This window comes from Anomaloglossus baeobatrachus, chromosome 9 (assembly GCF_048569485.1).
Source record: "Anomaloglossus baeobatrachus isolate aAnoBae1 chromosome 9, aAnoBae1.hap1, whole genome shotgun sequence".
NCBI classification, from domain to species: Eukaryota; Metazoa; Chordata; class Amphibia; order Anura; family Aromobatidae; genus Anomaloglossus; species Anomaloglossus baeobatrachus.
In genome coordinates this window covers 117,058,048-117,262,421 of record NC_134361.1, presented here as the reverse complement: position 1 = coordinate 117,262,421, position 204,374 = coordinate 117,058,048, and the positions used below count along the sequence as shown (strand labels likewise).

The 204,374-nt window shown below is 50.6% G+C and overlaps 1 protein-coding gene across 5 annotated transcripts; it reads left to right on the top strand.

Annotated features, from left to right (window-relative positions):
- The first annotated feature begins 34,468 nt into the window (after window positions 1-34,468).
- OGT (O-linked N-acetylglucosamine (GlcNAc) transferase) lies at window positions 34,469-159,178 on the top strand. Of its 5 annotated transcripts, none has more exons than XM_075323951.1 (22): window positions 34,469-34,577; window positions 43,840-43,990; window positions 48,926-49,169; window positions 64,294-64,362; window positions 66,835-66,951; window positions 86,488-86,567; window positions 87,911-88,106; window positions 122,112-122,252; window positions 122,338-122,438; window positions 122,517-122,670; window positions 122,777-122,878; window positions 123,292-123,474; window positions 123,598-123,756; window positions 123,872-123,961; window positions 124,045-124,170; window positions 125,234-125,404; window positions 151,436-151,552; window positions 152,680-152,847; window positions 152,990-153,142; window positions 153,365-153,617; window positions 157,242-157,365; window positions 158,181-159,178. In XM_075323951.1, exons 1-22 carry the CDS (start codon window positions 34,538-34,540, stop codon window positions 158,353-158,355), a joined length of 3,114 nt encoding a protein of 1,037 aa, XP_075180066.1. In that variant the 5' UTR covers window positions 34,469-34,537; the 3' UTR covers window positions 158,356-159,178. The 5 variants fall into 5 exon arrangements, with proteins under 5 accessions (XP_075180066.1, XP_075180065.1, XP_075180064.1 ...); XM_075323950.1 differs by having other exon boundaries at window positions 43,810-43,990; window positions 123,292-123,471; XM_075323949.1 differs by having other exon boundaries at window positions 43,810-43,990.
- Window positions 159,179-204,374: the final 45,196 nt, after the last annotated feature.

Sequence of the window (204,374 nt, the reverse complement as noted above, 5' to 3'; positions counted from 1 at the left end):
AACTGTAAATATTCTGGTTAATCATATTGAACTGTTATTATTTTGAATACTACTCTATATACATATAATATATGGTATACAGTTTAAAGTGAATCTGTCAAGTGCATTATACACCCAGAACCACGAGCAGTTCTGGGTGCATATTTCTAATCCCTGCCTAACCGTCCCAGCCTATAGTAACATACATAAAGAGATCTTTAGAAAAAGTATTTCTAAAGATCCCATATGGTATGCTAATGAGCGCGGGAATTAGTTGCATGGGCGTTAGTTCCTGTGCTCGTTACGTCCTGTTACCTCTTAGCATGGTAGCATGTTTTTCTCACTATCTGACATGAAATCAGAATAAATGTTTCCGGTTTTAGGTCAATTAGGAACCAAAATTAATTATATTTGCCAAATGCCAGAATAATGAGAGAGCGAGAATGTTTTAAGGCATTTTTATTACTTTCTGCAGTGAAAAGTTTACATACACTAAGGGTTCGTGTCCACGATCAAGACCCGTTGCGTCTTGGACAATGGTGGGTCCTGACCTGCGGGGCCACGAGTCTCCTCCGCAGGAGACCACAGCTGCCCACGATCAGGGTTCAGGGCGCTCCGGTCTCTTGCTTGTGTTCTCTCTACGGAGGATGCATGCGTAATCACAGCAAACAATTGCGGAAAGCACAGGTCAGTGTTTACTCTTTAAAAAACAAGCACAGTGGGCATGGTATTTTTAGAAATCCCATCCACTATGCTTGTACTGTACATACATCACAGCGTTTTGGACGCAGCTGGCTCATGTTCTGTGTCCAAAATGCTGTGAACACTTATTGTGGACATGCAGCCTAAGAGTACTATTCCTTTAAACAATATGGGACAACCCATATGATGATGTCATGTCTTTGGAAGCTTCTGATAGGTTTATTGGCAACACCTGAGTTAATCAGAGACATACCTGTGGATGTATTTTAATGCATAACTGAAACAAACTGCGTCTTTGTGTAGCATCATGAGAAAGTCAAAATAAATTAGCCAAGATCTCAGAAAGAGAATTGTGGACTTGCACAAATCAGGTTCATCCTTGGGTGCAATTTGTGGATACCTGAACGGGCCTCGTTCATCTGTACAAACAATTATATGCAAGTACAAACAAGATGGGAATGTCCAGCCATCATAATGCAGATATGACTTACCGCTGTGGCGGTGGTGGAGTAGGGTCATAGGAGGCAGGGTCGGCGATACTGAGGTTGTCACTGCAATGTAGCAGCGGCAGAGGCCGCCAGACTTGACTGCGGGCTCTATTGAATCAGCAGCGGTTGACGCGATGAACTTCAAGAAAATGGCTGAGCAGGTGGCATGTGTACAAATTGACACAATGGACTTCAAGAAAATAGCCGCAGAGGCCTTTCTGCGCACATGCCGCCTCCGTGGTCATATTCTTGAAGTCCATCGCATCAACTGTAGGCGATTCAATGGAGCTCTTAGTTAGATTAGGTGCCCGCCACTGCAGTGCCACCCCAACACCCCGTCCTGTGACCCTCCTGAGTCGTTCCACTGCAGTGACACCACAGCAGCATGCCGGCAGATCAATGGCGCCCGCCGCCTCGACACACCCAAGGCTGAAGTATCGCCGACCATCTGTCCACTGACCCTTCTGAGACGCAACACCCCCTCCTCTGAGCACGCAGCATTCCTGACCCTGCCTCGTGTGACCTTCCTGAGCAACTCCACCACCGCCACTCCCCCCTTGTAAGCATTAGGATTAAGAAACTCTAGGATTGTAAGATGGACCCTCATTTTAACTTTAAAATGATTTAGAATAATTAATTTGTATTTTATTACATTAAATAAGTATTTGGTCACCTACCAACCAGCAAGAATTCTGGCTCTCACAGACTTGTTAATTTTTCTTTAAGAAGCTCCTACTCTGCACTCATTACCTGTATTAATTGCACCTGTTTGAACTCGTTACCTGTATAAAAGACACCTGTCCACACACTCAATCATACTCCAACCTCTCCACCATGGCTAAGACCATAGAGCTGTCTAAGGACAACAGGGACAAAATTGTAGACCTGCACAAGGCTGGATGGGCTTCAGGACAATAGGCTAGCAGCTTGGTGAGAAGGCAACAACTGTTGGCGTAATTATTAGAAAATGGAAGCCATATTAATCTTACTCAGTCTGAGCATCCATGCAAGATCTCACTTTGTGGGGTAAGGATGAAACCTAAGAAAGATCAGGAATCAGCCCAGAACCACACAGGAGGACATGGCCAATGACCTGAATGAAGCTGGGACCACAGTCTCAAAGATTACCATTAGTAACACACTACGCTGTCATGGATTAAAATCCTGCAGGGCATGCAAGGCCCCCCTGTTCACCACAGCACATGTCCAGGCCCGTTTTAAGTTTGCCAATGACCATCTGAATGATCCAATGGTGGCATGGGAGAAGGTCAGGTGGTCAGATGAGACCAAAATGGAACTTTTTTGTATCAACTCCACTTGTCGAGTTCGGAGGAAGAAGGATGAGTACAACCCCAAGAATACTGTCCCAACAATGAGTCATGGGGGTGGAAACATCATACATAGGGGTGCTTTTCTGCAAAGGGGACAGGATGACTGCACCATATTGAAGGAGGATGGATGGGGTCATGTATTGCAATATTTTGGTCAACAACCTCCTTCTCTCAGTAAGAGCATTGAAGAATGATTGTGACTGGGTCTTCCAGCATGACAATGACCCGAAATACACAGTTAGGGACTCTAACGAGTGGCTCCGTAAGAAGCATTTCAAGGTCCTGGAGTGGACCAGCCAGTCTCCAGACCTGAACCCAATAGAAAATGCTTGAAAATGCCTAGTGACAGCCCCGAAAACTGAAAGATCTGGAGAAGATCTGTAGGGAGGAGTGGGCAAAACTCCCTGCTGCAGTGTGTGCAAACTTGGTCAAGAACTACAGGAACGTCTGACCTCTGTAATTGCAAACAAAGGTTTCTGTACCAAATATTACATTTTGTTTTGTTATTGTATCAAAAACCTATTTCATGCAATAAAATGCAATTAAATATTTAAAAATCATACAATTTGAATTTCTGAATTTTTTTCTTTCTTCTGTCTGTCACAGTTGTAGTGTACCCAAGATAAAAATTACAGACCTCTCAATTCAAATTATTAATGAGCATAATAATTAAGTTTTGAAAGACAATGAAGACGAGATCTCTAAAACTGAAGCGTCCTTACAAAATGATATGAATAAGGATTTATTTGATAAATATTCCAAGGAAATTGAGCAGGACTTGGAAAAATGGGAGCAGGAGATTAGCAAAAACAAAATGACCAAATTTTCCAGAGATCTCATGGACTATGATAATAATAGAATTTTTTGTTGGCAATACAAAAAATCTTCTACTAAGAATCTTCCCTCACGTAAAGGTTCAGTTATTTCCACGTCGTCAATCAGTGAAAGCTAAACATCGGCCAGTGACCATGAAGGTGGTGCTCATAATCTTCCCACTACACGGGCGAGAAAAAGAAAGTATTCTCCCCCTGAAAAATATATTGGCAAAAATAAAATCCCTAGGGAACAGAATAAGGTAATTAATTTATCTGAGCACGATCTGAGTACCACACAGTATAATTTGCTATGCAAAAGGCCTACTTTCTCTCCTCCTCGCTCTATAGATCCATTCATAACCATCAAAGATCTGCATCTTTTCGCTAGAAAAATCCTCTTGAAAAAACTGCACCACCATTCTAACAATGGCCTTGATACTAAGGAGGAATTGGAGGCGTTTGCAACGCTGCAATCTCTCCTGGACGAGAATTATCCTGCGGATGAGGTCAGTAATTTTCACAGTCATTTATATCGACAATCTAAAACATTTCCTTCTCTTAATATTTGTCCGGCTGTTGAAATTTTTACCAAAATGGTTAGTAAAAATATAGAAAAACTGGCCCAGCAACCTTCATGGTCCCATAATTTGAATAGGGATGAGCAAAAGGCTTTGAAAGAACTCCAAAAATGGGATGATGTGCAATTCAAACCAGCAGACAAGGGGGGCAATCTTGTCATTTGGCCCCAAGAGATGTATGCGAGGCAAGCACATAAACTATTAAACAATCCTGATTGCTACAAAAAACTTAAATCCAATCCCTTTAACCAATTTAAACGGAGCTTTTATCCATTCTAGAACAAGCCCATGAGGAAGGGATCATTACGAATGATTTGATTAAATATTTCCGTACCATGAGTCCAAAATTACCAACTTTTTATTTAATCCCCAAGATACACAAAAATTTACAGGACCCCCCAGGGAGACCTATAGTCTGAGGGAATGATGGGCGCAATGAGATCATATGTCAAACCATCGATCATTATTTGAAACCCCTAGTTGCTACTTTGCCTTCCTATCTGAGAGATACCACTATGGCTTTACAGAGGCTCGACCAGCTTCATCTTACTGATGATATGATTTTAGTAACAACCGATATCGAAGCTTTATATACTTCCATACGCCATATGGATGGTCTGAAGGCAACAAGATGGTTCCTGCGCAACAGCAATATAGACCCCAAAATATCAGAACTATTTATATTACTTCTAGAATTCATTCTAACCCATGACTGTTTTTGTTTAAATAAACAAATCTACATCCAGACGCAAGGAACCGCAATGGGGGCCTCATGTGCATCTTCATATGCAAATATTTTTTAGGAGCATGGGAAAGGGAGATATTCATTAGCGAACCTTTACCAGGGACTGATAGAGTCCATCAATGGAGGAGGTACATAGATGATGTACTGTTTCTCTGGGAAGGAAATATTCTTGAACTGGATATCTTTATGGCACAGCTCAATAATAATAACATCAACATGAAGATTACATATCAATATGGACGGAATGTTGACTTCTTGGACTTAGGTATATCAACATCATCATCTGGATATATCTCTACAGAAATTTTTCGTAAAAGTACCTCCACTAATTCCCTACTATGAGCAGACTCCTCGCATCTGCCAGCCACAATTAGGGGAATACCAAATAGCCAATTCCTGCGTGGTAGAAGAATTTGTTCCGACATGCATTCCTTTGAAAAACACTCTCAAGATTTGTGCGAGAGGTTTAAAGAAAGTGGCTATAGCCATAAACATGTACAGCGGGCATATCTACAGTACAGACCAAAAGTTTGGACACACTTTCTCATCTCTAGAACAACTGTTAAGAGGAGACTTTGTGTTGCAGGCCTTCATGGTAAAATAGCTGCTAGTAAACCACTGCTAAGGACAGGCAACAAGCAGAAGAGACTTGTTTGGGCTAAAGAACACAAGGAATGGACATTATACCAGTGGAAATCTGTGCTTTGGTCTGATGAGTCCAAATTTAAGATCTTCGGATCCAACCACCGTGTCTTTGTAGAAAAGGTGAACGGATGGACTCTACATGGCTGGTTCCCACCGTGAAGCATGGAGGAGGTGTGAAGGTGTGGGGGTGGCTTTGCTGGTGACAATGTTGGGGATTTATTCAAAATTGAAGGCATACTGAACCAGCATGGCTACCACAGCATCTTGCAACGGCATGCTATTCCATCTGGTTTGCGCTTAGTTGGACCATCATTTATTTTTCAACATGACTCCAAACACACCTTCAGGCTGTGTAAGGGCTATTTGACTAAGAAAGAGAGTGATGGGTGCTACGCCAGATGACCTGGTCTCCACAGTCACCAGACCTGAACCCAATCAAGATGGTTTGGGGTGAGCTGGACTGCAGAGTGAAGGCAAAAGGGCCAACAAGTGCTAAGCATCTCTGGGAACTCCTTCAAGACTGTTGGAAGACCATTTCCGGTCACTACCTCTTGAAGCTCATCAAGAGAATGCCAAGCGTGTGCAAAGCAGTAATCAAAGCAAAAGGTGGCTACTTTGAAGAACCTAGAATATAAGACATATTTTCAGCTGTTTCACACTTTTTTAAGTATTTCATTCCACATGTTTTAATTCATAGTTTTGATGCCTTCAATGTGAATCTACAATTTTCAGAGTCCTGAAAATAAAGAAAACTCTTTGAATGAGAAGGTGTGTCCAAACTTTTGGTCTGTACTGTACGTGCTAAACAATATGACAGAAATGATCTGCTATGCAAGACAACGAATAAGGAAGGAATGGATAAGGAAGTTAGAATGATAACCAACTACAGAAGGCAATGGAAAGATCTGACCATTATCTTCAATAAACATTGGCCAATTCTACACAGTGATCCTATCCTCAAGAAATGCCTGCCAGTCCAACCACACATTACAGCACGAAGATCAAAAAATTTGAGGGACATTTTGGTTCATAGCCATTTTGATCCGGAGAGGAAAAAAATCACATGATAATTGGCTAAATATCAAGGGCTTCTATCTGTCTGGCTATTGTAAGGCCTGCCCCAACATAATCAAGAGCAAAGAATTCTACAACCATGACCATTCGAAAACTTACAAAAATTTGACAATTATTGAATTGCTCGTCTAAAGGAGTGATTTACATGGCCGAATGCCCTTGTAAAAAGATCTACGTTGGCCTCATCACTAGCAAATCTTAGGCGGGCTTTGTACGTTGCGACATCGCAAGCCGATGCTGCGATGTCGCACGCGATAGTCCCCGCCCCCGTCGCAGGTACAATATCTTGTGATAGCTGACGTAGCGAAAATTATCGCTACGCCAGCTTCACATGCACTCACCTACCCTGCGACCGTCGCTCTGGCCGGCGGCCCGCCTCCTTCCTAAGGGGGCGGGTCGTGCGGCGTCATAGCGACGTCACACGGCAGGCGGCCAATAGCGGCGGAGGGGTGGAGATGAGCAGGATGTAAACATCCCGCCTACCTCCTTCCTTCTCATTGCAGCCGGGAGGCAAGTAGGAGATGTTCCTCGCTCCTGCGGCTTCATACACAGCGATGTGTGCTGCCGCAGTAACGACGAACAACATCGTACCTGTCTCTGCACCGGCATTATGGAAATGTCGGAGAATACACCGATGATACGATAACGACGCTTTTGCGCTCGTTAATCGTATCATCTAGGATTTACACACTACGATGTCGAAAGTGACACCGGATGTGCGTCACTTTCGATTTGACCTGACCGACATCGCACGTGCGATGTTGCAACGTGCAAAGCCGCCCTAAGAGTATGTACTCGGGAGCATGTACGAGATATTGAGAAGGGACTAGTAACTGAAGACCCATCACAACTTAAGACCATAGCGAGACATTTCTTCCATTTCCATCAATGTAATTTCAACCTCCTTCGAGTGAGGGGAATTGAGCAGGTCAGTATGGGCATCAGAGGCGGTAATCTATACAGGAACCTCGCACGGATAGAGAGCAAATGGATATACTGTTTGAATAATATTACGCCTAATGGCCTCAATGAGAATTTTGGTTTTAGTGCTTTTTTATAAAATATCTCTAATGTCTCTCTCTCCCTTTTTCTTCTCTTCCCCTCATCTCGGATGATTTTATCTACTTTTTGATTGAGTGGGTTTATTGTCCCCCACCTTTAGCGATAATTATCATAGGGCAATTTATATACTGTGGTTACTGAAATAACAGATAAGTTAGGTGAAGATAATATTCAATTTGCTCATTTCTTATCTTTTTAATTCCCATTTTAACTTTTATTATATTTATTCTGATTTTAGTACACACCTTTCTATGTGCCCTGATTACTCTAGGGATTCATCATCATCATCATCATCATCATCATATTGCTAATTAGTTTCATGGATCCATTTATTATAATCGCAATTCATTTATGCTTGTTTCATATTTAATACTTTATGCCATGATATATTATATTATAATTATATATATTTAACACTGTATGTTATTCTGCTCTTTGGATATTGTCACTTAAGGGGGCTTTACACGCTGCGACATCGCTAGCGATTGCTAGCGTTGTTGCGAGCGATAGCACCCGCCCCCGTCATTGGTGCGATTTGTGGTGATTGCTGCCGTAGCGAACATTATCGCTACGGCAGCGTCACATGCGCATACCTGCTGTGTGACGTCACTGTGACCGCCGAACAATCCCTCCTACAAGGGGGAGGTGCGTTTGGCGTCATAGCGACGTAACTGCGGCGTCACTAAGCGGCCGCCAATAGCAGAGGAGGGGAGGAGATGAGCGGCTAGGACATGTCGCCCACCTACTTCCTTCCTCATTGCCGGCGGCCGCAGGTAAGGAGATGTGCGTCATTCCTGTGGTGTCACACATAGCGATGTGTGATGCCGCAGGAACGACGAACAAAATCGTCCCTGTGGTAGCAACGATATTAAGGAAATGAACGACGCGTCAACGAGCAACGATTTTTCACGTTTTTGAGCTCGTTGATCGTCGCTCCTTGGTGTCACACGCTGCGATGTCGCTAACGGCGCCGCATGTGCGGCACTAACCACGTGACCCCGACGATATATCGTTAGCGATGTCGCAGCGTGTAATGTCGCAGCGTGTAAAGCCCCCTTTATTCTTTTTACATGTTATTTTTAATATATTATTACACACGTGTATTTTTGACACTTTTTAGTTTCTATCTGCATTATGGATAATATATACATATTCATATTTTTGCTTGTTTTTTACTGGTCACTCGATTTCATCTCTCACCTTCATATTTTGTACACTTTACATCACTGAAGTTTGTTATTTTTGGCATTATATTGTTATTTATTCTTTATTACATTGTCACCTATTTAATCCATTCTTTCACTAATATTTTTTCAGTTGATTCACATTTTTTCACAATATAATTATTTTACTTCACACACACACTATATCTTTATATATTTAATTTTTCCCATTCACTATTTAATGCTTAGCGTTTATTTTTCACTGCTCACAATGATCACCATATCCCTTCATTATCTGGATGTGCGCATGAGAACCATGTTCCACCACTGACCTCCGTGTACTGCTGGCAACACGGTGCGCTGGCGTACTCCACCGTCAATCACCATGACGGCGGAGTACGCTTGTGCTCCACAGTCCGGTAGCCAGAAGTTACATGACGCGGTCGGAGTCATGTGACTCATGCGCTGACATTTCCGGATTTTGCGGCGTGCTAATTTTAAAAACCGGCTTCCACCTTTATAAGACGGCACGCACGCTCATATCTTCACCCAGCACCCCCTGAGGAAGTCATGAAACACGTGTCGGGGTTGGCAGCGGACACATCGATCACTTGAACCATACAGACCTTTATACCAAGCTATATTACTTTCCACTTCACCTAGTGATTTGCCTTTACCTGCAGACATTTCTCACTGTGATTTAAGGCTACTCCATTTTCCCTTAGCCGTATACATGTCCTACGGTTTTGCAATTATGCATGACACTATGGTTTAGTATACCATTCTTCAACACCTTGGCTATTAATATATTTTTTGTATTGCGGTATTTGCACAGCATTTTTAGGCACTTTTATCATATGTTTATGTTGTATGGCAATATTTAAGGTTCTGTAAATATGCACTGGCACTTTGGATTTGTCCTGCTGCTAGTATCTGGGAATCTCCCTGCCTTTTAATCACTATTGTGTATTGTTGTTATATGTTTTTTTTTAAAAATGAATTCAATAAATAATTTTACATTTTATATTCCGTCTCTTCCGGTCACTTCTTCTCTCCACGGGTTACATGCCTATACTCGGTGGAGGGATTATGAGGTCTTGCATGTTATTGTAGTGACTTTTAGCAGAGGTTTTGATTATACTCTTCATTCTTTGTAGGTGGACAATACAAGGTAGGTGCAAATACAGTGGAACCTCGCTTAACGAGTAACCCACTTAACGAGAATTTCGCTTAACAAGCAAAGCTTTCTGTAAATTTGTAACTCGGTTTACGATAAAGCTTTGCTGTACGAGCAAAATCCTCACCGCGCACACTTCCGGTTCCGTACATCCACTGCACTCTGACCCGCTCTTGCAGTCCACACAAACACACACAAGCACGCACAAAACACACACAAACACGCACGCACACACATACAGTATTATGCTCACCTTACCTTCCGTTCCACCGCCGGTCTCATGGTTCTTGTAGTCTGCCGGCTCATTGCGACCTCCTCGCGGCAAACTACAAGACCCAGGAGGCCGGCGATGAAACGGAAGGTAATGTGAGCATAATATGTGTACCTTCAGTTCCATCGCCGGCCTCCTGGGTCCTGTAGTTCGCCGGTATAGGCTGTGCATCGGCAACCATAGCAACGAAGCAGGAAGTTCCCCTGTCACCGCTACTCAAAGGCAGCGCGCTGGCCAATCAGAGGCAAGCGGCTCCTGCCTTTGATGTCAGCGCTCTGGCAGCAGAAGTTCCTCCCTCGTCATTATGGTAACCCGATACACAGCCCGTACTAGCGAACAGCGAGTCCAAGGAGACCGGCGATGGAACGGAAGGTGAGCATAATATGTGCATGTGCGTGAGTGCGTGCTTGTGTGTTTGTGTGAGTTTGTGCGTGTTTGTACGTGTTTGTGCATGTGTGGAATGACATAATAGGGGACCTGAATAGGACATTTAACAAGCTGTGGAACGAATTGTCAGCATTGCAATGATTTCCTATGGGAAATCTTGCTTTGCTGAACGAGTAACTTGGTTAACAAGCACACTCCCAGAACGGATTGTTCTCGTTAACCAAGGTTCCACTGTACTTATTTTCCTTATTGTATGCAGTGACAAAGCAAAAGTGTTTTGAACTTTTGACTTTCTGGCTCCTTATCTCACCATCCACTACATCTTGGAGCATGAGATTGCCTTCATTTTATAGACAATCATCTTGGCTATCTCATACATAAATTTGACTTACAACTCTTAAGCATATGTGGATTCCCCTGCATGGTATGTGCACATGTTGAATTTTTTGTGCAGAAATTTTCTCCACGAAAAAACCCACCATGTAGCAGAAAAACGCACCAAAAAAATGCATGCATTTTAGATGGTTTTTTGTGTGAAATCAATGGCTGGAGAGGCTAAAGACACAGGAAAAAACCACACCAAGAATTAACATGCAGATTTTTTTCTGCGCCCAAAACTGCAAGGATAAAATACGCAATGTGCGCACTGCACTTAGGAATTTTGATTGACTTTGCTAGCATAAGGATAGGCATGCAGATTTGGGCTACAAACTGCACCAAACTGCTCAGGGCAGATCAAAGTGTTGTAGTGCACCTGCGCAGGACCTCAATGCCGGCTATTGTGGATAACGTAGACGCGTCATGCACCGCAGCTTCAGAATAAGGAAGACCAAGATGGCTGAAATTGGAGGCGCCGGTCCTGGAGAACTGCGACACCCATCCGACTGTTGTGTACTGGAACGATCTTCTAGGTGAGTATTATAAAGTGTTTTTTATGTTCTATCCAGCAGCCTGGGCTCTTATATACAGCATGTTAGAATGCTGAATATAAGAGCCCAGTGGTGGTGGCCGCAGCTTATAGGGCAAAAAACTGGTGACAAGTTCCCTTTAATAGATTTTCTGCAAATAGAAAATTACACCTCAACCAGAATTAAGCAAAGCCAACGTTTCGGCCAGACATGGCCTTTGTCAAGGTTTTGCGTATCTTAGAGTTCCACCTCCTGCTGCTGCCACCACTGACTCTCGGGACCCTGTCCCCACTCCCCCTTGCATGCAGGCGCTTTTTCTCTTCTCTCACCTGTCTCTTTGACCTCCTATGGTACTGCAAAGTCACTGCAAAAATTGACGCCTCCTCTAAGATTTGGCCTTTGACGTCCAATTCGGCCTCCCCCCCCAACTCTGTGATACACAAAACCTTGACAAAGGCCATGTCTGGCCGAAACGTTGGCTTCGCTTAATTCTGGTTGAGGTGTAATTTTCCTTTTGCAGATAATCTATTAATAAAACACATTTGCATTATTCCAGTCTCTTGTCCCATTGAGTGCTGGGGATTTATCTATTGTTATAGTCTTTTTCCCTTGAGCACCCCCTTATTTGCAGTGGAGCCTGGCCTTATTCCTCTATTTGTATACTCTTTTGCTTCTTCCCCGGCCCACAAGCTGCAGTATGATCAGACCATGTCCCTGTACGGTCAGACACGGCCATTACACAGTGCATAGCAGGGACATACTGTATATACACTGGAGATCAAAATTAGAGAACAATGTACGATCACTTGCTTTTTCAGAAATAATGTAATCTACATTGATGAACATTTGAAGGGTTTTTTTTGTAAGGGGTACACCATTCCACTAGAACAGTGTTTTACAAAAGATCCAGAGTTTATCAACATAAAACCTTTATTTTGCCCAAAACGTGATGATCATAATTAGAGAACAGCAATGACTGTAGCACAGAGAAAGATTACAATTAAATTTTCTGAAGGTAGCAATGGTCACCAATCAGTAGGACGTGTACAGGCCTTTGCTTTGAATTACTTCAGCACATCTGCGGCCACAGGACATCACTAGTCTCTCACGCTGCTCTGATGTAATTTTGGTCCGCTCTTCTTCCAGTCTCTTCCACAGTTATTTGACTTTAGTGGGTTTCTTGGCCATAACTTTTATCACCAAGGATTTTCCAGAGGTTTTCAATTGGGTTTAGATCAGGACTGTGGACGGCCATTTTATTGTTTCAATGTTTTCTGTTTCAAAGAACTGCTTTATCCATTTGCTGTGTGACAGGGGGCATTGTCCTGCATGAAAATTGCTGGCTGATTGAGTGATGAATGCACATACCGTGTTTCCCCGAAAATAAGACCATCCCTGAAAATAAGACCTAGCAGGAGTTTTCTGAAAGGCCTAAATACGAGACATCCCCCAAAAATAAGGCCTAGTTGCGGTTCAATAATGAAGTTTTGACGCAGCTAAAAAAGTTAAAGAATACTGCGGACACTTCATTATAGAAAGCAGACCCCCCCAAAAGAGAGAAGAAAGAAGACAGAAGACCCCCAAGACGCTGGACAGGAGCACCTGCAGCAGAATGCATCAAGGACCTGTGGTGGAACACACACATCAGATAACACACAATCACACATCAGATTGCACACACACACACACACTTACCACATCCAGCGATTGCTTCTCGGTGGCTTAAGGATCACTGACACTGTGTAGTGGAGCTTCCAGGAGTTGCGGATGGAAGCATCATGTGATGCTGTACACTGTGCAGTGGAGCTTCCAGGACCTGCGGGTGCAACGCATCATAGAGAGCTGACAGTCCCCTGATAGCCGGAAGCAAGTAGTATCACTGGATGTGGTGAGTGTGTACAAGCACGATTGTATGTGCGATATGTGGCGTGTGTATGCGATCTGATGTGTGAGTGTGCGTGTGTGATCTGATGTGTGTGTGTCGGCCAGAAACAGGGGAGGACGGCGTGCACGATACCTGCTGGGAGCACTTGCCGAGGATCGCAGGAGGACCTGGGAGCCACACAGATGCCCTGGGTCTGGTAAGTATGATGATCCTGGGAAGGGGGATATGCATTTTTTAGGGGGTAAACTTATGCAAAACTATGTCTCCCTGAAAATAAGCCCTCCCCCGAAAATAAGACTTTTTTCGGGGCAAAAAAAAATATAAGACAGTGTCTTATTTTCAGGGAAACAGGGTAATTAACCACGTGTTGTGAAGAAGGTTCTGATACACACTTGCATTCACTCTGCCATGTAGCTGTATGAGAGGTTCAACTCCTGCTGCAGAAAACATTCCCTAAACCATGACACTTCTTCCACCACTTTTTACTGACTTCTTAACACACGTTGGGTACAGTCTTTCCCCAGTTTGTTGACAAACATAATGTTTCCTATCAGACCCAAATAAAATAAACTTGCTTTCATCACTAAAATGAACTGTGGACCACTTCTCTGTCCACACAACATGCTCCTCACCATAGGTGAGTCTAGCCTTTTGATTCTTTCTGCTAATGAGAAGTTTGGTCACTGCAGAGTGGGCTTTCAGTCCAAATGCTCATAAACGTTGTGATACAGGTAAAATATATCTTTGTACCGTGTTAGCCAGTAGAGATAAAAAAAAGTAGATTTTGGGTACTCACCGTAAAATCTCTTTCTCGGAGCCTTCATTGGGGGACACAGGAAACCATGGGTGTATGCTGCTGGCTCTAGGAGGCTGACACTATGCAAATACAAAAAGTTGTCTCCTCCCCAGTAGTATACACCCACTGACCGGAGCTGAGGAGATCAGTTAGTGTAAAAGCAGTATGAGAAGCTTGAAATCCAGAACAGTCCGGATCCACTGAAGTCTTAGAAAAGGGCGGGTGCTGTGTCCCCCAATGAAGGCTCCGAGAAAGAGATTTTACGGTGAGTACCCAAAATCTACTTTTCTCTATCGCTTCATTGGGGGACACAGGAAACCATGGGACGTCCTAAAGCAGTCCCCAAGGGTGGGGAGAGAAAGACCCGAAAACAGGGTTAGCAGAGACGAGATTCTGTGACCGGAACCTGGTCCTAGACACTGTAAGGAACTCCTACCCGGCCAGGAGCCGAAGTATATGGGAAGAGTTAGAGTACTAGGGAGTACTAAGAACTAGTGTAAAAAGCGTGTGCGGGGGATTAGGATGATGAGGGAAAAGCTGCATCCTCTGAAATCTGCACCTAAGGAAGCTAAGAATCTAAGGCGACTGACAGCAATAGGTTGGGCTAAAAGAAAAAAGCCCGACAGGCCATGGTACTACGTTTGAGAGTGGAAGAATGAGCAAAGAACTAGGGCACCTGGTAAAGGTAGGTGCCAGGTAAGCAGAGGCGAACGTAGCCTTGGTCCTTTACTGCCGCAGAATGACTAAAAGGGAAAACCAACTGCCTAAAAGGGTGCAGGGGAGTCGAGATACTCGAGAAGAGAGTAAGGGTATTCCGCCATAGGGGAACTTGACCTGTTGATTACACACAACCTGAGGGAAGTGATCTGACCCTAGTGGACGAAACAGCCTGCAGGCGGGAAAATAATACGGGAGATAATTCCCCTGTGTATAGAAGAGGTCCAGAGAACTTGTGAAGTCTGGAGAAAAATGAGAAGGTCAAGGAGCCAAAGGAAATCCAATAACCAACTTCCACTATGACATGACAGACAGGAGAAGAGAGTCCAGTCATCTACTATGGCGTGACTGGGAAAATACGAACTCTGGATTCGGGTACTAGATGGTCATTGAAGTGAATTACTGGAAGGAGAACCCCCTATGGGGGAGGGCTCTTGTGACTGAAAATAGGCACAAGACCTGGGATGTACGACCTGGAATGGGAGAAGGAAGAACCCTTCCAAGGGGGACTCAAGGAAGGGCTCAGACTATGTCACTGGCCTAAGCGCTAGCCGACCAGAGGAGTGACGCCTATCCTAGGAAAGGTGGCAAGGAAAACGGAAGAGTGACGGAAGAATTAATAAAATATTATTATTATAAAACACGTCATCACGTCACAACCAGAAGTGACGACGAAGGGAAAGAAATGACCGAGAATATGTGAGTTTAAATGGTCTGGCAGGAACTCTGCTTGAAAAGTGCAGGAATGCACAAGCATCTGAGATCAAGCGGTGGAGAGCGGTCGTGGAATTTGGTATGGCGGAGACTTCGGAAAGATCTAGCATAACTCCAAGGGCCATCTAGAATGGCTACGAGAGAGGGAAAGGGAGGCAGACCCGGGACAGAGGAAATGAAGACCCCTCTTGGCCTTAAACTGAAGCGGGTCATGTCTAGATGTTAGCGGAGACCGGCAGATCAGACAGTGACCACTCGCTGTACCGTTGAGTGTTCGGGTGGAAACACCCAGTGGCCTGAGCATTCAGGGCTCCCTGAAGAATTCTGTTGCAGAAAGTGGACAGAAGACAATTTTTGAAACCTACAGCTGGTCCGGAAGAGTGAGCCCAATGACTGGGCCGTCAGGATACTAGACGTCTGTTGTTGAAACTAGTCCTCCGTGGAATCGATACTTGTTAGATGATCCTGTGTTTGGTTCTTAACTTCATCTGTTGTCTGTGAAGGGACTGATCTCTATCTGGAAGAGAGAGAATGTAAGTAATGACCTATGGTTTTAAACATATACAGTACCTGGCCGGAACCCTAGTGGAGGGCGCGGCCAAAACCAGTCTAGGCCAAATAATAGGCGAATACCAGAAGTACTATGAACCACCCGAGGAAGGTGGCAGGAAGTAAAGCGGACAACATACTGGTTAGTGGACAGAGCTGTACCTTGCTTACCTCATTTGAGAACCAAAATGACTGCTGCTTCAAGAAACGACACAGCCAACGTACGGTCAGAGAGAAAAGCCTTACCTCATGGTTACCTTAGATGAATGGTGCGAGGTAGGAGAAGGTCCCGGGCCACTGGGAAGCAACTAAATGAGAGCTGCTGCTGTGCTGCGTCATGGGGTCCGTCTTTGCTGCAGGGAGTGAATCACACGACCCTCCAGCCAGATGGTCGCGTGTTACCTTACCTCGAGGTCACGTTAGACGTATGGTGTGAGGTAGGAGATGGATGCAAATCGCTGAGAAGTGAGTAAATAAATACTGCAGAAAGAGAAGACAATGAACCGGTCCAAAGGACCATGGCTTACCTCCTGTTTATCTGAATGAGTGGTTGTCACAAACCACCGGGGGGGTCACTCAGAAATCCCCCGCGCTGGCTACCAGTACGTCACAATCGGGGGGTAACAAGTGGGGGTCACCCCTCCTTTATACCTCCCGACCGACAGACAGAGCACGTGACGCGCTCTCTAGCGCCCCTCTTATAGTCAGGCCAATTATGGAATTGCCCGACCATAAGCAAGGAGGCCGCTATACTACTTATGCCGATTATTGAAGGGTCCCCGGTGAGAGTAAGGTACATATTCCCCCGACCTCCGCGGGCGGAATATATAAAATCTCCCCGAATCTCACTGGCCTCCCCACAATAATCCTTGGCACAATTCGCTGCCACCAACCGATTTACGGTAACTATTAGCCGAACACACAGACGTGGGATTCAAGATCGAGATAACAGAACAGCCCAAGATTAATTATATAATTTAATCAGCCTAAAGCACACTAGAGCTACAATATATACAATAGGGAATCTACAGAATATACATATGTCAGAGTACAGTTACAATCAAAGCATGGGTTACAAACAGGCATACACAGTTCCAGCAGTTACCTTGTTGCGTCTGGCCACAGGGGGGCGCTGTAGACCAGGTTTCCAGGAACTCCCTCACAGGTCTTTCCCAACCAGGCCCCCGAGCAGAAGAACACTGGAAAATGGCCGAAGTAGGGTTATCAACCTGGGCAAATCCAGGTCCCCTCCTACCTTAGTGACCTCACAGGGAAGCACTGCCACTCCCCCTGCATGGATCAGAATTATCCAGCAAAGGGGATATTGGCCATAACTTTGCCTGGGAGCGTCGTAGGCAGACGCCAATGCTCTCATTGTGACAGTTATGAATTTAGCTACAGAACGAGGGGACTCATGACCTGTCTGCCAGTTCCCCATTGGCTGATATCACGCCTGGGGCATTTCCCAATGTCCTGCTCCCATAAAAAGGGTGTGCCGGCATCGTCCGCATGCGGAGACACCATTTTTATGGTTGCCATATTTATCGGAAATATGGCTTGCGAGATATGAACCATTTTTTACTGGAGTCGTTCTGTCTGGCTATTTCCATAGCCTTGCTAACTAGCTAGCAGCCCCCACTACAGGGTCACGGCAGGGAGTCATCCTGTGTCCATTGTACCTAAGCCACCTAATTTCCATATCACAGGACATGGCCATGGGATTTGTTGCTAAACCAGTTGTGTGAAGGAAAGGGGGGGTGACACCAGGAGAGGGCTTCCTGACATACTTGAATATCATGATTTATCGTCATATCTCCGGATTTACCTCACACCTCCCCCCTTTTGAGGGCGCTAGGGGGCAGCACACTCCGGTGTTCCCCCGTGCGCCCGTCCGCGACCTCTCCTTGTCGGGACAGCCCGTCTGCGTTACCGTGGTCACGGCCCCTTTTGTGGCGAATGGTGAAGTTGTATTGCTGGAGCGCAAGGCTCCATCGCAACAATCGCCCATTCGTCCCAGAGACGGTGTGCAACCAGCTGAGGGGATTGTGGTCCGTCTCCACGATGAAGTGGCGCCCGTATAGATAGGGTTGCAGACGCTGCAGGGCCCACACTATGGCCAGGCACTCCTTCTCCATCGTGGAATAGGCAACTTCCCTTGGTAACAGCTTCCTGCTCAGGTACAAGACTGGGTGCTCTTGGCTCGCAGAGTCCACCTGGCTGAGCACCGCACCGAGGCCGAAGTCACTGGCGTCGGTCTGTACTACAAACGGCCGCGTGAAGTCGGCTGCCTGTAGCACGGGCGGGCTGGACAGGGCGTCCTTTAGGGCCCGGAAGGCTGTCTCGCAGTCCATTGTCCAATCGACTGCAGAGGGCAGCTTCTTCTTGGTGAGGTCCGTCAAGGGCTTTGCCAGGCTACTATAGCATGGAACAAACCTCCTATAGTACCCAGCGGTCCCCAAGAAGGACATCACCTGCTTCTTGGTCCTGGGGGTGGGCCAGGATGCGATGGCCTCCACTTTCTCAGGCTCGGGCTTCAGTGTTCTCCCGCCTACCCGGTGACCGAGGTACTGGACCTCGCTCATGGCCAGCTGACACTTTCCCGGCTTGATGGTCAAACCTGCCCGGTGGATCCGCCTGAGCACCTGTGCTAGATGCTCTAGGTGGTCCTCCCAGGTGGGACTGAAGACGGCAATGTCATCTAGGTACGCGGCCGCGTACCCTTCAAGTCCCTTGAGCAGGGTGTTGACCATCCGCTGGAAAGTGGCAGGGGCATTCCTCATCCCGAATGGCATCACCGTGGACTCGTATAGTCCAAATGGGGTAATAAAGGCAGAGCGTTCCCTGGCCTTGCGAGTCAGGGGGATCTGCCAATATCCCCGGCTCAGATCCATGATGGTCAGGTACTGAGCCCCGGCCAACTGATCGAGCAGGTCATCGATGCGTGGCATTGGGTACGCATCGGCGACCGTGACCGCATTGAGCCCCCTGTAGTCCACGCAGAACCGAGTGGTTCGGTCCTTCTTAGGGACGAGGACTACAGGCGAGGCCCAAGCGCTGTTGGATGCCTGGATCACCCCCAGCTTCAGCATCTCGTCAATCTCCTGGCGCATGTGTTGCTGCACCTCCAGGGAGACCCGATATGCTGAACGCCGGATCGGGGGATGATCCCCCGTGTCCACGTGATGGACAGCCAAGTCAGTCCTTCCGGGCTGGTTGGTAAACAACCCCCGGAAGGGGAGGAGGGTGGCCCACAGCTGGGACCGTTGGTCCTCCAAGAGCTGGTGGCCAACCTCCACATCCTCAATGGATCCGCCTGCCCTAACCTGGGCTAGCATATCCAAGAGGGTTTCCGCTTCTCCCTCCTCGGGCAGGTTGCACACGGGGAGCGCACATGCCTCCCGCTCATGATGTGCCTTCATCATGTTCACATGGAAGGGCTTCCGCCTTCCACGGGCAGGGTCCAGGGTGACCAGGTACGTTACAGGGTTGAGCTGCTGGTACACGAGGTATGGGCCTTCCCAGGCTGCCTGAAGCTTGTCCTGTGGTACGGGGACCAGTACCCACACCTTTTGACCCACTTGGTAGGTCCTCTCACAAGCGTTCTGGTCGTACCAACGCTTCTGATCGGCCTGGGCTTGAGCCATATTGTCGTGTACCAGTTGCGTCAAGGCCTGCATTTCGTCCCGGAAGCGCATGACATACTCGATAACCGACACTCCAGGGGTGGCCAAATCCCCTTCCCAAGCCTCTTTCACCAGAGCCAGGGGGCCCGGCACACGTCGCCCGTACAGGAGCTCAAACGGTGAGAATCCTGTTGAGGCCTGTGGAACCTCCCGGTAAGCAAATAACAGGTGTGGGAGATACCGCTCCCAGTCACGCCCATGGGAGTCGACCAACATCTTAAGCATCTGCTTTAAGGTGCCATTGAACCGCTCGCACAGGCCATTAGTCTGTGGATGGTACGGGCTGGCCACCAGATGTCGCACCTGGACTTGCTTACAGAGGGCCTCCATCAGCTGGGACATGAATTGGGTCCCCCGGTCAGTGAGCATTTCCTGGGGAAAACCCACTCGGGAGAAAATCTCCAGCAATGCGGTGGCCACCTTGTCAGCCCGAATGGACGACAAGGCCACTGCTTCTGGGTACCGGGTGGCATAGTCCACTACCGTCAGTATGAAGCGTTTCCCGGAGCTGCTGGGGATGGCCAGCGGGCCGACCAGATCCACAGCCACCCTCCTGAAAGGCTCATCGATGATTGGCAGAGATACTAGTGGGGCTTTGGGGTGTGGCCCCGCCTTCCCCACTCTCTGACAGGTTTCACACGAACGGCAGTAGGCAGCCACATCGGCCCCCATTTTTGGCCAGTAGAAATGCTGGTTTAACCTGGCCTTGGTCTTAGCGATCCCTAGGTGTCCGGCCATCGGAATCTCATGTGCGATCCGCAACAACTCCGTTCGGAACGGATAGGGTACCACCAACTGTCGGTCCCTGGGCCACGCCTCCGGTGAACCCTGCTGGACCGTGGCCCGGTACAGCCGTCCTTGGTCCCAGACCACTCGCTCCGGGTCCGAGTCCGAGGGAGGCTGTGCCGCCTGCTCCTTAAGAGCTTTCAGGCTGTCGTCAGCTTCTAACGCTGCCTGAAACCCCTGACTAGATGTGGCCAGAATCGACGAGACTGTCACATCTTCAGTCAGTACCCCGGGACCTGTGTCCTGGCCTCCACCTGACTCGGCTGCCACTTGGTCAGAAGGGGAAGAGCTATCGGACCTCCGGGAGGCCCCTTGGCTTCCAGCACTCCCACTGCGGGTGACAGCGGCCACAGCCGCTGCGACCGTGGGTCGTGCCTGCTCCTCCTCCGTTCCTGACCAAGTCGCCGGTTCAGGCAGACCTACCTGGCTTCCTGACACCCCGGTTGTGGGGGAACCATGCACCGAGATCTTACCTGGGAGCACTTCCGCTCCTGGACCGGCCCCAATCTCACCTGCCTGTTCCCCTCCTGCAGCAACAGAACCCCGCTGTGAAATCTCTGGGGACCCCACATTTGCTGTGGTAGCCCCCACCCCACACACTGGTCCTCCCCCTGCAGCACCCTGCTCTCTGCTTATCCCTGCAGAGGGCAACAGATCCCAGCTCACAGGCTGATTACTTGTAGAGGCATTGTCACACCTTTCTCTGACCCCCTCCCCTGTCACAGCTGCAGCTGTGTGTGTGTCTATGGTGTCTATGCAAGCAGAAATATCAGAGTTCACTCCCTCCTCCCTTACATCATTCATAGATAACACATTAACATTGTCCGGAGGCATGTCAGTACTGGCTGAAGGTTCAGCCCTTGGTTGGGGCCCAAACTGGGAGGTTATCTGCCCCAAATCTGTCCCAAGTAGCACGTTTGCAGGGATCCGATCAGTTACCCCCACCTCCCTCACCCCTCGCCCTGCGCCCCAGTCCACATAAATGTCAGCAACAGGCAGCGCCGGGTCAATGCCTCCAATCCCGGAGACAGCGAGGGTTTTTCCAGGGATCAAGTCTTGGGGGGACACCATCTCAGGCCGCACCAGAGTCACCTCCGAGGCGCTGTCTCGCAGTCCTATGGTCACAGACCGGCCGACGGTGACAGGTTGGAAGCTGTCCAGGGACCTACCACCACCCCCACCCACACAATACACCTTGGGCGGCCCTTGGGACGGGGACGGAGCCGGGGCCTTGGGACGCTGAGGGCACATGGCCTTGAAGTGTCCAGGTAGGTTGCACTGGTGGCACCGTCTTGGTTCCGCCACGGGCCTGGAGAGGGGAGTTGAGGGGGACACCCCCTGCAGTCTAGGGGCAGGTGGGGCAGTCGCAGAATTCATCTTACCCCCTCTCCAGGTGCTGCTGGTGGCCGCTCTCCTGGCCTCAGGGGCCCGGTTGTTGGTGTAGTCATCGGCAAGGGCAGCTGTAGCCGTGGACCCCTTTGGCTTCTGGTCTCGGATGAACTGGCGGAGATCCTCAGGGCAGTTCCACAAGAGTTGCTCCGTGATGAACAAGTCCAGGATCTCCGGTCCGGTGGAAAGCTGCAGGCCTTGGGTCCAGTGGTCGGCAGCTCGGGCAAGTGCCCGCCTGTGGTCAGCCCAGGAGTCCTTTGGTCCCTTCTGTAGGCTCCGGAACTTCTTGCGGTAGGACTCCGGGGTGAGGTTGTACTGTTGGATCAGGGCCCGCTTGATGGTGTCGTAGCCCTGATCTGCCTCAGCAGGCAAGTCCCCAAGGACATCCAGGGCCTTACCCCTTAAACGGGGGGTCAGGTATTTGGCCCACTGGTCCTTGTCCAGATGGTGCTGCAAGCAAGTCCGTTCAAAAGCAGTCAAGAAAGAGTCCAAGTCTCCATCCTTCTCCAGCACTGGGAAGTCCTCAACACGGACCTTTGGAAGTTTGGTGTCTCGAAGGTCACATGTGGCTGATGAGGGCCGGAGCTGAGCTAGCTGCAGCTGGTAGTCACGGTCTGCCTGTCGCTCTCGCTCTTCACGCGCTGCCTGCCGCTCTCGCTCCGCAGCCTCACGCTCTGCGTGCCGCTCTGCCCTGCGCTCTGCCAGGAGTTCCTTGTAGCCCTTCTGGTCTCCAGCCTGGAGAAGGGCCATAGCCATTTGAAGAAGGCTATCCGAGCCTCCCAGGCTCGGTGGAATGGCACGTGGTGAACTGCGGCACGCTGCAGAGCTAGGCGATTCACTGTCCCTTTCAGAGCGGAGGGCTGGCATCTGGCTCGTTGAGGAACCTTGGGTGAGCTCCTCCTCATCTTGTCCAGCAGTGCCAGGTTGCGCAATGTCCTCGGCAGAACGGTTTTCTGGCGTCGAGCTCCTGGAGGACTCGTGGGCAACCTCCTCATTGCTGTCCACAGCACCGTCCTCCCTCTCTTCGGCTCCTGCCTTAGCATTGGCCAGTTGCATAGCTCTGCTCCTGGTGCCATCAGCCATTCTTGCAGACTTTTGGTCACTGACACAGAACTGACACCTGATGCCTCCACACACCTTACAGTATCTGCACTCTGACACTCTAGTGTTGAGCTAGTCTGAAGACCCCAGCAGCCACAGCTGCTGCAGGCAGTCTTTAGTGTCTGGGAGTATGGGTCTCACACTCACACACACTATTATCTCGATCCCACCGCTATGCCACCAATATGTCACAAACCACCGGGGGGGTCACTCAGAAATCCCCCGCGCTGGCTACCAGTACGTCACAATCGGGGGGTAACAAGTGGGGGTCACCCCTCCTTTATACCTCCCGACCGACAGACAGAGCACGTGACGCGCTCTCTAGCGCCCCTCTTATAGTCAGGCCAATTATGGAATTGCCCGACCATAAGCAAGGAGGCCGCTATACTACTTATGCCGATTATTGAAGGGTCCCCGGTGAGAGTAAGGTATATATTCCCCCGACCTCCGCGGGCGGAATATATAAAATCTCCCCGAATCTCACTGGCCTCCCCACAATAATCCTTGGCACAATTCGCTGCCACCAACCGATTTACGGTAACTATTAGCCGAACACACAGACGTGGGATTCAAGATCGAGATAACAGAACAGCCCAAGATTAATTATATAATTTAATCAGCCTAAAGCACACTAGAGCTACAATATATACAATAGGGAATCTACAGAATATACATATGTCAGAGTACAGTTACAATCAAAGCATGGGTTACAAACAGGCATACACAGTTCCAGCAGTTACCTTGTTGCGTCTGGCCACAGGGGGGCGCTGTAGACCAGGTTTCCAGGAACTCCCTCACAGGTCTTTCCCAACCAGGCCCCCGAGCAGAAGAACACTGGAAAATGGCCGAAGTAGGGTTATCAACCTGGGCAAATCCAGGTCCCCTCCTACCTTAGTGACCTCACAGGGAAGCACTGCCACTCCCCCTGCATGGATCAGAATTATCCAGCAAAGGGGATATTGGCCATAACTTTGCCTGGGAGCGTCGTAGGCAGACGCCAATGCTCTCATTGTGACAGTTATGAATTTAGCTACAGAACGAGGGGACTCATGACCTGTCTGCCAGTTCCCCATTGGCTGATATCACGCCTGGGGCATTTCCCAATGTCCTGCTCCCATAAAAAGGGTGTGCCGGCATCGTCCGCATGCGGAGACACCATTTTTATGGTTGCCATATTTATCGGAAATATGGCTTGCGAGATATGAACCATTTTTTACTGGAGTCGTTCTGTCTGGCTATTTCCATAGCCTTGCTAACTAGCTAGCAGCCCCCACTACAGGGTCACGGCAGGGAGTCATCCTGTGTCCATTGTACCTAAGCCACCTAATTTCCATATCACAGGACATGGCCATGGGATTTGTTGCTAAACCAGTTGTGTGAAGGAAAGGGGGGGTGACACCAGGAGAGGGCTTCCTGACATACTTGAATATCATGATTTATCGTCATATCTCCGGATTTACCTCACAGTGGTTTTGTCAGAGTTCCGGGTTTTCCAGTTTTCTTTTGAAAGAGCTTGCCCTTTGTTAACATGGAGTTTTCTGTTCTGTTGCCCTACTTCCTGTCCATCTGCTTAAAAGCCGCCCCTAAAGCTTAGTCCAGTGCCTGAGTATACTGTTTCCTGTGTGCTCCTGCCCTGCTGCTCTTGGTGCCTGATTGTTATTTGGATCCCCTTGAAAGACAACCGACACCGACTCTGGACTTCATCTGGTCTCATCTAGCTGTGCCCGGACTCCGTTTGCCGTCTTTGGTCGGTACTTCTGCCCGGTTCCTTCCGTTTCTTAACCGCTCTGGACTCATACCGTACGGACATTTTTGGACTTACCTATTGCCCTTTTGTGTCCCGGCTGCTGCGCATTTAGGCCTTCTGGGGTGATTGCCAGACAGTCCCTGTATAGGGGTTCGCTCTTGGCGGTCTCCCTGGGGGAGTCCGGTGCGTAGCCCCGGGAATTCCCCTTCGCTCCGATCCTGGAAGGTATTTCCTGTGTTTATGTTCTACTGTGTTTTTGTTCTGTTTATGTACATATTGCTGGTTGCATATTATAAACATCTTGCACCAAGAACTCGTCTCTGGTTGCCATTGCCCTAACACAATCGAAATCCTCAGTACATACAATAGTATTACAGGTTTGAAGTAGGAGAAAACCCTGGGTCACTGGGAAGCAACTTAATGACAGTTGCTGCCGTGCCGCGTCATGGGGTCAATGGAGACCACAGTCCTCGCCTCAGTCGAAAATGAAGGAGATACATGTCCCGCTAGGTGAGGTAGACCGTGTGACTCACTGGGTCGTGAGCAGAGCAACACATACCTGTTGCGGTATTCAGCCTCTGGTCTGAAGAAACGCTAGCCCATTGGATAGCGGTCAGGATCATCGATCTGGAATACTGGCACTGAATGTGACAGCTGCTGGGTGCCGCCTCATGGGGCAGTGTAGGATGGAGCTCTCGCCTCGGTCAAAGATGAGCGGAAAGGCTGAACACAGCACTCAAGCCTGTTGCTGTATCCGGCTTCTGGTTCTGATAAGTGCTGGCCCATAGGATAGTGGGCAGGCTCATCTAGTCTATGTATGTATCCCGGCTTGTCCTGAAAATCCTGGATTCATCCTGGAAGGCGAGCGAAGACATCTCGACGGTCGTCCCGGGCATAGTCGAAGGGAGACCGGAGGGGTACCTCTCCATCCCAGGTACGGTCTTCGTCCTCCTACCCAACAATCAGACTCGGGAGAGAGAGAGTTGGGGAGGGGGGCAGGACCCTCCGCCTTTATCAACGACATCGCACTTTTGCTCACTGCGGATAAACCTCGAACACTCTTCTGTGTTGGAGGGGCTGGGTTCACTGCCAGACAGACACGGAGGACAACAGTAGTGGCGACCGGTCTCTATGTGGGAGAGCAGGGTGAGCGATTACACCATGTCGCCCGACGAGCTGTGTCTTAAAAACAAAGGGAAAACATTAATAAAACACAACAATACAAACCTGAGGGGCTGAGAGCAGCCCCTGCGTGTCCAACCTCCTCGGACACTAAGCAAAATTTGATCTCCTCAGCTCCGGTCAGTAGGTGTATACTACTGGGGAGGAGCCAACTTTTTGTATTTGCATAGTGTCAGCCTCCTAGAGCCAGCAGCATACACCCATGGTTTCCTGTGTCCCCCAATGAAGCGATAGAGAAAATTGTTTAAAAGAACTGAGAGTCCTCAGTGGTTGATACCTTTTAATGGCTAACTGAAAAGATGGTAATAAAAGCAAGCTTTCGAGACTACTCAGGTCTCTTCTTCAGGCTCAGTATAACACAAAATATGAAGAGTCGCATATTTATACACAACAGGACATAGAATAGAGCAGTAAGTAAGACAAGTTATGTGAAGCAGAACTATCACTATGGCAAGAGGACAAACTGTTGTGGCCATAAATATTGCTGTAGTTCATAGATAAGCAGTGTGAAAGTTTTATTGTCCTCTGATTGGGGTATGGTCCGGGCTGTGATGCCCCCAGATGGTCTGAGGATCTGAGGAGAACATTTCTTAATTGATGTAAAAAGACATAAATCCATATGACACATTCATTCCTGCTCTGAATGTGTCAAAGGTCATCATAAGTTTGTACTCCCAGACTCTCCTGTTTCTTTGGGACTTGAAATTTCCTTTCAATACCAGCAATTTCATATCCATGATGCTGTGGTCGGGGTTACAAAAATGTTTGGCCAAAGGTAGATCTATTCTTTTTTCCTTAATTGTGTGGCGGTGAGAATTTATCTTTGCCCTGAGCTGTTGTCCTGTCTCCCCTACATACAGACCCCTAGTTGGACATTTGGTACATATAATTAAGTACACCACATTGGTTGTGGTGCAGCTGAAGGTACCTGGGATCTTGTAGTCCTGATATGATCAGGGAATCTTTATCTTGTCCGTTGTCAATATAAATGGACAGGGCTTACATTTTTTCTGGTTGCAGGGAAATGTTCCTGTTGTTGTTGGAGAGGACAGGGAGCTTCTGACAATGATGCTTCTTAGATTCGGGGGCTGCCTAAAACACAGAAGTGGGGGGTCTGGAAAAATAGATTTTAATCGGGCATCTATTTGCAGTAATGGTTGTAGTTTCCGTGCAGCTCCTCTTAACACCTCCAGATTTGGATTGTAGGTGATCACAAGAGGTACCTGGTTGTTTATTTCTTTAGTTTTATAATGTAGGAGATGTTTTCTTGATATTCTGGTGGCTCTTGTAATTTGGTTTTCAATTGTTCTTGCGTGGTAGCCTTGATTTAAAAAAGTTTTTCTGAGGCCCTCAAGGTGATTGTCTCTATCTGTAGTATTGGAACATATCCAATTGTACCTGATGGCCTGACTGTACACTATAGCGTTTTTTATGTGTTTTGGATGAAAACTGTCTTCTCGTACAGGGATGTCTCTATTTCATTGTTCCGTAGTTTAATGATGGTGTCCAAAAAGTTGATTTCAGTGCAGGAGTAGTTGAGTGTTAGGTTGATGGTGGGATGAAACTGATTAAAGTGTTCATGGAAGGTCTTCAGCTGTTCCTCAGACTCTGTCCAGATGATTAAAATATCGTCAATGTAACGGTAGTAGGCCAGAGGCCTGATAGGACAAGAGGATAAAAAGTCACTCTCAAGCTTGGCCATGAAAAGATTTGCATATTGTGGTGCCATTTTGCTTCCCATTGCAGTCCCAGTCTCCTGTAGATATATGTTATTGTCAAATGCAAAGTAATTATGGGTGAGGATGAATTTTGTAAGCTTCACCACAGAATCGGCATCAATTCCTGTATATTCCAGGAAGACTTTTCAGGCATTTAATCCATCCTGGTGTGGAATATTTTGCATAAACGTCGTGACACTGTATGACGAGACAGATGCTTACCCTATTCAGTGCTAAACTGGCAAGCATTTCCAGCTGCAGTGTTGAAACGATTACTCATTGAGATTCTCCACAATATCCCGTCCTCTCTTGCAGTTGTCTTTTGAGCGCGGACCAGCCTTCTTGGGGACTTGTAAGAGTTTGTGATGTTGTAAAGATGCAATATTCTCACAATCACAGACTTGGAACAACCAACTTCTCTTGCTATGGCTGATAGGGTCACCCTTTGACCTTCATCTGGACAACCTGCTGCCGTAGGGTTTCAGTCACTTTGGAACGGCTCACCATTTTTGCAAACTCAGTGCAAACTGGAACGTTAGGCTGCCAGTTACAAAGGGGTTTATCAGATAATTAAGAAAATTAGCACCGGGTGCCAGATTAACACCAATAACTTGCAGGTATCTGAAAGTGTTCTCTAATTTGGATCCAAGTTCTTTTTAATTTATCCATTTACATATTTGCTTTACAATAAATTCAGTTTATGAAATAATCTTAAAATACTGCTAGTTTCCTCATGTTAGGACATAATCACATAGGATGATACAATCACCGCAACATTTAGGAAGTTGTACGTTATTCTCTAATTTTGATCTCCAGTGTATAAGATTATCTCAGCACATTTTATATAACCTCCAATTGTGGAAATTATTATTATTCCAAGATCTATTGATTAACATGAACTTTGTCTGATGGACAGCCCCTTAAAGGGTATGATCATATAGCTTTTCCATACTAGTTTGGAGCATGGATGTCCCAAATCCACAGTGATGGAGCGATTCCTGGAATACCCTCCATTTGTAAAATATGCATTTTGACCACCTGGAGCCCACCGCAGGGAACAGGACATGGCGCAGCTGGCAAGAAAAGTCATAAAGCATGGTTACAATGCCATGAATGATGCTGACAGGCCTGTGACTGGAGGGGCCCACCCACGTAGCTGAATCCAAGAGGAGCTAAAAAGCAATATCTGAAGAACAGGAGACCTAAAATATAACTTTTAATAAGTACTGATAAAAGTGAGCCTGAGGCTCACAAAAGGTGAGTAAAAACAGTGAAAGCACAATAAATCAATCAGGGGCATGAAACATAGCCCAGATCATATCGCCATTGGCAAACCTGTGTGGCAGTGGTATCCTCAGTTCTACACCAAAAAACCACCCAGTAATAATGCCAAGGTATAAATAGTGTGAAGACACACTCCACCTAAATACCCCTAACCAGAGGCAAAGATGGAGAAATAAAACAAAGTGTGTCAAAAAATGTACTTAACACTAAAGTCAAAAGCTGGGTATCCTGGCGTGATTAAATCCCATATAGGGAACGATCTTACCCACTCTTGTGAAGTATTTAAAGGGCGACTTAGACAAACATCAAGGCTTCTGTGGAAGCTGTCATCCAGCTCTACAGGTCCACAGGAATGCCACAGAGGGGTCACCTCCATATAGTGAAGAATCACTCACTCCCAACGCGTTTCATGGGGAACAATCATCAGGGGAGTTCAGGTGAAAGTTACTGGGTGCTGCCCATGTACATCCTATACTGCAGTATAGTCATGCCCAGTGATACTGTAAATAAAGCCAAAAAATAAAATAAGCCCAAAAGTACACATTAAACTGGCCTATCTTAATGCCCCAAAGAGGGATCACTCACCGCACACTGCCGTGTGTCAGAACAAACAGATTTCAAACGTGCCGCGCTGGGCGTCCAGGGACAAGCTCCCTTTGTACCCCGGCGCATGCGCAAAGGCACATTAACCTTCCGTGACGCGTACTCCCAGAGTGCATCAGAACCGGAAGGACACGTCATCGGTCGCCGTGTCGCAGTGAAGCGAACACCGCACACGCTGGTTGGGCATATGTAAACACAGAGCGCATTGCCATCCCAACATACATGCGCTGCGGTTAAACCAGCAAGGCGGCCTTAACCAATGTAAACATGCTGGCTCAAGGCCACAACATGGTGGGTAAATCAGGCTGTACATGGCAGCGTACCTAAATGGATCCAGACACCATCGCCCGCATAGGAGGCAAAAATTGTTATCCAAAGACAAATAGAGGTTGGGAGCAATCCCATATAAAGGGATCAGGACCAACAACACAAAAGATAAATGAAAAAGGTGTTAGATAAAATAGAAATACAGCGTATACAGCCATATGGGACTGTCATAGCACAAGGGAAACCGGGAGGTACAGCCATATCTGTTACGTCCGGGTGGTGGAAACACTGGACCGTACACCGGTTTCCCCTGAGGAGGCAGCCAGGCCGGTCACCCCGCCAGAGGGTCTTGATGCACGGCAGCCGAAGCACTATTTGGTAGCCAGACAGTCCGTAGGGGAGCTGGAAAGGTGGATGTTGCTGAACACACGGAGTTCTGGACGGTAGTCCGGGTGACGAGGCTCAGGGTCCAAGGCCGGGTTGAAGGGTCAGGCGGGATCCGGAACCTGCTGAGCGATGGGACGGGTCACCCAACGGAGCCAGGGACTGGAGACTGGCGGAGCTGCAGAGGTGGTGGAACATCCGCCGAAGTCACCGTCAGGGTACTGGAATGGACGTGGTTCGGAGCGGCTGGTGTGGCAGGACAGGCTCTGCGAGACAGACAGGGTTAATACAGGGCAAAGCAATACGGGGACCTGAACTCCTAGCTTACTAAACACGTAGAACAGGCCCCGCCCACCAGGAAAGAGAATCCTAATATACCCTGTACCTGTCTATGCAATTTCCTGTTTGAAGGTGCTGGCCCTTTAAGAAAGGGTCAATGACCGCGCGCGCGCCCTAATGCGCATGGCCCGTGTGCCAGAAGCCAGTCCAAGGAGCGGTGCAGAGGAAGCAGGGGTGCCCGGCAGGATGTCCCACGTCGCTGAGGAGCGCCGGGAGCAGGGAGCTGGACGCATGGAGGGCGCAGGCGAGGAAGAGGAGGCCGGGACCGGAGTGGTGAGTCGGGGACGCTGCCGGGAAGCGAGGAGCGGGCCACGGGGACCGGAGAGCGGGGCACGGGGACCGGGAAGCGTGACAATATCAAAGAAATACGGTGATGTATAAACGCCTAAATTCACAAAGATAGTACATATATAGCACCACACGGGGTAAGAAACCTGGCTAAGTAGTTAAGCATATCACGGAGGAGATCATAGACGGACCATATAGCTAGATGCAGGACGAAGGAAATGGGAATCTAAATGAGGATGGTCCAGTATAGTATACGCAAAGTAAACCAAGCATCCAGACATACCTGCGGCAGACGTGGGAAAAAAAAAAAAGAAAAGGGGTTATAAACTAAGGTGCACACTAAGAAAAACCCCTACAACCATGCTAACCCTACCTATCATGTGGGGGTCGGCACCCTAGTATAACCCACGTAGATGGTGCCCTCACTCAGCCGTCGTCTCTCCCTCCTATACTTACCCTGAACACTAAGGTGCTCCTACAGGAAGTGTGTATCAAGGGGTCCATATGTAAGACATGCCAATATTTGGAGAGGGTTCCCCTAAGGTCCCCTGCCCTATTATTGTAGGTTGTGATGAACCTAAGGACATCCTCCGATTCCTTCTTCTTTTCATTTGGATTCAATAGCTTGGTAAGATCCATATTGCGTACAGAATTGTACGCTCTATGGATGATCCCCTCCGGATAACCTCTTTCCCTCAAACGTCCCATCAGATCGAGGGCCTGATTCTTAAAGCATGCTTCCTCCGAGCAGTTGCGCCTCATTCTAATGAATTGCCCTTTGGGAATTTCTCTCTTCAAAGGACCAGCGTGGGCACTCTCCCATTTAAGTAGGGAATTTGAGGAAGTCGCCTTCCTGAACGTGGTGGTAACGAGGCGACCATCCGGCCCTCTTTCCACCAGCACATCCAGGAAAGCCAGACTGTCCCTGCCTACTTCGCTGGTGAATTTTAGGCCGATGTCATTATCATTCAGCTTAGCTATGAATTGATGGAACCCATTCAGCTGACCCTTCCAGACAACGAAGACGTCGTCAATGTATCTTAGCCACAAGACGACGTCCACGGTGTCCAGAGGGCCCCCAAAGACCACCGTTTCCTCCCAGCAGCCCAGGAGAAGATTAGCATATGATGGGGCACAACAACTCCCCATTGCGGTCCCCCTGAGCTGGTGAAAGAACCTCCCTCCAAAGGTTGTTGGTCCTGATCCCTTTATATGGGATTGCTCCCAACTTCTATTTGTCTTTGGATAACAATTTTTGCCTCCTATGCGGGCGATGGTGTCTGGGTCCATTTAGGCACGCTGCCATGTACAGCCTGATTTACCCACCATGTTGTGGCCTTGAGCCGGCATATTTACATTGGTTAAGGCCGCCTTGCTGGTTTAACCGCAGCGCATGTATGTTGGGATGGCAACGCGCTCTGTGTTTACATATGCCCAACCAGCGTGTGCGGCTCTCCAGGATGTGATGTCACTGGGGTATGCGGTGTTCGCTTCACTGCGACGCGGCGACCGATGACGTGTACTTCCGGTTCCGATGCACTCTGGGAGTACGCGTCACGGAAGGTTAATGTGCCTTTGCGCATGCGCCGGGGTATAAAGGGAGCTTGTCCCTGGACGCCCAGCGCGGCACGCTTGAAATCTGTTTGTTTCGACACACGGCAGTGTGCGGTGAGTGATCCCTCTTTGGGGCATTAAGATAGGCCAGTTTAATGTGTATTTTTGGGCTTATTTTATTTTTTGACTTTATTTACAGTCTCACTGGGCATGACTATACTGCAGTATAGGATGTACATGGGCAGCACCCAGTAACTTTCACCTGAACTCCCCTGATGATTGTTCCCCATGAAACGCGTTGGGAGTGAGTGATTCTTCACTATATGGAGGTGACCCCTCTGTGGCATTCCTGTCGGACCTGAAGAGCTGGATGACAGCTTCCACAGAAGCCTTGATGTTTCTCTAAGGCTAGTTTCACACTTGCGTTGGACGGGATCCGTAGCATTGCGTTGTGTGACGCATGCAACGGATGCGTTGCATATAGTGGCACAACAGATGCTACGGATCGTACAAAATAACGCAATCCGTTACAGGTTTTTTTCCTTGACTTTACACATCTGGGCATGCGCAGTTGTGTAAAGACGGATGCGTTAACGGAATCAGTCAAATGACGCATTCTAACGGAATCCGCCACCATAGGCGTCCATTATTATTATTATTATTATTATTATTTATTATTATAGCGCCATTTATTCCATGGCGCTTTACAAGTGAAAGAGGGTATACGTACAACAATCATTAACAGTACAAGACAGACTGGTATAGGAGGAGAGAGGACCCTGCCCGCGAGGGCTCACAGTCTACAGGGAATGGGTGATGGTACAATAGGTGAGGACAGAGCTGGTTGCGCAGGATCCATTATAGAAACAACGGACGCCAAACGGATTCCTGCAGGTTGCGTTTTTTTTACACTCTACCAAGGGCAGAAAAACGCTACATGCAGCGTTCCATCCGCCTGACGCGTCAAAATAACGACGCTGCGTCGTCCAGCGAATGCAACGCAGACACTTGCGTTACAGTGCGTCATCCATATGTCTATGGAGAATAGCGCAGTGCGTTAACGGACTGCGCTATTCTCCATAGTGACAGAATGTGCTGCATGCAAGTGTGAAAGTAGCCTAAGTCGCCCTTCAAGTACTTCACAAGAGTGGGTAAGATCGTTCCCTATATGGGATTTAATCACGCCAGGATACCCAGCTTTTGACTTTAGTGTTAAGTACATTTTTTTGACACACTTTGTTTTGTTTCTCCATCTTTGCCTCGGGTTAGGGGTATTTAGGGGGAGTGTGTCTTCACACTATTTATACCTTGGCATTATTACTGGGTGGTTTTTTGGTGTAGAACTGAGGATACCACTGCCACACAGGTTTGCCAATGGCGATATGATCTGGGCTATGTTTCATTCCCCTATCTAGCATGATTGATGTATTGTGCTTTCACTGTTTTTACTCACCTTTTGTGAGCCTCAGGCTCACTTTTATCAGTACTTATTAAAAGTTATATTTTAGGTCTCCTGTTCTTCAGATATTGCTTTTTGGCTCCTCTTGGATTCAGCTAATCACTACGGTTGATACTGTGGATCTTCTGGGTATTTTGCTATTTGACTACAGGGGCCCGCTCACGGCCTGATCTTTTTGGTATTGGAGTCTGCTGGGGTTCAAATTTCTGTTGTGTCTAAGATAATTGTAGAATTATATACTGCCATAAAGAAATCCCCTTACTTTACAGCCTGCATAAATCAGGCTGCACTAATAACACTGAGAGCACCAGTCCCTGCTGATGTCTGACCAGCTATCATCCACTCTTGCTAACCAGTCGCCATTTTCTTACCATAGTTTACCATTACACGTAAATGCAGGTTCCCACAACAAAGATGGCCGGCCGAGCTCTCGCCCGAAGTCAGAGGAGCCTCCCTGCGCATGCTCGGCATGTTCTGTTTGTCGCATTGCACTGGGCGGAAGGATACTTTGCGTTTTCTTTGACGACATAACAATTTACATTTGCAAAACTCATATGTATAAAATCATTAATTATTTATAACACTTTGTAGGAAATGTATTTTTTTAAACTGTTCTTCGCAACCGTTTCCTACTGGAATCATTAATTCAGTCGCGCAAGAAGCCAGTGCTCTATTTTTCCTGGAAGTAGTTCCGGAGTTGGAGCTAGGCGCCATTTCACTGTCCTGAGGAGGCCGGGCAGGGTCGTGCACGGACTCGCACTGTCGGTATGGCTGCGTCAGTGGGCAGTGTGGCTGATAGTAGCACAGGTAGGATGCGGCATTGCAGTGTTACTGAGTGTAATGTGGCAGCAGCTGAGCCCGTGGGTGACGGCGAGACCCTCCCTGGGCGCGGCGTCCTCCTAACAAAGCGGCGTGCGGCTTCATTCAATAGGAGGATGCGGGCTCCACGGCGGGCGCCATCATTGTGTCTATGTGTGGCCGTATAAAGGGCGGGGGGCGCCGGCGAGCTACTGCTATCACAGCATGGGGTGATCTCTGTATATACTGCACCATAGGGTGATGCCACTATATACAGGGAGGTGATCTCTGTATATACTGCACCATTGGGTGATGCCACTGTATACAGGGAGGTGATCTCTGTATATACTGCACCATTGGGTGATGCCACTGTATACAGGGAGGTGATCTCTGTATATACTGCACCATTGGGTGATGCCACTGTATACAGGGAGGTGATCTCTGTATATACTGCACCATTGGGTGATGCCACTGTATACAGGGAGGTGATCTCTGTATATACTGCACCATTGGGTGATGCCACTGTATACAGGGAGGTGATCTCTGTATATACTGCACCATTGGGTGATGCCACTGTATACAGGGAGGTGATCTCTGTATATACTGCACCATTGGGTGATGCCACTGTATACAGGGAGGTGATCTCTGTATATACTGCACCATTGGGTGATGCCACTGTATACAGGGAGGTGATCTCTGTATATACTGCACCATTGGGTGATGCCACTGTATACAGGGAGGTGATCTCTGTATATACTGCACCATTGGGTGATGCCACTGTATACAGGGAGGTGATCTCTGTATATACTGCACCATTGGGTGATGCCACTATATACAGGGAGGTGATCTCTGTATATACTGCACCATTGGGTGATGCCACTGTATACAGGGAGGTGATCTCTGTATATACTGCACCATTGGGTGATGCCACTGTATACAGGGAGGTGATCTCTGTATATACTGCACCATTGGGTGATGCCACTGTATACAGGGAGGTGATCTCTGTATATACTGCACCATTGGGTGATGCCACTGTATACAGGGAGGTGATCTCTGTATATACTGCACCATTGGGTGATGCCACTGTATACAGGGAGGTGATCTCTGTATATACTGCACCATTGGGTGATGCCACTGTATACAGGGAGGTGATCTCTGTATATACTGCACCATTGGGTGATGCCACTGTATACAGGGAGGTGATCTCTGTATATACTGCACCATTGGGTGATGCCACTGTATACAGGGAGGTGATCTCTGTATATACTGCACCATTGGGTGATGCCACTGTATACAGGGAGGTGATCTCTGTATATACTGCACCATTGGGTGATGCCACTGTATACAGGGAGGTGATCTCTGTATATACTGCACCATTGGGTGATGCCACTGTATACAGGGCGGTGATCTCTGTATATACTGCACCATTGGGTGATGCCACTGTATACAGGGAGGTGATCTCTGTATATACTGCACCATTGGGTGATATTACTGTATACAGAGTGAGGGGTGACATCTGTATATGCTGCTCCATTGGGTGATATCAGTGTATGCAGGGGGCCATGCCCACTGACATGAGTGTACAGGTGTGGGCACTGGTAATATATCTGGTCGGTGGGCAGTGTTTTGCACAATATGCCAGTTGTCATTAGGTTTCTCTGCCACTTGCGGTCATGTGCCAGGACGCGCATGTGTCTCGCTGGCCAGGATGTTAGTGGAGCCCTAGTTGCACACTGGCTGCTAGTTATTGGGGCCTAGGACATGGCAGGACACAGGCCCAGTCATCAGTGCTTTTGGAGAAATCATATAATGGTAGAGAAAGGTTGAACTTGATGGACTGGATTTTTTTTTTATTATTTTTTTTTAACCTTTGTAACTATGTAATTGTGGCATTAGGCATGGTCTAATAACTTCTGCCCCTGGTATAGATACCTGACATTTTCAGGTTATGTGCAGCCCACTGTCATGTGACAGTATACATGTACGCTGAGTTTAGGGAATTCAGAAAGGACTGTGACATTATCCCTGGGGAACAGTCAGGATCTATTGCCATGTTCACTCATTGGTCTGGGTGCCTGGAGCCCCCTAGTGGCAGATGTTATTAGTTCTTCTTGGTAGGTTATTGATGTAGCTTGAACATGGGACTCCTACTGAATACAAAGAAGACAAAGATATTGACTACTGCCAGGTATGACCGGGACACATTTGAGAAGGATGGTGATGAACTGGAAGTTGTAAAGGACACCTACCTACTCAGATCAATAATCATGCAAGATGTAGCGATGACAGCAGAAGTCAATAGGAGCATAGCTATCGGCAAATCAACAATGAAGTCCCTGGACTAGGCCCTCAAATTGAGGCACATTTTGCTGGTGATGAAGGCACAGCTTGTGCATAGTCTGGTCTTTTCTGTAGTCACATATGGATGTAATATCTGGACGATAAAGAAACAAGACAAAAGAAGAATAAACTCCTTTTAAAATGTGGTGCTGGAGAAGGATGTTATCAATATGGATGGCAAGAACAACAAACAAATCAATTGTGGAAGAACTCAAGCCAGACATGTCACTTGAAGTGAGGTTTGCCAAGCTACGACTTGCCTACTATGGACACATACAAAGAGAGCAATCGTTGGAGGACACCATGGTCAGAAGAATGGAAGGAACAAGGCGAAGACCAGCAACCCAATTGCTTCATACTATCAACAAAACAATGAAGACCCTGGTGGACCTATCAAGGCTGCACAAGATTGATCCTCATACAGAGCTTTCATCCGTCAAGTCACCATGGCTCTAGATTGAGCTGAAAGCGTGCAGTGAAAGGTCTCTAGACATTGCTAGGTTAATGCGGAGAACTTCTGTTTGCCCAGGTTGTGCCCAGTCAGTCATTAATAAGCCTTTGTGTATTTAGTGGCAATATTAGGACCAGAGCTTGTCAGAATAAAGCAGGGAAAACCTTCCCAATGTTTCTCAGACATGGGTTACATGGCGACTTTGATTGTGACAGCCAACGTATGACTGAAGTTTGCTTGATACTACTACTGCATTGCAATGCTATAGAAGTAAATGGGATTGCAGTGACACCCATACACTATTGTCAATAACAAGTCACACAAAAAAATCCCTGGTGTTTTTGGGTACTTTCTTGCTTATCACAGTAGTGTGGGTGTTGTAATGCCACTTCATTTACTTGTATAGTGCTGCCATGTAGCAATGGTGTCAAGAAAACTTCGGTCATGCAACCCTAGTGTCAGAATCTCTCAGCTTTTCCCTGGTTATCAAAACCTTTGGTTTGCAATGTTTACAAGTCCAATTAATGAACAGTACAACAACTTTATTCGCATTGAAAGAATGTATGTAAGTGAACCGGTCACCAGATATTGGTGACTATAAGCTGTGGCCACCACCACTAAGTCCTTATATGCAGCATTCCAGAATACTGTATAAAGAGCCCAGGCCACACCACCTAACATCAAAAATACTTTTATAATACTCACTTAGAGGGACGGTCCGCTCCGATGAGTGTCACTGCTCTCTGGCCCGGCGCCTCTCTGCTGTGATCTCCGTCCTCCTTCAACACAGCCCACTATAGATCACATGTCTTACGTCATCCACACCAGCCGCCATTGTGGTCCTGCACAGGCGCACTGATCTGCTCTGCTGAGGGCAAATCAAAGTACTGTAATGCGCAGATGCAAGGAAAGGTCAAAGACTGCCTGTGCATGTGCACTACAATACTTTGATCTGCACTGAGCCAGGTAGATCAAAGTGTGCCTCTGCAAGACCTTAATGCCAGCCTGTGTGGATGAGGTTGGACACGTCATGCATATGGGCCTCAGAAGGACAGCGATCTGGAGAGAGGAGGCACTGGACCGCAGAGCAGCGACGCCCATTGGACCAGACCGCCACTTAGGTGAGTATAATTGTTTTTTACGTTCTACAGTGCGGCCTGGGCTCTTATATACAGTATTATAGACTGCTGTGCTGTATATAAGAGCTCACTGGTGGCGGCTGCAGCCTATAGTCGCCAAATCTAGTGACAGGTTCCCTTTTAAAATACACCCACTATCAAAGAATGGGGACAGAGGAGGTGAACAGAAATGATCTAAACAATGATCCCTTAGTCTGGTGTAAATGAGCACTAATGTATAATAATAATCATTTATATAGCGCTGTTAATTCCACAGCGTATAACAGTTAATTGGCACAATGATAAATGGCTCTAATGTAATTAAATTATCACTATAGGAATACTGTAAAATATATATATATATATATATATATATATATATATGTATGTATGTGTTATTCATCAGTGCAATTTACAGTATTTTTCGCTTTATAAGACGCAAATTTGAAGGAAAAGAATTTTTTATTTAATAAATGGGGTCCATCTTATAATGCCAGTGTCCGTCTAACAAAATCATATAGGGTATATGTCCCCCATAGCCCCCCCATCCTAAAATTAGCCCCCTTAATCTGGATATGGCTCTCTTATATTGAATATAGCCCCCCTGTGGCTGGCACACGGCCCCCTGTGGCTGGCACACGGCCCCCTGTGGCTGGCACACGGCCCCCTGTGGCTGGCACACGGCCCCCTGTGGCTGGCACACATCATTCTGTGTTAGATATGGCCCCCATGCTACTGCTTATAGTAAAATAAACTCTTTCCAGTGCTGTCCTCCCTCGTGTCTCCCTCCGTGCTGCTGAGCTCCTCCACTTCCTGGTACGCGGTGCCGGTCATGTGATCGGCACAGCAGAGTGACATCTCTGCGTGTATGATCACAGCGGCAGGAGGGAGACACGCTGGAGGAGGTGAGTAAAAAGTTTATTTTACTATGGGCAGCAGAATGGGGGCCATATCTAACACAGGGGGGCATGTGTCATCAAAGGGGAGCACAGGCACATATGTGTGCCGCTCCCCCAGCCCGTCACCGCGGTGTGGTTTCAGCACCACGGTGATGGACAGCGGCAGTGCATATTATGCGCGGGAGCAGGACATTTCCCGCTGCAGCCTTCACCATCTCACCAGCCTCTACCAGCCTCCAGCACCGCTCCAGAGCTGCCCCCACCTTCCCTGGACCCTGCAGTATTATTCGTATTATAAGACACACACCCTACTTTCCCCCAAAATTTGGGGGAACAAAAGTGTGTCTTATAAAGTGAAAAATACGGTAAGTATCTGCTAATGTGGTGTTCACTATGCAGATTTATCCCTGGTCCTTCTTGCAGTGTATGCCAGGGTGAGGGGATGGACCCCAATGTGTGTTTTGTGATTTTTTTTTTTCACCACATTCAGCTTTCACTACTGGTATTTTTCCTGTAGTGATACTTTAATTACAATAGAGCTATTTATTATTGTGCCAGTTAACTGTTCTACATTAGTGCTCATTTATGCTGGCCTGTAAGAGATGTGACCTGTGATTTGTCTGCAGCTCCTGTGTTTCATGTCTCGAATCAATACAAGTCTGTGAGAGCCTTATTCTGTGTCTCATAGAGAGCTTGTGATCTAACTTCTGACCAGTCCGAAGTTATGGACTCAAGATGGCTCTGAGTGGCGCTGAAAAAAATTGTGAAGCTGCTGGAGGGTGCCACTGCAGCGCTGAAATAGCCGCTGATGGAGTGGTGCTTTACAGCTCTTTCCAAGCTCCTCAGCCTCCCGGTCTCTATTCTCCACCCAGCCTCACCTTCCTCTGCCTGATTGGCTGCTTCCTGAACTGATTCAGCCTGTGAGCTGTCAGTCAAACAGAGGAAGGTGAGGCTGAGCTGGGAAGTGCTTTAAAGGGAACCTGTCACCTAGAATATATGTTCTGACCTATCACGTCGCTCATGTAACTCCATGGTATCACGCCCAAAGGGGCGTGATACCACAGAAAATATGCAGACGTCTGTAGGGCAAGGCGCCGCCCATGTGGCCAGTTGCTCTCTAAGGCTAAGTTCACATTTCCGCTAAAATCTATCAGTCACAATCCGCTGCTCTTGTAAACAGCGGAATCCGTTTAGCGGATTCCGCTGCTCCCATAGACTTGTATGAGCAGCGGATTGTGACTGATGATGCTGCGTTGCACCCTCCGCCCGACTGATCAGTCGTGGAACGACTGACCGCCGGGCGGGGGGAACGCAGCATGTAACGTTTTTTGAGCAGCGAGATCCGTCGGATTTCGCTGCGCATGCTCTCTGGCTCTCTGCACACGTCACCAGCTTTGGTTGGTTACCCGATATTTACCCTGGTTACGGTGCAAGGAGCCAGCGCTAAGCGGTGTAGGCCCGTAACCAAGGTAAATATCGGGTAACCAAGGTAAACATCGGGTGCTTTGCTGTTACCCGATATTTAGGCTGGTTACGTGTGCAGGGAGGCCGACACTTCCCCGCTCGGCCCCGCCCCCTCCCGCACTCCGCACATGTATGTACACACACACACACACACTCACCTGTCCCCAGCCATGCAGACCGCAGCACTTCCACTGACATCCTCAGCGCCTGGCCCCGCCTCCCGCTCGGCTCCGCCCCCTCCCGCACTTTGCATGTGCACACACATACATACATACATACATACATACATGCACATACACACACTCACTCACTCACACATACACTCACCTGTCCCCAGCCATGCAGACCGCAGCACTTCTACTGACATCCTCAGCGCCTGGCCCCGCCCCCCGCTCGGCTCTGCCCCCGAACTCCGCCCCCCGCACACAACGGAATCCGACAAAGAATTCTGTTCTTTGTCATCCGTTGAACAGCGCATCAGTCACATGCGTCAAGCGACGCATGTGACTGATACAAATCAACGGAAATGTGAACTTAGCCTAATCTACATAGGAAATATGAAGGTAATAAAACGTTTTTTATCACTTTCATATTATACAATTTTACAACACAAGGGTGGGTAGGGAGGTGTAATTAGGGCACACACGCGTCTGCTGATAGGTCAGAACGCATATTCTAGGTGACAGGTTCCCTTTAACATTCCCAGAGCATTTATAGGGACTCAGAATGACTGTTCAAACCAAGCACAGGTGCTCGGTGCACCATAGCACAGCCAAACATTTACTGCAGCTTCCAATTTGTTTGTTTTTTTCCCTGCATCTCAATCCTCCTCTTCTTAGATTGACACCTCTGGCTTCATAGAACCAGAGAAGGGGGAGATCGTTGGAAAACAAGTAGGTGGGCAGGTGTATTTAGAGGATTGGCCCCTCCATGAAGTGCATGTACTTGATTTTAAGTCACTCTGTGCTGACAGTCCTTTTAAGCACTCTCAATATGAATTATATCTGCAATTTTCAATCAAGGAGAAACCGATTGTGTAAGTAAAGGTATGAATGGCTAACTTTCAACATAACGAGCAACATAACCATGTAATAGTGTGGGGGGTGGATTACTGATTCACTTTATGTGCTGAATAATATTGTTGCATGTGCTCAGAGCTGCAGAATGAGCAGTTTCACGTGCACGGGATGGAGCGAAACCCGCAGGATCCACTCTGAAATAAGCACGGGGAAAAGAGAGTTGCAATGTAAATAATTCTAACATGTTTTCTCTCAAGTCTTCCTATTCTTACAGCTTTATTCAGATGTATTTGGAATGTATTATGACATATAACAATGTATGGGAATAGTGTACCTTTGTCTTTCTCTCCCTCTGCACAATCATTCTGTGTATCCACCACTTTTTTTTGTCATGTTTCATTCATTACTGCCTGTTTATCTCCCTAAATGTTTTCTTTTTTTCCTTTATTCTTTTTCCTTTGCCCATAGCAGTCCTGTGGGTCAAGACTAATGCATTTGGCATATTGGTGTCACTGATTTTGCATATCTCTGTAGTGTTTTCCTTATAATAGATTTATAGAGGGTGATTACTACATGATTCTTCAGAAGAGTCTCCCGGCTTGTAGGCGGTGGTGCTGTTCTGGTGGATTGACAGTTCGGTGGCATTGTTATACCGCTGGTCTGAACTGTGCGCCCTGCGGTGCTACAAGCAGAGGCGGTTTTCCTGTGCAGCTTTAGAGGAGCACTGACGCTTGCCAGTTCCAGCTTCACTTCAAAACAGCGCTTACAAGCTGTATGAAAAGGAGCTTGTACACACAACGCTCCTTGTCTGAGACCGGCAGTTAGGGTACGCTCACACGAGCGTGAAAATCGGACGAGTGCAATGCGAGAAATTCTCGCATTGCACTCTGACCAATGTTAGGCAATGAGGTTGAGCTGTTGGTCAGCTTTTCTCGCATCCAGATTCTGGATGCGAGAAAAGCGGCAGCATGCTGCGTTTTGCTGCTACCGCCGTATCTCTCGCACCCATTCAAATGAATGGATGCGAGAGATACATCGGACTGCACTCGGATGTTATCCCAGTGCAGTGCGATCTACGCACAGGCTGACAGTGGAGGAGATGGGATGATTAACGCCTCCCTCTCCTCCGCAGTGCCCGCACAGAGATTCACAGCTGTGACCCGATCGCAAGATCGGGTTACAGTCGCATGACACCCGGCTCACGCTCGCAGCAGAGCCTGAGCCGGGGGACATTAGCATATCCAATCCGATGCTCTCGCATCACATGCCATACGCTCGTGTGAGTCCAGCCTTACTGATAGACTTTAGAAAGGGCTGGTAACCTCAAAATTAAGATTCCTCTGTTCTTGAGTGGAAAGGATTTTTAATAAGAGGTAAACTGCAAAGTGCTTGTGAGAATAAGTACTTTGCCATTTTAATCTTTAGAGTTAAATGGTTTTTTTTTTTTGTAGCGAGAACTTTTGTAGACTCCAGTAGATGGTAATTTGTAGCAATATTGGCCACTGATGTCCCGGGATTTCCTGCAGTAGAGGGAAAGGATCTATATCATTGCAGGGTCAGATTCTGCACTGATTGTAGCTTGTAACTATAGAGGTGATCAGATCTTCATAGGTGTTAGCACAATATGGGTAAAGTTGCTATTTTTATGTGGGGCACTATTGTAATTGTGCACATAACCTGAAAACACTTATAAATAAGAAGCAACATGTGACTAGATCCTACGTATCCCCTCATGAGTAAAAGATGACTTGGAGACCTGGGGCGTCATGTCCTGACATTAGCTCAGTGCATTAGTTTAGGCTCTTTGCAAGGCACTAATGGTTTAGCTGAAGCCATGCTTCGTTTTACTTGCTATGCATCACTTTTTAGTTTACATCATTGTTTTATATTTTTTTTTTTCCTCCATTTTTCTAATTTTTCCTTTCCCCCGGATGTTTGATGATTCTCTAGAACCAACGAAACGTATGCTTTCCTTCCAAGGGTTAGCGGAGTTGGCTCATCGGGAATATCAGGCAGGGGACTTTGAAGCCGCTGAAAGACATTGCATGCAGCTTTGGAGACAAGAGCCTGACAACACTGGAGTTTTACTACTTCTCTCGTCTATTCACTTCCAGTGTCGCAGACTAGACAGGTCAGTATGTGGTTCCTGTTCTGTATGTATCTGGGGTTCATGAAGCCTTAGCGAATGGGATTCTGAAAGGATGAAATATGTACAAAGATCAGTTGTAATTCCTAAATGTTAGCAATCCAAATCTTTATTATATAGCAAACACAAAAGCCTACACGGGACAAATAAAAACATTGATGTCTGCCAATACGTCCTTTCACTGACGTGAGAAATAAGAGAATAACATCCCTGACGTTACAAAATGCAGTGAGCGCCATCTGTACAAGACGTCCGGCTGCTTCAGGCACGGCACCGATCATGGCTGTCAGCAACCTACATGCTGCTGTTACTAGCAACATCAGCATTTAGATGGTGGACACAGGCAGACGGCTGCCTCCTTAAAGGGATTTTCCACACAATTTTACCTCCTTTTTATATGTCCTAACAATCAGTTTTCTTCCTTGACCTGCGCTGCTTCTGTGGGGGTCATATATTGTTCTATTGTCACGTAGGCTTTGCTACTTCCCATCTGGGAACCAGAATGAAGACAAAATGAGACGTCATTGATGGGGACAGGGCTACCTGTCAATGAGTGACCGCAGTCTGAGCACACTCTCAGATTAGGCTTCACTCCCCTGTGCTTCGATCCATCTGATGCTTTGAAGTTTCCAGCTTCTATAGCTGAAAAGCGCTTTGATATGCTTTCTAATAACAAGCAGCGTTTGTCAGCTGAAGGGACCGCACTCCAAAGCTTCAGCAGGATCCAAGTATATTATAACACTAATTGTTAGGACATATGAAAGGGGATCAAATATTAAAATCATCAGCACCCCAAGATCGTGATGGACTGCTCCTGCTGGTTGTGGTAATCTGAGGCCAAGTAATGGAGCCTGGGTCTGCAAGCTATGGTGGCCTGTTAGGATATTAGCAACACTTTAGTAGAACGCATATGATTATTCATTTCACTTCATGTTAGGTTGAGCTTGGTGAACCTGTCTGTTTTTTTTTTCTTTTTCCATAACCTATGCAACTGTTAATTCCTGTGTAACACCGAGCCTGCGTCTTTTCCTCCACATGATGGCTGATTTAATCAGCCATCACGTGCCTTTAACAGCCGCAGGTGGATCATTGTTTCTCCTGTGATCGCAGTGCTTTATGTAGCACAGGTGCTCAGATTATTGCAGCTGCAAGTCCTCCTAAGGGGAGACTAGTAAATACAGTAAAAAGTTCAAATAAACAACCAAAACCACAAGTTCACATCACCCCCTTTTTCCACATTGAAAATAACAGTTTATAAAAAATACATATTTGATATCGCTGCTTTCAGAAATGTCCGATCTGTAAATGGCATAATAAGAAGAAAAAGGAATCGGAGGCAATTTATCGGTAAAAGCTTCAACTCGGGGGCAAATAATGATCCATGGTGTGAAAATGTTTATTTTATACATCCTGCTTTTAGATTAATCTCATTATTTTTCACTTGACAATAATATTTGCATGTCATAGTATAAGATTTTAATTGATATTTTCTAGAAAGTAATGGGGAGAGTTATTAAAATAAATAAAATATGGCAACCACATCCTTCAGCAGGCTTCTGGCCGTCATGGTATATCCTCTGTACTGCGTGATCATGTTTGTTTGGGTGGGTGAAAAACCGCAGACCCCGAGGTTTGTTTTAATTCCTTGATGCTGCTGTCAGCAATTGATTACAATGTATAATTGGTATAATACAATTGGTACAATGTATAACACAGCGATCCAAACAATTGACGTACCACAGCTCAAACCGAAAAGGAAATCCCAGTGGCCTAGAATAGTAATAAATAGCACCAATTGATAAAAATGAAGTATTTTATTTCACCTACATGAGACAGATACATTAAAAAGAAAGTAAAGCTGGTGTCACACTAAGCGACAGCGACAACGACGTCGCTGTTACGTCACCATTTTCGGTGACGTAACAGCGACCTTGTAAGTCGCTGTTATGATCGCTGCTTAGCTGTCAAACACAGCAGAAGCAGCGATCATAACGTCGCTACATGTGCAGAGAGCAGGGAGCCGCGCTTAGCGCTGGCTCCTTGCTCTCCTAGGTACAGTACACATCGGGTTAATTAACCCGATGTGTGCTGCAGCTACATGTCACAGTGCAGAGAGCAAGGAGCCGCGCGCACTGCTTAGCGCTGGCTCCTTGCTCTCCTTGCTACAGTATACATCGGGTTAATTACCCGATGCATACTGCAGCCACATGTCACAGTGCAGGAGCCGGCACTGGCAGCAAGAGCGGAGGCTGGTAACCAGCGTAAACATCGGGTAACCAGGGAAAGGTCTTCCCTTGGTTACCCGATGTTTACGCTGGTTACAGCTCACCGCAGCTGCCAGTGCCGGCTCCTGATCGCTTCATTTCGTCGCTCTCTCGCTGTCACACACAGCGATGTGTGTGTCACAGCGGGAGAGTGACGACCAAAAAATGATGCTGGACATTCAACAACGACCGGCGACCTCACAGCAGGGGCCAGGTCGTTGCTGGATGTCACACACAGCGACAGCGACGGGACGTCGCTGCAACGTCACAGAAAATGGTGACGTAGCAGCGACGTCGTTGTCGTCGTCGTTATGTGTGACACCAGCTTTAGGCATCAGGAGCTCAGCAGAGGTTAATTGTCCAGAGAATAGTACGTAGGAAAATATGATTTGGCATAAGAAAAACAGATTTGATCCAAAAATTTCATATGAAAAATTGAGAACCAATTTGTGAATTAAATATTTGATGATGGAAATGGGGGAAAAAACGTTATAAGATGAAGCTATAAACAGCTATAGCAAAATGTCTATATATTGGAGTTTAATAATGAGGTGCTAATCTATGTGTAATAGACAATAAATATTTATAATCAAGTACAATATATATGAAAAAAAATAAAAATAGATGTAACCTAGAAAATGCTAGTACCACAGTAATCATGAAAGTCTAAATAGTACCGTATTTTTCGGACCATAAGACGCACCCTTGTTTTAGAGGAGAAATATAGTAAAATAAAATTTTAAGCAAAAAATGTGGTCATGACTCACTGTTATGGGGCGAGGATCTTCTGCTGACACTGTTATGGGGGTAATGTCCCTAAGTTCTCCGCTAAGGTACCCCATCCTGGTAATGATCCTCCTGCCTTGTATATGTACCCCATCCTGCTGTATGGCCCCCATCCTGCTGTATGGCCCCCATCCTGCTGTATGGCCCCCATCCTGCTGTATGGCCCCCACCCTGCTGTATGGCCCCCACCCTGCTGTATGGCCCCCACCCTGCTGTATGGCCCCCACCCTGCTGTATGGCCCCCACCCTGCTGTATGGCCCCCACCCTGCTGTATGGCCCCCACCCTGCTGTATGGCCCCCACCCTGCTGTATGGCCCCCACCCTGCTGTATGGCCCCCACCCTGCTGTATGGCCCCCACCCTGCTGTATGGCCCCCACCCTGCTGTATGGCCCCCACCCTGCTGTATGAAATGTATTCTGTATCACACACACAAAAAAAACCGTTTATACTCATCTTTCCTCGCTCCATGCAGCATTGCTTCTCCCCGTCTGTGGCGGCAGCAGCGCCGCTGGAGTGTGGAGCAGTCACCGGTCACTTCCCTGCAGCATCGCGATGTCCTCCTGTCTGTGCCGGTCAGCTGACCTGCGTGACTAGCGGCGCGCACAGCGATGACGTCATCGCTGTGCTCGTTGCTCTCTACACAGATCAGCTGACCGGCACAGACAGGAGGACATCGCAAAGCTGCAGGGGAACGGTGAGTATACCGATTCACTGCACCCCGCGCTGATGATGATGTGCGGGGAGCAGTGAATACAGCCGCACATTATCACTCCAGGCTGTAGTTGCCAGGGGTGATCACGGCCGGCTGTTTACTATGCGCGCACCCGCCCATCATATCGCCCACCTGTCAGCGCCGACTTCAGCGCTGAGAGATGATGGGTGTGATGATAAGCGTGCATGTGTAATGAGCGGACCCACGTGGTCACGGCAGGCGCTGCCACAGCCTGCTCGTGCCGCCGATGACCTGCTCCACCACAGCACCCTCATTCCCGGCCGCAGCCCTATAGTCAGACCATAAGACGCACCCCCCACTTTCCCCCAACATTTGGGGGGAAAAAAGTGCGTCTTAAAGTCCGAAAAGTACGGTATCATCTATAAAATCCCTCCATCCAGAAGACCTATGTTGATTGAGCCAATGCTATAGGGACAAACCTGAGGACCTAATGTGAGTGTTCTCCTGCACCCCTGCCATTCACCCCGACATGCGTTTCGCCTGTTTTTTCCTCGGGGAGTAACAGCTCAAACCTGCTGAACTCCTGTGCCCACTCTAAATCTGCACGCACCTAAAATCTGCTGTACATGTCTGACAGATGTTGGGACTGGGATAAAATCAGTTACTGCTTGTGAACTTTGCCTTTAAAATGTCTTCAGAACATTGGCCCTGCACCCTCAGAGCTCACTGAATGTTTTAGGGACTGCTTGGATTGGGTCTAAATCAAAAATTTGAGCTGAATTTCATAGTATCGTTACATTTCTTTACATCGCATAGTCAGTCCAGAAAATAATAAAGCTGTTTTAGGATTTCTTTCATTTGCCAGATTTTTATTTTTTTCCCCTGCAAATCCTTGCTGATAAACCCACACCAAATTCCCTATGGAAGTCCTATCTATAATTAAAAAAAAAAAAAAATTCCCTGCCCCTTCAGAGGCTTCTGCAGTGATGTCTTGTCCAGGAGACCACTGAAGGTAATCAGAGTTTGCAGTGGTCTCATGGGGCAAGACTCCATCATAGGTTTATACAGAACCTCACGGCACTCTCGTGGGAGCCTCTGAAGTGCTGAGGATGTAAGAATACAGGTCTTCTTTATACTAGAACGTGCTTTTGTATAATTTTATTGTAAGCATTTGCTTATTTTTTTATTTTTACAGGTCAGCACATTTTAGTACTTTGGCAATTAAGCAGAATCCATTACTTGCTGAAGCCTATTCCAACCTGGGAAATGTTTATAAAGAAAGAGGACAGCTGCAGGAGGCCATTGAGCACTACCGGCATGCACTGCGGCTGAAGCCGGACTTCATCGATGGATACATCAATCTCGCTGCTGCTCTTGTGGCAGCTGGTGACATGGAGGGTGCAGTGCAGGCCTATGTGTCAGCTCTTCAGTACAATCCTGTAAGTTACATACTAAGCACCAAATTACAGTAAAAGTGCATTTTTTTTAAGTTATAAAGTCCTGTGATTAAGACGAATTTAGCTTCTAAGATCTCTAACAAACAGCTTATGTTTCCAGGAAATGGTATAGCAAGCTAAATATTTCTACAGGTGAAATAAAGGGTAATCCATGAATTCCGCCCATGTTTGCCAAAGCAAGAATCACAGAAAGGGGCTTTGTGTGTCATCCATCTGCCGTAGTGCATATAGAAACTCGCTGTTGGATGAGACACTGGACTATCTTCCATAGTCAACTTCTTTATTTGGAAAGATTAAAATAGGTACTGCTTTTAAAGGGGTGGTTCACGTCTCTGCAATAGTGGCCACATCCCTGTAAAACTGATAGGGGAGTCTTTTTCTAAAACCTTGTTTAGCCAATTGTACCTCTGAGCTGCAATATTGCGGTCCGTTCATCTCCATGCAGTGATTCCTCACCCCACCCCCCCGTCTCCATGACCTCTGAGATCCCGTGATGTTGCGTCAACTTTCAGTTGATGTGACCTCACTGAGGCCGGACCCAGTCTTCCTGAGTGACTGGGATGTGGGTGGGGTTTCACTGCTCATCACTGCCCAGCGTCACTGTGCAGAATGTCGCACGCTCGCTCTCCTTCACTGCAGAGCGCAGCAAGCAGGAGCGATGCTGGACTGTGACGAGCGGTGAAACTTCACCCACATCCCAGTCACTCAGACTGCAACCCATTCCGGTGATGTCAGGTCAACTGGAAATTGACGTGATATTACCGGATCTCAGAGGTCACGGTGCCCAGGGGGTCACTGCATGGGGATGAGCAGACCGCAATAGTGCCGATCACAGGCAGAATTGGCTGAACAAGGTATTTAGAAAAAGCCTCCCCTATCAGTTTTACAGAGAGGTGGTCACTATTGCAGAGAAGTGAACCACCCCTTTAATCATAGAAAAAAAACAACCGATTGTGCACACACTGTATAAGCCCACCAGAGCGCCCACCCAGGGACACAGACTTCATGGGAGTTATATGCAGTGATGAGTTGTTGTTTTTTTTTTCTATCTATATACTGTGTGTGTGTGTGTGTCTTATATATATATATATATATATATATATATATATATATATATATATATATATATATATATATATATATATATATATATATATATATATAATAATTTCTTTCTCTATCGTTTCATTGGGGGACACAGGACCATGGGTTATGCTGCTGTCACTAGGAGGCTGACACTAAGTAAACATAAAAAGTTAGCTCCTCCCTAGCAGTATACACCCCGAGCCGGAGGCGGGCTCAGATCAGTTTTTAGCTTAGTGTCGTAGGAGGCTGATGTGGGCCGTCTCGGCCCCCCTCAGCCGTTTGTGTTTTTGCGCTTTTTTCTTTTATTTCGGCGCCGCTCATCGCTCTCATACCTGTCTTCTTTTTCTCTGCAGGTATTCTCTTCACTCATCCTCCACAGCCCCGTGGGTACCACTCCCCAGGGTCGCAGGGGCTTGAGATTTCGGGCCCTCTCCCCCGTCCATCCCCGTGGTTCCACTCCCGGGGTTGCGCGTGTGGGCAGGTTGTTGTGGGCACCCCTGATTCGCCCTGCGGTATCACCCCAAAGGGCGTACAGGGGAGTACAGCAGGGATGGGACCTCCGCAGCGCGTGTGCAATCGATGGGGCCCTGTCACGCTGCCTTCACCTGCTGGGGGGCTGCTTCCCCCATCATGATGTCCACTTCCCTGCCTCAGCACGCTCTCCCCCGAAGTCCTCAGTCTTCCTGGTTGAGGGCACTGCGCACAGGCAAGGGCAGGGGGCCCTGCCTGCACCGCATCCATCGCTGGTCCGGCGCCGCCTAGAACAGGTAGGACCGCTCCTCTCCTTCACTTTCCCCCGGCCCTCTCCAAAATTTAGGCCCCGGTCTCGGCCTAATCGCTCTGCGTCCTAGCCACGCCCCCGCTGCAGCGCTATTGGCCGCCGGTCGACTGGCCCAGTCTCCTCCCACCGCTCAGCCTCCTGGCTTATGGTGGGGGCTGTGGATCCTCCGGTTTTTCGCGCCGGAATGCTGCTCCTCCCCCAGCCTCCTCCAGCGTCCCCTCGCCATTTTAGCCTGTCTCTGGTCCCCTGAGGCTGCAGCGCGCCGGCGTTCTCACTCTCTGGCCAGCTCACTCCTGGACTCCCTCTTCTGGACTGGTGGGCAGCACGCAGGACCTGGGTAAGCTCTGCTCCTAAGGAGTAGCTCTCACTAGGTAGCGTTCTCTGAGTTTAGGGACGAGTTAACCCTCTCCTGTCTCCTTCCTAGCAGCCACCAGGGAGAGTACTTGTTTTCACCATGCCTAATGCTAAGTCCACCCGACCCAAGCAGGCCCCCTTTGCCTTATTTTTTGCATGCTCCTCCTGCAAGACCAAATTTTCCCAGGGCCAGGACGCCTCACTATGCTCCGTCTGTCCTACAGACGCGCAGCCTCCGCAGGACTCCGCGGCCGGCGCTTCTGATACCGCAGACGCCACAGTGCCAGATGCTACAGGGCCCTGCGTCCCGCCTCCCCCCCCCCCCCCCCCCCCCGACTGGCTAGAGTCCCTGTCCCAGTCCGTAGATTCCCTCTCTGAGGCTTCTCTGACCATCGCGCAAGCACTGCGCCTGCTGCCGTCGCTCGCCCAGATTCCCGCAGACCCGACGCAATCGCCACCGGAGCAGGTGAGCCCCGTCGCAGGGACCTCCTCTGCTGCTCAGAAGCGGACCCGCCAGGTCTCGTCTTCAGCCTCTTCCCAGGTTTCACCTTCATCCCCAGGTCCAGACCATCATTCCTCCAGGGAGTCTTCTGACCGCTCCGATGATGATTCCGATGCAGCACCCCTGCTGGAGCAGGCGGCTGATGTTCGGCGCATGGTGAATAGCCTGATAGAAGCAGTAAACCAGACCCTAAAGGTACAGGTGGACCCCGTCTCCTCCCAGAGCACCCAGGTCTCGTTTAAGCGGATGAGGCGGGCCCAGAGCGCATTCAGCGGACATCCAGAATTCGCTGAGTTACTGCGCAGCCACAGGCAACAGCCGGACAAGGTATTTACCAGCGGTAAGTCCATTGATTTGCATTATCCCTTTCCTGAGGGTCTTCGAAAGGATTGGGCAGGCTCCCCAATCGACCGCCTGTCTTCTCACACAGTCCTTCCACTCACTAACGGTACGTCTCTCAAGGACCCCACGGACCGTACTATTGACAGGTTGGCCCGTTCCGCCTTCGAGGCAGCGGGCACATCCCTCTCACCGGCCTTTGCCTCGGTTTGGGTTGCGAAGGCTCTGATGTCCTGGGCGGACACGCTACGCTGCAGTCTCCGCGCCATTCCTGCCAATCCGGACCTGGTCCTCATCGCCTCGCAGATTTCCCTCGCGGGTGAGTACCTGCTCAATGCAGCCCTGGCGTCTGCAAATTGCGCGGCCCAGGCCGCCAGCAACAATGTGGCCATCCGTTGAGCCCTCTGGCTCCGGTCCTGGAATGCGGATGCGGCCTCTAAGAAGTCACTAACTTCCCTGCCCTTCCTAGGGGAACGTCTTTTCGGAGATAAGCTGGACCAGTTGATCTCCGATGCAACGGGAGGAAAGAGTACATCTCTCCCCCAATTGCGCCCCAAGCGCTTCCAGAATCGGCGCCCCACCGCTCGTTTCCGGCCCTTTCGCAGCTTCAACTCCACTCCCTAGCCGCGAAGAAGCCGCTCTCCTCCGAGAGACAGGAGGACCCCGTCATTCAAGACCAATCCCGCCTGGCGTTCACGTCCCCGCCAGTCCACAAAATCCTCTTCCGGTTACCGCCGACGTTCCTCCAAGTGACTCGCGGTCGGCGCGCAACAGCGCCAGACTCGTGGGAGGGCGTCTGTCTCGTTTCCAGCATGTGTGGATCCCCCTGACTGCCGATGCCTGGGTCAGAGAGATCATCACATAAGGATAGAATTCGAGTCAAAGCCACCGAGACGTTTTTTCCTATCTCGCCCTCCTGAGTCTCCCGCGCGGGCTCGCGCGTTCTTTCACTCCATAGACTCCCTCCTCCGAGCCGGAGTCGTGGTTCCAGTCCCTCCCGCAGAACGTTTCAAGGGGTTCTATTCCAACCTTTTCGTGGTCCCCAAGAAGGACTGCTCTGTCCGCCCCGTCCTCGACCTAAAGCTTCTAAACAGGTCGGTGAGGCCTCGGCCGTTTCGAATGGAGTCACTCCGGTCCGTGATCGCGTCCATGGAGGTCGGCAAATTCCTGGCATCGCTGGATATTCAAGACGCCGATCTTCACGTCCCTATAGCCACCTCTCACCAACAGTTCCTCCGCTTTGCGATAGCGGAAGATCACTTCCAGTTCACGGCTCTTCCTTTCGGCCTCGCATCCGCCCCCAGGGTCTTTACGAAGATCATGGCGGCTGCCATGTCCGTCCTACATTCCAGGGGTGTTATGGTCATCCCGTACTTGGACGATATGTTGATAAAAGGTTCTTCTTTAGAGGACTGTTAGGGTGGCTGATCAATCGGAAGAAGTCCTCTCTGACCCCGGCCCGTCGGATCACCTTTTTAGGCATGGTATTCGATACCACCCAAGGGCGCGTTTTCCTCACACAGGAGAAGAGGTCCTCCCTGCAACGAGGCCTCCGCGCTCTCCGGCGTCAGCGCCAAGTTTCCATCAGGTTCGGCATGCGATTCCTCGGTCGTATGGTGGCGGCGATGGAAGCGGTACCCTTTGCACAGTTCCACCTCCGGCCCCTCCAGCTGGCCTTGCTGAAGAAGTGGGTCAGATCTCCCTTTTCTCTCGACCGCAGGTTTCATCTTTCGCCGGAGACCCGCCACTCCCCCCGTTGGTGGCTCAATCAACGCAACCTCGCGTCAGGAAGGTCTTTCCTCCCGCTCCACTGGAAGATAGTGACCACCGACGCCAGTCTTCAGGGCTGGGGGGCAGTGTTTCGGCATCACACAGCGCAAGGCCGATGGACACCGCGGGAGAGTTGTCTCCCGATCAACATTCTGGAGATAAGAGCCATCCGGCTAGCCTTGCAGCAGTTTCAGCACCTAGTACAGGGTTGCCCGGTCAGGATCCAGTCGGACAAAGTGACGGCGGTGGCGTACATCAACCACCAAGGCGGCACAAGAAGTGTCGGGGCGATGCGAGAAGTCAAGAAGATTTTGCACGGGGCCGAGTGTCATCACTCCCTGATCTCAGCGGTACACATCCCAGGCGTGGACAATTGGGCGGCGGACTTCCTCAGCAGGGAAGGCCTCGCCTCCGGAGAATGGTCCCTCAACCGGGAGGTCTCCAACCAGATCTGCGACAGATGGGGAGTTCCGGATGTGGACCTAATGGCCTCCCGGTTCAACTGTCAGGTTCCGCAATTTGTAGCGCGGTGCCGCGACCGCTTGGCTTTAGGAGTCGACGCCCTCACCCTGTCATGGAGCCAGTTCAGTCTCCCGTACATCTTCCCTCCGCTCCCTCTGATCCCGAGGGTCCTCAAGATGATCAAGGCAGAAGGAATACCAGTCATCCTAGTGGCCCCGGACTGGCCCAGGCGAGCATGGTTCGCGGAACTCACTCAGCTCCTCGCAGACGCTCCGTGGCGTCTTCCAGACCGTCCAGACCTCCTGCAGCAGGGACCTCTTTTCCATCAGAACTCACAGGTCCTAAATTTGACGGCCTGGCCATTGAATCCTGGGTTCTAGCTCAGGCTGTTTTTTCTTCAAGAGTGATACAGACAATGATTAGGGCCAGGAAGCCATCTTCATCAAGAATATACTACTGCACGTGGAAGGTCTTCTTCAGGTGGTGTGAAGAGCACAGTATTTCTTCTCCTCTCGCCTTCTCCCTTCCTTCCCTATTGGCATTCTTGCAGTCAGGCCTAGATGCGGGTCTCTCGCTCGCAACACTAAAGGGCCAGGTATCGGCGTTGTCAATCCTGTTTCAGAAGCCACTGGCCTCTCGTCCACAGGTTAAGACCTTCATCCAGGGAGTGGCCCACCTGGCCCCGCCGTATCGTCGGCCTCTAGAACCGTGGGACCTTAATCTAGTCCTAGGGTCGCTTCAGGGTCCCCCATTCGAGCCCTTGCGGGATTTTTCCCTTTCTCACCTGTCTTGGAAGGTGGTGTTCCTCGTTGCCATCACTTCTATTCGCAGGACGTCAGAGCTGGCAGCTCTCTTGTCGTGCTCCCTTTTTGATTTTTCACCAGGACAAAGCGGTTCTCCGGCCAGATCCCGCCTTTTTCCCAAAGGTGGTCTCCCTGTTCCATCTTAACGAAGAAATCGTTCTTCCGTCCTTCTGTCCTGGCCCCTCTCACAGCTTGGAGAGGTCCTTGCACACCCTGGACCTGGTGCGCGCCCTTAGAATTTATGTCTACAGAACCGCGCCGTTCCGTAAGTCGGATGGTCTGTTTGTCCTTCCTTCTGGTCCCAAGAGGGGTGAATCGGCATCCAAAGCCACAATTGCCAGATGGATCCGTTCCGCCATATCAGAGGCCTATCTGATTCGGGACAAGTCTCCGCCGCGGGGGGTAAGGGCGCACTCTACCCGTGCAGTGGGAGCCTCTTGGGCGATTAGGCATCAGGCGTCGGCCGACCAGGTCTGCAAGGCCGCCACCTGGTCTAGCCTGCATACCTTTACTAGGTTCTACCAGGTTCACACCCAAGCATCGGCAGATGCTAGTTTTGGGAGAAAGGTTTTGCAGGCAGCAGTTGCACACATGTAATAGGGTGACAGCATTCAATTATAGTACAAGCCCGCCGAGGGAGGTTGTTGTTTTCTTCCTATCTGCGGGCTTCGGTATTCCCACCCAGGGACTGCTTTTGGACGTCCCATGGTCTTGTGTCCCCCAATGAAACGATAGAGAAAGTAGGATTTTTGTGTACTCACCGTAAAATCTCTTTCTCTGAGTCTTTATTGGGGGACACAGCACCCACCCTGCTTGGTTTTTTGGTTTAATTGCATTTGCCTGCTATTTTCAGCGGTCTTATGTTCATAGACCTCTTGTTCGCACGGCTGCATTATTTTAGTTATAACTTGTTTTATGTATGGTGATTCTGGTACTCCTCCTACTGCTTGTGTACCAAACTGATCTGAGCCCGCCTCCGGCTCGGGGTGTATACTGCTAGGGAGGAGCTAACTTTTTATGTTTACTTAGTGTCAGCCTCCTAGTGACAGCAGCATAACCCATGGACCTGTGTCCCCCAATGAAGACTCAGAGAAAGAGATTTTACGGTGAGTACACAAAAATCCTACTATATATATATAATCTATATATCTATAGAGAGAGATATCTATAGAGAGAGATATCTATAGAGAGAGATATCTATAGAGAGAGATATCTATAGAGAGAGATATCTATAGAGAGAGATATCTATAGAGAGAGATATCTATAGAGAGAGATATCTATAGAGAGATATCTATAGAGAGATATCTATAGAGAGAGATATCTATAGAGAGAGATATCTATAGAGAGAGATATCTATAGAGAGAGATATCTATAGAGAGAGATATCTATAGAGAGAGATATCTATAGAGAGAGATATCTATAGAGAGAGATATCTATAGAGAGAGATATCTATAGAGAGAGATATCTATAGAGAGATATCTATAGAGAGAGATATCTATAGACAGAGATATCTATAGACAGAGATATCTAGAGAGATAGATGGATACCGTATTTTTCGGACTATAAGACGCACTTCTTTTTTTCCTCCAAATTTGGGAGGAAAGTGTGGGGAGCGTCTTATAGTCCAAATGTCAAGGCGGGGGGTACCTTCGGGGGAAGGAGCGGCTGTGGGGAGGGATCACAGGAGGCAGGGAGGGTCGCTGCTGCAGGAAGCCGGCGGCTGGAGAAACCAAGTGTACCCGCTGTTTAAATGAATATTCATTAGCTGCTCCCCACCCACCTCTCTCCGCTCTCTGCAGTCAGTGCCTAGAAGTGTGGGGAGATAAGGTATGCACACCAGTGACTATGTAAGGGGAATACATGAAATAGCAGAAACTGCTGTGTGAATACTGACTTGAAAAATCCAATAGCTATATGCAAGAGTGAAAATGTGAAAAATGGAATCTGCATTACTGCCATGAACATATGAAGCAAGAGAAATTTAGCTACTGAATTGATCAATGCAATAGAGCCCCAACACTACGCCAAAGTATTTCTCTACGTTGGGGTCCCTAGCTTGTGTGTGTCCTCTCATGCAGTTAAAAAACTTACCGTGTATGGGAAGCTGAGACCCAGGCTATTTATGCGTATGATATGGATTGGCAATAGGTGTGGTTGGGGAGGGTTCACAAACGAAAAAATACTAACAAATGAAGTGCCTAGAAGTGGGTGTGAGGAGCAGCAAATCAATACTTGTTTATTGTAAACAGCGGACACACGTGGGAGCTCCAGCCACCGGCTTCCTGCAGCGGCTGCGGAGACTGTGTGTCAGCTGTTTATTAGGCAGGAGCAGGGTGCCGCTGCAGTCATGTCTGGCCTGGAGGAAGTGCAGATCACTGCAGTGTCCGGGCCAGAGCACAGCACACCATCACAGCACAGCCTGCAGTCTCTGTGCTGAGTGCTCACATTACTTTCATTTTTCTTTGTCGCTCCTAATTGGGAGACCCAGACAATTGGGTGTATAGCTACTGCCTCCGGAGGCCACACAAAGCATTACACTTAAAAGTGTAAGGCCCCTCCCCTTCTGCCTATACACCCCCCGTGGGATCACGGGTTCCTCAGTTTTCAAGCTTTGTGTGAAGGAGGCTGACATCCACGCATAGCTCCACTGTTTAGTCAGCAGCAGCTGCTGACTATGTCGGATGGAAGAAAAGAGGGCCCATACTAGGGCCCCCAGCATGCTCCCTTCTCACCCCACTCTTTGTCGGCGGTGTTTGTTAAGGTTGAGGTACCCATTGCGGGTACGGAGGCTGGAGCCCACATGCTGCATCCTTCCCCATCCCCCTTAGGGCTCTGGGTGAAGTGGGATTTTACCGGTCTCCAGGCACTGAGGCCGAGCTCCATCCACAGCCCCTGGGATCTGCTGGACATGGAGCTGAGTATCGTCAGGGACATGGCCCTGCTACATTAAGGTACTCTGTGTCCCCGTGCAAATCGCGCACACACACACCAGCATTGCTGGGTGTGTTAGTGCGCCCGGGACAATAGCGCTGCGCGCGTGTGCCACACTATCTTCAGCTAGCTGAAGGAGTTAATGGTTTGGAAACGGTCGCGCCGGCCGCTGCTGTCAGTTTTAACTGCGGCGCGGCTGGGACTTGTGGTTCTCCGGGGACTTCCGCGCTCGCCGTGCATATTTGACGGCCGCGCTTACTACTACAGTCCCCGGCTTTTTCCGGCCTAGTTCGTTTCGTTCCCGCCCCCAGGCCTGCCAGTCAGAGTGGGGGCGGGACGCTGTGCAGAACGTCAGCGCCGAGGGCTGGAGTTTACTTTACATACTCCAGCCCTCACACTGAACACAGTGAGACGCTGGTTTCCCGCTCTTCGTCTGAGGCACGCCCACGGTCCGCCCCTCTTCACTGAACGCCGGCAGCCATTCCTGACGTGCTGTTTGAGCTGGAGAAGGGGAGACAAGTTATGGGAGACCCAGGCACGGGATTCTAGCGACCACACACCCGCTTTCAGCGGGCGGTAAGCGGCACCTCTGGTGCCTACCCCACTTGTGCTGCAGTGTTCATTTGTATTTTTATGCTATAATTGCACTGTACTGGCGCTGGTAATTCTTCACTATATACCCTCTTGGATTGCTCTGAGACAACAGCATGTCGTCCGCAAAAACCAAGGGTGCCAAGGCACAGGCTTTCTATGCTGCCTGTACCGCATGTGGGGCTACTCTACCGGCAGGTTCCACTGACCCCCATTGTGTGCAGTGCTCGGCCCCTGTGGCACTTGTTCGGCCGGGGCCTCTGCTAGAGGTGACCCAGGGAGAACCACCTGTGAATACTGTCCAAGTGACGGGGACAGAGTTTGCAGCTTTGCTGATAGATTATCTGTGACTATGACTAAAATCCTAGAAACTTTGCAGTCTAGACCAGTAACTCAGACCATGGGCACGGTTGAATCACTGTCCCCTGGTCCCCCTCAGTTGGAACAGCTCCGGTCTCCGGAGGTGTCCCATGCATTCCAGGGTGACGGCTCTGACACGGACGACAGTCCCAGACAGCCTAAGAGAGCTCGCTATGAGCGGCCCCCTACATCATATCACTGGTCAGGCTCTCAGCAGGAGGATTCTCTGTGTGATGAGCCGGAAATAGCTGATCAGGATTCTGATCCCGAGACCGCTCTCAATCTAGATACTCCTGATGGTGACGCCATAGTGAACAATCTGATCGCGTCCATCAATAAAATGTTGGATATTTCTCCCCCAGCTCCTCAAGTGGAGGAGTCAGCTTCACAGGAGAAATTCCATTTCAGATTTCCCAAGCGGAAATTAAGTACTTTTCTGGACCATTCTGTCTTTAGAGAGTCAGTCCAGAAACACCACGCTTATCCAGATAAGCGTTTCTCCAAACGGCTTAAGGATACACGTTATCCCTTTCCTCCTGATGTGGTCAAGAGCTGGACCCAGTGTCCCAAGGTGGATCCCCCTATCTCCAGGCTTGCGGCTAGATCCATAGTTGCAGTGGAGGATGGGGCTGCACTTAAAGATGCCACTGACAGACAGATGGAGCTCTGGTTGAAATCCATCTATGAGGCTATCGGCGCGTCGTTTGCTCCTGCATTCGCAGCCGTATGGGCACTCCAAGCTATTTCAGCTGGTCTTGCACAGATTGACACGGTCACACGTACATCTGTTCCGCAGGTGGCATCCTTAACCTCTCAAATGTCTGCATTTGCGTCTTACGCGATTAATGCTGTCCTGGACTCTACGAGCCGTACGGCAGTGGCATCTGCTAACTCCGTGGTTTTACGCAGAGCCTTGTGGTTAAGGGAATGGAAAGCAGATTCTGCTTCCAAAAAATGTTTAACCAGTTTGCCATTTTCTGGTGACCGGCTGTTTGGTGAGCGCTTGGATGAAATCATTAAACAGTCTAAGGGTAAGGATTCATCCTTACCTCAGCCCAGACAAAACAAACCCCAACAGAGGAGGGGACAGTCGGGGTTTCGGTCCTTTCGAGGTTCGGGCAGGTCCCAATTCTCCTCGTCCAAAAGGACTCAAAAGGATCAGAGGAGTTCAGATTCTTGGCGGGCTCAGTCACGCCCAAAAAAGACAGCCGGAGGACCCGCTACTAAGGCGGCTTCCTCATGACTTCCGGTCTCCTCCCTCCGCATCCTCGGTCGGTGGCAGGCTCTCCCGCTTTGGCGACATTTGGCTGCCACAGGTCCAAGACCGTTGGGTGCGAGACATTCTGTCTCACGGGTACAGGATAGAGTTCAGTTCTCGTCCTCCACCTCGATTCTTCAGAACGTCTCCGCCTCCCGACCGAGCCGATGCTCTCCTGCAGGCGGTGTGCACTCTAAAGGCGGAAGGAGTGGTGATCCCTGTTCCTCTTCAAGAGCAAGGTCACGGTTTTTACTCCAATTTGTTTGTGGTACCAAAAAAGGACGGGTCTTTCCGTCCCGTTCGGGACCTAATACTTCTCAACAACCACGTGAGAACCAGACGGTTCCGGATGGAATCCCTCCGATCCGTCATCGCCGCAATGTCTCAAGGAGATTTCCTAGCATCGATAGACATCAAGGATGCTTATCTCCACGTACCGATTGCTCCAGAGCATCAGCGTTTTCTACGCTTCGTTATAGGAGACGAACACCTTCAGTTCGTAGCCCTGCCTTTTGGTCTGGCGACAGCCCCACGGGTCTTCACCAAAGTCATGGCAGCTGTAGTTGCAGTCCTACACTCTCAGGGACACTCCGTGATCCCTTACTTACACGATCTGCTGGTCGAGGCGCCTTCTCAAGAGGCATGCCAACACAGCCTGAACGTGGCGCTGGAGACCCTCCAGGGTTTCGGGGGGATCATCAACTTTTCCAAGTCGAATCTAACCCCGACCCAGTCGATAACATATCTTGGCATGGAGTTTCATACCCTCTCAGCGGTAGTGAAGCTTCCGCTTGTCAAATAGCGTTCATTGCAGACAGGGGTGCAATCTCTCCTTCAAGGTCAGTCACACCCCTTGAGACGCCTCATGCACTTCCTAGGGAATATGGTGGCAGCAATAGAGGCAGTCCCTTTCGCGCAGTTTCATCTGCGTCCACTACAATGGGACATTCTCCGCCAATGGGACGGGAGGTCGAGGTCCCTCGACAGCAACGTCTCTCTCTCTCAGGCGGCCAAGGATTCTCTTCGATGGTGGCTGCTTCCCACCTCATTGTCGAAAGGGAAATCCTTCCTACCCCCCTCCTGGGCGGTAGTGACGACAGATGCGAATCTGTCAGGGTGGGGAGCAGTCTTTCTCCACCACAGGGATCAAGGTACGTGGACTCAGCAATAGTCCACTCTTCAGATCAACGTTCTGGAGATCAGAGCAGTGTATCTTGCTCTACAAGCCTTCCAGCAGTGGCTGGAAGGCAAGCAGATCCGTATTCAGTCGGACAACTCCACAGCGGTGGCATACATCAACCACCAAGGAGGAATTCGCAGTCGGCAAGCCTTCCAGGAAGTCCGGCGGATTCTGACGTGGGTGGAAGACACGGCTTCCACCATATCCGCAGTTCACATCCCAGGCGTGGATAACTGGGAAGCAGACTTCCTCAGTCGCCAGGGTATGGACGCAGGGGAATGGTCTCTTCACCCGGACGTGTTTCAAGAGATCTGTCGCCGCTGGGGGATGCCGGACGTCCACCTAATGGCGTCTCGGCACAACAACAAGGTCCCAGTTTTCATGGCACGGTCTCACGATCACCGAGCTCTGGCGGCAGACGCCTTAGTTCAAGATTGGTCGCAGTTCCGGCTTCCTTATGTGTTTCCACCTCTGGCTCTGTTGCCCAGAGTGCTGCGCAAGATCAGGTCCGACTGCCGCCGCGCCATCTTCGTCGCACCAGACTGGCCAAGGAGGTCGTGGTACCCGGATCTGTGGCACCTCGCGGTAGGCCAACCGTGGGCACTACCAGACCGACCAGACTTGCTGTCTCAAGGGCCATTTTTCCATCGGAATTCTGCGGCCCTGAACCTGACTGTGTGGCCATTGAGTCCTGGATCCTAGCGGGTTCAGGATTGTCTCAAGAGGTCATTGCCACCATGAGACAGGCCAGAAAACCTACCTCCACCAAGATATACCACAGGACGTGGAAAATATTCTTGTCTTGGTGCTCTGCTCAGGGAGTCTCTCCCTGGCCATTTAGTTTGCCTACTTTTCTTTCCTTCCTGCAATCCGGGTTGGAAAAAGGTTTGTCGCTCAGCTCCCTCAAGGGGCAAGTCTCAGCGCTATCTGTATTTTTTCAGAAGCGCCTAGGACGACTTCCTCAGGTACGCACGTTCCTGCAAGGGGTCTGTCATATCGTCCCTCCTTACAAGCGGCCGTTAGAGCCCTGGGATCGGAACAGGGTTCTAATTGTTCTTCAGAAGCCGCCTTTCGAGCCTATGAGGGATGTTTCCCTTTCTCGCCTTTCACAGAAAGTGGCCTTTCTAGTAGCGGTCACGTCTCTCCGGAGAGTGTCCGAGCTAGCAGCGCTGTCATGCAAATCTCCCTTCCTGGTGATTCACCAGGACAAGGTGGTTTTGCGACCTATTCCGGAGTTTCTCCCTAAGGTGGTATCCCCGTTTCATCTTAATCAGGATATCTCCTTGCCTTCCTTGTGCCCTCATCCAGTTCATCAATGTGAAAAGGATTTGCATTGTTGGATCTCGTGAGAGCGCTCAGGATCTACATTTCCCGCACGGCGCCCCTGCGCCGCTCGGATGCACTCTTTGTCCTTGTCGCTGGTCAGCGCAAAGGGTCGCAAGCTTCCAAATCCACCCTAGCTCGGTGGATCAAGGAACCAATTCTTGAAGCCTACTGTTCTGCTGGGCTTCCGGTTCCCTCAGGGCTGAAGGCCCATTCTACCAGAGCCGTGGGTGCGTCCTGGGCATTACGACACCAGGCTACGGCTCAGCAGGTGTGCCAGGCGACTACCTGGTCGAGTCTGCACACTTTTACCAAACACTATCAAGTGCATACCTACGCTTCGGCGGACGCCAGCCTAGGTAGACAAGTCCTTCAGGCGGCGACGGCCCACCTGTAGGGTAGGGCTGTTTTTACGGTCCTATCACGAGGGGTTATTATACCCACCCAGGGACTGCTTTTGGACGTCCCAATTGTCTGGGTCTCCCAATTAGGAGCGACAAAGAAGGGAATTTTGTTTACTTACCGTAAATTCCTTTTCTTCTAGCTCCAATTGGGAGACCCAGCACCCGCCCTGTTTGCTTAGGGATTTTTGTTTGTTCGGGTACACATGTTGTTCATGTTGACTGGTTTCGGTTCTCCGATGTTCCTTCGGATTGAATTTGTTCTTAAACCGGTTATTGGCTTTCCTCCTTCTTGCTTTGGCACTAAAACTGAGGAACCCGTGATCCCACGGGGGGTGTATAGGCAGAAGGGGAGGGGCCTTACACTTTTAAGTGTAATGCTTTGTGTGGCCTCCGGAGGCAGTAGCTATACACCCAATTGTCTGGGTCTCCCAATTGGAGCTAGAAGAAAAGGAATTTACGGTAAGTAAACAAAATTCCCTTCTTCTCCTGCCTCTGCACTAGAAACAAAGTCTCCCATAGCTGACAAGGACCTGCAGTGATGTAATGAAGAGGGGTAGGCCAGAACAGCACAGTGCCCCGCCTCCTCATTACATCACTGCAGGTCCTCTTTAGATCGATTGGGGGGCCATATATACCTGGAAGGGACCCAGAATGGGGGATATGAGTATAGAATTTGGGGATATTATTACCTCCATTACAGTGTCTGCAGCAGACCCACCCCCCATAACAGTGTGTCAGTCATGATCACATTTTTTTACTTCAATATTTCTTTCAATTTTTTCCTCCTCCTAAAACAAGGGTGCGTCTTATAGTCCGAAAAATATGGTATCGATAGAGAGATATGAGAGAGAGATATGAGAGAAATACAGATACATTCTCCATTTTAGCTTATTTGTTGCTGATTATCATTTTTGTCCTTTTTTATATTTTCATTCATTGTTTTTTGTATATTTTCTTGCCAGGATTTGTACTGTGTGCGCAGTGACCTGGGTAATCTGCTTAAAGCCCTAGGTCGCTTGGAAGAGGCGAAGGTACGTTTCTGGTTTACTAGCACTAAACTTTTCTATTGCAGCATCAGTGCACTGAATCATCCGTCCGGCCAGATTTTAGCTTTATCCAGTGTTTACTGCGGTGTGTTATTGCAATGAGGCTATAAATTAAGAAGCGTGACCCAAGGAGTACAGTCTAATGTGCAGTACCTCCATATACTGAGGAGCTGGCCATCTGTTTGGCAAACCATTATAGAGGTTTCCAATCTGCAAGGTACATCCTAATGAGCCCCATGAAATTGTCAGCCATTTCCAATTGGTCTTAGTCCACTAGGTCATCTCAGCTGATGAACTTAGAGGCACTGCAAACCCCAACCAAAGAGCCCACTTCTTTTTATTTAACTCCTCTCTTCCCGCAGTACATGTTTCTTCTTTATGGAAGAAAGGCTGTTAAAAAAACAAACTAATCTGACTGTTATTACTTTTACCATCGTGAATATCGATGTTTTAATAAAGAAGGATTGAGGCTGGTTTGTATTAAGAAAATGGACTGATGGAAAGAAAACAATGGTACATTAAGGTGGCTTCTAGCAGATAATGATCAAAGCAAACCATAACTGAAATGTTATTTAATACTTCTTACAGCTTTGCACTTGGTTGTGAGCTGTAATTGTGGATTCCTGGAGTGTTGTTACAAGCCACCTTGTGCGTCTTGCGCCGCTAGGGAAAGGAGTTGGGAGAAACGTGAGGCCAAGTGTGCAAAGCCTCTGTTACTCCAAACCCCACGCGCATGCAATCGCGTGGAGCGCTAATGCAGCGTAGCTGTCCGCTTGTCACGAGACCGTATGGTAGAGACAATGTATTGATGATTGGGTCTATGATCCAGACTTGGTTAGATGTAGTCTAAGCTATAGACTTAGTGTTATGTCAACTTGAATTTTTTGACATTTTGGGGTTCTCAGGTAATCAAATGGACAGCTAACACATGGCACTTCACAGCTGCTTTAGCGTCACTGGCATAGGAGCAAACCGCGCCTGCATAGGATGCTGATTTCTTTATTTCAGAGTTCTGGAGGCACCTAGTGTGAGACACTTTTCTTTGGCAAAGAATTAAGGAAATACTTGAATCGAATCTGACTTTCTTTGTAATCAGTGCATTTCCAGTATCAAGCCAGCTGTTTCCTTGTAATATTCCCAAATTCTCATCTGCCTTGGAGAGCCTTTCTTCCAGCCATGCACTTTGCCACCACCCCTGAACTTCCTGCATGATAAACATGAAAGCCAGCTTTGTCCTTGTCTAAATCATAGAGCATATCCAAAAGCATTTCACTTGCTTTGTTGAGATCTTTTACTAATGATATTGTTTTATTTTCTCTCTTGTTTTTGGTTTTTACCACTGATATTGTATTTAGAAGGTTTCAGGTGGGTGAAAACTGCTATTCCATGCGTAAGGTGCCTCGCTGAAGGGAGCTCGAGGCCTGGATCTAGGCAGACATGCACCTCCTCCTCTTCCAGCAAGGAACGCACCGAAAAGTCACATGAGAAATATGGTAACGGGTTTGTAACTGCCACAACAAAACCATTTGCTCCATGCCTGAATCCTTCTGTCTTGTGGCTTCCAAAACGGCTTAAAATGTTTTATTTACAAGCAATAAAGTACAAATTTATATTCCAACAGCCACAATTCTTTAAAGGAAAATATACTATATAAGAGAAATTGGAGCTAGTTTAGTTGTAAGCTTCTAACTCTTCCAGAAGTTCATTATTTTTTTTCCTTTTTTTATTTCTTCTTTGTTTGGACTGAACCGTTCTGCTCCTCATCATGCGCTGTGAGCCTGCAGTAACGCAAAGGCTGCGCTGCGAATTGCGCCTTGCGTGCAAAGGAACCAAGTGCTCAGTCAATTTGATTATTAACCCGTAGTCTGTTTAAAAAGGGCTTATACCATTGTGGGGGGGGGATTGGGATCTCATTTGTCCTCCTTTTGATGCTCATTCTACACCATGGGTCAATAAATCAGGTTGGCTGTTTACTTTTGCGAGCGCGTCTGCGATTTGCGGCAATAGCGCGATTTAGCATGGGAGCGCGTGCGATTTTGGCGCTTGCATTACAGGGACCTAGACCTGCTTGCAATTTTTTCATTTCTGGTTTCTGCGCCATCTTCTGCTTTCCAGTGTTGTTCACTCATGGCTGTTGATGAACTAAGCCTTAATATGTCCTCTAGTTAAAGTGCAATAAGAAGAGATTCTGTAGGTGAACTAAAAGAGGAAATGAGTGGAGTTAATGTAACTGAATTGAATGTACCATGGCCTAACTGAGAAATGACTGCTTGCATCCGGGTGTGGGTTTGCGCTGGCGTAGGATTCATCGACTTGCGCACTCGTTCAAGCGCTGGCGAGCCTATACTGCAGGTTCACTTTTTGCGGTTTGGAGAAGGTATTCTAACATTTTGTTTTTCTTGTTTTTTTTTCAAAAATCCCATCCTTGTCTTCCTCTCCTCTGCTTTACCCCTCAAGGCTTGTTACCTAAAAGCAATCGAGACCCAGCCAAACTTTGCAGTTGCATGGAGCAATCTGGGGTGTGTGTTTAATGCACAAGGAGAGATCTGGCTGGCAATTCATCATTTTGAGAAGGTACGCGCCGCCTTTATATGCGGACAGCTGTGTGATGCTCAAGTTATGTCTTATGTTGTATCTTGTCCGTTAAAATAATGGTATAAAACTAATTAACAAGTCTTGCAGAGGCCAGTTACAATTGGGGATATAAATAGAATTATCTACTCCCATAAAATATTATTTTCCATGGAAAAATTGGGCATTGTAGAAAATAGCTTCCTAAGTTTCCCCACAAGTGTTCTCATTGCAACTTAGGGCAAATGTATTTAACGGCTAGACATTCCCAGTCCAAACCAACACCTCTTAAATTGGACCGATCACTAAAATGTGTTTATTTTAAAATGAGATGTAATATATAAAACAAGTGATTTGACATATATTTTGCTCATTTCTTTATCGTTCCTATGGGAGACCCAGACATTGGGTGTATAGCTTCTGCCTCCGGAGGACACACAAAGTACTACACTCAAAAGTGTAGCTCCTCCCTCTGAGCTTATACACCCCCCTGGAGAACCAGATCTAGCCAGTTTATCGCTTTGTGTTCAGGAGGCATACATCCACACATGCATTCTCATCCGATTTTTTTAATTTTTGGAAAGAGTTTGAAGAAAAGCGGGTCCAAGCCTGGACCCCCGGCATGTCCCTTCTCACCCCACTGTGTCGGCGGTGCTGTTAAGGTTGATTCCAAGGCTGGAGCCTTACATGCCGTGCTCCTTCACCATCCCTCCTGGGCTCTGGCTTGAAGTGGGAGCCAGCACGGTTCTCAATGCTTGGCAGGAGACCGGTCTCCATCCGCAGCCCTTCAGGATCCTGCTGGACCGGAGCACTCGCCCCCAGGGACTTGGAACCCTGCGTCTCAGCAAGCTAAGTACCTGAGACGTTTATATATGGGGGTCCCTTGTACTTTATTGTTGTGGGAGAGTGAGCTGAGTGATTTTTGTGACATTTCCGGCGGGTTCTCTGGCTGTCGCCTGAGAACTGCGCCGATGGTGCCTGCGCGCCGTCCGCACCGCTCAAATTTAGGCCCCGGCTTCGCCGGAGGCCTATTTTCGGTTTCACTGCCCTCGCATGTCATTCATGCAGAGGGACAGTGCGGCTCCGCCCAGCGGCCGTTCTACACAGGGGAGGGACACTCCTCACTGGGTACATGTCTCCTCCCCTGTAGGTCTCTATGGCCCTCCAGATCCCGCTCTCAGAGTGAGTCCCGCCCCCTCTCTTCGCTCCGGCGCCATTTTCTCAGCGTTCTTCCCTGCGATCAGCGCTGGCTGCAGCATCCCTGCTGAGGTGCTTGGGGGTCCGGGCTTCGGGATCTGGAGGGCACACAACACTGCTCCAGCGGTCTGGTAAGCCACAACCTCTGGTTGTGGACCTCTGTATATACTCTCTGGGGGTCATTCTGGCAGAGCCCCCACTTCAGCAGCATGTCTCACACAAGGAGCAAGGCTCCAAAGCTGTATTCAGTATGCACTGCATGTACGCTCCTACTGACTGAACCGAGCACCTATCCACATTGTGATGCCTGCTCTAACCTGACGATGCCTCAGCCTGGAATCGCCCCCCCCCCCCAGTGGTCTCTCAGGCTGCTCCGGTCCCTGTGGCTGAACCCCCGGCTTGGGTAGAATCCTTTTCTAGGTCTATCTCCCAGTCTTTTGCTGACTCCATGGGACAGCTGTCCAGGACTTTGCTGAACATGCATCAGCCCCCTTCACAGGGTGCCTCTGCTGCTAGGGCTCTCTCAGCGGAGCTCACAGAGGATTCATCATCTGGTCCCAGACCCCGTCCTCCTAAAAGGAGACGCAGGGCTCCCTCTCCTTCCTCGTCCCGCGGCTCTGTTTCAGACGCTGACTCGCGGGACGAGGAGGATGCCTTTACAGGGGGCTCGGAGGCTAACTCCATGTGCCCCATTGATCTGTCCGAAAGTGACTCAGATGTTAGTGATTTGATTGCGTCCATTAATTCTGTACTGGATCTCAATCCGCCAGTATCAGAGGAGCAACCCTCTCTGGCAGAAAAGCACCAGTTTACCTCGCCTAAGAGGACAAAGAGTGTGTTCTTTAACCACTCCAGTTTTCAGGCCGCTGTGTCCAAGCCTAGGGCCTGTCCTGACAAACGCTTCCCAAAGCGTGGTTCTGATGACCGGTTTCCATTTCCACCTGAGGTGGTCAAGGAGTGGGCTCATTCACCAAAGGTAGACCCCCGGTGTCTAGACTCTCAGCCCGGACCGTTGTATCAGTGGCTGATGGCACCTCTCTTAAGGATTCCACTGATCGCCAGGTTGACCTTCTGGCCAAATCTGTATATGAGGCGGCAGGGGCCTCGTTCTCCCCAACTTTTGCAGCAGTGTGGGCTCTCAAAGCCATCTCTGCTTCTCTAGAGGAGATGCATTCCCTCGCCAGGGAATCTTATGCCCGAGATGGTTGCTTTAACTTCCCAAGCTTCAGCTTTTTCATCCTATGCCATGTCTGCCATGCTGGAGGCTTCTCACCGCACTGCGGTGGCTTCGGCTAATTCCCTCGCTATCCGCAGGATCCTGTGGCTTCGAGAGTGGAAGGCAGATGCTTCTTTAAAGAAGTACCTTGCTGGACTCCCTTTTGCTGGGTCCAGGCTGTTCGGAGAACAGCTGGATGAAATTATTAAGGAGGCTACTGGCGGGAAGAGTACTTCCATGCCACAAACCAAACCCAGGAAACCTGTCCAGGGTAGGAATCAGTCGAGGTTTCGTTCCTTTCGTTTCTCCAACTGGTCGTCCTCTAAGCCCTCGGCCTCGTCCACTAACTCAGCCAAGGACCAAAAATCCAGCTGGCGCACAAAAGCGCATCCACAGAAGACCGCAGGAGCTGCTGCCACTAAGGCAGCCTCCTCGTGACTATCTGTCCGCGCCAGCAACGTCCTTAGTCGGTGGCAGGCTCTCCCACTTTGGCAACGTGTGGTTTCAACACGTCTCCGATCAGTGGGTGCGGGATATCATCTCCCACGGCTACAGGATAGAATTCTCTTCCAGCTCGCCAAACAGATTTTTTCTGTCAACTTCCCCCTGCTCCAAGGCCGCCGCCTTCTCTCAGGCCGTGGCATCCTTGCAGGCCAACGGAGTAATTGTACCGGTTCCCGCCCGGGAACGGTTCAGAGGTTTCTACTCAAATCTCTTCCTAGTCCCCCAAAAGGACGGTTCCTTCCGGCCCATCCTGGATCTCAAGCTTCTCAACAAGCATGTTCAGGTGCGGCATTTTCGCATGGAGTCTCTGCGGTCAGTCATTGCCTCAATGACCCAAGGGGATTTCCTGGCATCCATCGACATCAGAGATGCCTATCTGCATGTGCCAATTGCAGTTTCACACCAGCGTTGGCTACGTTTTGCAATCGGAGAGGAACATTTCCAATTCGTGGCTCTCCCCTTCGGGTTAGCCACGGCCCCTCGGGTATTCACCAAGGTCATGGCAGCAGTGGTTGCGGTTCTGCACCTCCAGGGGTTGGCAGTGCTCCCTTACCTGGACGACCTTCTAGTCAAGGCTTCATCCAGCGCAGACTGTCAGCGGAGTGTCTCGCTCACTCTCGCCACTCTAGCCCAATTCGGGTGGCTTGTCAATCTGTCCAAATCCACTCTGACTCCGACCCAGAGGCTCACGTACCTAGGGATGCAGTTCGAGACTCTGCCGGCACTTGTGAAGCTGCCCTTAGTCAAACAGCAGTCCCTCCAACTGGCGGTGCGCTCTCTGCTGAGGCCCCACCGTTATTCCATCAGGCACCTGATGCAGGTGCTGGGTCAGATGGTGGCGTCAATGGAGGCTGTTCCCTTTGCCCAGTTCCATCTGCGTCCTCTGCAGCTGGACATTCTCCGCTGTTGGGACAAGCGGCCTTCCTCCTTGCACAGGCTAGTGGCTCTGTCGCCACAGACCAGGAGCTCTCTTCAGTGGTGGCTTCGGCCCCTCTCTCTGTCTCAGGGGCGCTCCTTCCTGGCCCCGTCCTGGGTGATCCTCACCACGGATGCCAGTCTATCCGGCTGGGGAGCGGTATGTCTCCACCACCGAGCGCAGGGCACTTGGACTCCGTCCGAGTCAGCCCTCTCGATCAATGTGCTGGAAACCAGAGCTGTGTTTCTAGCTCTCCTAGCCTTTCACCACCTGTTGGCGGGCAAGCACATCCAAGTCCAGTCAGACAACGCTACAGCGGTTGCCTACATCAATCACCAAGGCGGGACACGCAGCCGCCTGGCAATGTTGGAGGTTCAACGCATCCTTCAATGGACGGAGGAGTCCAAGTCCACCATATCCGCAGTCCACATCCCAGGCGTGGAAAACTGAGAAGCAGATTATCTCAGCCGTCAAACCGTGGACAGTGGCGAGTGGTCCCTGCATCCGGCAGTGTTTCAGTCAATCTGCCGCAAGTGGGGCACTCCGGACGTGGACCTAATGGCATCCCGTCACAACAACAAGGTTCCGGTTTACGTGGCTCGCTCCCACGATCTTCAGGCCTTTGCAGCGGACGCTCTGGTTCAAGACTGGTCCCAGTTTCGTCTGTCCTACGTGTTTCCCCCTCTAGCTCTCTTGCCCAGAGTCCTGCGCAAGATCAGAATGGAGGGCCGTCGAGTCATCCTCATTGCTCCGGACTGGCCCAGGCGAGCTTGGTACCCAGACCTGCTCCATCTGTCCGTAGAGGTGCCGTGGCATCTTCCGGACCGTCCAGACCTTCTCTCACAAGGTCCGTTTTTCCGCCAGAATTCTGCGGCTCTCAGATTGACGGCGTGGCTCTTGAGTCCTGGATCTTGACGGCTTCTGGTATCCCCCTGAAGTCATCTCCACTATGACTCGGGCACGTAAGTCTTCCTCTGCCAAGATCTATCACAGGACTTGGAAGATTTTCCTGTCCTGGTGTCGCTCTTCCGGCCATTCTCCTTGGCCTTTTTCCTTGCCGACCCTTCTGTCTTTTCTACAGTCCGGTCTGCAGCTAGGACTGTCCCTCAACTCTCTCAAGGGACAAGTCTCAGCTTTGTCAGTTCTGTTCCAGCAGTGTATCGCCCGGCTGGCTCAGGTCCGCACCTTCATGCAAGGTGTGTCTCACATCATCCCGCCTTACCGGCGGCCCTTGGATCCCTGGGACCTCAATTTGGTTCTCACGGTTTTGCAGAAACCCCCCTTTGAGCCTCTTAGGGAGGTTTCTTTGTTTCGTCTTTCACAGAAGGTGGTCTTTCTAGTGGCCATAACTTCCCTTAGGAGAGTCTCTGATTTAGCTGCGCTCTCTTCGGAGTCACCTTTTTTGGTTTTTCATCAAGACAAGGTGGTTCTCCGTCCGACTCCGGACTTTCTCCCTAAGGTGGTTTCTCCTTTCCACCTTAACCAGGACATTACCCTACCTTCCTTTTGTCCGGCTCCTGTTCATCGCTTTGAAAAAGCGTTGCATACTCTGGATCTGGTGCGGGCGCTCCGGATCTATGTGTCTCGCACCGCTGCTCTTAGGCGGTGCACCTCTCTTTTTGTGCTAACCACAGGTCGGCGTAAGGGCCTCTCTGCTTCTAAGCCGATCTTAGCCCGTTGGATTAGGTCGACCATTTCGGATGCCTACCAGTGTTCTCAGGTGCCTCTCCCGCCGGGGATCAAGGCACACTCGACCAGAGCTGTCTGTGCCTCTTGGACTTTCAGGCACCAGGCTACGGCTCAGCAAGTCTGTCAGGCTGCCACTTGGACTAGCCTGCATACCTTTTCAAAGCACTACCAAGTGCATGCTCATGCTTCGGCAGATGCATCCTTCAGGCGGCTGTCGCCCACTTGTGAAATTAGGCTCCGCCTACTTCTCAGTTTTTCTGTTTATACTTACCGATGGACTGCTTTGAGACGTCCCAATGTCTGGGTCTCCCATAGGAACGATAAAGAAAAAGAGAATTTTGTTTACTTACCGTAAATTCTTTTTCTTATAGTTCCGTATTGGGAGACCCAGCTCCCTCCCTGTTGCCTGTTGGCAGTTTCTTGTTTCGCGTGTTATCACCGGTTGTTGTCGTAGACAGAGGCTCCGGTTGTTCCGGTTCTTGCTCTGTTTTTACTTGTGGGTGGCTATTCTCCTTCAGCTTTTGCACTAAACTGGCTAGATCTGGTTCTCCAGGGGGTGTATAAGCTCAGAGGGAGGAGCTACACTTTTTTTTAGTGTAGTACTTTGTGTGTCCTCCGGAGGCAGAAGCTATACACCCAATGTCTGGGTCTCCCAATACGGAACTATAAGAAAAAGAATTTACGGTAAGTAAACAAAATTCTCTTTTTTTGTTACATTTATTTTTGTGGCAAAAACCTATTATGCAAATAAACCAACTTCAAGAAGTTCCCATGTACCTCTGCTTTGCCGACATCATTTTCCCATGATTCATAGTATCAAAGGAAAAAAATGAGTTCTTGCTCCATCTTTCATTATTCCTTGTAGAGTCTCCAGGAAATTCCACAGACTTCAATTCCATTGAGAACCTGTTGTCAATCCTCAAAAGGCAGGTGACAAAACCCTGAAATTCAGCCAGCATTTGTCCCAGAAGCGGCTATCCAGCTGCCAGGGCAAATTAATATATATTTATTTATATAGCGCTGTTAATTCCACTGCAATTTACATACAATGGCAACACTGTCACCATTTGGGGCTCACAATCTAAGTTCCCTATGAGTATGTTTTTCTTCGGCGCTCTATTGGGAGACCCAGACGATTGGGTGTATAGCACTGCCTCCGGAGGCCACACAAAGCAATTACACTAAAAAGTGTAAGGCCCCTCCCCTTCTGGCTATACACCCCCAGTGGGATCACTGGCTCACCAGTTTTCTGCTTTGTGCGAAGGAGGTCAGACATCCACGCATAGCTCCACTGTTTTTAGTCAGCAGTAGCTGCTGGCTATATCGGATGGAAGAAAAGAGGGCCCATATGGGGCCCCCAGTATGCTCCCTTCTCACCCGCGGTGGTGCTTGTAAGGTTGAGGTACCTATTGCTGGTACAGAGGCTGGAGCCCACATGCTGTTTTCCTTCCACATCCCCTGGAGGGCTCTGTGGAAGTGGGATCTTGCCGGTCCCCAAGCCCTGAGGCCGGGCTCCATCCACAGACCCAGAGAACCTGCTGGATTTGGAGCGGGAGTGCCGTTCAGGGACAAGGCCCTGCAACTTTCAGGTACTCTGTGTCCCCGGCAGGCACGGACACTCTCAAGGCTTGCTGAGCGTTATAGTGCGCCGGGGACAGTAGCGCTGTGCGCTGGGGTTAGGTCACTGCAGCTTTGCTGAGTGACGTTACATGTTGGGAACTACTGCGCCGACCGCTCCTGGAGCGGCGGCGCAGCTGCGACTTGTGGTGCGCCGGGGACTTCGCGCCGACCGCGCTTTTACGGCGGCGGCGCTTCTAACTTTAGCCCCCGGCTTCTGCGGCCTAGCGCCGCTTCGTTCCCGCCCCCACCCTGTCAATCAGGGTAGGGGAGAGACGCTGCTCAATGGGCAGCGCCGAGGGCTGGAGCTTTATTTACATGCTCCAGCCCTCTCACTAGGCACAGTGGGAAGCAGGCTTCCCGCTCTTCGTCTGTATACGCCCAGGGCCCGCCCCCCCTCTCCACAAGGACGCCGGCAGCCATTACACATGCAGTCTGGCTGGGGAAAGGCAGCAGGCTCTGGGAGACCCAGACTAAAGGGATTTCGGCGACCACACACCCGCTCCTAAGCGGGCGGTAAGCAGCACATTAGTGCTGGCCCCACTAGTGCCTCAGTGTTATATTAGTGTACTTTTTTCTTGGTACCATATATATATATATAGTTGCACTGTAAGGTCGCTTCTTGGCTGGACACCCTGTACTGCTCTGAGGAGGCAGCAACATGTCATCCGCAAAACGCAAGGGTGCCAAGGCACAGGCTGTGTACACTGTTTGTACTGCATGTGGGGCTAATCTACCAGCAGGCTCCAACGACTCTCATTGTGTGCAATGTTCAGTCCCAGTGGCACTTCGTCAGCCAGAGCCTATGGTGGTAGTGGCCCAGGCAGAGACGCCTGTGAACCCTGCCCCGGTGACGGGGACAGACTTTGCAGTTTTTGCCGATAAAATGTCTGTGACTATGACAAAAATCCTGGAGACCTTGCAGTCCAGGCCAGTTACTCAGACCATGGACACTGCTGTGCCTATGTTCCCTGGTCCCCCTCAGTTGGAACTAATCCGTACTTCAAGGGGGTCTCAAGCATCACAGGCTGAAGTCTCTGACTCAGATGACAGTCCCAGGCAGCCTAAGCGAGCTCGCTGGGAAAGACCCTCGACGTCATCACACTGCTCAGGGTCTCAGCGAGAAGAGTCTCTCTGTGATGTGACTGAGGACGGTGATCAGGATTCCAATCCTGAGGCCCCTCTCAATCTGGATGCCCCTGATGGTGACGCCATGGTTAATGACCTTATATCGGCAATTAATAGACTGTTGGATATTTCTCCCCCAGCTCCTTCAGCAGAGGAGGCAGCTGCACAGCAGGAGAAGTTCCATTTCCTGTATCCCAAGCGTAAATTAAGTGCTTTTTTGGACCACTCTGACTTCAGAGAGTCAATCCAGAAACACGACGCTCATCCAGACAAGCGTTTCTCTAAACGTTCTAAGGATACCCGTTATCCTTTTCCCTCTGAGGTGGCCAAACGCTGGACCCAGTGTCCAAAGGTGGATCCCCCAATTTCCAAGCTTGCGGCTAGATCCATAGTCGCAGTAGAGGATGGCGCTTCACTTAAAGATGCCAACGACAGACAGATGGACCTTTGGTTGAAATCTGTCTATGAAGCTATCGGCGCGTCGTTTGCTCCAGCATTCGCGGCCGTGTGGGCACTCCAAGCTATTTCAGCTGGTTTAACACAGGTGGATGCTATCATACATCCAGCAGTACCGCAGGTGGCGTCCCTAACTTCGCAAATGTCTGCGTTTGCGACCTATGCTATCAATGCTGTCCTAGAATCTACGAGCCGTACCGCTATGGCGTCCGCCAATTCTGTGGTTTTGCGCAGAGCCTTGTGGTTAAAGGACTGGAAAGCAGATGCTGGTTCCAAAAAATGCTTAACCAGCTTGCCATTATCTAGAGACAGACTGTTTGGTGAGCCATTGGCTGAAATCATAAAACAGTCCAAGGGTAAGGACTCTTCCTTACCACAGCCCAGAGCAAGTAAACCTCAACAGAAAAAGTGGCAGTCGAGGTTTCGCTCCTTTCGAGGCTCGGGCAAGGCCCAATTCTCCTCGTCCAAAAGGACTCAGAAAGAACAAGGGAGCTCAGATTCCTGGCGGGCTCACTCACGCCCCAGGAAAGCAAATGGAGGAACCGCTTCCAAAGCGGCTACCTCATGACTTTCGGCCTCCTCCCTCCGCATCATCGGTCGGTGGCAGGCTCTCCCGCTTTTGCGACATTTGGCTGTCACAGGTCAAAGACCGGTGGGTAACAGACATTTTGTCTCGCGGGTACAGAATCGAGTTCAGTTCTCGGCCTCCACTTCGGTTCTTCAGAACCTCCCCACACCCCAACCGAGCAGATGCTCTGCTGCAGGCGGTGGACTCTCTAAGAGCAGAAGGAGTCGTGATCCCTGTCCCCCCTCAGGAACGGGGGCGAGGATTTTACTCCAATCTCTTTGTCGTTCCAAAAAAGGACTGCTCCTTCCGTCCTGTTCTGGACCTAAAACTGCTCAACAAGCATGTGAACGCCAGGCGGTTCCGGATGGAATCCCTCCGCTCAGTCATTGCCTCAATGTCTCAAGGAGATTTCCTAGCATCAATAGACATCAAAGATGCTTATCTCCACGTGCCGATTGCTACAGAGCACCAACGCTTTCTACGCTTCGTGATAGGAGACGACCATCTTCAGTTCGTAGCTCTGCCATTTGGTCTGGCGACAGCCCCTCGGGTGTTCACCAAGATCATGGCGGCAGTGGTAGCAGTCTTGCACTCTCACGGACACTCTGTGATCCCTTACTTGGACGATCTACTGGTCAAGGCACCCTCTCAAGAGGCATGCCAACTCAGCCTGAATGTTGCACTGGAGACTCTCCAGGCGTTCGGGTGGATCATCAACTTCCCAAAGTCAAATCTGTCACCGACCCAATCACTAACGTATCTTGGCATGGAGTTTCATACTCTCTCAGCGATAGTGAAGCTTCCGCTGGACAAGCAGCGGTCTCTACAGACTGGGGTGCAGGCTCTCCTTCAAAGTCAGTCGCACTCCTTAAGACGCCTCATGCACTTCCTCGGGAAGATGGTGGCGGCAATAGAGGCGGTTCCGTTTGCGCAGTTTCATCTGCGTCCACTTCAATGGGACATTCTCCGCCAATGGGACGGGAAGTCAACATCCCTGGACAGGAAAGTCTCCCTTTCCCAGACGGCCAAGGACTCTCTGCAGTGGTGGCTCCTTTCCACCTCATTATCACAGGGAAGATCCTTCCTACCACCGTCCTGGGCGGTGGTCACGACAGACGCGAGTCTGTCAGGGTGGGGAGCAGTGTTTCTCCACCACAGGGCTCAGGGTACGTGGACTCAGCAGGAGTCCACCCTTCAGATCAATGTTCTGGAAATCAGAGCAGTGTATCTTGCCCTACTAGCCTTCCAACAGTGGCTGGAAGGGAAGCACATCCGAATTCAATCGGACAACTCCACAGCGGTGGCATACATCAATCACCAAGGGGGGACACGCAGTCGGCAAGCCTTCCAGGAAGTCCGGCGGATTCTGATGTGGGTGGAAGCCACGGCCTCCACCATATCCGCGGTTCACATCCCCGGCGTAGAAAACTGGGAAGCAGACTTCCTCAGTCGCCAGGGCATGGACGCAGGGGAATGGTCCCTTCACCCGGACGTGTTTCAGGAAATCTGTCGCCGATGGGGAAGGCCGGACGTCGACCTAATGGCGTCCCGGCACAACAACAAGGTCCCAACCTTCATGGCACGGTCTCGCGATCAAAGAGCTCTAGCAGCAGACGCCCTAGTGCAAGATTGGTCGCAGTTCCGGCTCCCTTATGTGTTTCCACCTCTGGCACTCTTGCCCAGAGTGCTACGCAAGATCAGATCCGACTGCAGCCGCGTCATACTCGTCGCTCCAGACTGGCCGAGGAGGGCGTGGTATCCGGATCTGTGGCACTCACGGTCGGCCAACCGTGGGCACTGCCAGACCGACCAGACTTACTGTCCCAAGGGCCGCTTTTCCATCGGAATTCTGCGGCCCTGAACCTGACTGTGTGGCCATTGAGTCCTGGATCCTAGCGTCTTCAGGCTTACCCTAAGGGGTCGTTGCCACCATGAGACAGGCTAGGAAACCCACGTCTGCTAAGATCTACCACAGAACGTGGAGGATATTCTTATCCTGGTGCTCTGCTCAGGGAGTGTCTCCCTGGCCATTTGCATTGCCTACCTTTCTTTCTTTCCTGCAATCTGGGTTAGAAAAAGGTTTGTCGCTCGGCTCCCTTAAAGGACAAGTCTCGGCGCTATCCGTCTTTTTTCAGAAGCGTCTAGCACGACTTTCTAAGGTGCGCACGTTCCTACAGGGGGTTTGCCATATCGTTCCCCCGTACAAGCGGCCGTTAGATCCATGGGATCTGAACAGGGTACTAGTTGCCCTCCAGAAGCCGCCCTTCGAGCCTCTGAGGGAGGTTTCACTTTCTAGACTATCACAGAAAGTGGCTTTTCTGGTAGCGATCACATCTCTTCGGAGAGTGTCTGAGCTAGCAGCGCTGTCTTCCAAGGCTCCCTTCCTGGTCTTCCACCAGGACAAGGTAGTGCTGCGCCCCATTCAGGAGTTTCTCCCGAAGGTGGTATCCTCTTTTCATCTTAATCAGGATATCTCTTTGCCTTCGTTTTGTCCTCATGCAGTTCATCGGTATGAGAAGGATTTACATTTGTTAGATCTGGTGAGAGCACTCAGAATCTACATTTCCCGCACGGCGCCCCTGCGCCGTTCGGATGCACTCTTTGTCCTTGTCGCTGGTAAGCGCAAAGGGTCGCAGGCTTCTAAGGCCACCCTGGCTCGATGGATCAAAGAACCAATTCTTGAAGCCTACCGTTCTGCTGGGCTTCCGGTTCCATCAGGGCTGAAGGCCCATTCTACCAGAGCCGTGGGTGCGTCCTGGGCATTGCGACACCAGGCTACGGCTCAACAGGTGTGCCAGGCAGCTACCTGGTCGAGTCTGCACACTTTCACCAAACATTATCAGGTGCATACCTATGCTTCGGCGGACGCCAGCCTAGGTAGAAGAGTCCTGCAGGCGGCAGTTGCCTCCCCGTAGGGGAGGGCTGTCTTGCAGCTCTAACATGAGGTATTTCTTTACCCACCCAGGGACAGCTTTTGGACGTCCCAATCGTCTGGGTCTCCCAATAGAGCGCCGAAGAAGAAGGGAATTTTGTTACTTACCGTAAATTCCTTTTCTTCAGCGCTCTATTGGGAGACCCAGACGATTGGGGTATAGCTACTGCCCTCTGGAGGCCACACAAAGCACTACATTAAAAGTGCAAGGCCCCTCCCCCTCTGGCTATACCCCCCCCGTGGTATCACGGGTTCTCCAGTTTTAGCTTTGTGTGCGAGGGAGGTCAGACATTCCATGCATAGCTCCACAGATTTTAGTCAGCAGTAGCTGCTGACTATTTCGGATGGAAGAAAAGAGGACACATATAGTGTCCCCAGCATGCTCCCTTCTCACCCCTGGATGGTGTTGTAAGGTTGAGGTACCTATTGCTGGTACAGGGCTGGAGCCTGACATGCTGTTTTCCTTCCACATCCCCTGGTAGGGCTCTGTGGAAGTGGGATCCTGCCGGCCTCTCAGCTCTGACGCCGGGCTCCATCCACAGACCCATTAGAACCTGATGGAGACGGAGCAGGAGTACGATCAGGGACAGGCCCTGCATCATACAGGTACTCTGTGTCCCCGGCTGGCACAGACACACTCCGGGCTGGCTGGGTGTTGTAGTGCGCCGGGGACCGCAACGTTGGAGCTAGTGTCCCTACAGATTACTGGGGGATTGTTTGTGTATGGGAACGCAGCGCCGACCCCCTCTGGACCGGGCGGCGCTGCTGTGACTTGTGGTGCGCCGGGGATCCGCCGTCCGCGCTTTTACGGCGGCGGCGGTTGTAAATTGAGTCCCCGGCTTTTTGGGCCTAGGACGCCGGCAGCTCCGATTCGTTCCCGCCCCCACCCTGTCATTCAGGGTAGGGGAGAGACGCTGTTCGCTAGCAGCGACGAGGGCTGGAGCCTGATTTACATGCTCCAGCCCTCACACTAGGCACAGAGGGAAGCAGGCTTCCCGCTCTTAGCCAGGAACGCCCAGGGCCCGCCCCCCTTCTCTCTCAGGACGCCGGCAGCCATTACATGCAGTCTGGCTGGAGGAAGGACGCAAGGCTCTGGGAGACCTGGACTAGGGGCTATCTGGCGACCACACACCCGCTTTTTAAGCGGGCGGTAAGCGATTTTTCTGTGCTGGTCCCTCTAGTGCCTCACAGTGTATTGGTGTACTGTGTAGGATATAGAGATATTGTATTTCTTGCACTGTAAGGTCGCTTCTGGCTGCATCTCCCAGATCACTCTGTGGAAGCAACAACATGCCATCCTCAAAACGCAAGCCTGCCAAGGCTAGGGCTGTGTATACTGCGTGTGCTGCATGTCGGGCTAATCTACCAGCAGGCTCCGATGACCCCCATTGTGTGCAATGCTCCGACCCGGTGCTGCTTCGCCAGCCGGAGTCAGGAAGGAGAGTGACCCAGGCTGAGACGCCTGTAAGTCCTGCCCCGGTGACAGGGACAGACTTTGCAGTTTTTGCTGATAATATGTCTGTCTCTATGGCAAAAATCCTTGAAACCTTGCAATCTATGCATGGGGCTCAGTCTTTGGGCACGGCGAGGCCTCTGTCCTCAGGTCCCCCTCACTTGGAATTAATCCAGCCCACAGGGGAGTCCCCGGCTTCACAGGCCGAGGATTATGACTCAGATGATAGCCCCAGCCACCCTAAGCGAGCTCGCTGGGAAAGACCCTCGACGTCATCACACTGCTCAGGGTCTCAGCGCAATCAGTCTCCCTGTGATGTGTCTGATGAGAGTGATCAGGAATCCATTCCTGGAACCCCTCTCAACCTGGATACCCCTGATGGGGATGCCATGGTAAACGACCTTATCTCAGCCATCAATAGGCTGTTGGATATTTCTCCCCCAGCCCCTTCAGCAGAAGAGGCGGCTGCGGAGCAGGAGAAGTTTCGTTTCCTTTATCCCAAGCGTAAATTGAGTGCTTTGTTGGATCACGCTGACTTCAGAGAATCAATCCAGAAGCACGACGCTCACCCAGAAAGGCGTTTCTCTAAACGATCTAAAGATACGCGTTTCCCTTTCCCCCCTGAGGTGGTCAAGCGCTGGACACAGTGTCCAAAGGTAGACCCCCCGATTTCCAAACTCGCAGCTAGGTCCATAGTTGCAGTGGAGGATGGCGCTTCACTTAAAGATGCCAATGACAGACAGATGGACCTTTGGTTAAAATCTGTCTAGGAAGCTATCGGCGCGTCGTTTGCTCCGGCATTCGCAGCCGTATGGGCACTCCAGGCTATTTCAGCTGGCTTAGCAAAAGTGGATGCTATCATACATCCAACAGTGCCGCAAGTGGCGCACCTTACCACGCAGATGTCGGCGTTTGCGTCTTACGCTATCAATGCGGTCCTAGAATCTACCAGTCGCACCTCAATGGCGTCCGCCAATTCGGTAGTTTTGCGCAGAGCCTTGTGGTTAAAGGACTGGAAAGCAGATGCTGGTTCCAAAAAATGTTTAACCAGTTTGCCTTTATCTAGAGATAGACTGTTTGGCGAGCCATTGGCTGATATCATTAAGCAGTCTAAGGGTAAAGACTCCTCTTTACCACAACCCAGAACAACCAAACCTCAGCAGAAAAAGTGGCAGCAGAGGTTTCAGTCCTTTCGAGGTTCGGGCAAGACACCATTTACCTCGTCCAAAGGGACTCAGAGGACGCAAAGAAACTCAGATTCGTGGCGGGCTCACACTCGCCCCAAGAAAGCAAATGGAGGTACCGCTTCCAAAGCGGCTACCTCATGACTTCCAGCCCCCTCCCTCCGCATCGCCGGTCGGGGGCAGGCTCTCCCGCTTTTCCGGCATTTGGATGTCACAGGTCAAAGACCGGTGGGTGACGGACATTTTGTCTCGCGGGTACAGAATCGAGTTCAATTCTCGTCCTCCAGCTCGGTTCTTCAGAACCTCCCCACATCCAGACCGAGCAGATGCTCTGCTGCAGGCGGTGGGCTCCCTAAGAGCGGAAGGAGTGGTGATCCCAGTCCCTCCTCAGGAACAAGGGCAAGGGTTTTACTCCAATCTCTTTGTGGTTCCAAAAAAGGACGGCTCGTTCCGTCCTGTTCTGGACCTAAAACGGCTCAACAAACATGTGCACGCCAGGAAGTTCCGGATGGAAACCCTGCGTTCTGTCATTGCCTCAATGTCCAGAGGAGACTTCCTTGCCTCAATAGACATCAAAGATGCTTATCTCCACGTGCCAATTGCTACAGAACATCAACGTTTTCTACGTTTTGTGATAGGAGACGACCATTTTCAGTTCGTAGCTCTGCCATTTGGTCTGGCAACAGCCCCACGGGTCTTCACCAAGGTCATGGCGGCGGTGGTAGCAGTCTTGCACTCTCAGGGATACTCGGTGATCCCTTACCTAGACGATTTATTGGTCAAAGCTCCCTCTCAAGAGGCATGTCAGCACAGCCTGAATGCTACGCTGGAGACCCTACAGTCTTTCGGATGGATCATCAACTTTCAAAAGTCGATCCTATCACCGACTCAATCACTAACGTATCTTGGCATGGAGTTTCATACTCTAGCAGCGATAGTGAAGCTTCCGCTGAACAAGCAGCGGTCACTACAGACAGGGGTGCAATCTCTTCTGCAGGGCCAGTTGCATCCCTTGCGGCGCCTCATGCATTTCCTAGGGAAGATGGTGGCTGCCATGGAAGCAGTTCCCTTTGCGCAGTTTCATCTGCGCCCACTTCAATGGGACATTCTCCGCCAATGGGACGGGAAGTCAACGTCCCTGGACAGGAAAGTCTCGCTTTCCCAGACGGCCAAGGACTCCCTACAATGGTGGCTCCTTCCCACCTCATTGTCTCAGGGAAGATCCTTCCTGCCCCCATCTTGGGCAGTAGTCACGACAGATGCGAGTCTGTCAGGGTGGGGAGCAGTATTTCTCCACCACAGGGCTCAGGGGACGTGGACTCCGCAGGAGTCCACCCTTCAGATCAATGTTCTGGAGATCAGAGCAGTGTATCTTGCTCTACTGGCCTTCCAACAGTGGCTGGAAGGAAAGCAGATCCGAATCCAATCGGACAACTCCACAGCGGTGGCATACATCAACCACCAAGGAGGGACGCGCAGTCGGCAAGCCTTCCAAGAAGTCCGGCGCATTCTAATGTGGGTGGAGGACAGAGCATCCACCATATCCGCGGTTCACATCCCAGGCGTAGAAAACTGGGAAGCAGACTTCCTCAGTCGCCAGGGCATGGACGCAGGGGAATGGTCCCTTCACCCGGACGTGTTTCAGGAAATCTGTCGCCGCTGGGGAGTGCCGGACGTCGACCTAATGGCATCCCGGCACAACAACAAGGTCCCGGCATTCATGGCGAGGTCGCGCGATCAAAGAGCTCTGGCGGCAGACGCCTTGGTTCAAGATTGGTCGCAGTTTCAGCTCCCATACGTGTTTCCGCCTCTGGCGCTCTTGCCCAGAGTGCTACGCAAGATCAGATCCGAGTGCAGCCGCATCATACTCGTCGCTCCAGACTGGCCGAGGAGGTCGTGGTATCCGGATCTGTGGCATCTCACGATCGGTCGACCGTGGTCACTGCCAGACCGACCAGACTTACTGTCCCAAGGGCCGTTTTTCCATCAGAATTCTGCGGCCCTGAACCTGACTGTGTGGCCATTGAGTCCTGGATCCTAGCATCTGCAGGATTATCTCAAGGAGTCGTTGCCACAATGAGACAAGCTAGAAAGTCGAATTCGGCTAAGATCTACCACAGAACGTGGAAGATTTTCTTATCCTGGTGCTCTGATCAGGGAGTGTCTCCCTGGCCATTTGCATTGCCCAAGTTTCTTTCCTTCCTGCAATCGGGGTTAGAAAAGGGCTTGTCGCTCAGCTCCCTTAAAGGGCAAGTTTCGGCACTATCCGTGTTTTTTCAGAAGCGTCTAGCACGTCTTTCTAAGGTGCGCACGTTCCTGCAGGGGGTCTGTCATATTGTGCCCCCGTACAAGCGGCCGTTAGATCCATGGGATCTGAACAGGGTACTAGTTGCTCTCCAGAAGCCGCCCTTCGAGCCTCTGAAGGAAGTTTCCTTTTCTCGGCTGTCACAGAAAGTGGCGTTTCTTGTTGCGATCACATCGCTTCGGCGAGTGTCTGAGCTGGCAGCTCTGTCATCCAAGGCTCCCTTCCTGGTGTTCCACCAGGACAAGGTAGTGCTGCGCCCTATTCCGGAGTTTCTCCCTAAAGTCGTATCCTCTTTTCATCTTAATCAGGATATATCCTTGCCTTCGTTTTGTCCTCATCCGGTTCACCGGTATGAAAAGGACTTACGTTTGCTAGATCTGGTGAGAGCACTCAGAATCTACATTTCCCGCACGGCGCCCATGCGCCGTGCCGATGCACTTTTTGTCCTTGTCGCTGGTCCGCGCAAGGGGTTGCAGGCTTCTAAAGCCACCCTGGCTCGATGGATCAAAGAACCAATTCTAGAGGCCTACCGTTCTGCGGGGCTTCCGGTTCCTTCAGGGCTAAAAGCCCACTCAACCAGGGCCGTGGGTGCGTCCTGGGCATTACGTCACCAGGCTTCGGCTCAACAGGTGTGCCAGGCAGCTACCTGGTCCAGTCTGCACACTTTCACCAAGCATTATCAGGTGCATACCTATGCTTCGGCGGATGCCAGCTTAGGTAGAAGAGTCCTGCAGGCGGCAGTGACACCCCCGTAGGGGAGGGCTGTTTTGCAGCTCTAACATGAGGTATTTCTTTACCCACCCAGGGACAGCTTTTGGACGTCCCAATCGTCTGGGTCTCCCAATAGAGCGCTGAAGAAGAAGGGAATTTTGTTACTTACCGTAAATTCCTTTTCTTCTAGCTCTTATTGGGAGACCCAGCACCCGCCCTGTTGTCCTTCGGGATGTTTTTTTGTTGTTTGCGGGTACACATGTTGTTCATGTTGAACGGTTTTTCAGTTCTCCGATGTTATTCGGAGTTAATTTGATTAAACCAGTTATTGGCTTCCTCCTTCTTGCTTTGGCACTAAAACTGGAGAACCCGTGATACCACGGGGGGGGTATAGCCAGAGGGGGAGGGGCCTTGCACTTTTAATGTAGTGCTTTGTGTGGCCTCCAGAGGGCAGTAGCTATACCCCAATCGTCTGGGTCTCCCAATAAGAGCTAGAAGAAAAGGAATTTACGGTAAGTAACAAAATTCCCTTCTTCTTCTAGCTCTTATTGGGAGACCCAGCACCCGCCCTGTTGTCCTTCGGGATTTTTGGTTTGTTTGCGGGTACACATGTTGTTCATGTTGAACGGTTTTCAGTTCTCCGATGTTACTCGGAGTGAATTTGTTTAAACCAGTTATTGGCTTTCCTCCTTCTTGCTTTTGCACTAAAACTGGTGAGCCAGTGATCCCACTGGGGGTGTATAGCCAGAAGGGGAGGGGCCTTACACTTTTTAGTGTAATTGCTTTGTGTGGCCTCCGGAGGCAGTGCTATACACCCAATCGTCTGGGTCTCCCAATAAGAGCTAGAAGAAAAGGAATTTACGGTAAGTAACAAAATTCCCTTCTTTGGATTGTGGGAGGAAACCGGAGTACCTGGAGGAAACCCACGCAAAACACAGGGAGAACAACATACAAACTCCTTGCAGATGTTGTCCTTGGTGGGACTAGAACCCAGAACCTCAGCGCTGCAAGACTGCAGTGCTAACCACTGAGCCACCGTGCTGCCCAAATAAACCAACTGCAAGAAGTTCCCATGTTCCTCTCCTGCTTTGCCGAAATCATTTTCCCATGATTCATAGTATCAAAGGAAAAAATGAGTTATTGCTCCAACTTTCATTATTCCTTGTAGAGTCTCCAGGAAATTCCACAGACTTCAAGAGCTCTTGAAAAATAGTCTATGCTGAATACTAAAGGGATTTTCCCGCAAACAGTTAATTTTATCCCCTTCATCACCTTGTAATTTTTCATTTTTTTTCCTCCCATTCTTCCAAGAGCTATAACTTTTTTTTTTTTTTCCCCCCATCACTATAGCCATATAAGGGCTTGTTTTTTTGTGTGGAAGAGTTGTACTCTTCAATGACACCATTCATTTTACCATATACTGTACTGAAAAATGGGAAATTCCAAGGTCAGTAAAACTGCAAAATTCTGGTGAGACACTAGTGCATTATGGTTCCAGCCTCGGATAGCGTGTCCTTAGTGTTATCAATTAGCCTTCAAGAAAGGGGCATTTTCAGACTTTAATACACCTGAAATGTGTTCTTTAAGCTGACCTAGGTAAATCAGATTGGGCTGCTGTAACATTTGTACTCTGTTATGTGATTTCTTTCCCATTATTTTACAGGCAGTAACTCTTGATCCTAATTTTCTGGATGCCTACATTAATTTGGGCAATGTCCTGAAAGAGGCTCGTATATTTGACAGGTAAAAACGCACTAACAGACATTTGTAATTTACATTTTAAAGTTTCTCCTTTACATTTAGGTTAAGATTTGTAGAATTCCATTATTGTTCTTTCCTCCTCATAACTTTTTTTTTTTTTTTGCACTGGAAAATTAATTAGGCTGTATCCGATTTAAAAATGTCCATAGACAAAGGTTAGAAGACGTTTGCTGTAGGTTTTCTGTTCAGTATTTCACACAACAATATGTAGTAAATTCCGGCTTTTCTTCGGCGCTCTATTGGGAGACCCAGACGATTGGGTGTACAGCACTGCCTCCGGAGGCCACACAAAGCAATTACACTAAAAAGTGTAAGGCCCCTCCCCTTCTGGCTATACACCCCCAGTGGGATCACTGGCTCACCAGTTTTCTGCTTTGTGCGAAGGAGGTCAGCTGGCTCGATGGATCAAAGAACCAATTCTTGAAGCCTACCGTTCTGCGGGGCTTCAGGTTCCATCAGGGCTAAAGGCCCATTCTACCAGAGCCGTGGGTGCGTCCTGGGCATTGCGACACCAGGCTACGGCTCAACAGGTGTGCCAGGCAGCTACCTGGTCGAGTCTGCACACTTTCACCAAACATTATCAGGTGCATACCTATGCTTCGGCGGACGCCAGCCTAGGTAGAAGAGTCCTGCAGGCGGCAGTTGCCTCCCCGTAGGGGAAGGGCTGTCTTGCAGCTCTAACATGAGGTATTTCTTTACCCACCCAGGGACAGCTTTTGGACGTCCCAATCGTCTGGGTCTCCCAATAGAGCGCCGAAGAAGAAGGGAATTTTGTTACTTACCGTAAATTCCTTTTCTTCTAGCTCTTATTGGGAGACCCAGCACCCGCCCTGTTGTCCTTCGGGATTTTTGGTTTGTTTGCGGGTACACATGTTGTTCATGTTGAACGGTTTTCAGTTCTCCGATGTTTCTCGGAGTGAATTTGTTTAAACCAGTTATTGGCTTTCCTCCTTCTTGCTTTTGCACTAAAACTGGTGAGCCAGTGATCCCACTGGGGGTGTATAGCCAGAAGGGGAGGGGCCTTACACTTTTTAGTGTAATTGCTTTGTGTGGCCTCCGGAGGCAGTGCTGTACACCCAATCGTCTGGGTCTCCCAATAAGAGCTAGAAGAAAAGGAATTTACGGTAAGTAACAAAATTCCCTTCGTTTATACATCTCACACCTCTGTATAGAGCGAGGGGTACTCTGATTTGACCTCATGGGCAGCACGGGACAATTACTTTTAACAATAAGTTTAACAGGTCAACTTGTGTCTTAATGAGTCTGTGGATAAGAATCAAATTTGCCTTTTGTAAGTGAATATTGGCTTTCTCTTTGTCATTTAGAGCTGTGGCAGCATACTTACGAGCTCTTAGCCTCAGCCCAAATCATGCTGTGGTTCATGGAAATTTGGCTTGTGTTTACTATGAACAAGGGCTCATTGATCTTGCCATTGACACGTACCGAAGGGCTATAGAACTCCAACCCCACTTTCCTGACGCTTACTGTAATCTTGCCAATGCTCTTAAGGAAAAAGGCAGTGTAAGTAGAAACTGAATTGTTACTTGGCCCTTCTCATTCATAAATCCAATATCTGAATGTTTGATGCAGCAGAACTGTGTGTGTGTGTGTGTGTGTGTGTGTGTGTGTATAAAAATTACACCCCTAAGTAAAAATGACCAAATTGTGCTCGATTAGCCATTTATGTTCCCCGGTGTCATGTGACTCATTAGTGTTACAAGGTCTCAGGTGTGAATGGGGAGCAGGAGTGTTACATTTGGTGTTATCACGCACACACTGTCATACTGGTCACTGGAAATTCAACATGGCCCCTCATGATGAAGAAATCTGACCATGTGAAAAATAAGAATTGTTGCTCTACATAAAGATGGCCTGAGCTATAAGAAGATTGCTAAACAAGGAAGCCGCGGAGACACCATCACATGTTTCTCAACGCTGGCAGGTAACTAGCCAGGTCTTTCACCGGGAAGGAACAACCTCGGGAAGGGCAGTCTCCAGTCAAGGAAACCACCTATGCCAAAACATGGTATCCATCCACAAACAGCTGTTTCGTGGTATTTGCCCCTCATCAGTGTGGGGAAGGAAACTGTCTAGTGGGAGCAATGCCTAATAGAAGACTACATAAGGTAAGAATGGTTGACCTTAGGGAGAACAACATCCAGCACTGCGGAGCACCATCACGTGTTTCTCAACGCAGTGATTCTAGAGCAATGCCCCCTGGGAAATATGCAAAACAAAGCCTGCGGAGACACCATCACATGTTTCTCAACGCTGGCAGGAAACTAACCAGGTCTTTCACTGGGAAGGAACAATCACGGGAAGGGCAGTCTGCCCTTCCCGTGGTTGTTCCTTCCCGGTGAAAGACCTGGCTAGTTACCTGCCAGCCTTGAGAAACATGTGATGGTGTCTCCGCGGCTTCCTTGTTTTGCATATTTCCCAGGGGGCATTGCTCTAGAATCACTGCGTTGAGAAACACATGATGGTGCTCCGCGGTGCTGGATGTTGATCTCCCGAAGGTCAACCATACTTACATAAGAAGATTGCTGACAGCCTGAATCTGAGCTGCAGCACGGTGGCCAAGAACATACAGCGGTTTAACAAGATAGTTTCCACTCAGAACAGGCTTCGCCAGGTCCACAAAGTTGAGTGCACGCGCTCAGTGTCATATCCAGAGGTTGCCTTTTCAATATAGACGTATGAGTGGTGAATATACAGCAGGGGCAGAGAAATAATTAAAACTTAACTTTCTTCGGCGCTCCATTGGGAGACCCAGACGATTGGGTGTATAGCACTGCCTCCGGAGGCCACACAAAGCATTACACTAAAAAGTGTAAGGCCCCTCCCCTTCTGGCTATACACCCCCAGTGGGATCACTGGCTCACCAGTTTTCTGCTTTGTGCGAAGGAGGTCAGACATCCACGCATAGCTCCACTGTTTAGTCAGCAGCAGCTGCTGACTATGTCGGATGGAAGAAAAGAGGGCCCATACTAGGGCCCCCAGCATGCTCCCTTCTCACCCCACTTTATGTTGGCGGTGTTTGTTAAGGTTGAGGTACCCATTGCGGGTACGGAGGCTGGAGCCCACATGCTGCTTTCCTTCCCCATCCCCCTGAGGGGCTCTGAGGAAGTGGGATCTTACCGGCCCCCAAGCCCTGAGGCCGGGCTCCATCCACAGACCCATGGAACCTGCTGGATGCGGAGCTGGGTACCGTTCAGGGACAAGGCCCTGCGACATTAAGGTACTCTGTGTCCCCGTATGTACAGGCCACGCACACCCCAGGCTTGCTGGGTGTGCTAGTGCGCCGGGGACAGTAGCGCTGAGCGCTGGGGTTATAGTCACTACAGTTTTCTGAGTGACTTTATGTGTTGGGGGACTGCCGCGCCGGCCGCCCCTAGAGCGGCGGCGCGGCTGCGACTTGTAGTGCGCCGGGGACTTAGCGACGACCGTGCTTTTACGACGGCGTCGCTTATAAATTTAGTCCCCGGCTTCTGCGGCCTTGCTCCGCTTCGTTCCCGCCCCCACCCTGTCAATCAGGGCAAGGGAGAGACTCTGTACGATTCATCAGCGCCGAGGGCTGGAGTCTTATTTACATGCTCCAGCCCTCTCACTGAGCACAGTGGGACGCAGGCTTCCCGCTCTTTGTCTGCACACGCCCAGGGCCCGCCCCTCTCCATAGGACGCCGGCAGCCATTCCTACATGCGGTCTGGCTGGAGAACGGACACAGGCTCTGGGAGACCCAGACAAGGGATTTCTGGCGACCACACACCCGCGTTAAGCGGGCGGTAAGCAGCACTTAAGTGCTGGCCCCACTAGTGCCACAGTGTTATATTTGTGTACTTTTTCTCTGTACCATATATATAGATATATTGCACTGTAAGGTCGCTTCTTGGCTGTATACCCCAATTGCTCTGAGGAGAAGACAACATGTCATCTGCAAAACGCAAGGGTGCCAAGACACAGGCTGTGAGCGCTGCTTGTGCCGCCTGTGGGGCTGATCTACCGACAGGTTACAATGACCCCCATTGTGTGCAATGTTCGGTCCCTGTGCCACTTCGTCAGCCGGAGTCTATGGTGGTAGTGGCCCAGGCAGAGTCGCCGGTGAACCCTGTCCCGGTGATGGGGACAGAGTTTGCAGTTTTTGCTGACAGGATGTCTGTCACTATGACAAAAATCCTAGAGACCTTGCAGGCCAGGCCAGTTACTCAGTCCATGGACACTGCTGCGGCAATGTTCCCCGGTCCCCCTCAGTTGGAGTTAATCCGGGCTTCAAGGGGGTCCCAGGCATCTCAGCCTGACGGCTCTGATTCAGATGACAGTCCCAGGCAGCCTAAGCGTGCTCGCTGGGAGAGACCCTCCACGTCATCACGCGGATCAGGGTCTCAGCGAGAAGAGTCTCTACATGATGAGACAGAGGAGGGGGATCAGGAGTCTAATCCTGAAACCGCTCTCAATCTGGATACTCCTGATGGTGACGCCATGGTAAATGACCTTATAGGGGCCATCAATAGTCTATTGGAAATTTCTCCCGCTGCCCCTTCTGCAGAGGAGGCAGCGGCACAGCAGGAGAAGTTCCATTTCAGGTATCCCAAGCCTAAACTGAGTACTTTTCTGGACCACGCTGACTTCAGAGATTCAGTCCAGAAACACCATGCTTACCCAGATAAGCGTTTCTCCAAACGTCTTAAGGATACACGTTATCCCTTTCCCCCTGACGTGGTCAAACGCTGGACCCAGTGTCCAAAGGTGGACCCCCCAATCTCCAGGCTTGCAGCTAGATCCATAGTTGCAGTGGAAGATGGGGCTTCACTTAAAGATGCCAATGACAGACAGATGGACCTTTGGTTAAAGTCTGTCTATGAAGCTATCGGCGCGTCGTTTGCTCCAGCATTCGCGGCCGTGTGGGCACTCCAAGCTATTTCAGCTGGCCTGGCACAGGTGGACTCTATCATATGTCCAGCAGTGCCGCGAGTAGCGTCCCTAACCTCGCAAATGTCTGCGTTTGCGACTTACGCTATCAACGGTGTCCTAGACTCTACAAGCCGTACCTCAATTGCGTCTGCCAACTCTGTTGTCTTGCGCAGAGCCTTGTGGTTAAAGGAATGGAAAGCGGATTCTGCTTCCAAAAAATGTTTAACCAGCTTGCCACTATCTGTAGATAGACTGTTTGGTGAACAATTGGCTGAAATCATTAAGCAATCCAAGGGTATGGACTCCTCCTTACCCCAGCCCAGATCAAGCAAACCTCAACAGAGGAAGTGGCAGTCGAGGTTTCGGTCCTTTCGAGGCTCCAGCAAGACACAATTCTCCTCGTCCAAAGGGACTCAGAAGGAGCAAAGGAGCTCAGATTCCTGGCGGGCTCATTCACGCCCCAAGAAAGCAACCGGAGGAACCGCTTCCAAGGCGGCTGCCTCATGACTTTCGGCCTCATCCCTCCGCATCCTCGGTCGGTGGCAGGCTCTCCCGCTTTTGCGACATTTGGCTGCCACAGGTCAAAGACCGGTGGGTAACAGACATTTTGTCTCACGGGTACAGGATAGAATTCAGCTCTCGTCCTCCGCCTCGGTTCTTCAGAACCTCCCCACATCCCGACCGAGCAGATGCCCTTCTGCAAGCGGTGTGCTCACTAAAAGCAGAAGGAGTGGTGATCCCTGTTCCTCTGCAGGAACAAGGGCAAGGTTTTTACTCCAATCTCTTCGTGGTTCCAAAAAAGGACGGCTCGTTTCGTCCTGTTCTGGACCTAAAGCTCCTCAACAAGCATGTGAACGCCAGGCGGTTCCGGATGGAATCCCTCCGCTCCGTCATTGCCTCAATGTCTCAAGGAGATTTTCTTGCATCAATAGACATCAAGGATGCTTATCTCCACGTGCCGATTGCTACAGAGCACCGACGTTTTCTGCGTTTCGTGATAGGAGACGACCATCTCCAGTTCGTAGCTCTGCCATTCGGTCTGGCGACAGCCCCACGGGTTTTCACCAAGGTCATGGCGGCAGTGGTAGCAGTCTTGCATTCTCAGGGACATTCGGTGATCCCTTACTTAGACGATCTACTTGTCAAAGCACCCTCTCAAGAGGCATGCCAACACAGCCTGAATGTTGCGCTGGAGACTCTCCAGACTTTCGGGTGGATCATCAACTTTTCAAAGTCCAACCTGGCACCGACTCAATCACTAACGTATCTTGGCATGGAGTTTCATACTCTCTCAGCGATAGTGAAGCTTCCGCTGGACAAGCAGCGGTCACTACAGACAGGGGTGCAGTCTCTCCTGCAGGGTCAGTCGTACCCCTTAAGGCGCCTCATGCACTTCCTTGGGAAGATGGTGGCAGCAATGGAGGCAGTCCCGTTCGCGCAGTTTCATCTGCGCCCACTTCAATGGGACATTCTCCGCCAATGGGACGGGAAGACAACTTCCCTGGACAGGAAAGTCTCCCTTTCTCAGACGGCCAAGGACTCTCTGCAATGGTGGCTTCTTCCCACCTCATTATCACAGGGAAGATCATTCCTGCCCCCATCCTGGGCAGTGGTCACGACAGACGCGAGTCTGTCAGGGTGGGGAGCAGTTTTTCTCCACCACAGGGCTCAAGGGACGTGGACTCAGCAGGAGTCCACACTTCAGATCAATGTTCTGGAAATCAGGGCAGTGTATCTTGCCCTATTAGCCTTCCAGCAGTGGCTGGAAGGAAAGCAGATCCGAATTCAGTCGGACAACTCCACAGCGGTGGCATACATCAACCACCAAGGAGGGACACGCAGTCCGCAAGCCTTCCAGGAAGTCAGGCGGATTCTGATGTGGGTGGAGGAAAGAGCATCCACCATATCAGCAGTTCACATCCCGGGCGTAGAAAACTGGGAAGCAGACTTCCTCAGTCGCCAGGGCATGGACGCAGGGGAATGGTCCCTTCACCCGGACGTGTTTCAGGAAATCTGCCGCCGCTGGGGGGTGCCGGACGTCGACCTAATGGCGTCTCGGCACAACAACAAGGTCCCGACCTTCATAGCGCGGTCTCGCGATCAAAAAGCTCTAGCGGCAGACGCCTTAGTGCAAGATTGGTCGCAGTTCCGGCTCCCTTATGTGTTTCCACCTCTGGCACTCCTGCCCAGAGTGTTACGCAAGATCAGATCCGATTGCGGCCGCGTCATACTCGTCGCCCCAGACTGGCCGAGGAGGTCGTGGTACCCGGATCTGTGGCATCTCACGGTCGGCCAACCGTGGGCACTACCAGACCGTCCAGACTTACTGTCCCAAGGGCCGTTTTTCCATCGGAATTCTGCGGCCCTGAACCTGACTGTGTGGCCATTGAGTCCTGGATCCTAGCGTCTTCAGGCTTACCCCAAGGGGTCGTGGCCACCATGAGACAGGCTAGGAAGTCCACTTCTGCTAAGATCTACCACAGGACGTGGAAGATTTTCTTATCCTGGTGCTCTGCACAAGGAGTATCCCCCTGGCCATTCGCGTTACCTGTCTTCCTTTCCTTCCTGCAATCTGGGTTGGAAAAGGGCTTGTCGCTCGGCTCCCTTAAAGGGCAAGTCTCGGCACTATCCGTGTTTTTTCAGAAGCGTCTAGCGCGACTTTCTAAGGTGCGCACGTTCCTGCAGGGGGTGTGTCATATCGTACCTCCGTACAGGCGGCCGTTAGATCCGTGGGATCTAAACAAGGTCCTTGTTGCTCTCCAGAAGCCGCCTTTCGAGCCCCTGAGGGATGTCACTTTCTCGACTCTCACAGAAAGTGGCATTTCTGGTAGCGGTCACGTCTCTTCGGAGAGTGTCTGAACTAGCAGCGCTGTCATGCAAAGCTCCTTTCCTGGTGTTCCACCAGGACAAGGTAGTGCTGCGCCCCATTCAGGAGTTTCTCCCTAAGGTGGTATCCTCTTTTCACCTTAATCAGGATATCTCCTTGCCTTCCTTTTATCCGTATGCAGTTCATCGGTATGAAAAGGATCTACATTTGTTGGATCTGGTGAGAGCACTCAGAATTTACATTTCCCGCACGGCACCCCTGCGCCGTTCGGATGCACTCTTTGTCCTTGTCGCTGGTAAGCGCAAAGGGTCGCAGGCTTCTAAGGCCACCCTGGCTCGATGGATCAAAGAACCAATTCTTGAAGCCTACCGTTCTGCTGGGCTTCCGGTTCCATCAGGGCTGAAGGCCCATTCTACCAGAGCCGTGGGTGCGTCCTGGGCATTACGACACCAGGCTACGGCTCAACAGGTGTGCCAGGCAGCTACCTGGTCGAGTCTGCACACTTTCACCAAACATTATCAGGTGCATACCTATGCTTCGGCGGACGCCAGCCTAGGTAGAAGAGTCCTGCAGGCGGCAGTTGCCTCCCCGTAGGGGAGGGCTGTCTTCGCAGCTCTAACATGAGGTATTTCTTTACCCACCCAGGGACAGCTTTTGGACGTCCCAATCGTCTGGGTCTCCCAATGGAGCGCCGAAGAAGAAGGGAATTTTGTTACTTACCGTAAATTCCTTTTCTTCTAGCTCCTATTGGGAGACCCAGCACCCGCCCTGTTGTCCTTCGGGATTTTTGGTTGTTTTTCGGGTACACATGTTGTTCATGTTGAACGGTTTTCAGTTCTCCGACGTTACTTCGGAGTGAATTTGTTTAAACCAGTTATTGGCTTTCCTCCTTCTTGCTTTTGCACTAAAACTGGTGAGCCAGTGATCCCACTGTAGTACCCAGTGACATACAACACAAAAAGAAAAACCTGTGTTGACATGGTCTCATACTCACTGTGCTTCTGACCTCCGGATCCCCTGATGAGTCATAATTAGACGAAACGTGTCGTGAAGGAGAGACGTGAGTGCTGACTGGGAACCTGGGATAATATGTAGCAGCCGTTGCCTGTATCCCCTGTGAACTAGTGAACTGTCCCATCATCGGTACTGGTCTCAAGACATCAAGCGTTGAGACCGTTCCTTTAGTTCTCAGTCACATTTAATGTTTTGTTTATCGTTCTTTATGGGAGACCCAAACCACGGGTGTATAGCTTCTGCCTCCGGAGGACACACAAAGTACTACACTCAAACGTGTAGCTCCTCCCTCCGGGCTATATACACCCCCTGGATGACAATCTACCCAGTTCAATGCTTTGTGTTCCAGGAGGATCACACACACTTGCATTTTCTGATATTTTTTTCATTTTTATTTTAATTTTAAAGATTTGGAAGAAAAGCGGGTCCAGTCTGGACTCCCGGCATGTCCCTTCACACCCCACTCTGTCGGCGGTGCTGTTAAGGTTGACTTATAAGGCTGGAGCCTTCACATGCCGCGCTCCTTCACATCCTCTAAGAGGCTCTGGGTTGAAGTGGGAGCCTCCACGGTCCTCTCTGCTTGCAGAAGACCGGTCTCCATCCGCAGCCCTGTCTGGTTCCTGCTGGAAGGAGCATTTACCCCCCTCTCCAGGGACATGGCCCTGCGTCTCAAAGCTAAGTATTGAGACGTTTTTCAGAGGTCCCGGGTACTTTTATTAGGGGGACAGTATGTGTTTTAGCGTTACTGTAAATTCCGGCCGATTCTGGGGATTTCCCCTGAGAACCGCGCCGAAGGTGCCTGCTCGTCGGCCGCATTTTAAAATCTAGGCCCTGGCTTCAGTTTGGGCCTAGTTTCGGTTTTGGCTTCTCTGCATGTTTTGCATACAGCGCCGCCCACCGCCTGACCAGCAGAGGGGAGGGCACTCCTCTCTGGGGAGATGTTCCCTCCCCTGTATATCTCCCTGTATCTCTCTGCCCTCCGTTTTTCCCGCTCTTGGGCTTATACACGCCCCCCCTCTTTCTCCCAGCGCCATTTTCTCAGCGTTCTTACACTGGAAGGCGCTGGATGCTGCAGCTGCATACTGTCAGGAAGGCTGACGCTTATAGGGGCTTGGAGCTGTGGAATCCGGAGGGCACACAGAGAGCACGGGCTGGTAAGCCACAACCTCTGGTTGTGGACTTTTATTACACTCTCAGGCATTCTACAGGAGTGTATTCTGGCTGCAGAGCTTCCTCCTCAGCAGCATGTCTGTCACTAGGAGCAAGGCTGCAAACATGTACGCTATATGCACTGCGCGTAAGCTCATTCTGCCAGAGCCAAGCACATACCCACATTGTGATGCCTGTGCTAACATGGTTGTGTCTCAGCCTGGAGCCTCCGCAGGGGCCCCTCCGGCTGCTCCGGCCCCGGTGGCTGATCCCCCGGCTTGGGTAGCATCCTTTTCATAAGCTATTTCCAAGTCTTTTGCCGACTCCATGGGGCAGCTGTCCCGGACACTGCTGTCCATGCATCAGCCCCCCTCTCAGGGTGTCTCTGCGGCTCCGAGCTCTGCAGAGCCCTCAGAGCATGTCCTAGGACCCCGTCCCCCTAAACGGAGACGCAGGGAACCTTCTCCTTCCTCGTCCCACGGCTCTGATTCACAAGCCGAGGTGCAGGGCGAGGAGGATTCGCTTACTGTGGGCTCAGACGCTGCCTCTATGTACCCCATTGACTTGTCTGAGGGTGATGCGGATGTTAGTGACTTGATTGTGTCCATTAACTCCGTACTGAACCTCAACCCACAAGAGTCAGAGGAACAACCCTCTCTGGTAGAGGTACACCAGTTTACCTCTCCTAAGAAACCTAGGAGTATGTTTTTTAACCACTCCAGCTTTCACACCACTGTTAACAAGCCCAGGGCCTGTCCTGACAAACTTTTTCCGAAGCGTAGTTCAGATGACCGTTTGCCTTTTCCACCGGAGGTGGTTAAGGACTGGGCCCAGTCCCCAAAGGTAGACCCTCCGGTGTCCAGAATCTCAGCCCGCACAGTCGTAGCTGTGGCTGACGGCACTTCTCTTAAGGACCCCACTGACCGCCAGGTTGACCTTCTGGCCAAGTCTGTATATGAGGCGGCAGGAGCATCGTTCTCCCCGTCTTTTGCGGCAGTGTGGGCTCTTAAGGCAGTCTCTGCCTCTCTGGCGGAGATTCATTCCCTCTCCAGGGACTCTATTCCTGAGATGGATGCCTTAACTTCTCAAGCTTCGGCTTTTGCATCCTACGCCATGTCTGCCATCCTGGAGGCTTCTCACCGCACGGCGGTGGCCTCCGCTAACTCCCTCGCGATCCGCAGGATCTTGTGGCTTCGAGAGTGGAAAGCAGACGCTTCCTCTAAGAAGTACCTTGCGAGTCTCCCTTTTGCTGGGTCCCGGCTGTTTGGGGAACAGCTGGATGACATAATTAAGGAAGCTACTGGCGGGAAGAGTACTTCCTTGCCACAAGCTAAAGCCAAGAAACCTGTCCAGGGCAGGAACCAATCGAGGTTTCGTTCCTTTCGTTCCTCTAACTGGTCATCCTCTAAGCCCTCGGCCTCGTCCACTACCGCAGCCAAGGATCGTAAATCCAACTGGCGCGCAAAGCCGCGTCCTCAAAAGACCGGAGCAGCCGCTGCCACTAAGGCAGCCTCCTCGTGACTATCTGTCCGCGCCAGCAACGTCCTTGGTCGGTGGCAGGCTCTCCCACTTTGGCGACGTGTGGTTGCAACACGTCTCCGATCAGTGGGTGCGGGATATCATCTCCCACGGCTACAGGATAGAATTTTCTTCCAGCCCGCCAAACAGATTTTTTCTGTCCACTCCCCCCTGCTCCAAAGCCGCCGCCTTCTCTCAGGCCGTGGCATCCCTGCAGGCCAACGGTGTAATTGTTCCGGTTCCCGCCCGGGAACGGTTCAGCGGTTTCTACTCAAACCTCTTTCTAGTCCCCAAAAAGGACGGTTCCTTCCGACCCATCCTGGATCTCAAGCTTCTCAACAAGCATGTTCAGGTGCGGCACTTTCGCATGGAATCTCTGAGATCGGTCATTGCCTCAATGACCCAAGGAGATTTTCTGGCATCCATTGACATCAGAGATGCCTATCTGCATGTGCCTATTGCGGTCTCACACCAGCGTTGGCTACGCTTTGCGATCGGAGAGGAACATTTTCAATTCGTGGCTCTCCCCTTCGGCTTAGCCACGGCCCCTCGAGTATTCACCAAGGTCATGGCAGCAGTGGTTGCGGTCCTGCACCTCCAGGGGTTGGCAGTGATTCCTTACCTGGACGACCTTCTAGTCAAGGCCTCATCCAGTGCAGACTGCCAGCGGAGTGTCTCTCTCACTCTCGCCACGCTAGTTCAGTTCGGGTGGCTTGTCAATCTGCCCAAGTCCACTCTGATCCCGACCCAGGTGCTTTTGTACCTAGGGATGCAATTCGAGACTCTGCCGGCACTTGTCAAGTTGCCCTTAGTCAAACAGCAGTCCCTTCGTCTGGCGGTGCGCTCTCTGCTGAGGCACCGCCGTCATTCCATCAGACACCTCATGCAGGTGCTGGGTCAGATGGTGGCGTCCATGGAAGCGGTTCCCTTTGCTCAGTTCCATCTGCGTCCCCTGCAGCTGGACATTCTCCGCTGTTGGGACAAGCGGATCTCTTCCTTGCACAGGCAGGTGGCTCTGTCGTCACAGACCAGGAGCTCCCTTCAGTGGTGGCTTCGGCCCCTCTCTCTGTCTCAGGGACGCTCCTTCCTGACTCCGTCCTGGGTGATCCTCACCACGGATGCCAGCCTCTCCGGTTGGGGAGCAGTATTTCTCCATCACCGAGCACAGGGCACTTGGACTCCGTCCGAATCAGCCCTCTCGATCAATGTGCTGGAGATCAGAGCTGTGTTTCTAGCTCTCCTAGCCTTTCACCACCTGTTGGCGGGCAAGCACATTCGAGTTCAGTCGGACAACGCGACAGCGGTTGCCTACATCAATCACCAGGGCGGGACTCACAGCCGTCTGGTGATGTTGGAGGTTCAACGAATCCTCCAGTGGACGGAGGACTCGAAGTCCACCATGTCTGCAGTCCACATCCCAGGCGTGGAAAACTGGGAGGCCGATTACCTCAGCCGTCAAACCGTGGACAGCGGCGAGTGGGCCCTGCATCCGTCAGTGTTCAGATCAATCTGCCGCAAGTGCGGCACTCCGGAAGTGGACCTAATGGCATCCCGGCACAACAACAAGGTTCCGGTTTACGTGGCTCGCTCCCACGATCCTCAAGCCTTTGCAGCAGACGCACTGGTTCAAGATTGGTCTCAGTTCCGTCTGGCCTATGTGTTTCCCCCTCTAGCGCTCTTGCCCAGGGTTCTTCGCAAGATCAGAATGGAGGGCCGTCGAGTCATACTCATTGCTCCGGACTGGCCCAGGCGAGCTTGGTACCCAGACCTGCTCCGTCTGTCCGTAGAGGTGCCGTGGCATCTCCCGGACCGCCCAGACCTTCTCTCTCAAGGTCCGTTCTTCTGCCAGAATTCTGCGGCTCTCAGATTGACGGCGTGGCTCTTGAGTCCTGGATCCTGACGGCTTCAGGCATTCCCTCTGAGGTCATCTCCACCAGGGCTGTGGAGTCGGAGTCGGAGTCGTGGAGTCGGAGTCGGAGTCGGAGCTCATTTTGGTGGAGTCGGAGTCGGTATAAAATGCACCGACTCCGACTCCTAAAATATATAATAAATTGGGGACAGGAGTGCAATGCAGAATGTGCTGAATATTTTACTAAATAACAACATTTAGTATAATGCTTATATTTAAGTGAAAAATGTATTGTAGTACAATGTGAACATCAGACATTTAATTGTTTTTATGATACAATAATCAAGATTTCTTCGGCGCTCCATTGGGAGACCCAGACGATTGGGTGTATAGCTACTGCCTCCGGAGGCCACACAAAGCATTACACTAAAAAGTGTAAGGCCCCTCCCCTTCTGGCTATACACCCCCAGTGGGATCACTGGCTCACCAGTTTTCTGCTTTGTGCGAAGGAGGTCAGACATCCACGCATAGCTCCACTGTTTAGTCAGCAGTAGCTGCTGACTATATCGGATGGAAGAAAAGAGGGCCCATATAGGGCCCCCAGCATGCTCCCTTCTCACCCCGCTGGTGGTTTGTAAGGTTGAGGTACCTATTGCTGGTACGGCGGCTGGAGCCCACATGCTGTTTTCCTTCCACATCCCCCTGAGGGGCTCTGAGGAAGTGGGATCTTACCGGCCCCAAAGCCCTGAGGCCGGGCTCCATCCACAGACCCATTGAACCTGCTGGATACGGAGCTGGGTACCGTTCAGGGACATGGCCCTGCACCATTCAGGTACTCTGTGTCCCCGTACACACAGGCACAGCACACTCCAGACTTGCTGGGTGTGCTAGTGCGCCGGGGACAGTAAAGGGTTACAGTCACTGCAGCCTAGCTGAGTGACTTTATGTATGGGGAACTACCGCGCCGGACGCTCCGGGAGCGGCGGCGCGGCTGGGACTTGTAGTGCGCCGGGGACTTGGCGCCGACCGCGCTTTTACGGCGGCGGCGCTTATAAATCCAGTCCCCGGCTTTTGCGGCCTAGCTCCGCTTCGTTCCCGCCCCCACCCTGTCAATCAGGGTAGGGGAGAGACGCTGTACAATCAGCAGCGCCGAGGGCTGGAGCCTTATTTACATGCTCCAGCCCTCTCACTGGACACTGTGGGACGCCGGTTTCCCGCTCTGACTTGGGGGCACGCCCACGGCCCGCCCCTACTCACACGAGCTGGAGAAGGACGCCGGCAGCCATTCCTGCAGTCCGAGCTGAGAGATCGGACTCTGGGCAACCAGGCACAGGACTAGGGCGACCACACACCCGCTTATAGGCGGGCGGTAAGCGGCACCTGAAGTGCTGACCCCACTAAATACCGCAGTTGTCCATTTGTATTTTTATGCTTACACTGCATAGGTCGCTATTTTTGGCTATATGCCCTCTTAGATGGCGACACATCAGCAGCAGGAAAGCAGGGGTGCTAAGGCACAGGCTTTCTATGCTGCTTGTATTGCATGTGCTGCAGTGTTCATGTGTATTTATGCTTGTATGCTATACACTGCACTGTACGGTCGCTAGTCTGGGCTATTTTCGCCTAGAATGACTAGACTACAGCAGCAGAAAAGCAAGGGTGCTGAGGCACAGGTTTTTTCTATGCTGCTTGTATTGCAGGGGTTGCAGTGTTCATTTGTACTTATGCTTGTACGCTATACATTGCACTGTATGGTCGATATTCTGGGCTATATTCCCCTAGATGGCTAGTCTACAGCAGCAGAAAAGCAGGGGTGCCAAGGCACAGGCTTTCTATGCTGCTTGTATTGCATGTGCTGCAGTGTTCATTTGTACTTTATGCTTGTATGCTATACATTACATTGTACGGTCGCCATTCTTGGCTCTATATCCTAGATGGCTAGTCGGCAGCAGCATATAAGCAACACAGGCTTTCGATGCTGTTTTTACTGCATGTGATACTGTTCCACGGCACTGAACCCCATTGTGTGCAATGCTCCCCTGGAGCACTTGGTCAGCCGGGGTCTCTACTAGACGTGGCCAAAGGACAACCCTGTCCAAGGACAGGGATGGAGTTGCAATGGGATAGAGACTTGCAGTCCGGACAGGCCATCGGCAATCTGGATCATTGCTCCCTGGCCACCCTCATTGGGAATAAAATCGGTGCTCCGGGGGGGGTCCCAGGAGGCTCTCTGTATGATGAGGCAGACGTAGCTCATCAGGACTTTGATCCTGACAACGCTCTCAATCCGGATACACCGGATGGTGACGCCATAAGGAATGATCCTATAGCGTCCATCAATCGCATGTTGGATATTTCTCCCTCAGCTCCCCCAGCGGAGGAGTCAGCTTCACAGCAGGAGAAGTCCCATTTCAGTAGCTCAAACGTATATTGAGTATTTTTCTGGCCACGCTGACTTCAGAGAAGCAGTCCAGGAACACCACGCTTACCAGATAAGCGTTTTCTCCAAACGTATTAAGGATACACGTTATCCTTTTCCCCCTGACGTGGTCAAGCGCGGGACCCAGGGTCCAAAGGTGGATTCTCCAATCTCCAGGCTTGCGGCTAGAGCCATAGTTGCAGTGGAGATGGGACTTCACTTAAAGATGCCAGACAGATGGACTCTGGTTGAAATCTGTCTATGAGGCTATCGGCGTGTCGGTTGCTCCGGCATTTACAGCCGTATGGGCACCCTAAGCTTTTCAGCTGTTCTTGCACAGCTGGTCTTGAGCATATGTACATTTGTGCCGCAGGGGCGTCCGTAACCTCGCAATGTCTGCATTGCGACTTACCCTATTAATGCTGTCCTGGAAGGACAGTCGAGGTTTCGGTCCTTCCCAAGCTCGGGCAGGTCCCAATTGTCCTCGTCCAAAAGAGCTGAAAAGCCTCAGAGGGGCTCAGCTTCCGGGGGCTCAATCACGCCCAAGGAAGGCAGCCGGAGGAACCGCTACCAAGACGGTCTCCTCATGACTCTCAGCTCTCTCATCTCTCCGCATCCGCGGTTGATGGCAGACTCGCTCGCCTTTGGCGACATTTAGCTGCCACAGGTCACAGACCGGTGGGTGAGGGACATTGTGCCCACGGGCACAGGACAGAGTTCTGTTCTCGTCCTCCGACTCGATTCTTCAGAACGTCCCCACCTCCCCACCGAGCCGATGCTCTTCTGCAGGCAGAAGGAGTGGTAATCCCTGTTCCTCTTCAGGAACAAGACACGGTTTTCCTCCAATCTGGTTGTGGTGCCAAAAAAGAATGGCTCTTTCCGTTACGTTCTGGACCTAAAACTGCTCAACAAGCACGTGGAGGCCAGGCGGTTCCGGATGAAACCCTCCGCTCCGTCATTGCCTCAATGTCTCAAGGATATTTCCTAGCATCAATAGACATCAAAGATGCTTATCTCCACGTGCCGATTGCTACAGAGCACCAATGTTTTCTACGTTTCGTGATGGGAGACGACCATCTTCAGTTCGTAGCTCTGCCATTCGGTCTGGCGACAGCCCCACGGGTGTTCACCAACGTCATGGCGGCAGTGGTAGCAGTCTTGCACTCACAGGGACACTCTGTGATCCCTTACTTGGACGATCTACTTGTCAAGGCACCCTCTCAAGAGGCATGCCAATTCAGCCTGAATGTTGCGCTGGAGACTCTCCAGACGTTCGGGTGGATCATCGACTTCTCAAAGTCAAACCTGTCACCGACCCAATCACTAACGTATCTGGGCATGGAGTTTCATACCCTCTCAGCGCTAGTGAAGCTTCCGCTGGACAAGCAGCGGTCACTACAGAGGGGTGCAGACTCTCCGTCAAGGTCAGTCGCACTCCTTAAGACGCCTCATGCACTTCCTCGGGAAGATGGTGGCGGCAATGGAGGCGGTTCCGTTTGCGCAGTTTCATCTGCGTCCTCTTTATTGGGACATTCTCCGCCAATGGGACGGGAAGTCAACATCCCTGAACAGGAAAGTATCCCTTTCACAGAAGGACTCTCTGCAATGGTGGCTTCTTCCCACCTCATTATCACAGGGAAGATCCTTCCTACCACCGTCTTGGGCGGTAGTCACGACAGACGCGTGTCTGTCAGGGTGGGGAGCAGTTTTTCTCCAACCACAGGGCTCAGGGTACGTGGACTCAGCAGGAGTCCACCCTTCAGATCCATGTTCTGGAAATCAGAGCAGTGTATCTTGCCCTACTAGCCTTCCAGCAGTGGCTGGAAGGAAAGCAGATCCGAATTCAGTCGGACAACTCCACAGCGGTGGCATACATCAATCACCAAGGAGGGACACGCAGTCGGCAAGCCTTCCAGGAAGTCCGGCGGATTCTGATGTGGGTGGAAGCCACGGCCTCCACCGTATCCGCAGTTCACATCCCCGGCGTAGAAAACTGGGAAGCAGACTTCCTCAGCCGCCAGGGCATGGACGCAGGGGAATGGTCCCTTCACCCGGACGTGTTTCAGGAAATCTGTAGCCGCTGGGGAAGGCCGGACGTCGACCTAATGGCGTCCAGGCACAACAACAAGGTCCCAACCTTCATAGCACGGTCTCGCGATCACAGAGCTCTGGCGGCAGACGCCTTAGTGCAAGATTGGTCGCAGTTCCGGCTCCCTTATGTGTTTCCACCTCTGGCACTCTTGCCCAGAGTGCTACGCAAGATCAGATCCGACTGCAGCCGCGTCATACTCGTCGCCCCAGACTGGCCAAGGAGGGCGTGGTATCCGGATCTGTGGCATCTCACGGTCGGCCAACCGTCGGCACTACCAGACCGACCAGACTTACTGTCCCAAGGGCCGTTTTTCCATCGGAATTCTGCGGCCCTGAACCTGACTGTGTGGCCATTGAGTCCTGGATCCTAGCGTCTTCAGGATTATCCCAAGGGGTCGTTGCCACCATGAGACAGGCTAGGAAGCCCACGTCCGCTAAGATCTACCACAGAACGTGGAGGATATTCTTATCCTGGTGCTCTGCTCAGGGAGTGTCTCCCTGGCCTTTTGCATTGCCTACCTTTCCTTCTTTCCTGCAATCTGGGTTAGAAAAAGGTTTGTCGCTCGGCTCCCTTAAAGGGCAAGTCTCGGCGCTATCCGTCTTTTTTCAAAAGCGTCTAGCACGACTTCCTAAGGTGCGCACGTTCCTGCAGGGGGTTTGTCATATTGTACCCCCGTACAAGCGGCCGTTAGATCCATGGGATCTGAACAGGGTACTAGTTGCCCTCCAGAAGCCGCCCTTCGAGCCTCTGAGGGAGGTTTCACTTTCTAGACTATCACAGAAAGTGGCTTTTCTGGTAGCGATCACATCTCTTCGGAGAGTGTCTGAGCTAGCAGCGCTGTCATCCAAGGCTCCTTTCCTGGTCTTCCACCAGGACAAGGTAGTGCTGCGCCCCATTCAGGAGTTTCTCCCGAAGGTGGTATCCTCTTTTCATCTTAATCAGGATTTCTTCGGCGCTCTATTGGGAGACCCAGGCGATTGGGTGTATAGCACTGCCTCCGGAGGCCACACAAAGCAATTACACTAAAAAGTGTAAGGCCCCTCCCCTTCTGGCTATACACCCCCAGTGGGATCACTGGCTCACCAGTTTTCTGCTTTGTGCGAAGGAGGTCAGACATCCACGCATAGCTCCACTGTTTGTAGTCAGCAGTAGCTGCTGGCTATATCGGATGGAAGAAAAGAGGGCCCATATGGGGCCCCCAGCATGCTCCCTTCTCACCCGTGGTGGTGCTTGTAAGGTTGAGGTACCTATTGCTGGTACAGAGGCTGGAGCCCACATGCTGTTTTCCTTCCACATCCCCCTGAGGGGCTCTGTGGAAGTGGGATCTTGCCGGCCTCCAAGCCCTGAGGCCGGGCTCCATCCACAGACCCAGAGAACCTGCTGGATTTGGAGCGGGAGTGCCGTTCAGGGACAAGGCCCTGCAACTCTCAGGTACTCTGTGTCCCCGGCAGGCACGGACACTCTCAGGGCTTGCTGAGCGTTATAGTGCGCCGGGGACAGTAGCGCTGTGCGCTGGGGTTAGGTCACTGCAGCTTTGCTGAGTGACGTTATATGTTGGGAACTACTGCGCCGACCGCTACTGGAGCGGCGGCGCAGCTGCGACTTGTGGTGCGCCGGGGACTTTGCGCCGACCGCGCTTTTACGGCGGCGGCGCTTCTAACTTTAGCCCCCGGCTTCTGCGGCCTAGCGCCGCTTCGTTCCCGCCCCCACCCTGTCAATCAGGGTAGGGGAGAGACGCTGCTCAATTGGCAGCGCCGAGGGCTGGAGCTTTATTTACATGCTCCAGCCCTCTCACTAGGCACAGTGGGAAGCAGGCTTCCCGCTCTTTGTCTGTATACGCCCAGGGCCCGCCCCCCCTCTCCACAAGGACGCCGGCAGCCATTACACATGCGGTCTGGCTGGGGAAAGGCAGCAGGCTCTGGGAGACCCAGACTAAAGGGATTTCGGCGACCACACACCCGCTCCTAAGCGGGCGGTAAGCTGCACTTTAGTGCTGGCCCCACTTGTGCCTCAGTGTTATATTAGTGTACTTTTTTCTTGGTACCATATATATATATATATAGTTGCACTGTAAGGTCGCTTCTTGGCTGGACACCCTGTACTGCTCTGAGGAGGCAGCAACATGTCATCCGCAAAACGCAAGGCTGCCAAGGCACGGGCTGTATACACTGTTTGTACAGCATGTGGGGCTAATCTACCGGCAGGCTCCAATGACTCACATTGTGTGCAATGTTCAGTCCCAGTGGCACTTCGGCAGCCAGAGCCTATTGTGGTGGTAGTGGCCCAGGCAGAGACGCCTGTGAACCCTGCCCCGGTGACGGGGACAGACTTTGCAGTTTTTGCTGATAAAATGTCTGTGACTATGACTAAAATCCTGGAGACCTTGCAGTCCAGGCCAGCTACTCAGAACATGGACACTGCTGTGTCTATGCTCTCCGGTCCCCCTCAGTTGGAACTAATCCGTACTTCAAGGGGGTCTCAAGCATCACAGGCTGAAGTCTCTGACTCAGATGACAGTCCCAGGCAGCCTAAGCGAGCTCGCTGGGAAAGACCCTCCATGTCATCACACTGCTCAGGGTCTCAGCGAGAAGAGTCTCTCTGTGATGAGACTGAGGACGGTGATCAGGATTCTAATTCTGAGGCCCCTCTCAATCTGGATGCTCCTGATGGTGACGCCATGGTTAATGACCTTATATCGGCAATTAATAGACTGTTGGATATTTCTCCCCCAGCCCCTTCTGCAGAGGAGGCAGCTGCACAGCAGGAGAAGTTCCATTTCCTGTATCCCAAGCGTAAATTAAGTGCTTTTTTGGACCACTCTGACTTCAGAGAATCGATCCAGAAACACGACGCTCATCCAGACAAGCGTTTCTCTAAACGTTCTAAGGATACCCGTTATCCTTTTCCCTCTGAGGTGGCCAAACGCTGGACCCAGTGTCCAAAGGTGGATCCCCCAATTTCCAAGCTTGCGGCTAGATCCATAGTCGCAGTAGAGGATGGCGCTTCACTTAAAGATGCCAACGACAGACAGATGGACCTTTGGTTGAAATCTGTCTATGAAGCTATCGGCGCGTCGTTTGCTCCAGCATTCGCGGCCGTGTGGGCACTCCAAGCTATTTCAGCTGGTTTAGCACAGGTGGATGCTATCATACATCCAGCAGTGCCGCAAGTGGCGTCCCTAACTTCGCAAATGTCTGCGTTTGCGACCTATGCTATCAATGCTGTCCTAGAATCTACGAGCCGTACCGCTATGGCGTCCGCCAATTCTGTGGTTTTGCGCAGAGCCTTGTGGTTAAAGGACTGGAAAGCAGATGCTGGTTCCAAAAAATGCTTAACCAGCTTGCCATTATCTAGAGACAGACTGTTTGGTGAGCCATTGGCTGAAATCATAAAACAGTCCAAGGGTAAGGACTCTTCCTTACCACAGCCCAGAGCAAGTAAACCTCAACAGAAAAAGTGGCAGTCGAGTTTTCGGTCCTTTCGAGGCTCGGGCAAGGCCCAATTCTCCTCGTCCAAAAGGACTCAGAAAGAACAAGGGAGCTCAGATTCCTGGCGGGCTCACTCACGCCCCAGGAAAGCAAATGGAGGAACCGCTTCCAAAGCGGCTACCTCATGACTTTCGGCCTCCTCCCTCCGCATCCTCGGTCGGTGGCAGGCTCTCCCGCTTTTGCGACATTTGGCTGTCACAGGTCAAAGACCGGTGGGTAACAGACATTTTGTCTCGCGGGTACAGAATCGAGTTCAGTTCTCGGCCTCCACTTCGGTTCTTCAGAACCTCCCCACACCCCAACCGAGCAGATGCCCTGCTGCAGGCGGTGGACTCTCTAAGAGCAGAAGGAGTCGTGATCCCTGTCCCCCCTCAGGAACGGGGGCGAGGATTTTACTCCAATCTCTTTGTGGTTCCATAAAAGGACGGCTCCTTCCGTCCTGTTCTGGACCTAAAACTGCTCAACAAGCATGTGAACGCCAGGCGGTTCCGGATGGAATCCCTCCGCTCAGTCATTGCCTCAATGTCTCAAGGAGATTTCCTAGCATCAATAGACATCAAAGATGCTTATCTCCACGTGCCGATTGCTACAGAGCACCAACGCTTTCTACGCTTCGTGATAGGAGACGACCATCTTCAGTTCGTAGCTCTGCCATTTGGTCTGGCGACAGCCCCTCGGGTGTTCACCAAGGTCATGGCAGCAGTGGTAGCAGTCTTGCACTCTCACGGACACTCTGTGATCCCTTACTTGGACGATCTTCTGGTCAAGGCACCCTCTCAAGAGGCATGCCAACTCAGCCTGAGTGTTGCACTGGAGACACTCCAGGCGTTCGGGTGGATCATCAACTTCCCAAAGTCAAATCTGTCACCGACCCAATCACTAACGTATCTTGGCATGGAGTTTCATACTCTCTCAGCGATAGTGAAGCTTCCGCTGGACAAGCAGAGGTCACTACAGACTGGGGTGCAGGCTCTCCTTCACAGTCAGTCGCACTCCTTAAGACGCCTCATGCACTTCCTCGGGAAGATGGTGGCGGCAATAGAGGCGGTTCCGTTTGCGCAGTTTCATCTGCGTCCACTTCAATGGGACATTCTCCGCCAATGGGACGGGAAGTCAACATCCCTGGACAGGAAAGTCTCCCTTTCCCAGAGGGCCAAAGACTCTCTGCAGTGGTGGCTTCTTCCCACCTCATTATCACAGGGAAGATCCTTCCTACCACCGTCTTGGGCGGTGGTCACGACAGACGCGAGTCTGTCAGGGTGGGGAGCAGTCTTTCTCCACCACAGGGCTCAGGGTACGTGGACTCAGCAGGAGTCCACCCTTCAGATCAATGTTCTGGAAATCAGAGCAGTGTATCTTGCCCTACTAGCCTTCCAGCAGTGGCTGGAAGGAAGGCAGATCCGAATTCAGTCGGACAACTCCACAGTGGTGGCATACATCAACCACCAAGGGGGGACACGCAGTCGGCAAGCCTTCCAGGAAGTCCGGCGGATTCTGATGTGGGTGGAAGCAACAGCCTCCACCATATCCGCAGTTCACATCCCCGGCGTAGAAAACTGGGAAGCAGACTTCCTCAGTCGCCAGGGCATGGACGCAGGGGAATGGTCCCTTCACCCAGACGTGTTTCAGGAAATCTGTCGCCGCTGGGGGGTGCCGGACGTCGACCTAATGGCATCACGGCACAACAACAAGGTCCCAACCTTCATGGCACGGTCTCGCGATCAAAGAGCGCTGGCGGCAGACGCCCTAGTGCAGGATTGGTCGCAGTTCCGGCTCCCTTATGTGTTTCCACCTCTGGCACTCTTGCCCAGAGTGCTACGCAAGATCAGATCCGACTGCAGCCGCGTCATACTCGTCGCTCCAGACTGGCCGAGGAGGGCGTGGTATCCGGATCTGTGGCATCTCACGGTCGGCCAACCGTGGGCACTACCAGACCGACCAGACTTACTGTCTCAAGGGCCTTTTTTCCATCGGAATTCTGCGGCCCTGAACCTGACTGTGTGGCCATTGAGTCCTGGATCCTAGCGTCTTCAGGCTTACCCCAAGGGGTCGTTGCCACCATGAGACAGGCTAGGAAACCCACGTCTGCTAAGATCTACCACAGAACGTGGAGGATATTCTTATCCTGGTGCTCTGCTCAGGGAGTGTCTCCCTGGCCATTTGCATTGCCTACCTTTCTTTCTTTCCTGCAATCTGGGTTAGAAAAAGGTTTGTCGCTCGGCTCCCTTAAAGGACAAGTCTCGGCGCTATCCGTCTTTTTTCAGAAGCGTCTAGCACGACTTTCTAAGGTGCGCACGTTCCTACAGGGGGTTTGCCATATCGTTCCCCCGTACAAGCGGCCGTTAGATCCATGGGATCTGAACAGGGTACTAGTTGCCCTCCAGAAGCAGCCCTTCGAGCCTCTGAGGGAGGTTTCACTTTCTAGACTATCACAGAAAGTGACTTTTCTGGTAGCGATCACATCTCTTCGGAGAGTGTCTGAGCTAGCAGCGCTGTCTTCCAAGGCTCCCTTCCTGGTCTTCCACCAGGACAAGGTAGTGCTGCGCCCCATTCAGGAGTTTCTCCCGAAGGTGGTATCCTCTTTTCATCTTAATCAGGATATCTCTTTGCCTTCGTTTTGTCCTCATGCAGTTCATCGGTATGAGAAGGATTTACATTTGTTAGATCTGGTGAGAGCACTCAGAATCTACATTTCCCGCACGGCGCCCCTGCGCCGTTCGGATGCACTCTTTGTCCTTGTCGCTGGTAAGCGCAAAGGGTCGCAGGCTTCTAAGGCCACCCTGGCTCGATGGATCAAAGAACCAATTCTTGAAGCCTACCGTTCTGCTGGGCTTCCGGTTCCATCAGGGCTGAAGGCCCATTCTACCAGAGCCGTGGGTGCGTCCTGGGCATTGCGACACCAGGCTACGGCTCAACAGGTGTGCCAGGCAGCTACCTGGTCGAGTCTGCACACTTTCACCAAACATTATCAGGTGCATACCTATGCTTCGGCGGACGCCAGCCTAGGTAGAAGAGTCCTGCAGGCGGCAGTTGCCTCCCCGTAGGGGAGGGCTGTCTTGCAGCTCTAACATGAGGTATTTCTTTACCCACCCAGGGACAGCTTTTGGACGTCCCAATCGTCTGGGTCTCCCAATAGAGCGCCGAAGAAGAAGGGAATTTTGTTACTTACCGTAAATTCCTTTTCTTCTAGCTCTTATTGGGAGACCCAGCACCCGCCCTGTTGTCCTTCGGGATTTTTGTTTTTTTCGGGTACACATGTTGTTCATGTTGAACGGTTTTCAGTTCTCCGATGTTACTCGGAGTGAATTTGTTTAAACCAGTTATTGGCTTTCCTCCTTCTTGCTTTTGCACTAAAACTGGTGAGCCAGTGATCCCACTGGGGGTGTATAGCCAGAAGGGGAGGGGCCTTACACTTTTTAGTGTAATTGCTTTGTGTGGCCTCCGGAGGCAGTGCTATACACCCAATCGTCTGGGTCTCCCAATAAGAGCTAGAAGAAAAGGAATTTACGGTAAGTAACAAAATTCCCTTCATCTCTTTGCCTTCTTTTTGTCCTCATGCAGTTCATCGGTATGAGAAGGATTTACATTTGTTAGATCTGGTGAGAGCACTCAGAATCTACATTTCCCGCACGGCGCCCCTGCGCCGCTCCGATGCACTCTTTGTCCTTGTCGCTGGTAAGCGCAAAGGGTCGCAGGCTTCCAAAGCCACCCTGGCTCGATGGATCAAAGAACCAATTCTTGAAGCCTACCGTTCTGCTGGGCTTCCGGTTCCATCAGGGCTGAAGGCCCATTCTACCAGAGCCGTGGGTGCGTCCTGGGCATTACGACACCAGGCTACGGCTCAACAGGTGTGCCAGGCAGCTACCTGGTCGAGTCTGCACACTTTCACCAAACATTATCAGGTGCATACCTATGCTTCGGCGGACGCCAGCCTAGGTAGAAGAGTCCTGCAGGCGGCAGTTGCCTCCCCGTAGGGGAGGGCCGTCTTCGCAGCTCTAACATGAGGTATTTCTTTACCCACCCAGGGACAGCTTTTGGACGTCCCAATCGTCTGGGTCTCCCAATGGAGCGCCGAAGAAGAAGGGAATTTTGTTACTTACCGTAAATTCCTTTTCTTCTAGCTCCTATTGGGAGACCCAGCACCCGCCCTGTTGTCCTTCGGGATTTTTGGGTTTTTTCGGGTACACATGTTGTTCATGTTGAACGGTTTTTCAGTTCTCCGATGTTACTCGGAGTGAATTTGTTTAACCAAGTTATTGGCTTTCCTCCTTCTTGCTTTTGCACTAAAACTGGTGAGCCAGTGATCCCACTGGGGGTGTATAGCCAGAAGGGGAGGGGCCTTACAATTTTTAGTGTAATGCTTTGTGTGGCCTCCGGAGGCAGTAGCTATACACCCAATCGTCTGGGTCTCCCAATAGGAGCTAGAAGAAAAGGAATTTACGGTAAGTAACAAAATTCCCTTCATTTGGATAGAACATAAAATATTTATTGGAATACAACTTTAGAACACAAAAAAACTAATAAATTGTAAATATGTAATATATAGAATATATATATATATATACAGTGTATATACACACACACAAGATATATATGTAATCTACTGTATATTACATAGTGTATTACATATTTACAATTTATTACAGTTTTTTGTGTTCTAAAGTTGTATTCCAATAAATATATTTTATGTTCTATCCAAATATCTTGATTATTGTATCATAAAAATTATTAAATGTCTGATGTTCACATACACATATTCATGTACTACAATAAATTTTTCACCTAACTATAAGCAATATATGTAGGAGTCGGAGCCGGAGCCGGAGTCGGAGCCGGAGTCGGTGCAAGAGAATTTGAGGAGTCGGAGTCGGAGTCGAAGGTTTGGCTTACCGACTCCACAGCCCTGATCTCCACCATGACTCAGGCTCGGAAGTCTTCCTCGGCCAAGATTTACCACAGGACTTGGAGGATTTTCCTGTCATGGTGTCGCTCTTCCGACCATGCTCCTTGGCCGTTCTCCTTGCCGACCGTCCTGTCTTTTCTACAGTCCGGTCTACAGCTAGGACTGTCCCTCAATTCCCTCAAGGGACAGGTGTCGGCTCTGTCGGTATTGTTCCAGCGGCGTATTGCCCGACTGGCTCAGGTGCGCACCTTCATGCAGGGCGCATCTCACATCATACCTCCTTACCGACGGCCCTTGGATCCCTGGGACCTTAATCTGGTCCTCACGGCCTTACAGAAACCCCCCTTTGAGCCTCTCAGGGAGGTTCCCTTGTTTCGACTTTCACAGAAAGTTGTTTTTCTAGTAGCCATAACTTCTCTCAGGAGAGTTTCTGATTTGGCTGCGCTCTCTTCGGAATCCCCCTTTTTGGTGTTTCACCAAGACAAGGTGGTTCTTCGTCCGTCTCCGGACTTTCTCCCTAAGGTGGTGTCTCCTTTCCACCTTAACCAGGACATTTCATTGCCTTCTCTTTGTCCGGCCCCTGTGCATCGCTTTGAAAAGGCGTTGCATACCTTGGATTTGGTGCGGGCGCTCCGAATCTATGTGTCACGCACCGCCGTTTTTAGGCGGTGCACCTCACTTTTCGTGCTAACCACTGGTCAGCGCAAAGGTCTCGCTGCTTCTAAACCGACCCTAGCTCGTTGGATCAGGTCGGCTATCACCGATGCCTACCAGTGTTCTCAGGTGCCTCTCCCGCCAGGGATTAAGGCGCACTCGACCAGAGCTGTCGGTGCCTCCTGGGCTTTCAGGCACCAGGCTACGGCTCAGCAGGTTTGTCAGGCTGCCACGTGGTCCAGTCTGCACACTTTTTCGAAGCACTACCAAGTGCATGCTCATGCTTCGGCAGATGCGAGCTTGGGCAGACGCATTCTTCAGGCGGCTGTCGCCCATTTGTGAAGTTAGGTTTTGCCTACTTCTCAGTTTGGTTTATTCCCACCCATGGACTGCTTTGGAACGTCCCATGGTTTGGGTCTCCCATAAGGAACGATAAAGAAAAAGAGAATTTTGTTTACTTACCGTAAATTCTTTTTCTTATAGTTCCGACATGGGAGACCCAGCACCCTCCCTGTTGCCTGTTGGCAGTTTTTTTGTTCCGTGTGTTTCACCGGCTGTTGTTAGTAGTCAGAGTTACGGTTATTCCGAGTTTTACTCTATCTCCACTTATGGGTGGATGTCCTCCTTCAGTTTTTGCACTGAACTGGGTAGATTGTCATCCAGGGGGTGTATATAGCCCGGAGGGAGGAGCTACACGTTTGAGTGTAGTACTTTGTGTGTCCTCCGGAGGCAGAAGCTATACACCCGTGGTTTGGGTCTCCCATGTCGGAACTATAAGAAAAAGAATTTACGGTAAGTAAACAAAATTCTCTTTTTTGCACTCTGCTGTATACTATATGTATACAACTTACATGTGATTTGGTGGGTCTTGTGACAGTTATTTGTCTGTTTTGAACACATGCGTCACAGACCACCGTGGTACCTGTTCATGTAGGTTTTTCTTTTTGTGTGTTGTATGTTATTGGGTACTCAATTTTAACTGTGGTATTAAGTTAAGGTTTAATTATTTCTCTACCCCTGATGTATATTGTGTTTAGTTGATAGATACTTTTCACACGCTATATTTACGTATGAGTGCAGAGGGTGGACGGTCAGCTTGTCCGTGTTCAGACCATACGCCGCACACTGCATGAAATTTGTTTGCATGGCTGTCGACTCAGTAGGCAGCAGCTTCTAAAGCTGATGCATAAGAAAGACCACAGTTTGCTGAAGACAAGCAGACTAAGGACTGATTACTGGGACCATGTCCTGTGGTCTGATGAGACCAAAATAAACTAATTTCTTCGGCGCTCTATTGGGAGACCCAGACGATTGGGTGTATAGCACTGCCTCCGGAGGCCACACAAAGCAATTACACTAAAAAGAGTAAGGCCCCTCCCCTTCTGGCTATACACCCCCAGTGGGATCACTGGCTCACCAGTTTTCTGCTTTGTGCGAAGGAGGTCAGACATCCACGCATAGCTCCACTGTTTTTAGTCAGCAGTAGCTGCTGGCTATATCGGATGGAAGAAAAGAGGGCCCATATGGGGCCCCCAGCATGCTCCCTTCTCACCCGCGGTGGTGCTTGTAAGGTTGAGGTACCTATTGCTGGTACAGAGGCTGGAGCCCACATGCTGTTTTCCTTCCACATCCCCTGGAGGGCTCTGTGGAAGTGGGATCTTGCCGGTCCCCAAGCCCTGGGGCCGGGCTCCATCCACAGACCCAGAGAACCTGCTGGATTTGGAGCGGGAGTGCCGTTCAGGGACAAGGCCCTGCAACTTTCAGGTACTCTGTGTCCCCGGCAGGCACGGACACTCTCAAGGCTTGCTGAGCGTTATAGTGCGCCGGGGACAGTAGCGCTGTGCGCTGGGGTTAGGTCACTGCAGCTTTGCTGAGTGACGTTACATGTTGGGAACTACTGCGCCGACCGCTCCTGGAGCGGCGGCGCAGCTGCGACTTGTGGTGCGCCGGGGACTTCGCGCCGACCGCGCTTTTACGGCGGCGGCGCTTCTAACTTTAGCCCCCGGCTTCTGCGGCCTAGCGCCGCTTCGTTCCCGCCCCCACCCTGTCAATCAGGGTAGGGGAGAGACGCTGCTCAATGGGCAGCGCCGAGGGCTGGAGCTTTATTTACATGCTCCAGCCCTCTCACTAGGCACAGTGGGAAGCAGGCTTCCCGCTCTTCGTCTGTATACGCCCAGGGCCCGCCCCCCCTCTCCACAAGGACGCCGGCAGCCATTACACATGCAGTCTGGCTGGGGAAAGGCAGCAGGCTCTGGGAGACCCAGACTAAAGGGATTTCGGCGACCACACACCCGCTCCTAAGCGGGCGGTAAGCAGCACATTAGTGCTGGCCCCACTAGTGCCTCAGTGTTATATTAGTGTACTTTTTTCTTGGTACCATATATATATATATAGTTGCACTGTAAGGTCGCTTCTTGGCTGGACACCCTGTACTGCTCTGAGGAGGCAGCAACATGTCATCCGCAAAACGCAAGGGTGCCAAGGCACAGGCTGTGTACACTGTTTGTACTGCATGTGGGGCTAATCTACCAGCAGGCTCCAACGACTCTCATTGTGTGCAATGTTCAGTCCCAGTGGCACTTCGTCAGCCAGAGCCTATGGTGGTAGTGGCCCAGGCAGAGACGCCTGTGAACCCTGCCCCGGTGACGGGGACAGACTTTTCAGTTTTTGCCGATAAAATGTCTGTGACTATGACAAAAATCCTGGAGACCTTGCAGTCCAGGCCAGTTACTCAGACCATGGACACTGCTGTGCCTATGTTCCCCGGTCCCCCTCAGTTGGAACTAATCCGTACTTCAAGGGGGTCTCAAGCATCACAGGCTGAAGTCTCTGACTCAGATGACAGTCCCAGGCAGCCTAAGCGAGCTCGCTGGGAAAGACCCTCGACGTCATCACACTGCTCAGGGTCTCAGCGAGAAGAGTCTCTCTGTGATGTGACTGAGGACGGTGATCAGGATTCCAATCCTGAGGCCCCTCTCAATCTGGATGCCCCTGATGGTGACGCCATGGTTAATGACCTTATATCGGCAATTAATAGACTGTTGGATATTTCTCCCCCAGCTCCTTCAGCAGAGGAGGCAGCTGCACAGCAGGAGAAGTTCCATTTCCTGTATCCCAAGCGTAAATTAAGTGCTTTTTTGGACCACTCTGACTTCAGAGAGTCAATCCAGAAACACGACGCTCATCCAGACAAGCGTTTCTCTAAACGTTCTAAGGATACCCGTTATCCTTTTCCCTCTGAGGTGGCCAAACGCTGGACCCAGTGTCCAAAGGTGGATCCCCCAATTTCCAAGCTTGCGGCTAGATCCATAGTCGCAGTAGAGGATGGCGCTTCACTTAAAGATGCCAACGACAGACAGATGGACCTTTGGTTGAAATCTGTCTATGAAGCTATCGGCGCGTCGTTTGCTACAGCATTCGCGGCCGTGTGGGCACTCCAAGCTATTTCAGCTGGTTTAACACAGGTGGATGCTATCATACATCCAGCAGTACCGCAGGTGGCGTCCCTAACTTCGCAAATGTCTGCGTTTGCGACCTATGCTATCAATGCTGTCCTAGAACCTACGAGCCGTACCGCTATGGCGTCCGCCAATTCTGTGGTTTTGCGCAGAGCCTTGTGGTTAAAGGACTGGAAAGCAGATGCTGGTTCCAAAAAATGCTTAACCAGCTTGCCATTATCTAGAGACAGACTGTTTGGTGAGCCATTGGCTGAAATCATAAAACAGTCCAAGGGTAAGGACTCTTCCTTACCACAGCCCAGAGCAAGTAAACCTCAACAGAAAAAGTGGCAGTCGAGGTTTCGCTCCTTTCGAGGCTCGGGCAAGGCCCAATTCTCCTCGTCCAAAAGGACTCAGAAAGAACAAGGGAGCTCAGATTCCTGGCGGGCTCACTCATGCCCCAGGAAAGCAAATGGAGGAACCGCTTCCAAAGCGGCTACCTCATGACTTTCGGCCTCCTCCCTCCGCATCATCGGTCGGTGGCAGGCTCTCCCGCCTTTGCGACATTTGGCTGTCACAGGTCAAAGACCGGTGGGTAACAGACATTTTGTCTCGCGGGTACAGAATCGAGTTCAGTTCTCGGCCTCCACTTCGGTTCTTCAGAACCTCCCCACACCCCAACCGAGCAGATGCTCTGCTGCAGGCGGTGGACTCTCTAAGAGCAGAAGGAGTCGTGATCCCTGTCCCCCCTCAGGAACGGGGGCGAGGATTTTACTCCAATCTCTTTGTGGTTCCAAAAAAGGACGGCTCCTTCCGTCCTGTTCTGGACCTAAAACTGCTCAACAAGCATGTGAACGCCAGGCGGTTCCGGATGGAATCCCTCCGCTCAGTCATTGCCTCAATGTCTCAAGGAGATTTCCTAGCATCAATAGACATCAAAGATGCTTATCTCCACGTGCCGATTGCTACAGAGCACCAACGCTTTCTACGCTTCGTGATAGGAGACGACCATCTTCAGTTCGTAGCTCTGCCATTTGGTCTGGCGACAGCCCCTCGGGTGTTCACCAAGATCATGGCGGCAGTGGTAGCAGTCTTGCACTCTCACGGACACTCTGTGATCCCATACTTGGACGATCTACTGGTCAAGGCACCCTCTCAAGAGGCATGCCAACTCAGCCTGAATGTTGCACTGGAGACTCTCCAGGCGTTCGGGTGGATCATCAACTTCCCAAAGTCAAATCTGTCACCGACCCAATCACTAACGTATCTTGGCATGGAGTTTCATACTCTCTCAGCGATAGTGAAGCTTCCGCTGGACAAGCAGCGGTCTCTACAGACTGGGGTGCAGGCTCTCCTTCAAAGTCAGTCGCACTCCTTAAGACGCCTCATGCACTTCCTCGGGAAGATGGTGGCGGCAATAGAGGCGGTTCCGTTTGCGCAGTTTCATCTGCGTCCACTTCAATGGGACATTCTCCGCCAATGGGACGGGAAGTCAACATCCCTGGACAGGAAAGTCTCCCTTTCCCAGACGGCCAAGGACTCTCTGCAGTGGTGGCTCCTTTCCACCTCATTATCACAGGGAAGTTCCTTCCTACCACCGTCCTGGGCGGTGGTCACGACAGACGCGAGTCTGTCAGGGTGGGGAGCAGTGTTTCTCCACCACAGGGCTCAGGGTACGTGGACTCAGCAGGAGTCCACCCTTCAGATCAATGTTCTGGAAATCAGAGCAGTGTATCTTGCCCTACTAGCCTTCCAACAGTGGCTGGAAGGGAAGCAGATCCGAATTCAATCGGACAACTCCACAGCGGTGGCATACATCAATCACCAAGGGGGGACACGCAGTCGGCAAGCCTTCCAGGAAGTCCGGCGGATTCTGATGTGGGTGGAAGCCACGGCCTCCACCATATCCGCGGTTCACATCCCCGGCGTAGAAAACTGGGAAGCAGACTTCCTCAGTCGCCAGGGCATGGACGCAGGGGAATGGTCCCTTCACCCGGACGTGTTTCAGGAAATCTGTCGCCGATGGGGAAGGCCGGACGTCGACCTAATGGCGTCCCGGCACAACAACAAGGTCCCAACCTTCATGGCACGGTCTCGCGATCAAAGAGCTCTAGCAGCAGACGCCCTAGTGCAAGATTGGTCGCAGTTCCGGCTCCCTTATGTGTTTCCACCTCTGGCACTCTTGCCCAGAGGGCTACGCAAGATCAGATCCGACTGCAGCCGCGTCATACTCGTCGCTCCAGACTGGCCGAGGAGGGCGTGGTATCCGGATCTGTGGCATCTCACGGTCGGCCAACCGTGGGCACTGCCAGACCGACCAGACTTACTGTCCCAAGGGCCTTTTTTCCATCGGAATTCTGCGGCCCTGAACCTGACTGTGTGGCCATTGAGTCCTGGATCCTAGCGTCTTCAGGCTTACCCCAAGGGGTCGTTGCCACCATGAGACAGGCTAGGAAACCCACGTCTGCTAAGATCTACCACAGAACGTGGAGGATATTCTTATCCTGGTGCTCTGCTCAGGGAGTGTCTCCCTGGCCATTTGCATTGCCTACCTTTCTTTCTTTCCTGCAATCTGGGTTAGAAAAAGGTTTGTCGCTCGGCTCCCTTAAAGGACAAGTCTCGGCGCTATCCGTCTTTTTTCAGAAGCGTCTAGCACGACTTTCTAAGGTGCGCACGTTCCTACAGGGGGTTTGCCATATCGTTCCCCCGTACAAGCGGCCGTTAGATCCATGGGATCTGAACAGGGTACTAGTTGCCCTCCAGAAGCCGCCCTTCGAGCCTCTGAGGGAGGTTTCACTTTCTAGACTATCACAGAAAGTGGCTTTTCTGGTAGCGATCACATCTCTTCGGAGAGTGTCTGAGCTAGCAGCGCTGTCTTCCAAGGCTCCCTTCCTGGTCTTCCACCAGGACAAGGTAGTGCTGCGCCCCATTCAGGAGTTTCTCCCGAAGGTGGTATCCTCTTTTCATCTTAATCAGGATATCTCTTTGCCTTCGTTTTGTCCTCATGCAGTTCATCGGTATGAGAAGGATTTACATTTGTTAGATCTGGTGAGAGCACTCAGAATCTACATTTCCCGCACGGCGCCCCTGCGCCGTTCGGATGCACTCTTTGTCCTTGTCGCTGGTAAGCGCAAAGGGTCGCAGGCTTCTAAGGCCACCCTGGCTCGATGGATCAAAGAACCAATTCTTGAAGCCTACCGTTCTGCTGGGCTTCCGGTTCCATCATGGCTGAAGGCCCATTCTACCAGAGCCGTGGGTGCGTCCTGGGCATTGCGACACCAGGCTACGGCTCAACAGGTGTGCCAGGCAGCTACCTGGTCGAGTCTGCACACTTTCACCAAACATTATCAGGTGCATACCTATGCTTCGGCGGACGCCAGCCTAGGTAGAAGAGTCCTGCAGGCGGCAGTTGCCTCCCCGTAGGGGAGGGCTGTCTTGCAGCTCTAACATGAGGTATTTCTTTACCCACCCAGGGACAGCTTTTGGACGTCCCAATCGTCTGGGTCTCCCAATAGAGCGCCGAAGAAGAAGGGAATTTTGTTACTTACCGTAAATTCCTTTTCTTCTAGCTCTTAGGCTGGGGCCACACGGGGACTACTGCGATCCCCTTGCATGACACTCGGCTCATGCTGGCAGTACAGCAGAGCCGAGTCTCATGCTTGTGTCCTTGCAACTGAGGTCCGTTCGTGCGAGCAGACCTCAGCTGCGGGGGGCGGGCCGGCACTCAGGAGGGGAGGGAGGGATTTCTCTCCCTCTCGCCTGTGTAGCCGGCTATAGACATTCTCGCTCTGCACGCACGGTACACCGATGTACCGCGAGTGCAGTGCGATTTTTCTCTCGCCCCATTCACTTGAATGGGTGCGAGAGAAAGAGTCTCGGATTACAATCGCAGCATGCTGCGATTGTTTTCTCGGTCCGATTAGGGCTGAGAAAATAATCGCCCATGTGTGCTGACACACAGGCTAGAATTGGTCCGAGTGGAATGCGATGTTTTATCGCACTCCACTCGCACCGATTTTCTCGCCGTGTGGCTTAGGCCTTATTGGGAGACCCAGCACCCGCCCTGTTGTCCTTCGGGATTTTTTGGTTTGTTTGCGGGTACACATGTTGTTCATGTTGAACGGTTTTCAGTTCTCCGATGTTACTCGGAGTGAATTTGTTTAAACCAGTTATTGGCTTTCCTCCTTCTTGCTTTTGCACTAAAACTGGTGAGCCAGTGATCCCACTGGGGGTGTATAGCCAGAAGGGGAGGGGCCTTACACTTTTTAGTGTAATTGCTTTGTGTGGCCTCCGGAGGCAGTGCTATACACCCAATCGTCTGGGTCTCCCAATAAGAGCTAGAAGAAAAGGAATTTACGGTAAGTAACAAAATTCCCTTCTTTGTGTCAAACTTGTGTGGCAGCAACCAGGGGAGAAATTAAGTATGTCTTTCCTACAGTCAAGCATAGTGGTGGGAGTGTCCTGGTTTGGGGCTGCATGAGCGCTGCTGGCTATGGGGAGCTACAGTTCATTGACGGAACCCTGAATGCCAGCATGTATAATACTGTGACACACTGAAGCAGAGCATGATCTCTGTCTTTTGGAAACTGGCTGCAGGCAGTATTCCAACATGATAATGACCCCAAACACACATCAAAAATGAGCACTGCCTTGCTAAAGAAACTGAGGGTAAGGGTGTTGGACTGGCCAAGCATGTCTGCAGACCAAAACCCTATTGAATATCTGTGGAGCATCCTGAAACAGAAGGTGCAGGAGCTCAAGTTCTTGAACATCCACCAGCTCCATGGTGTCGTGATAAAGGATGGAGGAGGATGCCAGTGGCTCCTATAAAAAAAGCTGGAGGGAAAAGACCTGGTTGATTTCCTGATGAAGTGGGGTTACACTTCGAAACTCATTGCATTAAACCACCTCGTATTTTACTTCTCCTGGATGTGTGTCGTATTTCCAGCTACGCAGTAATGGTTCCACATTTACAGTGTTCCCGAGTGATCAGTGGCTCCTGTGAACTCCAGGCCCAAAATACTGACACTTTCGGCACAATTTGTCCATTTTTTTCTTAGGGGTGAACTCACTCTTGTTGCCAATAGTTTAGGGGGCACTAAATTTACACTGTTTTATACAAGCTGTACAGTGACTACCTTACATTTCATCAGTCTCATATCTTCAGTGTTGTCCCATGGAAACATATAAAATATATACAAAAATGTGAGGGGTGTACTCCCTTTTCTGACTGTTTGTATATTATTTTTTATTTTATTTTAAATAAGGTGGTTGATGCTGAAGAGTGCTACAACACTGCTCTTCGCCTCTGTCCAACTCATGCGGATTCTCTGAATAACCTGGCCAACATTAAACGAGAACAAGGAAATATTGAGGAAGCTGTGCGTCTGTATCGGAAAGCTCTTGAGGTAGATGCTCATCAAGTTCAAAATCCTCATTATTTTACCCTTTATTAAAACTGAGCTTGTAAAACACTGATATTTTGCCTTTTAGGTCTTCCCCGAGTTTGCAGCAGCTCATTCTAATCTGGCCAGTGTTCTGCAGCAGCAAGGAAAGCTTCAAGAAGCTCTCATGCATTACAAGGAAGCCATTCGGTAATTCAGGCTTGTATGATACATTTGTTGCAGCCTTTTTATTATGTGCTCCGACTTTAAGAATCAATTTCTTTTCAGAATCAGTCCAACATTTGCTGATGCCTATTCAAACATGGGAAACACATTGAAGGAGATGCAGGATGTCCAGGGAGCGCTGCAGTGCTACACCCGGGCGATCCAGATCAATCCAGCGTTTGCTGATGCTCATAGTAACCTCGCGTCCATTCACAAGGTCAGTAAATGAAATGAATGCTTAAAAATATCAACATTATTCAAAGCATGTGGACAGTGACCGCCCGTGGTTTATTACTCCTAAATGTGTCATACCTGCCCTTTAGGACTCTGGTAACATTCCAGAAGCAATAGCTTCTTATAGGACTGCTCTGAAGCTAAAACCGGACTTCCCTGATGCATATTGCAACTTGGCACACTGCCTTCAGGTACGAGAAATGGGGTTTGTTTGTTTTTCACTCAAAGTAAAAGTTTAGTGTTTTTTTTTTTACAAGTGTATTGTTTAAAGGGAAACAGAACCGCTGCCTAAACCACAGGTATTGACAGCAGTCGTGCAGCCGACCCTTTCATATTGCCAGTGGTTTGGACAGCATGAATTGACTGTTTCCCCTTAATTTATATGTAAACACTTAAAAGTAATTGAGTTCCTTCTAGTATCAATGAAAAAGTGATGGCGCATGTGTGGCCACTTCTTCAATGTCATTCAGGACCACAATCAGTCCATTAGCAAGATTAGTGAGGATGAGGATGCCGGTGGCTGAGCACACCTGATGAGATCTAATATTTTGAACTAAAGTTTTTATAACTAATTCCATCCTATATGTGCTTTTCATTTTTGCAGATTGTCTGTGATTGGACAGACTATGATGACCGGATGAAGAAACTCGTTAGCATTGTTGCAGATCAGCTGGACAAGAACAGACTTCCATCTGTACATCCGCACCATAGTATGCTGTATCCATTGTCTCATGGTTTTAGGAAAGCTATTGCTGAAAGGCATGGAAACCTGTGCTTAGACAAGGTAGCAGTGGCATTATTTTTTGTTTTGGGGGGGGGGGCATATCACAACTAAAGCAAGAAAATGAATGTGTTATATTTGACTATAATAAGAGTTAAGAATGTTACTGACTTATGCAATTTCTTGCAGATCAATGTTCTTCACAAGCCACTTTATGAACACCCCAAGGATTTGAAGGCCAGTGATGGCAGACTAAGGGTGGGCTATGTGAGCTCTGATTTTGGCAATCACCCCACCTCTCACTTGATGCAGTCAATTCCTGGCATGCATAACTCTGATAAGTTTGAGGTAAGAAGTATATTTGTCATTCATGCATTTAGTATTTTGCAGATTGTGTAGTGCCATGTAGCTTTGTGTAGAAAAGCAGAACTAGTTCATAGTAACTGCATTGTGTTTTCCCCAGGTCTTCTGTTACGCTCTTAGTCCTGATGATGGTACCAATTTCCGTGTGAAAGTTATGGCAGAAGCAAACCACTTTGTTGACTTGTCCCAGGTGGGAAATCTTGTTACTTTTGTTCACATGTGAAACTTGTAGCATTTTGTTTTCCCCATAACATCTTAACTTGTATTTTATAGATTCCTTGTAATGGGAAAGCAGCTGATCGTATACATCAGGATGGAGTCCATATTCTAATTAACATGAATGGCTACACCAAAGGAGCACGAAATGAGCTGTTTGCCCTAAGAGCTGCCCCAATTCAGGTGTGTAAGGAGATGAGCACTCAGCCCTGATTTTATGTTTGGATTATTTTATAACTATATGCTCATTGTATCAGTGGCATCCTATAGTCATATAGAGCTCAATCCTCTTAAGGTCCAGTCACACATAACGAGATCGTTAACACGTCACAGTTTCTGAATCGTTGATAAATCGGTGAGATGTCAGTCATTTTCCCAACAACTTTAGTAACGATGCAGCGACCTGTATAACGATCTCGTTGGTCGTTGGGACCCTGTCACACAGCAGCTATGTAATGACGCTGTAAGCCACGTAGGCGTGCATATGCATCACCTTTTCCACACCCCTCCACTCCGATTGGTGGCCAATACTGCGTTCTGATTAGGCAGCCGGCCTAGAAGGCAACATTGTATCGCTTCATCCTTTGTCCCATTTTGAGCCTTGCTTTGAGTATGGAACCTGCGACTCCACCCGGATTCATTCGTACTTTGTTCCCGGTTGCTTGCTTGCTTTTCGGATCGAAGCTGCATCTGCACCCGGATTCATCCCTCCTTTTTTCCTGAGTGTTTGCTTACTGTTCTCAGCGCCAACCAATTGGTGCAGAGGTGGCGCGGAAAAGCTGACGCAACTACACGCCTACGTGTCACACTTTAAGTTCTCATCTAGGTCGTTAACGAAATCGTTGGTAGGTGTCAAACATACAGATCCATCCTGCCCAGGAGGACTCCAACGAGCAAAAAATGGCCCAGGACATTCAGCAACGATCTCACAGCAGGGGGTGGATCGTTGGTACGTGTCAAACATAACGAGATCGCTGGTGAAGTCGTTGTTTCGTCACAAGCGATGTCATTAGCGATCTCGTTATGTGTGAAGTGGCCTTTACTGAATCTTGATAGTGATTAGGGTTGATTGTTTAAAGATACTTTATATCCTATTGCTTTACTTTTTTTTTTTTTGAGGATTACGAAAATCTTTAATCATTTTCAGACAGAATGTCCATTATTTTACTATGTTTCAACAAATTTAATGGAGTATTACTACTTTCTATTGGTTGAATAGTCATTTCAGTTTCTTTGATAATTTAAGGCTATGTGGCTGGGCTATCCCGGAACGAGTGGGGCACCATTCATGGACTATATTATCACCGACAAAGAGACCTCTCCAACTGATGTCGCTGAACAGTACTCTGAGAAAATGGCATATATGCCCAACACTTTCTTTATTGGGGATCATGCCAATATGTTTCCACATCTAAAGGTACAAAATATATCCTGCATACACGAACTATTAACTATGTATAACAATAAGAAAATATTATTTTGTGTTTAATTTCTTGGCAAAATTTTTGGAAACTATTGCCATCTAGTTTTCTTCGGCGCTCTATTGGGAGACCCAGACGATTGGGTGTATAGCTACTGCCTCCGGAGGCCACACAAAGCATTACACTAAAAAGTGTAAGGCCCCTCCCCTTCTGGCTATACACCCCCCGTGGGATCACGGGCTGCTCAGTTTTCAAGCTTTGTGCGAAGGAGGCACACATCCATGCATAAGCTCCACTGTTTAGTCAGCAGTAGCTGCTGACTATATCGGATGGAAGAAAAGAGGGCCCATACTAGGGCCCCCAGCATGCTCCCTTCTCACCCCACTTGCGGTTTGTAAGGTTGAGGTACCTATTGCTGGTACGGAGGCTGGAGCCCACATGCTGTTTTCCTTCCCCATCCCCCTGAGGGGCTCTGAGGAAGTGGGATCTTTCCGGCCACCAAGCCCTGAGGCCGGGCTCCATCCACAGACCCATAGAACCTGCTGGATGTGGAGCGGGAGTGCCGTTCAGGGACAAGGCCCTGCAACTTTCAGGTACTCTGTGTCCCCGTATGGCAGGCCACGCACACTCCAGGCTTGCTGGGTGTGCTAGTGCGCCGGGGACTGTAGCGCTGTGCGCTGGGCTTATAGTCCCTGCAGATTACTGGGGGACTTTACGTGTGGGGACCGCCGCGCCGACCGCCCCTGGAGCGGCGGCGCAGCTGCGACTTGTAGTGCGCCGGGGACGCGCCGACCGCGCTTTTACGGCGGCGGCGCTTCTAACTTTGGTCCCCGGCTTTTGCGGCCTAGCGCCGCTTCGTTCCCGCCCCCACCCTGTCACTCAGGGAAAGGGAGAGACGCTGTTCTATAGCAGCGCCGAGGGCTGGAGCCTTATTTGCATTCTCCAGCCCCCTTCACTAGACACAGTGGGCGCCGGGTTCCCGCTCTTGTCTCGGGCACGCCCTCGGCCCGCCCCTCTCCTCTGGACGCCGGCAGCCATTCCGGCACGCAGAGCGGGAAAACGGAGACAAGCGCTGAGCTAACCAGCACAGGATTCCGGCGCCACACACCCGCTTTTGTGCGGGCGGTAAGCGGCAACTAAAGTGCTGACCCACTAATGCCGAAGTGTCCTGTTGTACTTTTGTACGGTCGCTATTCAGGATGCAGACCTAGAAACAGCAGCAAAAGATCAGGGGTGCTAAAGCACAGACTCTATATGCTGCTTGTCTTGCATGTGCTGCAGTGTCATGTGTCCTTTATGCTTGTAGGCTTTACATTGCACTGTAAGGGCTATTCTTGGCTGTCTACCCGCCTAGATGGCTAGACAGCGGCAGCAAACAGCAATGGTGCTAAGGCACAAGCTTTCAATGCTGCTTGGATTGCATGTACTGCAGAGTTTATTTTCATGCTTGTACATTCACTGCATGTCGCTATTCTTGGCTAATGCTCCTTGATGACTAGACAACAGCAGCAGAAAAGCAAGGGTGCTAAGGCACAAGCTTTCAATGCTGCTTGGATTGCATGTGCTGCAGTGGTTATTTTCATGCTTGTATGCTATACATTCACTGTATGTCGCTTTTCTTGGCTAATGCTCCTGAATAACTAGACAACGGCAGCAGAAAAGCAAAGGTGCCAAGGCACAGGCTTTCTATGCTCCTTGTACTGCATGTGCTGAAGTGTTTATTGTACTTCATGCTTGTATGCTATACATTGCACTGTACGGTCGCTATTCTTGGCTAATGCTCCTAGATGGCTAGACAGCAACAGCAAAAAAAAAAAAAAAGCATGGGTGCCAAGGCACAGGCTTTCTATGCTGCTTGTACTGCATGCGATACTGTTCCAGGACCCCCAGTGTGTGCAATTACTCAACGGGGTCTCTGCTACAGGTGGCCAAAAGAACCACCTGTGATCCCTGTCCAGGGACAGGGACGGAGTTGCAGTTTCCGCTGATATATTGTCTGTGACTATGACTAACATCTTACAGACTTTGCAGTCCAGACAGACCTTGGGCAATGTTGATTCAATGCCCCTGGCCACCCTGATTTCGAAACAAATCATGGCTCCAGGAGGGTCCCATGCATCCCAGGGTGCAGGCTCTGACACGGACGACAGTCCCAGACGGCCTAAGCGAGCTCCCTAAGAACGGCCCTCGACTTCATCACAGTACTCTCTGTATGATGATGCAGACGTAGCTGTTCAGGACTCTGATCCTGAGACCGCTCTCAATCCGGATACACCGGATGGTGACGCTATAGTGAATAATCTTATAGCGTCCATCAATGGAAGGTTGGGTATTTCTCCCTCAACTCCTCCAGTGGAGGGGTCAGCTTCACAGCAGAAGAAATCCCTATTTCGGTATCTCAAGCGTATATTGAGTACTTTTCTGGTCACTCTGACTCCAGAGAAGCAGTCCAGGAACACCACGCTTATCCCGATAAGCGTTTCTCCAACCGTATTGAGGATACGCGTTGTCTCTTCCCCCCTGACGTGCTCAAGCGCTCCAAGGGTGGATCCCCCAATCTCCAGGCTTGCGGCTAGATCTATAGTTGCAGTGGAAGATGGGACTTCACTTAAAGATGCCATTGACAGACAGATAGCCCTCTGGTTGCAATCTGTCTATGAAGCTATCGGCGGGTCGGTTGCCCCGGCATTCGCAGCCATAGAGGCACTCCAAGCTATTTCAGCTAGTATTGCGCAGAGGGACGCGGTCACATGTACATCTTGGCCGCAGTAGCGTCCTTCACCTCGCAATGTCGGCATTGCGACTCAAGCTGTTTATGCTGTCCTGGACTCTACGAGCCGTACGTCAGTGGCGTCCGCCAACTCCGTGTTGTTACGCTCCTAGTGTTAAGGGATTGGAGCAGATGCTGCTTCCACAAAAGTGCTTAACCAGATTGCCTTTATCTGGTGACAGACTGTTTCGTGAGCGGTTGGATTAAATCATTCAACTGTCCAAGGGTACGGATTCTTCCTTACCCCAGCTATCAAACAAGACCCATCAGGAGAAGGGACAGTCGAGGTTTCGGTCCTTCCCAGGCTCGGGCACGTCCCAATTGCCCTCGTCCAAGACGACTCAAAAGGCTCAGAGGGGCGCAGGTTCCTGGCGGGCTCAATCACGCCCGGAGAAGGCAGCCGGAGGAACCGCTACCAAGGCGGTTTCCTCATGACTTTCAGCCCTCTCTCTCCGCGTCCGCGGTCGGTGGCAGACTCCCCCGCTTTAGCGACATTTAACTGCCACAGGTCAATGGCCGGTGGGTGAGAGACAGTTTGTCGCAAAAACTTCCTCACCGGCCGAGCCGAGGCTCTTCTGCAGGCAGTAGGAGTCGTAATCCCGGTTCCTCCTCAGGAACAAGAGACACTTTTTACTCTGATCTGGTCGGGGTGACAAAATAGGACGACTCCTTCCGTTCCGTTCTGGACCTTAAACTGCTCAACAAGCACGTGAAAACCAGGCGGTTCCGGATGGAATCCCTCCGCTCCGTCATTGCCTCAATGTCTCAAGGAGATTTCCTAGCATCAATAGACATCAGGATGCTTATCTCCACGTGCCGATTGCTCCAGAGCACCGGCGTTTGCTACGATTCGTTATTGAAGACGAGCATCTTCGGTTCGTAGCCCTACCCTTCGGTCTGGCGACAGCCCCACGGGTTTTCACCAAGTTCATGGCAGCAGTGGGACCACTCCCGCACTCTCAGGGTCACCCTGTGATCCCTTACTTAGACCATCTACTTGTCAAGGCACTCTTTTAAGAGGCATGCCAACACAGCCTGAACATGGCGCTGGAGACTTCCCAGAGTTTCGGGTGGGTCCTCAACTTTTCAAAGTTAAACCCAATCGCTGGCATATCTTAGCTTGGGGTTTCACACTCTCTCAGCGATGGTGAAGCTTCCACTGGACAAACAGCGGTCACTACAGACGGGGGTGCAGTCTCTCCTTCAAGGAGACACCTCATCCAGAGGCAGTCCCTTTCACGCAGTTTCATCTGCGTCCACTTCAATAGAACATTCTTCGCTAATGGGAGGGGAAGTCGATGTCCCTACACAGGAACGTCCCCCTTTCTCAGACGATCAAGGACTCTCTTCAGAGGAGTCCACTCTTCAGATCAATTGTCTGGAGCTCTGGGCAGTGTATATTGCCCTGCAAGACTTCCTGCAGTGGCTGGAAGGCAAACAGATCCGAATTCAGTCGGACAATCCACAGCGGTGGCATACATCAACCACCAAGGCGGACTACGCAGTCGGCGAGCCTCCCAGGAAGTCCGCCGGATTCTGCTAGGGGTGGAAGACAGAGCATACACCATATCCGCAGTTCACATCCCGGGCGTAGAAAACTGGGAAGCAGACTTCCTCAGTCACCAGGGCGTGGACGCAGGAGAATGGTCTCTGCACCCGGACGGGTTTCACGAATCGGCACAACAGCAAGGTCCCGGTTTTCATGACGATCAAAGAGCTCTGGCGACAGGCATCTCACGGTCGGTCAACCGTGGGCACTACCAGACCGGCCAGACTTACTGTCCCAAGGGCCGTTTTTCCATCTGAATTCTACGGCCCTGAACCTACTGTGTGGCCATTGCGTCCTAGATCCTAGTGTCCTCAGGATTATCCCAAGGGGTCGTTGCCACCATGAGACAGGCTATGAAGCCCACGTCTGCTAAGATCTACCACGGAAGTGGAAGATTTTCTTTTACTGGTGCTCTGTACAAGGAGTGTCCCCCTGGCCATTGGCATTGCCTACTTTTCTTTCCTTCCTGCAATCTGGGTTGGAAAAGGGCTTGTCGCTCGGCTCCCTTAAAGGGCAAGTCTCGGCGCTATTAGTGTTTTTTCAGAAGCGTCTAGCACGACGTCCGCAGGTACGCACGTTTCCTGCAGGGGGTTTGTCATATCGTCCCCCCGTACGAGCGGCCGTTAGATCCATGGGATCTGAACAGGGTACTAGTTGCTCTCCAGAAGCCGCCTTTCGAGTTTCTGACGGATGTTTCACTCTCTCGACTATCACAGAAAGTGGCCTTTCTGGTAGCGATCACGTCTCTTCGGAGAGTGTCTGAGCTAGCAGCGCTGTCATCCAAGGCTCCCTTCCTGGTGGTCCACCAGGACAAGGTAGTGCTGCGCCCCATTCAGGAGTTTCTCCCTAAGGTAGTATCCTCGTTTCATATTAATCAGGATATCTCCTTACCTTCCTTTTGTCCTCATCCGGTTCACCGGTATGACAAGGATTTACATTTGTTAGATCTGGTGAGAGCACTCAGAATCTACATTTCCCGCACGGCGCCCCTGCGCCGCTCTGATGCACTCTTTGTCCTTGTCGCTGGCCAGCGCAAGGGGTCGCAGGCTTCTAAAGCCACCCTGGCTCGATGGATCAAAGAACCAATTCTGGAAGCCTACCGTTCTGCGGGGCTTCCGGTTCCTTCAGGGCTGAAGGCCCATTCAACCAGAGCCGTGGGTGCGTCCTGGGCATTACGACACCAGGCTTCGGCTCAACAAGTGTGCCAGGCAGCTACCTGGTCGAGTTTGCACACTTTCACCAAACATTATCAGGTGCATACCTATGCTTCGGCGGACGCCAGCCTAGGTAGAAGAGTCCTGCAGGCGGCAGTGGCCTCCTCGTAGAGGAGGGCTGTCTTGCAGCTCTAACTTGAGGTATTTTGTTACCCACCCAGGGACTGCTTTTGGACGTCCCAATCGTCTGGGTCTCCCAATAGAGCGCCGAAGAAGAAGGGAATTTTGTTACTTACCGTAAATTCCTTTTCTTCTAGCTCTTATTGGGAGACCCAGCACCCGCCCTGTTGTCCTTCGGGATTTTTGGTTTGTTTGCGGGTACACATGTTGTTCATGTTGAACGGTTTTCAGTTCTCCGATGTTTCTCGGAGTGAATTTGTTTAAACCAGTTATTGGCTTTCCTCCTTCTTGCTTTAGCACTAAAACTGAGCAGCCCGTGATCCCACGGGGGGTGTATAGCCAGAAGGGGAGGGGCCTTACACTTTTTAGTGTAATGCTTTGTGTGGCCTCCGGAGGCAGTAGCTATACACCCAATCGTCTGGGTCTCCCAATAAGAGCTAGAAGAAAAGGAATTTACGGTAAGTAACAAAATTCCCTTCTTTGACACTGAACAACAAACCTACATAACTTAAAGGGAACATGTCACCAGTTTTATGGCCTATAAGCTGCGGCCACCACCACCAGTGAGCTCTTATATACAGCATTCTAACCTGCTGTATATAAGAGCCCAGGCCGCTGTGTAGAATGTAAAAATCACTTTATAATACTCACCTAAGCCGGTCGCTGCGGTGCTGTTTGGCCCTGTGTGCGGCGCTGTTCTCCGGGACCGGCGCCTCTTCTCTCGGCCATCTTGCTCCTCTGTCTTCTGAAGCCTGTGTGCATGACGCGTCCTACGTCATACACACTCGCCGGTAGCTTATAGGCCATAAGGTTCCCTTTTAACTGATAATCCACATCACTTTCAGTAATGTGTGTGGATTAAAGTCCTGATCTGGAACAATATGTTGTAAAGCTGTCTCTAGCAAAAAAAAAAAAATAGTTTTCTTTGTCGCTCTATTGGGAGACCCAGACAATTGGGTGTATAGCTACTGCCTCCGGAGGCCACACAAAGTATTACACTTAAAAGTGTAAGGCCCCTCCCCTTCTGCCTATACACCCCCCGTGGGATCACGGGCTCCTCAGTTTTCATGCTTTGTGCGAAGGAGGTCAGACATCCACGCATAGCTCCACTGTTTTAGTCAGCAGCAGCTGCTGACTATGTCGGATGGAAGAAAAGAGGGCCCATACTAGGGCCCCCAGCATGCTCCCTTCTCACCCCACTTTTGTCGGCGGTGTTTGTTAAGGTTGAGGTACCCATTGCGGGTACGGAGGCTGGAGCCCACATGCTGCTTTCCTTCCCCATCCCCCTCAGGGCTCTGTGTGAAGTGGGATCTTACCGGTCTCCAGGCACTGAGACCGTGCTCCATCCACAGACCCGGAGAACCTGCTGGATATGGAGCTGAGTATCGTCAGGGACAGGGCCCTGCTACATTAAGGTACTCTGTGTCCCCGTACAAATCGCGCACACACACACCAGCATTGCTGGGTGTGTTAGTGCGCCGGGGACAACAGCGCGGAGCGCTTGTGCTATTACTCACTGCAGCTTTGCTGAGTGAGTTAATGTATTGGGAACTGCCGCGCCGGCCGCTGCTGGCTGTTTTTACACTGCGGCGCGGCTGGGACTTGTGGTGCGCCGGGGACTTCCGCGCTGGCCGTGCACATAGGACGGCCGCGCTTATTACTCGAGTCCCCGGCTTTGCGGCCTAGTTTCGTTTCGTTCCCGCCCCCAGGCCTGCCAGTCAGGGGAGGGGCGGGACGCTGTACAGAACGTCAGCGCCGAGGGCTGGAGTCTGCTTAGCATACTCCAGCCCCCTCACTGGACACAGTGGGACGCCAGTTTCCCGCACTTTGTCTGGGGCACGCCCACGGCCCGCCCCTCTCCACAGGACGCCGGCAGCCATTCCTGTTTGCAGTCTGAGCTGGAGAAGAGAGACGAGCTCTGGGACACCCAGTCACAGGATTCTGGCGACCACACACCCGCTTTTGAGCGGGCGGTAAGCAGCACCTGAAGTGCTGACTCCACTAATGCCGAAGTGTTCATTTGTACTTTATGCTTGTATGTTATACATTGCACTGTACGGTCGCTATTCTTGGCTATATACCCTCCTAGATGGCTAGACAACAGCATGTCGTCCGCAAAAAGCAAGGGTGCCAAGGCACAGGCTTTCTTTGCTGCTTGTACTGCATGTGAGGCTGTTCTACCGGCAGATTTCACTGACCCCCATTGTGTGCAATGCTCCCCTGTAGCACTTGCTCAGCCGGGGTCTCTGCTAGAGGTGGCCCAAGGAGAACCACCTGTGAACACTGTCCAGGTGGCAGAGACGGAGGACTTTGCAGTCCAGACCGGTAACTCAGACCATGGGCACTGTTGATTCAATGCTCCCTGGCCCCCCTCATTTGGAACAAATCCGTGCTCCGGGGGGGTCCCATGCAGGCTCTGACACGGACGACAGTCCCAGACAGCCTAAGCGAGCTCGCTGGGAGCGGCCCTCGACTTCATCACACTGGTCAGGGTCCCAGCAGGAGGACTCTGTATGATGAGGCAGACGTAGCTGATCAGGATTCTGATCCTGAGACCGCTCTCAATCTGGATACACCTGATGGTGACGCCATAGTGAATGATCTTATAGCGTCCATCAATGGAATGTTAGATATTTCTCCCTCAGCTCCTCCAGTGGAGGAGTCAGCTTCACAGCAGGAGAAATTCCATTTCAGGTATCCCAAGCGTAAATTGAGTACTTTTCTTGACCACTCTGACTTCAGAGAAGCAGTTCAGAAACACCACGCTTATCCAGATAAGCGTTTCTCCAAACGTCTTAAGGATACACGTTATCCCTTTCCCCCTGACGTGGTCAAGAGCTGGACCCGGTGTCCAAAGGTGGATCCTCCAATCTCCAGGCTTGCGACTAGATCCATAGTTGCAGTGGACGATGGGGCTTCACTTAAAGATGCCACTGACAGACAGATGGAGCTCTGGTTGAAATCCATCTATGAAGCTATCGGCGCGTCGTTTGCTCCGGCATTCGCAGCCGTATGGGCACTCCAAGCTATTTCAGCTGGTCTTGCGCAGATTGACACTGTCACACGTACATCTGTTCCGCAAGTAGCGTCCTTAACCTCTCAAATGTCTGCATTTGCGTCTTACGCTATTAATGCTGTCCTGGACTCTACGAGCCGTACGGCAGTGGCGTCCGCCAACTCTGTGGTTTTACGCAGAGCCTTGTGGTTAAGGGAATGGCAGGCAGATTCTGCTTCCAAAAAGTGCTTAACCAGTTTGCCATTTTCTGGTGACAGACTGTTTGGTGAGAGATTGGATGAAATCATTAAACAGTCCAAGGGTAAGGATTCTTCCTTACCCCAGCCCAAACCTAACAAACCCCAACAGAGGAGGGGACAGTCGAGGTTTCGGTCCTTTCGAGGCTCGGGCAGGTCCCAATTCTCCTCGTCCAAAAGGACTCAAAAGGATCAGACTAGCTCAGATTCTTGGCGGGCTCAGTCACGCCCAAAGAAGGCAGCCGGAGGAACCGCTACCAAGGCGGCTTCCTCATGACTTTCGGCCTCCTCTCTCCGCATCCTCGGTCGGTGGCAGGCTCTCCCGCTTTGGGGACATTTGGCTGCCACAGGTCAAAGACCGTCGGGTGAGAGACATTCTGTCTCACGGGTACAGGATAGAGTTCAGTTCTCGTCCTCCGACTCGATTCTTCAGAACTTCTCCACCTCCCGACCGAGCCGGTGCTCTTCTGCAGGCGGGTGCTCTCTAAAGGCAGAAGGAGTGGTGATCCCTGTTCCTCTTCAGGAGCAAGGTCACGGTTTTTACTCCAATTTGTTTGTGGTGCCAAAAAAGGACGGGTCTTTCCGTCCTGTTCTGGACCTAAAACTGCTCAACAAGCATGTGAAAACCAGGCGGTTCCGGATGGAATCCCTCCGCTCCGTCATCGCCTCAATGTCTCAAGGAGATTTCCTAGCATCAATAGACATCAAGGATGCTTATCTCCACGTGCCGATTGCTCCAGAGCACCAGCGTTTTCTACGCTTCGTTATAGGAGACGAACACCTTCAGTTCGTAGCCCTGCCTTTCGGTCTGGCGACAGCCCCACGGGTCTTCACCAAGGTCATGGCAGCAGTAGTAGCAGTCCTGCACTCTCAGGGTCACTCTGTGATCCCTTACTTGGACGATCTACTTGTCAAGGCACCCTCTCAAGAGGCATGCCAACACAGCCTGAACGTTGCGCTGGAGACTCTCCAGAGTTTCGGGTGGATCATCAACTTTTCAAAGTCAATTCTGACCCCGACCCAATCGCTAACATATCTTGGCATGGAGTTTCATACTCTCTCAGCGATAGTGAAACTTCCGCTGGACAAACAGCGTTCACTTCAGACAGGGGTGCAATCTCTCCTTCAAGCCAGTCGCACCCCTTGAGACGCCTCATGCACTTCCTAGGGAAGATGGTAGCAGCAATGGAGGCAGTCCCTTTCGCGCAGTTTCATCTGCGTCCACTACAATGGGACATTCTCCGCCAATGGGACGGGAAGTCGACGTCCCTCGACAGGAACGTCTCCCTTTCTCAGGCGGCCAAGGAATCTCTTCGGTGGTGGCTTCTTCCCACCTCATTGTCAAAAGGAAAGTCCTTCCTACCCCCATCCTGGGCGGTGGTCACGACAGACGCGAGTCTATCAGGGTGGGGAGCAGTTTTTCTCCACCACAGGGCTCAAGGCACGTGGACTCAGCAGGAGTCCACCCTTCAGATCAATGTTCTGGAAATCAGAGCAGTGTATTTTGCCCTACAAGCCTTCCAGCAGTGGCTGGAAGGCAAGCAGATCCGAATTCAGTCGGACAACTCCACAGCGGTGGCATACATCAACCACCAAGGGGGGACACGCAGTCGGCAAGCCTTCCAGGAAGTCCGGTGGATTCTGACGTGGGTGGAAGACACGGCATCCACCATATCCGCAGTTCACATCCCGGGCGTAGAAAACTGGGAAGCAGACTTCCTCAGTCGCCAGGGTATGGACGCAGGGGAATGGTCTCTTCACCCGGACGTGTTTCAGGAGATCTGTCGCCGCTGGGGGATGCCGGACGTCGACCTAATGGCGTCCCGGCACAACAACAAGGTCCCAGCTTTCATGGCACGGTCTCACGATCACAGAGCTCTGGCGGCGGACGCCTTAGTTCAAGATTGGTCGCAGTTCCGGCTCCCTTATGTGTTTCCACCTCTGGCGCTGTTGCCCAGAGTGCTACGCAAGATCAGGTCCGACTGCCGCCGCGCCATCCTCGTCGCTCCAGACTGGCCAAGGAGGTCGTGGTACCCGGATCTGTGGCATCTCACGGTAGGACAACCGTGGGCACTACCGGACCGGCCAGACTTGCTGTCTCAAGGGCCGTTTTTCCATCTGAATTCTGCGGCCCTGAACCTGACTGTGTGGCCATTGAGTCCTGGATCCTAGCGTCTTCAGGATTATCTCAAGAGGTCATTGCCACCATGAGACAGGCTAGGAAACCAACCTCTGCCAAGATCTACCACAGGACGTGGAAGATATTCTTAGCTTGGTGCTCTGCTCAGGAAGTTTCTCCCTGGCCATTTGCATTGCCTACTTTTTTTCCTTCCTGCAATCCGGGTTGGAAAAAGGTTTGTCGCTCGGCTCCCTTAAAGGACAAGTCTCTGCGCTATCTGTATTTTTTCAGAAGCGCCTGGCCAGACTCCCACAGGTACGCACGTTCCTGCAAGGGGTTTGTCATATCGTCCCTCCTTACAAGCGGCCGTTAGAGCCCTGGGATCTGAACAGGGTTCTAATTGCTCTCCAGAAGCCGCCTTTCGAGCCTATGAGGGATGTTTCCCTTTCTCGCCTTTCACAGAAAGTGGCCTTTCTAGTAGCGGTCACGTCTCTTCGGAGAGTGTCTGAGCTAGCAGCGCTGTCATGCAAATCTCCCTTCCTGGTGTTTCACCAGGACAAGGTGGTTCTGCGCCCGATTCCGGAGTTTCTCCCTAAGGTGGTATCCCCCTTTCATCTCAATCAGGATATCTCCTTACCTTCTTTGTGTCCTCATCCAGTTCATCAATGTGAAAGAGATTTGCATTTGTTGGATCTGGTGAGAGCACTCAGAATCTACATTTCCCGCACGGCGCCCCTGCGCCGCTCGGATGCACCCTTTGTCCTTGTCGCTGGTCAGCGTAAAGGGTTGCAAGCTTCCAAATCCACCCTGGCTCGGTGGATCAAGGAACCAATTCTTGAAGCCTACCGTTCTGCTGGGCTTCCGGTTCCCTCAGGGCTGAAGGCCCATTCTACCAGAGCCGGGGGTGCGCCCTGGGCATTACGGCACCAGGCTACGGCTCAGCAGGTGTGCCAGGCGGCTACCTGGTCGAGTCTGCACATTTTTACCAAGCATTATCAGGTGCATACCTACGCTTCGGCGGACGCCAGCCTAGGTAGACGAGTCCTTCAGGCGGCGATTGCCCCCATGTAGGAAAGGGCCGTTTTACGGCCCTATCACGAGGTATTATTTTACCCACCCAGGGACTGCTTTTGGACATCCCAATTGTCTGGGTCTCCCAATAGAGCGACAAAGAAGAAGGGAATTTTGTTTACTTACCGTAAATTCCTTTTCTTCTAGCTCTTATTGGGAGACCCAGCACCCGCCCCTGTTTTTTTGTGTACACATGTTGTTCATGTTGAATGGTTTCAGTTCTCCGATATTCCTTCGGATTGAATTTGCTTAAACCAGTTTATTGGCTTTCCTCCTTCTTGCTTTTGCACTAAAACTGAGGAGCCCGTGATCCCACGGGGGGTGTATAGGCAGAAGGGGAGGGGCCTTACACTTTTAAGTGTAATACTTTGTGTGGCCTCCGGAGGCAGTAGCTATACACCCAATTGTCTGGGTCTCCCAATTAGAGCTAGAAGAAAAAAATTTTACGGTAAGTAAACAAAATTCCCTTCTCTTTATCGTTCCTTTGGGAGTCCCAGACCACGGGTGTTTAGCTTCTGCCTCCGGAGGACACATAAAGTACTACTCTTAAAAGTGTAGCTCCTCCCTCTGAGCTTATACACCCCCTGGTAGCCAGTCCTAGCCAGTTTATTGCTTTGTGTCAGGAGGCATACATCCACACATGCATTCTCATCTGATTTGTTTGACTTTTGGAAAGAGTTTGAAGAAAAACGGGTCCATGTCTGGACTCCCGGCATGTCCCTTCTCACCCCACTGTGTCGGCGGTGTTGTTAAGGTTGATTTACAAGGCTGCAGCCTTACATGCCGCGCTCCTTCACCATCCCTTCTGGGCTCTGGCTTGAAGTGGGAGCCAGCACGGTCTCCATGCCTGGCAGGAGTCCGGTCTCCATCCACAGCCCCTTGAGGATTCTGTTGGACCGGAGCACTCATCCCCAGGGACATGGCCCTGCGTCTCAGCAGCTAAGTACCTGAGACGTTTATGTTGGGGGTCCCGGTTCTTTATTGTAAGGGGAGAGTATGCTGTATGTGATTGTTTTAACTTTTCCGGCGGGTTCTCTAGCTTTTGCCTGAGAACCGCGCCGATGGTGCCTGCTTGTCGGCCTCGCCGCTTAAATTTAGGCCCCGGCTTCGCCGGAGGCCTAGTTTCATTTTCCTGCCCTCGCATGTCACTCATGCAGAGGGACAGGTTCGGCTCCTCCCGGCGGCCGTTCTAAACAGGGGAGGGACACTACCCACTGCTGGGGCGTCCCTCCTTCCCTGCAGGTCTCTATAGCCCTCCAGTTCCCGCTCTTTTATATGAACGCCCTCTTCTCAGGCAGAGTTCACTCTGCTCTGGGACATCCTGCATTCTGCATCTCTGCTGAGGTGCTGCGACTGGGGGACCGGGCTTCGGGATCCGGAGGGCACACAACACCGCGCTCAGCTGTCTGGTAAGCCACAGCCGGTCTCCGGTTGTGGACCTCTGTATATTCTCCCTGGGGTTCATTCTCTGCAAAGCCCCCACTCCAGCAGCATGTCTCACACAAGGAGCAAGGCTCCAAAGCTTTATTCTGCATGCACTGCATGTAAGCTCCTGCTGCCTGAGCCGAGCACCTATCCACACTGTGATGGTTGCTCTAACTTGGCGGTGCCACAGCCTGGAGTCTCACCCCCAGTGGTCTCTCGGGCTGCTGCTGCACCTGTGATTGAACCCCCGGCCTGGGTAGAGTCCTTTTCTAGGTCCATATCCCAGTCATTTGCTGAGTCCATGGGGCTTTTGTCCAGGACTTTGATGAATATGCATCAGCCCCCCTCACAGGGTGCCTCTAATACTCTTGACAGAGGACTCCTATCCTCTGACCTCCGTCCATCGGAGCTCACGGAGGATTCATCATCTGATCCCAGACCCCGTCCTTCTAAGAGAAGGCGCAGGGTTTCCTCCCCCTCCCCAGCCAACGGCTCTGTCTCAAGAGCTGACTCTCAAGATGAGGAAGATGCCCTCACTGGGGGCTCGGAGGCTATGTATTCCATCGATTTCTCTGAGGGTGACTCAGATCTTAGTGATTTGATTGCTTCTATTAATTCTGTGCTGGATCTCAATCCGCCAGTGTCAGAGGAGCAACTCTCTTTGGCAGAAAAACATCAGTTTACCTCGCCTAAGAGAGTGAAGAGTGTGTTCTTTAACCACTCCAGTTTTCAGACCGCTGTGACCAAACCCAGGGCCTGCCCTGACAAACGCTTTCCAAAGCGTGGTTCTGATGACCGGTTTCCATTTCCACCTGAGGTGGTCAAGGAGTGGTCTCACTCCCCAAAGGTAGACCCTCCGGTGTCTAGGCTATCAGCCCGGACCGTTGTATCGGTGGCTGACGGCACCTCACTTAAGGATTCCACTGACCGTCAGATTGACCTTCTGGCCAAATCTGTGTATGAAGCTGCGGGGGCCGCGTTGTCCCCGACTTTTGCAGCAGTGTGGGCTCTCAAAGCCATCTCTGCTTCTCTAGAGGAGATGCATTCCCTCACCAAGGAATCTATGCCTGAGATGGTTACCTTAACTGCTCAGGCTTCAGCTTTTTCATCTTATTTCATGTCTGCCATGCTAGAGGCTGCTCACCGCACTGCGGTGGCTTCAGCTAATTCTCTTGTTATCCGCAGGATTTTGTGGCTTCGAGAGTGGAAGGCAGATGCTTCTTCCAAGAAGTTTCTTGCTGGGCTCCCTTTTGCTGGTTCACGGCTGTTTGGTGAACAGCTGGATGAAATCATTAAAGAAGCTACTGGCGGGAAGAGTACTTCCATGCCACAAACCAAGATCAGGAAACCCGCCCAGGGTAGGAATCAATTGAGGTTTCGTTCCTTTCGTTCCTCCAACTGGTCATCCTCTAAGCCTTCCGCCTCGTCCGCTAACTCAGCCAAGGATCAGAAATCCAACTGGCACCCAAAAGCGCGTCCGCAGAAGACCGCAGGAGGTTCTGCCACTAAGGCAGCTTCCTCATGACTCTCGGCCCGCTCCAGCCATGTCCTTAGTCGGTGGCAGGCTCTCCCACTTTGGCGACGCTTGGTTAAAGCAAGTCTCCGATCAGTGGGTGAGAGACATCATATCTCACGGCTACAGGATAGAATTCTCTTCCAGCCCTCCAAACAGATTTTTTCTCTCAACTCCCCCCTGCTCCAAGGCCGCCGCCTTCTCACAGGCCGTGGCGTCCTTGCAGGCAAACGGAGTGATTGTCCCAGTTCCCGCTCAGGAACGGTTCAGAGGTTTTTACTCAAATCTCTTCCTAGTTCCAAAAAAGGACGGTACCTTCCGGCCCATCCTGGATCTCAAGCTTCTCAACAAGCATTTACTCACGAGGAAGTTATCAGTGCTCAAAAACTAGTTTTGTGGTGGTCTTTGGAGCGTTACTAAGTATATATCCCTATAATCACTTCAAAAGAACATAATGTTGTTTTAGTAGGGTCTAATATGATCTCTCATGCCTATAAAGTCCAAACTGTAAACTGTGATATACCTCGGAGTGCGTCTGCAACATCATCACTTTAGATATGTGTTTTATTTTAATTGAGGGAATGATGTGGACACCTTATATGCAGCAACAATGGTACATTATGGATACATCCAATAAAGGATATAGTTGATAATTGATTGGTTTGACATACATTATCAATTCTTATGATGATCAGGTATACCCCTTTTTTCCTGTTATAAATGTATTGATATATGAATGGTACATTACAAAAATTAATGTAATTTTCATGATTATAAGCTTGAACACAAGATTTGTACCCTTCTGGATTTATTAATAGAATATATGGGGTTTCGCTATATACTTACTCTGTTCATTATTCTATATACCTTCCTATCCATATAGAGAAGACTGACTTTTGGTATACAACAAAATGGAGCTGCCTCCCCCTGTGCACAGCACTATGAGCACTGACGCTGCGGTGCGCATGCGCATTCCCGATCCTGCGGCCTCGTGGCGTGGAGGCGTCATCACATGCGACACGGTCGCGTCTGGTGACGCACCCATGCCTCGTGGCGGCAGGGGGGAGTCTCCGCGTCCGTACCAGCAGCGTCCGGTAAACAAAGTGTTCATCATTAATAGCATTCAGCTGATTGGGGACTATATAGGGTTGCCCAGCATTCCCTCACATCACTCCCTGACGAAGATACGTGAAACGATCGTTGGAGTGGTGTGAGGGAGGCTCTATCTACACTAGGTAAATTATACCATCCTTCTGCATGTTCACCCTATATGGGCTTTGAAATACTGGCTTGTGAGGAATGATCGGATCTCTTTCACTGTGAGACCTGACACCTCTGCAATATGCTCTATTGTTGTGTCCACCGCATAAAGATTATTTTTCTTTGCAAAGTATATAAACATCAGGCCTATTTTGGCATTTACATGTAATGGGACATATACATTTTTTCTATAAATCAGGGCACGTTGATTTGTATTCACATGCAGTTTTCTTCAGCGCTCTATTGGGAGACCCAGACGATTGGGGTATAGCTACTGCCCTCCGGAGGCCACACAAAGCACTACACTAAAAAGTGCAAGGCCCCTCCCCTTCTGGCTATACCCCCCCGTGGTGTCACGGGTTCTCCAGTTTTCAAGCTTTGTGCGAAGGAGGTCAGACATCCACGCATAGCTCCACAGATTTTAGTCAGCAGTAGCTGCTGACTATTTCGGATGGAAGAAAAGAGGGCCCATATAGGGCCCCCAGCATGCTCCCTTCTCACCCGTTGATGGTGTTGTAAGGTTGAGGTACCTATTGCTGGTACGGCGGCTGGAGCCCACATGCTGTTTTCCTTCCCCATCCCCCTGAGGGGCTCTGGGTGAAGTGGGATCCTGCCGGCCTCAAACCTCTGACGCCGGGCTCCATCCACAGACCCATTTGAACCTGCTGGATACGGAGCTGGAGTACCGTTCAGGGACATGGCCCTGCACCATTAACAGGTACTCTGTGTCCCCGTACACACAGGCACAGCACACTCCAGACTTGCTGGGTGTGCTAGTGCGCCGGGGACAGTAATGGGTTACAGTCACTGCAGCCTTGCTGAGTGACTTTGTGTTTTGGGAACTACCGCGCCGGACGCTCCGGGAGCGGCGGCGCGGCTGGGACTTGTAGTTCGCCGGGGACTGGGCGCCGACCGCGCTTTTACGGCGCCGGCGCTTATAAATCCAGTCCCCGGCTTCTGCGGCCTAGTGCCGCTTCGTTCCCGCCCCCTCCCTGTCACTCAGGGAAGGGGACAGGCGCTGAGCAATCAGCAGCGCCGAGGGCTGGAGCCTTATTTACATGCTCCAGCCCTCTCACTGCACACTGTCGGACGCCGGATTCCCGCTCTGCCTTGAGGGCACGCCCACGGCCCGCCCCTCCTCACATGAGCTGGGGAAGAAGCCGGCAGCCATTACTGCAGTCCGAGCTCGGACTTTCAGCAACCAGGCAGGACGGTGGCGATCATACACCCGCTTATAGGCGGGCGGTAAGCGGCACACATAGTGCTGACCACATATAACTGCAGTGTGTACATGTGTTGTTTTTAACTGCATAGGTCGCTATATGCCCGCTTGGGGAGCGACACATCAGCAGCAGGAAAGCAGGTGTGCTAAGGCACAGGCTTTCTAGGCTGCTTGTATTGCACGACTGAGGTGTTCATTTGTGTTTATGCTTATGTGCTATACATTGCACTGTACAGTCGCTAGTCTTAGCTATATTCTCCTGGAATGGCTAGACTACAGCAGCAGAAAACCAAGGGTGCTGGGGCACAGGTTTTTTTCTATGCTGCTTGTATTGCATGGGCTGCAGTGTGCATTTGTACTTGTGCTTGTATGCTATACATTGCACTGTATGGTCACTCTTCTGGGCCATATTCCCCTAGAGGACTAGTCTACAGCAGCAGAAGAGCTGGGGTGCCAGGGCACAGGCTTCTATGCTGCTTGTATTGCATGTGCGGCAGTGTTCATTTGTACTTGTGCTTGTATGCTATACATTGCACTGTAGGGTCACTCTTGGCTATATTCCCCTAGATGACTAGTATACAGCAGCAGAAGAGCAGGGGTGCCAGGGCACAGGCTTCTATGCTGCTTGTATTGCTTGTGCTGCAGTGGTCATTTGTACTTTATGCCTGTATGCTATACATTGCACTGTACGGTCACCAATCTTGGCTATATACTTCTAGATAGCTAGTCGGCAGCGGCAAAAAAGCAACACAGATTTTCAGTGCTGTTTTTACTACATGGGATGCTGTTCATGACACCGTCCCATTGTGTGCATGCTCCCCTGTAGCACGTCGTCTGCGGGGGTCTCTAGCACTTCGTCTGCCGGGGTCTCTACTAGTTGTGGCCAAAGAAACCACCTGTCAACCCTGTCCATGGACAGGGACGGAGTAGTCATAATATAGAGACTTGCAGTCCAGACAGGCCATGGGCAATCTACTTGACCAAAAGGCAGCTCTTCAGGGCTTTGATACTGACATCGCTATCGATCCGGATACACCGGGTGGTAACGCCATACGGAATGTCCTATACCGTCCATCAATGGAAGGTTGGATCTTTCTCCCTCAGCTCCCCCAGTGGAGATAGGAGACGAACAGGAGAAGTCCCTTTTCAGTATCTCACACAGATATTGAGTATTTTTCTGGCCACGCTGACTTCAGAGAAGCAGTCCAGGAACACCACGCTTACCAGATAAGCGTCTTCTCCAAACGTTTTTAGGATACACGTTATCCCTTTTCCCCTGACGTGGTCAGCGCTGGACCCAGGGTCCAAAGGTGGATTCTCCAATCTCCAGGCTTGCATCTAGAGCCATAGTTGCACTGGAGATGGGGCTTCACTTAAAGATGCCAGTCACAGACAGATGGACTCTGGTTGAAATCTGTCTAGGAAGCTATCGGCGTGTCGGTTGCTCCGGCATCCACAGCCGTATAGGCAACCTAACCTTTTCAGCTGTTCTTGCGCAGCTGGCCTTGAGCACAGGGACATCTGTACCGCAGAGGCGTCCGTAACCCCGCAATGTCTGCACTGCGACTTACCCTGTTAATACTGTCCTAAAAGTACAGTCGAGGTTTCGGTCCTTCCCAAGCTCCGACAGGTCCCAATTGTCCTCGTGCAAAAGGGCTACAAAACCTCAGACGGGCTCAGATTCCGGCCGGGCTCAATCACGCCCAAGGAAGGCAGTCGGAGGAACCGCTACCAAGGCGGTCTCCTCAGGACTCTCAGCTCTCTCTCTCTCTCCGCATCCGCGGTTGATGGCAGACTCCCCCGCCTTTGGCGACATTTAGCTGCCACAGGTCACAGACCGGTGGGTGACGGACATTGTGCTCACGTGCACAGGACAGTGTTCTGTTCTCGTCCTCCGACTCCATTTCCCTGCTGCAGGCGGTGGATGCTCTAAGAGCAGAAGGAGTGGTGATCCCTGTCCCCCCTCAGGAACGAGGGCGAGGGTTTGTACTCCAATCTCTTTGTGGCTCCAAAAAAGGACGGTTCCTTCCGTCCCGTTCTGGTCCTGACACTGCTCAACGAGCATGCGAACGCCAGACGGTTCCGGATGGGATCCCTCCGATCCGTCATTACCTCAATGTCTCGAGGAGACTTCCTTGCCTCAACAGACATCAAAGATGCCTATCTCCACGTGCCAATTGCTACGGAGCACCAACGTTTTCTACGTTTTGTGATAGGAGACGAACATCTTCAGTTCGTAGCTCTGCCATTCAGTCTGGCGACAGCCCCACGGGTGTTCACAAAGGTCATGGCAGCAGTGGTAGCAGTCTTGCACTTTCAGGGACACCCGGTGATCCCGTACTTGGACGATCTACTCGTCAAAGCACCCTCCCTCGAGGCATGCCAACGCAGCCTGAATGTTACGCGGGAGACTCTCCAGACTTTCGGGTGGATCATCAATTTGGCAAGGTCAAATCTGTCTCCGACTCAATCACTAACGTATCTCGGCATGGAGTTTCATACTCTATCAGCAAGAGTGAAGCTTCCGCTGAACAAGCAGCGTTCACTGCTGACAGAGGTGCAGTCTCTCCTTCAAGGCCAGTCGCACCCCTTAAGGCGCCTCATGCACTTCCTAAGGAAGATGGTGGCAGCCATCGAGGCAGTTCTCTTTGCGCAGTTTCATCTGCGCCAACGGCAATGGGACATTCTCCGCCAATGGGACGGGCAGTCAACCTCCCTGGACAGGGAAGTCTCCCTTTCCCAGACGGCCGAGGACTCTCTGCTATAGTGGCTTATTCCCACCTCATTGTCATAGCCCCCATCCTGGGCAGTGGTCACGACAGATACGAGTCTGTCAGGGTGGGGAGCAGTTTGTCTCCGCCACATGGCTCAGGGGACGTGGACTCAGCAGGAGTCCACCCCTCAGATCGATGTTCTGGAAATCGGGGCAGGGTATCTTACCCCATTAGCCTTCCAGAAGTGGCTAGGAAGAGAGCAGATCCGAATCCAGTCGGACATCTCCACAGCGGTGGCATACATCAACCACCAAGAAGGGACGCGCAGTCAGCAAGCCTTCCAGGAAGTCAGGCGAATCCTCATGTGGGTGGAGGACACAGCATCCACCATATCCGCAGTTCACATCCCGGGCGTAGAATTCTGGGAAGCAGACTTCCTCAGTCGCCAGGGTATGGACGCGGGGGAATGGTCCCTTCACTCGGACGTGTTTCAGGAAATCTGTTGCCGCTGGGGGGTGCCGGACGTCGACCTAATGGCGTCTCGGCACACCAACAAGGTCCCGGCATTTATGGCACGCTCGCGCGATCACAGAGCTCTGGCGGCAGACGCCTTAGTGCAAGATTGGTCGCAGTTCCGGCTCACATATGTGTTTCCACCTCTGGCACTCTTGCCCAGAGTACTGCGCAAAAAATCAGATCCGATTGCAGCCGCGTCATACTCGTCGCACCAGACTGGCCGAGGAGATCGTGGTACCCGGATCTGTGGCATCTCACGGTCGGCCGACCGTGGTCACTACCAGACCGACCAGACTTACTGTCCCAAGGGCCGTTTTCTCCATCGGAATTCTGCGGCCCTGAACCTGACTGGGTGGCCTTTGTGTCCTGGATCCTAGCGTCTTCAGGATTATCCCAAGGGGTCGTTGCCACCATGAGACAGGCTAGGAAGCCCACGTCTGCTAAGATCTACCACAGAACGTGGAAGATTTTCTTAATCTGGTGCTCTACTCAGGGAGTGTCTCCCTGGCCATTTGCATTGCCTACTTTTCTTTCCTTCCTACAATAGGAGTTAGAAAAGGGCTTGTCGCTCGACTCCCTCAAAGGGCAAGTCTCAGCACTATCCGTGTTTTTTTCAGAAGCGTCTAGCACGTCTTTCTAAGGTGTGCACGTTCCCGCAGGGGGTTTGTCATATCGTATCTGAACAGGGTTCTAGTTGCTCTCCAGAAGCCGCCTTTCGAGCCTCTGAAGGAAGTTCCTTTTTCTCGCCTGTCACAGAAGGTGGCGTTTCTCGTTGCGTTCACATCGCTTCGGCGAGTGTCTGAGCTGGCAGCTCTGTCATCCAAGGCTCCCTTCCTGGTGTTTCACCAGGACAAGGTAGTGCTGCGCCCCATTCCGGAGTTTCTCCCTAAGGTCGTATCCTCGTTTCATCTTAATCAGGATATCTCCTTACCGTACTTTTGCACTCATCCGGTTCACCGGTATGAGAATGATTTACGTTTGCTAGATCTGGTGAGAGCACTCAGAATCTACATTTCCCGCACGGCGCCCATACGCCGTTCCGATGCACTTTTTTTGTCCTTGTCGCTGGTACGCGCAAGAGGTTGCAGGCTTCTAAAGCCACCCTGGCTCGATGGATCACAGAACCAATTCTGGAAGCCTACCGTTCTGCAGGGCTTCCGGTTCTTTCAGGGCTGAAAGCCCATTCAACCAGAGCCGTGGGTGCGTCCTGGGCACTACGACACCAGGCTTCGGCTCAACAGGTGTGCCAGGCAGCTACCTGGTTGAGTCTGCACATTTTTCACCAAACATTCTCAGGTGCATACCTATGCTTCGGCGGATGCCAGCTTAGGTAGAAGAGTCCTGCAGGCGGCAGTGATTTCCCCGTAGGGGAGGGCTGTCTTGCAGCTCTAACATGAGGTATTTATTTACCCACCCAGGGACAGCTTTTGGACGTCCCAATCGTCTGGGTCTCCCAATAGAGCGCTGAAGAAGAAGGGAATTTTGTTACTTACCGTAAATTCCTTTTCTTCTAGCTCTTATTGGGAGACCCAGCACCCGCCCTGTTGTCCTTCGGGATTTTTTTGTTGTTTGCGGGTACACATGTTGTTCATGTTGAACGGTTTTTCAGTTCTCCGATGTTACTCGGAGTTAATTTGTTTAAACCAGTTATTGGCTTTCCTCCTTCTTGCTTTGGCACTAAAACTGGAGAACCCGTGACACCACGGGGGGGTATAGCCAGAAGGGGAGGGGCCTTGCACTTTTTAGTGTAGTGCTTTGTGTGGCCTCCGGAGGGCAGTAGCTATACCCCAATCGTCTGGGTCTCCCAATAAGAGCTAGAAGAAAAGGAATTTACGGTAAGTAACAAAATTCCCTTCTTTTCTGTCCACCATATGAAGGTTATCTCTCTTGCGTTTCTCAGTAAAAAAGTCAAATAATTATTATCTATGAATTATATGCAAGGAGATCTGTACATATACCCTTCATATGTTTAAACAAGTTCATCCCAGAATACAGGGGATGATATGTGATGGTTTCAATATATCAAATGGTACCATGAATGAAATTTGTTAAAATCATGCCTTCTTGATAGACCCTTCATTTTACACCTTTTTTCCCAAAAAAATTTTTTATCATGTCTTTGTGTCTTTTGTGTACATGTTTTTTAATCATGTTAATAAAGATTGAATATTTTTCTCAACAAGCATGTCCGGGTGCGGCATTTTCGCATGGAGTCTCTGCGATCAGTCATTGCCTCTATGACTCAAGGGGAGTTCCTGGTGTCCATCGACATCAGAGATGCCTATCTACATGTGCCAATCGCAGTGTCACATCAGCGTTGGTTACGTTTTGCGATAGGAGAGGATCATTTCCAATTCGTGGCTCTCACCTTCGGGTTGGCCACGGCCCCTCGGGTATTCACCAAGGTCATGGCGGCAGTGATTGCGGTCCTGCACCTCCAGGGGTTAGCAGTGCTTCCTTATCTGGACGACCTTCTGGTCAAGGGTCCATCCAGCGCAGACTGTCAGCGGAGTGTTTCGCTCACTCTCGCCACCCTAGCCCAATTCGGGTGGATTGTCAATCTTCCCAAATCCACTCTGACTCCGACCCAGAGTCTCACGTACCTAGGGATGCAGTTTGAGACTTTGCCGGCACTTGTGAAGTTGCCCTTAGACAAACAGCTGTCACTCCGGTTGGCGGTGCGCTCTCTCCTGGGGCCCCGCCGTTATACCCTCAGGCGTCTGATGCAGGTGCTGGGTCAAATGGTGGCGTCCATGGAGGCGGTTCCCTTTGCCCAGTTCCATCTGCGTCCTCTGCAGCTGGACATTCTCCGCTGTTGGGACAAGCGGCCTTCCTCCTTACAGAGGTTAGTGGCTCTGTCGCCACGGACCAGGAGCTCTCTTCAGTGGTGGCTTCAACCCCTCTCCCTGTCCCAAGGGCGCTCCTTCCTGACTCCGTCCTGGGTGATTCTCACCACGGATGCCAGCCTATCCGGCTGGGGAGCGGTACATCTCCACCACAGAGCACAGGGCACTTGGACTCCGTCCGAGTCAGCCCTTTCAATCAATGTGCTGGAAACCAGAGCTGTGCTTCTAGCTCTCCTAGCCTTTCACCACCTGTTGGCGGGCAGGCACATTCGAGTCCAGTCAGACAACGCGACAGCGGTTGCCTACATCAATCACCAAGGCGGGACACGCAGCCGCCTGGCAATGTTGGAGGTCCAACGCATTCTTCAATGGGCGGAGGACTCCAAGTCCACCATATCCGCAGCCCACATCCCTGGCGTAGAAAACTGGGAGGCAGATTATCTCAGCCGTCAATCCGTGGACGGTGGCGAGTGGTCCCTGCACCCGGCAGTGTTTCAGTCAATCTGCCGCAAGTGGGGCACTCCGGACGTGGACCTAATGGCATCCCGTCACAACAAGAAGGTTCCGGTTTACGTGGCTCGCTCCCACGATCCTCAGGCCTTCGCCGCGGACGCTCTGGTTCAAGACTGGTCCCAGTTTCGTCTGTCCTACGTGTTTCCCCCTCTAGCTCTCTTGCCCAGAGTCCTGCGCAAGATCAGAATGGAGGGCCGTCGAGTCATCCTCATTGCACCGGACTGGCCCAGGCGAGCTTGGTATCCGGACCTGCTCCAACTGTCCGTGGAGATGCCGTGGCATCTTCCGGACCGTCCAGACCTGCTCTCACAAGGTCCGTTTTTCCGCCCGAATTCTGCGGAACTCAAATTGACGGCGTGGCTCTTGAGTCCTGGATTTTGACGGCTTCTGGTATTCCTCCTGAAGTCATCTCCACTATGACTCGGGCCCGTAAGTCTTCCTCCGTCAAGATCTATCACAGGACTTGGAAAATTTTCCTGTCCTGGTGTCGCTCTTCCGGCCATTCTCCTTGGCCATTCTCGTTGCCGACCCTTCTGTCTTTTTTACAGTCCGGTCTGCAGCTAGGACTGTCCCTCAACTCTCTCAAGGGACAAGTCTCAGCTCTATCAGTGCTGTTCCAGCGGCGTCTCGCCCGGCTGGCTCAGGTCCGCACCTTCATGCAAGGTGCGTCTCACATCATTCCGCCTTATCGGCGGCCCTTGGATCCCTGGGACCTTAACTTGGTCCTCACGGTATTGCAGAAACCCCCTTTCGAGACCCTTAGGGAGGTTTCTTTGTATCGTCTTTCTCAAAAGGTGGCCTTTCTAGTTGCCATAACTTCTCTCAGGAGAGTCTCTGATTTGGCTGCGCTCTCCTCGGAGTCACCTTTTTTTGGTTTTTCACCAAGACAAGGTAGTTCTCCGTCCGACCCCGGACTTTCTTCCTAAGGTGGTCTCTCCCTTCCACCTTAACCAGGATATTTCCTTGCCTGCCTTCTGTCCGGCCCCTGTTCATCGCTTTGAGAAAGCGCTGCATACTCTAGATCTGGTGCGTGCTCTCCGGATCTATGTGTCTCGCACCGCTGCGCTTAGGCGGTGCACCTCTCTTTTTGTGCTAACCACATGGCGGCGCAAGGGTCTCTCTGCTTCTAAGCCGACCTTGGCCCGTTGGATTAGATCGACCATTTCGGATGCCTACCAGAGTACTCAGGTGCCTCCCCCGCCGGGGATCAAAGCACACTCGACCAGAGCTGTCGGTGCCTCTTGGGCTTTTAGGCACCGGGCTACGGCTCAACAAGTCTGTCAGGCTGCCACTTGGACTAGCCTGCATACCTTTTCGAAGCACTACCAAGTGCATGCTCATGCTTCGGCAGATGCGAGCTTGGGCAGACGCATCCTTCAGGCGGCTGTCGCCCACTTGTGAAGTTAGGCTCCGCCTGCTTCTTAGTTTTTTTCTGTTTATTCCCACCCAGGGACAGCTTTGGAACGTCCCATGGTCTGGGTCTCCCAAAGGAACGATAAAGAAAAAGAGAATTTTGTTACTTACCGTAAATTCTTTTTCTTATAGTTCCGTATTGGGAGACCCAGCTCCCTCCCTGTTGCCTGTTGGCAATTTTCTTGTTCCGTGTGTTATCACCGGCTGTTGTCGTGGACAGAGTCTCCGGTTGTTCCGGTTCTTACTCGGTTCTACTTGTGGGTGGCTATTCTCTTTCAGCTTTTGCACTAAACTGGCTAGGACTGGCTACCAGGGGGTGTATAAGCTCAGAGGGAGGAGCTACACTTTTTAGTGTAGTACTTTGTGTGTCCTCCGGAGGCAGAAGCTAAACACCCATGGTCTGGGTCTCCCAATACGGAACTATAAGAAAAAGAATTTACGGTAAGTAACAAAATTCTCTTTTTTGTACTTCAATTTTACTGATCACTTCTCACTTCCTGCATGTTACAGAAAAAGGCAGTGATAGACTTCAAATCCAACGGCCACATCTACGACAACAGAATAGTTCTAAATGGGATCGAGTTAAAAGCATTTTTAGAAACTCTTCCTGATGTCAAAATTGTAAAGGTAAGACCCCGTTTAGTTTGTGCTTTTTTTTTTTTTTTTCTCTTTCTTTCTGTCTACATTGTCTTCTAAGTTTTACTGACCTTTTCTGGCAGCTTATTGAAACAGGATTAGTGTACTTTCTGCTGAAAGGAGAGCAGCAAGCATTGGTGATGGAGATTGTGACTTTGGTTTTTGAACCAGACTATTGTGGTTTAATTTTAATTTATTTTTTCTTGTTCTTTAATCTTTGAAGAATGAATTAGGATGATACTCCAAATTGTATGTGTTGGATTATTTGGTACTGCTTAAATCCTATTGTAATTATTTACTATTAATGGGAATCTGTCAGTATTAACGTTTCTAAGCCAACTACATTGGTATGCAAGCTCGTAGAAAGTTGAAGATTTGATGTCTTATTCCCAAGAAATCCATGCTTTCTCTGACGCCTCATTGGGGGACACAGGAATATGGGTGTTATGCTGCCTATCCATAGGTAGCATAACACCCATTGTCCTGTGTCCCTCAATGATGGCTAAGAGAAAACGATTTTACGGTGAGTACACAAAAATCCGTTTTTTATTATGTAAATGAGCTATTAAAATCTATGGACCAGACGGATCTCCCTGAGAATTTGCCTCCACAGCTTCACTTAAATGAATGGGGGGCGTTACCATCAGGAAAGCAGATTATGAGTAATTACATGTCTCACGCTAGTAATATCCCATTACATCGAAAATAAGCTCTGGAGGCAGATTCTCTAACAACTCATATACATGTGGATTTCTCTGGAATAAGACATCGCATTGCAGATATCAAGGTATCATTTTACGTTGCCCCTTATGACCTACATGTCCATATTGACTGCTTAGAAGGGCTGATCACCTTTACTCCAGCCATATCTCTCATACACATGAGCTTACATTTGGCCAAGCGCTCCTGTGTTCTCTATGAGAAAGCAGTCACAAGACAATGGCTGATTGCCCAATTGATATTTTTCCTTACGATCAGTTGTGTGGACCCCAATAGACATTAGACTGTTGCCCAAACCCGTTATTAGTGTTGTTCTGTTCTGTTCTGTATGGGGCATTTAGCCTTTTTTTCTTTGGCTTCCTGTCCACAATTGATGATTTTTGTTTCACATTTTGTAGATGAAAGGCCCAGAGAGTGGAGATAATATTGATAGTAACTCTGCACTAACTATGCCAGTCATCCCTATGAACACCATTGCAGAAGCGGTCATCGAAATGATCAACAGAGGACAAATCCAGATAACAATTAATGGATTTAATATTAGCAATGGCCTGGCTACAACACAGGTATGTGCGTATAAAGTGCTGCTTCTCCATCTTCAGTGGTCTGTGCCTTCAAGGAAGGGTCATCTTTATTATGCACAGATAGAACAATGAGTACAACATTTCCTTTTGAGTGTTAACTATGAAAACTTTCCCTTCCTCCCAGATTAATAATAAAGCGGCTACCGGTGAAGAGGTTCCTCGTACTATCATTGTCACCACACGCTCACAGTATGGCCTACCGGAAGATGCCGTGGTGTACTGCAACTTTAACCAGCTGTACAAGATCGACCCTCCAACACTGCAGATGTGGGCAAATGTAAGTAGAAAAATGTGTGAATACGAACAGTAAAAGGACATGATCCCTGTAGGCTAGAAGATCATCTATATTGGCCACATTTCAAATGCCTATTACATTGCTATGAGTACCACAACTGGCGCTGACTGTATATGTATTAGTATTTTTCCTTTTGTGTCTCTTACAAATGCAATGTGACTGCCCTTTTTTGTTATATAAAGGATTTCTATTATGTTATTCCAGATTCTAAAGAGAGTTCCAAACAGCGTTCTGTGGCTACTAAGGTTCCCTGCGGTTGGAGAGCCGAACATCCAGCAGTATGCCCAAAACATGGGGCTGCCACAGTCCAGAATAATTTTCTCGCCAGTTGCACCTAAAGAAGAACATGTCCGAAGAGGACAGTTGGCCGATGTGTGTTTGGATACACCGTTGTGCAATGGGCATACCACAGGAATGGATGTCCTTTGGGCAGGGACTCCAATGGTCACCATGCCAGGTAAAAGACTATCTTACTATATTTTTTAAAGCTCTGTGATGTTTCATCTGTCACAAGATAGTTAATGGGCTGATGAGTGAATTGAAGGCACTAGTGTTCAATTAGGTTCCAGCCCAAAAAATGTTTCCTAAGGCTAAGTTCACACTTCCGTTGTTTTGCATCAGTCACAATCCGTCGCCTTGAGGAATTATGGTATCCTGCAAAATATTTTGCAGGAATCCTGTTTTTCCCCATAGGCTTCTATTAGTGACGGATTGTGACTGATGATGCTGCGTTGCATCCGCTGCGTCGCGGTCAGTCGTTTTTTAACTGACCGCTGGGCGGGAGCAACGCAGCATGTAACGTTTTTTGAGCAGCACGATCTGTAGGATTTCGCTGTGCATGCGCTCTCTGGCTTCCCGTCCCCGTAACCAGGATAAACATCGGGTAACCAAGCAATGCGCTTTGGTAAGTTACCCGATATTTAAGGTGGTTACGGGTGCAGGGAGCCCGCGCTAAGCGGTGTATGCTGGTAACCAAGATAAATATCGGGTAACCAAGCAAAAAGTGCTTTGCTTTTAGTTACCGTATATGCCGGTGTATAAGACGACTGGGCGTATAAGACGACCCCCAACTTCTGCCCTAAAAATATAGAATTTGGGATATACTCACTGTATAAGACTACCCCGCTCCCAAATGAAAAAAAGTCTGCTTTGATTGCAACATGTTAATTTTAATTCCGCGAGAGCCGTACAATATGTTTTTAAAGGGCCATTGACAGATCAATCGCTCCAATGTTCACTTAGTACAGCAAGGAATGCTCCTCCCTGCTGTATAAAGCCACAACTGGACTGAAACAATGGTACTACACTCTGCTACAAACAGACACACACAACTCTGCTACAAACCGACAAACACACACAACTCTGCTACATACAGACAAACACACACAACTCTGCTACATACAGACACACACACACAACTCTGCTACATACAAACACATACAACTCTGCTACATACAGACAAACACATACAACTCTGCTAAATACAGACAAACACACACAACCCTGCTACATACAGACAAACACATACAACTCTGCTACATACAGACAAACACATACAACTCTGCTACATACAGACAAACACATACAACTCTGCTACATACAGACAAATACACACAACTCTGCTGCTCTGTGGGGCCTGCACCCGCGGCTCGGCGGGTACAGCACCCGCGGCATCGGCGGGGGGGGGGGGGATTGGCAGGGCATACATCTGGGGGGTTAGAAGCAGCTCACCGGGGCCCATAATGGGGAGGCGGGGAGGGCATTTACCCGATTAGGTCACGGTGGAGAGGGGGCCCACACAGCGCCGGACAGAAGCTCGCCTCCTTCATCTGTGGGACTGAGAAGGTGGTAGCTCCGCCCACAGATGAAATTCAAAACAGGATGTCTGCGCGCCTTAAAGTGACGGCGCCGCAGATTGCTGCCGAGGACTGCGGTCCCCGGAACTCGGCCGGGGGCAGCAGAACTATAAAGGCGAGTGGGCCCCGGCCAAGGGACAGGAGAACTGACGAGGCCGAGTGGGCCCCCCCGGCTCTCCAGGGCCCCGGCATTTGCCCATAGACAGGTAGGAGCCCTGTCTGCGAGCCAGATACGGCCATCAAAAGAGCCATATCTGGCTCGCGAGCCATAGGTTCCCGACCCCTGCTGTATGATATATACCGTATTTTTCGCTTTATAAGACGCACCTGATTATAAGACGCACCCCCAAATTTGGTGAAGGAAAAGAGAATTTTTTTTTTTAATGTTAAATGGGGTCCATCTTATAATGCCAGTGTCCCTCTAACAAATCATATAGGGTATATGTCCCTCATAGCCCCCTATCCTAAAATTAGCCCCCTTAATCTGGATATGGCCCCCTTATATTGAATATAGCCCCCTTGTGATGGCACACGTTCCCCTGTGCTGCCTATGGTCCCCTATGGATTGCACACGTTCCCGTGTTAGATAACGCCCCCATGCTGCTGCCCATGGCCCCTATAGATTGCACAAGTCCCCCTGTGTTAGATATCGCCCCCATAGTGCTGCCCATGGCTCCTATATAGATTGCACAAGTCCCCCTATGTTATATATCGCCCCCATAGTGCTGCCCATGGTCCCTATAGATCGCACAAGTCCCCCTGTGTTAGATATCGCCCCCATAGTGCTGCCCATGGCCCCTATATAGATCGCACAAGTCCCCCTGTGTTAGATATCTCCCCCATAGTGCTGCCCATGGCCCCTATATAGATCGCACAAGTCCCCCTGTGTTAGATATCGCCCCCATAGTGCTGCCCATGGCCGCTATATAGATCGCACAAGTCCCCCTGTGTTAGATATCGCCCCCATAGTGCTGCCCATGGCCCCTATATAGATCGCACAAGTCCCCCTGTGTTAGATATCTCCCCCATAGTGCTGCCCATGGCCCCTATATAGATCGCACAAGTCCCCCTGTGTCAGATATCGCCCCCATAGTGCTGCCCATGGCCCCTATATAGATCGCACAAGTCCCCCTGTGTCAGATATGGCCCCTAGGCTGCTGCCCAAAGTAAAATAAAACCCTCTTTCCTTACCTCCTCCAGCGCTGATCTCCCTCCTGTCTGCTCCGTGCTTCTGTTCTTCCACTTCCTGGTTCTCAGTGCGGTCATGTGATCGGCACAGCAGGCTGAGCTCTCTGCCTGCCTGATCACAGTGGAAGCAGGGACACGGGGAGAAACGCTGCAGGGGTAAGTAAAGCTTTTTTATTTTAGAATGAGCAGCAGCCTGGGGGCCAAATCTAACACAGGGGTGGGCATGTGCGATCACACTGGGACGCTGGCTCATATAATATGCACCACTGCCCCAGCCCCTCACTGCGTGCGATTTCAGCACCATTGGAGATGGACAGCGGCTGTGCATATTATATGAGCGGGTGCAGGAGATCAAAGGCTGCAGCCCGCAGCGTTCCCCTGTGCTCCAGAGCTGCTGCCCCCACCTCCCCTGGACGCTGCAGTGTACATATATATATATACACACCCCCCCCCCCCCCCCGTATATCCGGCGTATAAGACGACCCCCCACTGTAGCCATTATTTTAAGGGGGTAAAAAGTCGTCTTATACGCCAGTATATACGGTACCCGATATTTACCCTGGATACAGTGTGCAAGGAGGCAGACACTTCACCACTCGGCTCCGCCCCCTCCCGCACTCCGCATGTGTACACACACTCACATTCACACACACTCACTCACTTGTCCCCAGCCCTGCAGTCCCTGCGGCACTGACGTCCTCAGCTCCACGGCCCCGCTCGGCTCCGCCCCCTCCCGCACGCCGCATGTACACACACACACACACACAGACAGTCACCTGTCCCCAGCCATTCAGACCACGGCACTGACGTCCTCAGCTCCGCCCCCCGAACTCCGCCCCCCGCACACAACTGAGTCCGACAAAGAAATTTTTTTCTTTTGTCACCGTTGTCATCCGTTGTACAACGCATCAGTCACATGCGTCAAGCAACGCATGTGACTGATGCAAAACAACGGAAGTGTGAACTTAGCCTTAACCTGCTAATTTACAACATGTTCTGTTACTGTGAGGTTGGACTTACCTGCCTGTCTGTTGTAGGTGACACACTTGCATCTCGAGTTGCTGCTTCACAGCTGACCTGTCTTGGATGCCCAGAGTTAATTGCTAAAAGCAGGCAAGATTATGAAGATACCGCTGTGAAATTGGGCGTTGACTTAGAATAGTAAGTAATATGGATGAGCGGAGGATGAAAGTGTTCTTCACTTGCGTGATCAGTCACTGTGACACTACCAGAACATGTGAGCCTCATTTGCCTATGAACAAAAAAAGCACTTTTTCAGTTAAGTGGCACCAGACGGATTCCCTTTAACGGATAAACTACAAAAGGGTTTTCCTGGATTTGATATTGATGGTCTATCCTTAGCATAGGCCCATGATATCTTATCAGAGGGTTTTCAGCTCCTGTACACCATATAATTTATATTGGCTGTATCAGGGATTGGTGATAGTTACAGAACCACTTCATATGCTCAGTGACACCTTCTTTACCATTAGGCTATGTGCCCACGGGAGCTTGCTTCTGCGGATTTTGCCACGGAAAACCTTCAGATTTATCTGGATTCCAGATAAATCCGCAGGTTTCAGCAAGTACAGACACTCCCCATGTTATCCTATCGGACATGGGGAGTGTCTGTGTCCACGCTGCGGAATGTGCGGCTGCGGAATATGCTGTGGATGTCCTGCAGCCGCACATAACTGCATGTCAATTATTCCTGTGGAAATCCTGGCCCTCTGCTATGGAGATAGAGGCCGGGACGTCCGCAGGTAAATCGCATGAAAGTTCACAGGTTTACCGCAGCTATGCCGCTAGAATCCCGCAGCTAAAAATAGCTGCGGATGCCGGCGGGCAGCTGCAGCCGTACCTGCGGCTCTATCCACAGGTACAAGCTCCCGTGGGCACATAGCCTTACAAAGAACTTATAGAAGATTTCAAATATAATATATATCTAACAAATTGTGGTTTTGTTTTTTGTGCAGCCTGAAAAAGATTCGTGCAAAGGTGTGGAAACAAAGGATAACTAGTCCCCTCTTCAATACCAAACAGTATACTATGGAGTTGGAGAGATTATACTTAGAAATGTGGGAGCATTTCTCATCTGGTAATAAACCTGATCATCTCCTGAAGCCGGTGGAAGTGACAGAGTCTGCGTAGCTGTCATGTTTCCGCAGAGAGGTCACCCTACTGTGAAGACACCACCTTCAGTTCTCCTTTTGTTTCTCTTGCTAAACTTACAGGGAATCTTGCAAATCAGCCATCCAGTTACAACTTCACGGACACACATAATTGTTCTTGAGAAAATGTTTAGCTTTGTCTTGCGATATGAATATTTCAAGTTTGGGCTTTTAAACAGGAGTTTGTGTGTCTGCTAGCTCGAAACATTAATCTCAGCTTGGATCTTGTAGCTAACTGTGCAGGTTGAAAGGAAAACAGATCACAAAGCATCATTAATGGTGTTCTAGTCGTTTTTATAGGTTTTATAAACCACTTGTAGCCTTTTAACGTCTGGCATTTGTTTACAAGCAGGCCTGTTTGTGTGTGCTTTGGTATAAATGAATGGTCTCCCTTCAGATATGTGCTTGATTTGACATTTACTCAGCCTGTCCTCACAGTAAACTTGTATTCTCTTGATTCATTAATTCTACGAATGGAAAGTGCACAGCCAAAATGAACTGCGCTGCCGTCCTGTGGAGGAATGTAAAGCACACATATTGCAAATTCTAAGTGTCCCATGTATTTAATGGACTCAATGCGATATATTCGGTGTATTTACTTGTACTTGCACGCAGTGGACTCCTTCAAAAGTTCTTCAGACAGAATCCTGTTTGGAAAAACTTTCATCCATTTTTTTCATTGACGTTGTATGGATGTAACTCATTGGTTGTGTGAAAAATACGCATGTGCCGCAACAGATTAGTTAAGTTAATGCGCCTCTGCACATCGCCTATTTGATTTAATAAACTCAGTTGGCTTTTCAGCTGTATAATTGGCTCTTTATTCATGTGTGTGTGAATTAGATTTGTCTTCAATAAATGCTAACTGGAAATGTACATACCGTATTTTTTGCATTATAAAATGCACTTTTCCTTCCAAAAAATTGAGAAGAAAATGAGGGGTGCGTCTTATAAGCTGAATGTGGCTTATCGCAGGGTGGTGGAGAATGGTCACAGGAGTCTGGGGCAATGCTGCGGGTGTCGCGAGTGCTCGCTGCAGGCGGTGAAGCAGGGGCCATCCTAAAAATGTCGGTGGTGCGGGTTTAAAAAGGTTTAAAAAGAAAATTGCTCCCTGAGTTGGCGCGTGCAGTTGGAGCTCTTGGCTCAAGATCTCATCTGCGCATGTGCCGCCTCCGGCGAATTGATCTCCCAGCAGCGAACTTATGGATAATGGCGCCCAGAGGTGATGCGTGCGCAGATGAAATCTTGGCTTATTGAGCCAATAGCCTATTTTTCTTTATCGTTCCTTTGGGAGACCCAGACCATGAGTGTTTAGCTTCTGCCTCCGGAGGACACATAAAGTACTACACTTAAAAGTGTAGCTCCTCCCTCTGAGCTTATACACCCCCTGGCAGCCAGTCCTAGCCAGTTTATCGCTTTGTGTTCAGGAGGTCATACATCCACACATGCATTCTCATCTGATTTGTTTGACTTTTGGAAAGAGTTTGAAGAAAAGCGGGTCCATGTCTGGACTCCCGGCATGTCCCTTCTCACCCCACTGTGTCGGCGGTGTTGTTAAGGTTGATTTACAAGGCTGAAGCCTTACATGCCGCGCTCCTTCACCATCCCTTCTGGGCTCTGGCTTGAAGTGGGAGCCAGCACGGTCTCCATGCCTGGCAGGAGTCCGGTCTCCATCCACAGCCCCTTGAGGATTCTGTTGGACCGGAGCACTCATCCCTCAGGGACATGGCCCTGCGTCTCAGCAGCTAAGTACCTGAGACGTTTATGTTGGGGGTCCCGGTTCTTTATTGTAAGGGGAGAGTATGCTGTATGTGATTGTTTTTAACTTTTCCGGCGGGTTCTCCAGCTTTTGCCCGAGAACCGCGCCGATGGTGCCTGCTTGTCGGCCTCGCCGCTTAAATTTAGGCCCCGGCTTCGCTGGAGGCCTAGTTTCGTTTTCCTGCCCTCGCATGTCACTCATGCAGAGGGACAGGTTCGGCTCCTCTCGGCAGCCGTTCTACACAGGGGAGGGACACTCCCCACTGCTGGGGCGTCCCTCCTTCCCTGCAGGTCTCTATAGCCCTCCAGTTCCCGCTCTTTTATAGGACCGCCCCTAGTCCCGCCCCCTCTCGTCGCTCCGGCGGCCATTTCTCAGGCAGAGTTCACTATGCTCTTGGACATCCTGCATTCTGCATCTCTGCTGAGGTGCTGCGCACTAGGGGACCGGGCTTCGGGATCTGGAGGGCACACAACACCGCGCTCAGCGGTCTGGTAAGCCACAGCCGGTCTCCGGTTGTGGACCTCTGTATATTCTCCCTGGGGTTCATTCTCTGCAAAGCCCCCACTCCAGCAGCATGTCTCACACAAGGAGCAAGGCTCCAAAGCTTTATTCTGCATGCACTGCATGTAAGCTCCTGCTGCCTGAGCCGAGCATTTATCCACACTGTGATGGTTGCTCTAACTTGGCGGTGCCACAGCCTGGAGTCTCACCCCCAGTGGTCTCTCAGGCTGCTGCTGCACCTGTGACTGAACCCCCGGCCTGGGTAGAGTCCTTTTCTAGGTCCATATCCCAGTCATTTGCTGAGTCCATGGGACTTTTGTCCAGGACTTTGTTGAATATGCATCAGCCCCTCTCACAGGGTGCCTCTAATACTCTTGACAGAGGACTCCTATCCTCTGACCTCCGTCCATCAGAGCTCACGGAGGATTCATCATCTGATCCCAGACCCCGTCCTTCTAAGAGAAGGCGCAGGGTTTCCTCCCCCTCCCCATCCCACGGCTCTGTCTCAAGAGCTGACTCTCAAGATGAGGAGGATGCCCTCACTAGGGGCTCGGAGGCTATGTATCCCATCGATTTCTCTGAGGGTGACTCAGATCTTAGTGATTTGATTGCTTCTATTAATTCTGTGCTGGATCTCAATCCGCCAGTGTCAGAGGAGCAACTCTCTTTGGCAGAAAAACATCAGTTTACCTCGCCTAAGAGAGTGAAGAGTGTGTTCTTTAACCACTCCAGTTTTCAGACCGCTGTGACCAAACCCAGGGCCTGCCCTGACAAACGCTTTCCAAAGCGTGGTTCTGATGACCGGTTTCCATTTCCACCTGAGGTGGTCAAGGAGTGGTCTCACTCCCCAAAGGTAGACCCTCCGGTGTCTAGGCTATCAGCCCGGACCGTTGTGTCGGTGGCTGACGGCACCTCACTTAAGGATTCCACTGACCGTCAGATTGACCTTCTGGCCAAATCTGTGTATGAAGCTGCGGGGGCCGCGTTTTCCCCGACTTGCAGCAGTGTGGGCTCTCAAAGCCATCTCTGCTTCTCTAGAGGAGATGCATTCCCTCACCAAGGAATCTATGCCTGAGATGGTTACCTTAACTGCTCAGGCTTCAGCTTTTTCATCTTATGCCATGTCTGCCATGCTAGAGGCTTCTCACCGCACTGCGGTGGCTTCAGCTAATTCTCTTGTTATCCGCAGGATTTTTTGGCTTCGAGAGTGGAAGGCAGATGCTTCTTCCAAGAAGTTTCTTGCTGGGCTCCCTTTTGCTGTTTCACGGCTGTTTGGTGAACAGCTGGATGAAATCATTAAAGAAGCTACTGGCGGGAAAAGTACTTCCATGCCACAAACCAAGATCAGGAAACCCGCCCAGGGTAGGAATCAACAGGGCTGTGGAGTCGGTAAGCCAAACCTTCGACTCCGACTCCGACTCCTCAAATTCTCTTGCTCCGACTCCGGCTCCGACTCCGACTCCGGCTCCGACTCCGACTCCTACATATATTGCTTATAGTTAGGTGAAAAATTTATTGTAGTACATGAATATGTGTATGTGAACATTAGACATTTAATAATTTTTATGATACAATAATCAAGATATTTGGATAGAACATAAAATATATTTATTGGATACAACTTTAGAACACAAAAAACTGTAATAAATTGTAAATATGTAATACACTATGTAATATACAGTAGATTACATATATATCTTGTGTGTGTATATACACTGTGTATATATATATATATATAATATTACATATTTACAATTTATTAGTTTTTTGTGTTCTAAAGTTGTATCCAATAAATATTTTATGTTCTATCCAAATATCTTGATTATTGTATCATAAAAACAATTAAATGTCTGATGTTCACATTATACTACAATAAATTTTTCACTTAAATATAAGCATTATACTAAATGTTATTATTTAGTAAAATATTCAGCACATTCTGTATTGCACTCCTGTCCCCAATTTATTATATATTTTAGGAGTCGGAGTCGGTGCATTTTATACCGACTCCAACTCCGACTCCGACTCCACCAAAATGAGCTCCGACTCAGACTCCGACTCCACGACTCCGACTCCGACTCCACAGCCCTGGGAATCAATTGAGGTTTCGTTCCTTTCATTCCTCCAACTGGTCATCCTCTAAGCCTTCCGCCTCGTCCGCTAACTCAGCCAAGGATCAGAAATCCAACTGGCGCCCAAAAGCGCGTCCGCAGAAGACCGCAGGAGGTTCTGCCACTAAGGCAGCTTCCTCATGACTCTCGGCCCGCTCCAGCCACGTCCTTAGTCGGTGGCAGGCTCTCCCACTTTGGCGACGCTTGGTTAAAGCAAGTCTCCGATCAGTGGGTGAGAGACATCATATCTCACGGCTACAGGATAGAATTCTCTTCCAGCCCTCCAAACAGATTTTTTCTCTCAACTCCCCCCTGCTCCAAGGCCGCCGCCTTCTCACAGGCCGTGGCGTCCTTGCAGGCAAACGGAGTGATTGTCCCAGTTCCCGCTCAGGAACGGTTCAGAGGTTTTTACTCAAATCTCTTCCTAGTTCCAAAAAATGACGGTACCTTCCGGCCCATCCTGGATCTCAAGCTTCTCAACAAGCATGTCCGGGTGCGGCATTTTCGCATGGAGTCTCTGCGATCAGTCATTGCCTCTATGACCCAAGGGGAGTTCCTGGCGTCCATCGACATCAGAGATGCCTATCTACATGTGCCAATCGCAGTGTCACATCAGCGTTGGTTACGTTTTGCGATAGGAGAGGATCATTTCCAATTCGTGGCTCTCCCCTTCGGGTTAGCCACGGCCCCTCGGGTATTCACCAAGGTCATGGCGCCAGTGATTGCGGTCCTGCACCTCCAGGGGTTAGCAGTGCTTCCTTATCTGGACGACCTTCTGGTCAAGGGTCCATCCAGCGCAGACTGTCAGCGGAGTGTTTCGCTCACTCTCGCCACCCTAGCCCAATTCGGGTGGATTGTCAATCTTCCCAAATCCACTCTGACTCCGACCCAGAGTCTCACGTACCTAGGGATGCAGTTTGAGACTTTGCCGGCACTTGTGAAGTTGCCCTTAGACAAACAGCTGTCACTCCGGTTGGCGGTGCGCTCTCTCCTGAGGCCCCGCCGTTATACCCTCAGGCGTCTGATGCAGGTGCTGGGTCAAATGGTGGCGTCCATGGAGGCGGTTCCCTTTGCCCAGTTCCATCTGCGTCCTCTGCAGCTGGACATTCTCCGCTGTTGGGACAAGCGGCCTTCCTCCTTACAGAGGTTAGTGGCTCTGTCGCCACGGACCAGGAGCTCTCTTCAGTGGTGGCTTCGACCCCTCTCCCTGTCCCAAGGGCGCTCCTTCCTGACTCCGTCCTGGGTGATTCTCACCACGGATGCCAGCCTATCCGGCTGGGGAGCGGTACATCTCCACCACAGAGCTCAGGGCACTTGGACTCTGTCCGAGTCAGCCCTTTCAATCAATGTGCTGGAAACCAGAGCTGTGCTTCTAGCTCTCCTAGCCTTTCACCACCTGTTGGCGGGCAGGCACATTCGAGTCCAGTCAGACAACGCGACAGCGGTTGCCTACATCAATCACCAAGGCGGGACACGCAGCCGCCTGGCAATGTTGGAGGTCCAACGCATTCTTCAATGGGCGGAGGACTCCAAGTCCACCATATCCGCAGTCCACATCCCTGGCGTAGAAAACTGGGAGGCAGATTATCTCAGCCGTCAATCCGTGGACGGTGGCGAGTGGTCTCTGCACCCGGCAGTGTTTGTCAATCTGCCGCAAGTGGGGCACTCCGGACGTGGACCTAATGGCATCCCGTCACAACAACAAGGTTCCGGTTTACGTGGCTCGCTCCCATGATCCTCAGGCCTTCGCCGCGGACGCTCTGGTTCAAGACTGGTCCCAGTTTCGTCTGTCCTACGTGTTTCCCTCTCTAGCTGTCTTGCCCAGAGTCCTGCGCAAGATCAGAATGGAGGGCCGTCGAGTCATCCTCATTGCACCAGACTGGCCCAGGCGAGCTTGGTATCCGGACCTGCTCCAACTGTCCGTGGAGATGCCGTGGCATCTTCCGGACCGTCCAGACCTGCTCTCGCAAGGTCCGTTTTTCCGCCCGAATTCTGCGGAACTCAAATTGACGGCGTGGCTCTTGAGTCCTGGATTTTGACGGCTTCTGGTATTCCTCCTGAAGTCATCTCCACTATGACTCGGGCCTGTAAGTCTTCCTCCGTCAAGATCTATCACAGGACTTGGAAAATTTTCCTGTCCTGGTGTCGCTCTTCCGGCCATTCTCCTTGCCGACCCTTCTGTCTTTTTTACAGTCCGGTCTGCAGCTAGGACTTTTTTTTTTACTAGCAGTCCTACCTTCATTAAATATTTAAAACATCAATTTCTTTGTCGCTCCATGGGAGACCCAGACAATTGGGTGTATAGGCTATGCCTCCGGAGGCCGCACAAAGTATTACACTAAAAGTGTAAAGCCCCTCCCCTTCTGCCTATACACCCCCCGTGCTCCCACGGGCTCCTCAGTTTTTTGCTTTGTGCGAAGGAGGCAGACATGCACGCATAGCTCCACAGCTTAGTCAGCAGCAGCTGCTGACTATGTCGGATGGAAGAAAAGAGGGCCCTTAAAGGGCCCCCAGCATGCTCCCTTCTCACCCCACTCTTGTCGGCGGTGTTGTTAAGGTTGAGGTATCCATTGCGGGTACGGAGGCTGGAGCCCACATGCTGTTTTCCTTCCCCATCCCCCTTAGGGCTCTGGGTGAAGTGGGATCCTATCGGTCTCCAGGCACTGAGACCGTGCTCCATCCACAGCTCCTGAGGACTCTGCTGGATAGGAGCCGAGTATCGTTCAGGGATATGGCCCTGCTACTTTGAGGTACTCTGTGTCCCCGTGGGGACCGCGCACAGCAACACTCCAGCATTGCTGGGTGTGCTAGTGCACCGGGGACTGCGGCGCTGACCGCGTTTGTGCTATTACACACTGCAGCGTCGCTGAGTGTGTTAGTGTAAGGGGACTGCCGCGCTGACCGCCGCTGCCATTACTATTACTGCGGCGCGGCTGGGACTGTTAGTGCGCCGGGGACTTCAGCGCCGACCGCGCTTTTACGGCGGCCGCGCTCATAACTCGAGTCCCCGGCTTTTTGCGGCCTAGTCTCGTTCTTCCCGCCCCCAGCCCTGCCAGTCAGGGGAAGGGCGGGACGCTGTACAGCACAGCAGCACTGAGGGCTGGAGCATGCTTTGCATACTCCACCCCCCTCACTGTGCACAGTGGGGCACCAGTTCCCGCATTTTCTGGGTCACGCCCACGGCTCCCTCCTCTCCTTAGGACGCCGGCAGCCATTACTCAGCTCCTCTGACGCTGCAGAGGACAGACAAGCGCTGGGGGACTCAGACAGGGATTCTGCTGGCCACACAACCGCTCTAAGCGGGCGGTAAGCAGCACCTCAGGTGCTAGCCCCACTTGTGCAGTAGTGTAAATATATTTATAGGTATACTTTACACTGTATGGTGCACGGTTGTTTCTGGCTATATACCCTATTGTGTTGCTCAGGGGAGTCAACAGCATGGTGCCCACAAGAAGGAGGGGTGCCAAAACACAGGCTTACTATGCTGCCTGCGCCGCATGTACGGCCTCACTACCGGCAGGCTCCACTGACCCTCATTGTGTGCACTGCTCGGCCCCCGTGGCACTTACTCAGCCGGAGCCTCTGCTAAGGGAGGCCCAGGGGGAACCACCTGCTAACACTGTCCAGGTGACAGGGACGGAGTTTACAGCTTTTACTGAAAGGCTTTCTGAGACTATGGCTAAGATACTAGAAGCTTTGCAGTCCAGACCGGTATCTCAAACCAGGGACACTGTGGAATCATTGCCACCTAGTTCCCCTCAGTCGGAACAACCATGTCCTCCCGGGGTGTCTCATAGATCCCAGAGTGAGGTCTCTGACACGGACCGCAGTCCCAGACCGCGTAAGCGAGCTCGCTTGGAAATTCCCTCGACATCATCACATTGGTCAGGGTCTCAGCGGGAGGACTCTCTGTATGGTGAAGCGGAGGTAGCTGATCAGGATTCTAATTCTGAGGCTGCGCTCAACCTTGATACTCCTGATGGGGACGCCATAGTGAATGATCTTATCGCGTCCATAAATCAAATGTTGGATATTTCTCCCTCTGCTCATCCAGTAGAGGAGTCAGCTTCTCAGCAGGAGAAATTCCGTTTTAGGTTCCCCAAACGTACAACGAGTATGTTTCTGGACCACTCTGACTTCAGAGAGGCAGTCCCGAAACACCGGGCTAATCCAGATAAGCGTTTTTCTAAGCGCCTTAAGGATACACGGTATCCCTTCCCCCCCTGACGTGGTCAAGGGCTGGACTCAGTGTCCCAAGGTGGATCCTCCAATCTCCAGACTGGCGGCTAGATCCATAGTTGCAGTTGAAGATGGGGCTTCGCTCAAGGATGCCACTGACAGACAGATGGAGCTCTGGTTGAAATCCATCTATGAAGCTATCGGCGCGTCTTTTGCTCCAGCATTCGCAGCCGTATGGGCGCTCCAAGCTATTGCAGCGGGTCAAGCGCAAATTGACGCACTTACACGTACGTCTGCGCCGCAAGTGGCGTCTATAACCTCTCAAACGTCGGCATTTGCGTCCTACGCTATTAATGCTGTCCTGGACTCTGCGAGCCGTACGGCGGTTGCAGCCGACAATTCGGTGGCAATACGAAGGGCCTTGTGGCTTCGGGAATGGAAGGCAGATTCAGCTTCCAAAAAGTGCTTAACCGGTTTGCCATTTTCTGGCGACCGTTTGTTTGGTGAGAGGCTGGATGAAATCATCAAACAATCCAAGGGAAAGGAAACATCCTTACCCCAGGCCAAACCAAGATTACCCCAACAGAGAAGGGGACAGTCGAGGTTTCGGTCCTTTCGGGGCGCGGGCAGGTCCCAATTCTCCTCGTCCAAAGGTCCTCAGAAGGATCAGAGGAACTCCGATCCATGGCGGTCTAAGGCACGCCCTGAAAAGACCGCCGGAGGTGCCGCCACCAAGGCGGCTTCCTCATGACTTACGGCCCCCTCACACCGCATCCTCGGTCGGTGGCAGGCTCTCCCGCTTTTCCGACATTTGGCTGCCACAGGTAAAAGACCGTTGGGTGAGAGACATTCTGTCTCACGGTTACAGGATAGAGTTCAATTCTCGTCCTCCGACTCGATTTTTCAGAACATCTCCGCCTCCCGAGCGAGCCGATGCTCTTCTGCAGGCGCTGGACACTCTGAAGACAGAAGGAGTGGTGGTCCCTGTTCCTCTTCAGCAACAGGGTCACGGTTTTTACTCCAACCTGTTTGTGGTCCCAAAGAAGGACGGGTCTTTCCGTCCTGTCCTGGACCTAAAACTGCTCAACAAACACGTAAAGGCCAGGCGTTTCCGGATGGAATCCCTCCGCTCCGTCATCGCCTCAATGTCCCAAGGAGAATTCCTTGCATCGATCGATATCAAAGATGCTTATCTCCACGTACCGATTGCTCCAGAGCATCAGCGCTTCCTGCGCTTCGCCATAGGAGACGAACACCTGCAGTTCGTGGCACTGCCGTTCGGCCTGGCGACAGCCCCACGGGTTTTCACCAAGGTTATGACTGCAGTAGTTGCGGTCCTCCACTCTCAGGGTCACTCGGTGATCCCTTACTTAGACAATCTGCTGGTCAAGGCTCCCTCTCAAGAGGCATGCCAGCACAGCCTCACCGCTACTCTGGAGACTCTACAGAGTTTCGGGTGGATCATCAATTTGCCAAAGTCAAATCTGACACCGGCCCAATCGCTGACATATCTTGGCATGGAGTTTCATACCCTCTCAGCGATAGTGAAGCTTCCGCTGAACAAGCAGCGTTCACTACAGACGGGGGTGCAATCTCTCCTTCAAGGTCAGTCACACCCCTTGAGACGCCTCATGCACTTCCTGGGGAAGATGGTGGCAGCAATGGAGGCAGTCCCTTTCGCGCAGTTTCACCTGCGTCCTCTTCAATGGGACATCCTACGCAAATGGGACAGGAAGCCGACGTCCCTCGACAGGAACATCTCCCTCTCTCAGGCAACCAAAGCTTCCCTTCGGTGGTGGCTTCTTCCCACTTCATTATCGAAGGGGAAATCCTTCCTACCCCCATCCTGGGCGGTGGTCACGACGGACGCGAGTCTGTCAGGGTGGGGAGCAGTCTTTCTCCACCACAGGGCTCAGGGTACGTGGACTCGGCAGGAGTCCTCACTTTAGATCAATGTTCTGGAGATCAGGGCAGTGTATCTAGCCCTAAAAGCTTTCCAGCAATGGCTGGAAGGCAAGCAGATCCGAATTCAGTCGGACAACTCCACAGCGGTGGCTTACATCAACCACCAAGGAGGAACACGCAGCCGGCAAGCCTTCCAGGAAGTCCGGCGGATTTTGATGTGGGTGGAAGCCACGGCCTCCACCATCTCCGCAGTTCACATCCCGGGCGTAGAAAACTGGGAAGCAGACTTTCTCAGTCGCCAGGGCATGGACGCAGGGGAATGGTCCCCTCACCCGGACGTGTTTCAGGAGATCTGTTGCCGCTGGGGGATGCCGGACGTCGACCTAATGGCGTCCCGGCACAACAACAAGGTCACGGCATTCATGGCACGTTCTCACGATCACAGAGCTCTGGCGGCAGACGCCTTAGTTCAGGATTGGTCGCAGTTTCAACTCCCTTATGTGTTTCCTCCGCTGGCACTGTTGCCCAGAGTGTTACGCAAGATCAGGGCCGACTGCCGCCGCGCCATCCTCGTCGCTCCAGACTGGCCGAGGTGGTCGTGGTACCCGGATCTGTGGCATCTCACGGTCGGCCAACCGTGGGCACTACCAGACCGACCAGACTTGCTGTCTCAAGGGCCATTTTTCCATCTGAATTCTGCGGCCCTCAACCTGACTGTGTGGCCATTGAGTCCTGGATCTTAGCGTCTTCAGGATTATCTCAAGAGGTCATTGCCACTATGAGACAGGCTAGGAAACCAACGTCCGCCAAGATCTACCACAGGACGTGGAAAAATTCCTGTCATGGTGCTCTGATCAGGGTTTTTCTCCCTGGCCATTTGCCTTGCCCACCTTTCTGTCCTTTCTTCAGTCCGGATTGGAAAAGGGTTTGTCGCTTGGCTCCCTTAAGGGACAAGTCTCTGCGCTCTCTGTGTTTTTTCAGAAGCGCTTGGCCAGACTTCCACAGGTACGCACGTTCCTGCAGGGGGTTTGTCACATCGTCCCTCCTTACAAGCGGCCGTTAGAACCCTGGGATCTGAACAGGGTGCTGATGGTTCTTCAGAAACCACCGTTCGAGCCACTGAGGGATATCTCTCTCTCACGCCTTTCGCAGAAAGTGGTTTTCCTAGTAGCAGTCACTTCACTTCGGAGAGTGTCTGAGCTAGCAGCATTGTCATGCAAAGCCCCTTTCCTGGTGTTTCACCAGGACAAGGTGGTTCTGCGTCCGGTTCCGGAATTTCTACCTAAGGTGGTATCCCCGTTTCATCTCAATCAGGATATCTCCTTACCCTTTTTTTGCCCTCATCCAATTCACCAATGTGAAAAGGATTTGCACTTGTTAGATCTGGTGAGAGCACTCAGACTCTACATTTCTCGGACGGCGCCCCTGCGCCGCTCGGATGCACTCGTTGTCCTTGTCGCTGGCCAGCGTAAAGGGTCACAGGCTTCCAAATCAACCCTGGCTCGGTGGATCAAGGAACCAATTATCGAAGCTTACCGTTCGGCGGGGCTTCCGGTTCCCTCAGGGCTGAAGGCCCATTCTACCAGAGCCGTGGGTGCGTCCTGGGCTTTGAGGCACCAGGCTACGGCTCAGCAGGTGTGTCAGGCGGCTATCTGGTCGAGCCTGCACACTTTCACGAAACACTATCAGGTGCATACCTATGCTTCGGCGGATGCCAGCCTAGGTAGGCGAGTCCTTCAGGCGGCGGTTGCCCACCTGTAGGAAGGAGCCGTTACGGCTCTATTTTGAGGTATTATTTACCCACCCAGGGACTGCTTTTGGACGTCCCAATTGTCTGGGTCTCCCATGGAGCGACAAAGAAGAAGGGAATTTTGTTTACTTACCGTAAATTCCTTTTCTTCTAGCTCCAATTGGGAGACCCAGCACCCGCCCCTGTTTTTTTGTGTATACATGTTGTTCATGTTGAATGGTTTCAGTTCTCCGATATTCCTTCGGATTGAATTTACTTTAAACCAGTTTATAATTTGTTTTTCCTCCTTCTTGCTTTTGCACCAAAACTGAGGAGCCCGTGGGAGCACGGGGGGTGTATAGGCAGAAGGGGAGGGGCTTTACACTTTTAGTGTAATACTTTGTGCGGCCTCCGGAGGCATAGCCTATACACCCAATTGTCTGGGTCTCCCAATTGGAGCTAGAAGAAAAGGAATTTACGGTAAGTAAACAAAATTCCCTTCTTTTATTAGATAAATTTAAAAGTACAAAATAATCCCACACCGTGAGTGAATACACACAACCAACAAAAACAAAAAACAAAAGTTCGGACACAATGAGGCCACAATTGGTACTGTTTATCTAGATTAGGGCAAACAGGTTTAGATACACCCTAAATCTGTCTGTCCGCTACCTGTCAATGGAGATATAACTTATGTTACACGCACCCTAAAGTTAGAGGTGCCCCCATTCCACGACGGCTAGCCCTTTATAGCTGCCCCTAAACTCCCTCACTAGTACAGATACAGGTAGTTTAGATATTTAAATAATTAGTTAAAAAAAGATCACTTATCTTAAACGTTCTCACGGCAGCTTTTTACATGAACACAGTCCGAAAAAAGAACTCATGAGGCCACAATTGAAGACCTCTCCATTTATAGAACTTTCAGTACTGTCTATTCAGATTAAGGCACCGGAGTCTAAATACACCCTACCTCAGTCTGTCCGCTACCTGTCAATGGAGATATAACTTTCGTTACACGCACCCTAAAGTTAAATAGGTGCCCCCATTCCACGACGGCTAGCCCTTGGAAGCTGCCACAAGCACCGTCTTTTGAGGGACATTTGCTGCTACATATGCAGCTGGGCATCAGAATGGCGATTGTGCCTTGAAACTCCTGATGAACCCCAATACATATTAGTGGGGGGAAACGCGTCGAGTTTTCTTTGGACATATTGCGGACTGTATCTTTTGTGGAAAAGCTGCCATGAGAACATAAGATAAGATAAGTGACCACCTTGAATAATTATCCAAATACATAAACTGCCTATACCTGAATTGGTGAGGGAGTTTAGGGTCAGCTTCCAAGGGCTAGCCGCCGTGGAATGGGGGCACCTCTTTAACTTTAGGGTGCGTGTAACATAAGTTATATCTCCATTGACAGGTAGCAGACAGACAGATTTAGGGTGTATCTAAACCTGTTTGCCCTAATCTAGATAAACAGTACCGAGATTTCCACAATAACTCCGCATATAAGGGGGTCCCCAATTGTGGCCTCATTGTGTCCGAACTTTTGTTTTTTGTTTTTGTTGGTTGTGTGTATTCACTCACGGTGTGGGATTATTTTGTACTTTTAAATTTATCTAATAAAAATTGATGTTTTAAATATTTAATGAAGGTAGGACTGCTAGTAAAAATTGATATACTGCCTCCAAAAAATAATTTTTAGCTAGGACTGTCCCTCAACTCTCTCAAGGGACAAGTCTCAGCTCTATCAGTGCTGTTCCAGCGGCGTCTCGCCCGGCTGGCTCAGATCCGCACCTTCATGCAAGGTGCATCTCACATCATTCCGCCTTATCGGCGGCCCTTGGATCCCTGGGACCTTAACTTGGTCCTCACGGTATTGCAGAAACCCCCCTTTGAGCCTCTTAGGGAGGTTTCTTTGTATCGTCTTTCTCAAAAGGTGGCCTTTCTAGTTGCCATAACTTCTCTCAGGAGAGTCTCTGATTTGGCTGCTCTCTCCTCGGAGTCACCTTTTTTGTTTTTTTACCAAGACAAGGTAGTTCTCCGTCCGACCCCGGACTTTCTTCCTAAGGTGGTCTCTCCCTTCCACCTTAACCAGGATATTTCCTTGCCTTCCTTCTGTCCGGCCCCTGTTCATCGCTTTGAGAAAGCGCTGCATACTCTAGATCTGGTGCGTGCTCTCCGGATTTATGTGGCTCGCACCGCTGCGCTTAGGCGGTGCACCTCTCTTTTTGTACTAACCACAGGGCGGCGCAAGGGTCTCTCTGCTTCTAAGTCGACCTTGGCCCGTTGGATTAGATCGACCATTTCGGACGCCTACCAGAGTACTCGGGTGCCTCCCCCGCCGGGGATCAAAGCACACTCGACCAGAGCTGTCGGTGCCTCTGGGCTTTTAGGCACCAGGCTATGGCTCAACAAGTCTGTCAGGCTGCCACTTGGACTAGCCTGCATACCTTTTCGAAGCACTACCAAGTGCATGCTCATGCTTCGGCAGATGCGAGCTTGGGCAGATGCATCCTTCAGGCGGCTGTCGCCCACTTGTGAAGTTAGGCTTCGCCTACTTCTTAGTTTTTTCTGTTTATTCCCTCCCAGGGACAGCTTTGGAACGTCCCATGGTCTGGGTCTCCCAAAGGAACGATAAAGAAAAAGAGAATTTTACTTACCGTAAATTCTTTTTCTTATAGTTCCGTATTGGGAGACCCAGCTCCCTCCCTGTTGCCTGTTGGCAATTTTCTTGTTCCGTGTGTTGTCGTGGACAGAGTCTCCCGGTTGTTCCGGTTCTTACTCTGTTCTACTTGTGGGTGGCTATTCTCCTTCAGCTTTTGCACTAAACTGGCTATGACTGGCTCACCAGGGGGTGTATAAGCTCAGAGGGAGGAGCTACACTTTTTAGTGTAGTACTTTGTGTGTCCTCCGGAGGCAGAAGCTAAACACCCATGGTCTGGGTCTCCCAATACGGAACTATAAGAAAAAGAATTTACGGTAAGTAACAAAATTCTCTTTATTTGAAGCCCGCACCGCTGACCATTTCTGGATGTTCCTGCCTCACAATGCCCGCAGCATCGCCCTACACAGCCACTGTCACCTGTGACCCCCGCACCACCACCACTGTAGCCCCCCCAAACACCCACCCACCTCTGTGGTAAGATCCCACCAAATTATAAGACCGACCGCCATTTTTTTTTGTACACCTTTTTTATTTTGCTCTCTAAATTTGGGGTGTGTCTTATAAAACGAAAAAATACGGTAACTTTCTTCAGCGCTCTATTGGGAGACCCAGACGATTGGGGTATAGCTACTGCCCTCTGGAGGCCACACAAAGCACTACATTAAAAGTGCAAGGCCCCTCCCCCTCTGGCTATACCCCCCCGTGGTATCACGGGTTCTCCAGTTTTAGCTTTGTGTGCGAAGGAGGTCAGACATTCCATGCATAGCTCCACAGATTTTAGTCAGCAGTAGCTGCTGACTATTTCGGATGGAAGAAAAGAGGACACATATAGTGTCCCCAGCATGCTCCCTTCTCACCCCTGGATGGTGTTGTAAGGTTGAGGTACCTATTGCTGGTACAGGGCTGGAGCCTGACATGCTGTTTTCCTTCCACATCCCCTTGTAGGGCTCTGTGGAAGTGGGATCCTGCCGGCCTCTCAGCTCTGATGCCGGGCTCCATCCACAGACCCATTAGAACCTGATGGAGACGGAGCAGGAGTACGATCAGGGACAGGCCCTGCATCATACAGGTACTCTGTGTCCCCGGCAGGCACAGACACACTCCGGGCTGGCTGGGTGTTGTAGTGCGCCGGGGACCGCAACGTGGAGTTGGTGTCCCTACAGATTACTGGGGGATTGTTTGTGTTTGGGAACGCAGCGCCGACCCCCTCTGGACCGGGCGGCGCTGCTGTGACTTGTGGTGCGCCGGGGATCCGCCGTCCGCGCTTTTACGGCGGCGGCGGTTATAAATTTAGTCCCCGGCTTTTTGGGCCTAGGACGCCGGCAGCTCCGTTTCGTTCCCGCCCCCACCCTGTCATTCAGGGTAGGGGAGAGACGCTGTTCGCTAGCAGCGACGAGGGCTGGAGCCTGATTTACATGCTCCAGCCCTCTCACTTGGCACAGAGGGAAGCAGGCTTCCCGCTCTTGGCCAGGAACGCCCAGGGCCCGCCCCCCTTCCTCTCTAGAGACGCCGGCAGCCATTACATGCATGCCTGGCTGGAGGAAGGACGCAAGGCTCTGGGAGACCTGGACTAGGGGCTATCTGGCGACCACACACCCGCTTTTTAAGCGGGCGGTAAGCGATTTTTCTGTGCTGGTCCCTCTAGTGCCTCACTGTGTTTCAGTGTACTGGGTACATATATATAGATATTGTATTTCTTGCACTGTGAGGTGCGCTTCTGGCTGCATATCCCAGATCGCTCTGTGGAAGCAGCAACATGTCATCCTCAAAACGCAAGGCGGCCAAGGCAAAAAGGGCTGTGTATACTGCGTGTGCTGCATGTGGGGCTAATCTACCAGCAGGCTCCGATGACCCCCATTGTGTGCAATGCTCCGACCCGGTGCTGCTTCGCCAGCCGGAGTCAGGAGAGGTAGTGACCCAGGCTGAGACGCTTGTAAGTTCTGCCCCGGTGACAGGGACGGACTTTGCAGTTTTTGCAGATAATATGTCTGTATCTATGGCAAAAATCCTTGAAACCTTGCAATCTATGCATGGGGCTCAGTCTCTGGGCACGGAGAGGCCTCTGTCCTCAGGTCCCCCTTACTTGGAATGTATCCAGCCCACAGGGGGGTCCCCGGCTTCACAGGCCGAGGATTATGACTCAGATGATGGCCCCAGCCACCCTAAGCGAGCTCGCTGGGAAAGACCCTCGACGTCTTCACACTGCTCAGGGTCTCAGCGCAATCAGTCTCCCTGTGATGTGTCGGATGAGAGTGATCAGGAATCCACTCCTGGAACCCCTCTCAACCTGGATACCCCGGATGGGGATGCCATGGTAAACGACCTTATCTCAGCCATCAATAGGCTGTTGGATATTTCTCCCCCAGCCCCTTCAGCAGAAGAGGCGGCTGCGGAGCAGGAAAAGTTTCGTTTCCTTTATCCCAAGCGTAAATTGAGTGCTTTGTTAGATCACTCTGACTTCAGAGAATCAATCCAGAAGCACGACGCTCACCCAGAAAGGCGTTTCTCTAAACGATCTAAAGATACGCGTTTCCCTTTCCCCCCTGAGGTGGTCAAGCGCTGGACACAGTGTCCAAAGGTAGACCCCCCGATTTCCAAACTTGCAGCTAGATCCATAGTTGCAGTGGAGGATGGCGCTTCACTTAAAGATGCCAATGACAGACAGATGGACCTTTGGTTAAAATCTGTCTATGAAGCTATCGGCGCGTCGTTTGCTCCGGCATTCGCAGCCGTATGGGCACTCCAGGCTATTTCAGCTGGCTTAGCAAAAGTGGATGCTATCATGCATCCAGCAGTGCCGCAAGTGGCGCACCTTACCACGCAGATGTCGGCGTTTGCGTCTTACGCTATCAATGCGGTCCTTGAATCTACCAGTCGCACCTCAATGGCGTCCGCCAATTCGGTAGTTTTGCGCAGAGCCTTGTGGTTAAAGGACTGGAAAGCAGATGCTGGTTCCAAAAAATGTTTAACCAGTTTGCCTTTATCTAGAGATAGACTGTTTGGCGAGCCATTGGCTGACATCATTAAGCAGTCCAAGGGTAAAGACTCCTCTTTACCACAACCCAGAACATCCAAACCTCAGCAGAAAAAGTGGCAGCAGAGGTTTCAGTCCTTTCGAGGTTCGGGCAAGACACCGTTTACCTCGTCCAAAGGGACTCAGAGGACGCAAAGAAACTCAGATTCGTGGCGGACTCACACACGCCCCAAGAAAGCAAATGGAGGTACCGCTTCCAAAGCGGCTACCTCATGACTTCCAGCCCCCCCCCTCCGCATCGCCGGTCGGGGGCAGGCTCTCCCGCTTTTCCGGCATTTGGATGTCACAGGTCAAAGACCGGTGGGTGACGGACATTTTGTCTCGCGGGTACAGAATCGAGTTCAATTCTCGTCCTCCAGCTCGGTTCTACAGAACCTCCCCACGTCCAGACAGAGCAGATGCTCTGCTGCAGGCGGTGGATTCCCTAAGAGCGGAAGGAGTGATTATCCCAGTCCCTCCTCAGGAACAAGGGCAAGGATTTTACTCCAATCTCTTTGTGGTTCCAAAAAAGGACGGCTCGTTCCGTCCTGTTCTGGACCTAAAACGGCTCAACAAACATGTGCACGCCAGGAGGTTCCGGATGGAAACCCTCCGCTCTGTCATTGCCTCAATGTCCAGAGGAGACTTCCTTGCCTCAATAGACATCAAAGATGCTTATCTCCACGTGCCAATTGCTACAGAACATCAACGTTTTCTACGTTTTGTGATAGGAGACGACCATTTTCAGTTCGTAGCTCTTCCATTTGGTCTGGCGACAGCCCCACGGGTCTTCACCAAGGTCATGGCGGCGGTGGTAGCAGTCTTGCACTCTCAGGGACACTCGGTGATCCCTTACCTAGACGACTTATTGGTCAAAGCTCCCTCTCAGGAGGCATGTCAGCACAGCCTGAATGCTACGCTGGAGACTCTACAGTCTTTCGGATGGATCATCAACTTTCCAAAGTCGATCCTATTACCGACTCAGTCACTAACGTATCTTGGCATGGAGTTTCATACTCTAGCAGCGATAGTGAAGCTTCCGCTGGACAAGCAGCGGTCACTACAGACAGGGGTGCAATCTCTTCTGCAGGGCCAGTTGCATCCCTTGCGGCGCCTCATGCATTTCCTAGGGAAGATGGTGGCAGCCATGGAAGCAGTTCCCTTTGCGCAGTTTCATCTGCGCCCACTTCAATGGGACATTCTCCGCCAATGGGACGGGAAGTCAACGTCCCTGGACAGGAAAGTCTCGCTTTCCCAGACGGCCAAAGACTCTCTACAATGGTGGCTCCTTCCCACCTCATTGTCTCAGGGAAGATCCTTCCTGCCCCCATCCTGGGCAGTAGTCACGACAGATGCGAGTCTGTCAGGGTGGGGAGCAGTATTTCTCCACCACAGGGCTCAGGGGACGTGGACTCCGCAGGAGTCCACCCTTCAGATCAATGTTCTGGAGATCAGAGCAGTGTATCTTGCTCTACTGGCCTTCCAACAGTGGCTGGAAGGAAAGCAGATCCGAATCCAATCGGACAACTCCACAGCGGTGGCATACATCAACCACCAAGGAGGGACGCGCAGTCGGCAAGCCTTCCAAGAAGTCCGGCGCATTCTAATGTGGGTGGAGGACAGAGCATCCACCATATCCGCGGTTCACATTCCAGGCGTAGAAAACTGGGAAGCAGACTTCCTCAGTCGCCAGGGCATGGACGCAGGGGAATGGTCCCTTCACCCGGACGTGTTTCAGGAAATCTGTCGCCGCTGGGGAGTGCCGGACGTCGACCTAATGGCATCCCGGCACAACAACAAGGTCCCGGCATTCATGGCGAGGTCGCGCGATCAAAGAGCTCTGGCGGCAGACGCCTTGGTTCAAGATTGGTCGCAGTTTCAGCTCCCATACGTGTTTCCGCCTCTGGCGCTCTTGCCCAGAGTGCTACGCAAGATCAGATCCGAGTGCAGCCGCGTCATACTCGTCGCTCCAGACTGGCCGAGGAGGTCGTGGTATCCGGATCTGTGGCATCTCACGATCGGTCGACCGTGGTCACTGCCAGACCGACCAGACTTACTGTCCCAAGGGCCGTTTTTCCATCAGAATTCTGCGGCCCTGAACCTGACTGTGTGGCCATTGAGTCCTGGATCCTAGCATCTGCTGGATTATCTCAGGGAGTCGTTGCCACAATGAGACAAGCTAGAAAGTCGAATTCGGCTAAGATCTACCACAGAACGTGGAAGATTTTCTTGTCCTGGTGCTCTGCTCAGGGAGTGTCTCCCTGGCCATTTGCATTGCCCAAGTTTCTTTCCTTTCTGCAATCGGGGTTAGAAAAGGGCTTGTCGCTCAGCTCCCTTAAAGGGCAAGTTTCGGCACTATCCGTGTTTTTTCAGAAGCGTCTAGCACGTCTTCCTAAGGTGCGCACGTTCCTGCAGGGGGTCTGTCATATTGTGCCCCCGTACAAGCGACCGTTAGATCCATGGGATCTGAACAGGGTACTAGTTGCTCTCCAGAAGCCGCCCTTCGAGCCTCTGAAGGAAGTTTCCTTTTCTCGGCTGTCGCAGAAAGTGGCGTTTCTTGTTGCGATCACATCGCTTCGGCGAGTGTCTGAGCTGGCAGCTCTGTCATCTAAGGCTCCCTTCCTGGTGTTCCACCAGGACAAGGTTGTGCTGCGCCCCATTCCGGAGTTTCTTCCTAAGGTCGTATCCTCTTTTCATCTTAATCAGGATATTTCCTTGCCTTCTTTTTACCCTCATCCGGTTCACCGGTATGAAAAGGCCTTACGTTTGCTAGATCTGGTGAGAGCACTCAGAATCTACATTTCCCGCACGGCGCCCATACGCCGTGCCGATGCACTTTTCGTCCTTGTCGCTGGTCCGCGCAAGGGGTTGCAGGCTTCTAAAGCCACCCTGGCTCGATGGATCAAAGAACCAATTCTAGAGGCCTACCGTTCTGCGGGGCTTCCGGTTCCTTCAAGGCTAAAAGCCCACTCCACCAGAGCCGTGGGTGCGTCCTGGGCATTACGCCACCAGGCTTCGGCTCAACAGGTGTGCCAGGCAGCTACCTGGTCCAGTCTGCACACTTTCACCAAGCATTATCAGGTGCATACCTATGCTTCGGCGGATGCCAGCTTAGGTAGAAGAGTCCTGCAGGCGGCAGTGACACCCCCGTAGGGGAGGGCTGTTTTGCAGCTCTAACATGAGGTATTTATTTACCCACCCAGGGACAGCTTTTGGACGTCCCAATCGTCTGGGTCTCCCAATAGAGCGCTGAAGAAGAAGGGAATTTTGTTACTTACCGTAAATTCCTTTTCTTCTAGCTCTTATTGGGAGACCCAGCACCCGCCCTGTTGTCCTTCGGGATGTTTTTTTGTGGTTTGCGGGTACACATGTTGTTCATGTTGAACGGTTTTTCAGTTCTCCGATGTTATTCGGAGTTAATTTGTTTAAACCAGTTATTGGCTTCCTCCTTCTTGCTTTGGCACTAAAACTGGAGAACCCGTGATACCACGGGGGGGTATAGCCAGAGGGGGAGGGGCCTTGCACTTTTAATGTAGTGCTTTGTGTGGCCTCCAGAGGGCAGTAGCTATACCCCAATCGTCTGGGTCTCCCAATAAGAGCTAGAAGAAAAGGAATTTACGGTAAGTAACAAAATTCCCTTCTATGTCTAGTCAAGAACACAATAAAATTTACTTTTCTCTGACGCCTCATTGGGGGACACAGGACCATGGGTGTTATGCTGCCTATCCATAGGAGGACACTAAGTAGATGCAAAAGCATAGCTCCTCTTCTGCAGTATACACCCCCTGGCTGGGCCAGGCAAGCTCAGTTTTAGCTTAGTGTCTGTAGGAGGCACATTTTCCAAGGGCACAGAGCTCAGGAACTCACACTGTTTATTTGCTCTAGCTGCGGTTCTGATTGCAGAAAGCTGGTAGAAATTATCCTTCGGTGACAAGCTGTGTGCTGACTGGAGGGAGATGTCACAGAAGCTCCCTTCCCGACGGTTTTTTGCTACCGACAGCAGAGGGGCACACTGACTTATTCATGGCGCTCTTTTAGCGGTAAACCCCACCCCCCCGTGGCCGCGATAAGCCCTGCCCCCCCAGGAAAGCGTGCGAAGATCTCCACACAAAGGTAACAGCTCAAATCAGAGTTTACTCCTTCCTAAAGACGCAGGGCCATCGGCTGATTCTGGTGAGGTACTTACTTCACTTGTAGCTCTGCTGACCATTGCTCTCCCTCCTGGCATACTCCTATTAGGAACATGCAGAATTCTAAGGGCCCTAAGAGCGCTAAGGCTCACATAGTCTACTATTCAGCCTGCACTGCCTGCCACACTGAGCTACCATGTAAACACACCTCTTCTCTCTGTGGTTCCTGTGCCCCTATAGCCCCCCAAGACCCCACCGCCGCAACAGTCAGCCCAGAGCCTAGGGCTCCCAGCCCACCGGAATGCGCACAGTTTCTGTCCCAATCCATGGAAAAACTGTCACAGAACCTGGTTCTTGCTATGCAATGTCGTCCTCCACACCCTTCTGGGCCCCTGAACGGAACGCAGCCTGAGGATACCCCTATGGAGGATCCTTCTGAGGTAATCCGGGCACATGCTTCACCGGTTGCAGGGATCAGGAAAAGAGCCGGCCGGGTGTCTCCAGCACTCTCATGGCCCCCATGACTCTCCCTCGGGAGCACACAAGGCAGGCTCTCCCACACGCTCCACGGCTTCTGAAGAGCTGGAGGAGGGAGAATGCTGTTTGTACAAGGAGGATTCCTTGGTTTCATCCTCCCCAGATGATCAAACTGCAATAGACTCCCTTATAGCAGCAGTCAACCAAACACTGCATGTGGAGGATCCCCTATCCACTACCACTGACCATGTGGTCTCCTTTAAGAGGGCAAGGAAACCCCAAGAGGTTTTCGCTGATAACCCAGAGTTTCAGGATAGCCTCACAAAGCAAAGGGAGAAGCCTGACAGGCGCTTCGGTAACCGAAAACTCATGGAGTCCCGGTACCCTTTTGCCTCACCTGCCCCTAAGGGCTGGGCCGATCCGCCCTTGGTCGACCCCCCCCCCCCCCCGGTCTCCCGCCTTGCCACAAAGACGCTCCTGTCTTTACCCGATGGTTCCTCCATCAAGGACCCGACAGGTGGAGCACCTCGCCCGCTCTGCTTTTTGAGGCTGCAGGTTCCTCCCTCTCGCCCTCCTTTGCCTCTGTGTGGGTCGCAAAGGCGATCTCGGTCTGGGCAGAATCCCTTAACACTTCGCTTGAGGAATCCCAGTTCCCTCATACCTTCACAGAGGTAACAGCTCAAAATTGCCGCTGCGGCGGAGCACCTCATGCAGGCCTCCATGGACGCTGCTACCTGCGCAGCGTTTGCCGCCTCAAATACCATAGCCATCCGTAGAGCTCTCCGGCTCTGACAATGGCGAGCGGACTCTGCCTCCAAGAAGTCTCTTACGTGCCTTCTCTTTTTTCCAGACCGATTGGTGAATGTCTGGACAAGCTCTTTTCTGACGCCACAGGAGGAAAGAGTATCTCCTTCCTCCGGCTGAAGTCAAGGACGACCTTCACCAGACGTCCACAGTCCTCGTTCCGCTCCTTCGGAACTCATTGGTTGGTCGACATCCCGTGCTGTCCCCGCCGCCAGCCGCGGACTTTGCAGGGACCGACCTCAGCTCTCCCCGAAACCCACTTCGTCATGGCAGCCTAGACCGAAACAGTCCAGGACTAGGGAGACTCGTCCACGACGTTTTCTCCCCTCATGACCCCTTCGACGCCCCGGAAGACACACTCATTGTAGGAGGTCAACTGTGGCTCTTTTCAACACATCTGGGCTGCCGCCTCAGACGACAAATGGGTGTGAGACCTTGTGTCTTCCGGTTACCAGGACCCGACCCCCGAGTCAGTTCTTTCTCTCAAACCCCCCAAAGACTCGAAAACGACGCAAAGTTTTTGTTTTTTTTTTTTTCTCAGCAATCCACTCGCTCCAAACAGCAGGAGTGATAATACCTGTCCCGGATGACGTGAAGTTCAGGGGTTTTTATTCCAACCTCTTTGTGGTCCCCAAAAAGGATGGGTCAGTTTGACCCATCCTGGACCTCAAACATCTGAACAAACGTGCACGTACGGAGATTCAGTATGGAGTCCCTAAGGTCCATTATTGCATCCATGGTTGAAGGGGAATTCCTCGCCTTAGTCATCAAGGCCCCCTCCTTCCGCGACTCCTCAACCAGCGTACAGATCACTGTGGACACCCTATCCCGCTTAGGGTGGCTAGTGAATCTAGACAAATCATCCCCGATCCCATCACGATCCTTCGCCTTCCTGGGCATGTCCCTGGACACCCGTCGGGGCTTGATCTATCTCCCCCCTGGACAAGGCGATCGCTATTCAACAAGCGGTACGCTGCCTTCTACGTCCTCCATCTCGCTCCAATCGATTTAGCATGAAGGTGCTCGGCAGGATGGTGCCGGCTATGGAAGCAGTACCCTCTGCTCAACTGCACCTCCGCCCACTGCAGCTAGCCCTTCTAGCGGCATCTTTTTCTTCCAGTGAACTGGCTGGTCCTGACCACGGACGCAAGCCTAGGAGGTTGCTCAAGGACGTTGGACGCCCCAGGAGTCTTCCCTACCCATAAACATCCTGGAAATCTGCGCGATCTTCCTCGCGCTCAGGGCATTCTGCCCTCTGCTAGCGGGTCCTTAGATTCGAGTCCAATCAGACAGTGCGACAGCTGTAACCTACATCAATCGCCAAGGGGTATACCTGCAGCAAGGCAGCTTATCTCGAGGCCCACAGGATCCTCAGCTGGGCCGAATCGACAGGGTCAGTGATATCAGCGGTACACATACCGGGAGTAGAGAACTGGGCAGCAGACTTCTAAGTCGCCAAGGCCTGGCCGCCGGAGAGTGCTCTCTCCACCCAGAAGTGTTCCTACACATCTGCACTCGATCGCTGGGGTACACCAGACGTGGATCTAATGGCCTCAAGGTTGAACACAAAGGTACCCGCGTTCATAGCCAGGTTACGCGATCCGCAGTCTATCGGCGCGGATACTCTAGTCTGCTCCTGGCTCCACTTCCGCCTGCCTTACATATTTCCACCCCTACCTCTGCTGCCGCGGGTAATCAGGAAAATCAAAGCAGAGGGAGTCCCGGTGTTACTGATAGCACCGGACTGGCCCAGGCGCGCCTGGTACGCCGAATTAGTACAAATGCTCGTAGACATACCGTGGCGCCTTCCAGACATCCCAGACTTGCTGACACAAGGGCCCATTTCCCATCAGAACTCCAGAGCCCTGAAGCTGACGGCATGGCCATTGAGACCTGGGTATTAACAAGAGCAGGATTCTCCCCCGCGGTTATCTCCACCATGATCAGCGCCCGAAAGCCTGCTTCATCCCGCATTTACCACCGTACGTGGAAAATCTTCCTTTCATGGTGCAGGGAAACTAACGTCCAGCCTCTGCCTCTGGCCATCCCCAGAATTCTCGATTTTCTGCAGGTTGGCTCTCAGTTCCCTTAAAGGACAGGTCTCAGCGCACTCAATCTTTTACCAATGCCGCCTGGCTCAAAAAAACGCAGGTCAAGACCTTCCTCCAGGGCGTTTCCCATCTAGTTTCCCCGTACAAACGGCCGCTGGAACCATGGGACCTCAATCTCGTTCTGGACAATCTCCAGAGGTCTCCCTTTGAACCCCTCAAGGAATCCTCCCTTGCTTTTCTGTCCTGGAAGGTAACGTTCCTGGTGGCAATTACGTCCATCAGACGGGTTTTGGAGCTAGCAGCACTCTCTTGCCGCGAGCCTTTTCTGATTTTTCACCAGGACAAGGTGGTTCTGCGCCCCCTTCCGGATTTTCTTCCAAAGGTTTCTACCCCGTTTCATTTGAACGAGGACATTGTTCTGCCTTCCTTTTGTCCACACCCAGTTCATAGGGTGGAAAGGTCTCTGCATTCGTTAGACCTCTCAGATATTACATATCCAGGACAGCCCCTTTTAGGAAAACGGACTCTTTGTTCGTCATTCCTGAGGGGCCTAAGAAGGGACAGGCAACTTCAAAGGCGACTCTGGCTCGCTGGATTCGCTCTGCGATGCAGGAAGTCTACCGCTTGCAACTCAAGCCCATGCCTAGTGGGCTGGGGGCTCATTCCACGCGAGCAGCTGGCGCTTCGTGGGCCGTTCGGCATCAGGCTTCAGTGGAACAGGTGTGTAAGGATGCGACCTGGTCTAGCCTACATACGTTTTCAAAGCATTACAGAGTCCATGCCCAGGTTTCAGCTGAGGCAAATCTGGGTAGGACAATTCTGCAAACGGCAGTAGAGCACCTCTCTCAGTAGGCGCTCCAGGCTGTCTGGGACTGGTTCCTAGTCCTTGGGTTGCGTTGTCTTGTTTTTATTTTTCCCACCCATGGACTACTTTAGGACGTCCCAAGGTCCTGTGTCCCCCAATGAGGCGTCAGAGAAAAACGGATTTTTGTGTACTCATCGTAAAATCGTTTTCTCTTAGCCATCATTGGGGGACACAGCACCCACCCTGTTGCCCTGTTGGGCCTTGGTTCTCTCAGTACCTTATTTGGTTATGATACTTCTTTTCTCATGTTCCTCTGTTGAGGTAAGTTTTTACTGTTTTTTTCTCCTACTGCTTGTGTACTAAAACTGAGGTTGCCTGGCCCGGCCAGGGGGTGTATACTGCAGAGGAGGAGCTATGCTTTTGCATCTACTTAGTGTCTTCCTATGGATAAGCAGCATAACACCCATGGTCCTGTGTCCCCCAATGATGGCTAAGCGAAAACGATTTTACGGTGAGTACACAAAAATCCGGGTTTTTTTTCTGTTGACAGAATAAATACTAATTGCTAATACATTGAGATCATGCACTCTAGATATACTTACACTAAATTCACTAATGTCTCACATACGTTAAATTTACACTTTATATATTTTTTATGTGTGAATATATAGAGCTGCACACTCTGGGCGCCTGGTAGCTCTCCTTTGCCTGTACTTATTCAGAAGCCTTTTCTGCCACCATAAACAATCTAAAGTTAGAAGAAAGTGACCTTGAGGTGCAGGCTGTAGATAGAATTGGATTAAATCACTAACAAGAGCTACATAATATAGTGCCCATTAAAAGAAAGATATACACCTAAAGAAGACGTTTTACCTGGTCTAAATGCGCTCCTTGAGTCAGACATTTTAATTATTTGTTCTCCTATTTTACATCTTATGTAAATCTATTCTTGGTAGAAAAGTGTCTGTGATCCTCTAGAAGAATTGAGGTTCATGACTCTTTGACTAACAAGATTAGATTTACATGGTGTAAAAAGGAAGAATCAGGCCAAGTGGAGAGCAGACGGGCCTATATGGAAGAGAGGTACAGGGGCATTGTATAGAATTAATTAACACCCCCTCCCCCCACATATAGGAAAATGGCAGTATTTAGGCCAAGTACAAAAATCCTATTTTACCAGTTGTCATTAATATGAACCTGTCAACTAATGCATGCTGCCTATGGTATGAGCAGTATATATGGAACACTGCACTCTCATAGAATTGAAAAAAATATCAACAGATTCGTTTTTGTGCCAAAAATTTATTAATTAATATTTTTTCATATATTTAATTAATTAATAGACAGTCTGAGTGAAAAGGGACGTTTCGGCCCAATTACAGGCCTTCTTCACGCCAATATACACTAAGGAAATGTAAAAACAAACAATAATCAATATTTACATCATGATACAATATCAACATAAATATACAACATACATATAGAATACGTATACAAACATATAGAGATTTTCATGTCAGTGTTGAATATATTCGAAGGACAGTAATATAAAATACATGCTAGCAGTTTGTCATGTAGAGATTTAGAAAAGGCAACATGATGGTATGTGTGAGAGATAGCATACCTCAGATGCTGAGAGATGGGTTATTCAGGTTCTGTACGTGCAGAAAAAGAGAGGGGTTGTTTTGTTCTAGAGGAACACCACTTAAATCATTAACTCTTTCATTAGGAGTCTTAATGAACAAGTCCTATGGAAAAGGAATATACATAAGGGGTCATATATATGTATATGTTTCTGGTGTAACACTGTGTAAGCATTTTTACCTTGTTGGTATTTGTGTGAGGTTTCACAACATCAATAGTTTGAATTTTTATGACCCAGGTTATCAAAAAATTATTATTCTTTTCTTGTGGTCCCTTAATAGAATTGAAAATTTCAAGATTAGAGGTAGAATTTCTTTTATCACTGAGTTTTCGCATGGGTTGTATATCATAAATACCTTGAATACTAGTATAATCAATATGGTGGTAGCTGGAGCAATATGGAAGTCCACGCAGGTTGAACCATCAAAAACAATCATACAATATGTGTTCTACAAAAGAAGAGGGACAAAGATGACTCCGTATGCCTTATTTTTTATGTAATAAACATTCTGGGTGGCATATAATGTGAAGAATACCTTATTGGTGCTATCATGGAGGCCTATTCTGCCCTTGCTTATAAACACCTGGGATAGTTTTATGGCTTGCAAACCCTAAAGAATTGGGGGTAAATGATCAGGTGATCTGGGGATTACATTTAATTATATGACTACCCACTGTATTACTTTTTGTTATTACCTTGGAACTATGATGTACATCAGGAGTCATGTATTGTAAAGAATTATAGACATCACTGTGGAGCTTGTTATTAGCTGAAATGATGACAATCACAGTTACAACAGGTAAAATTCGTGTATAGTTGAAGGTAAGATCTCATGGAATACTACATATTACCTGGACATTCCCGGTTCAGTATTAGTACAATGTAGTGGGTAATGAGTTCCTCTAGAATAGAGAAGGATAGTGTCCAGTTACCATAGGTGTAGGCAGAGAGATGGTGTGCACGGAGAATCTGATAAGTAACATACCTCGTTGCCGTCTTCCCAGACTGTGGCCAGTTGCGCTGTGTCACCCGGTTTGCAGGCTATTTAGCACTGCAAACCGGAAGTAGCGTCGGACGCCAGCGCATGCGCAGCAGCGATCCGCGCTTCCATTAGGATATGTATGGTATCGTGCAGCGTGTAATAGAGACGCCCGCGCATGCGCAGTGGGTGTTTTTACGCACTTAGATGAAAAACAGTACTGGGAAGACGTATGTTATGATAGAAAGTAGTTGCCAGAACCGTTGTAATTTGGTGAATAGCAGAATGGTTAGATGGAGTTCGGATGAGACTAGGGAGCGTACAAAAGAAGGGGTTCTAGGAGATATATAGAATTTAGGCATGTTTTTGCAGGAGAACGTAGTAGTACTGAAACGCTTATACAGACATATATATAATTATACATGAGTGATAGAATCGGAGGGGGGAGGAAACGGTAGGAAGAATATACTTAGGCTTTTAGGAAATCAAAAAACATTCCTAAGTAGAGCGATACATAAATTTCAATCAAAGGTGATAGAGCATATATCCTCATGGTAAATATATAGCAACATATAGTCCATCTTATTCATATTATTCATAGAAAAAAACCTGGGGAAAAAATGTTTTGGGTTAAAGGCAACACAGTAAGGGTCCCAATATGTTAAATAGAAATAAGACTATAGTAATAAGACTATATAGGGTGTTGATTTATACGTTACCAACTACCAGTGGGTGCATGATGGAAGAGGAAAAGGTGATATTTCCTAGGTTTTCTGGAAAAAATATATATCAAGACATAGTTAGTATAGTCCTAAAATTAAAAATAAAACCTATAGACTTGGTTCAAAATATATTTATATTAATGGCCAGTCAATTTCCCTGTTTAGACCTTTCGGTGTTAGAGTTTGTAATTTGTGTATCCAAAAACTTTCCCGTTTCTTCAGGAGTTCTATATGGTTGCCTCCCCGTCTGGGTCTATGCACCTTGTCGATGACCTGATAGCGTAATTGCGCTACACTGTGCTTTGCCTCATGAAAGTGGTAAGGGATGGGGAGCCATAGTTTACCGCATCTAATCGTAGATTTATGGCTAGCTATTCTATCGCCCACATGTTGGATAGTTTCTCCCACATACAATAAGCCACATGGGCATTTGACAATATACACAACAAAATTACTCTCACATGTAAAATATTCTTTGATTGGAAAACTCTTCCCTGATCTAGGGTATGTAAAATGGTCACCCTTTATCACATTGGAGCAAGATGCGCAACTAAGACAGGGAAATGTGCCGGTGCGTCTTGGTGTTAGCAATGTTTGTGTAATGCTTTTCTCGCTACCAATATCAGCCTTGATTAGAGAATCTCTGATGTTTTGAGGTCTTCTTTTGCACATTAGAGGTGGAAGTAGAAATGATGTTATTTCTGGATACGCTTTTTTAAGTAAGGGCCAATGGCGGTTAATAATATTGTAAATCTTTGGCATGGACGGGTGATGGGTATGTACAAATGGTATCCTCTCTACTGTTGTTTCATCTTTCTCTGAAGGAATGGGTGATAGTGCCTTTTCTCTTTCAACTTTTAGTATGGTTTCTGGGTAATCACGTTCACGGAACCTTTGTGTCATCTCCTCAAGTCTCTGATTTTTTGTGGTTTCCTCTGAGACTATTCTGGTGACTCTTTTGAATTGTGACCTGGGCAAACTGTTCTTAGTGGATTTTGGATGGCAGCTAGTGTATAGCAGCATGCAGTTACGGTCGGTGGGTTTCCGATAAAGATCGGAGGATAGTTGACCTGTCTCATCTTTCTTTATGCAAGTGTCAAGAAAATTGATTTCATTCTGGTGTTGGTTAAGCGTAAATTTTAATTCGGGCCATATATTGTTGATGTGACTGTCATCACGTTTTTGATGGTTCAACCTGCATGGACTTCTATATTGCTCCAGCTACCACCATATTGATTATACTAGTATTCAAGGTATTTATGACATACAACCCATGCGAAAACTCAGTGATAAAAGAAATGCTACCTCTAATCTTGAAATTTTCAATTCTATTAAGGGACCACAAGAAAAGAATAATAATTTTTTGATAACCTGGGTCATAAAAATTCAAACTATTGATGTTGTGAAACCTCACACAAATACCAACAAGGTAAAAATGCTTACACAGTGTTACACCAGAAACATATACATATATATGACCCCTTATGTATATTCCTTTTCCATAGGACTTGTTCATTAAGACTCCTAATGAAAGAGTTAATGATTTAAGTGGTGTTCCTCTAGAACAGGGGTCAGGAACCTTTTTGGCTAAGAGAGCCGTAAACGCCACATATTTTGAAATATAATTCCGCGAGAGCCGTACAATATGTTTAAAGGGCCATTGACAGATCAATCGCTCCAATGTTCACTTAGTACAGCAAGGAATGCTCCTCCCTGCTGTATAAAGCCACAACTGGACTGAAACAATGGTAATTAGCAGTAAAAAAATCAAATAAATAACTTACATTGTGAACTTGCGATGCATGACATCAGTCCAGCAGTCTGGCTTCTTCTTTTTCCTGCGCATGACTGGAAGCTGGCATTCTTCCCACCTGATGTTGAGAGAATGCCAGCTTTGAGGCATTCGCAGAAGAAAGAAGCTGGAATATTGGGCATGTCACACAACGCATTGTCAGTTATGTCAATTATCTATTTTATTATTTTACAGCGAATTATTGTTTAGGTCCAGCGGTGGCTTAGTGCAGCAGAGAGGAACACTCCTTTGTGTACTAAGTGACCGCTGGAGCAATTGTATCTGTCAGTGGCCCAGACACCCTGCTTCCCATACAGCCTGCACCCCCCATATCACACACACACACACTGCTCCCCATACAGCCTGCACCCCCCATATCACACACACACACTGCTCCCCATACAGCCTGCACCCCCCATATCCCACACACACACACACACTGCTCCCCATACAGCCTGCACCCCCCAGATCTCACACACTACACCCCCATATGTCACATACCCTGCTTCCCATACAGCCTGCACCCCCCATATCACACACACACTGCTCCCCATACAGCCTGCACCCCCCATATCTCACACACACACTGCTCCCCATACAGCCTGCACCCCCCATATCACACACACACACTGCTCCCCATACAGCCTGCACCCCCCATATCCCACACACACACACTGCTTCCCATACAGCCTGCACCCCCCAGATCTCACACACTACACCCCCATATGTCACATACCCTGCTTCCCATACAGCCTGCACCCCCCCATATCACACACACACACACTGCTCCCCATACAGCCTGCACCCCCCATATCACACACACACTGCTCCCCATACAGCCTGCACCCCCCATATCACACACACACACTGCTCCCCATACAGCCTGCACCCCCCATATCACACACACACACTGCTCCCCATACAGCCTGCACCCCCCATATCCCACACACACACACTGCTTCCCATACAGCCTGCACCCCCCAGATCTCACACACTACACCCCCATATGTCACATACCCTGCTTCCCATACAGCCTGCACCCCCCCATATCACACACACACACTGCTCCCCATACAGCCTGCACCCCCCATATCACACACACACACACTGCTCCCCATACAGCCTGCACCCCCCATATCCCACACACTACACCCCCATATGTCGCATACCCTGCTCCCCATACAGCCTGCACCCCCATATCACACACCCTACACCCCCATATCTCACACACCCTGCTTCCCATACAGCCTACACCCCCATATCTCTCACACCCTGCTTCCCATACAGCCTGCACCCCCCATATCACACACACACACACACACTGCTCCCCATACGGCCTGCACCCCCCATATCCCACACACACACACACACACTGCTTCCCATACAGCCTGCACCCCCCAGATCTCACACACTACACCCCCATATGTCACATACCCTGCTTCCCATACAGCCTGCACCCCCCATATCACACACACACACACTGCTCCCCATACGGCCTGCACCCCCCATATCCCACACACACACACACTGCTTCCCATACAGCCTGCACCCCCCAGATCTCACACACTACACCCCCATATGTCACATACCCTGCTTCCCATACAGCCTGCAACCCCCATATCACACACAATACACCCCCATATCTCACACACCCTGCTCACATATCTCACCCTGCCTGTACCCCAACTTACCCCTCTCAAACACTCTGCACCCCTTCACATCCTTCTGTCAGTCTGCAGCCCTCATATGCCACTCACCCTGCAGCCCCCCTCACCCTCATGTCCCCTCTTTTGTTATTACCAGTCATGTGTCCATTATCTCCTTCAGGATTCAGTATCTTGCTTTCTGCCCGGCATCCTGTGTCTCCTCCCACACAGTCACATGGGCGTGACATCATCGCAGGTCCTGCAGGATGGAGATTCCGTCTGCTGTGCAGGTCAGGACTAGCACTCCTGCAGCTCAGACATGGCTGGTGGCCTCTCCAGGTCAGGGCCCCTCTACTGACACTGGGCTCCCCTGACTCACAGTTCGGCCACTACACAGCAGCACTACACATAGACGCAGAGCGGCTGCCGGGCCCCTATGTGTACTAGTGCCGCTGTGTAGTGGCCGGCCTGTGAGTCAGGGAAGCCCAGTGTCAGTAGAGGGGCGGCTCACTCGTTCCCCCGCTGATCCGGTCTCCTCGGCGCATCGTCCATTGCTGTCGCTCGCTGACCTCTCAGCAGGCGCGCAGTGATGACGTCACCTCGCTCGCTGCAGAGCTGTCAGAAGAACGCCGACAGTCACAGCGGGGAGAATGATAGGAGAGAGAGCGCGCCGCTCACTCTCTCATCATTGCTCTCAATTGTATCGGCACCTGCGATGCCGATGCAATTGAAAGCTCGATCCTCGGCGGGGGGCGGTGACAGCGCGGCCACCGGGGCACCCTGAGTAGCCGGGTGCTGGCGCCGGCCCTGATCCTTCCCATAGACAGGTAGGAGCCCTGTCTGCGAGCCAGATACGGCCATCAAAAGAGCCATATCTGGCTCGCGAGCCATAGGTTCCCGACCCCTGCTCTAGAACAAAACAACCCCTCTCTTTTTCTGCACGTACAGAACCTGAATAACCCATCTCTCAGCATCTGAGGTATGCTCTCTCTCATACATACCATCATGTTGCCTTTTCTAAATCTCTACATGACAAACTGCTAGCATGTATTTTATATTACTGTCCTTCGAATATATTCAACACTGACATGAAAATCTCTATATGTTTGTATACGTATTCTATATGTATGTTGTATATTTAGGTTGATATTGTATCATGATGTAAATATTGATTATTGTTTGTTTTTACATTTCCTTAGTGTATATTGGCGTGAAGAAGGCCTGTAATTGGGCCGAAACGTCCCTTTTCACTCAGACTGTCAATTAATTAAATATATGAAAAAATATTAATTAATAAATTTTTGGCACAAAAACGAATCTGTTGATATTTTTTTCAATTCTATGAGAGTGCAGTGTTCCATATATACTGTAGTTCGGACCTCGGTCCCCTCACTAGCACCTCAATCCCTCCTCCCCATTAGGGCAGAGTGCACACCATTTACTTTAATATGGTATGAGCAGCACGTGTTAGGCACTGCCCACGGTATGAGCAGCACGTGTTAGGTACTGTCTACGGTATGAGCAGCACATGTTAGGCACTGCCCATGGTATGAGCAGCACATGTTAGGCACTGCCCATGGTATGAGCAGCACGTATTTGGCACTGCCTACGGTATGAGCAGCACATGTTAGGCACTGCCCATGGTATGAGCAGCACGTATTCAGCACTGCCCACGGTATGAGCAGCATGTTAGGCACTGCCCATGGTATGAGCAGCACGTATTCAGCACTGCACACGGTATGAGCAGCATGTTAGGCACTTGGATTTGTGTTCACAGCCGGGTGTAGACTAGTTAGGCGGGTTCCTGACCGCTTCTCCCGTCCGCTGACAGTGACTGACAGTGCTTTACCTATTTGTGCACCTGACTAAGGCTCATGTCCGGAACTGAAAAGCGGTGTAGAATCTTTTCACTGTGGATTTCTGATAAAGGTAACTCATAAATCACGGAGTATTGAGGCTTTTTACCGAGCAGTGCACAGACCCTCGTAGTGTCTTCTATATGAGCTCATAGGCAGAGACCTTTCATTCCAGGCCAGTGGCAGGGAGAAGTTACCGGGGACCTGCCTATCTGATTAGTCTGCAGCGCTCCTCTGAGGAAATGTAAAGTGTGTATTTCTCTGACACGTTGCAGTGTTTTAAAGCCAAATATCCCTGTCTGGGATACCGCAGCGAGTGCCTGATCCTGCGGACCACACCTTGGGCTGCACGATCAGCGGTCAGGTGCACTTCAACATTTCAAGTTATACAAGTTTCTGATCTACGTCAATTCGAGCAGCAGCTGCCAGCCCCTTGTCACACAGCTCTTATGCTCTGCAAACAGAAATGCCATCTTGTCTTAAAGACTAATTTTACCTGTTTTTACTCATACAAAGTTTGTGTGGTTCGCCTAAATCAATGGTTCGAACTTTTTTCTTTTTACTGAGTCAAGTTCAACTCTGAGAGATGGTTGCAACCCACAAACCGCTACCCATCCCCATTAGTGACACCCGTGGCATGGTATAAAGGTAGCCAAAAAATACACTGAGCTCTTGTGCGCTCCTCCGCCCCCTCACCCCTCCTTTATTTGCAGTAAACCCTCATTACCCTTATTCAGTATTTTTACATCAAGCATACTCGCCACACTATAAGGCTATGTGCCCACGGGGACATTGTCCTGCGGATATATCCGCAAGACATTCCGCAGGTGGTCCCAGAAATCCGCAACAGAACTTTCTCTGTTTCAATGCTGCGGATACACAGCGGAATGTCGTGCGGATATGGTGCGGGCATTCTGCATTGAGGATACAGTACCATGGCTTCGGCACTGCATCCTCAATACAGAACAAGTGCTGCAGTGATTGGGGTGCTCATACTTACCTCCATCATGCAGCACCGCGCTTTCCGGCGGCCGGGTCACTGTCAGGCAGCGTCTGGTTCACTGTGCTGGAGGTGGGCGGGCCTGAACTAGCTCCGGCTGTCACATGACCGGAGCTCGTGCAGGCCCCGCCCACCTCTTCCTATCTGTACCTGGCTGGATCCACCGCGCAGCTGCCGCTGCACCGGACGGAGAAAGTGACTCGAGTCTCTATCAAGGCAGGTAAGTATATGGGACCCTGCGGAGAAATCCGCAACAATAATTGACATGCTGCAGATTTTTCCGCACGAAAATCCGCACGATTTCTGCTGTGGAAAAATCCGCAGCGTGGGCACAGCATTTCCCAAATGCCATAGAAATGGCTGGGGAGTAGCTGTGCTGCAGATTTCTGGAAAATCTGCGGCTTTTCCGCGAGAAATCCGCGCATTTTCCGCAGCGTGGGCACATAGCCTTACATCCAACTTCAAGCATCATCCTGGTGATATCCTATCTCCTCCGCCCCGTATATTAGCATCCAGATCTCTTCTGTGCGGCACCAGCTGGAGACCTGCTCTTCATAGCTGTTTTCTAGACCTGATGCTAATGTACCAAGCTGGCAGACAGCTGTGGGCCACATATGGTCCTGAGAGCCACATGTGGCTCCCAATCCACAGACTGGAGACACCTGGCCTAAAACTGCACCAGCTGCCTGGTACGAAGAGCATATCAGTTAGCTGTGTCATGCTACTCACAACTCTGCACGTGTGTCGCTGTTGGACAAACTCTCCAGCCCCATCCCTCCAGGAATACATTGTGACATTTCCCTCCAAGTCTTATGATTGCTATCAAAGTGAAAATTGGCTTTACATTCTCAGAATTTGAAATATTCCTGCTTCCAAAAAGGATTTTTCAGTCACCTAATTGGGGAACACAGGAACCATGGTTGTTGTCCGCTCATCAGTAGGCTGATACTAAAAATTATACATGCTGGATCCTACCCTGCAGGCTTCACCTGCCTACACACCCTGGAGTAAACCAGTTTAGCTTAGTGTCACGTAGCAGACAGGTCTAAAGGCCCCGTCACACACTGAGATAAATCTTTGGCAGATCTGTGGTTGCAGTGAAATCATGGACATATTGTTCCATTTGTACACAGCCACAAACCTGGCACTGATTGTCCACAATTTCACTGCAACCACAGATCTGCCGCAGATTTATCTCTGTGTGTGACAGGGCCTTAAGTTTCAGATTGATTTTCCTTTCGTCACGACAGCACCCACGAGAGAGGGATCCGCCCCCTTCAGGACAGGAAACCTACAGATAAAAAGGGGCGGTCCCCTTCCCCCATCAGTTGGTTTCCTGTCCTGCATGGATCGGAACCTACAGTACCTGGGTCCATTTGAGTCCGTGCAGTCTCCGGGGGAACGGCGGAGCTCAGGATCTGGAAGCATGGTCGGTGGAGCTCCCCTCGTGGACTCCGTCCTCCGGTGCACCTCGTCCTCTTTCTCTTGGTCCGGCTTTGCCTCCAGGGAAAAGACGCCTGCAAAAGAGCGCTGGTAAGTATGCTGCGCGCGGACCGGAGGCTCTCCCTGTGCCATGTGCCTGCTTCTTCCGGGTTGCACGGCACGTGTGCGCGGCGGGGGGTGTGTCCGAGACCTGCCGCGTTGGCGCGCGCTCTCTGCTGCAGTGACCCAGAAGTGCACAGGAGCACTTCCGGGGGAACAGACCGAGGAGGTACCTGGAGAATCTCGCGGACCCCTCCATCCTGAGCCGGACGCTGCGAGTGACGGTGAGTTGCTGTACGTGGTCGGGCCGGAGATTCTCCGTGTCGCGTGCCTGCGACTTACGGCTGCACGGCGTGTGCACACGGGAGGGGGTGTGTCCGGAGCCTGCCGCGTCCGCACTCGGTCTACATGGCGGTAGCCCGGAAGTGCTACTCCTCCTGCGGCTCGGAGGATCGGAGAGGAGTCTCTGCCAGCCCTTCCCCCTGGCCACCAGTCCGGGGTCGATACCTCTCTGGGTAGAGGTCCCTCAGCCATCAGCGCACCATCTAAAATACTGTGGTATTACTGGCCATGACTCCACTGCTCCCAGTGAAAGGCCACACGGTGGAGTCTGCACTGGGGAGTGCACAGGGGGTTTTTCGGGGCCTCTGAACTGATTTATGCTTCATGCTCTTATGCTCTGCCTGGGCCTCATGCCTTACCGTTTGCTTCAGGCCCAGAAGCCAGGCTTTGGAACTTTTGAGCTGAGTTTCTGCCGTGTGGCTGTTGTTGCTGTCTCATTTTCTATTTGGGCTGGCAGTCTCATATTTGAGCTTCCGAATTTCTCTGTTGCTGCTCCTTTTTGTGGTTCCATGGCCCTCGTATGTTCCCACTATTATATCACCGGTCTACTCCTTCTGTTCTGGGGCACATATTGTGGTTCTTGCACGCTCTATGGGATGTGGGACCTTCACCTCAGCTGATCTCAGGGTGGATTAATTGGTTCAGGTGGGACTAATCTGACTCTTGACAGCCTTTCTCTGGGTAGGTTTCTCCTGGGACCACGGTCTGTTTCTTGTGGGCATGTCTGCTGTGCTTTCCTGTTCAAGGCTCGTGCCTCTGTGCCTCCTGGCTTCGTGCCTCTGTGCCTCCTGGCCTCTGTGCCTCCTGGCCTCGGGCCTCTGTGAATCCTGGCCTCGGGTCTGTGCCTCTTGGCCTCGGGCCTCTGTGCCTCCTGGCCTCGTGCCTCTGTGCCTGCTGGCCTCTGTGCCTGCTGGCCTCTGTGCCTCCTGGCCTCTGTGCCTCCTGGCCTCGGGCCTCTATGCCTCCTGGCCTTGGGCCTCTGTACCTCCTGGCCTCGGAGCCTCCTGGCCTCGGTACCTACTGGCCTCGGGCCTCTGTGCCTCCTGGCCTCGGGCCTCTGTGTCTCCTGCCTCCGTGCCTCGTGCTTCCTGGCCGCGTGCCTCTGTTGCCTCCTGGCCTCGTGCCTCCTGCCTCTGTGCCTCCGGGTCTCGTGCTTCCTGGCCTCGTGCCTCTGTGCTTCCTGGCCTCGTGCCTCTGTACCTCATGCCTCTGTGCCTCCTGGCCTCTGTGGCCTCGGGGCTTACTGGTCTCTGGGCCTCCTGGTCTCTGGACCTCCTGGTCTCTGTGGCTTCATGGCCTCTGTGGCTTCCTGGCCTCTGGGCCTCCTGGTCTCTGGGCCTCCTGGCCTCGTGCCTCTGTGCTTCCTGGCCTCGTGCCTCTGTGCCTCGTGCCTCTGTGTCTCCTTGCCTCCTGCCCTCTGTGCCTCCTGCCCTCTGTGCCTCCTGACCTCTGTGCCTCTTGACCTCTGTGCCTCGGGGCCTCCTGGCCTCGGTGGCCTTTTGGCCGCATGGGCCTCTGGGCCTGTGTTTCTGGTCTTGCGCCTCTGCCCTGACGCCTTGCGCCACTTGTCTTGTGCTTCTGACCTCGTGCCTCTGGCCTGCCGTCTCTGCCCTCTGCGTCTCTAAGCCTTGCGCTTCTGTGCTTTGCTCCTTTGCGCCTCTCACGCCTTGCGCCTCTGACGCCTTGCACCTCCATGGCCTTGCGCCCTGGCCTGGCGCCTCGGGCTTCATGCTTCGCCTCTTGAGTCTCTAGTCTTGCATCCAGACATGGGGGGGGGAAACTCCTGAACGGGAGGTGTGCCGCCCTTTTCTTCGGACTGGTTTCCTGTACTCGCTGGGCGGATCCCTCTCTCGGGGCAGCGGGAGGAACAGGCTCAGATATTCCTTATTGCTCCCTTCTGGCCCAGTCGTCCCTGGTTCTCCCTCCTGAGTCACGTGTCAGTCACGGACCCCTGGGTTCTTCCGTCCCAGCCAGACCTCCTGTCACAGGGTCCTTTCCTTCCTTCCCGCGTCAAGGGACTCCACTTGGCGGCGTGCATTTTTAAAGGGCGTTGCTAACATCCCATCCCTGCTGCAAAGTAGAACGCCAGTCAACACCCGACAGTATGGTCGGATGTGGATACTCTTCCTTGCCTCCCTTCCTGACTCCTCGCCTGCTGTAGTCCCGATCTCCTCTATTCTGGCGTTCTCCTGTCGGGAAGGGTTATGGGTCTCTCGGTCGGTACCCTCAAGGTGCATGTTTCTGCCCTGGGCGCCCTGTTCACTTCCCATATTGCGGGTAATGGTGGGTTATGCACTTCATTACGGCTTGTGGCCGCAGCCGGCCGGTCCGTGTAGCCGGCGCACCTCCCTGGGATCTTGCTCTGGGTTTGGACGCCCTGACCCTTGCACCCTTCGAACCCCTCTCCTCCTCGTCCGGTACGTTGCTCTCCCTGAAACCCTGCTTCTTAGTCGCCCTTGCTTCTGCCAGGCGTCTTCGCGACCGTCAGGCCCTGTCCGTAGATCCTCCTTTCCTTGGGATATTCCGGATCGGATTGTTCTTAAGATGGACCCGACTTCTTGCCCAAGGTGGCGTCCCAGTTTCACCGCAGTCGGGTGCTCATTCTCCCTTCCTTCTTCTGCCCTTCTCCCTTCCTTGGTTTTCGCAACCTAGACGTGGGGGACCCTGTTCCCACCTATGTCGCTAGGACGGCCCCTTGGCGGCAGGATAGGACTTTGTTTATTGTCTTTCAGGTTTCCAGACGAGGTCCTCGAGTAGCACTACATGCCTTGGCCCGATGGCTGAGGGATGCTGTTTCCATCGCATATGTGGTGAAGCAAGAACCTCTGACCTCCTCGGTGAAGGATCGTTCTCCTAGGGCGGTGGCCTCCTCTTGGGTGGCCATGGCAGACGTCTCCATCGACGGTATTTGTAAGGCTGCGACCTGGTCCTCTCCTTCCACCTTTTCCAAGCACTACCGGCTGGACCTTTGTTCTTCCGCTGACCTTACGTTTGGGAGCTTGGTCCTTCACACTGTTATCCCACCCTAAGTGTGTATTCTCTCTAAGTCTCTCGTGGGTGCTGTCGTGACGAAAGGAAAAGACTAAATTACTTACCGGTAATGGGATTTTCCAGAGTCCACGACAGCACCCTTTACACCCCTGCCCTTCCTTTATTTGTTTTTTCACCCTTCAGTGTCCTAGGGATTTGTCTGTTTTGTTTACTAATTCATTGGCGGTTCATCTCCCGTTCTCTGCAACCAACTGATGGGGGAGGGGGACCGCCCCTTTTTATCTGTAGGTTTCCTGTCCTGAAGGGGGCGGATCCCTCTCTCGTGGGTGCTGTCGTGGACTCTGGAAAATCCCATTACCGGTAAGTAATTTAGTCTTTCTTCCTTTTATTTTTCTATTGCTGCAATTTTTCTGTTTTCCCATTAAAAGGAATCAGTCAGCAGGTTTTTACCACCTAGTCTCAGAGCAGCATAACATAGGGGCAGAGATCCTGATTCCAGTGATGCCACATACTGGGCTGCTTAGTGTAGTTTGATAAAATCACTGTTTAAACAGAACCTATCATCAGACTTTTACCTATTAAACTAAAAGAATCACTTTCTGCAGGTTCTGGGCTGCATTCTATGAAGGTGCACCTTGGCCCTGACTCACCCTCCAGACCCCTGCGCGAGCATACCTAACTGCACAGGCGTGAGATTTGAAAATGCGACGAGGAGGGTGACGGAGGACGTCATCCCGTCAATCAAGGAAAGAGGACGGCGATCAGCGGCAGGACGGGGATAAAGGAGCAGAAAATGGGCCTGCCCATCTGGCCAACCAAGGTACTTAGCATACCTAAGGGCCAAGTTTTATAAAGTTATTTTTGGGGTCTGGAAGGGGAGTCAGGGCCAAGGTGTACCCTGCAGAAGGTGATTATTTTAGCTTAATAGGTAAAAAGAAATCTGGTGACAGGTTCCCTTTAAAGGGAATGACTCAGCAGGATTTTCATATGTAAAGTAAAGCCATTGCTATACTGACCTAGGATGCTGAGTGTAAGCATACCTTCTGTTCTGAAATTGGATGTTTTATTTCAGAAATATGTGCAAGTAAAGTTCCAGCAATGCACTGCTATTTGATTGACAGGTGCAACAGGGGTGGGAATATGTGGCTCGGGTTTTCTTCCTATCTATTCCCGCCCCTGTATGCCTGCCTGGCCTTCCTCACTCTGTCGCCATCATAGATGTTAATTCCGGTGAAAACAGACAGGGGCGGGAATAAATAGAAAGGTGAGACCCCACCCACATTCCCTTCCTGTTGCACTTGTCAATCAAACAGTTCATTGCTGGAACTTTACTTGCCCATATTTCTGAAATAAAACATCCACTCTCAGAACAGAAGGTATGGTATGCTTACATTCAGCATCCTAGGGCCAATATAACACTGGCTTTACTTTATATATGAAAATCCTGATGCCTGGTTCTGTTTAATCAGCAGTAAGTGACACATCACTGGCATCAGGGTCTCTGTCTCTACATTATGCTGATGTCAGATGGGGGGGCAAAAACCTAGAGACCGATTCCATTTAAAGGTTAGGAAACTGAATAGAGAGATCAAGCTCTCACCCCACTATAGACAGCGAGTGTAGTGCTGAAAGTCACCCTGTATCCTATCCAGCAATCAATATACAGTAGAAAAGACAGCATCTAACAGGGTGATTTGGTGAAATTGTTTTAAATGATATATACAGTACAGACCAAAAGTTTGGACACATCTCATCTCTAGAACAACTGTTAAGAGGAGACTTTGTGCAGCAGGCCTTCATGGTAATAGCTGCTAGGAAACCACTGCTAAGGACAGGCAACAAGCAGAAGAGACTTGTTTGGGCTAAAAAACACAAGGAATGGACATTAGACCAGTGGAAATCTGTGCTTTGGTCTGATGAGTCCAAATTTGAGATCTTTGGATCCAACCACCGTGTTTTTGTGCGACGCAGAAAAGGTGAACAGATGGACTCTACATGCCTGGTTCCCACCGTGAAGCATGGAGGAGGTGTGATGGTGTGGGGGTGCTTTGCTGGTGACACTGTTGGGGATTTATTAAAAATTGAAGGCATACTGAACCAGCATGGCTACCACAGCATTTTGCAGCGGCGTGCTATTCTATCCGGTTTGCATTTAGTTGGACCATAATTTATTTTTACACAGGACAATGACCCCAAACACACGTCCAGGCTGTGTAAGGGCTATGTGACTAAGAAGGAGAGTGATGGGGTGCTACGCCAGATGACCTGGTCTCCACAGTCACCAGACCTGAACCCAATCAAGATTGTTTGGGGTGAGCTGGACCGCAGAGTGAAGGCAAAATGGCCAACAAGTGCTAAGCATCTCTGGGAACTCCTTCAAGACTGTTGGAAAACCATTTCCGGTGACTACCTCTTGAAGCTCATCAAGAGAATGTCAAGAGTGTGCAAAGTAGTAATCAAAGCAAAAGGTGGCTACTTTGAAGAACCTAGAATATAAGACATATTTTCAGTTGCTTCACACTTTTTTAAGTATTTCATTCCACATGTTTTAATTCATAGTTTTGATGTTTTCAATGTAAATCTACAATTTTCAGAGTCCTGAAAATAAAGAAAACTCTTTGAATGAGAAGGTGTGTCCAAACTTCAAAGAGAGAGCTTCCATTGTTGCCAAAAAGGCTCCTGGGCGCCCAAGAAGGACCAGCAAACGTCAGACTGTATCTTAAAACTGTTTGAGCTGCGGGATCGGACTACCAGCAGTGCCGAGCTAGCTCAGCAATGGCAGCAGGCTGGTGTGAATGCTTCTGCACACACTGTGAGGCGGAGACTCTTTGAGCAAGGCCTGGTTTCAAGGAGGGCAGCAAAGAAGCCACTTCTCTCCAGAACAAACATCAGGGACCGACTGGTATTCTGCAAAAGGTACAGAGAGTGGACTGCTGAGGACTGGGGTAAAGTCATTTTCTCAGATGAATCCCCTTTTCGATTGTTTGGGACATCTGGAAAACAGCTTATTAGGAGAAGAAGAGGTGAGCGCTACCACCAGTCTTGTCTCATGCCAACTGTTAAGCATCCTGAAACAATTCATGTGTGGGGTTGCTTCTCAGCCAAGGGAATCGGCTCACTCACAGTCTTGCCTAAAAACACAGCCATGAATAAAGAATGGTACCAGAATGTCCTCCAAGAGCAACTTCTCCCAACTGTCCAAGAGCAGTTTGGCGCCCAACAATGCCTTTTCCAGCATGATGGAGCACCTTGCCATAAAGCAAAGGTGATCACTAAATGGCTCATGGAACAAAACATAGATATTTTGGATCCATGGCCTGGAAACTCCCCAGATCTTAATCCAATTGAGAACTTGTGGGCAATCATCAAGAGACGGGTGGACAAACAAAAACCAACAAATTCTGCCAAAATGCAAGCATTGCTTATGCAAGAATGAACAGCTATCAGTCAGGATTTGATCCAGAAGTTGATTGAGAGCATGCCAGGGAGAATTGCAGAGGTCCTGAAGAAGGGTCAACACTGCAAATATTGACTTGCTGCATTAACTCATTCTAACTGTCAATATAACCTTTTGGTACTCATAATATGATTGCAATTATATTTCTGTATGTGATGTAAACATCAGACAAACACAATTAAAAACCAGAGGGCAACAGATCATGTGAAAATATAATTTTGGTGTCATTCTCAAAACTTTTGTCCATGACTGTACAATGTAGGGGTGCAATTCTAGGTATTTTCTCCATTGGCTTGTATTTCCATTTCTGGCACTGAGCGGCGCTATGCTGCACGCTCAGTGCCTGTCACATGACCCCCTGGAGCTGTGGCCGCCGGCATCCTCTGACGTCCCGGCATTTCCGGCTCTCAAACAAGACGGGTACGTCACAGGATGCCGGCGCCACTCAGATTGAGTGACAGGGCTGTGGGCGGTGACTACCGCACATCACAGCTCAGCATCGAGGGGAGGATCCGGAGGACGTCAGTGTGGAGCCGGCGTCCTGTAGATGGTGAGGCACGGGGCGCCAGTGTGCAGTGCAGGGGGGGGGGTCTTCAGCTGAATCCCCCCCTGCACGTAAGTATGTGATCACACTGTCCACCCGCCCGCTCTGCTGCGATGTCAGGAGAGCGGCCCGGTGTTGGGCAGTGTGATCATCTGCTCCTCCCAGCAGCACAGCAGGACGCAGCAAGACACTGACAGGCATGTCACCGCTGTGCTCTGCCATCTGTCCTGCTGCATGGGACCAACTGTCTGCACTCTGTCACCTGCACCACAAGTCACAGAGTGGAGACAGTTGGTGACAGAGCACCTCTGCCCCCTCCTCTTCTTTCCCCACTCTCTTCTCCCCCCCCTCGCTCCCTTCTCCCCCCCCTCCCTCTCTCCTTCTCCCCCCCTCCCTCTCTCCCTTCTCCCCCCCTCCCTCTCTCCCTTCTCCCCCCCCTCCCTCCCTCTCTTCCCCCCCCTCCCTCCCTCTCTTCCCCCCCCTCCCTCCCTCTCTTCTCCCCCCTCCCTCTCTCTCTTCTCCCCCCTCCCTCTCTCTCTTCTCCCCCCTCCCTCTCTCTCTTCTCCCCCCTCCCTCTCTCTCTTCTCCCCCCTCCCTCTCTCTCTTCTCCCCCCTCCCTCTCTCCCTTCTCCCCCTCCCTCTCTTCTCCCCCCCTCTCTCTTCTCCCCCCCCTCTCTCTTCTCCCCCCCTCTCTCCCCCCCTCTCTCTCTTCTCCCCCCCCTCTCTCTTCTCCCCCCCTCTCTCTCTTCTCCCCCCTCCCTCTCTCTCTTCTCCCCCCTCCCTCTCTCTCTTCTCCCCCCTCCCTCTCTCTCTTCTCCCCCCTCCCTCTCTCTCTCTTCTCCCCCCTCCCACTCTCTCTCTTCTCCCCCCTCCCACTCTCTCTCTTCTCCCCCCCCTCTCTCTTCTCCCCCCCTCTCTCCCCCCTCTCTCTCTTCTCCCCCCCCTCTCTCTTCTCCCCCTCCCTCTCTCTCCCCCCTCTCTCTCTTCTCCCCCCTCCCTCTCTCTCTTCTCCCCCCTCCCTCTCTCTCTTCTCCCCCCTCCCTCTCTCTCTTCTCCCCCCTCCCTCTCTCTCTTCTCCCCCCTCCCTCTCTCTCTCTTCTCCCCCCTCCCTCTCTCTCTCTTCTCCCCCCTCCCTCTCTCTCTCTTCTCCCCCCTCCCTCTCTCTCTCTTCTCCCCCCTCCCTCTCTCTCTCTTCTCCCCCCTCCCTCTCTCTCTCTTCTCCCCCCTCCCTCTCTCTCTCTTCTCCCCCCTCCCTCTCTCTCTTCTCCCCCCTCCCTCTCTCTCTCTTCTCCCCCCTCCCACTCTCTCTCTTCTCCCCCCCTCCCACTCTCTCTCCCCTCACTCCTCCCACTCTCTCTCCCCTCACTCCTCCCACTCTCTCTCCCCTCACTCCTCCCTCTCTCTCCCC

What these genes read in the sequence shown, in the direction of transcription:
- OGT (XM_075323949.1), top strand. Translation starts at nt 34,538, where the DNA reads ATGGCTGCGTCAGTGGGCAGTGTGGCTGATAGTAGCACAG. An exon ending in TGTGGCTGATAGTAGCACAG is followed by an intron (nt 34,578 to 43,809) that starts GTAGGATGCGGC and finishes ATGATTCTCTAG; the next exon opens with AACCAACGAAACGTATGCTT. An exon ending in CAATTCATCATTTTGAGAAG is followed by an intron (nt 66,952 to 86,487) that starts GTACGCGCCGCC and finishes ATTATTTTACAG; the next exon opens with GCAGTAACTCTTGATCCTAA.